We start from the raw sequence: 281,623 nt of genomic DNA, 5'->3' as shown, positions 1-281,623 counted from the left end.
AGTATCTTTCCATAAACTATTTAATAGTTACAAAGAAAGTGAAGGAACCTCATTAACACCACATTAGCCAAGTCATCAAACCTACATCACTGATATTGGAACAAATTGACTGCAGGTACCTCTTAATAAAAAGCACTGGGGACACAATATCACTTCAGTGGTAATCCTGACAAAATGCACAAACTGAATCTAATCGTGAGGAAATGTCAGACAAACCCAAATTGAGGGCCATTTTATAAAATAACTGGCCTGTACTCTTCAAAAATGTCAAGGTCAGGAAACAAAAAGAAAGGCTGAGGAACTGATCCAGATTAAAAGAGACAAAAGAGACATGACAAGTAAATGCAGTGTATGACCCTTAGGTTTAATCCCAAACCCAGAAAAACACATAGCTCTACATAGTGTTTTTAGGACAATTGACAAAATTGTCCATGGACTGTAAATTAGATAATAGTATTGTATCAGCATTAAATGTTCTCATTTTTATACACACACACTGGTTACATAAGAGAATGACTTTGTTCCTAATAAATAACACACTGATGTATTTAGGGGTAAAAGTGTGTATTTCTAAGTCTCAAATGGTTTAGGAAAAAATACATGTATTTATAAGTCTATATGTAAAGAGAGAATAATACAGTAAATGGAAAAAATAGAAATAATTTTAAAATTTAGATAAAGGACTTAAGGGAGTTCCTTCTACTATACTTGAAATTTTTCTGCAAGTTTGAAATTACGTTGCTTTATAACAATTGTCCCACCCTCACTTTGAAGAGGTGAAAACAGATTTTGGAAGGAGAAGACTGCTCAAGGTCACACAATAAGTTAGTGATAGAGTTAGGGCCAAAACTCAGATACCCAGATGTCAGTCCTCTTTTTACACCAACTGAATTGTTTGGTATTTGTGTTGGATGACAAAGGTTGAACCACCCCTTTTTTACTTCTCTTTTTAGTTTCTTGGTTCCTTAGAGCTAGTTCCTTCTACTAGAGAACCAAAGTAACATAACTAAATGCTTCTTTCAGTTCCTTCATGATTAGGCAAGGATCAATCTGAAGTTTCTGAGCTGGGTTATCTCTCCTCTTGTAGGTTTAATATCTTTCTTATTGCCAACGATTTTCTGTACATAGTAGGCTTCTTTTATGTGGTATTATTTGAATCCCCCTCCTCCACAGAGTGAGGATGTTTTATTGTTTAAACTTCTTTCCATAGGCCGCTCCATTTCAAGGTCTCTTTAATATTGATGGTGGTGATTTAGTTGCTAAGCTGTGTCCGACTCTTGCAACCCTGTAGACTGTAGTCCACCAGGTTTCTCTGTCCTTGGGCTTTTTCAGGCAAGAATACCAAAGTGGTTTGCCATTTCCTTCTCCAAGGGATCTTCCTGACTCAAGGAACCCAGGTCTCCTGCATTGCAGGTAGATTCTTTACCAACTGAGCCACCAGGGAAGCCCTCTTTAAATCTTGTGTTTTCATTTCTATTGTTCTAAGACTCAGTTTCCTTAATTGGTGGAGAATTAAGACAAAATATGCTGAAAAAAGGGGGAATATTGCATTCAGAATTATAAAATACAGAGATTAACCACAATTATAGATGGTGGGGGCCATTTACTAGTCTTACTAGTTATTGAGTAAATCAGCTTTATCAAAAAATTAAGAAACCAGATCTATCATTTTCCATGTGAATCAGTGTAAATCAGCTATTTGTCATCAGTTTGGGGATGCCTTGTCTCCAAGTGAGATAATGGAAAATATTAATTAACAATTAAATGTCAACAGTTTCATATGGCTCAACCTGATGGCAAGTGTATTATTAAGGGAGTGGTGTGTTTTCCCTTCTCTTAGGGAACTGGTAGGAAAATGGAGATAGTTCATGTGGTATCTGCTCTTGAATCTGTAACTTCTCACTCACTTTTCCTACCCTGGCTGTCCCTCTGTCCTGTCACTCTGTGAGATTCCCGCTAGTCTTCAGGTTCCCCCAGATTTCCATCTTGGCTTATATTAGCTTCTGCCACCTGGGGTCCATCCAGTAGTTCATAGAGTTGAAATATCAGAAGCAGTTGGTTCAGTCTCCTTATACTTGAGATGAGGAAACAGAGCTAATATCATAAAGCTGATATCTCAGAAGTATGGCATGAATGCAATATCCTGACTCCCAAGACAGTGGTCTTTCTATCTCAATATCCATGTTCTACGTTATATTTTCTACAGCCCAGTTTTTGGATGTAGGCCTGTCAATCTCTCCCTCAGTTTCTCCTCCCCTTATCTTTTTCTTAGCTCTCAATTCTTGTCAGTCACCTGGATCTTCTTTATTTCCTTGTTTTTGCCTTTTTATCATTCAAGAGAAACTTTAGCTTGTGCATTCTATCTTTCTCTTTCCATTTTTGCCATTGATGAATGGTGAAAAAATAATTGTATTTTCTTAATTTTTACTTCCTGGAGTGATACCATGGGGAGTAGCTGGGACAGTTTTAAGATAATGAAAGATATCCTTGAGTATTTGTGTGTCTAATGTGTATTATTTTATACTTATAAAATATTTTTAAAGTAATTTAAGAAAAACTGTGGTTGATAATACCCGTCTTTACAATAAAAATTACCGTAGCCCAATGAAACAATCAAAAGGACTTAGAATATAATTTTTTTTTAATGAATGTGTGATGTTTTGTTAAGTTTCACAGAGTAGAGTTTGAATTGCCTTTTGATTCTGCTGAAAATATGCCCTATCTTTTTTCCTAAAATTTTGAATTCTTTATTTGAAAAGACCTTTGGGAATCATGCTCAAGGAAACCGAATAAAATATCAAGAAAAAAATTATTTAGCATGAGGGAAGGTAGAAGACTTCAGGGTAAGAATAAAACTTCGGGTCCTAAGAACACTGTAGCAATTTTTAAAGAGCAGAGCAGATTCAGTTGCTTTCTTATAATTCATATATTTTTAAGACAGTTCCGCTAGAGACTCAGCCAATAAGTAGAAAAACTTGGGAGTGAATGTTTGGTATGTGAATCTGGTACATTAAGGAGTATCTCAGGTTTTCTCTACCTTTAAAGACTTAGTTGTGGGTAAGAAGTACGCTGTGAACACCTTAGCCAGCATCCGCATCTTACAGCCCAGAAATTTGGTTTTGTGTACTTTACCTACTTTGGGACAAATTGGCCTTCTATTGGTAGGTACGGGCTTCCCTTGTGGCTCAGCTGGTAAAGGATTCACCTGCAATGCAGGAGACCTGGATTCGATCCTTGGCTTGGGAAGATTCCCTGGAGAAGGGAATGGCTACCCATTTCAGTATTCTGGCCTGGAGAATTCCATGGACTATCCATGGGGTCACAAAGAGTCAGACACGACTGAGTGACTTTCACTTTCACTTTTCATTGATAGGTATGCCTTATGTGAGATACTGTTTCATCCTAGAGACTGGATAAGCACTGACTGATAGATGTAAGACATCAATGGAAGCTTTACTCTCTTTTTTAAAAAACATTTTTATTTATTTATTAGTTTTTGGCTGTGCTGAGTCTGTGTTGCTGTGAGGGCTTCTCATTGCAGTGGCCTCTCTTGTTGCGGAGCATGGGCTCTAGGGCGCATGGGCTTTAGGAGTTGCAGTACTGGGGTTCAGTAGTTGTGGCTCCTGGGCTCTAGAGAGTATAAGGTCAGTAGTTGTGGTGCGTGAGCTTAGTTGCTCCACAGCATGTGGGATCTTCCTGAACCAGGGATTGAACCAGAGTCTCCTGTGTTGGCAGGCAGATTCTTTATCACTGAGCCACGAGGGAAACCCTGCAAGCTTTACTCTTAAAGAGAGAGGTGGGTGTTTACATTTTATTCCTTCTGCCTTGTAGCTTTTCTAGAAGTGATCTTTGGGTTTCTTTTATTAGTTAATCTCCTACTCCCACCCCCAACCCATCTTTTTATGTGTAAACTAGAGTACATCATGAGAAACGCTGCGCTGGAAGAAGCACAAGCTGGAATCAAGATTGCTGGGAGAAATATCAATAACCTCAGATATGCAGATGACACCACCCTTATGGCAGAAAGTGAAGAGGAACTAAAGAGCCTCCTGATGAAAGTGAAAGAGGAGAGTGAAAAAGTTGACTTAAAGCTCAGTATTCAGAAAACTAGGATCATGGCATCTGGCCCCATCACTTCATGGGAAATAAATGGGGAAACAGTGAAAACAGTGTCAGACTATATTTTTGGGGGCTCCAAAATCATGGCAGATGGTGATTGCAGCCATGTTATGAAAAGATGCTTACTCCTTGAAAGAAAAGTTATGACCAACCTAGATAGCATATTCAAAAGCAGAGACATTACTTTGCCAACAAAGGTCCATTTAGTCAAGGCTATGGTTTTTCCAGTAGTCATGTATGGATGTGAGAGTTGGACTGTGAAGAAGGCTGAGCGCCGAAGAATTGATGCTTTTGAACTGTGGTGTTGGAGAAGACTCTTGAGAGTCCCTTAGACTGCAAGGAGATCCAACCAGTCCATTCTGAAGGAGATCAGTCCTGGGTGTTCATTGGAAGGAATAATGCTAAAGCTGAAGCTCCCAATACTTTGGTCACCTCATGCAGAGTTGACTCATTGGAAAAGACTGTGATGCTGGGAGAGGTTGGGGGCAGGAGGAGAAGGGGACGACAGAGGATGAGATGGCTGGATGGCATCACCGACTCGATGGACGTGAGTTTGAGTGAACTCTGGGAGTTGGTGATGGACAGGGAGGCCTGACATCCTGCAATTCATGGGGTCACAAAGAGTCGGACACAACTGAGCTACTGAACTGACTGACTGCCTGAAGTCTTTGTTGAAAGCAATTTATGTCAAAGTTGTACAGTTTTCTTTGGAAAATAACGATGGGTATGTATCAGTGGTCTCTTTTCCTTTCATCAGCCTGTTATTTATATATTTGGTAAAACATAGAAGAGAAAGACCTCTTAATCTGGAGCTAAGGGAGTTACGATCGATAACTGCGAGTGAGTTTTAGAGACTTAATGATTCTGTCTTAATAAAGTAACAACTCTAATTCCCTTATTTTATCCCTACGAACTTGAGGAGTTTTCTCCAACTATCAGCTGTTTGTATTGGATAGCCAGAACTGAAAAAATGAAGATTGATTCCAGGCTGTATTCACAATTATATAGTGAAGCTGAATGTGACGCACACATTACCAAGTTTCTTATCAAATATAAAAGTCACTTTATCAAATATAAATCACTGCATCGAATATATTTTCAAATATAAAAGAGTCATGCTTATTACTCATGCCTCTGTTCTGCAAGTCTTTCCTATAAATACAGTGGCCAATACATTAAAAAGATTTCTCACTTTGGCCTTTCTTTATTAATAATTATTTTTTTTAGAAAGGCTAAAGTGAGAAAAAAATTTTCTTTTATTTGTTGAATTTGCTCCAGGACTCCAGAAAAAAGAGTGTTACTGATAAACTTTAAAGTGACTCACCACTGACTACCCTTTCAGATTTCTTCTTGACTGAAGAGCTTAGTTGATGAGCTTGACTTAAAACCTACATCCATTCTACTTGGTCAGTACTTATCAGTCTCTTAAAATGTGTTTCAAATGCTCTTCTCTTCATAAAAATGTCCTAATAAGATGGCCAAGATGCTCTTGTTCTTCTCTTCTAGTCATCCATGAACACACAGAACATATCAGTGTTTCCCAAGCCAGCCAGTTGCTTGAGATATTAGTAGGTATTCTGGGTGAAATACATTTAATAAACACTGTATATTATATCCCTTACTTGGAGATGATTCGTGTTATGAATAATTATGAATGAATATAAAGTCTCTGAGAACATCTTCAGTAAAAGAAATCTGCTTAATTTTGTTTAGCCCATTGTACTCAGTAAATACTTTATGACTTGCAAGTTGTAATTCAAATGTTACTTTTCACAGGAAGGCTTTCATGACTCCCACAGGCAGCAGCCAGTGTATCTACCACTGAATTCACATAGCTTGAAGTTATACTATAAAAATGCTGTAAAAATTTTGTTTCTGTTAATACTATAGGCTTCCCTGGTGGCTCAGAGGTTAAAGCGTCTGCTTCCAATGCGAAAGACCTGGGTTCAATCCCTTGGTCGGGAAGACCCCCTGGAGAAGGAAAATGGCAACCCACTCCAGTATTCTTGCCTGGAGAATCCCATGGATGGAGGAGCCTGGTAGCCTACAGTCCACGGGGTCGCAAATGATGTAATCTTTGGATTGTTAGCTTAAAGCTCATTCAGACTTAATTAAGGGAATTTACTAGTTATCAACTAATAAACCAAAGTTTGGTCCTCAGTGTTGAGGCTCAGTGATGTTACTAAAGACCTAGTTTCTTTTCATTTCTTCTTCTAAAATATTTGATTTTCCAAAGTTTCCTCTTTCATAATCTCAGTATGGATGTAGCGGTTTCTCAGACGGCTACATGTGCTTCCTTCATCTCTAGTGGGACGAGGACATCTCTTACGTAAGCTCCTTCAGAATAACAAGGAAGCATCTTTCCCAGAAGCCCCAGCAAAGGTTTTTCATATCTCATCGGCCTGAATCGAGATCACTTGCCCATCACTGAACTGATCAATGTCCATGGAGATAGCATGTGCTATGCTTAAGCCAAATAGGGTCTATCCTGGTTTTGAGGGTGAAGCTTCCTTTAGTGATTATACGTAAGAGAATATGGGCACTCTTTCTAAGGGGAAGGAGGAGTAAGTGCTGGGCAGTCAAAGCCAGTAAAAATCCATTACATGATGCTTAACACATTCCATTACTTCTCTATTAAGTTATACCTAATTAGTATAATCATTCTGTATTAACTTTGTTCACACAAACACTTGTAAAGAAATGTTCATAGTATCAGTATTCATAATAACCAAAAATTAGAAAACACCCAAGTGTCTGTTAGCTAATGAATGGATCAACAAATGTGGTATATCCATACAGTGGGATGATATTCAGAAATAAAAAAGAATGAAGTACCAGTACTTGCTACAACATGGATAAAACTTGAAAACATTATGATAAATTTAAGAAGCCAATCACAAAAGGCAACATAATGTATGATTCCATTTATATGAAATGTCTAGAATAAGCAGAACCATAGGGACAGAAAGGAGATTAATGGTCACCAGAGACTAGAGGAAGGGGGAAAAGGGAAATGGTTGCTAATAGGTACAAGATTTCCTTTGGGGATGATGACAATGTTCTGGAATTAAATAGTGGTAATGCTTGCACAACTTTGTAAATATATTCAAAAGCACCAAATTACACAGTTTACATTTAAACTGTCAATTTTTATGGTATATGAATTATATAAATTAAAAATATGTTTTCATATATACCTTGAAGTTAGGAGCTCATTTTCCTATTTGTATTTTCAATGACCACCCACTGCCAACCCCAGTGTCTTACACATAGCAGATGCTCAAAAAATATTTGAATCGTCATTCAGTTGCTTAGTTGCTCTGACTCCTTGTGACCCCATAGACTGGGGCACATCAGACTTCCCTGTCCTTCACCATCTCCCGGAGCTTGTTCAAACTCGTGTCCATTGAATTGGTGATGTCATCCAACCATCTTATCCTCTGTCATCCCCTTCTCCTACCTTCAATCTTTCCCAGCATTAGGGTCTTTTGCAATGAGTTGGCTCTTTGAATCAGGTGACCACAGTACTGGAGTTTCAGCTTTAGCATCAGTCCTTCCAATGAATATTCAAGGTTGATTTCCTTTAGGGACTGGCTGGTTTGGTCTCTGGGGTCCAAGGGACTCTCAAGAGTCTTCTCCAACACCAGTTTGAAAGCATCAATTCTTCGGTGCTCAGCCTTCTTTATGGTCCAACTCTCACATCCATACATAACTACTAGAAAAACCATAGCTTTGACTATACAGACCTTTGTCAGCAAAGTGATGTCTCTGCTTTTTAATATGCTGTCTAGGTGTGTCATAGTTTTTCTTCCAAGGAGCAAGTGTCTTTTAATCACCATCCACAGTGATTTTGAAGCCCAAGAAAATAAAGTCGGTCACTGTTTCCATTGTTTCTCCATCTATATGCCATGAAGTGATGGGACTGGATGCCATGATCCTAGTTTTTAGAATGTTGAGTTTTAAGCCAGCTTTTTCACTCTCCTCTTTCACCTTCATCAAGATGCTCTTTAGCTCCTCTTCACTTTCTACCATAAGGGTGGTATTATTTGCATATCTGAGATTATTGCTATTTCTCCTGGCAATCTAGATTCTGGCTTGTGATTCATCCAGCCTGGCATTTCACATGATGTACTCTGCATGTAAGTTAAATAAGCAGGGTGACAATATACAGCCTTGATGTTCTCCTTTCCCAATTTGGAACCAGTCCGTTATTACATGTCCGGTTCTAACTGTTGCTTCTTGACCTCCATACAGGTTTCTCAGGAGGCAGGTTAGGTCATCTGGTATTCCCATCTCTCTAAGAATTTTCCAGTTTGTTGTGATCCACACAGTAAAAGGCTTTAGGGTAGTCAATGAGGCAGAAGTAGATGTTTTTGTGGAATTCTCTTGCTTTTCTATGATCCAATGGATGTTGGCAATTTGATCTCTGGTTCCTCTGCCTTTTCTAAATTCAGCTTGAACATCTGGAAGTTCTCGGTTCATGTACTGTTGAAGCCTAGCTTGGAGGATTTTGAGCTTTACCTTGCTAGCATGTGAAATGAGTGCAATTGTGCAGTAGTTTGAACGTTCTTTGGCATCTCCCTTCTTTGGGATTGGAATGAAAACTGACCGTGAATGAGTGGAAAACTAAATTGAAATAACTGACTATGTTTTTATCTTTAGGCTCCAGAAAGTTGCTTCGTTCTCTCCGTAAATAAGCAATGCAGCTAGCATGAGTGCAGATCAACATCCTCACAATGAACAGGTATATTGTGTTCAAAGATTTGTCTTCACTTTTGTTGCTTTATTTCGTGACTTGTCACCTTTAACAGAGACTTTTCGGTTAAATACCATTACAGAACTGAGCTGGTTAGTCCATGTTCTCTTCACTTCCACAGTGTTTGTTTTCCTGATTTACTTGTAAAAATTGCTTTCATTAACTTTCAGCTTTGAGAGCAAAGAGTTTAACTGGGTCACTGAATTTGTTTTGTCTGAATACGGCATATAATATTTATATTGTTTTTAAAAACTATTACCTTGAGTTTGTTTCCTCCTCAGAGGGCTTAAATCATATTAGCACCATTCAAGTTAATCGTCTTTGTACTTGACTCCATAAAGGTGGAATGTGGAGGAACCCATATGTACAGGTGGAATTATTTCTTCAGATCATGAATCTGAAGACAGGGAATATCACAAACAAATTTATTTCCAAGGTTCTTTCTGGCTTTACTTAAACTAGCTGCTCTACCTTTTCTGTCTCATCCCGGTTTATGTGATATATGGAGCCTGTTTATCTCTGCCATTTAGAAGCATTAATTTTCGTAGCCCTTTCGTCTTGAGGGTTTGGTGGAGGATATCAGCCAGCCGATTTTGCTGGTTTTGAAGATTTCCAAGAAGCGTTCTGAAATAACTGTCCTTCTACCTGTGAATATTGCTTTTAAAAACTGACAGCCCCATGGCCAGTAAATCTCTTTTTTTTTTTTTTCTTATTTAGCTAGAGAAGTACACTTTTATCATTTTCTCCAAATTTCTTTTATTTTTTTTTACAAATTTCAATTCTATATAAAAATGGAAAAAATAGTACAACATCCATGCCATCATTTAAATTTATGAATTGATAACATTAATATTTGTCTTATTTGCTAAGATGTGTATATATGCATATATCTTAAAAATATATACATCCATACCTTAAAAAATATGATTTTATGATCCTTTCAGAAGTAAGTTGCATATTGTAGACATCATGGCATTTTCTTAATTTTATTTCTTAAGTTTATTTATTTGGCTGTGTCACCTGCTAGCTGCGTCTCATAGCTCGCAGGCTCAGTAGCTGCGGCGCACAGGTTTAGTTGCCCCACAACATCTGGGATCTTAGTTTCTAGACTAAGGGGCACACCTGCAGTCCCTTGCATTGGAAGGCAGATTTTTAACCCCTGAACCACCAGGAAACTCGAGCGTTTTTCATTTCTTTAGTTCCCTTTATTCTAGAACAATTCCCCACCTTTTTTTTTCCTTTATGACATTGCCATTTTTGGAGAGGTAAGGTCTCAGTTTGGATTAATCAGATTATTTCTTTATGAGTGAAGTTAAACATTTTCGGCAAAAGTACTACATAAGTAGCCAGCGTTCTTTAAGAATCAGTGTGCACTTGCCCCATCCTGTTTTCCTTCCTAACTCTTCTTCTGTAGCCATTAGCTCATTCACAAGCATTTACTGAAACAGCCTGGTCTACTCCGTCTTGTCTTTAGTCCTTCCCCAACTTAATTTTTTTTCCTCCTGTATACAGAAATAAAATTATTGGAGTGGAAAGGTTAGATTCTTGAACATAATAGACTGAAAATTCCCATGCAGACCTTAGGAAATTATATTAAAGCCATCATTTCACTAATGATTCTGAGGCCTGGAAGCCGCAACTATTGAAATGAAGGCTTTCAAAAGATCAAAGCAGTGGCTCAAGTTATCAGTACCTATGGAATACCAGAAGTTTCAGACTGTTATTAAATAAGTATATTTTAGGAGGGAAAAAAAAAAACCTAGCTAATCTACTTGGTGATTCATTTTTGGGGTAAAATTTTATTATTTTTATTCTGTTTCTTCTTTGGTTTTGGGCTACAGATGCTTTTCTAAACACAGTAGATGTCTTCTCATTAGAGTTGAAGCAACTTTTAATGATATTTTTTTCTTTCCTCCTTCCTGCTTTGATAATTGGTCATACTTCAACCTTTCTTTTTATTCCTCCGCAAAGAGCTAGTATTAGTGGTCTGTCTGTTTCTTCCTACTCTCTTCTTTTTGGGGAATATGGTTGAGCGATGCTTTCTGGTTTCTTGATGAAGATGAAGGTGATTGGTGCTTGATAGCCTGTTTGGCCTCCCTGTCCTCCTTATCTTTCTTAAAAATATCTGCAAAAAATGGGTCCTTAGTTCTCAAAACATTTTGCCATTTCTCCCCTGGAGTGAAATTGGTTGCATTGGTTGATACGGGAATCCCTGAGGAATGCTCTGAATTTGTTAGTAATTGCTTTGATTCCTCATTCTCTAATTTTCATAGAAAACATAGAATCCAAAGACACATAGATGAAAAAATAATTCCTATCTTGAAGGACAGAATGATTGCTCTGAAAAGGTTTTGCACATTACAGAGAGCATACAGACGAAGGAATGTCTGTCTTTGCACTTTTGTTTATTTTTTTGTTTTCTTGTTTTTGAGATGAGGCAACAATTTGTTGTTCAGTCACTAAGACTCTACAATCCCATGAATTATAGCACACCAGGCTTCCTTGTCCTTCACTATCTCCCTCAGTTTTCTCAAACTCATGTCCTTTGAGTCCGTAATGCCATCCAACCATCTCATCCTCTGTTACCCCGTTCTCCTCCTGCCCTCAATCTTTCCCAGCATCAGGGTCTTTTCCAATGAGTCAGTTCTTCGCATCAGGTGGCCAAAGTATTGGCGCCTCAGTTTCAGCATATTCCAATGAATATTCAGGGTTGATTTCCTTTAGGATTGACTGGTTTGATCTCCTTGCTGTCCAAGCGACTGTCAAGATACTTGAAAAGAAATGGTAGTTTGTTCACTAGAATAGGAGGGGATGAAATCCTGACTAAGGGATAGCATATGAAAAGGCACAGGAATGTAACATAAGAGCATATATTTAGAGAACAGTAAATAATCCTCTTTGGAGGAAAATGTCATCATTGGCTTCAGGCTATTTATATACACTTTTTGTGGGGGGCTGCAGAGCATGGGGAGTCTTAATTCCCCTGTGCCGCACTGTGCTGTGCTTAGTTGCTCAGTCATGTCTGACTCTCTGTGATTCCCATAGACTGTACCTCACCGGGCTCTTCAGTCCATGGAGATTCTCCAGGCAAGAGTACTGGAATGGGTTGCCATGCCCTCCTCCAGGGGATCTTCTCAACCCCGGGATTGAACTCAGGTATCCCAAATTGCAGGTGGATTCTCTACCATCTGAGCTGCCAGGGAAGCCCCTTAATTCCCCTGAAGTGAAGTGAAAGTCACTTAGTCGTGTCTGACTCTTTGTGACCCTGTGGACTATACAGTCCATGGAATTCTCTAAGCCAGAATACTGGAGTGGGTTGCGATTTCCTTCTCCAGGGGATCTTCCCAACCGAGGGATCGAACCCAGGTCTCTCACATTGCAGGCAGATTCTTTACCAGCTGAGCCACAAGGGAAGCCCCTTAATTCCTCTACCAAGGATTAAGTCTGTGCCCCTGGCTCATGCCCCCTACAGTAGAAGCATGGCATAGAGTCCTAACCACTGAATCACTAGGGAATTCCCAATTTTTTTTTTTCCAAATACAGTGGCCAGCACAAAGATAACCAGGCACATGAGGAGAAAAGATACTATGAGGAAGGAGAGAAATAATAGATAATAGAAACAGATCCAAAGGAACTCTGATGTTACAATGAGTGGGCAGACAACTATAAAACAACTCTGTTTACTATGTTCCAGGAGATAAAAGTTATACTTGAACAATTTGGCAGAGAACTAGAAACTATAAAAAGTGACATTAGCAGATTTGTAAATGAACAAAGTAGAAACTCTAGACAGAGACATGGTGAGCACTTAAATTTGGAGGATCAGAGAGATTCAACTCTGGTGACCTTGTTGGTTCTGTAAGTCCAAGAAGACATACAGAGAGAAAGAGAGAAGAGAAAGCATGTGACTCCAGGGAAACAAAGATGCATGGACAGAAAGCTACCTATTTTCCAATTTGACCTCTTCCCACTACAACCGATGCCACAATAAGTATCTTTGTACACATACTTACTGGCATTTTTATGTACTGGCATTTTTATTTCCATAAAAAAGATCCCATATGCTGTGTTAAAAAGATATATTACATTTTAAAAGATACTGCCATATTAGTTTCCCAAATAGTCATAGTACTTGTTATTTCCCCCAGCAATGTATGAGAGTTGCCATCTCCCCATATTCTTTCCAGTACTGAATGATATCAGTGTTTTGATATATTACCAATCTGAGGAGTTAAAAATAGTATATTAAAAGTCTATTTTTTTTGTTGTTGTTTTTTTTTATTTTTGCTTCACCATGCAGCATGTGAGATCTTAGTTTTATGCACTTCCAGGGAAGTCCATAAAAGTCTATTTTCCATAAAGAAAAACATAATCAATGGAATAGAGTAGAATCCAGAAATAAATCTTTGCATAGATGTTCAAAAGGTTTTCAGTAAGGATGTCAAGATCTTTCAATGGAGAAAATGGTCTTTTCAACAAACAGTTTTAGGGAAACTGGATACCCTCGTGCAACACACTCTTACCTAATAACATATACAAAAATTAACTCAAAATGGATCAAAGACCTAAATGAAAGAACTAAAACTATAAAACTCTCAGGAGAAATAAGCAGAAGAAAAATTTCATGTCACTGGATTTGGTAACAATATCTTGGATATGATGAGAAAAGGGAACTCTATTATGCTGTTAATGGGAATGTAAATTGATACAGCCACTATGGAGAATGGTATGGAGATTTCTTTAAAAACTAAGAATAAAGCTGCTATATGACCCAGCAATCCCACTACTAGGCATGTACCCTGAGAAAACCACAATTCTGAAAGACACATGTACCCCAGTGTTCACTGCAGCACTATTTACAAGAGCCAGGACATGGAAGCAACCTAGATGTCCATAGACAGATGAATGGATAAAGAAGTTGTGGTACATATACACAATGGAATATTACTCAGTCATTAAAAGGAATGAATTCAAGTCAGTTCTAGCGAGGTGGATGAAACTAGACCCTGTTATACAGAGTGAGTTAAGTCAGAAAGAGAGAAACAAATATTGTATATTAATACACATATATATGGAATCTAGAAAGATGGTACTGATGAACCTATTTGTAGGGCAGCAGTAGAGACACTGGAGAAGGCAATGGCACCCCACTCCAGTACTCTTGCCTGGAGAATCCCATGGACAGAGGAGCCTGGTGGGCTGCAGTCCATGGGGTCTCAAAGAGTCGAACACGACTGAGCGACTTCCCTTTCACTTTTCACTTTCATGCATTGGAGAAGGAAATGGCAACCCACTCCAGTGTTCTTGCCTGGAGAATCCCAGGGACGGGGGAATCTGGTGGGCTTCCATCTATGGGGTCGCACAGAGTTGGACACGACTGAAGTGACTTAGCAGCAGCAGCAGCAGCAGCAGTAGAGACACAGATAAAACAGCCTTGACACAGCAGGGGAAGGAAAGTGAAAGCGAAGTCGCTCAGTCGTGTCCAACTCTTTGCCACCCCATAGACTGTAGCCTACCAGGCTCCTCTGTCCATGGGAGTTTCCAAGCAATAATACTGGAGTGGATTGCCATTTCCTTTTCCAGGGGATCTTCCAAACCTAGGGCTCGAACCCTGGTCTCCCGCAGGACAGGACAAATTGAGAAAGCACATGACCAAATATAAAATAGATAGCCAGTGGGAATTTGCTGTAAGACACTGGGAGCTGCTCAGTGTGGTCAAAATCATCATCATCATCATCATAATTTTTTAAAAATAAAATAAATCTATTTTGTTTTTCTCTGACTACGAGTAAAGTTGACCATCTTCTGTTTTTTGTTGTTGTTTTGTTTAACATTTCCATTTCATCTTTAATAAACCGCCTGTTCTTATTCTTTGCCCAGTTTTTTCCTGTTTATCATTTTGTTATTAATTCATAGGAGTTATTTTTAATTAATAGCATTAACCTTCTGTCCAGGAGGATTTTCCTTCCATTTTATTTAGTTTGTGGTGTCTTTGGTATCCAAAAATCTCACAAAATGGTACCATGGCCCCACTACCAATATAAGGTGAATGTAGTATGGTGGGGCTTCCCTCATAGCTCAGTTGGTAAAGAATCTGCCTGCAATCCAAGAGACCCAGGTTTGACTCCTAGGTTGGGAAGATCCCCTGGAGAAGGAAATGGCAACCCACTCCAGTATTCTTGCCTAGAGCATCCCCATGGACAGAGGAGCCTGGCAGGCTACAGTCCATGGGATTGCAAGAGTCAGACACGACTTAGCAACTAACCCACCACTACCACAGTGTGGTGGGAGGTGGGGAAAGCAGTTCACAGAAAACATGATGCTGGCTAGAAAACTTAACGGGTGTCTACTGTATGAAATGTTATAAAGATACGGCCTTTCTAGCAAACAACTCGGAGAAGGCAATGGCACCCCACTCCAGTACTCTTGCCTGGAAAATTCCATGGACGGAGGAGCCTGGTAGGCTGCAGTCCATGGGGTGGCACAGAGTCAGACACGACTGAGCAACTTCACTTTCACTTTTCGCTTTCATGCATTGGAGAAGGAAATGGCAGTGTTTTTGCCTGGAGAATCCCAGGGACAGGGGAATCTGGTGGGCTTCCATCTATGGGGTCGCACAGAGTCGGACACGACTGAAGCAACTTAGCAGCAGCAGCAGTAGTGGCAAACAACTGCAAGGAAATGACAGAAGGTACTGGATATGGGTGCTGTTATTTACCTTAGTCATGGTTTACTTGTTACCATTCTCCATAATTTCCTCTAATTGTTTATTTATTCAACAAATATTTATTAAGCAGCTATAATGTACCAAGCTCTGTATTATAACAGAATACAAAAAATAATTTAGATGTGGGTCCTGCTTTTGAGAGGCTCATGCTGTATTTGGGGAGGTGGAAATGTTAAATTACCAGTAGGTGCAAAAAAATGTTAAATTACCATGAGCATCACACTAGAAAGACAATGATGCCTCAGGCTAAGAAGCTGTAGACAGAAGAAATGAATGAGAGACTTCCCTGGTGGTCCAGTGGTTAAGAATCTGCCTTGCAATGCAGGCTCCGTGGGTTCAGTCCCTGGTCTGGGAAGATCCCACATGCTGTGGGGCAAAGCCTGTGCACCACAACTAGACAGTCCATGTGGCCAACAAAAGATCCCACATGACTCAAAGGAGATATCTTGTGCCAAAAAACAGTGAGTGGATCTGTGTTACATTTTAAAGGTAAAACTGAAAGAACTTACTGATCATTGGACATAGGTATCAGGAAAAGAGGGATCAAAGATGATCCTAGGTTTGGGGCCTGAATAATTGTGTATAATATCCAGAAGAGTCTTTATATGTATCAGTTCAGTTCAGTTCAGTCGCTCAGTTGTGTCCAACTCTTTGCGACCCAATGAATTGCAGGATGTCAGGCCTCCCTGTCCATCACCATCTCCCGGAGTTCACTCAAACTCATGTCCATCGAGTCAGTGATGCCATCCAGCCATTTCATCCTCTGTCGTCCCCTTCTCCTCCTGCCCCCAATCCCTCCCAGCATCACAGTCTTTTCCAATGAGTCAACTCTTCTCATGAGGTGACGGAAGTATTGGAGTTTCAGCTTCAGCATCAGTCCTTCCAATGAACACCCAGGGCTGATCTCCTTCAGAATGGACTGGTTGGATCTCCTTGCGTCTAAGGGACTCTCAAGAGTCTTCTCCAACACCACAGTTCAAAAGCATCAGTTCTTCGGCACTCAGCTTTCTTCACAGTCCAACTCTCACATCCATACATGACCACAGGAAAAACCATAGCCTTGACTAGATGGACCTTTGTTGGCAAAGTAATGTCTCTGTTTTTCAATATGCTACCTAGGTTGGTCATAACTTTTCTTCCAAGGAGTATGCATCTTTTCATAACATGGCTGCAATCACCATCTGCTGTGATTTTGGAGCCCCAAAAAATAAAGTCTGACATTGTTTCCACTGTTTCCCATCTATTTCCCATGAAGTGATGGGGCCAGATGCCATGATCTTAGTTTTCTGAATGTTGAGCTTTAAGCCAACTTCTTCACTCTCCTCTTTCACTTTCATCAGGAGGCTCTTTAGTTCCTCTTCACTTTCTGCCATAAGGGTGGTGTCATCTGCATATCTGAGGTTATTGATATTTCTCCCAGCAATCTTGATTCCAGCTTGTGCTTCTTCCAGCTCAGCGTTTCTCATGATGTACTCTGCGTATAAGTTCCAGTTCTAGCTGTTGCTTCCTGTCCTGCATACAGATTTCTCAAGAGGCAAGTAAGGTGGTCTCGTATTCCCATCTCTTGAAGAATTTCCCACAGTTTATTGTGATCCACACAGTCAAAGGCTTTGGCATAGTCAATAAAGCAAAAATAGATGTTTTTCTGGAACTCTCTTGCTTTTCCCATATTTATTTATTATGTTTGGCTATGCTGGGGCTTTTGTTGCTGTGTGCAGGCTTTCTCCAGTTGTTGAGAGTGGGGGCCACTCTCTAGCTGGGGTGCTTGGCCTTCTGTTGCAGTGGCTTCTTTTATTGCCAAGCACAGGATCTATGGCACACGGGCTTAGTTGCCCCACGGCATGTGGAAGCATCCTGGACCTGGGATTGAACCAGTGTCCCCTGCATTGCAAGGCAGATTCTTAACCACTGGACCACCAGGGAAGCTCCCAGAAGAGTCTTTTACTGAGTTGGAGGAGACTGAAGTAGATAGAGGTTTTAAGGAGAAGTGAAGAGTTCTTTTTTTTTGGCTGGCCCAGCAGTGAAAGCACCAACTCCTAACCACTGGACCAGCAGGGAAGTCCCAAGAGTTCTATTTTAGATATGTTAAATCTGAGCTGTCTGCTAGACATCCAGTGAATTTTCAAGTGTATATTTAATATATGAACTGGAAGGTCGGGGAGACAGGCAAGACTGGATTATAAATCAAGTGGTAAATGGCAGTATTTAAAGCTATCAGACTGATAGGGCAGAGTGTGGGTAGAGTAGAAAAGAGCCAAAGAGAGAACCAATCTTTAGAAGTTACATAGAGGAAGAGGAGGACCCAACCAAGATGACTGAGGGGTGGCCACGGGGGCAAGAGGAAAACGAGGAGAATGAAGTGTCCTAGAAGTCAACAAAAGAAATTACTTCAAGCAGGGAGTAATTAGCAGTGTCGAACAGTGTTGAGAGGATAAAATGAGGGTAGAGATGGAGGTTATAATGACCTGCTTTAGTAGAATTGTGGGGATAAAACCTAGGTTTGAATGAATTGGAAAGAAAATAAAGATGAGAAAGTAAAGATAGCAAATAGAGACAAACCCTTTGAGGGGTTCTGTAAAGAATTAGGATAGCTGGGAGGGGAGGTAGGTCAGGGAAAACTTTGGAAAAAACTTAAGAAAAAAAAGAATAGAAACAACTTTTGAATAGGTTGCATTAGGTACAAAATTATAAAGATACAAAAGGGTAAACAGTGAAAAGTCTCACTCCCATACCTTTTCCCCAGCTCAGTGTTTCCCCTCCTCATTCCAATGTTTCCATTCTTTTTGGAATCCTTCTGGAGATATTCTGTGTTTGTACAAGCAAATATACATATATTCTTCCACTTCCCCTCCAAACAAATTCACAAATGGTAGCTCATTCTACACACTGTTTCTGTCTCTTGCTGTTCTATTTCTCAGCATATCTTGAAGATTGTTCCATTTAGGTATACAAAAAGGCTTTCCACTTACTTTGCTTGTGGTTTCATTGTGTTGTTTTACCATAATTTATTCGTTCAACCCCCTAGTGATTCCTGTTGATGAATATTTAGATTGTTTTCAATCTTTTGCTATTACAAAACTGCAATGAATAATTTTATATATAAGTCTTTTCACATGTGTGGCAATATGTCTATAGGGCAAAATTATTTAGAGGAATTGTTGACTCAAAGGATAAGTACGTTTGTGAGTTTGATAGACTTTGATAGACCAAAAGAGTTCAATATAATTTGTACCAATATCTTTACCACCAGCAATGACAAGAGTATTTGTTTCCCTCTATCATGTTATTAATTTTTTTTATGTTTGCCAATCTAGTTAATGAAACATGGTTTCTTAGTGTATTTTAAATTTTCATTTATTTCTTTTAAGTGAGGTTGAATATAGTCTCAAAAATTTTAAAGCTATTTGTATTTCTTTTTCCTTGAATTGTCTCTTCTTATCCATTTTATCTTTTTTCATCTTTCTAAAGGATTATTGGTCTTATTAATTTGTCAGAGCTCTGAATATATTAGGCACATTAGCCTTCTCTTTGTGATATGAACTGCAAATATGTCTTTTCAATTTATGTTGATTTTTCTCTGAAGAAATTTTTTTTTACACAGTTGAATTTTTCTGAGTTTTGTGTCATACTTCGAAAACCATCCCCACCCCCAAAGTTTTTGTTTCTTTTGTTTTAATTTCCCAGGAGAGTTTTTCAAGTATGGGAAAGGAGATTCTGGAGCGTGTTCACATGATTTCAATAGAAAGGTAGAAATTGATAATGCAGGAGAGATTAAGGAAAATTTCAGGAGCAAAGTCTATAACTAGGCTAAAGGAAATGTGAAACAAAGCCTAAATGGGACGATTGGTCTTTAATAAGAACAGGACACCCCTGAGAATATGGGTGCTGATGCAGATATAGGTTGGTGGATTTGGTGGTGAGAGGATGAGAAGGTTCTTATCTGGTTGCCATATTTTCCCAGTGGCATAAAGGCAAATTTATTAGCTAGGTGCAGAGCAGAAAAAGATGTTAGGGCTTGAGGGCAGTTGAATATTTAGAAGACTCAGAGGCCTTACTGGATTAGATGTTTTAGTTCGTGTTCATTTTCCCCACCTTGGAACAAAAGATAATTTATTTAAAATTTTTGTTGGTATAATGATTCAATCTGATGGAATGACTTTGTTTCCCTTTGAAACCTTTATGTTTGGAGAATGCTTCATATAATTACATTAGTATAATTAACTTGGCACCAATGTGTTACGCGTGGGTTCCTAGCGGTGTGGGCTTGTCTTCAAGAGGTGTTTGGGCTCATTCTTTGGACAACTGGAAACTCTTCACAAATAATTCATTTTCTATACTTACCACACAGCTGCTAAAAGCTTAACAGCTAGGGCTTGAGTTATTTGCCTTGTTTTGTTCACTTGGCATATGTCCCTAAAGAGATAATTTGATTGGATTGATCTGCCATTACTCAGGACTGAGTTGTGCGTTCTTGTTTTTTGTTTTTAGTTCTACCTCTGTTTGTTGGAGAAGGAAATGGCAACACACTCCAGGATTCTTGCCTGGAGAATCCCAGGGATGGGGGAGCCTGGTGGGCTGCTGTTTATGGGGTCGCACAGAGTTGGACACAACTGAAGCGACTTAGCAGCAGCAGCAGCAGCAGCACCTCTGTTTATTGCTATCAACCCATCTCCCTCCACCAGCTCATGCTTGCATGCTCAGTCGTGTGACCCCATAAACTGCAGCCCACTAGGCTCTTCTGTCCATGGGATTTCTCTCCAGTGAATTCTGCTTTTGAACGCTAAATTACTGCTACTGCCTCAGTGGCAGTTGACTAGCCTCTATATAGCTGCCTTCGACTTGCGTCTTGGCCTCTGGTCAATCAGTTGTGATAGCAGAGTATATTTCATTCAAAACAGATTGTATGAGTCATATCACTTGAGCAGGAAAGGACAGTTTGGATCATTTTGCTTAGAAAGGGTCCAAGTACCTGGCAAGCCCAAATGGCTGCATGGACTCCTTCAGCCCTTCCAATAAATTGTTCAGATCCTTTGTTTCAGTAATTAATTCTCCAAGGAATCTAACTTGAGAAAGTAATCCTTAGCAGGTAGTATAGCAAAATGGTTAAGAGTAAGATAAACTTAGAATTGGATCGCAAACAGTGATGAATAAGTATTTCCTAGAGTTTTATTTCTGTGGCTCTCATCATCACTATGCAATTAAAAAACGAAAGAACCTGGGACTTCCCTGGTGGCCCAGGGAGTAAGAGTCTGCCTGCTAGTGCAGAGGACATGGGTTCAGTCCCTGGTCTGGGAAGATTCCACATCTCGCAGAAGGACTAAGCCCGTGTGCTACAACTATTGAACCCAAGCTCTAGAGTCAGCAAATCACAACCACTGAACGAATGCGCCACAGCTACTGAAGCCTACACACTCTAGGGCCTGTGCTCCACGCGGAGAGAAGCCACCACAATGAGAAGCCCGGGCACTGCAACAGAGTCGTCCCTGCCCTCTCCTGTGCGCAGCAAAGACCTAGCACATCAAAAATAAATAAATAAGTAATTTCAAACACAAACAGAAAACCCAAAAAACCCTACCACATCTCCATGGGGATGTAATTCACATACCATAAAATTCATTCATTTAAAGTGTAAAATTTAATGATTTTAACATATTCACAGACTTGTGCAACAAGAAGCACTTTTGAAATATTCTCATCTTCCACGAAAGAACCTCCAGTCCATTTATCACTCCCATTCAATAAAACCCTGCTGCTGCTGCTGCTGCTGCTAAGTCATTTCAGTCGTGTCCAACTCTGTGCCACCCCATAGACGGCAGCCCACCAGGCTCCCCCGTCCCTGGGATTCTCCAGGCAAGAACACTGGAGTGGGCTGCCATTTCCTTCTCCAATACATGAAAGTGAAAAGTGAAAGTGAAGTCGCTCAGTCGTGTCCAACTCTTCGCAACCCCATGGACTGCAGCCCACCAGGCTCCTTGTCCATGGGACTTTCCAGGCAAGAGTACTGGAGTGGGGTGCCATCGCCTTCTCCGAATAAAACCCTATACAATCACTAAATTTTTGTCTTTATGGACTTGTCTATTCTGGACTTTTCATATAGAGGAATTATGCTATGTGATCTTTTTTGACTGGATTCTCTCATTTAACACAATGTTTTGAAGTTCATCCAAGTTGTAGCATACACCAGTACTTGAGTCCTTTGAATTGCTCAATTATAATTCCATTGCTTGAATAAACCACTTTCACTGATCCACTTATCAATTGATGAACATTTGCATTGTTTCCACTTTTTGGCTATTACGGATAATCCTGCTGTGAACATCCATGTACATTTCTTTTCATATAAGTACTTGTGTTCAGTTCAGTTCAGTTCAGTCGCTCCGTCATGTCCAACTCTTTGCGACCCCATGAATCGCAGCACGCCAGGCCTCCCTGTCCATCACCATCTCCCGGAGTTCACTCAGACTCACGTCCATCAAGTCAGTGATGCCATCCAGCCATCTCATCCTCGGTCGTCCCCTTCTCCTCCTGCCCCCAATCCCTCCCAGCATCACAGTCTTTTCCAATGAGTCAACTCTTCGCATGAGGTGGCCAAAGTACTGGAGCTTCAGCTTTAGCATCATTCCTTCCAAAGAAATCCCAGGGTTAATCTCCTTCAGAATGGATTGGTTGGATCTCCTTGCAGTCCAAGGGACTCTCAAGAGTCTTCTCCAACACCACAGTTCAAAAGCATCAATTCTTTGGCGCTCAGCTTTCTTCACAGTCCAACTCTCACATCCATACATGACCACAGGAAAAACCATAGCCTTGACTAGACGGACCTTAGTCAGCAAAGTAATGTCTCTGCTTTTGAATATACTATCTAGGTTGGTCATAACTTTTCTTCCAAGGAGTAAGTGTCTTTTAATTTCATGGCTGCAATCACCATCTGCAGTGATTTTGGAGCCCCCCAAAAATAAAGTCTGACACTGTTTCCACTGTTTCCCCATCTATTTCCCATGAAGTGATAGGACTGGATGCCATGATCTTCGTTTTCTGAATGTTGAGCTTTAAGCCAACTTTTTCGCTCTCCTCTTTCACTTTCATCAGGAGGCTTTTAGCTCCTCTTCACTTTCTGCCATAAGGGTGGTGTCATCTGCATATCTGAGGTTATTGATATTTCTCCCAGCAATCTTGATTCCAGCTTGTGCTTCTTCCAGTCCAACGTTTCTCATGATGTACTCTGCATATAAGTTAAATAAGCAGGGTGACAATAGACAGCCTTGACATACTCCTTTTCCTATTTGGAACCAGTCTGTTGTTCCATGTCCAGTTCTAACTGTTGCTTCCTGACTTGCATACAGATTTCTCAAGAGGCAGGTTAGGTGGTCTGGTATTCCCATCTCTTTCAGAATTTTCCACAGTTTATTGTGATCCACACAGTCAAAGGCTTTGGCATAGTCAATAAAGCAGAAATAGATGTTTTTCTGGAACTCTCTTGCTTTTTCCATGATGATCCAGCGGATGTTGGCAATTTGATCTCTGGTTCCTCTGCCTTTTCGAAAACCAGCTTCAACATCAGGGAGTTCACGGTTCACGTATTGCTGAAGCCTGGCTTGGAGAATTTTGAGCATTACTTTACTAGCATGTGAGATGAGTGCAATTGTGTGGTAGTTTGAGCATTCTTTGGCATTGCCTTTCTTTGGGATTGGAATGAAAACTGACCTTTTCCAGTCCTGTGGCCACTGCTGAGTTTTCCAAATTTGCTGGCATATTGAGTGCAGCACTTTCACAGCATCATCTTTCAGGATTTGAAACAGCTCAACTGGAATTCCATCACCTCGACTAGCTTTGTTCGTAGTGATGCTTTCTAAGGCCCACTTGACTTCACATTCCACGATGTCTGGCTCTAGATTACACATGATCACATCATCATGATTATCTGGGTCAGATATATTTTTGTTTCTCTTGGATATATCTTTGGAAGTGAAATGGCTAAGCTGTAGGTTATTCCTATGCTTGGCTTTTTGAAGAATTGCCAAACTGTTTTCCAAATTCTGAACCATTTTGTATTCCCGCCTGCAACATATGAGGGTTCCAATTTCTTCAACCCTCACCAACACTTGTAAATATTTGTCTTTAGTATTATATGCATGTTAGCGGGTATGAAGTAGTTTCTCACTGTGGTGTTGATTTGCATTTCTCTAATGACTAATGATTCTTGAGTACCTTTCTATGTTTTTTTAAAGAAATTTTATTTATTTTAAAAAATTTATTTATTTTTTAATTGAAGGATAATTGCTTTACAGAATTTTTCTGTTTTCTGTCAAACCTCAACATGAATCAGCCATAGGTAATTTTATTTTGTTTTATTTTATAAATTTACTTATTTACTGGGTGCATGGCCCAGCATGTGGGATCCCCAACCAGGGATCAAACCAACATCCGCTGCATTGAAAGTGCAGAGCTTTAACCACTGAGCCATCAGGGAAGTCCCACCTTTTTACATTTTTACTGACCATTTACATATCTTCCTGGGAGAAATGACTATTCAAGTCCTTTGTCCATTTGGAAAACAATGAGCTTTTTTTTTTTTTTTCACCATGGAGTTATAAAGCTTTTAAAAATATATATTCTAGATACAAGTCTCTTATCAGATTTATAAAAATTTTTCTCCCATATGGTAGGTTGTCTTTTTGTTTTCTTGATGGTATCATTTGCAGCTAAATGTTTTTTATTGTGATACAGTCCAATTTCTCTGTTTTTTTTCTTTTGTTGTTTGTCTTCTCAATATTTTGAATCCTCTCCCCTCAGTCTCTCTTGACCCTAGTCCAAAACCAGGCTTTTGCCCCTACCACTCCACCAAAATTGCTCTTGGTCAGGCCACCTGTGACCTCCATGTTGTCAATCCAACAGTCAAGACTCAGCCTTCATTCTTTATGACAAAGCTCTTGCCTCCTCCTTCTTGAAATACCTGTTTTATCCACTAGACTTCCAGGTCACTACACTGTCTTGGTTTTCTCCTACCGCACTCACTGACTGCTCCTTTCAGTCTAGGATTCAGACCTTCCCTATTTTTACTCTATTGGTGATTTCATCCAGCCTGATGGCTTCAAATATCATCTATATGCTGACAGCTCCTTGACTGGTATCTTTGTCCCAAACTCTCTGCCTAAAACATTCTTCCCGCAGGGAGCTCAGTTCCGTGCTCTATGATGACCTAGAGGGGTCATCTGATGGGGGAGAAGGCGGGAGGGAGGCTCAAGAGGGAAGGGCTGCATGTACACACATAGATGATTCACTCTGGTGTACAGCAGAAATTAACACCGCATTGTGAAGCAGCTACGTGCTTGCTTCCGTCCGGCTCTTTGTGATCCTACAAACTGTAGCCCACCAGGCTCCTCTGTGCGTGGAACTCTCCAGGCGAGAATACTGGAGTAGGTTGCCATGCCTTCCTTCAGGAGATCTTCCCAACCCAGGGATCGAGCTCAGTCTCCCCCATTGCAGGCAGATTCTTTACTGTCTGAGCCACCAGGGAGGTCCAAGAATACTCAAGTGGGTAGCTACCCCCTCTCCAGGAGATCTTCCTGACCCAGGAATTGAACCTGCATTGCAGGCAGACTCTTTACCAGCTGAGCTACCAGGGAAGCCCAAAGCAATTATACTCCAATTTAAAAACAAAACATCCTTCCCCCAGATATACACATTACTGATAACCTGTGATGGACTGAATTGTGTTGTCCCCCCAAACCGTATTTATATGTTGAAGCCCCAACCCCCAGTATACTATTTGGAGATAGGGCGTTAATGAAGGTAATTAAGGTTGAATGAGGTCATAAAGGTGGACCCCGATGTAAAAAAGTTAATGTCCACATGAGAAGAGATACCTGAGCACCACCTCCCTCCCTCTCTCCTCCCCCCTCTGTCTCCTTGTGCACACAGAACAAGAAGGCTACATTCCACAGGCCAGGAAGAACTCTCCTCAGAACTGGACCATGCTTATTCCCTGATCTCTGATTTCCAGCCTCCAGAATTCGAAAAAAATGAATGTCTATTGTTTAAGCCACCCAACCTATGGTGTTTTGTTATGGCAGCCTGAATTGATTAACACACACCACTTTCTCCAGGTTTTTGCTCAGATGTTGCTTTCTCAGTGAGGCATTTCCTCACCACCCTGTTTAAAGTTACAATCCCATCTAACCCCAGCTATCTTTCCCTCTTTCCTGCTTTATTTTTCTCCAATGAATCATTTGGCATATTATAACTATACTTTAATTATTTTTTATTGTCTAGCTCCCATCACTAACATGTCAGTTTTTAACAGTAGAGACTTTTGTCCATTTTGTTCACCCCTGTTTCCTTAATACTAAAACTAGGGCCAGGCAAATCATAGGCTTTTAAAAAATAAATGAATGTTAAAAAAAGATACACGTCAAGACACTTAAAAAAATGAAATAAAATCTTTTCTATCACCAAAATAAATGTGTAGTAAAATAAATACCTGATGAATGATCAAGGTGGGGAAATATGGATGAATGATTGCCATCGTAGTTTGAGAATATATAATGAAATTCAGTATATTAAATAGGGATAACATCAAATTGGCTACTTCTGTGAAAATTAGCATTCAGGCCTTCACGGTTATGTCTTTGGAACTGTTAATTAACAGCTTCATCAGTTAACAAAATTCCTTCCCTCATGACCCTTGCAAGCCAGAGTTGGAGCTGAGATGGTCTTTACACCAATGCTGTATAAACATAGCCCTCTCCTAGAACATTGCACTTTTATGTTTCATTAAACACCAAGTGTACATTGGTGGCTTTGTTGGGAGATCCTCTTCAAAGCTGTGTGAGCCATTGCTGGCGTTCCTGTGCCCTCCTGTTTTTTACTGAATATCCAAATGAAAATGTTTGAATATGGGAGTACCAGCTTAAATGTTATCTTTGTTTTTTTTTTTTCTTTTAGTCAAGATATCTATGTTTCATGTTGGTCATTATACTTTGGCAATATAAGATAGATTTGTTTTTGCTATTGCTTTATGGCAGTTCTTTGTATATGGGATGAGAAGGTCATCAACAGTTAGAAAGACCACCAGTGAAAGACATGACCGCATTATTCTGATGATGGAACTCTGCATGGACGCAATAGTATAAAGAAGTTATACTAGTAGTCATGGCAGTAGGAACTGTAAGTAACAGAAGAAAAGTAACCGATTCAACTCTCAGTCATTCCTAAATCAATGGATACTCTGGCTAACTTTCATCAGAGTGTATACTTATTACAGAATTTGTATAAGCAGCGTTGGTTGCAGTCAGATAGATCATGCTTGATACCTTCTAGGATAACATGGTACTTTATTTATATTTTTAAATTAACTTTTATTGGATCATAGTTGTTTTACAATGTTGCATTAGTTTGTGTTGTACAGCAAAGTGAATCAGCAATAGGTATCTCCTCCTTTTGGATTATATAACATATATCTCCTCTTTTTTGGATTTCCTTCCCATTTAGGTCACTATACAGCATCAATTAGAGTTCCCTGTGCTATACAGCAAGTTCTCATTAGTTATCTATTTTGTACATAATAGCGTACATATGTAACCCCATTCTTCCAAATCATGGTAGCCCCTCCCCCGCTCTATATCTTTACATTCATTCTTTATATCTGTGTCTCTACTTCTACTTAGCAAAAAAGTTAATCTATATCATTTTTCTAGATTCCACATATAAGTGACATTATACAGTATTTAACATAATATTTTAGATGTACTGTTTTCACTGAGAATGACTTTAACAGTTCTGTTGCAAATTTCCACATAAGTCACTTCAGTCGTGCCCGCCTCTGTGCGACCCCATAGACGGCAGCCCACCAGGCTCCCCCGTCCCTGGGCTTCTCCAGGCAAGTACACTGGAGTGGGTTGTCATTTCCTTCTCCAGTGCATGAAAGTGAAAAGTCAAAGTGAAGTCGCTCAGTCGTGTCCGACTCCTAGCGACCCCATGGACGGGAGCCCACCAGGCTCCTCCGCCCATGGGATTTTCCAGGCAAGAGTACTGGAGTGAGGTGCCATTGCCTTCTCTGAAATTTCCACAGCAAGATAAAATAAAAAATTGTTTAAAAGAATCTGCTGACTTGTTGACATCATAATAATGGTATTTGTACCCATAGCCCTCTGAGTATTATATAAATACTATACAGTTCAGGTATTTTGCTCTGGGTTTTACTATTCTATGTATCATGTATCACCCAATTCCTCTGTTATCGCTTGGACTTTCTAATGTTTTGAATGACAATCTCTCTCAAGGGAGCCCTTAAGTATTTATTTATTTATTTGCGGCTGCACAGGGTCTTTGTTGCTGTGCATGGGTTTTCTCTAGTTGCAGTGAGTGAGGGCTACTCTTTGTTGCGGCGTGTGGGCCTGTCATTGCAGCGGCTTCTCCTGTTGCAGAGCACAAACTTCAGAGCTCCCAGGCTTTGGTAGTTGTGAATGGAGTCTTCCCGGACCAGGGACCGAACTGGTGTCCTCTGGTTTGGCAGGCGGATTCTGAACCACTGGACCACCAGGGAAGGTCCAAGGGAGCCCTTCTAATTATAGAATCTGTACCTAGCATTCTTGGGTTTGCTGGTTCAGTATGAACATGAAGTGACTAGTCTATGGATCTACCTGTCTCATGGAATGTATATTTCCTGTGTTCTCCATCTGCCAAATTGAAGCAGCATTTGGACCAGAAGATGCTACTATCCTTCCTCTTGTTTACTGTCTTTCTGAGTAGAACCTTTTGTTTAAATTTGGTTTGGTCAATGGGTATTATTAGCAGGGTTTTTTTTAGAAGGTTCTTTTTTTTTCTTTCTAATTCAGTATAACTGATGATTCCACAACAAAGAAAAGAATCCTCCGAACTGCAGAGAATGAGATGGCATACCTTCAAGTCTTGAATAGTAAGTGTCGTGAGAAGTCCATCTTTAGTCATTCCGCAGATCGATCACCTCTCTGAATTTGTCACTCACTAGCATTTACTGAACACCTTTGTGGTGGCTGCTTGCAAATGCTGGAAAGCCGAGTCAATAAGCTAAGATCCTTGCCCTCATGGAGCTCACAGAGTGCCAACTATTACTATGTGAGATAATGCTATAATAGAGGAACATATATGTTTTAACACTATGTGAAAAATGATTTAGGGAATGACATCACTATAATATTTTTAGAGATATAAAATGTTGGGAACAAATCATTCTTGGGTTTAGGATTCTTCATTTTGTTTGTTATTAGATATTTACTAAAACATATTTTAATGCCTCTTGAATGCTAGGAGTTGTCCTTGAAGAAAAATTAGATGTGGTCTCTGCCTCCATTGAAGGAGATAGACAGACATTAAACAAATAGAGAATTAGTTATTCTCAAAACTAAGAAGAGAAGTTCAAGGTGTCTTGCAAAACTATAGGGAATTTAGATAAAAGGAAAGCCACTAAGTCTATTGTATGTTATCTATTGCTATATAACAAATAATTTCCAAAATTAGAAACTTCAGACAAAAATTAACATTTATTATCCCACAGAATTTATATGGGTGAGGAGCTCAGGAGTGTCTGAGTAGTGTGGCTCTGAGACTGTCATGAGTTTATAGGCAACATGTCAGTCAGAACTTCAGTTATCTGAGACTTAACTGAGGCAAAAAGAGCCAATTCCAAGATGGCTCGTTCAGCTAGTTGTTGGCAGGAGGCCTCAGTTCTTCGCCTCATGGACTACTTTATAGAGTTGCTCGTCTCCAAGACATAGCCATTAGTTTTTTTCTGGGAAGAGTGATCCAAGAGAGAGTAACGCAGAAGCTACAAATCTCTTATGACTTGCCTCAGAAATCCTGTACCTTTATTTCCACACTATCCTACTGGTTCCAGAGGTCATCCCTGTCAGCGTGGGAGGGGGCATGACTACCAGGAGGTAAGACTATTGAAGATCATCATGGAGGCTGACTGCCACCTGTATGAATCTCCAAATGCAAGCTTGCTGAAATCAGACTTTCAGAAGAACCCAGTGTAACCATTTTATAAACAGCCTCTGTTTGTTTTACTCGAGTAAGGTCTTACAAAACTGCATGTCAGTAGAGGACTAGCATGCTCCTGCTCCCTACCTTCCCTGGTGGGTCATACAGTAAAGATTCTGCCTGCGATGCGGGAGACCCAGGTTCGATCCCTGAGTGGGGAAGATCCCCTGGAGAAGGAAATGGCAACCCACTCCAGTATTCTTGCCTAGGAAGTTCCATGGACAGAGGATCCTGGTGGGCTACAGTCCATGGGTTCGCAAAGAGTTGGACACACCTAAGCGACTAACACACACCTCTTCCTACCTTTCTGCCCCACTATCTTCCAGAAATGTTCATAGAGTACCTACCATCACTAGAAGCTCAGTTTTGCGCAGTTCAGAAAGATATAAAGACAGAATATTTACTCTCAAGATACTCATGTTCTAGTGGAAGGAAACTCACAGTACAAATGTGATAATGGAAGCATGAACAATTAGGTTGAAAAATAAATATCTGAGTCAGGACTTCCCTGGTGGTCCAGTGGTTAGGACACCATGCTCTCCCAGTGCAGGGGACCCAGGTTCAATCCCTGCTCAAGAAACTATATCCATCATGTCACAACTAAGACCGGATGCAGCCAAATAAAAAATAAATGTTAAAAGAATATGTATCTGAGTAGAATAGGGGTCAACAAACCATGCGCTTAATTTAGTCTATTGCCTTTTTTTGTAAGTAAAATTTTGTTGCAAGACAGCCCTTCCCATTTGTCTCTTGTTTATGGTTGCTTTTACACTGCAATAGTAGGGTTGTTTCTTTGGGACAGAGACTTTACATAGCACTCTCTTTGCCCTTGGCCTGTAAAACCTAAAATATTTACTATCTGATTCTTTATAGAAAATATTTGCCAACCCTAGGTTAGAGAAATTAGAGGCTGCTTCCTAAGGAGGTGATATTTGAGATGAGGCTTGGGGGAGCCACAGGAGTCCTTCCGCTGAAGGGAGCAGCATGAAATAAGTTATGAAGGGATGTTTCCTAATACATTGGAGAGGAGTCTTTATTAGAGCAAGACCACACTAGGTTAACCCCAGTCTCAGTCACTGCAGCTTCCGACTATAGGAACGGGAGGAACAAAACGCTGATGGGGAAACACAAGGCCCAACACTAAGGTGGCACTACAGCTCACAGCCTCACATGTCCCTCCTCCTCATGCACAAGCGTGAAGCAAAGCTTTTAACGGTGAATTGTAGGCCTCTCTTTACTTTCAGTTAAACTGAGTTTTAATCACACTGAGTTTGGGCCCCAACTTAGATGGAATAGAGGGGTCTGAAGAAAGGAGAACCCCTAGAATCCCAATCTTGTTGACCACAATGAAGATGAGATGTTTCACATCTCCTAGGGAGAAAGACAGGAGGTATGTAGAAGGCAAAGAAGTGAAGAAGTGAAGTCACTCAGTCGTGTCCAAATCTTTTCGACCCCATGGACTGTAGCCTACCGGGCTCCTCTGTCCATGGGGTTCTCCAGGCAAGAATACTGGAGTGGGTTGCCATTTCCTTCTCCAGAGGATCTTCCCGACCCAGGGATTGAACCGGATCTTCCACATTGTAGTCAGATGCTTTACCATCTGAGCCACAAAGGAAGCCCCTGTAGAAGGCAAAGTAACAGACAAAACTATACATCTGAAAATCTGAAGGCAAAAAAGAGTCATGGGGCTTCCCTGGTGGTCTAATAGTTAAGAATCCTCCTGACAATGAGGAAACATGAGTTTGATCTCTGGTCAGTTTGATCCCTAAGATCCCACATGCCACAGGACAACTAAGCCCATGAGCCACAACTTGGTCTGCATGCCCCAGAGTCTGTGCTCTGCCAAAGAGAGTCACCACCATGAGAAACCCTCACACCGCAACTAGAGAGTGGCCCTGATTGCCACAACTAGAGAGAATGTGACATAGATATAAATATATCTAGATATAAATACTGGAGAAGGCAATGGCACCCCACTCCAGTACTCTTGCCTGGAAAATCCCATGGACGGAGGAGCCTGGTAGGCTGCAGTCCATGGGGTCGCACAGAGTCGGACACGACTGAGCGACTTCACTTTCACTTTTCACTTTCACGCATTGGAGAAGGAAATGGCAGCCCACTCCAGGGTTCTTGCCTAGAGAATCCCAGGGAGTGGGCTCCTGTCTATTGGGTCGCACAGAGTCGGACACGACTGAAGCGACTTACCAGCAGCAGATACAAATATATAAACAACTAATTAAAGCAGAAACCAAGTGGAAGAAAGAGCAAGAATTAATTGAGAGACACTAGAATTGGTATTTATCACAATTAGAGGGGGAAGAGGGAAGAAAAGATAAAGAATTAAACACTTTAAAAGTTGCTGTAAATATTAAGCGAGAACTCAGAAAAGCACAGTTCTCACCATCATTCATTCATTAGGGGGCTATGCCACTGCCTGAACAAAGCTTGTAAGTGGCACCTATGATTCAAATCATCCCAGGCCATCACAGAAGACCTTGTCTCTTTTAAGGAAGGTTGACCCCTCTGTATATCTTTCAATAACAGGTGTTTTAGAAAGTTGCCTAAGATTTCCTCTTACTGAACTATGCCTGTGCGCATTCTCACCAAAGTCTCAATGCTATACTATCTTAATTCAACATTTGCCTTTGCACTCTGGATGGGGTGTTCATACCCCTTGTTGTTGTTCAGTTGCTCAGTCATGTCCGACTCCTTGAGACCCTACGGACTGCAGCACGCCAGGCTTCCCTGTCCTTCTCCATCTCCCAGAGTTTGCTCAAATTCATGTCCACTGAGTCAGGATATTCATATCCCTGATTGCCTGGTATTTGGCCATTTGGCTTTCATCAGATGGCTTTAGGTCTGCTCTTATGGAACCCAATCCTAGCTTTTAAGCCAGCTGGCCTTTGGCCCTGACCCCTCCCTCAGAAGGAGAGTCTAGCAACTGGGAAGAACCACTTCCACTTTATCTTGTAATGATAACTGCCAATTACAAACACAGCTGGTTTGTTACATTTATTACTAGTAGGTCCATGGGCAAGTTGGTCTCAATTATACTGCTGAAAACATGCTGAACATTCTTTTATTACCTCTCAGCAATAGTAGAAGGAAGACAACTTGACTTAATAGAAAGCATGCATGGGCGGGTGCCCAGGGCAGAACAGCCTCCAGGTGTGGCCCATGGGCCTCAGGCCGTGGTGACCGTGTCTGAGGGAGAAACTGCCCCCAACTTCGAAGGTGCACACTTTCCACAGAAGCAGAACTGACCTGCTCCACCGGGAGTTGGCCTGTAATGTCCCGAGGAATAAAGTGTCCCTCTGAAAAAAAAAAAAAAAAAAAAAAAGAAAGCATGCAGACTTTGAGAGTAGCTTTCTAGGTCTGGATACCAGAGAGAGGGAGATGGGTGGAGATGGGGAGATGGGCAACCCCCGTCCTTAAGACTCCTTACTTATCCAGGGGCACCCAGACTCCCTCACCCTCTTCTCCCTCAACATACAGGACTTGAAGGATCCCTTACCCACTCCAGTCTGACCTCCACCATTCCAGAGCAAGCTGGACCAATGTGCCTGTGAGTGAGTTCTGATCATGCAACGGAGGTGGTATCCTTAAGAGAGGGCAAGCAACAGTAGGAAAGGAACCCGTCTCTGTTCCTCTGGGACAGCAAAGCTGCCTGCTGTTCAGCATCTTCCAGATTGCTACTTGAGAAATAAACTTCTTTTTTCTGTTTTTGTTTTTGTTTTTGTTTTTTTTAAAGAGAAAAGAACATAGACTCTTGATTTAGGGTGGAATTTGAATATTAGCTCTTACATTTAATACTCCTGTGAACTGATTAAATCCCTTTAATGTCTATTAGCTTCATAAGTGTAAAGTAAGATTGTTATATACTTCACAGCACTGTTCTAAGTAAAGAAACTAGGTATACCTGGCATATAGTGGACAGTCAATTTTAAATAATAGCCGTTACGTTTCTAAAATTGAATACATTGGTTTTAAATTAAAATTACAACTTGGGCCTTTTTCCTGTCACACACACATGCGCACACACACACATACACACACAAATCCCAAACCAAAACTGTGTTTAGAGCATTCCCTGTGATCTGTAAGATCAGATTTCTAAGCTACTGAGGTTTTCTTTATGCCCATATTGGAGGAACTAACAGTTTGAAATCAGAAGAACTAAAAAGAAAAGAAATAAAGAACTTTTGATGGGAAAAAGCATATCTGGCTAAATTTCGTTAACAGAAAAGTACTAAGGTAATTCAGTTTTCAACGAAGATAATTTATCCAACAATTTAGGACATCTGTAGGGAAACTGAGGATACTGGAGCTAGTAAAAAGGAACATTGAACTGTCTTTAAAAAGCCAATACAACTCACTTCCAGGAAAAACTCTCAGATTAACCTATTTGCCCCTATTTTACACACAATGCTAATAAACATAGTTATCTGGTTTCCTAGGACACAGATTAGGAAAAGGACTGCCAAAGCCAGGCGCCTAGGAAGTAGCAAGAGGTACTATCTAACAGTTTAACAAAGGAAGGGGGAGAAGCCAGAAAGAAAATTATTAGAAGTACATCAAAGAACACAAAGACACACCAGCCTTGGGTCACTTGGGGTAGAGCAAAAGCCTGGCGTTTTTTAATATTTCCCAAGACGACTCAGTGGTAAAGAATCCACCTGCCAATACAGAAGAAGCAAGAGATGTGGGTTTGACCAGTGCAGGAGGAGGAAGTGGCAACACACTCCAGTATTCTTGCCTGGAGAATTCCACCCAGAAGAGCCTGGTGGGCTGCTGTCCATGGGGCTGCAAAGAGTCGGACCCGACTGAGCACAGTAGCACAAGATGCGTTACTGCAAACTCTGCTTCTTAATGCCAGTGGAGACCACGAGAAGAGCTTGGAGTGTATCTGCTGTGTGTTTCAGGAAGGCAAGCATCTATTTTATTTAAAATAATATTTTATTAAAGGCAGATTTTTTAACATCTTGTACTTAAAAGGATTCATTTAGTTAATTTATTTATTTAGAAAACAAATTCAGAATTTTCACATTCTCTAAAGGTGTTAGAGAAATGAAGCTTTTCTAAATTGTAACAGCAGGGCTTCCCTATTGGCTCAGTGGTAAAGAATCTGTCTGCCAGTGCAGGAGACACAGCTTTGATCCCTCATCTGGGAAGATTCCACATGCCTTGGAGCAACTAAGTCCATACACTGCAACTACTGAACCTGTTCTCTTTGGAGCCTGAGCGCCACAACTACTGAAGCCCACGCGCCCTAGAGCCACAGAAGCCACCACAGTGAGAAGCCCGCTCGCCACACTAGACAGTGGTGCCCACCACAGCTGGAGCAAAGCCTGCACGGCAGTGAAGACCCAGCACAGCCAAATATAAATAAATTAAAAAAATTTTTTTCACTGTTAAAAAAATACATTGTAATAGCAAAGTCAGAGTAAATACACATCTGTTTACATTGACAGGTCTTCTAAATGTGTCCTTAGATCTGGTTGGTTGCTTTGACCCTCCCCCTCCCCCCAAGCAAGAGAGAATAAATAATGCATTCCTCTAGAAGCTGACTAACAGTAAAAGTGTAACAAGTTCCCATTGGTGTGCCCAGCCCTGTAGAAGAGAAAAAGAGTAGAAAATAGGAAAGTTATGAGACACCAAGTTCTGAGTTCCCAAGGATTAAAGGATGATCATACAAACAAACCCACAATGTAAATTATTTGTACTGCTAAATAACATGAATGTATACAAATTAGCAAAGATTATATACAAGAACAATTTCTAAGCCTAATGTGGTTTAGTTGCTAGCTTGTGTCCGACTCTTGCGACCCCATGGACTGTAGCCCACCAGACTCCTTTGCTCATGGGATTTTCCGGACAAGAATACTGGCGTGGAATACTGGAATGGTTGCCATTTCCTTCTCCAGAGGATCTTCCCAATCCAGGGATCAAACCTGAGTCTCCTGCATTGCAGGCTATTTCTTTACCAACTGAGCCACCAGGGAAGCCCTCTAAACCTAATACATATAAGCTATTGCTTAAGAACCCAGTGACATTATGAAGTCCATCAATGCTCTTGTTCTCACCCTCTGAGATACCTCTGTGGCTTTTAGGGTTATTTGTTATTCAAGGCTCAAAGTAGGTTGAAAGCAGAAGGTTCTACAAGGCTACCAGGAACTCATGAGTATATCCGCTTTTCTTCCTTGCTGTCCAAGACCTCAGGGTCTTTCTTTCCTGCTTCACTCAGTAAGAGCAGAACTCTTCAAGACGCAGTGAAGGAATCACCCAAGAACATGGCAGGTCGGTCAGGGCTGCAGTCTGTTACCTGTCCTCCCTCCCATCTACTCCAGGGCAAACCCCCATGAGAGCTGGTACCTTGTGTGCCTTGCGTACAGCACTGGGCTGGCATGTAGTAATATCCAAGCATTTCTTGAACGAACTTGATAGAGTGGCAAAGAGAGCTTGAGGTACTTGAAGTCTTCTTTTGGAAAGCTTTTCCCAGGAATAAGGACATGACCTGGGGACGTATAGGCTAAGCAATGTACAACAATCTGTAATGGAACTATACGCCCCCAAATGAACTCAGACAAGTTTCCAAATCCAGGAAAAGGCATCTAGGGAAAATGCTTTTGTTATCATGCTAGTTTTTCTTTGGGACTGATCATTTACGTTTCATAACAAAAATTTGGCTTTGGGCAGCTTCATTCATTAAAGAAGAACATCTTGATTTTGGAGAACAGAAAACCGTTTCCTTGTTTTGCTGTTCAGTAGGGCAGAATGTTTAGACTGGCTGTCTTTTTTATAGAAGTAACTTAGCATACCCAAATGTCTATGTACACAACTGTTATGCTGCTGGAAGTGACAAGAGAAAACAATCCAGGTAGAAATGAACAGGAAAAGATGTTTAGGTTCCCTATTCTGTGAAGAGTAACGTAGGGAAATGAAAGTGGACTGAGGAGAGGAAGAGAAATGGGAGCTGAAGAAACAGCCAAGAATCAGGAAGAGAGATTGCAAAACAGGCCCCCTTTAGCCCGAAGTGCATCTGTATTTGCTTCTTTCTCTGGCTTTTGGCTGTTTGGAGGCACCAGGCATGCATGGCCACACAGCACACCCTCGACCTCTCCTGGTCACAGTCTGTCACGAGTCACACCCTGGAGTGCTGAGCAAAGAGCAAAGAGCTGGGCTCGGGGAGGAAGACAGTGCCTGACCCAGTGTCCACTACTTCAAGGAACGGGCATAAGGTGGCAGCACTGGTAGTGCCTGCAGGTGCTGTGGAGAGAAACTTGGCCTAGGGCCAGCCAGGCTTGAGCTGCTAAGTTCCAGGGAAAAGATGGAAAAGGGGAACTCTTTAAAAGGCCTCCGTAGCAGGGTAGTTAGCAATGGAAGCAAAAAGCCTTCTTCTAGGGGAGCAGTGGCACCCAGGAGCTCCCCGGGAAGAAATGGGGGAGGAGGTCACATTGCTTGACACCCACACATCTGTAAAAAGAACAACTGCCACTTGAGAGGAAGGAGCAAGACGGATCGATGAACAACATGGATGGACCTTGCAAACATGGGAAGAGAAACAAGCCAATCATGAAAGACCTACATTGTACAGTTTCACCTATATGAAATGTCCGACATAGACAAATCTACAGAGACAGAAGGCAGATTAGTGGTTACCTAGGAACTGAGGCTGGGGGCAAAGAAAATGGTGCTGGTGGTTTAGTCACTAAGTCGTGTCTGACTCTTGTGACCCCATGGACTGTAGCCCGCCAGGCTCCCCTGTCCATGGGATTTCCCAGGCAAGAATATTGGAGTAGATTGCCATTTCCTTCTCCAGGGGATCTTCCCAACCCAGGAGTCCATCCTGGGTCTCCTGCACTGCAGGTGGTCTCTGGTATTGCTGGCAGACAAAGAGGGGGTGACCTCTAAAGGGTATGGGATTTCTTCTTAGGGTGATGAAATGTTCTAAAATTGATTGTGGTGATGGTTGTGCAACTTTGAATAAGCTAAAAGCCATTGAATCGTGCACTTCAATGGATGAACTGTAATGAAACCTCAATAATGCTGTTACTAAAAAAAAAAAAAAAAAAGAAGAAGACGATTTAGTTAAAAACCAGAGAGGAAATCTGAGTGTATTCTTAACCATTCTCTCCCTCCCTGGTCTTTGAATATGGAAGACTTCAGTAGGGATGAGAGAAATTCCTTTACCTGGAATCCCCCATGTCTAAGTCAGTGCCTCTTAAACTTTAACTTGCATACAAATCACGTGGGGATCTTGTCAAAATGCAGATTCTGTTTCAGAAGGTCTGAAGTGGAGCCCAAGACTGTGTATTTCTAAGAAGCGCCTAGGTATCCAAAAGCTGCTGGCTTGGAATTACACTTTAAATCGTTGCTGTTGTTTAGTCACTAAGTCCTTCATAAGTCACCGTTTCCTTTTCCAGGGCATCTTCCCAACCCAGGGAAAAAAACCCCATCTCCTGCTGGCAAGCGGATTCTTTACCGCTGAGCCACCAGGGAAGCCCCACACTTCGAATAGAGAGACTCTAAGAGACTTCATGAAATTATATGTACTCTTGGATTGGGATCAGTGGTATGTCTGCTCTGTATGAAGTTAAAATGCCAGGTAAATTTTTTATTTTGGCCTCATTTTTACTTGTTAGAGGCAAAATATATATATGATGCTTCTAACAACAGTTAATACAGGTATGTTGAATAAAGTACGTTACTAACATTATAGGGTTTACTATCTTTTTCTTTATGGGCTTCCCTGGTGGCTCAGTGGTAAATAACCTGCTTGTCAATGCAGGAGACACAGGGGAGACATGGATTTGATCCCTGGGTCAGGAAGATCCCCTGGAGAAGGAAATGGCAACCCACTCCAATATTCTTGCCTGGGAAATCAAGCATGATCTGTTTTTCATTGATAAGTTCAGGATTTGGAATTTGTAAGAGGGCTGGGTTTGAATCCTGGCTCTATCATTTACCAATGTCATGGCCTTGAACTATCTGTGTTTCAGTTTATTTGTTTATAGAATGGAAATACTAATACCTATCTCATCGGATTTTTGTGAGTCACTCTTGAGATAACCACTATTATTGTCATCAAATCTGTGTGAGGTGAGAGAGCTACCCCACTTTCCTTTTCACATCTGCACACTCTGTATTTTCTTTTAAATCTCCTAAATCTTGAAATTTTAGTTGTGTGGGAGATGCTTCTCTAAGATTATTTTTCTTTATCTGCTTGAAGAAGGTGTTGTTTAGAACTCTAGTAAAATCCATATGGAAAATAATTTTTAATACATAGATGTGTGTTTTCTTTTTTGTATGGGGAGATTATTGGTTCTGATATTAAGAGACTCAAAGTAAAAGTTCAGGATATTTAATTTAATAAGGAATTTTGGTCTCCCCAATTCTCAAGTGCAAAGCTGAAATAATTCAACCACAATGGCTTTTGTTTTGGGGGAAAGGAATTTTCAAGCTGTTACTCAGTTTCACTTTAGGGCTTCTGTTGTTTTCCTTTTCCTTTACAGGTACAGCAAGCAAGTTCTTCTAATGCCTGGTCCTCAGGGAAGCCTACAGAGAGAGGCAATTCGGGAAATCCTGGTTTAGAGCAGAGCTGCTTCTTAGTAGCTCCCTATGGAAGAGGGATTCTTGCAAATGACATGACATCACAGGCGCACAACTTGGGCCAGAGTGAGGACTGCTGCTTCTCCCTCTTGTAGTACTCTGATCTGGGAGGTCCATGGACTACAGTATTAGGTGAGCACCCGGGTGCCTTGTTCTCCCATGTTATACTTGGGCTACTATCTGATTGTTAGTAGTAGGAGGCTCGGAGAAGGCAATGGCCACAGTACTCTTGCCTGGAAAATCCCTGCAGTCCATGGGGTCGCTAAGAGTCGGACACGACTGGGCGACTGAACAACAGCATAATCACACAGCACAACTGAGCAACTTCACTTTCACTCTTCACTTTCATGCATTGGAGAAGGAAATGGCAACCCACTTCAGTGTTCTTGCCTGGAGAATCCCAAGGATGGGGGGAGCCTGGTGGGCTGCCGTCTATGGGGTCACACAGAGTCGGACATGACTGAAGTGACTTAGCAGCAGCAGCAGGAGGAGGCTGCCCAGTGAATTTGCTTTCTTTTGTTTTTATATTCTTTTGACTTTTAGGCTGACTTTATCTCCTGGATTTTCCTGGTTTTTGGAAGAATATGTAGCAGATACTAATTGTCACTGGAAAGTTCCTGGTATGAAGCATTAGCGAAATTCATTTCTTAGTGATAAATAATTCTTCTTTTTTTTTTTTTTTTTGTAAATTTAGCCTCTTGCCAACACCTACTATCACTGTGTACTCAGCATTACCTATATGAAGACCTAAGCAGTATGTAGACTTAAAAATATGTTTCCTTCTCTGTTTTTTCAATTATAGAAGACTCTAATGGTGTCAGCTGGTAAATGTTTAGAGTTTAAGGTAAACAGCACTCTAATTTTTGTAAATGCTGTAATAGAAAACTGGTTTTGGAGATGTCAAAAACAAATTAAAATTTTTGTTTTATGGAGAATTATGTTGAAAACATAGTTTCAAATTTGGAGAAGGAAACAAGGGGTTCTGCCTCTTCAGTGCAGCTTTGAATATTTAGGATTTCTTCTGTTAACTGTTCTGCTTTGTGTCACTGTTGCATGAGGGGCTCAGAAAGGCTGAACTAGAAACACCAGCCCCCTGGAAGGGACAGTCACGTGTTCATGGAGTGAGGAAGTGCTAGCTGCTGGCTGGGGATTTCCCAGGTCACTAATTTTGAAAAACCCCCTAAACATTGATCTTAATGACCAAATTCTTCTCTTCAGTAGCAAGGATCAAAAGGTTGGAAGTCTGCATCCTGTTTCCTCATCTAGCACCAGGGTTCTGGTGAAGAGTTACCCTGGGGTGGACTCTAAGTCGACCTGTTCTTTCCTTTCTCCTCTGGCCAATTAAGGACATTATTTGGTTTGGTGCATCTTAGCCATTCATTTTGGTGGACAGTTGTTTCTCTTGTTAAAGGCCAAAGACCATTCTAAACCCAGAGTCAGCCAAATAGGTAAAACAAATATCTCATAATTCCACATACCTGCCTTAGGAGGACTGGACTCCAATCTATACAGGAATCACAGGCATAAGCACTGTGACGTACAGGAGCCTGAGCTCTGAGTGCAGCCAGTGTGGCATAGATTGCGCCTTGTGGACATTTTTGTGCCGTTTAGTCCAAGTACAATTGCCCATTGTGAGAGTCTATGTGACCCTGAAACAGAAAGACAGAAGCAGAGGAGGAGCAGGAGGAGAGGAATTATCTCCATTCTCTTCTCCTCTGGGGGAAAAATGACTAAAATATAACCTGAGTGTAAGAGCATTAGTAATATTAATATCTTTGATAATTAGGCCAGTGATCTCAAAGTACTTTTAAAATCCACTATTTTCTTTGTACTCACCAAAGTCTCTTTAAGGCCCCACAGAATGGGAATAACCATGTCTTAAGTTTTTCCCTGTTTCTCTTTATTCATCAACATTCTTGCAAAATGAGGGATTTTGCTCTGAGTGTTAGAAACTCATAAATTTTGAAGGAAAAAGGTATATACTGTTTTGGAGGTAGATAATATCTTTCCTGTTAGAGATCATCCTACACGGTGTTTACGGGATGAACAAAAGTAGTGTATATTACAGTGTTGTACATCACAGCAGGGTAACTGTCAGAGAACCTTCCACTTACTGTAAACTGAATGAGAGGATTGGCATCCAAAATAAAAAAAGTGGAAACTTCCAGACTGGTTTCAAAGCATCACAGTGAAAAGACAGTCATTTGACTCATGGAAAACCTGTGCCCTGATGCTTCAGAGTGTACATAGTCCACATGATTAGATTTTGTGAGTCTGAAATCTTGATCATTGCTGTCTATAAATGGATACAGCCTTTTGGAAATCTGACAGAATGAAAGTCTGGACCTTTAACTCCAATGACGAGATACTCTCAAACTGTAGGTAGGCTCTTTGCCTTGATTATTAGGTAGTTTGTTCTCCTTTAACTTTTTGTCTTCCCTTTCCACCCCCAATCACTCCTAAGAATTACACTTCTAAGAAAGTTTTTGTTGTCTTTGTAGTACCTCATTCCTGTAAATTCCTTCTTATCCATGTTTTTGTTCTGTTTCAAGTAGTTTGGGAAATGGCAGTGTAGAATGTATTTGATATAACCCTAGTCCTGATCAGGATTTGTGTATATATATGTTTATACAGGGAAAGACTAGGTTAGATAGTACAGTGTATACAGTGGTGAAGTATTTACTAAACTAATTCATATCCAATTAGCAGATCACTCACAGGCAGTTAAAAAGTGATGTCAGTGAACAGTTATGGCTCACCATGTTTGCTTGTTTGCTATTGCTTTAGTCCTAGCACCATTGCTACGGCAGGGCTCTCCTCTGAATTTTATTGTGGGACTTCAGAAATGTCTCCTGCCAACGATAGCATAAATAAGTATTCTAGGAGACAGTTAAAGCAAGGAACAAGTTACTTAGTGTGGTTTAAAATATGGTTTTATACTGACATTATTGGCAATAGTCATAATATTAATTTCTAGTTGAAAAAATAAAACACTTACAGGAATTTGGAGCCTAAATAGAAGACCCTTTTGGGTGGAAATTGGGTCAGAACAGCACATGCAACTCAAGGATTGCTGAAGAAGGGCAAGCACATAGAGTGAAGTTGCTTCATCATGAAAGGTGAATATTCATTGTATAGACTGTGTGTCCTTGGTGAAGTTTATGAAATGGTTTCTACCTAAACTCCCTGTAATAGTTACCACTTGTGCTCATAATGGATTACTAAAAATTTCAGTAGCCAATCAGGTTGTGACCTCCTTAGCTCTCTAAGCGTCTTCCTAGAAAATATCTTTCTTTAAAAAATAATTGTATGTATTTACTTATTTATTTTTGGTTGCGCTGGGTCTTCATTGCCGCACATGGACTTTCTCTAGTTGTGGCAAGCAGGGGTTACTCTTTGGTGCAGTGCATGGGCTTCTCATCTCGGTGGCTTTTCTTGTGGCTGAGCACAGGCTCCAGGCCCAGGGGCTTCAGCAGTTGCAGGACACGGGCTCAGTAATTGTGGGACATGGGCTTAGTTGCTCTGTGGCTTGTGGAATATCCATGGACTTGCACTGGCAGGTGGATTCTTATCCACTGCACCACTAGGGAAGTCCTAGAGAATATCTTAGGAAGGTTATGTAGTGTCTGAGTTCTCCTATGTTTTCATCTTGAAAACACAGCTGTAGTCATAAAAAACCAGAGTACGTGAGAGTCGACTAGAATCCTTCTTTTCTAGCTACGTTGGACTTCCAACTTTAGCTGGACTAAAGCAGAACAACATCAGTCATGAACTCCCAAGTTTTGTAGAGCAGACTGCCATATTTTTAGTTAACTGTCATTGCCTGGGGGAAAAAATACTTAAATGAGTTCTTGGACTTTGTTCTGAGGTCAAAAGTGACCTCACATTAAAAAATGGGTATTTTATATCATGATCTCGGTGTCTGGGGCAAAAATCATACCTAATGTTGTGTGATATAATGTATTCTTTTGCTTGAACAGAGTTTGTGGATGGATTCTATTAAACAAAATACATTGTGGTGGAGAGGAGCGTGCGTGCGTGAGTGTGTGTGTGTGTGTGTGTGTGTGTGTGTGTGATTATTTCAGTTTTTAAATGGCCTTTTGGGTAGGCTTGATGCAGTGTGTCAGGTTGTTTTACTTTTTGTCTCCTGTTCTCTCTACAGCAAGACTGGAAGAACAACAACACACTCATACCAGAGCCAATTGGAACCAACCTACTCGTTTCCACCCCCAGCCCCTCTGTAGCTTCATTTCAATGTTGTTAAATTTCAGGGCAGAAAGTGATAATTTGGAAAAGTGCCAAAACTGACTGTAATTTTTCCTGGCAGCTTTCCCTTGGTGTCACTGGTAAGTTCTGCATTTCACTGGAGTACCACACCACTGCTACTACAATACTCCACAGCAGACCTTCTCAATCGGTCCACTCTCATCTTTGGAAGAAGCCATTTTTCCGTAGGGATAGATGGATTTACACTCTCTTAAAGCTAGTTGGAATGCTTTCCCTTAAAGGCCATTCACTTCCTGCCTTCTGCCTTGTAAGTTCCTTTGGCTTTTCCCTGATGCTTACATAAAAAGCCTGGGATGATCATGCTCGAGTATTCTCTTGAGGTGGCTGAGTTGCACACTTGCTGCTTTAGCCCCCCTTCATGTTTCAAAGGACTGTATGCCCTGCCTCATTCCATTTTGTCCGTGCTCACTGGGTTTTTCCTTTACTTTCCACCTCTCTTCTACAGATTTGTGTTGGAGCAAAAGACTCCATTCCAGATCCATTCCAGAGTTGCTATGAGAAACTTCCCCACTCTCTGACTTTTTTTTCCTCCTATCTCAGTAAAATGGCAGTGTAAGAAAGCTCTGTGCAATCAGGGTTGAAATAAATACCCACCTAGAATATTTGATTTTCTTTCTGATATTCTTCTTCATTCTCAACTTTCAAAAATTTCCCTTACAATCATTTTACATGTGTGAACTGTTCTAGACTGGTTTTTAAAGAATAAAGCAGAACAAAAGCACCCTGTATTGGTTTAATATGGGAAGTCAAAGAAAACAGACTTTTCCTGTTCCTGAGCAATGCCTTCAGTATTAAAACTGGTGACCTTATCTTTCTTTGGTAGTGTTGTGAGTGTGTTGTTAGTTAGTGTGTTTTTAGTTCTCCAAATCTAAAAACAGCTTTGTGTAGTAAGTGCTAAATACAAAACTGTCCTGTGTCTTCTGATGGACTATAAAGTGGCTTTCAAACTTCTTTGTAAGTAGGTTTTTCGTATATGCACTGTTTCTGTGTCAACCTTCAAGGAGGCTCAGCAGAAATGCCCAAATTCCTGATATGCTTAGTAGTTTTATAAAACTCCAGTCTGCAATGGTTTGTCTTAAATTAGTATTAATACTTTTGCACTATCTTCTGCAAAAGAATCGTCAGCAAGCTCACCAATGAGACAGGTGGATAAGGAGAATGAATATATTAGTGTGAGAGAATTGGTGCCTTTCTCCTCATGTTAGATTGACTCTGAGTCCTTGCTTTGTTTGAAATCTACCACAATCCAGATCAGCCTGGACCTTTATTTTATTTTACATTTCAGTTTTGGGGTAGGTGATGGTGAGGCTAATTCTTTTTTATAGTGGTACAAAAAAAGCAAGTTGACTTATACTTAAGGTTTTTTGTTTTTTGTTTTCTTTGCAGGGCTCCTCTTCTGGTGAAAAAAAAAAGACTCATTCAGAAATTAACATTTCTCCAAATGTGTTCTTTCTTATTGTGAAAGATAAATTCCTTCAAGTTGTTTATTTTAAAGTTTAAAATGAATGGCAAAAGGATCGAGACAAGCAGTTGTTGAGCCACCACCATGCTTGATACCTCTGGACTTGCTCCTCTGGAATTCTAGGTGCTGGGCAAGGGCAATTTTACCAGGGTCTGTTGAGAGCGCCACTCGGACTCCGTTCCATTTTTCTCGGTGGCGATCCAGTTCGTATCTTACAGCTCCCGCCTGGAAGCCGGCAATATAATGAATTGCCTTGACTCTTGCTTCAATCCACTTTCCTCGCTTAATATGCAGCCCAAAGTTTTGCAGCTCGCTGTCAGATGGTAGTGCTAGACTTTCACACTGCTCCCAAAGCCTCCACTGGGGCTGTTTCGGAACACGGAGTTACAAACTTTAAGAAACAGACCGCTCCAGACGGAAATCCACGCCAGGCTTTGAGCTCTGCTTCTGGCTTCCGTCAACTGACATAGTTGCCCTTTTGCTCAAACTCGCAGCTCCAGTTCTCACTCGGGAGAGCTCTGCTGGGTGTCTGCTTGCTTCGCCGCGACGGAGACGCGTGCAGGGCCACCACCCGGCGCTCCATCCGATTTCCCCGGGTCTTAGTTCAGAACCTAGACAAACCCTCACTTGGGTCCCTGGACTTAAACGTTTTCCTTAAAAAAAAAAAAAATTGTAGAAAAGAAAGAGCCGGGCCCAATCTTTTGTTTATTGAATTTTGTATTTCGGACACTTAGGGGAAGCAAATAGCCAGAAAGGAAAGGCGGTCCACCTTGCAAACGCTACCATCTCTTAGCAAACCCTCCAGGCCTGGGTTCCACATTTTGCAGTTGACTGCGTGGATTTTAATAGGTTGCTCCCTTACTCTCAGGCCCAATCCATGCACACCGTGCAGCCAGATTAAATGAGAGCACATCCTCTGCCATTTTCAGTCGGTTTGTCCTGGCAGCCCTGCCCCCTTCCCTGGCTGCGGCAGCAGCGGGAGTTAATGCTGCGCGCAGAAAACTCCGCCTTATCCTCCGGGCCGGAGATCCAGTCCACGTTTGCCAAGTGCCGTGCGGTCGGGGACGGCGATAAGAACTCTCTCGTGAGGGAGCCAGCGAGACTTTAGTCCGGTTTCCATGTCAACGATTCAGTCCATATTTGCCATCAGGCTGTTGGTGGCACTGGAGCTTTCGTGCGGGTAGCGCTGTCCTAGTCCTAGTTCTCCAATCTGCGCCGGGATTCCTGAGCTGCCAGGGTGTGGGGTTAAAAGGCAGGGACCGTGGGGGAGAAAACTCCACCAACTGGAGGACCCACAGTCCCAAACCAGGGTCTTGGAGCTCGGGCCAGCCACGTGCCCAGCTCCTCCCCTCCCCCCCTTTCCCGCTGCCATTGCCCCTCGGGAAAGCTAATGGGCCAGTTTCTAAGAAAGTTCCCGTCCACTCGGCTGTCCCTGGGACAGTGATGTGGGCTCTAGAGGTAGCCGTGGAAGTGGATCCTAAAGGATTTGAAATTAAAAAAAAGAAAAAAAAAAAGGTGGGAAAGGGGAAATCCTAAATTACCTCCTTCAACCCAAGTAGATAGATTTTTGTGCACTTTATTGCTAGATAAAGATGGTGGCTGTTTTCAAAACAGCGTGCCCACGTGTCAGAAAGGGATTTTGGCATTTTCCAAATTTCACAGCCATTGAAGAAGGGAGATGAGGGCTTCCTCTGGAGGCAAATTCATTCTGGCTTCCAGATTTTCACTGGGCTCCAGGTTTCTCATTACACTCCAGCTCTGAGGAAATGGCAGGGTAATTGCATGTAAAAAATTCTTCATTTGTGTGCAGGACTCAGGACTGTTTGCCAGCTCAGAGGCAGTTGATTAAATAGCCAAGCTCCATTTCTGAGGCAGCCTATAATTTGGTTTCTAGGACCTGATGCACCAGGAGAGTTGTTGCCCCTGAGGACTATGAATGAAAGGAGGGCACTGGTCCATTCCAGTCAGTCAGTTTCTGGTAGGCTGGTTTGGTTCTTGGCTTGAGGCGAAGAAAACACCACTCTTAGAGTCTTAAGAAGTTTGTGCCTTTTTAGTTTAAGATGATATTAGGTTTTCTGGGGGTTAAGAATGAGTTCAGGTTTGGGGAATTATTCAGTGGCCAGTGAGTGGCACAGCCAAAAAACCTCCAGGGGCCTGCGGAATCTGGAAATTCTAAGGTAATGGTTCTGTGGCCATGAAGCATCTATTTACAATATTTAAGTGGGGATGAAACCCTGGTGTCTAATGACTAGCTGACCTAGCATCTCTCAAGGCAGCCCTGGGCTTCGTGAGAAGCCGGTATCCCTTCTGGCCTGTGTAGCCTGTCATGTCAGAGCATTCTAAGTCAGTCAGAGGACAAGGCTGCTGCTGAGATGTGGTGGAGCCTGTGAATCTAGAATTTTCTGTGTATACCTCCAGTTCACTCAGCATCTCCCATTCAGCATCTCTTAGAATGTAACAGTAAACTTTAATGATTCCTTACAATGAAGGATAGAAAAACAAATTTAGGCTGCATCTGTTTTCTGAGTGAGGTGTTAGACTGCACCTTTTCTCTCTTTTTAAGGAGAAAACGGTTCCCTCTACTTGGTCATCCCTCTTCGGCAGAGGTTCCTTTGAACACTCAGGTTCCACCAGTCCCTGGAGTCTCTTCTGTGGTCTGTTACAGTCTTACAGGTACTGTCTTTGGAGACGGGACCTTGGTCATTGTGGGCAAAGGTGGGGCTTGTGTCTTCCTCCAAGAAGGCGGTCATATGTCCCCAAAATATCTTCAGGGGTGACCATTTTATATCGGTTGAGATGACCAGCTTGAATCTCAAACCCATTCTGATGTTCTGATCCCACTGTTGTATATGGCACCACTTTTCTTTTTATTACTATTATTTCTAACGCTAAGTAGACAGGGGCAGCACTGGGGACTCTGCTACTTTTTAAAGTCACCCTCCACTGCCCTTGTCTTTGTAAGTGATAGACTAAGTGATAGGCCGGTCCCCTTCGCTATCTTATGAGTCTGTAAAATGGGGATCAGGAACTTCGTGCCCCCAGGGCCTGTGAGGACCGGCTAATGAGGGCAGAGAGTGGGAAAACGGAAAGTCTGAAACAATGATCTGTCATTCCATGCAGCTTGCAAAGAGGATACAACGTAAAGCTCAGCTGGGTCTTTGGAGCAGGTCTGCAAAAGGCTTTGAAGAAGGAAAAGTGCCGCGGAGATGCTAAGTAGCGGCCAAGAGACCAGGCCCGCTGCCAGGGGGGGTCAGGCCTGGGCCGAGGCGGCCGCGGTCTCGGGCTCAGGCCAATTTTGCAGCCGCGAGTAAAGTTCACGCTGCCCGCGGCGCGAAGGGGACCGACCTGGATAGGGAGGCCAGGAGGGAGGCGGCGCGCAGGCTCCGGAGAGGCGCGAGCTCCGGGCCGGGTTTTCCCCGAAGCCTTCGGCGGCGGCGCTGCCGAGCGAGAGCGGCAGAGCGCTTGCCGCCGCCGCCGCCGCCGCCGCGGCTGGTTCTCTCCCCTCCTCCTTTGTGAGGGGAAGGGAGCGAGTCCGTTCCACGGCCTGCGCCCCGCTCCGCGCTCCGTTCCGGGTTTGCCAGGCGGCCGCGACGGCGCTGGGTAAAATGGCAGTGCTGAGCCTCGTGTCGGAGTGAGGGGGACTCGGAGGAGAGTGGGGCGCTCTAGCCGCTCAGTCCGGCCGCCCGCCCGCTCGCCCGCTCGCCGCCGCGCAGCAGCCTCGGCCCGGCGCCGCGGCCGGGGAGGGGAGGCAGGGCGCCCGGCCCGGCCCACGCTCCGACTCTGCCTGCCGGCGCCCGGGCTGCTGCCGCGCGCCCTCCAGCCCGCCCGTCCCGGGTCCCCCTCCCCCCGCTCCCTCCCTCCCTCCCCGCCCCCTCCCCCTCGCCTCCCTCCCTCCCCTCCCTCCCTCCCTCCTTTCTCCGGCAGCAGAAAGCGGAGAGTCACAGCGGGGCCAGGCCCTGGGGAGCGGAGCCTCCACCGCCCCCCTCATTCCCAGGCAAGGGCTTGGGGGGGAATGAGCCGGGAGAGCCGGGTCCCGAGCTTACAGAGCCGGGAGCAGCTGAGCCGCCGGCGCCTCGGCCGCCGCCGCCGCCTCCTCCTCCTCCGCCGCCGCCGCCAGCCCGGAGCCTGAGCCGGCGGGGCGGGGGGGAGAGGAGCGAGCGAGCGAGCGAGCGAGCGAGCGCAGCGCAAAAGCCGCGGAGCCCCGCGAGGCCCGCCCGGGCGGGTGGGGAGGGAAGCCCGGGGGGACTCGGCCCCGGGGCGGGGTGGGGTGGGAGGGGGGTGAGAGAAGACGAAGACAGGGCCGGGTCTCTCCGCGGACGAGACAGCGGGGATCATGGCCGCGCAGGTCGCCCCCGCCGCCGCCAGCAGCCTGGGCAATCCGCCGCCGCCGCCCTCGGAGCTGAAGAAAGCGGAGCAGCAGCAGCAGCAGCAGCGGGAGGAGGCGGGGGGCGAGGCGGCGGCGGCGGTCGCGGCGGAGCGCGGGGAAATGAAGGCAGCCGCCGGGCAGGAAAGCGAGGGCCCCGCCGTGGGGCCGCCGCAGCCACTGGGAAAGGAGCTGCAGGACGGGGCCGAGAGCAATGGGGGTGGCGGCGGCGGCGGAGCCGGCGGGCCCGGCGCGGAGCCGGACCTGAAGAACTCGAACGGGAACGCGGGCCCTAGGCCCGCCCTGAACAATAACCTCACGGAGCCGCCCGGCGGCGGTGGCGGCGGCAGCAGCGACGGGGTGGGGGCGCCTCCTCACTCAGCCGCGGCCGCCTTGCCGCCCCCAGCCTACGGCTTCGGGCAACCCTACGGCCGGAGCCCGTCTGCCGTCGCCGCCGCCGCGGCCGCCGTCTTCCACCAACAACATGGCGGACAACAAAGCCCTGGCCTGGCAGCGCTGCAGAGCGGCGGCGGCGGCGGGGGCCTGGAGCCCTACGCGGGGCCCCAGCAGAACTCGCACGACCACGGCTTCCCCAACCACCAGTACAACTCCTACTACCCCAACCGCAGCGCCTACCCCCCGCCCCCCCAGGCCTACGCGCTGAGCTCCCCGAGAGGTGGCACTCCGGGCTCCGGCGCGGCGGCGGCGGCGGCCGCCGGCTCCAAGCCGCCTCCCTCCTCCAGCGCCTCCGCCTCCTCGTCGTCTTCGTCCTTCGCTCAGCAGCGCTTCGGGGCCATGGGGGGAGGCGGCCCCTCAGCGGCCGCAGGGGGAACCCCCCAGCCCACCGCCACCCCCACCCTCAACCAACTGCTCACGTCGCCCAGCTCGGCCCGGGGCTACCAGGGCTACCCCGGGGGCGACTACGGCGGCGGGCCCCAGGACGGGGGCGCCGGCAAGGGCCCGGCGGACATGGCCTCTCAGTGCTGGGGGGCTGCTGCTGCTGCGGCGGCGGCGGCCGCGGCCGCCTCGGGAGGGGCCCAACAAAGGAGCCACCACGCGCCCATGAGCCCTGGGAGCAGCGGCGGCGGGGGGCAGCCGCTCGCCCGGACCCCGCAGGTAACACGGCTGGTGGGGTAGGGGGGGCTGTGGCGAGTGGGGCGGGGGGGTCCTGGGAGTGGATGGCGGCGGCGGGGAGCGGGCCACGGCCGTGGGCTACCCCCAGTCTGGGGCCCCCACTGCTGGGGAGCTGCCATTGTCTCGCTCTTTCTCTCTTAAAATGGCTGCCCGTCTGCCTTCCTCTCTTTCCCTCCTTCAGCCTTTGTGTGGGGCTTTCCTTGAGGTGTCTGCTCCCCTCCTCCTCCTCCCCGGGTCCCTTCCAGCTCCGGGGGGTCTTCAGAGGGGTGCGGAGCCGGGTGTGCGGGAAAAGGGCCCGGCCCGGGGTGAGGGGGTGTTGGGGGCTCAGGTTAGGGGTGTAGGCAGCCCTCGGAGGTCGGGAGTTGAGTGAACAGTTCTTTGCTCACCTGCCGCTCCTCTCTGCCCTCCCTACCTTCCTCTAGGCCGGTCCCCATCTGTGCTTTCAAGGAGGGGGCCCCTCGGGCTCGGGGGGACCTCGAGGGAGGGCAGGGGCCTGCTTGGGAGCAGCTAGAGCCCGGCTTCGGTTCACCCTGGGCAGCCCAGGTCGTCTCCTGTCTTAGTCTCCGTCGGCCCAGTGGCCTGGGCTTCTCCCTGGAAGTGCTGGTAAACAGCTGAGTGATTGGAGTAGTAAGTGCAGATTGCTTTGGTTTGGGATTTGAATTATGGAGGTAAAATCCTTCTGTCAAAGCCAGGAGACAGTTGGTCTTAGGTTGACATCCTATCTGTGATCTGATTGGCTCCCCATCTCCTGCTCTTGGCCATTTATAATTGCCTCTGATGTAATGGTACAACAATCCTGATGAGCTCATAAACTTTTACACTCTGCTTTTCTGCCAGTGATAACCCAAACCATCGCTGCCACTATCTGCCTTTTATTCCAGAGCTGAAATTGGCTGTGACCTTGAGGAGGGAGATTTAAGCAGCAATACTGTATCAGCAGGAGCAGAGCCCCAGACAGGCTGCCCTTGTTACATTGTGCCCGGAACAAAAGAGGAGGCAGTGGGATTTTGCTTGTACCTTGGATTTATTTTGCTTGTTATGTTTTATGCAGCCTGAAATAGATTCTGTGTTGTCCGAACAGTAGCTGAGTTTTTCTCTACAATGGGTTTGCTGTTTGTTTTGGTTTTGTGACTTTCCTGATGGTATAAATGACTTCTTTGATGGCTCTGAAGATGCGTTTGTCTTGAGTAATTTTGACCCTGTTCGCTTTGCAGAATTGAAATTATTTTACTGAGCTTTTTATTGAGTGGCAAATGTGGGATCTTTATCAGAGGGGGTAAGAGAAAACTTTGAGAACTGGAGGCTTTCTGAGAGAGAATTTCACATTTAAGTGTTCTAAGGAAGGCTGGCGTCATTCTTTGTTTACATGTTAAATCTTGTTAACACTTTCTTTTGTTAATTAAACTTTGGGAGAGCAGCTCAATTTAAAGGGAAGGACATCTTTCATCTTTCCTGATCTTGAGAGGTACTGTTTCTTAAAGGCTTAGTTTGGTGAAATTTATCATATATTTCTGGAATATCAAAAAACCCAGTTTTCTGTTTTGTCATCATTTTACAGCTTGAAATACAGGTCAGTTTTTTTCTCTGCATTTTAAGTTCCATTTATTTCTGTCTTCCAAGATAATAAAAATATGACCTACAATGATACTTAAGATTTGCTTAGAAATTACAACTTTTAGGTATGTTTCTGTGCATTCTGCTTTATTTTGCTCTTCTTCCTTCTTCATCGTGTTCTGTCTTCAGTGCTTTGGTCAGGAATATTGGGTATTCTATGGAGTCATCTTATCTTTTCAAAGCAAGGGGAAAAGGCCTGATGCTTTTTCATGTCTGCCCCTCTCTCAGCAGTACCCAGTTGTACCTTTGTCCTGTGAGATTTTATTCACATTTTGTTCACTTAGGCAGCCTAATTATGTATATATATTCCCTCCCCATTCTAGAACTGCTTTTCCACTGTAACTTGGAGCTGGGATTTTTTAAAAGTGGTTGTATCAGATAGCAGGTTTAGAGGTCTGTGCCTTGACTCCATGTCTTCCATGATGTCCTATATCTCGGCAAGAAATAGGGGAATTTTAAATTGGATTCCTAGTGTCTGGAGGATAAATTTTGTTTGAGAACATCTTCTTGTCTCTGGGTCATTCTGTAGTTTGTATCTCTTTGCCCTCATTCCCCCTTTATTTGTGGAGGAGGGGGAAAGAGGGCTGAGAAATTTACCTTTCTTAAACCATTGGAGGAAGAATTTGGGGTAAGTCAAGGCTCATTTAAAGACAGAAATTAATTTGAATTCTTTCAGTTTGGGGATATTCAGGCTTTTTTTTTTTTAATTAACGTTTACCGTATAGCATTTTCTGCTTCTCAGTCATTAAATGTTTGAGCATTCTCTGTCTGTACTTGGTACTATGTTCTATGCTAAAAGGTGGGAAAGCAGATAGAGTCCCGTTTAGAAGCTTGTCTGTGCTGCTTTTGGGCAAATTTTCTGACTCCCTTTCAACATTACCAGGCTTAGCACCTCACACAACATAGATTGCTGTTGGATTTCAGTTCGTTTGCCTGTTCTCCTGAGACCCACAGCCATGGGCTGGAGAGCATTCACTCTTAGGAGAGACAGTGCAACTTCCAGTTTTGTAGGTTGCTTCAGATACGTCATCTAGATGAAGGTTGTAGGTGGATAGATTTCGTACTGAATTCCTTTTTGCTACTTAAGGATAAATTTCTTGTCAGACCATGATGGCCTATTCTTAATGTTCTTAAATAATAAGATATTGCTCTGTTCTTTTCTTTCCCTCAGTCTTGAATTAACAGTTTTTTGTAGATACTTGATTAACACATCTAAGATAGTGATGCTCTCCTTTGACTCTGCCTTTATGAAAGAAAGGTTAGATAAGTGTGGGTATTGTGGCTATGCCTTTTTCACAGGAGCTGGAAAGATCCCAGCAAACAGACTTTTCCTTTATGCCTTTCCATAAGTAAAATTGTATCTCAAAGAGTTGTATCCTGCTAGTAATGAAATACTTTTCAGTCACCTATGTGACTGACCCTCACTTAAAGCTTTTTACTTGGGATGCTTTTAGCTATAGTACCTTGAGAGTAGTACCAGCTCATCAAAGTAAAAAAAAATCCAATAGACTGTGTAGTCCAGGATCAAAGTGAATTTGATTGTAGAAGCTTGGCTGTTAGTTCCTGCTATGGAAATATCAAACGATACTTCCGAATCCTGGGAAACAAACACAGGAATCCTAGGCTTATTATGGGAATGCCTACTGGCAGAAATTCTGGGCTGGCTGAAACACAGGACTCTTGGAGTTCTCTCAAGTAGGAGGGATCAGGGTAACCACATGAGACAGCGCTTAGTTGTAAGGGCTTCGTGTGTCTCTGCTCTCTATGAGAGAACTGGGGGTAATGGAGTGGAGTTGATGGTGAGAGAAGAGAGAAAGCCTTCAGGACCAAGGCTGGCTTGTTTGTGTTGGGCCCTGTGGGGACTTTTTAAGGTTCCTTCCTTTGTGTGTAACACAGAGTTACCATGACAAGTGGCACCTGCTGTAACAAGATGTCCTGGATTGCATTAAACATTCATATGTTAGATTGACTCCTGGAGCGTGTGATGTCTCTAGCAGGCCTTTTACAAAGTTAGTGAACCTTTTTGAAACGTGGACATCAGCTAACAAAGTAATGGTTAGGGGCTTTTCCCATCCCCGTCCCTCAAAAGGTTGTACTGATTGGCTACAAATCCCCAAATTCTGGAAGGGTCTGAAGCATGCAAATATGGTATTCAGAATAAATTGGCACTGAACAGTTCTCTTCTGTCTTTGAGCTGGAGTGATACCTCAATCTCCGATATAGAGTCCTAAATTCCCTTTGCTTTTATCTCTTGAGTTTTTCCCTGGTTAGACTGGTCATTATCATTACTGTTGTACATCGAGTTGCGTGTGGCACGGTAGTGAGGGGTGACGAGCACAGGACTCGGGAAGAGGAGCTTTGGCTCCATATGTAGCCCTGGATTAAGCTGTGTGACTTTGGGCAGGGCATTTGCCTTCTCTGGTTCATTTTCTCTTCATCGGACTGCATGACCTCCTTCTCTGTTGCTACGTATCTGTCTGTGCTTCCATACCTGGCTTGTTAGGAGGGCAGCCTCTTCCTGTACCTTTTTTGAAAGGGATCCGGAGACCGTCTTTCTTCCCCTGGGCTCATGGAACTCGAGGCTGTTTTCTCTTGAGGATTTACAGGATCAGGCTCTACATAGTTGGGTACCACTGTGTCTGTGGCCCTTCGCAGAAAAGGCCCTACCAGACTCCTTTGCTTTGAGACTGTTAATCTGTTTGTCATTAGTCATTCCACCTGGCTTGTGGTGTTAAAACACTAAGTAGTAATTGAAAAAACTAGGCAGACTTCATTAAAGCAAGACTTGAAAAATAGTTCCTTCAAAATCTCCACAAGACGATTTTGGAGGTAGATTAGGAATGGAGTGAGGAGTGGCTGTTCATAAATTGAATGTTAACACCGTTTCTTTTCCAGAGCAGGATAGGAAGGTGGGGAGAGGCAGCATTAAGCTCTCCAGCTTCTTCTGGTGTTTGGGCAGGTCTAGGTCTGGTTTGGGCAGTTGGTTGTAATCTGAGTGCCTGAACTTGCCCTGTAAGTTTTGCTGAGAGAGGAGTAAAAGTTCCTGAGACTGGAACAGGAACAGGAAAAGCTTAGGTGTTTCAGGGTCAGCTTCGTGGGTGTACTGCTTTTTCTCATACATACCCCTGGTTTTGTTGTTGGTTTTAAACCAGGTGGTGTGGCTTGCAGTTGCTCCTGGAAACGCTGTTCTTTCAGGTGTCCTCCAGCGCCCCTGAATTTCCAGTCTTTCTCCTCTTGGTTTAGTAGTTAAAAAGTGTAATTTAGGCATCTTAGAGGGGTGCTAGAAGGAAGCTTCCCTTTATGAATGAGGGAAAGGTGTTTGATAATTCTCTGCTTGACACAGCAGCTTCTTCTCTCTGAAGGAACCAAATGTTTCAGAGCTTTGTGTAAATACTTGCTGAGCTGTCAATATGTACCCAGGAGGTTTCTGTAGTAAGATGTAAGCGGCTCTATAGAATGTTTGACAGGCAAATTAATAAACAGTTTTCAAGCAAAGATAATGCTAGTTTCTTTTCACGTGGTGGAATAAAATAACATTGAAGAAAAAGACCTGGGGATAGGGAAGAGAGAGGGGGTGAGGGTGAGGGCAGGGAGCATGGAGATAAGAGATGATCTAAAAGAATTTGAAGTGAAAAGATGATGCCGTGGAAGAGAAGCCTCCTGGCTCCGTGCTAAGTTCAGGACACGTGGAGCCCTGTTTAAAATCGATTGCAGTTCAGAGTGAAAATAAATAGAAGTTTGGAAGGAAGGACCTAAGTTTCAGTCAGTGAATTAAGTGTGCTTCTTAAGCTTTGTTTATGAGACTGTGAGTTTTAAATTTAAAGCCTTATTCTTTCAGAAAGGTTTTGTAGTTTGGTGAGATGTTTTTAGGGCTGGGGTTTGCGTTTTTAGAATACTATAAAGAGAAAAAAAGATACTACAACTTGAGTGTTGTTTGTCCCAAGCCTCTGTTGTGCTTTGGCTCTCAGGATTATAAGCCCACTCCAAGGGCTGGGTTTATTTATGTAGTTTTCACTGGACTCCTATGCACTGCTTATTTATATATGAAAATTAATGCCCAGGTTTCAGTACAGTGTTTGGGGGCTCAACAAATCCTGCCTGAAGGGTTAATGTGGGTAGATTCAATTTTTGTTTTTAAAATTTCCATTTTAGGATTAAACACGTTTCTGGGTTCTCTTAGTGAAACATCCTTTTTATGGAGGAGGAAGTGTTTTAGAATTGTTTGAACTGTCTTCTGATTGTAATCTCCCTTGGTGGTCTTGTGAGATGACTGGATTCACTTTCTCAAAGTCCCTTTTCAAACGTAATCCACTGGCTCTGACACCAGTTTTCTTCCCAAGAAGTGTTTTTTAGACCAGATTCCTGGAAGTGCCTTTTTGACCCAGCATAGTATCGATAGTAGGGAGTATGAATGTAATTATGGCTCTGACCATAATTTTTAGTTAGGTTCAGCTCACTTACCAAAGACTATCAGCTTGTTTTAAAACAAGATACAAAAACTTGGGTTGACACTGACAGTGGTTATCCAGGCCTTTCCCAGTATGGTGGTAGGGAGGGTCTTAGAACTTCAGGTTTCTTGCTAAGAGCCTGATTTCTAGCTCAGGGAGGTCTGGAGTTTCAGATGAGTGTGGGAAGGAGCTCTGTGTGAACGTATCTGCTAGATACTAGGGAGGGACTTGGAAGATAGAGGCAATATCTGCTTCGGAGGGATTGAGTTTTCCTGGGAAGCATGCTCATGTGCACACACTTGGAAAACTTGCAGAGCGAGGTTTTATAAATGGATGTAGACCAAACTAAGTGCATGGCCTGAAGGAATCTGGGAATGAGGAGCGATCAGATTTGGGCAGGGTAAACCTGGGACAACTTTTCAGAGGCAGTGATTTATGAAGTTAAACGTCCAGAAAGGGGAAAGTTAAATTACTAATTTGCTTTTTCATAGTGCTACTCTGAGCTTCACGGGCTTTACAGAATCCAAATTACACATCCATCCCCAGACCTGTAGTTGTCTCATTCTGGTGACTTTGGGGAAATTTGGACTGTAACCAGTTCCATGAAAGAGAGTGGTTTCAGGGTCTTAGTGGTTCCTGTGGTTATGTGGGGCCTTTAGTACAACCTGCCAAGTTCTTGGCCAGTTCAGGGCCTCTTTTGTAGTAATTTTGGGTTTGGAAGGTTGTGTCACCTTCAGAGTTGTGTGCCCTGGACGCTTCAGTGTCAGTGGTTCAACTCTGGTTAGAGAGCCTGAGTTTTTTCCTTTTTGGCAGAGTTAATTGACCTTTTTTAAAACAGGAGCCATGAAGTACGTGTCCAGATCTTAGACTCCTGCTGTTTTTGAAGATTTGGGAGCCATGCTCAAGCTGAGTTGCTTGGATCAGACCTTATATTGAGGGTTGTTGAACGGGTAAACCTGCGCATATGCAGTTTGCCCATCTGTTCACAGAAATGGCCTTCAGTATTGTTTTTGACTAGGTTGGCTGTGGCCAAGAAGCTCCTAAATGCTGCAAACACATGCTTACTCCTTATAGGAGCCTCTTTAATGTAGTAATTTTGGTTTCTCTTTACCTGCTGGTCCATGTGTGATTGGATCACAAGCAATTTTTGGCACTTCTCAAAGGGCTCTAAGTAGATGCTTAACAGCTAAAGATGCATGGAGGATCCAGTGCCAGGTTACTACAGGGCTTCCACCTGGAGGAGGAGGGTGGGTTATGCTGTTCCCATGTAAAGTTGTATGGAGTCTTGAATACAGATTCTAGTTTGGAAATATCTCTTTCACCACCTTTTCCTAGCCGTTCTGGCATTTTGCAAAAGTGAGTTTCCAGCAACTTGGAAATGGGCACGGTGGTTCAGCAGCAAGTTTGTAGGGGCTGAGATGAACTCCTCAGTCAATCTAGGTTTTAGAAGAATCCAAGTTAGGGTGAATATTGGCTTAACTGTCCTAAGTATTCTTCCCTGAACTCACTCTTCCCCCTGTTTAAATGGATGGCATTAGTTTTTTATTGAATTTGAATGGACATCTGAGTGAACTTTTGTTTATTTTTGTTAGTCATTTGTGCATACTAGAAGATGGTCTTGGGACAGGTTGAATCTTTATTTCCCAGTGGCGTCTGCATTTTCTAAGGGTGGACTGCAGTGGGAAGAAGTCTGATGCCAAGAATGCATTCCAGCATGCAGCCGAGTAGGAAATTTGATCCCTGAAATGTTGACTTAGTGTTGGTTATGGTACATATTAGAAATCACTCAGTAATCCAGGACAGATTTTTGTCGCCCTCCAGGAAGTTAATGTTGATATGAAATACTAAGGGGCTTTTGGGCACTGGGCTATGTGCTCTTCAGGCCCAGAGTTGCTGCTTGAATATGAAGAAGAAATGTGCCATGTGCTTTTTTTTTTTCTCCTCCTCTTTTGCATTTGGGCTTCCTCATGGCTTCATTGCTTCTGGGTTCCCTAGTCTGCAGTGTTAGATATTAGACTTCCTCTTCCCTTGGCACTGGCGCATTCATGATTTTTTTGTGGCTCTTCACCAGCAGCCAAGAATTTTGTATGCGTTTCCCTCTTAAACTTGTTAACTTTCAGCTTGCTTGTTTATAGACGCCTCTGTTAAAAGGAACTCCCCCTTCAAGATGTAGCAGCAGCATGACAGCAGCAGGGGAGATTAGGGACTGGTGTGATATCAGTCATTTGAAAACCCATTTGCTGCGTGGTTAGTGTTTTTTATTTTGCCTCCTGTTTTCCTTGAGGTCACAACTTGCATGAGTGCATCTGGATCCAGCTGTTTATTCTCAACTGACTGGTGCCTGGTGTACTTTGACTTTAAGAAGAGTGTGAGTTCAGCCACGTGGTAGAGGATTAAAGGCTACATCATGCTGGGTGCTTCCTTTTAGAGGAAACAGATATGTCTTTGGGCTCTTCTTGCCCAGTGATTTCCCCTCTTTCTTGGGTAGACCTTATTACTGCTTTCTGCTGTTCCTAAAGAAGTCACCTGAGCAGAAATGCTGGAAATAGGTTACTGTTTGTTACTGCACCTTCTCTGGTGAATACAGATGGCATTCTCTCTTGCATTTTGGACAAGATTCTGTTCTGGCCACAAAGTGATGGAGTTTCATGAGCATTAGCCTGTCTTTTGTTTCTAGACTTCTAACTTTTTTACTTGTTTAGGAATCTGGGCTGCCAAAGATATTATAAAAGATTTGGGGATCACTTCTATAGTTAATGTGTCCACAGTTTTGTCTTGGGCCAGGGATAGACCAGGGACCTCACTGAGTTCCCAGTTTGCAACCGATGGCATGTCGGAGGTGACTGTTAATGGCAATTACCATGTCTTTGAGTACTTACTATGTGCCAAGCGCTGTGCTTGTGTCTCTCCATGAATTTCTTCATTTAATCTTCAGAACCCTGAAAGGCGGGTTCTAGTGTTTCTCCTCCCACTTCACAGACGAGAAAGTCGAGTAAAAATGAGAAGTTTGCCCTAGGGCAAAAAAAACTAGTAAAAGGTAGAGTTCAGATTTGAATCTAGGTTTGTCTGATTCTCCAGAGCTATGTAACATTATAAAATACTAAGTTTGCTTATCCAAAATAAATTATTCAAACACAGGAGCTTGTTGGGACATTATTTTTGCAATAGTCTAAAACTCTTAAATGGGGTGAAAGACTGAAAAGCCTTTAGTTACAGTTGACATTATGCCAAGATTTCTGTCCCATCCATCTCTTCCATTTAGATTTTTGTTTAAGTTTCTGATGAATGGCTGTATGATACCAGTGGTAAGAATTGGCAGCATTTGGTCCTGAGGCCCTGTTCTCTTTGACAGTTGGGGGTGGAGGTAGGATTCAGACTCAAAGATAGAACCCTTCACTTTGATCTAAGTGAACATAACTTGCATTATGAAAATGTTTGCTGAGTGATTTTACTTTCTAGAACTTGGAGCACTCACTGGAGAGATGAGGATTTTTGTCTTAATTTTCTACTTCAAGAGAGTGAACACATAAAGGTTAAGTGCCTCACAGTTTCATGTTAGAGTCAGTTCTGAAATTGAGGTTTAAAGTTCCCCTAGGCTGTGTGACTTTATGCAGGTCACTTAACTTCCCTGAATCTGTATCCTCAACTGTGTAAGGAGGAAAACCAACTGCCTTGCAACTGTAGTCAATGTTAAATAACATATATGAAAGTATTATTTTTTATCAATTGAAATTCGAACACAACTCCTAGTTGATAGAGGCCTCTGCTTGAGAAGGGGATAGAATTGAGTGCTTAAACACAGCATTAGTCTTTGCTAAATTAAAAGCTGTCCTGTAGTATTTAGCTACATCTGAGTTGTATTAATGCTAAAACAACAAAACCGCAACAAATTTTGTTAAGCATCTGTTCTAGTTTGAGAGCTACATTAGTGCAGTGGTTCTCAGTGTCATCCCTACCCGTCCGCCATCACCCAGCACTGCCTGGGTCCTGTTTAGAAGTGCAGAGACTCATCCGGACCTGCCGAGTCTGCAGCTGTGGCAGTGTGCTTCAGTGAGGCCTCCAGGCCACTGTCCACTGAAGTGCATACTCAAGCTTGAGAACTGGATTTATGCTCATCTAGGCTACAGAGTGTATCTGAATTACCTGAGGGGCTTCTTCCAAATTGTACCAAAGGCGAAAATGTTTCAGATGTATCTGCCCCAGACATTGTGTTCAAAGTGTGTTGTTAGTTAGAGAAAAGTTTAAAAGTGCTTGGAGTTGGGGGAGAAGAAAGGAAATACTTTTTTTTTTTTTCCCCAAGAAAATACTTTTGATATACATAGTATATTTTCTACTATGCAATAATGACAAACTCTGTTTATAGGACCTGGGGACTCCCTGCCTTCCATTTCTTTCTCTTCTAGCTCTTTGGTGGCATAGCATGAGGATAATCTGAACCTGTGGTCTGGTCGGTTGATGAAGGTGGAAAAGCTCATTTTAGGATGGTGACCTATGGTGGTCTCCCAAGTATGACCAGTTAAGAAAACTGCCCAAAAACAGATGCTTGAAAATACTGCTCAGAGGCCAGTATGGGAGCCCTAATTTAACGCTATGATAACCTTTCAGCTTGTTGATGGCCGGCTGATCTGAGAATCTGGTAGTCCCTGAGCAGATCATTCTTAATAACTTCCCTCTGTCTCTCATCCCTGCCCCATTGTCCCGTGGCCATCTTGAGTTTTGTTGCTTTTCCTTTCCTTGTGTCACCTGTTGGCAAGTCCTAGTAAATAAACCCTCTAAGAAAACTCCTGACAAGTTACCCTGTCTCTGAAGTGGATGAGGTCTTTTTGAGTAATGGACATTTGAGCCAAGACCTGTCCCTCATTGTATGTTCTAAGAAGGATTGTGCTTGGCACAGAAATGGTCAGATGATAAACATTAATAATGGAAAGACCAAGAGGAGAACCAGTGTTCTAGTTCATGTGGGCTTTCTGAAAACCCTGTGTGGTTTCTGAATCCTTCCCATTAAAAATAAGTTTCCTGTACCAGACCACTTTTCCCTCCTGCCTGAGTAGGGAAACTGATTGCTGCGACCTGGCTGCGATGAAGGCAGAGGCTTCCAGGAGGCAGTATGTCGACAGTTTGGTCTGTGAGTTGATGTCTGTATGTGCAGGTGAATAGTCTGGCAGGGAGTCACTCACGTGCTGCGTGTGTGTTTCCGTGTTCTAGACTCACTGGATGATCCCTCTGCCGTTTAGCTTTATTTTCTCTCTGTTCTTGCTTGCTTGCTTTTTCATTCTCTCCTTTGGTGTCTAACTCTGTTAGTAGAATGCAGAGCACCTGGAGACATCAGTAACTTTAACACACCGGAGCTGGTAAAATGTCTTGAAAGAACTGGAGAGGCAATTTGTACCACTCTCAGGTCAGCATCGTTTCCGTGAAGATTCCTGATGTCTGCTCACCTCTGTTGGAATGGCCTGGCTAACTAGAGGCAGGACGTGCCTTTGTCTAATTAGCTAATAAACCAGAGTCCCCTAGGTGATTTCTGCCTCTTCTCCTTTCCCACTTTATTTCCTTTGGTCTGGGGATTGTTTCTCAGCCCTCCTTAGTCTGTTTTGGGGGTTCTGTTGGTCTAGGACAGATTTGTAACATTCTTGTTTTTCTTTCTAGTCTGTGATTTCAATCTTCTGCTTTCCCAGTGCAGCTTTGAATTGGCTTCTTTAAAACCCCTACATAAAACCTCAAGTGACCAATATGTGGTCTCATTATGGTATTTTGGGTTAAAATAAAATGAGATTGAGATAGCTGTGTTCACCCACCCAGACACATTTACCAAAGGGAAATTCTGTGTGCCTTGAATAAGACAGCCTCAAAAGAGTCTGTGAGCCAAAACAGACTTGGGGGTGGGGGTACGGATAAATATTAGCTAGATTTCCATAGCTTAGCATGCCAAGTATCCATCCCAATTTGATTATACTGGCCAGAGATAGCAAGAAAGACAGCTGATATCTTTGGTCTGTTCTCGTGTATTTCTGGTATAAATGATGAAGCTAGGCTCTTTACACATTTGTGTGGACAGTGGTGTAGAGGAGGTTGGTACCCAGGTGCTTTTGGAGCTCTGAAGAGAGAGAATTGGAGAATCTATAGGAAGGACTCTCTGGTTTTTCATTTGGGGAACTAATGACCTTAAAAAAAAGCCTGATTTGGAAGCATCTCAGAGAATGAGATGGCTGGATGGCATCACCGGTACAATGGACATGAACTTGGGCAAACTTCGGGAGATGGTGAGGGACAGGGAGGCCTGGCGTGCTGCAGTCCATGGGGTCGCAAAGAGTCAGACACGACTGGGCGACTGAACAACAGCATAATCTTAAGGCTGGCTGTTCCCTCAGCCATTCTCTGACTTATTTTATTGTACCTGTTATAGTCCCAGTGGACGTAGGGGGACCAAGGGAAAGGCTGGCATTTTTGGAGAGTGGTCTAAGGCAGCCCTAGGAATTAATGAATAGTGATATGGCTGCCTTTTGTCAGTATCTTCATCAAAAATATACTACTTGGTTGGATTGATGACAGTCAAAGCATGATGACAAACAGAATCCCCTACTGCATGTAAGTCACGTTCCTACAGCTAAGTGATGTATCACAGATATCTTTTTTAGTAAAGAAGGAAAAACTAGCAGAATGTAGAACTGTGCACTCAAGAGTTTAGGATCTTTTTATATAACCCATGCAAGATCAGTCCAACTTTGGAGATAAAAGGAATGGGGGATAGGAAAGGGGGAAGAGAGCTTTTTAAAAGACAGGGCAAGGAGACCTTAAAGTTTTTTGGTTAAGAACAGTTTTTACCTTTTTTCTTTGTTTCTGAGCAGTTACCCGCAGAGCAGTTTAATACATGGAAGAAAGAGTAGTATTTTAGAAACCAGGTCAAAAGAACTAGGTGTGATTTAGAAGTGTTGTCCTTACTGAAAAGTTGATAGGTACTCTCCTGGATAAAGCTCCGTGTGTAAGGTTATGTGACCCTTGTCTCTCCAGGTGTCCCTTAAGTGTACTGTATCAGTTCATGATGAATGACAGATAGGGAAGAAAATGTCTTAAAAAACTGCCCCTCTTGTTTGGGCTTGTGGTCCATCCACACTAAGGTCCTTTTCTGAGTAGAAGCACCAAAGGATGGCTTGCAGGAGGAAATAACATTTTTTCTGATGTCTACCCATAACAGTGTGGGTAGCAAGATCTGTACATTACGTTTTTAATTATTAAGCATGTATGGGGGATACAGTATACCAATCTGTCTTCCTTGTATATCATCAAGATTTCTTAGGCTTTGATCATGCTTCCATTTCTCAAGAATTTTCAGGATAAGAACTTTTTTTTTAGCTCATTTAATTGTCCAGTCCTGTTACTGAAATATTGTCTCATTTAAAGCATACAATAGTTGGGACTTGCCAGTGTAAGAAGTCTTGTGGCAAAACTTTTTTTGAAAAACCTGTATCTACCTGCCATTCAGCAGTTGCTTACAGTAATGCAGCAAATATTTAATGAGCTTCTACAGTGTGAGATAGCTGGATGGCATCACCGACTTGATGGACGTGAGTTTGAGTGAACTCCGGGAGTTGGTGATGGACAGGGAGGCCTGGCGTGCTGCAATTCATGGGGTCGCAAAGAGTCGGACCCGACTGAGTGACCGAACTGAACTGAACAGTGTATCAGGCACCAGGATTCTAATGCCATGGAGTACTATATAATTGTGATTTACACACTGGGAAAGTACTACCTTCAATAAATTATCTTCCAGCTATTTCATAAAGTAAACATTTAATTTATGATGATCTTGGCTAGTGAGTGACTTTGTACTTGGGATGGGTACCAGTCAGTTCTGATTCCCTTTCCCTCCACTGCTCCCGAGTCAAGTGTTGCAGGAAATTCTCCATCTCAGATTCGGCTTGTAATGGGCTAGAGTCCATTGTTTCTGAGAGGCTCTTCTTTGTGTGGCGATGCATTGCAGGACATCTGGCATCCTGCTCCCCAGGTAACAAGTGCCAGGAACTCTACAGAACCGCTGTGATAACCAGAAAGGCACTTTCATACATTTGTTTCCAAACATTTCTCAGGGGCTCATATTGTCCTGGTTGAAAACTGTTGGACTTCACTGTCAGGATTCTTGGAAGGAGCTATTGAGCAAATTCCTTTGGAAGAACACACTGAAAGTAGGTGGAGCTTGAGGATTGGACTGGTCAGCCCTTTTGGTGTCTGTGTGTGCTTTTGTTTTTTAAGTAGGTATTTTGAAACCACTTGCAGTTCCATTCTGCTTTTTCTCTTGTTGAGGGTGTAGAGAGGGAAGTAATTTGTTAACTTCTAGTTGACCACTTTGGGTTTCTGGTCTTGAGTGTGTGGGACTGGACCTTAACTATTCTGGTTTCTAAGCTTCATTGCTAGAAATTTGGGATTTGTGTAGATGATAATAGCTAACATTTTAAGTTCTGGAGGATACAGCAAGCATTTAAACACAGATACATGCTTTGTATTCTAGCCTTGTAGCTTATATATTCTAGTCTAGGGCATAGACATTAAACAAGATAAATAAGTAAACTTTAGCATATAGTATGCTTAGTGATACGTGCTCAGAAGCAAAGTTAATCAGGGGTCAGCTGTGAGAAGTGTGTTGGATTGAAATTGTGAATAGGTGCACCAGGGGAGGTCAGTTTGAAGTGATATTTTCCATGAGAGAGCTGTGCTAATACCTGGAAGGAGAAAGAATATTTCAAGTGGAGAGATCAGTGAGTACAAAGACTCTGAGGCTGGAGCATGTGCAGCTGGTTTAAAGGACAGTGTCTTGTGTTGTTTTGTTTTACTAACTTATTTCATTCAACCCTGAGGGTACTACTACTGTCACCTCTATTCAGTTGATGTAGAAGTTGGAGGCAGAGCTCTTAGGACTGACCATGTTTAGCCAGAGCATTTCCTCTCAACATGAATGCTGGTAGGAATTGCCAGGACCTACAGAATCCCACTTTTCTCTTTCACAGTCTCCTTTCTTTCCCTCTGAAAGTAGGTAAGTGTGTTTTACATACAGGTGTCTTATGTTCCTTCCCAGAGCTTATGTTCTACTCTAGGGTATAGACAGTGAACAAGATAAATATGTAAAGTTTATAGTAATGGTTAGTAATAGGTGCTTAGGTGGACAAGACAGTCAGGGATTGAGTATTAACAATTTGGGGAAATCTTAGCTTTGAGAGTGCTGCTTACTTGGGAATCTGAGTTCCATTCCTGGTTTTGCTCAATTGGCTGGGCACTGCCCTCTTCAAATCGTTGTTTGGCTAAGGAAAACTGAACGTGCATCTGAGTTCTCCAGTTGCTCTGTGCTGGAGATGGAGGAGATTTGGAGGGAGGCCATGGAGCCCAAATGCTTCCAGACTGGCCCTGAGACTCGCCTGAGGAGATTCCTGGCCCCCTCCCAGAGCTGCTGATTCAGAAGCTGGAGGGCAGCTGATGAGGTTAAGGTGCGACCTGGCTAGCACCTTCCCCTCTCGCCCCAGTTGGTCAGAGAGCTGGGATGGAAACCCAGTCGTTCTCTGTCTGGTGTACTCTTTTCGCCACGTTGTACTGCTCCCTCACTCTTCAGATTAAAAGATTGTAAAGAAGGGCATGTTTAATTTTATCAGATGGCATTTCATTCTTGTTTAGTTATTGTCTTGGGGCCTTGTGTGCCTACACGCTCAGTCGTGTCTGACTCTTTGTGACCCTATGGATTGTAGCCCACCAGGCTCTTCTCTCCGTGGGATTTTCCAGGCGAGGACACTGGAGTGGGTTGCTGTTTCCTCCTCCCGGGGATCTTCCCAACCCAACCCAGGGATCTAGACGCGTAACTCCTGTGTCTCTTGCATTGGAGGTGGATTCTTTACCACTGAGCCATCAGGGAAGTCTTATCTTGGGGCCTCACTGTTTTATGTGTTTTATTTGTATGTTTTAATAGTACCTTTCTCAAGAAGGTGTGTGTCTTTCTTAGAGGTTTTTGTAATTCACTGGAAATTGGGAGAATTTGGTTTGCTAAGTTTGGTCTTTCAAAAAAGTGATCATCATTTTTGGAAGACCACTTTCTCTGTGAAAGGTAGCTAATAAAAGTGCTCGGAATGAGAAGAACTTTATCATTTGTTGGGGAATTTATTACTTTGATGCTCTAGCTGCTTTATTTGAAGGCCCTTTCAGGAACCAGCGAAGAAATAAAGATATATCAGCCACCTGGTCGTGGTTTTTCTGTCATATGCCTGTTTTGGATGGACAGCTGTGAGGTGGTTATTACAGTTGGCTCTCATAATCTGAAGACTCAATGACTTTCCCCCTCTGGTCTCTGTTTTCTGCCTTTAGTGAGGGTGTTGCTTTTAACCCCCTGATCTTCTGGTTTGGAAGGATGGAGCACAGCAGCCTAAATACCTCTGAGCCTGGACAAGCGAAGCCTCCTGTCTTGTTCTCTGTCACTTTTGAGACAGTGTGGGTTGGAAGGTCCTGAGTCTGTTGTCTGGTTGCAGCCCCTCCTAGGGGTTCCTTGAGGTTGATGCTTCAGGCAATGTCTTTGAAATGAGCTCTTACTTAAGGCTGCAAAGAGTAATGTGCCCTGATCTTCAGGAATCACTTCAGTAAATAGAATGGGAGTAGGTAGAACTTTTCATTGACTTTGGATTTTTTATTTATATTCAGTGTGAACACGTACAGAACTTTGAAAGAATTTTTTTTTTTTGACTGTCTCTTTGGAGTAGTAGTTGTAAACTAGTGGTTGGTAATTCCTCTCACACCACAGGCGTTTGACCAGTTTGTTGAGAACCTGAATGAACTAGAACTAAACTGAAAGAATTTTCAGTCTCTTGTGAAGTAGAAAAATGGGGTGTGATTCTCAGGTTTTGAATGATAAGACATATAGGCTAAGTGGGTTGATTTCCTGGGTCAGGTATGGGTAGATTGGATGAGAGATTTTTATTATCAATTTAGATTCAGGAAATCATCAGTGAATGCCTCTGGTGAGACCAAATAGGAAGTAAAGAATCTCTTACTGCCCTGGGTCACATTATCGGTGGGGAAATGACTGCTTAACTGCAAGGCAAAACGAAAAGGAAGGAATCTCCTTATTGTTGGAGGCAGGATCTGGGCTAGAACTAAATAAGCAGGTTTCTGGGCAATTTCTCGGTGATTGGGGTTGGGCCCCTAGACCAGTCTTCAAAGCCTTGAAGCGTGCTGGAGGAGTGAGAGAAGACTGGATGAGGATACAGATGTCTGTGTGGCTGGGGAGGGGAGCACAAGGAGAATGATTTATGCTGGTCAGCACGTGTGTCTGGGGTGCAAAGGGTGGTTCTGTTTATGGAAGTCTACTCTGCCCTTCCTTAGATCTGAGTGGGGCCACGTGGAGCTTGAGGGGAAGCCGAGAGACCTTAACTTTTTCTACTTGTCCCTGCCTGGAATGCTGCTCAGTAGGGGAGGGTCCCACCCGGGAACTGGATCAACAGCTGCGGCCCTTCCCTATAATCACAGGAAGCTGAGGCCGGGTGCCTTTGTATGGGAGCTCCGCAGCCAGACAATAGTTTGTGCTGGCGGGGCCATGTGGCGCGTCACGTGACCTGGGGCTGTTTTCTGCCGGGGTCCTTACCCATCTGTTCTCTCGGCTCTTTCTGGGTTATCAGGCGCCAGTCCAAGTCCTCCCAGGCAGCCAGCTTCATGGCCAGAGATTACGAGCACTAACCTTCCTGGCAGGGGCGGTATGGCTTCGCGTTTATGCAGATTAGCCATGTGTTTCTCACTTCAAGGCGTTCCACAGGAAAAGCCTTTTCCTGTGTTTGGCTCTCAGTGGGCGGTTCCCAGCTTACTGTACTGGGACTCAGCAAGCAGCAGGCGTGCACGAGAGGGATCACAGTACACTGGCCCCCTCCCATTCCACCTCCAGTGCTACGTCACCACAACACAACCACTCGCGCTCTCTTACTGTTGGTGTCATTCATTCGGTGCCAAGATTGCTTTAAAAAATTCCCTTGGCCCCAGTTCAAACAGGAGTACAGCTGGGATGTGTTAGATTTTAGGCAGTCTGCCCTCAATTTGAGATGAGTTATAAATAGCAGTGCCGACTTCCTTAACTACCGCTCTCTGAGGTAAAATGCAGGTTAATTACTGTGGGAATCAATTAGGGGGTTCTTTCGGTTAAAGAGCCAGGGATGCTTTTTTTTATTGTTATTATTAAAAGTCATACAACAAATCTGGCCAGGAATAAATTTGAAAGCACAAGGAGTAAGAAATGATATTCTAGGTTTCTGCTGGCCCCAACTAGTTGGCATTTAGGGTGCCGGGTTGAGTGGCAGTCAAAAGACTTCTGCTTGCTGATGGGCGCATTTGTGGCAGCCCCCAGCCCATCCCTCTCTGATCACGTTGTTGCTGGTCCTTGGGTACTAAATCTAGCGCCTTTGGTTTTCTGCCTGGTCACTTCCTTTCTGCATCTTTGGACTGGGACTGAAACCTGGAGCTTTTCTCAGTGTAGCTTTTATTTCAAGAAAATTAAGAAGTTTCTCTTTGCTTTTGCCCCTGCCATGTGGTATGGTGTGTTTTGATGAGTTGTATATCGCTTGGTAGTTGGGTCCTTGGCCCTGCCCTCTCTACTCCCTTCTGAATCAGTCATGATCACAAGAGAATTTGGAAGTCAAGTGTGTTATATCTCAGCAACCCCTTAGGTTGTTAGGGCTTCCCTTGGTGCAATAAGAAGTTGTAAGGGATTCCGTTAGCCCTCTGATCTGGTGGGGCTTTTAATTCCATTTGCTTAGAGCAGGGGGACTCTATGCAAGTGGTGAGTCTGTAAGTTGTTTGTTCTGAATATATTCAAAGGGTCCAGCCTGCCAGGCATCCTTTTCCTTTTGATGCCCCTAAACAGCATCTTTTGATGCACTTCACTTGGCAGGCAGTTTGTAACACGTCCAGTGATCTGGAAAGAGATAAATGGTGAATGGAGATGGGGGTTTTCTTATGGCTCTTTTCCTCCGTTTTATTTTTATTTTTATGAATGCAGGAGAGTATATAGCAGGGGGGCCCGACTTCCCTGATCAAGGGGGCAGCATTTTCCTCTCAATTATGTGTCTTTGTGGCAGAGCCTTTGCTTTTGAAGTGTAATCACAGTAATCTACCCCCGTGGTTTCCCATTGAAAGGATTTCCTCTCCGTCTCTCCCAGAGTGGAACCTCTGGCTCTTTGGTATTTCCCATCCTCTGCCTCTTCCTGGGTGCCTGCAGACTGCTGATACTGGTTTTTCTGTCTTGCGTGTAGTAGGGATCTTTTTCTGGTCTGCAATTGCTACTTTCCAATAAAACTGATTAGTGAAAATTTAAGGCCCCCTTCTCTGTTAGGAAAGATTGGAAGATGACATTTCATCTATAACTGCAAGTCACAAATCTTTCACAATGGTTTTAAATGTCAGAAGTGTCAATTCAGTCCCTGCCCACCTCCCCTCCTAATATGAGCAGATGTTTAACTTTCACATGAGACCAGAGTAATCTGATTGAACTGAATACATTTTAGTTTGCTAAGCTGCATATTCTGTTGAAGGGAGGGGGTCAGAAATCTCATGTCCAGGAAAGGGAAATGTCTTCATTTCATTTTTTTTTTTAAGAGTAAGAATTTCTTTAACTTGCATTTATTTTTAGTCTGCAAGGAATTTCTTAATGAAAGAATCCTTGAACCCTTTATTAACTAGCCCCTACATTAGTAGCTGTCCTTAATTGGGAGTGCAGTCTCCCTGATGTGAGAGAGGAAAAGGTAAGTTGCCTTTAGCCTTTTTGTTTTTTAAGCGGCGTGTTTGTGGACGCCTGTGTAGTTTGATGGCCTCTCTGGTTATAGGGTGGCACCCACGATTCTCCTCAGAAATGTGCTCATTCTCTGACTGCTTGTTCTCCCCTCCCCTCTGCTTTTTCAGTGCCATCCCCATTTTCTGCCCTCAGAGTCGTAACCTGGTTTAGGGTTTAGCAGTGCCCCTGGTCCTTTGACTCGATGGTTTAATCTAGGCTTTCCACCCATGCTATCCTCTACCACTTCCTAAAGTAAGACAGCCTGGCACATTGAAGTTCCTGAACCCCTAGTTCTGCAGATGGGGTCTTGGGGGGGAACTTTGAAGATAAAATACCTGGTCTCTGACTTCCAAGAACTTAGCCTTGAGAGGTGCAGCCGGTGAACTGGACAGCTAAGTGCTGCAACCTGTGCTTCTGACTGATTTTACAGCAGAACCTTTAGAGATGTGAAAGAGCAGAGTATGCTAAAGAACTGGGAAGTGGCTTCATGTTGAACGGTTGAGTTTCTGCTGGTGGAAGCCATTGTGGGCAGGAGGGTGGGGCGGGGTACAGTTGCGTGGAGCTGAACAGTGGAAAGTTTGGCATGAGCCTGAAAAATGTGAAGAACCGGAGCACACTGTGGCGGACTTTAGAGCCAGGCAGAAGCACGATTTATCATTATTGATAATAGCTACTGTTCATTGGGCGTTTTAAGTACCAGGCACTGTGTGAAGTGTGTTATGTGCATTTTAGATAAAGAACTGATGTATTCAGGGTCAGACAGTGGTAGAGTTAGGATGTGAACTCGAGTCTGTCGATCTGCTGTGTTCTTTGCTCTTTCCATTTGATACTGTACATGACGTAGTCTGTAGGAAGACTGGAGCTGCTGTTGAGCAGGGAGAGGTGCAAATGGTTCGTGAGTGCTGTTCTAGAGCTGTGCAGTCCGATAGGATAGCCACCAGCTACATGTGGTTCTTTGAATTTAATTAAAAGTAAATACAAATAATTCAGTTCCTCAGTCACTCTAGGCATATTTGAAGGACTTAATAGTTATATAACACAGAAAATTTTATTGGGCATGTTTCTCTAAATCACTGATTCTCAGCTCGTAAGATACATTAGAACTGGCGGTCCAGTGATGAGGACTTGGTGCTTTCACTGATGTGGCCTGGGTCCAATCCCTGGTTAAGGAACTAAGACTAAAGTCACTCAAACTGTGCATCTCAGCGTGCATGTGCGGTCCAATGTGCACACACTGGAATCATCCAGGGACCTTAGGGGGCTTGAGAGGGAGGAAGGAGCCCAAGGCTTTCTGGACCCACTAAGTTGAAATCTCTAGGGAGAGGCCCAGGCATTTGTGAAGCTTCACAGAAAACTCCGATCTGTAGCCCTGGTTAATAGCTGCTGCTCTAGAAGCCCCATAGTAACCATGGTAGTGACTGCCCCTTGTGTGTTGAGGAGACCTAGACTGACAGAGATACCCAGAGTGGGCTGGTCTCTGTCAGCCAATGTAGTTTCTTCGCTTGGGGGCCACATGGAAAGCAGCTGCAGTCTAGGATAAATGAGAATCTCCTTGTCATCTGCAGCATGATGTGGCTATGTAAGCCCCAGAGCTCCTTGTAAGAGAGAACGGTGATATTTTGGCTCCATTGCCAGATGTATCTGGGGAAGTTCACATGATATTTATTACTCACTGGTGCAGTTGTTGAATTTGAACTTCCCAAAAGAATGCATGTAGCTCCAAAATTATGATCGAAAATGTTGTTGGAGCTTCTGATACCAAGGCTGGACTGGGCAAAATTGTTCAGTTATGGTTGTTGGAAAGAGCACTTTAATAATACTGATATGTAATAGTGATTTGGGACATGGTTTTACTATGATTCTCATAGTTTCTAAACTATGAGAAGGGTATTCTCATGATTCGTGTTACCTTTAAGGCTGAGATTTGAGAGAGCTTTGCTTCTGCTTTTTCTCTGTTGATATTTAGAGGAATAGTCTCTGTGGCTTTTTAATCTTAGCCATTTTCTTCAAGACAGCTCAACTTCCTCTAACATAAAACACTTAGATGTAGTATGCCACCAAAAAAAAAAAAGGGATATGTACAGAGAACCAATTACTTGAGTACCCCCCTCCCCTTATTTTGGAGGGCTTTTGTTTTTAAGGCTAAAGTAATATATTAATTAGAGAGTAATAGAACCAGAAGGGACCCTTGGTATAATCTCGGTCAGTGGTTCTCGGTCAGTGGTTCTTAAGTGTGGTAGTCCCTGGACCAGCAACATCAGCGTCACCTGAGCACTGTTATAAATGCATATCCTAGGCCCAGCCCTGAACCTCCAGAATCAGACTCAGGGAGTAGGTTCCAGCAGTGTGCATTTTCACCAGCCCTCCAGGTGATTCTGGAGTATTCTAAAGTTTGAGAGCCTCTGAATTCCTTAATTTGAAGTTACTGATATGCAGGTCCATGGCATTACTATCTGCTCCCCACCCCCAATTTAAGATTCAGCTTTCAAGTTTTATGTCAGGTCCAGGCCTGCCCTGCAGCCAGGGTGTACCTAGTTAAGTGCTTGGAGACACTCCCTCCTCACCTCACCTTCAGTAGATGTGGCTGGGTGTCTTGGGGAGGGGAAAATGTGCCAGGGCTCTGTTCTATGCAGCTCCAGTAAGATACAGTTAAGTCAGAAAATGAATGAGTTGATTGATCGTGTTGCACCGTAAAGAGCTGAAAGTTATGTTTGTAGCCAAATACCTATGAATTGAACTCTCATTATCGGTACCTCTGTATCTTGCTCTTTAAAGAGACATAAGTTCTACCCGCCTTGCCACTCTCAAGGAGGTGAACTTTTCAGTTGAGTTGTACAGGCTTTTAAGTAAACTCATGGTCACAATTCCTTCAACAACGGTAACTTAGCTATGTTACCCATTTGGAAGAAAGTATAAATTTAAGAGCTTGTGCCATAGTATAAATGGGCTACTGCTATGCAAGGAAATAAGATTTCACTATTTAAAGAATAAAAATACCTAGATGCTTATATATTTAAATTCCCAACCACAGTGTTGAAGCATCAGTTTTGGTATTACTGAACAGGATCATGGGAGAGTATAGCGACACCAAGCCCTCCCAACTAAAGGGCCTGTGGTCTTGCTTTCTGTATCACAGAGTCCATGTATTCATTGCTCCACACCTGATCTATTCCTTCGGTCTCAAGCAGTACCCGAGTTATAAAGTAGAATATAGTTTACAAGATGCTTTCATAAATGGGTGGTGTTTCTCTTTTACATATGACAGAATCCGGTTCTGAAGAAGGTTAAATGACTTGTCCAAGGGTTACTGGGTATATACCGTTACTTTTTCATAGTAACTGTTTTCCTCTATGGCACACAGACTTGTATGCCTAGGTTGTGTTCATATTGGCCAGAAGCCATCAAAGCTTCAGGTTAATGAAATACTCTTTATTTTGTAGCCATCCAGTCCAATGGATCAGATGGGCAAGATGAGACCTCAGCCATATGGCGGGACTAACCCATACTCGCAACAACAGGGACCTCCATCAGGACCGCAGCAAGGACATGGGTACCCAGGGCAGCCATATGGGTCCCAGACCCCACAGCGGTACCCGATGACCATGCAGGGCCGAGCGCAGAGTACCATGGGCGGCCTCTCTTATGCACAGCAGGTAGATGGTGACTCCAATGGCCTTAATCCTTGTTGCTGTCCAAGATCTGGTCTTGAGCTGTAGGATCAGAATGTGTCTTTGGCTTCTAAACCCCTTGAAAGGGACATAGGCCAGCTGACTCAATTTCAGTGTGCTACGTACAAGGCCGAGGTTGTGGCCATCATAGCGTGTATACTTGAAGGAAAACTACTCCCCGGCCACTGGCTATACATAGCTGTCTTCTTTGACCTGGCTGGCCTGCTTGTATCCACTGAGTGGTTATCTCTGAAGGAGGTAGAAAGAAAGAAAAAGGCAGTAGCTGAACACCAATCCACTGCTATCAAGAAAAACCACTCATACCATCTGTCCTGGGGAGAGAAGTGGAGTCGTGTCCAACTCTTTGCAACCCATGGACTGTAGCCCACCAGGCTCCTCTGTCCATGGAATTCTCCAGGCAAGAATACAGAGTGAGTTACCGTTTCCTCTCCAGGGGCTCTTCCTGACCCAGGGATCAAACCCAAGTCTCCTGCATTGCAGGCAGATTCTTTACCATCTGAGCCATCAGGGAAGCCCGAGGAGAGAAGAGGCCTTTTGTGTTTCTCAAGGCCTTCAACATATAGCTGTCTGGTTTACAGTAAATAGGTAAAAGGGACTGGGAGCAGCAGGAAAAGGGAAGATTGAACAGTAAAGGTGCTAACGGTGCTATTACAGACGTTAAGATTTTACTCATCTCCTTTTGTCTGACCATTTGCACCATCTTTTTATTGCCATTCATTTTTTGTTTGTTTTGATAGCATTTTCTATAATTTATATATGAGTGATACGCATATTGAAAATGGTGTGAGGAATAGAATATTAAACCTAACTTTACTTCTAAGACTGTGAAGCAAAGTATGCCCTTAAAGGTAATTGCCTTTCCCCTCCACCCCCACTGAGAAATGGAGGAGATTTGGGGTGAATTTTATTGGTCTTTTTTCTTTCCTCGTTGGCCAAATGTATCCCTTGTGCCTAGAATAGTGCCTGGTACAAGTAAGCAAGTAGGCTCTCAGATACTTTATGAATAAAGACAAAGTGAAAAAGAGAACCAGAGTAGTTTAGTCATTGGCATACCATCTAGACTACTAAACCCTAGGTTTTCAGTAGACTGAGCCAGTGACTTTTCACTGTGGCTAGGATACAGATTCCTAGCGCTTATAAAAACCGTCTAGGCCATGATAAAAAAGAGTAGTCTCATTGGTGAAGACAGCTGTTCTTGAACTCTTGTAAGTTGCCCAAATTTTTATTAAACAGTGTAAATTTTCCATGGATGAATGTCATCCATCTGTAAACAAACCAACCTAGTAACCCAGCTTGGCTGACCCTCCTGGCTCAGTTTAACAGGGTTGGTAGAAAAACCCTGGGCCTTCCAAGTGTGAGGCTTGGCTTGCCTGCTTTCAGTACCCATCTTCAGGGCATAGCTTCTGACAGAATACCTCACGTTTCTTCATTCAGAAGTGTCAGTGCTAAAAGTATCCTTTCCTTTTACAGATTCCTCCTTATGGACAGCAAGGCCCCAGCGGGTATGGTCAGCAGGGCCAGACTCCATATTACAACCAGCAAAGTCCTCACCCCCAGCAACAGCAGCCACCCTACTCCCAGCAGCCACCATCCCAGACCCCCCATGCCCAACCTTCGTATCAGCAGCAGCCTCAGTCTCAGCCACCGCAGCTCCAGTCCTCTCAGCCTCCGTACTCCCAGCAGCCGTCCCAGCCTCCCCATCAGCCGTCCCCGACTCCATACCCCTCCCAGCAGTCCAGCACCCAGCAGCACCCCCAGAGCCAGCCCCCCTACTCACAGCCGCAGGCACAGTCTCCTTACCAGCAGCAGCAACCTCAGCAGCCAGCATCCTCGACGCTTTCCCAGCAGGCTGCGTATCCTCAGCCCCAGTCTCAGCAGTCACAGCAAACTGCCTACTCCCAGCAGCGCTTCCCTCCACCGCAGGTAAGATGCGCCCTCCCTCCATGTGACCGCAGACTTTGGGGGTTGGTGTCACAAGAACTTTGCCACACGAATTGGTTCTCTAACTGAACTAGCTGCATAAAAACTTGTAGCTCCTTTTACTAATAGGGCAGTGGAAAGTTGCATAGACAGACAGGAAGAAAAGATAATGGACTAGTTTTTTTTTTTTTTTTAACTGAGCATTCAGAACTTGAGCATCCAAGTGAGTTTGGTCTTTTTTAAAACAGTCGCTTTGGGAGACTGTACTGTACTTCCATGCAATTGCCATTCTGTTCTGCTACTGCTCAAAATATTTTGGACCCCTTCATTTGAAATTGCTATCAGGGCTGATATAACATTCTTTAGAATATTCTTGGTGGTGAAAGTGAAAGTTGCTCAGTCGTGTCCAACTCTTTGCTGTCCCATGGACTGTAGCCTGCTAGGCTCCTCTGTCCATGGAATTCTCCAGGCAAGAAAACGGGAGTGGGTAGCCATTCCCTTCTCCAGGAGATCTTCCCAACCCAGGGATTGAACCTAGGTCTCCTGGCACATTGCAAGCAGATTCTTTACCAACTAAGCCACCAGGGAAGCCCGTTCTCAGTTGTAGCAAATACTTTTTTTTTTTTTTAGAATGGATTTTGGGAAATAGCTAAAATTCATTTGTAGCCACGTCTATGAACAAGTTAGGTGATAAAGCCTGAAAATAACAATTTGGGCTTTATTCTCTAAAGAATGAAAAGAGGAGAAATGACTGGATGATGACAAGTCCACTAGAGAGTGTGCGTTGGTGGCATTGTTGGAATCTCATCCCAGGCCAGTGCCTTTAAAGGAAGCAGTACTCACCTTAATGCAGAGGTTCTAGTATGAGTTTTTTGTTGGTGTTTTGAAATCAGTTGGTCTCTTTCCTTGATAGATACCATTTGTAGTTAGCTAGATTTGAGCCTTCGTTCCCAAAGAACAGTTTTCTGTTGGTGATGATAAATGGTCAGTAGTGCCATCAGAGAGTCTTATGTCCACTGTTGACATTCTTAAGAGCTGCAGTGTGTATTTTTCTGCCTTTGAATAGTATTGTGTGCGAGTGGTCAGTCTCTCAAACCCAGTTTCCCCCTGTGTGATAGAGTCCCATAGCCCTTTTCACCATGAAGCACGCTGGCCTGGTTTATCAATAACCAGGCTCTCACAGCTTTTGTTTCTCTTGTTTTAGGAGTTATCTCAAGATTCATTTGGGTCTCAGGCATCCTCAGCCCCCTCAATGACCTCCAGTAAGGGAGGGCAAGAAGATATGAACCTGAGTCTTCAGTCAAGACCTTCCAGCTTGCCTGTGAGTATTTCTGCCACTCTCTGAAAGCTGATGGGGGCAGAGAGAAAAGCAAAGGAAGACCAGTTTCTGATTGGATGTTTTGGTGGTATTGAGCTAAATGAATGATGAACTATTCCTTAAATTCAAGCTCAGAATTCTGAATAGGCATTTGTGGACCGACTTTATAGAATGTCTGTTTTGGTTGCCTGCCCAGGGAAGAATATATTTGTGATCTCTGTTCAGAGATCTAAACATTGTTTAAATGGGGTTTTTTTGTTGTTTGTTTTAGATCTTGGGCTCTTAGGCACAGATGCAGCTGAGGGACAGAGAAGATGGAAATGATAGAAGCACTGTCTGCTTTCCATCAAAGCTGAGAAAAAGCTCAGTGTTTTTTGCTTTTTTCTATATCTTACTTTTGAAAGCTAAATTTTTAGGTATTTGTCTTAACTTTTAGCTAGGAGGTAGAATCTGGAGTGTGTTCAGCACGGATTGTCACGTTTGAGCATGGAGGAGTAAAAGCAGGTTTTCTAGTTGTTTTATGTGAATAGGTGCTTTTGTCTAGTAGAGTTTTTGGTGCCAGATGCTTGATGCAGTGTTTATAGAGTGGATGGACAGTATCCTGAAAAAGACAGTATGGTCTGCTGATGAAGAGCTTGGGCTCTAGAGCCCTGGATCTGCATTTCGACTCTGCCACTAACTGTAGCCTTGAGCAAGTCACTTAGTCTGTCCATGCCTTAGCTTTTGCATCTGTAAAATGAAACTAAAAGTACCCGCTTCATAGAGAGGTTAATATTAAGTTAGTATAAAGAGAGTGTTGGTGCTTGTAGGCCCTCCGTAAACATCGGCTCTAATGACCATCATCTTCAAGGAACTATACTCGATACTCAAAGGCAGGTAACACCAACTATTTAATAGTAGGCTGGTCCTGGGAGCATTTACCCTTGGTCTTAGCTCTGTCACTACATGTCAGCAAGTCCCGCAGGCTGGGCACAGGAATAAAATGGACTGTCCTGAGAAGATTGTAGGGAGCAAACCTTTCCTTACAAATCTGGCTTCAGTTAGGAAATGGAAATTCAGGCGCAGGTAAGAATAAGATTCTTTTGAAATTTTTATTCTACTTGGATTTGAAGCTTGTCTCTTCCATTATTCTGACTTGTAAGAAAATGGTTTTCTGGATCTTTAAGGTAGGAGATGGGAACTCACTTTATCATCAAGGCCCTATGGCTTCCCCTGAAGATCTCTAAGACATAACCTTAGTAGGACAAGGTCTGTGGAGTCCCTCAGCACCTGTAATTCAGGCGTCCCAGGCCAGGATGAATCACCATTGTCAGCTAGGCCTTCTGAGACTGTTGACTATTTCAGCTGAGGGGTTGGGGGAGGAAATGTCTGAATAAGGCAATCACTCTTGTTCCCTTCTCATTAACGTCTGTTACAATCCTGTTCTGCATCCTGAGCTTCACTGGAATGTGCTTTTTAACCTGATTCAGTCAGAACTGTGCAACCACTCCCTCATCACCTATCATCTGTGGCTAAATCCGGGTGAGGTACTACTGTAGCAAGAACCCAAATCGGTAGATTTCTGCCCATGCTGTAAGCTGTGCCTCATCAGAAAGTTTCTGCTTGTTTCTGGTGACATTTTGGTTGAACTGCATTTGGTAGTTTTTAGTCCTGAGAAACCTAGCATACAAACACGTTGTCTGTTAAGGCTTGAGAGCCTTATGCAGTTGAATCCAAGAGCTTGATTTGACCTACTGAAGTGAAGACACCAGTAGCCTGTAGCCTCTTGGAGCAGGAGAGAGCTGTTCCTGGGTATCTCATCACAAAGAGCATTCCCAGGTTCAGGCTTCTGCCCTGGGTTCATCCAAACAGGTCATTTGTTCTGTAGTAGTAGAAGCTCCATGTGGGAGGCGAACTGGCCGGGTTATTGGCATCTTGTTTGTTGAATTGCTTTTTATCCCTCTGCTACTTAGACAAAGAAACAAAAGGTGGTTTATTCTTTGAAATTTATGCTGGTTTGATGCCAGATTTGCCTAGCCAGGCTGGGGAAATAGTCACATCTGAAGAAAGGAGAAGGCGGGATTCCCTGCAAGGAGCCCGCTCCTTTCTTAAGCAGCTATGTTAAGGGAGCCCTAGGTTCACCAGTGTATCCCTCCACTCAGCACGTGTTTGTGTTTGGCTCCAGAGCAGATGCTCTGCTGACTGGAGGGCAGCCCCTTCAGTTTTTCACATCCCACTTTCCACTCAGGCACCCTTCCAGCTTAGCCCTAAAGGCGTTATGATTGTGACCCTTGATTTAAAGACTCAGTATGGTTTCTGATCCTAATTATTACAAAAATTAGATTTTGAGGGAGTTTTGCTCAGCTATTAACGCCAAACCATTTAGTTATTGTTATCCTGATTATGTTATTTCTCTATTTAAAACCTCTCAATTATTTTTGATTAATTTAAGAATAAAATCCAAAATCCTTAATATTACCAAGGCTATCCCTGCCTCCTCACCTCTTTCTGATTTAGTAAGTCTGGAGTGAGACCTCAGAATTTGCATTTCCAGCACATTCTTGCTGCTGCTAGACCAAGAACATGGCACTCTGAGAACCTTTGTGTGTGTGCTTAGTCACTCGGTGGTGTCCGACTCTTTGTGACCCCCATGGACTGTAGCCCCTCAGGCTCCTCTGTCTGTGAGGATTCTCCAAACAAGAATACTGGAGTGGGTTTCCTTGCCCTCCTCCAAGGGATCTACCCAACCCAAGGATCGAACCCAGGTCTCCCGCATTACAGGTGGATTCTTTACTGTCTGAGCCACCAGGGAAGCCCCTGAGAACCTCTGCTTCATCCTTTTTTTTTTTTTGCTTTCTGCCTTCTCTCAGTTTCTGTAGGGCCCCATGCGTTTTCTGCTTCCAGCTCTTGCGCACAGTCTTCCCTTTGCCTAAGGTGCTTTTCCTTCTGACTTTCTCTGTTTATATTTCAGACTATATCTTCAGAATCATTTCTTCAGAAAACCCCTTAAGCTTCAAAATTCAGCTTAAATAATTTCTATGTTGCCTTCACTGACTAAAGGCAGTTTTTATTTTTACTTTTTTAAAAGCCTGCAATATTTAAGATATATGAAAAGGTATAAAGAATAATTAGGTGCCTGAGCGAAACCTTGCTGCCATAGGTAAAAGCACCTTATATAATCCATTGGGATCACTTCCCCATCCTTGTGCCCAGAAAGCATTATGCTGGATCTGAGGGGTTTTTGCTCCATGTTGCTAGAGCATTTTGCTAATACCTCTGGGTTGTTGGGTCTTTCCCATTAGATAGAAAGCTCCTGGAGGGCAGACATTGTCTTACTGACCTCTGTACCCCAAACCGTGTCCCATTATACCCAAGACCAATAGTTCTCTACCTTCCCTGCATGTTAGAATTACCTGGGGGAGCAAATGATTTTTAAAACCAATGGCCAAGGTTCACAGAATTCTGATTTGTTTGGTACGGGGTAAGGCTTGGGCTTTGGCATGCTAGAATCTATGTTGGGTGATTCTGGTTTACAGCCCTGGTAGAGATCCTCTCTAGTCCAAACTGTGTCAGGTTCCTTTACTACAATAGACCGTCTTAGCACCCATGCTTCTTGTCAGTGCTCATCTCAAGGATAATTTCTGTTACTTACTTCAAGCTCACTGAGGGTCAGACTTGCTCTGTCTTGCTCATTGCTATCATAGTGCTTGCCATATAATAGGTTCCAACTCATCGAACAGTAGGTACACCTGAGCAGATTCATTGCTCATCCAAAAGTGTATGACTGACAGGGAACAACTTGACCATATTACCAAATTGTTGTTTTCCCTACTAGTGCAAGACAGTTATTACAGACTGTTATGGGACCGCCCAAACTTCATTTTAGAGGATGAATTAATTTATTTTTATAAATTTATTTATATCCTGACAGTGGTCTAGGAAGAAGTGGAGTCAGGATTTGTCGTTATCTTGTAAAATAGTCTCACTTCACCTTACGTTGAGAAGGTTCTTGGGACCTCCCTGCTGTAGCCCAGGGGTCTAGAATCCACACTTCCATTGCAGGGGGCACAGGTTCAGTCGCTGGTCAGGGAAGCTAAGATCCCATATGCCACATAGTGCGGCTCCCCCACCCCTACCCCACCCCCAAAAAAAGTTCTTGTAAGGGGTAGGTGAGCAGATCTCATGGTGTTACATTAAGTCTTTAGTTTTCTTTATTTGGGGGTGAAATCTGTAAGGGACTTATCTGAAAATTGGTTTCTGACTTTTGATTATAGTCATTTCTGAGAATGACTTGGAATAGTTGCATCTTGAAAAGCTTCTATTTAAGTGACTCATTCAAGTGTATGTGGTTTCCTTAAGAGTAATGATGGCTTCCCGGGTTTTTCTTACTGAGGCACATTTGTAAATTTACATGTTAGTCTTGCAAGTGTACCTGGAATAGAGTTTCCATTCAGTGGTACAAAATGGATATAGGATTAAAAGCTTTGATCTGGGGACGTTAGCTATATCACTGCTTCTCAAACTTAAGCATGCATTAGGAATCATCTGGAGATTAATTAAAACACAGATTACTGACATCCACCCAGAGAGATTCTGATTCAGTAGTTGTGGGGTAGAACCCAAGAATTTGCATTTCTAGCAAGCTCTCGGGTGGTGCTGTAGTTCTTAAGACCATACTTGAATGAATAGCAGTGAGCTTTGGTAGTCCTTTGAAAAGGGAAGAAAAGACTACTGGACTGGGAAGCCACAATGGCAACTTGAGTAATAGTGGTGACTTACGCTGTAGTTTGACTCTTGATGATCTGGAGGGAAGACTGGGTTGAAAATGGGTGAAGGAAGAGAGATCTGGGAGAGACAAACCCAGTTTATTCCTGGGTTAAGGCACCTCTTGTGTTGCCAGCTCCACCCTGGGAACTCTTCGCTCTCTGGCACTCATCACTGGATCCCTTGTCCTTCCTTATTGCCTTTCTGTCAGGCTCCCATTATCTCTCACCCAGTGTTTGTTTGCTACAGAGTCCTGAGCTGTTTCTTTTCTTCCGAGTCCATCCTCAACATAATCACCAGGGTGATCATCTTTAAAAAAATCAAGCTTCACAAGTTACACTACCTCTGACTACTTGAATCCTATAGGTCTAAGCCCAAGCGTGACATACAGATTCCTTTGTGATCTGGAGGATTGAGGATATTTCAGAAAGAAAAGCAGGTAAACTCCCTGTCTCTGGAGTAAATTCTGGCACCCCATTTGCTCTGATTGTTGTATAGAAGGCCTAGACGCATCAGGGAAGGGTTGAACTCCGATGACTTCTGAGGTAACGTGAACTCTTAGGTGGGTGATTCTGACTATATGATGTTGTAACCCTCAGGGATCCTCCTCCATTTCATTGGTAAAATAGAAGAATGTGTGCCTGAATGTTACAGTGAGTGCTATCAGGGTTTGGGGAAGTCAGTGATCCTTTTATGTCTAAAGAGTAGAATGGGAGGGAGATTTAAGAGGGAGGGGACATATGTACACCTGTGGTTAATTCATGTTGATGTATGAAAGAAACCAATATTGCACAGTAATCATCAATCAATTTAAAATAAGCATAAAAAAAGTCGTAGAGGGGAGACATCATGCTGCTGCTGCTGCTGCTAAGTCGATTCAGTCGTGTCCGATTCTTTGTGACCCCATAGACGGCAGCCTACCAGGCTCCCCCTTCCCTGGGATTCTCCAGGGAAGGACACTGGAGTGGGTTGCCATTTCTTTCTCCAATGCATGAAAGTGAAAAGTGAAAGTGAAGTTGCTCAGTCGTGTCCGACTCTTCGAGACCCCATGGACTGCAGCCTACCAGGCTCCTCTATCCATGGGACTTTCCAGGCAAGAGTATTGGAGTAGGGTGCCATTGCCTTCTCCAGAGACATCATGGCAGAGGTTTAATTAGAATGAACTAGATACAGATGTCTTGGGTGGGGTGGAAAGGAAAAGTGCTGGACGGAGCCTCTGTGGGGGTGGGGTGCAGTGTGGATGACTTCTGGGGGGCTGGTCAGGATCAAGCTTCCTGAGGTGGGCAGGAACAGGAAGAAAAGCTAGATCACAGGGGCTGGAGCCCTGGTACGATAAGTAAGCCACTTGGATCTGATCTCATAGGCCTGCAGATACTTAATTAGGGCAATAACGTGATGAAGTTAATGTTTTAACAAAAATGATCCACTGGTGTGTAGTATGGTTTGGAAAGGGCGTAGTCTGCAAGCAAGGGGATGAGTTAAACTATTGAAATAATTCTAGCGTTCAGTGGAGTTCTACTCCTCAGGCTCATTTACATAGCTACCTAGTCTTAGTTGTGAGGTGCTCAGGAAAGAATCTATAGAACTAGGAATAAGTGGATTCTACTGGCTGGAAAATGTAACAATCTTGATATCCCAAGTTTGGGGAGGGTGGGGCTCTCATTGACAGAAATAGAAGGTTAATAGGGAAACTCACCTTTGAGGAGAAGTTAAGTTCCATACAGTGAGATGTCTAAAAACGCATGCTTCATTACTAGTTGGAATTTAGGAGGCTGAAACTTGGGTAAGAGCTGAGTCTGGATAGAGTTTGAGAGCTGTCTGCATAGTGGTTAATAGTTAAACCTCCCAGGTCATGCAGCAGGGAGTGAGGAGTCAGATGGCACGCTGGACTGTGCTTGGGGGTCACTGAGTAGAAGTGCCCAGCACATAACTGGAAAGGTTGGAGGGGGCCCAGGGTTGTGTCATATTTCTGGAAGCCAAGGAAAGGGACAAAGATGGTCTGCATCTAATGTATTTTCAAGGAATGTAAAGTTGAATTTGTCATGAAGCGGTTTATTGGGACCCTTCTAAAGGTAGGGAGAGGCCCTGATTTCTGAGGCTGGAGGGAAGGAAATGAGTAAGGGAAGGGTGTAAAGGGGAAGAGGACTCTTGAAAGGCGTGTTAGGAGGAGTCGGCTGAATTGGCTCGAATTCCTCAGCTTCATTTCAAGATCCTTATGTGTATAAAGCAGATAGGGTACAAAGTGAAGTTGCTGCCGGAGTGTGCAGTTCAGTCACTCAGTCATGACTGACTCTTTGAGATTCCATAGACTGTAGCACGCCAGGCTTCCCTGTCTATCACCAACTCCCGGAGCTTGCTCAAACTCATCTCCATTGGGTCAGTGATGCCATCCAACCGTCTCATCCTCTGTCATCCCCTTCTCCTCTTGCCTTCAGTATTTCCCAGTATCAGGGTCTTTTCCAGTGAGTCATTTCTTCGCATCAGGTGGCCAAAGGATTGGAGCTTTAGCTACAGCATCCGTCCTTCCAATGAATATTCAGGACTGATTTCCTTTAGGATGGACTGGTTTGATCTCCTCGCAGTCCAAGGGACTCTCACGAGTCTTCTCCAACACCACATCAAGAGCCTCCTGATGAAAGTGAAAGAGGAGAGTGAAATTGCTGGCTTAAAACTCAACATTCAGAAAACTAAGATCATGCCATCTGGTCGCATCACTTCATGGCAAATAGATGGTGAAACAATGGAAACAGTGAGAGACTTCATTTTCTTGGGCTCCAAAACCACTGCAGATGGTGACTGCAGCCATGAAATTAAAAGACACTTGCTCCTTGGAAGAAAAGCTATGACAAACTTAGCATAATAAAAAGCAGAGATATTACTTTACTGACAAAGGTCCATATAGTCAAAGCTATGGTTTTTCCAGTAGTCATGTATGGATGTGAGAGTTGGACCATAAAGAAAGCTGAGTGCTGAAGAATTGATCCTTTTGAGCTGTGGTGTTGGAGAAGATTCTTGAGAGTCCCTTGGACAGCCAGAGTGTTAGGAAGATATAAACAGGCACATCCTCCAGGAGTTAACAAGAGAAGGGAATCAAGGGCACTGGGTTAGCTTAAAAGGGACACTATATCCTTGACTGAAAAAGCCTTAGAGGCTGCTATTGAAGATCTAGACCATACTTGCTTGCTCTGGTTGGACAGGAGTGAAAGTTGTTGATGCCAGGAGTGAAGTAAATAGAAATAGGATTTTTAATATCTGTTAAATTATCGAAAGGTATTCTTTTATAGCTTGAGTTTCCAAGCCCTCCTTTACATTTCTACTTAACAACAGGGTACCTATTCACACTCAAGCTTTACTACTGTGATGTTCTCAAATCTTGAGAGCTTGGGTTATAGTGATCTGGAATGAGAAAACGGAAAGGAACTCTTACAGAATCTGAATCTGAAAGGGCAGGTGTGAGGCCAGGAAAAGATCTTCAGCCATAGTGAATCCTCCTGGAAGGGCAGGAATTGAAATGTACTAAGTTTAATAATCACTTCTATTTTACATAGGAAACTAAGGGTTGGAGTTAGAATTTTAATTCAGTTTTCTCTGATATTTCAGATGAAATATTTCCTTTAGCATCCCGCCCAGCAGAGGAAAGGCATGGACAGTCTGATTCTCTTTTAATATTTAGCCAAGTCTCAACCCTTTGTCATTTATCATTTGCTAGATTTGTCCTAAAAGGAGGAGTGCAAATGGACATCCATTTCCCTTTCTTCCCCCAGACATCCCTGTGATGGAAGCATAGATGAGTTGTGAACTGAAGGGGCAGGGAGGACGTGGAAGAGGGAAGGTGGTTAAATCTATAGGTCAGGCCTGCTGAAGGAGCTCACCAAGCAGGGCATCAGCTCCAACAATGAGAAGTTGACGAGAATGGTTCTTTGGTTCCCTTGTGTTGTATGGGAGCAAGCCCTGTTCTGTGCCTTTTTTCTTAAACAGAGTTCTGATTAATGGTGAAACTTGAATCAATCAGATCCTTGTCGCTGAGGAAATGCGGTCCATTATGAAGCAGCATGGACTTTACCTGGGGGCTTGTGAGAAATGCAGATTCTTGGGCCCTACACCAGCTTTATTGAATCCAACACTATTAACAAGGTCTTCAGGTGATTCATGTGTCTTATGGTTCTGGAGCAAGGAAGAGTTAGACCCTGAGAGCTGAGTAAAATTTGCAAGTGAAATATCTTGCCAGAAACCGTGTGTGTGTGTGTGTGTGCGTGTGCGTGTGCGTGTGCGTGTGTGTGTGTGTGTGTCTCTGCAGCCTCATCTCTGGCCACTCAGGGGTGCCTTTAAGCTCCTCGCAACTCCTGGTCCTCACAAAGCCATTGTCCTTTGGCTTAAGGTGTGTGTGTCATCTTTATTACTCCTCCCCTACCACCTTTTTTTTTTTTTTTAATGTCCAGCAAAGTTCTACTTTGGCTTCAAAACCTAGCTGTGAAATACCTTCTCTGGGACTTCTTCCCATTTTCTTCATGTTGCTGTAGCATTATGCTGGTACTTCTGCTTGAGCATTCAGACCTGTGTCTAATACCTGACTTAGGCAAATCTTAGTAAACCTTTGTTGACTAGCCTGTAGGTTCTTACTACCTGCCTGAGCTTGGGGACCTGCTTGTCTTTGTCTAGGTTTATTGGTGAGGGGTAGGAGAGGTAACAGAAATTCGCTAAAAGCTTAATAAACTGGAATGTTTGAAGGATTTAAGTTTTACACTATGTTCCCTTTTGTTACATTTTGTGGTAAAAGGCAGGACCAACAGTTTTTGCCTAGGTTTTTGATGATTTATTTTTTTAAGGGATAACAGAAATGTCACTAGCAATTTTGGTACCCAGAGAAGCTGAGCCATTCTGAGGTCGGTGACCTGTTTTCTTTATGTCTGACTGTGTATCTGTGCTCTGTCCCCTTGAATTGTAACCCAGGTGCTCTTACAAAGTCTCAAGGAAATCCGCACCCCCTCTGTCACATCTGCCCAGAGTGCTCAGAGCAGCACGCACCCTGTGCAGGTAGCCATCCTTTCTCTAAGCGCCTGTGCCCTGGCAGGACCAGCCAGTCTGCTTCTCCATCTTAGTCACGCTGCTTCGGCCCCGATGCTGCCTGGTGCCTGCTGGAGCCGGTGCTGCTTGCAGCAGATTACTGTATGCTTGTTCCTGGGCTCGTTTCCTGTTTCTATTCTAGTTGCTGGTGGCTCAGCTCTGCTTCCTGCCTGTGTGTCTCACACAGATTCCTCTTGCTGGAACCTTTTGTTTTCTTCAGAAAACTTCATTCTGACAACTAACCGAGCCTTACCTCTAGTGTGATGGCTCCTGGGCTTAGTTAGCATTACTGAGGACTCGTGGGAAATACCCCATTCCACCAAGCATGCCACTTGAATTTGACCTTGTTCTTTCCGTTTGTCCGCACTCCTGCTACAGGAAGCTGGTGGTTTGTTACTTCAACCAGAAATTGGTATAAGAAGATAAACTAGGATCTTGTATGGGCCAGTTGTGTCTTTGGTCATTAGCTGTGCAGGGCTGTGGCCTGGTTCTTTACCCCCTGGATTATGTAAACATATTTCCTGCTTCTGAGGAAGACAGTTGGTGCCCTCTCTAGCCAAGCCCAGAGAATACTTATTTGGGGTTGGGCAGGTAATGCTACCCTCAGCAGAGTAAAAGCTTGCAGAGAATATAGGGATGGAAAGGAGAGCATGTGCTGACTCAGCCTTCCATCGTCTGTGAGCCATTCAACTCCCCCCAGAGCTTAGAGTGGGAGGGAGAAAGTACAGGAAGATGGTAAAAAGGGAAGAAGTGAAGGAAGTTGTCCTGGACAAATGTATTTTAAAGTTATAGGCTTCCCCATCTTTCCCATTTTTCCTCAGAAGACTCTGACTTAGGGAATATGCTTTGTGAATAATCTCTTTTGTCTTCACAACTACTACTCTTGTCGTCTGACCAAATTATGTCAGAGTGGTTTCTACACTGAACCTAGGTCATACTAAACCCTAGGTAGTTTAATAGAGATGGATTTAATATAGTAAATAGGGCTTGAAGATTGGTCGAAGCATTGAGGGAGCATGCCTCTAGGCTTGTCCTCCAGGAATCGGGATCTAGACCTAGATTTGACCCACCAAGGGAACTTCCGCTTGTGAGCCTCTATCAGCTTGAGTGTTCTCAATCTGCTTTCCAGGGATCGGTAAGCTGGAATCAAGCAGCGGCGGCCGCAGCCACCAGAACTAGCACCAGTTAACTGGAAGACGAAACCAAATGCTCCTGTAGAAACAAGTGAAGGAGACAGTAGTGTGGTCGCTGACATACTTTGATCTAATCTTGAGTCTGATTCTAATTAGCAGAACCTGAATTATAGCCAAAAGCATCTGCAGGGGGATTCTGGGAAATGTAGTTTTTAGCTTTTTAACCTCTGCAATTGGGAATAGAGTAGGGTGGAGGCAGCATGAGCTACTCCACAGAATATTCACCACACTAACACAAACACCATCGTCCCCCTTCACCCCACACTTTACATATACGAGAACCTAAGGCCCAGAAAGGGTAAAGGACTTGCCCAAGGTCATTTAGTAACTGAGAACGTGGGGTTCCCTGACTTCTGGCCCATTGCTTATACTATTAGGACCAACTCCTGTAAAGGATCTGCAAAAAGCTCCTTTAAGAGAAGGAAGAATGCCATATTAAAAAGACAGACTTTGTCTTCCATATTTTCTTCTCTTTGGAGAAAGGGAAGGAGGTGGGATGGAGAGGTGTGAGATTGAGACTTCTAGGCAAAGGTAATGATAATATAGCTTCTGGGTTTGGGCCTGCTCCCCAGGAAGATGTAGGAAGCATTTATTCTGGAAGGAAGAAACCTCAAAAGCTCAAATTTCTTGAATTTCCCAAGTCAACATATGGATGAACTCAGTTGCCTTGGTGATAGTGGCTTTCCTCCATCTTTATCTCCTCTTCCTCTTCTCTCCTGTTGGTGCTTTTACAACCTTCTGCAAAGCTGTTTGGGAGATGACCTCAGTGAGGTACCTACCCTGGTTCTGCCATTGTCCTCCTTCAAGAAGACCAACCAAAATCCAAAAGCTAGCTCCTTGGTGTGGCACTGCCAAGCTGTGTCTTGTCTTTCTGGGGAAGAGGGTGAGAAGCAGTGGAGGGTGAGGGGGTATCTTGGGGTTTTTGAACAAAGTTCGCCTAGCAGTGCTATCTTTACAGAAACCAGTGGGTGCCCCTGCAGCAGAGTGAGAATCTGGGGCAAGAGGGGAGGGCCCATAGGTGTGGAGCTATGTTAACATACCTGATAAATCAAGCATAGAATCAGCTCTGTTGTCTTTTTCTCATATTTCTAAGATCCTTGGTGTTCTACCTGAAAGCTGTGATGAAACTTGTGTGATCCAGGGCTGTCCCTCTGGGGGCCACTGCTTGATCTCTTGTTCCGTCTACTTTGGTGGCCAGAACCTATTCCTCCTCCACACCTGCTGTCAGCATGGAATTGTCTGGTATTGTGACATAATCTCTGATTGCCCTGAGGCGGAGCTCACCTCCAAGCTGTTGGCTTGCTTCCCATTTGACTTTTCCCAAGGGAGCTAAGAAGCCTTGCCTTGTTGAAGGTGGGAACTGGGCATTGGAGGCTTAAGCTGACAGCGTATCTGTCCCTTCCTGAAGGCCAGCTTTGATGTGGGAAGAACCCTGAATGTTGTTTACTGAGATGTGAGCAGGTGATTTCCTGATGGTTGGGGGAAAGGTAGGAGAGAAGTTCGGATAGAGGCAGAGGATCTGTGCTCAGAGGCACTGTTATCACGAATGTGTGTCCTCCCCTCTTCCCCTCCTTCTGCCTTTAGGACGTGTCTTTCCCTGTGTATAGAGTTGGTGTTTTTGGTTTTAAAGGCCTTCAGGGTTGATGGCTGTCTTTTCTGGTTTAAGCTTCTATCCATTTCCCACTCAGATTTGTTTGTTCCACTCTTCCCTCTAGATCTTTGGATTTTATCTAGACCTGTAGGTCACGGTCGGGAACACCACTGGCAGATACACATTTAGAGCTTTAAATATCAAACCAAGGAGGCCCTCCAGCCCCCAGACCTTGGTCTGCACTGTGTTCAGCCCAGTGCCAACCTCACCTTCCTCTCTGGTGCACATCACATCCCCCTTGCTTTCTGGTTGCTGTATTTCCGAGGAGCAGCCAAAGGAGGTGGATGCTTAAGGTAGTACCCCTCCCCCTTAGACTTCTCAGACCCAGAATTCTACTGTGTTTTCTGTGTTATTTCCTGTCCCCCTTTTCCTAGTCTCCTTGCTCAAGTTCAAGGATCCAAGCTGATGACCGTGAAGGAACATGGTCTGTGTGGTTGGCCTTCCTGATGGAATGCAGGACTTGGAGAAAGTAGGGAGCTCTTCACTTCTTTGCCTTCTCTAGCTTTACAGTGCTCTTTTCCTGCTGGGATTAGAATAGCCCTTTTCCATAAATATGCACCGGTCTTGACTGCTTAACTCAGACCCAGCTCTGCCCTAGTTTCTTTGTTTTTTTTTTTTTTTTTTTTTTTAAATTTGAGTCTTAGCTAGTGACCCTTAGAACACGCTGTACATTTTTGGCCAAGAGGTGGTTTCTGACTAGAGAAGACGTTCTCTATTCTGGCCTAAGTGAGAAACCCTGGTAGAGGGAGGGCTGTGTGTCAGAAGACTGGTCAGGTAGTAACATGGGTATCATGCAGACCTGGTGGGGTCTGTGACAAACCAGACAGCAAGGTTTCAATCCATCAGCGCTCTCTGGGAGTTCTAGGATCTATTGTTTTCACAAGTTGGGAACCTGGATTTTTTTTATATAGAACGTCTACATCTTTAGAAAGATCTCTGTGGGGATGTTGGGCAGTGGATTAAAAGGCTCTCTGGGGTCTGTGGGTTGGCCCAGGCAGCGTCTTGTGGGTTGCCCATGTAGCTTTGGTTCCCTTGAACTAGTGTTTATAATTTTTCTGGGGGTGGGGTGTCTGTGGGGAGCACTATCTCTCTGTCTCCAACTCGCATTGTGTTTGGTGTTTGTTTTACTGGTTTGGGGAGGGGCCAGTGCAGGGAGATGTTGAGCAGAAGCACTCAATGTGGTTCAGCCTCCAGCTGAGCAGATCTGTGGGAGCAGAGTATCGACCCCTGGAAAATCAATGGCTGCTGCAGCTGCCGAGCTGCCGTTTGAAGGGGTGCCCACTGTAGGAATGCCGGCAGCCCGCCAGTCTTTCTTCTCCCCTCTTTTCACCTCAGCGGCGCCCTCAACCTTCACTCAAAGGGTCAGACCTACCTCAAGAGATTCTGCTGCGGTGGATTAGGACAGCAGGTTCTTGTATTTTTGTAGTTAGATGGAAGTTTCTCCAGTGACACAGAGACCCGCCTCCCAACAGCCTCCTCTCCAGTGCAGTTCTGTCAGGAGTTCTTACCAGGTGGCCGAGGTCCTTTCAGCGTTGCACTTCTCAGTTTTAGTCAGGAAAGTCAGTTCCCTTGATGACAACACCCGAGTCCCTCCTTCAGCTGTGGAGGTCTAGAGTGAAGGTGCAGTGTTGTGGTCAGGGGAGGACTGTTAAAGAAGAGAGAGAGGCTAATAGAGATTGGATCTAAAGAGGATGCTTTTGAGTAACACTTATCAAGCGTTCTGTCTGTGGGCCTGGCGCTAGTAGTAACATTGGAGGCTCTCGCCCCATGGGCTAGTGAGGATAGGGGCAGACTCAGCACAGTGCCACCAGTCCTGAACTTTGGGTCTGGGGGATCTTGAAGGGACTCTGGGCTTTGTCTGTGGAGGGAGGGGGATCAGGGAAGTTATACTGTGGTTGTGGAGGCTTTGCCTCCACGAAGCTGTTCTCATCTTTGAAGCTCCCAAGGCCGCAAACAGCTGTAGTCTGTAGTTGCTGCATGGATGGTGCAACTTCACACAACTGGTCTTCCCGCCCGCTTCTCTTTGCTGGCTGGGAAATGGGCCGCCTGGTACTGTCAAGGCGCATTCTGTCGCCCCATCGTTGGAGCATGGCTGTGGGCAGGGGGTTGGAGCTTGCTTGGCTCGTGCCCCTGGAAAGGAGCTTTCCCATGTTGTAGTTTGGGGCTGCTCAGCAAGACCCAGTTGTCCTGCAGTTTGGAAGGGTGGCTACAGGGCCGGGTGAGGAAGAAAGTGTGAGGGTTTGAGATTATCCGAGATGAGGCCACCTGGAGGCCAGAAATGTGTTGACTTCTCTCTCTGAGCCCCACCCTTGTGCCTGATAGTAGGATTAGGGCACAGAGCACAGGCAGAGATCACATACCTACTTTCATGGGACTTCTGCTTGTCTCCCCAGATTCCAAGTCATTCTCTTCCCCCCCTCCATCCATTAAGTACCCTTCTGAGGACCCAGAGGTGAGGAAAAGCACTATACCCTTTAGTTTAGAAAAAGTAGGCCTAAATTAAGAAAGTTAAAGGTGAAAGGGCTGACTTGAAATAACCATGAAAGAAAGTTTAGTAAGGAAGAGTGGCTAGGAAAGAGAGGGCCACACAGCATGGTAGACTGGGGGAGCTGAGTCATCTAGTTTTGCTCTTTCCTTCTGCACAGAACTAAGTGATGCCGAGTGAGGTTAGCCTCTTAAGAGTCATGTAGCTAAGCACCCAGCATGTCTGGGGACAGGCTGCTGCCTCATGTTGTGTGGAGCATGGAGCCCAGCCTTTGATGTTGGCAAGCTGCCACCTTATGGTGGGAAGAGCGCAGGCTTTGGAGTCAGAAATACGGGTTTAAACCCAGTTCTCCTGTTTAACAGTTTTCTGTCCTTGGGCAAGTCGTTTAACTTCTGAGCTTCTTGCTTCTTTGCTAAAATGGGCATGATCCCTACCTCAGAAAATGATGTGAGAATGAAGTGTGAGCCAGCCATGTACCCTTGGGGTGAACACCTGAGAGTCATGTATTCATGTCAGTTCTGAGTCCCTTCAAGAGGAAGATACGGAGGATCTTGCTTTACTCCTCTTTCTAACATTCTTTGACTTTGGAGATTTGGTCTCCCAGAGCTTTCTTTATGAAATTCAACATGTGCATGTATGGGATTTCCTCTTGGAGGTGGGTGGGCCCTGAAAAGCGTCCTGGAGACAAGAAGAGTCTGACCTTTTCTCTACCGTGCATTCCCCACCAGGCAGCCAGAAGGTACCGGGAAGAAATCATTCATTGTCCACAGAGTAATAACCTGTAGAAAAAGGGAAGAGGGAGTTTGGTGAGGGTTTTTTTGTTTTTTGGAAACTTGGGGTGGGGGGTAAGAAATAAGAGTTCTCTGAGCCTTTCCCAGAGTGGTTTCTGCTTTTCCACACAGTGAATATAGTCCAGGCAGGATGATGGTCCCAAACTGTAGGGTGGTGCCAGTCTCCTTGTCTTTTCTTCTTCCTTGAAGTGTGAAAGTCGCTCAGTCGTGTCCGACTCTTTGTGACCCCATGGGCTACACAGTCCATGGAATTCTCCAGGCCAGAATACTGGAGTGGGTAGCCCTTCCCTTCTCCAGGGGATCTTCCCAACCCGGGGATTGAACCCTGGTCTCCTGCATTGCAGGCAGATTCTTTACCAGTTGAGCCACAAGGGAAGCCCGTTTTCTTTCTTAGTGCCTGCTTAAACCCTGACTGGGGAGTAAGAGGCAGCCTCTTCTGTGTGTTGATTCGTTCCTGGCATTTCAGCCAGCAGTGCTCTCTAGGGAGGGTTGGCATTTAACCTCTTGGACAAAGACCCCTCATTGGAGCAACAGAGCAGCAGGCGTGTGACTGTGGAGCCCCTTCTAGTCTGGGTAGGTCAGATCACCCATCTTTCTGTTTAGCAAAGACTGAAGGAGAGAAAGAGAATTACTGTACTGAATATTTGGGGCGGGGGAGGTGTTTGATAGAGGTAGTCTCTTCTTCCCTTCATCCTTGACAAATAAATGTTGCTTTAAAGAAGGCTTTATGAAAAATCAGGCCTCCTCAAAACTTGTTTAAGTCATTCCTTAGTTTGTCAAAACTATTGCCTCCTTTCCTACCACCTGCCTTTCATCAAAGGTTAAGTTTCCCAGCCTCTTCCGTGCTCTTCAGGACTCCCTCCCATTCTCTAGCCTGGGGGCAGCCTCCTTCCGTGGCCGTGGGGCCGGTAGGCTAGGCTGGCAGAGTGCCAGTGCAGATTTGGTCTCTTCGGTCTGTGCATTTGGGCTTTTTTCATCCGGGACTTGTCATCTAAGTGAGCATGGCTGAGCTGTGAAGTTCCTACCACGTACACATGCACCCCATGCCCCCACACATGCACATTTACTACAAGTGTGTGTGTAGCATTTACCTGGGGTGGGTGGTTTCCCTGCCAGTAGTCAGCACAACTTGGCAAAAGCTCTTCACAAGTTAAAGAGTATGAGAACTCCATCTGGGGGGGTAACAACAGCTCCATTTCTCAAGGATTCAGCCAAATTTCTGAGAAAACCCTGAACTGAACATTGCCATGAAACTTCCTTATTGATGTTGTTTAATCTGCTCAGCAAAATGCACTGATGTCATCCTTGTGAGTCTCTGTGGGGAGATTGTTTAACCCCCTTCTGTAACCCTGATCTGGTATCTTTCTGCTTGAAAATGTACTCAATCAAGCAGCCAATTCATGTTAGAACTCGCAAGCTCTTCCTGCGAGAGCACTAGCAAACCCCCGCCCCACACCCCCGATGAGGTATGGACTGTGTGATTTTCGGGCATGGTTTTGTTGTGGTGTGAAGAGAAGGTGTTAGCTGCTGAGTTCTGTTTGTCAGCAGAGCCTGACAAACTCATGCTGGCACTCGCTGGGGCTGGGCAACCAATCACAGCTGGAACGCTTATCGTCATGGAATCCCTATGGGCTTCCTCTATCAGGTCATATCCCAAAATAACATTGGGCAGTATTTCAAGTGAAGAAACGAAGGCTTTCGGGGCTGTAGCCAGCCTGGAGTGTGAGATTCTGTGTGAAATAGTTGGACCTGCTCCAGCGCTTTTGATCTGCATGGTAGATGAGCAATAAAATGCATGGAACACGTTGGAAACACGTGAGGAAATTCTCCCTGGCCCTGCTGCTTCCTTGGAACTGGCAGGGCACTGAGTGGGTTGATCCTCACCTCCTGTCTCTCAGCAGGATTGTGCTTGGAGGAAAACAGAGCTGGGAAAAGAGATCGTTCCACTTACAGGGCATTGCTGTAGTTCTTTCAGCAGTCCTCCTAGAGGGCACCTGTTGGGTGGACTTGGGAGAACTGAGACCCAGGGTCCTGAAATGCTAAAAGGTGGCCCCAGCAGAAAGAGCGAACAGGGGCTTGGATTGTTTGGACTTTGTGTGCTAAGTGTTGTAGAAAGTCGAACTCGTTAGGCATATTGAAGTCTGACTCAACGACCAGACATCCGGCTTTTTGTGGAACAAAAGACCTGAAAAACTGGCTTTTTGTAGGGTAGAAAGCAGAGGTGTGTCCTGTGCAATAAAAGGACACAGAGTTTAGAGCAGTGTCCATGTAGATGGAGCGGGGAGCCCTTTTTTGGAGTCTTCCGCCTTTACCTCTCCCTCTCATTTCCCAATAAAAACTTCTCCTGTGATTAGCTGCTGGGACTGATGGGTGTGTCTTACATCTTATACTGCCGCGTGTTGTTGTGTTTCTTATTCCAGGGTACTGCTGCTGGTATTGCATTTTCCATATGGCCCTGACCATGTGGTGCCAGTAGAGTTTCTTGCAAATGCCCCAGGGGCATTACAGACTCAGATTTGTCCAGTCATCTTGTCGTTTTAAGTGACAGAACTGAAGCCTAGCTTGTTGCTAGCTTGACCAAGGTCACAGCTGATAGTACCAAGAGCTTTAGTCTCCTAACTCAAGGTTGTGATGCTTTTTCCTCAGTCTTTATGGCATCACAACGTAATGGAGAGAGAGAGAACACAGGCTTTGGGGTTCAGCAGATCTGGGTTCAAAGTCTTAATTTCTGTCACTTACTTGGTGGGTGGCTTGGGCATGTAACCTAGTCTCTCGGAGCATCAACTTACTCCTGTTTAACATATTAGTGGTACTAGAACCTACATCTGAGAATTGTGGAAAATTAAGGAACTCCATTGCGTGGCTCAGGTGGTAAAGAATCTGCCTGCAATGCAGGAGAGACCCGAGTTTGATCCCTGGATGGGGAAGATCCCCTGGAGGAGGGAATGGCCTCCCACTCCAGTATTCTTGGCTGGAGATTTCCATGGACAGAGGAGCCTGGTGGGCTACAGTCCATGGGGTCACAAAGAGTCAGAGTCAGACATGACTGAGTGACTAACACTTCCATTTCCATAAAATGTCCGAAGCATCATAGATGCTCAGTGTTAATATAAATGCTCAGTTCTTTCCTGTGCTGACATTCTAGTTTTTTGTTTGTTTGTTTGTTTGTTTCAGTTTATTTATTTTGGTTGCACTGGGTCTTTGTTACTATGCGTGGGCTGTCTCTAGTTGCGGTGTGCAGGCTTCTCATTACAGTGACTTCTCTTGCTGCAGAGCACGGGCTCTAGCGTGTGGGCTCAGTAGCTGTGGTGCTTGGGCTTAGTTGCTCTGCGGCATGTGGAATCTTCCTGGACCAGGGATCGAACCCATGTCCCCTGCATCGGCCGGCGGATTCTCATCCCTATGCCACCAGGGGAATCCAACATTCTGATTCTTAAAACATTTCTTTTTTTAATCAACCCCTCCTCCGACCAGTTGCCATCTGATGAAAAGGGTAGTTTTGAGGGACTGGCCTCATACCAATCAAATGAGAGAGATAAGAAGATTAATGCTGATTCTTTCCCTACTGTTATTCTCTGCCCAGGCATTCCAGTCCACGTGGGCTGCTGTTGACAAGTGGTTTATTTAGTACTTTTTCTCCAGAGGAGCCTCAGGGCACTTTACCAAAACTGACAGCTCTCCTCAGAGTGCCTCTGTGAAGGAAGCCGCCACATTGCCACCACAGGCCTTTAGGCCCCTGGGATCCCTCAGCTGGACTAGGACATTCGCCTGTGTGTCTCTGGAGAGCCTGATTTATACCACACTCTGTAACTGAAGGAGCATTTGCAGGCTTTACTCTGACCTTGTAGCAGTGGTCGGTGAGCTGGTAGGGTTTTTTCCTTTTATTTTTGTTTATTGAGATACAGTTGGCTTACAACATGATACTAGTTTCAGGTGCATAACACGATTCAGTATATGCGTATACTGCAGAACGAGTACTGCAGCGAGTCTAGTTAACATCATCTGTGAAGTTTACAGGGGCTTCCTGGTGGCCCAGACGGTAAAGAATCTGCCTGTAATGCCGGAGACCCAGGTTCGATCCATGGGTTGGGAAGATCCTCTGGAGAAGGGAATGGCTACTCATTCCAGTATTCCTGCCTGGAAAATGCCATGGACTGAAGAGCTGTAGTCTGTGGGATCGCAAAGAGTCGGACACCACTGGCTAACTAACCTATAGTTGCAGAATGTTTTTCCTTGTGATGAGAACTTTTGAAAGATGTCAGACATACAGTCTTATTACCTCTAGTCACCATGCTGTACATCACACCCCCTTGGCTTATTTATTTTATAACTGGAAGTTTGTACTGTTGACTCCCTTCTCATTTCTCCTTCCCCCTCTGGCAGCCAACCAATGTGAGCTGGCTTTGTTTTGTTTTAGATTCCACATGTAAGTAATATCATATGGTACTTATCTTTCTCTGACTTCTTTCACTTAGCATAATGCCCCCGAGGTCCATCCATGTGGTCACAGATGGCAAGACTTCATTCTTTTTTATGACTGAATATTCCTGTGTGTGTACACGCTACATTTTCTTTATTCATTCATCTGTCAATGGGGTTAGGTTGCTTTCCTGCTTTGGCTGTTGGAAATAATGTTGCAATGCACATGGTAGTATATGTATCTTTTCAGGTTATTGCTTTGGTTTACTTAGGATAAATATCCAGAAGTGAAATAGCTGGATCACTTGGTAGTTCTTTTTTTCTTTTTTTCATTTTTTTTAGGAACGTCCGTACTGTTTTCTGTAGTGGCTATACCAGCTTATATTCCCACCAACAGTGCCTAAGGGTTCCCTTTTTTCCACATCCTTGCCAAAATGGGTTTCTTTCTACTTTTTGTCAATAGCCATCCTAGTAGACGTGAGGCTCATTATGGTTTGGATTCCTTTTCCCTGACAATTAGTGATGTTGAACATCCTTTCTTTTTTTCCCCTCCTCAGTTCCTCAGGTCTCCAAGGATATACACCGAATGGAATAGGGGTGCCTCTATGGAAGGCAGCCAAAAGAGAGCAGAGGGGGACTTTGAGTTCACTTGTACTATCTGAGCTATTTTTACCATGAAAATGGTCATGTTTTACTTGTTTAATGAAAGACAGAAATGTTTAAAACAATTTTTCAAGGCCATTGGAAGAGTTCTTGTCTTATGGCTGGACCACTGATTCTTGTTCCGTTCCAAAATAGACTGATTTCTTTTTCCTCTAAGCAAGTAGCTCTTATTCCTAGAAGCTGGTGGTTTGGTAAGGAATGGAGACAGTAGGAAGGAATGCGAGGGAAGCTCGTGGCCCCTAAAACAGAGCACTGCACTGTGGTTTCTGTTAGAGACCAGGGCTTAACAAGTGGCTTTCGAGGCCTTTTCTGGCCGACACAGTTGGCTTCTCTTGTCATCTTGCTGCCACTTTGGGTTTACCCTTCTTGGTTCAGAAGCCAGGTGTCCTGGGACAGCCTAGCCCTCAACGTGGAAGGAATCCTCTGTTGGGATGAACCCAAGGCTCTTTAGAACTCCAGGTGCTTTAGTCCTTTGAAAAGAAAGAGGCCCTTTGGTGTTACCTAGAGGAGGGCTTCTTGAGTTCTCTTCCATGCTGGGACTAACTCTACTTGCATTTTTAAAGCATGCTATGGTGTACTGGGTCTGCTTCTTATAGAAAAGCTAGCATTTTCTGAAATCTCAGTTAACCCTGAGAGCCGAACACAGACACAAATGTACACCTACCTGCCTGCCTTGCTTTCAAGGCAAGCTTTGTTCCCACAAAACTCAGCAGAAATACTCCCAACCTAGTAAAGTAACCAACTGGTTTGCAAAAGATCCAAGCAACCTGGACACTTGGGGAGAGCTTAAGAGGTACTCTTTGATATCCAGTGTTAGTGTCTGACTCTAGGGGCAGAATCCCCTCGAACTCAACTTTCCAAGGTGAGCTTGTTGTGGGAATAGGAATAGGCTCAAATCAGGCCATGTTGGATTCTTTTCCTCTTCAGATGTGTCTCTTTAAGAGAACTCTTTTCTTAACCATTTGAGTCTTAGGGTTTTCTTAGACCTGAGCCTGTTCCCAAAGCTCTCATCCTTTTCTTCAAGGTATAGTTAGTTCCCGGCTTGAAGTTAATGTATGATGTTGAGCCTGTGGTGTTGCCAGAGAGTGAAATTGGGCTGGGGTGGGGATACATTTCCTGGGGTGAATATCTTCCTTTTTGTTTTTTGGCCGGGCCACATGGCATGCAGGATCTTGGTTCCCTGACCAAGGATCAAACCCATGCCCCCTTTTGTGGAAGTATGGAATCTTAACCACTGAACTGCTGGGGAAGTCCCTCTTTTATTTATTTATTTTTTTCTTTTTCCGAGTATTTTTTCATATTGAGGTCCTAATTGCTGACCTTGGGGTTTACTGACGTAGCATCAACTTTGTAAGAGTGAACTCTTTACAGTTTAATTCAAGACATAATCCCTAAGCACAACCCCCAAATAAACACCAAGTTCTCACTGAAACATAAAACTAAAAAAAAAAAAAAAACTTGGTTTGTTCAGTTGGCAAACATTTGTTCATCCCTGTTATTGGCCAGGTGTTAGGAATGTAGTCCCAGGCCTTCTTGGCAGTTAAGGAATTGTCTGTGTAATATATCCCTTTCTTACCTCCTACCCCTTATGTTTTAAAGTATGGCAACTTGGAGTGAGTTCTTGGTAAATGTAGGTTATAATAATCTGATGCAGAGGGGATCTGTGAATGTTGCCCAAACTTGTTAACATTTTCTTATAGCTCCTGGTGCCATGCTGGCAGTGTTGTAAGTTTCCCGGTTGGAAGAGAACTAAAGGCTCCCTGAAAGAGCTGCTCTCTTATGACTATAGAAGTTGGGGCTGGGAAAGAAGATGAAAGTACTCAATCTGCCTCTGGTGGATAGACCAGGGGTCAGCAAACAATAGCTTGTGGGCTGGCTACTTGTTTTTATAAATAATATTTTGCTAGGGCACAATCACATCCATTTGTTTACGAATTGTCTGTGACTACTTTTGTATGTACTCTGATGGCCTGAGTTGAACGGTTGTGACACAGACTGTATGGGCTGCAGAGTCTAAACTATTCTGTATCTAGCCCTTAATAGAGGGTTTGCTGTATGTAAGCTCTAGTATCATGAGTACATAAATGTGTGCCGTGTATTTACTTGGCTGTTTAAGGAAAATATTAATCATGTAATAGGATTGTTGAACAAAGAATCTTTCTGCCTCAAAATTGCTAATCCATATCCTTGTGTATATGTTCCAGGATCTGTCTGGTTCAATAGATGATCTCCCCATGGGGACAGAAGGAGCTCTGAGCCCTGGAGTGAGCACATCAGGGATTTCCAGCAGCCAAGGGGAGCAGAGTAACCCAGCTCAGTCTCCTTTCTCTCCCCACACCTCCCCTCACCTGCCTGGCATCCGAGGCCCCTCCCCGTCCCCAGTTGGCTCTCCTGCCAGTGTTGCCCAGTCTCGCTCAGGACCACTCTCGCCTGCTGCAGTGCCAGGTACCATCAAGTGCTGGCCTCTGGGGAAAGGGAAGGAGAACTGCCGTGACCCCCGCATGATATTAGGGAGTCCCAGCCTTCCACTGGCTGAGAGATTCCCTTCAGCGTTTGAAGAAAGGAGATGGGAGCCCCTTTGCTGGATCATCCAGTGTATGGGATCCTGGGAGGTTCTTGGCCTTCCCAGAGGCCATTTCTACTTCGAACTTAACCTGCTGACTAGGATTTCCAGGTGTAGCCGTGACTGGCTTATTTCTTTCTCTCTGGAGCAGGTAACCAGATGCCACCTCGGCCACCCAGTGGCCAGTCGGACAGCATCATGCATCCTTCTATGAACCAATCAAGCATTGCCCAAGATCGAGGTGAGAGCCTGGGCTTCAAGGGAGAGGGGTGGAGGGCAGAGGCAGACCTTCGGTTGATTGTCTCTGCAACAGCTTTTGGAGAACTATATGACCATGAGGCTTAGGACAATCTCAGCAGCAGGTTGTGAAGTTAGGATGGGCTTGGCCATCTTGGTGGCTCCAGAATTACATCTCCCCGCAGCCATTTTTGTTGGTCATGTGTTTTGATGGATTACCCCTCCATTGTGCCCTATTTGGTCAGCAGATACTAAATACTCAGCATCAGATCTTTACCCTGTAAATCCTACAGCATTTATCAGGGATTTGGGGCAGGGGTCATTGCCTTTTTTTTTTTTTCCCCCAAACCTCCATTTAGTAGAAACAGTTGGTATGCCCTGGGTTAATGACTGTGTCACTTTTGAGGGTGCCTAAAATAACACATAATTATACAACAAATAAGAGACTTCATGTAAGTATTTGCTAAAGAAAATGTAGATGGTGAAGTCCTAGGATAAGGGAAAGCATTCGTTCCCATGGTACTGAGATAATAACTATGTGGACACTATCCACAAATAGGTTACATGCAGAGGAACCCCCAGATGCCCCAGTACAGCTCCCCCCAGCCCGGGTCAGCCTTATCTCCACGTCAGCCTTCCGGAGGACAGATGCACACAGGCATGGGCTCCTACCAGCAGAACTCCATGGGGAGCTACGGTCCCCAGGGGAGTCAGTACGGCCCACAGGGTGAGTATACGGCCCGGGTAGGAGTACATGGGGTGAGACTAGAAAAGAGTTCCTTGGTTGATACGCTGCTATCTGGGTTATAAGAATAGAACTACGTTTGCCTTAAATCTACCCAGGCCAGGCCTTAAAGTAGAGCAGGGCTGCCATCATGGGAAAGTCCTTGAATCTCTCTGAGCCTCTGTTTCATCTATAAAGTGGGGATAAGGTAATTTAGCCCAAGACAGAGCACAGACACTTAGTAAGTGGTAATTACTGGTTATTAATTTTTATTTTTTAGTAAATTAGTCCCAATGGAATAGATCTTTGCTCAGAATCAGCCCTAGATGGATCTCAAGCTGAATTTCTTAGGCAGAGCATGGAAGATGAGTATGTAGAAAGGGAAGAATTCTGGGAGTTGAAGGACCTGGCTTAGCAGCCTAGCCAACCTTGCCTGCCAGCCAGCCTTGCCCTGTGCTGTGCTGTCTTTAAGATGAGGGGCAACTGAGGCCTGGCTTTATACACTCCTGCCACACCCTCCTTACTTTTTTTTTAATGGACTATGAGGTTTTGTTGTTCTTTTTTTAAAGAGACCATGAAATTGGTCTCTTTCCAGACCAAATATTGAATGATTCCCATTGTTTATGTCTTTAGAGTTTTAGAGTTGAGCATTATTAATGAGTTGCCAGTGAGTCACTAACCAAGTCTCTGCATCTTCTCTCCTTCCCCTCCCAGGAGGCTACCCCAGGCAGCCAAACTATAATGCCTTGCCCAATGCTAACTACCCCAGTGCAGGCATGGCTGGAAGCATGAACCCTATGGGTGCTGGAGGTCAGATGCATGGGCAGCCTGGCATCCCACCTTATGGCACACTCCCTCCCGGGAGGATGAGTCACGCCTCCATGGGCAACCGGCCTTACGGCCCTAACATGGCCAATATGCCACCTCAGGTTGGGTCAGGGATGTGTCCCCCTCCCGGGGGCATGAACCGGAAAACTCAAGAAACTGCTGTCGCCATGCATGTTGCTGCCAACTCTATCCAAAACAGGTAAGGCCTGGGAAGTGAAGGGGGACGGTAGTGCAAGGAGAGCGTTTCATGTAATTGGGAAGCAAGCATTTAATCTAACTGCAGAGTCATTTAGGTCGTGGAGATACTTCTGGACCTAAACCATGTTGTCTTGGTAAATAGGCATTTTATTGAGAGCTCTTTAGAAAACCAGGTTTCTTTACAGTGAAAAAGAGCAGAAGTGCTGACTTGTAAGCATCTCAGATTGGTATCGGACATCATATGTAAAGAAATGTATAAAGTATACGTTCCTTTGATTAGTAAAATAGGTCTTCAGAGTTTATTTCTTCTGCCAATCCAGCTCCTTGGTTTCCAAAAATGTTTTTAATGATGCACATGATTTGGGTCTGTGGCGTGGGAAATGGAGGATGGTGAGGTTGTGGTTTGCCATCTCTCTTACTCTTCTGTGTGGTCCTTTGTATTTGACTCTGGTGCAAAAGTGCAGAAGGCTCGTGTGATTTGGTTTGTGACTCCAACATTCATCTCTTCCTTGGCCACTGGCTTCAGTGACTGTGATTCTACTGTTTCTGAAGGCTCTGTCTGTGTACCCCATTGTTGATGCTGACAGTTCTTAAAGTGACTCTTAACTGGGATGTTGGTGAACAAAGGGAGACCAGGGTAACTGAATAAAGAGAGGTGGGTTTGGTAGTACTTTAGGATGATAGAAACACAAAGTTTGCAGTAGGCCCATCAAGGAAGAATACAAAGGGGTGTTCCCTGTTGGCCTAGTGGTTGGGATTCTGGCTCTCACTGCCATGGCTCAAGTTTAATACCTGGTCAGGGGACTGCGATCCCACAAGCTGTGCAGTGTGGCTAAAAAAATAAATAAAACTAAGGTTTGGGTTTTTTTTTGAGGCATAGTTAAAAATGCACAGCCCCTCCAGGTGCTATGTTGCGAGTTTGGTTGGGGTGACATGACAGAGTAATAAAACTGAGCATTTAGTCTAGGCCTTTTGCCATAGCGAGGGCCCCTAAATGGAAACACAGCTTGACTTTGGAGATGCCTTAAAGGGAAGTAGTATTTAAGAGACATAGTTAGACTCCATTCTTCAAGGAGTGCATCCTTTAAAATTGAGCGATGATTTCCTTTTGGGAGCTTAAACCCTCTTAGAACTTTCTGTGGGTGGTAGAAAATAAGAATATCTATGGCGTGGATATAGTTTGTGGGACCCATAAGACTTTCCCTTGTAAGCCTAACTAGGTGATCTTGGCTCACACAGCCCTGTTTATCTCAAGTCCTAATTTGAAAGCTTAGTGTCTCTAACTCTTGTCTCTCACACTCTGCATCTTCTTCCTTAGGCCACCCGGCTACCCCAATATGAATCAAGGGGGCATAATGGGAACTGGACCTCCCTATGGACAGGGGATTAATAGTATGGCTGGCATGATCAACCCTCAGGGACCCCCATATCCCATGGGTGGAACCATGGCCAACAATTCAGCAGGTAAGTCATAGGCATTGCTCACCCCAGGGATTTCTTCCAGAATGGTCTTTGTGTCACAAACCCATCGGACTTTTCTCTCCTTTTGTAGGAATGGCAGCCAGTCCAGAGATGATGGGTCTTGGGGATGTCAAGTTAACTCCAGCCTCCAAAATGAACAACAAGGCAGATGGGACACCCAAGACAGAATCTAAATCCAAGGTAATGGCTTATATCTTGACTCCTCAACTTTCTGTCCCATCCTTTCAGTGATAGGAAGGAAAAAGAAGAGAGGGTGATTAGACCTCCAGCCTTTTATATGACACCGACTAGATAATCTTGGCAAAGGCTGCTGTTACCTCTTCTTAACCATGAAGGGTCCCAGGATAATCGTTCATTGAATTAGGTTTGAGTTAGCCCAAGGGGTCCTAATGTAAATAACACAGTGTTTTCTCATGGCTCTCTGATACGGAGGAAATGCCAGACTGGCAGAGTAGAATTCTCTACGCTGTACTCTCTGAAACTGTGACCCCTGTCCTTATGCACTGATAGATGACGTATGTCATGGGTGACTGGTTGTTGTCTTCCTGGACCTTCCTGGACTCAGAACAGCAGGATTGGTTGGTGCCCTATGTTCCATAAAGGGGGAGAAGAGGCAGGTGGGCTTTGGGTCCTTGACCTCTCTCAGGTTGGTCCTGGGTGTGCTCTCTGTTGGGCTGTGTGGCATTCTGGGGATCTGCTCAGTATTTGAGTCATTTAAAATATTTCTGCCCTTTGTCATACCTCATTTTCCCTACCTTATAAAGTAGGGGAAATAACAATCATAACTGCCACCTCTTGTGGACGTTCACCTCTGGCTTCCAGACCCTTTTAGTCATCCTCATGTCTTGGATAGTCATCCAAAGCCATTCAAGCAGAACCCTTCCTTTCTTGAGAGGAGGAAAAGTTCCTTTTCATTTTAGTCTATTGTCTCAAGGTCATATTTTTGAGTTTCTTGAGTTCTCTGAAACGTCTGTTAAAGCGTGTCCAGGCTCCTGGGTAATGGTGTGGGTGTATCAGTGACACTGATGTCAGGTGGACAAGGGTTTGACTCTCAGTCCTGCTACTGAAACACTAGGAGATCTTAGGCGTGGCCTCCTTGGTGCCTGCTGCCTTAACCTTTTAAGAGAAGGATGATTTGTAATACCTAATGTGTAAAGGCCTCTGGCACAGCACTCAATACCTAATGTATAGGCAGGGTTAGCTTGCTTTCTTTACAGGAAGGTCTAGCTCCCTTTTGGTTTTTGTGAAGGCAGGGCAGATGTGAGTGACCACCCCAGAATGAGAAGCTTTACTACTGCCCTAATCAAGGGGCTTCTGAGACCCCTAGCATAGGCTTTGAATCTGACCAGTTCCTATGAATCTTGACCTGCCCCTTCCAGAAATCCAGTTCTTCTACTACAACCAATGAGAAGATCACCAAGTTGTATGAGCTGGGTGGTGAGCCTGAGAGGAAGATGTGGGTGGACCGTTATCTGGCCTTCACGGAGGAGAAGGCCATGGGCATGACAAATCTGCCTGCTGTGGGTAGGAAACCTCTGGACCTGTACCGCCTCTATGTGTCTGTGAAGGAAATTGGTGGATTGACTCAGGTGAGTGCCTGGCACTTGGCTCCCCCTGTGGTTTCAACAAGCCTTTCTGTAGGTACTCAGTGGCCTCACTGGTGCCATGCCTCCCACAGGCACATCACCCTCCCCTGCTCTCTGAGTCACATACTGACAGGCCAGGGAGCCCAGGCCTTCCAGAAGACAAGGCCGCAGGAGGAGGCTGAGGTCTCCATGGGTAGCGTGAAGTATTAGCATTATTTCACATGTTCCCAGAGTCCCCCTGAGTTGCAAATCGGGGCAAGTCTATGAGCATTCTGATTCCATGGCAGGCAGTTTGGAGTATGAGACAGACAAGGGCAAGATTCAGAGAGGGGTCTGGTTTTGAATTCTTTCTTAGCCACTTACAACCTGAGTGACCTTAATCAAGAAGTATAACCACTCTGAGCCTTCATTTTTCTTATTTGTAATGTAGGGACAGTGTGTATCCTGCTAGACTCTTGAAAGCTGGAGATAATAATCAAACGAAACTTGGAGCAAGATTTGTGCCACGTAAATTGGTCTGCAGGATGGTACAAGGGAAGCCAGAATAGAAAGCTTCCCAGTGGAGATGGGACTTCAAGAGCTATTAAGTAGAAATAGTTTATGAAGGAAGTAGTAGGTGGGAAATTGTGTTCAGTTACTCTGTATGGGAGACTTAAATGAATGGATTAATCTCCACTGGAAACCCGAACTGAATACCACCCTGAGCCTTGCGCCTGCCCTGATAGCTTAAATCTTTATTTTATACTCAGCCCGAGAGTCAAACAGGTGAGGCAGTCCTGGCAGACAGCCCATCGTGCCTTGCAAACTTTCTTCCTATGTATGTCCTGTAGTCATCATACCAGGAGCTTGCTATTGGATCTGAATGTGCAGCTGAGCTCAGGGGGATGCATAGTGGGAAGGGGTGGACTCCAAATCTTCTAAATCAGAAGAGGAAAACAGCTGTCACCAGCAGAAGAGAAAATGATTGGAATGAAGCCAACCAACAGTCAGTTATGAATTCCTTCTCCCTCAGGCTTTATTCCCCTCCCTCACGAAAGGAAAACAAAATAAAACAAGACACGTGCACACTGCCACATAACCAGCGTGGGAAGCAGAGCCCCAGCAGGCTTCTGAGGTGACCCTGGGTTCATTGCTGCCCTTCTCCCTGGTGTTGAGTTCTCATAGTCAGGGCACTCCTACGTGTAGAGAAAATGGGCATTGGGTTAGGTTTGGCATACTTTTTTATTGCATGGGCTTCTGGATTCACCGGACCTAAAATGAGGTATAGAGGGAGTCCCAAAGCCCAGGGGTCTGACTTCCAGTTTCCAAAAGGTTGCCAGCCTTTTAGATGCTGTGATGCGATTGAACTCTAAAGACAGTTCAGAGAAGACAGAGTGGTGTTATGAGTTAGTTTGTGAAGGCTCCAAGAAGGCAAAAGATGAGTCCTGAGCTCTTCTGAAGGATTAACAGGGTCTGGGTCAAGGGAGGAGCTGTTCCAGTTGACTAGCCCTGATGGCATGAAGATGGGAAAGGGTCTGGAATATACCCTACCAATGCCACCTCCAGCCTTCCAAGTCTCAGCTCAGACATTGCCTGCTATAGGAAGTGTTCCTGGTCATTTCCCCTCCATCTAAACTGTTCCTTCCTTTGCTTCCTTATCACTCTTGTCTCTGGTGTCATAGGTACCATATCAGCAGGTGTCAAAACATTTGAATTCCCTGTGGATTGGGACTGGAAAGTTGGTGTTTGTAGCCCTTGAGAGACAGGCTTATCACATGGTGGATGAATAAATATAAGAATACCTCAAGGGGAATTCCCTGGTGGTCCAGTGGTTAGATCCTGCCACTGCAAGGGACACAGGATCGTGCCCTGGTCGGGGAACTAAGATCCTGCATGTTGTGCAGCGCAGTCAAAAAACAAATACGTGAAGAAGGAATCCTGCCTGGCTAAAGCAGACAGACTGATTGTAGGGGTGGGAGACAGTGTGTTCTGAAGCTGAGGAAAGGAAGCAGAGCTCTAGACTGGTCCCTGGGAAGGTAAAAAAGAAGTCATGGGGCCTAAAGCATCTCCTGGACAGTCAGGACAGTGACTGCTGAGGGCAAGGGGCTTGCAGTCATACGTCACTGAGATGCGGGAGCAGGGACACAAGAATGTCAAATTTGCAAGAAGCCCCACACTGAGAGGAAAAAAAAAATCAGATATGAAAACCCCCAGTTTGACAAAGTAAGTCAGGCAGGGTGGTTGTTGATATTGCCACACATCTCCATTTTATAAAATGTTAGTTTTTATCAGTGCATGTAAAATATGATTTGGATCTGATGGTGCTTTGCACATCGTTTTTCAGCAGTACACTTGTGTAACGCAAAGCACATACCTTCTGAATTCTGATCTCTCTGACTAATAGTGATGTAGAGTTCGCCCTATTTTGAATAAGCGCTGTCTGACAGTTGCAGTGATCTGCTGAGGGTAGAGGGAAGCCATGGATTTCATGTTGGCTGTGTACTATCCACCAAGCAAGGGTAACTTCTGTGGTTAACTGAGAACTGTGCTTTTACAAGATGAATGCCTGGTCAGTCGCCTGATGGGGTTCGGGATATGTGGGCAGGAAGGCCAGATGGAAGATGCACCCCGACTCTTGTGGTTGGTTGTACAGGTCAACAAGAACAAGAAGTGGCGGGAACTTGCGACCAACCTCAATGTCGGCACCTCAAGCAGTGCTGCCAGCTCCTTGAAAAAACAGTACATCCAGTGTCTCTATGCCTTTGAGTGCAAGATCGAACGGGGAGAAGACCCTCCCCCAGACATCTTTGCAGCTGCTGATTCGAAGAAGTCCCAGCCCAAGATCCAGCCTCCCTCGCCTGGTAAGGATGGGGTGAGCAGCCTCACCAAGGCTCACCCTGCAGGGGTAGCATTCCAGGGCCTAGGCTCCTCATTCACCAGTAGCCGCCGCCAGGGATGTGTGCTCTGTCCTGTCCTGTGACTGAGCATAACAGGTTGGCAGGCTGAAGAGCGGGCAGTGGCACCTCCCTTGGGAGGTAGTTTGCAGCAACCCTTAAGTTTAAATTTTCATTGTGCACCTGGCGCCTTGCCAAATGTTTGTAAACTAGTGAGTGGGAGGGACACTGAACAAGTCGGGAAATCTGACAAATAGCAGTGAGGCAGGCCATCTGGGAGCCTTGGCCCACTGATGTCAGCGCCTTAGAATGCTGCTCAGACTAGAGCCCTGAATTCCCCAGGGAGTTGAGATGGCAGTGAATGGGAAGGAAATGGGAAGGAGGGCGTGGGGTGGGAATATGAATGGAGCACTCTGCCGGGAGCGCCTCTGCCCACCCTCCTTTCTGAGAGGAGGATGGGGTCTGGACAGGCATGGTGAGGGAGGAAGGCCAGGGCTCCTATAAGGTGAGTGTGAACACATGTGCCCTGGGGTTGACCTCCGAGGGTGTAAGCAGTGCCTGAGATGACTCATCAGCTGGGGAGGCCCAAGCCGCGGGGTATCTGCTGCTGAGAATGGTAACTAATGGAAGCGTTAATTACTGGTACTGTGCTCATCAGCTTTGGGGAACATTCGAACTGCTGGTGACATTGGGTTAGATGCTTGAGAATAGGAGTTCCTAGGTTCCTACAGTGCTCTGCAGGTTTGGAGTAAGAGGGAACCTCGCCAACCCAGCTTTCCAGGGCCTCTTAAGGCCCTGGCAGCTTGTGTACCAGCATTACAACGTATAATAGGTTAGACAGGGTCCTTGGGAAAGTAAAGAAAAGGAGTTGGGAATCTTGACAGAGACTCACGTCATCACCAGCATGCTAATTAATGGTCTCCAAACGTGAACAGCAGCGAGAAGAGATGGAGCCCTGAAATTCCCTTCTTTTTTACTGGCCTTGCAGATCTCCTGCTGAGAAGGGTGATTTAGGTTTTAAAGAACCCTAGTTCTAGCCTTTTTAGTGTTCCTCTTCAAAGAGATCCTAGGGCGTTTGTGTGTTTCTACGAGAGTTTTCCTGCTCATCCTGTATCATTGTCCACAGCGGGATCAGGGTCGATGCAGGGGCCACAGACACCTCAGTCAACCAGCAGCTCCATGGCAGAAGGAGGAGACCTGAAGCCACCAACTCCAGCATCCACACCGCACAGCCAGATCCCCCCCTTACCAGGCATGAGGTAAGGCCAGGAGCAGGGCCAGGCGGCCTGGGGGGCCTGGACAGGGTGCACGAGGTCCTGTGCAACCCAGGGTGTGACCCTGCTTCTCCAACCAGTGACTCCCATGTGACCTGCGTTATTGGAGGAATTGCTTTATTTAGGGTCTAATTGGCTCCCTTCACTCTTGAGTAGGAGCAATTCGGTCGGGATCCAGGATGCCTTTCCTGATGGAAGTGACCCCACATTCCAGAAGCGGAATTCCATGACTCCAAACCCTGGGTACCAGCCCAGTATGAATACCTCCGACATGATGGGGCGCATGTCCTATGAGCCAAATAAGGATCCTTACGGCAGCATGAGGAAAGGTGACCAACTGCTGTTGGCCTTCTGTCATTGAGGGCAGGGCCAGGGCATGGGAGCGTTGGAGTGGCTTAAGGTTCTTGTTGCTCGTCACGCCATCCCCTTCATCCTCCTTTCTTGTCCTCTTCTCCCTGGGCTCACGCATCATCCTTTACAAGTACATGTTCTTTGCTAGTTGGGGCCTTTCTAGATCTCTGTTTCAAACCGGTCAGGAAAACAGTTGGAACAAACCTGAACTCTGAAGAGGGTCTGGGTCTTTGGGGCAGGCGAGGCAGAGGTTGCTCGGCCCACTGACCCACCAGTTTACTTACTGCCTTCCCTTTCCCTCTCAGCTCCGGGGAACGATCCCTTCATGTCCTCAGGTCAGGGCCCCAATGGCGGGATGGGGGACCCCTACAGTCGAGCTGCCGGCCCTGGGCTGGGAAATGTGGCAATGGGACCGCGACAGCACTATCCCTATGGAGGTCCTTATGACAGAGTGAGGTAAGCATGTCCCCCTACCCCCACCCCGTCCCACCCCAACACCCCACAGCTATCATGGACTCAACCTGCTCTTCCGATTTTGTTTAGGACGGAGCCTGGCATAGGACCCGAGGGAAACATGGGCACTGGGGCCCCGCAGCCGAATCTCATGCCTTCCAACCCAGACTCGGGGATGTATTCTCCCAGCCGTTACCCGCCGCAGCAGCAGCAGCAGCAGCGGTGAGTAAAGCCTGGTCGCCATGCTGCTGTGATTCAGGCTTCCCCACTCCCACCCTGATCGTCCACTTCTCTCCTGCCCACAGACATGATTCCTATGGCAATCAGTTCTCCGCTCAAGGCACCCCTTCCGGCAGCCCCTTCCCCAGCCAGCAGACCACAGTGTATCAGCAGCAGCAGGTAAGGAGGGCAGTGGGTGGGCTGACCCACAGGTTCCCCCAGGAGCCTTGTCAGCAGGCCGAGTTGAGGAGTCCCTTTAGATTCCTTGGCGTTCTTCTCCCACCCCGACAGCCAGTTTTGTGTGAAGAGCCAAGCCTTCAGTCTCTTCTTCCCCTGTTTGGGGTCCAGGCCCATCTCCAGTGCTCCACGAGGGTTAGGGTATTTTGTATTTTGATTTTTGAACCTTTCTACATTTTTCTGCTTAGAGCAAGGGAGAGCCAGAGGGAATAGAGAATGATTCTTGCTTTCAGAAGGAGCTTCAAAAGATTAACTCGTAAAGGTGACTCCTTTGTTCCCGTGGAGTCTGTGTCCCCTCTCCTAGAGGGCCAGAAGTAAGCCCAGCACGTGTCTGGTGTCTCATCTTAGCAGCTGTGGTCTTGCGTCCCTGAATGCAGAGTGTTAACTTTCTCTCTGCTTCTGTCCCCGTCTTAGAATTACAAGCGGCCGATGGATGGCACCTACGGCCCTCCTGCCAAGCGGCACGAAGGGGAGATGTACAGCGTGCCGTACAGCGCAGGGCAGGGGCAGCCCCAGCAGCAGCAGCTGCCCCCCGCCCAGCCCCCGCCTGCCAACCAGCAGCAATCTGCTCAGCCTCCCCCTCAGCAGGACGTGTACAACCAGTACGGAAACGCCTATCCTGCCACTGCCGCCGCTGCTACTGAGCGCCGACCAGCAGGCGGCCCCCAGAACCAGTTTCCATTCCAGTTTGGCCGGGACCGTGTCTCAGCACCCCCTGGCTCCAATGCCCAGCAGAACATGCCACCGCAGATGATGGGCGGCCCCATACAGGCATCGGCTGAGGTTGCCCAGCAAGGCACCATGTGGCAGGGGCGCAATGACATGACCTACAACTACGCCAACAGGCAGAGCACAGGCTCGGCCCCGCAGGGCCCCGCCTATCATGGCGTGAACCGAACAGATGAAATGCTGCACACGGATCAGAGGGCCAACCATGAAGGCCCGTGGCCTTCCCATGGCACACGCCAGCCCCCCTATGGTCCTTCTGCCCCCGTGCCCCCCATGACAAGGCCCCCTCCAGCCAACTACCAGCCCCCACCAAGCATGCAGAATCACATTCCTCAGGTATCCAGCCCCGCTCCCCTGCCCCGGCCAATGGAGAACCGCACCTCTCCGAGCAAGTCTCCATTCCTGCACTCTGGGATGAAGATGCAGAAGGCAGGGCCCCCAGTACCCGCCTCGCACATAGCACCTGCTCCTGTGCAGCCCCCTATGATTCGGCGGGACATCACCTTCCCACCTGGCTCTGTTGAAGCCACACAGCCTGTGTTGAAGCAGAGGAGGCGGCTCACAATGAAAGACATTGGTAAGGAGACCTCCTTGATTGGGTTGCTTAATCTGCCTCTTTACATCTGGTTCAGTGTTCTCTCTCCATCCTGATGTTCTGGATGAGTTAAAATCTGGTCCAGTGTTGACTAAAATAGAGCCAAAGAACTTTGAGTAAGGAAGAAATCAGCCGATGTCAGGCTTTACTAAAGGAATTGCCACGCAGTGATGTCCTAAGCGAGCCTAGAAGCCACGAGGGGCAGATGGGAAGTGCCTCTCACCATGTGTTCTCTTCAGAGTAGCCTGACTAATGAGCCAGCTCTGGGGTGGGGGGCCTCCTGCCAACCTGGGCGTGGTGGATGGACGACGTGGAGGTTTATTTCAGGAACCCCGGAGGCATGGCGGGTAATGATGTCCCTCAAGTCTGGGCTGCTGGCAGAGAGCACGTGGGCATTAGACACCATTAACATCCTGCTGTACGATGACAACAGCATCATGACTTTCAGCCTCAGTCAGGTGAGTCTAGGTGCTGGAGGAACACCGGGAGGGCCTGGGATCTTCTTAAAGTAGATGGTGCTAAGTGACCAGGGAATTACACCCTCCCTGGCCAACATGGTTGCCTTTATTTCACTTGTTGTTTTGATACCTTCTATGCCAGTACTTTGCCACTGGCCATAGGCCTGATAATTTGTTAGTCGATCAGGACTGACTTCAAAGGGAATTTGGGAGAAACTTCTTGGTATTGGGAAGAAGGGCAGATTCTGCTGATGCCAATGAGGACAGCATATTTTCTAGACCAAAAAGAACCCGGGGTCTCTATCCATGAACCTGTGGTCTCTGTCCGTGAGCAGAGCAGTTTCTTTATTTTCCCTTTCTTTCTTCACCCATGCTGAATAGATGACGTCTTTATTGACAACCATTTTTCCTAAGATGTAGAATGGAAAGTGTGAAGAAATGTACATTGTGGGGCAGTGGGAGAGGTTAACACAGAGGTGGCTTTCCAAATTCCAAACCTTCTCTCCAGAGACATGTAGCTGGAGTTTTCTCAGCTAGGAAGAGGTTCTTCTGCACCATCCTACTCTGTCTTTTGATCATCCTCAGTACCTCCCAGCTCATCTGTCAAGGAATTGACCAGCGGGGCAATGTTATTAATAGTTCCGTTTACCGTGCCCTCACTTGGTGCTAGGTCTTTCGTGTTTTCTTTTGTGTCGTCTTCACTGTAGCCATCTGAGCAGATGTGGCCGCTTAGAGATGAGTAAATAGGCTCAGAGTCTTATTTTTGCCCAGGTTCACACAGCTGTAGGCAGTCTTTCTGAATCCAAAGCCTGGTTCCCATGAGAAAGAAAGGGACAAATATTGATCGAGCAATTTCCATAAGCCAGGCACTTGATATACTGCATTTAAACCTCAGAACGACGCTGTGAAATTTAGGAATTTGCATCATTTTCAGTGGGAAGAGAGGAAAGCTACAGCTCAGAATTTTAAATCATACAGATAGTTCCTGGAAAAGCCAGAATTCAAACCTGGACCCCTTTTTAAATCTAAAGCCCTATTTTTTTCCTTTCAGTTATACTCTTCAGCCAGAGATTAATCTGACTGGATTAATGTTTTCTGCTAGGGGTAGGAAATAGCCTGTACAGGATCTAAGCTGGAAAGTTGTACCAGCTTGGAGCAGTGTTTAGAGAGCATAAGCCTCATCCCATTTACTGTGTTACGTGATGCACAGAGGTCCAGCCTCCTGGAAAGTTGGGGAGCTTGGGGAAGAGTAGACACACATGTGTCCAGCCTACCTTGTCTTGGAAGGCATCATCCCAGCATGCCTAGCCTTGGGCTTCACTTGCACTGGAATGTAGAGTGGCCTCCTAGAGGAACAATGCCAGTGACCCAGTGGGTAGGGAACGGCCTGGTGAAGAAAAGCAGGAGTTGGTTGAGAAAGGCGAGGTGGGGAGGTGGGTGGCCCTGGTAGGTGAGGTACCGAGTTGCTGGTCAGCATGTCCATCTGCAGATGCAGGCTTCTGTGAAGATTGGGCTGAAGGAAGAACTTTGTGCTAGGCAGAGGAGAAATCAATGACTTGCTTTGTGAATGGCCTTTGGGAAAGAACCCTGACTCTCCCAGTGATAAAGATGTGTGATCTGGAAGGGAAGAGGGGAGGTTAGAGAGAAGACCTTGGCAGGCCTCTCAAGTTGAGGATTCTCTTCTTAGCCACTTTTCTCCCTTAATTTAGTTCCTGTTCTTTCTCTTTTAGCTCCCAGGGTTGCTCGAACTCCTTGTGGAATATTTCCGACGTTGCCTGATTGAGATCTTTGGCATTTTAAAGGAGTACGAGGTGGGTGACCCAGGACAGAGAACACTATTGGACCCTGGGAGATTCAGCAAAGCGTCTAGTCCAGCCCCTGTGGAGGGGGAGGAGGAGGAAGACCTGCTAGGTCCCAAACTAGAGGAGGAGGAAGAGGAGGAAGTAATTGAAAATGATGAGGAGATGGCCTTTTCGGGCAAGGACAAAGCAGCCTCAGAGAATAGTGAGGAGAAACTGATTAGTAAGTTTGACAAGCTTCCAGTAAAGATCGTGCAGAAGAATGACCCGTTTGTGGTGGACTGCTCAGATAAGCTTGGGCGCGTGCAGGAGTTTGACAGCGGCCTGCTGCACTGGCGGATTGGTGGGGGCGACACCACTGAGCATATCCAGACCCACTTTGAGAGCAAGACAGAGCTGCTGCCTTCCCGGCCTCACGTGCCCTGCCTACCAGTCCCTCGGAAGTATGTCACGGCAGTAGAGGGCACACCAGGGACAACAGAGCAGGAGGGCCCCCCGCCTGATGGCCCTCCAGAAAAACGGATCACGGCCACTATGGATGACATGTTGTCCACGAGGTCTAGCACACTGACCGAGGAGGGAGCTAAAAGTGTAGAGGCCACCAAGGAAAGCAGTAAGTTTCCATTCGGCATCAGCCCAGCGCAGAGCCATCGGAACATCAAGATCCTAGAGGATGAACCCCACAGTAAAGATGAGACCCCACTGTGTACCCTTCTGGACTGGCAGGATTCCCTTGCCAAACGCTGCATCTGTGTCTCCAACACCATCCGAAGCCTGTCATTTGTGCCAGGCAACGACTTTGAGATGTCCAAACACCCGGGGCTGCTGCTGATCCTGGGCAAGCTGATCCTTCTGCACCACAAGCACCCAGAACGGAAGCAGGCACCACTAACTTACGAGAAGGAGGAGGAGCAGGACCAAGGGGTGAGCTGCAACAAAGTGGAGTGGTGGTGGGACTGCTTGGAGATGCTTCGGGAAAACACCTTGGTCACGCTCGCCAACATCTCGGGGCAGTTGGACCTCTCCCCATACCCCGAGAGCATTTGCCTGCCTGTCCTGGACGGACTCCTACACTGGGCAGTCTGCCCTTCAGCTGAAGCCCAGGACCCCTTCTCCACCCTGGGCCCCAACGCCGTCCTTTCCCCCCAGAGACTGGTCTTGGAAACCCTCAGCAAACTCAGCATCCAGGACAACAATGTGGACCTGATCCTGGCCACGCCCCCCTTCAGCCGCCTGGAGAAGTTGTATAGCACCATGGTGCGCTTCCTCAGTGACCGAAAGAACCCAGTGTGCCGGGAGATGGCTGTAGTCCTGCTGGCCAACCTGGCACAGGGCGACAGCCTGGCAGCCCGTGCCATCGCAGTGCAGAAGGGCAGCATCGGCAACCTCCTGGGCTTCCTGGAGGACAGCCTTGCGGCCACACAGTTCCAGCAGAGCCAGGCCAGCCTGCTCCACATGCAGAACCCGCCCTTTGAGCCAACTAGTGTGGACATGATGCGACGGGCTGCCCGTGCGCTGCTGGCCCTGGCCAAGGTGGACGAGAACCACTCGGAGTTCACGCTGTATGAGTCACGGCTGTTGGACATCTCGGTGTCACCGTTGATGAACTCATTGGTTTCACAAGTCATTTGTGATGTACTGTTTTTGATTGGCCAGTCATGACAGCCGTGGGACACCTCCCTCCCTGTGTGTGTGTGCGTGTGTGGAGAACTTAGAAACTGACTGTTGCCCTTTATTTATGCAAAACCACCTCAGAATCCACTTTACCCTGTGCTGTCCAGCTTCTCCCTGGGAAAAGAAGTCTCTCCTATTTCCTCTTTCCTCCCCCTTCTCGTCCCTTCTTCACCCTCACCTTTCTATTCCCTGTCCTCACTTTACTCCCCTCAGGACCCTGCCCTATTTGAAAAGACAAAGCTCTGCCTACATAGAAGACTTTTTTTATTTTAACCAAAGTTACTGTTGTTTACAGTGAGTTTGGGGAAAAAAAATAAAATAAAAAATGGCTTTCCCGGTCCTTGCATCAAGGGGATGCCACATTTCATAACTGTTTTTAATGGTTAAAAAAAAAAAAAAGGAAAAAAAAAGTACAAAAAAAAACCCTGAAGGACAAAAAAGGTGACTGCTGAACTGTGTGTGGTTTATTGTTGTACATTCACCATCTTGCAGGAACCGAGAAGTTCGCAGTTGTGGACAGACCCTGTTCACTGGAGAGGCCTGTGCAGTAGAGTGTAGACCCTTTCATGTACTGTACTGTACACCTGATACTGTAAGCATACTGTAATAATAATGTCTCACATGGAAACAAGAGAAAACGCTGGGTCAGCAGCAAGCTGTAGTTTTTAAAAATGTTTTTAGTTAAACGTTGAGGAGAAAAAAAAAAAAGGCTTTTCCCCCAAAGTATCATGTGTGAACCTACAACACCCTGACCTCTTTCTCTCCTCCTTGATTGTATGAATAACCCTGAGATCACCTCTTAGAACTGGTTTTAACCTTTAGCTGCAGCGGCTGCGCTGCCACGTGTGTATATATATGACGTTGTACATTGCACATACCCTTGGATCCCCACAGTTTGGTCCCCCCCCCAGGTACCCCTTTATAGTATGACGAGTTAACAAGTTGGTGACCTGCACAAAGCGAGACACAGCTATTTAATCTCTTGCCAGACATCGCCCCTCTTGGTGCGATGCTGTACAGGTCTCTGTAAAAAGTCCTTGCTGTCTCAGCAGCCAATCAACTTATAGTTTATTTTTTTCTGGGTTTTTGTTTTTGTTTTTGTTTTCTTTCTAATCGAGGTGTGAAAAAGTTCTAGGTTCAGTTGAAGTTCCTGATGAAGAAACACAATTGAGATTTTTTCAGTGATAAAATCTGCATATTTGTATTTCAAACAATGTAGCTAAAACTTGATGTAAATTCCTCCTTTTTTCCTTTTTTGGCTTAATGAATATCATTTATTCAGTATGAAATCTTTATACTATATGTTCCACGTGTTAAGAATAAATGTACATTAAATCTTGGTAAGACGTTTGTGAGGCTTTTTATTTTCAAACTGTTTAAAATCTTGACCTTTGGGGGGCTTGGGGGAACCCATCTTGTTCTTGCAAATCTCCCTTGGTATGTATGCTCTCTCCCTAAATAGTGACATCCTGGCCCCTGTCATTTCTGTACCATATTCCACTTGACCTTCCACGGTTAAGTCTGAATTTAAGAAAGCTCTGTAGCCTACTAGGCTGCTCTGTTCACAGGATTTCCCAGGCAAGAATACTGGAGTGGGTTGCCATTTTCTTTTCCAGTGCATCTTCCTGACCTGGGGAATCAAACCTGCGTCTCCTGCATTGGCAGGCGGATTCTTTACCACTGAACCACCAGAGAAACTAAAAAATCTTTTTAGCCTTTTGAAATAAAGTGGGTTCAAGTAGCCAAAGAAAGTAATGATACTCCAGAAAAAGGAACCTTTTGGAAATAGTTGGCAAAGAGTATCGTAGTTTTGGGTTTTTTTTTAGAAATATTTCCCCAGACTAGCTCTCTTCCCTGATTCCAGATTAGAGCATTCAGCTGTCTTCTTGACATCTCTGCTTGGAAGTTCAATCTGAACATGCCTAAAAAGCCCTGTCTTCCCCGAGAAGCCTCAGGAAATGGCAACTCCATCGTTTGGCCAAAGACATCCTTGACTCCTTTCATCCGTTGGTATTCTTCAAAAAATAATACTCAGTCCAGCTACTATCTCTGTAGTTCAAGAATCCATCGTATCTTTCTTAAACTTTTAAAATATCCTCCAAACTGGCCTCCCTGCTTCTGCTTTGCCTGGTGTTTGAACCTATTCTCAACATAGCAACCAGAATGCTCCCATTAAAATCTAAGATCAAAATCTTTCAGTGCTTCAGCCTTAACTCTGAATAAAAGTCCAGATCCTTATTATGACCTACATGGCCCTCAGTTATCTAGCTTGCTGTTACTTTTTGGTTTCTCTTCTCTCTTCCCCATTGCACATTCCACTATATATAGAGCTGTTTCCACCTTGGGACCTTTGCACTTATTGTTCCCTCTGTCTAGAATACTGTTTTGCCAGATAACTGTATAGCTAAAGTCCTCATCTCTTTTGGGTCTTTGTTCAAATATTGTCTCAGTGAGTCTTCCCTGGCTACCTTATTTAAAATAGTAATTTGGGACATCCTTGGTGTTCCAGTGGTGAAAATTCTGCTTCCACTGCAAGGGGTATGGGTTTCCATCCCTGGTTGGGGAAGTTCCACATGCCATGTGATATGATCCCAAAAAGGGGGAAAAAGCAACCTGTTCCCCTGCCTCATTTCTCTTCTCTGCTGGATTTTTCTTTATGGCACTTGTTACCATCAGACTTGTTGTATATTGTACTTACCTACTGTCTTCCACTGTAATTAATGTAAGTTCTCTGAGGACAGGGAATTTATTTAGTTCATTTCTATATTCCTCTCCTACAGAACAGCCTGGCACATTGTAGCCACTTACTAAGTAGTCGTTCAATGAAATGGTAGATGTTGGCCAGACACAGTTACTTTTACAAGGTTAATGTTGCAATATATAGTTTTTCTCTTCATGACTTCCTTAGGGACACAATGGAGAAACCAAAAGCAGTAGCAGAAAATGCTATTATCATGGACATTTAAAGTGAAACTTGAAACAACAGCTTTCTATTGAGTATCTACTTGTGTACCAAACATAGTACTGCAAATAATTCCCCAACAGTTCTGTGCCTGTGAGGTAAGTATTCTGGCTCCCATTTTACAGTTGAGAAAAGGAGCTTCTTTGAGCTCATACACAAAGGACCATGACTCCAAGGCCCATGTTCTTAATACACACTCCACCTCCTTCCTGGGTTGGAGGACAACCAGGAGTAACTGGATCTAGTTGTGGAGCACAGCAGGCAAGATTTGGTTTTTGTTGTGTTTAACATGAGGTAAAATTGTTCCATTGATTTCAATCAAGTGTTTGTCAAACTAAGTGTGGTTGTTAATATTTGGGTCAGGGACAGGAATGAATAGTTTGTATATTTCTCCATTGAGAGAGGGGGAAATAGAGACAACTGGCTAATGTTTGTCAACTAAGCTGCCTTACTAGAACTCTTGGGGGAAAAAAACTAAATGGCAAACTTTTCATACCTATATTTTGGCAAGTAATACTGCTAATGGGTATTTTTGCTCTGGGCCTCTGAAACTCCAGTTTCTAGTCAAGAAAGTGCATTTCTGGGCTATGTGTGGAACATTACCTAGGAGTTTGGTTTCCTGGGTTCCTTTCATCTGCTCTCCTGCAATGCAGGAGGAGCCTAGCCTGGTCTCCAATTTCTGACTGTAGTTACCACATGCAGAAAGAACTGCTGGCCACTGAGCTGTGAGTAATTTGCTTTGGAGAAGTAAATAGAACCTAGCCAGTGGAGAACCCAGGGGTGTGGCCAGCAGTTCTTTTCCCAGGCTCCTCCCTCCCCACCCCCCAAATGACCTTAACCTTCTTTCATAACTGGAGAGCTGCCAAGTCCAGCCTAAACAATACTCTCAACCTCATTGGCTCTTTCGCCCTGCAGCCACTACCACCCCCAAGTGGCTAAGGACCTTCCCACTAGGCCTCTCTGTGGGGTCAAGGCTTTCTAACTACTGAAAGGCAAACACCAAAGGGTGGAAAATATCTAGTATCCACGGCCTTTAAAGGATCAGCATTTGACTGCTGAAACTGACAGGAGGGTGGGGTCTCTGTCGCAGGGTGGATGGGCATCCTCAAGTGATACATATGGCAAGGACAAAAAGGATGCTTCCGGTGGTGCCACCCCTAGTTTCAAGATGGATTTTAGCGTCATCCAGCATCCTTGAAAACTGCCAATGAATGCCCACAAAAAGAATCCACATGAAAAGAAGCAGCATAAAGTTCTGGTAAGGCACATCTGCCTGTCCTCACAGGCATTAGCACTGCCTGCTAACAGTTGGCAGATCAGAGGCCAGTGTGGTCACTTTTGTCCCATAATGGCATGCCCTCAAAACCAAGATCAGCATCAGCTACTCCATCCTTCCCGTAGGATTGTGTTCTCAGGTACTCTGTCTTGTCCGACTCTGAAGGAAGTTTAGTAGTTCTCGTAGAGCACACGCTTCCTTGGAGCAACCTGACAGCTTACTTCTCTAGCTACCTTGCTTTGCTCCGCCATCACATTTGGAGATGGCCTTGGCCGTCTCTCAGTAATTTTGTCTCTAGACACTCCATGGTCCTAATCCTATGGAAACTACCAAACTTCCTTCACATCGTCAATGGGAAAATCACTTGCTCCCTTTTTTGTTCAGGGAGTTTTAATAGCCCAACTTTATCAAGCAATTTGTGCCAAGCGCTATAAAATCCTTGTAACAAACAATACCATCATGGATTATGATGTCTAGCTTCTTTGTGAATTGTATCATTTATCATTAAAAATAAGTCACCTTTGTTTCATTTAAAGATTAATTTTAAAAGGATACCATCATCTCCAAGAGGACAAGGACTCTGTCTTGTTCAGTGTTATGTTCTCATCCTCATTACACAGTAGTCCTATTTTGTCGAGTAAATCAAAAGGTAAAATTGGAATTTAGTGAAGGAAATAGTAGGTAGGAGCTGTTAAGACTTGGTGTGCCCTATGTAGAATTTTCAATATAGCCCATAAAGACCCATAGTTAAGTGAAAAAAGGAAGAGAGGGAAAGAGGTAAACCTGAGAAAGATTGAAAATAGCGTGGGGTGGTTAAAAAAAAAAAGGGGGAGGTTTTTAATTCAAATCCCACCTCTGCCGCTAGCTGTGTAACTTCAGAACTGTTCACTTTCACCTGAGCCTCAGTTTCCTCATCCATAAAGTGCAGGTTAAACAAACAGATGTATTCACTAGATCCTTACTGAGAACACACAATATACAAGGTACTAAGTGCTGGAAACACCTTGGTGAACAAGGCCCCCTTCCCCCCTATAGCACTTACATTCCTAAGAGGAAAACAAGACAATGAAACAAATACTTAATTCATGGACAGGACAACCAGGTGATCATAAATGCCATAAAGAGAGCAGAATTAGGGTGGTGGGAAGTACAGGGTGGTGATTGTGGTGAGGTAGACAGAGAAAGCTTCTCCAAGGAGGTGGCTTTTCAGCTGAGCCCTGAAGTGGGTTGGCCAAAGGGCAGCCAGTCGGCAGTGAAGCATTTCAAGCAGAGGAAACAGCAAGAGCATAGCCAGGCAAGTTCAAGAAAGAGAAATGTTCTAACTTTCTTACATTCTAGGATTCTAGAAACAGTGGTGTGCTGCTTACATTGTTTTAGTCAGAGATCTGTATTATGAAACCGTTTCTTGGTGGTGTGGCATATTTACTTCTTTAGGGAAGTGGCTGAGTGGTGTAGAATCTTTTGGGAGCCCTGGGGTAAGGCTCTGTCTCCGGGGCTCTCCCACAGCGCTGGCCGCTCAGCTGGCTCCCTGTGTGGCTGCAGGCTCCATTTTAGCAGCAGACTAACAGCAGACTAGAGAGAGAGCTGCCTCCTCCACTACTTACTCACAGCCCTGGAGGCCCAGAACCCCTCCCATCCCACCTAAGGCTTCCTCCATTCTGACAAGCCAGAGCCTTGTGAGCACAAGATTCAGCCTCCTTGTTTTCCAGTCGGAGCAGGAGCCAGAAAATGAAACAGGAAACAGAGCGGAAGAGGAGGGGGGTGGGTAGTAGAGAAGGAAGGGAAGGAGAAATTGCAAGAAAGTAGAGCTGAGGAGCTGGACAAAGTTCTACCTCTGAAGGGTGACAGTTGAGCTTTAAAAACAACATTCTGAATTGTCACAATAGACGCCTCTCCTTTTCACAAGTAGATTTTTGAGAGAATTTGGTGTGTGAACAGAGGGAATCTTAAGAATGCATGTCTTTTTCTATTGTGAATTCGGAAAGGAAGGAGAGTTGATTTCTCAGTTTTGTCCTTGCAGACACAGTACTGCTTGGAGCCTCAAAGACTTCTAGAGATTCAAGCAACAACCTTAGGCCTCAGTCACGAGTGTAACCCACAGCTTTGCCGACTCACTCACATGCCTCTGGAGCCGAGAACAAGGGTGTGTCAATGAGAAACCTAGGGTTCTAAGCTCCATTTCCCCCCGTCTCCAGCACTCCACGACTACAAAGTGATGGATCCACCTTACACACAACAAATATCTGAGGGCAATTTAGGTCTCAGGGCCTGAAATGAGCTATAAAGAATCCAAAGATACAGTCGCTGGCCCCCACAGAAGTGCTGTGAGCTGCCTCTCTTTGCCTGGAGAGATAGCAACCACCTCTTTTGTTCCCACCCACAGGAGTAGCTGTGGCGGAAGATAAACCCCTCCCTCAGCCAGGGCTGTGGCCAGAGGCTAACCCAGACCCTAGCTTCGTTTGGAGGGCAGATAACTGAAACCACAAAGGGCTCTGGAATCCTGAGAAACGAGAAATCCACCAACGGAGAAGGATTTATTATCTATTTCCTCTAAGGAGGGTGCAAAGTTGTTCTAACAGTTTCCGTTACAGGGGTACCAACTGGCCGCTCCTCCCTAACAGACGGTTTTGTTGAGTTAGCTTCTTTTTTCTTCTTTTTTGGCCCCACTTCCTGCGAGAAAAACGGCTTCAGTGAAGGAGAAAGGAGTCGTGGGGGGCGTTCTCTTAAGCTTCCTTCACCACCCTCATTAGCCACCTGACTTGGGGCTGAGGATTGAGGCAGGACAGAAGGTCCCTAGTAGCCGGAGGAGGGGAAAGTCAGGGGGAACCCCCACTTTCTTCACACCCAAGACGCGGGGTGCCGCTGCTGGCCACAGAAACCCCAAGAAGGCTTTTCTTTCTACTCAAACTACAGCTATTGTGTGCCAGGCCCTGTGCTGAGCTGTTCTTGCCTGACAGCAGGGAAAATGCGGCCCTGGCTTCCGTGAAGGGGCCGCAGGGCAGCCCCCGACTCCGAGGGCCTCGGCCCTCAAGGGAACTTATGGATGTTTGAGGGGTGGTTCGAACTGGGCCAAGAGCACTGACGCTGAGACAGCAGCCCTGGAGGACTAACTGAAGGCGGGGGAAGGGGCTGGCGGAGCGGAGACTCCTCAGGTGTCACCAGGGATGGCAGAGGTCAAGGCAGAGGGGCGCTGAGTCGCGGGGCTATACGTCCCCGCCCCGCTCTCCCGGAGTCAACATGGCCGCTGCGGAGGGGGGCGGGGCAGCTCCGACTCCCGGCAGGAGCGGGGCGGGGCCGCCGTCCGCGGAGCAAGTGCGCAGGCGCGCCCGCTCGGAGCCCCGGATGGAGGAGCTAAGGTTCGGGCCCCTCCTGAGAGGTTGAGACCCGCCGGCGCTGGGGACCCGGCGCCAGCCTCGGAGCCTAGGAGTTTTGAGTTGGCGGGGGTGGGGGGAGGGAAATCGTCAAACGGAGGCCGAGGGAAATGAGGCGGAGGCCGCCGAGAAGCGAAGAGCCCCGCCCCTCCGCCATAGCGGCCTCCCAGTGCCGCCTCTTCCTTTACAGCCTCCCGCCCTCCCCTGCCTTCCGGTCGTAGGCCGGGCCGGGCGTCGCCGGCCCCCTCAGGAGTAACCCCTGAGCTGTGGCCCTTTGGGCAGAGGAGATGCCCAATCTCTGCTTGGGACTCTTGTCGAAAAGGAAACGGCTGGAACGGGCTTCGGACCCGGGTGGGAGAGCAGAAGGTGGCCCCTGAAGCCGGCGGCCAGCAAGGCCTCTGGTCCCGAGGACCCTGGGTCCGAACAACACCCCTTGCCCCCGAGGATGTTAGTCTTACCCAGGGCGTCCAGGGCTCCGATTCAGCAGGTTTTCCTGTCTGCTCAGATGGGACCCTCCCTGCCCTAAGCATACAACAGCATGCGCTGTCACCTGACAAGTACTGAGCTTGGAGTTGGGAAATCCTGGCTCTGAAAGAGCGCATCCGCTTTGGCAGGGGTGAGGGCTGGTGGAAAGACTGATGTTTCGGACAGAAAAAAAAAAAAAAAAAAGACATTCTCCTTAAATATATCCTTGGGTGTGCCTCTTGATACTAGTGAGCCTCAGTTTCCACATCTGTAAAATGGCGATGGTAATTACACAGGGTCTAATGAGCTCTCTGTGTAAAAACTCTGGAGAGTTTTTATTACTCACTTACCTGGGGCCTATTTATCTCAAGGGAAAAGAAAGTAAAACTAGTTGCTCTGTAAGTGTCCTGCCAGTTCAGAGTCTGCTTTCGCAAAGGGGTTGTTGGGAAGTGAGGGCCGCAATTAGCTGAGAGGGAGAGCTCACTGGCTTTATTCTTGTTTTCACTTGGTTTGCCTGCAAACTAAGTGTAGGCTACACGTCTTCTGTGGTCGCTGGGTCTAGAGCTTGAGTCTGGAGAGACGAAAGGAAGAATGGAAGCCTGGTGAAGAGGCAGAGGTGGGTTATGTGCTTTTCTGTTCCCGACTCTTCTGCATGTGGGTGGGAAGTGAAGGAAGGGAAAAAGTGAATTCATCCTAGGATAAAGAACCAGCGGCCGTGTAAGGTTGGCTGTTCTTGTTTCTACGATTCCTCTCGATTCAGCGAGTCAGATATTGGCAATGTTGGGTAGATTCACAAACTACCGCTGTTCTCTGGGGATTTCGAAAGCTTGCCTTTGAACTGAATTTTGATGAGCAAACCGGTGTGGCGTTGGTGGCCCCTCCCTTCCTCCAGGCCTCCTGGTGATGGAGTAATCAACAGGCGCCCCCTTGTGCTGAAGAAAGAGAACTGCTGCTTCTGGAGAAATTGTATTTTCCTGTGGCTTCTGTGACTTTGTTTTGCTCTCAACGTGAGATATGGTGGGAGGAGTACTTGGAGCAGAGATTTTGTATCCAGAGCCAGTGAACTGGTGAAGCCATATCCAGTTCCTGCCACTTCCACTAAATCAGAACACAGGTTTAATGCGAGGCCCTGGAAGGACAGTTGGGAACAAGATAGACAAAGCCCCTGCTCTCATAAACAAATAAACAATAACTGTAAAGACAAGGAAGAGGGTAATGAGAGCATATCACATAGTCTAGTGAGGGTCACCGAATTCCAGAAACAAGTGATACTTAAAGGTTTGATTGGTGTTAAGAAAGGAAAGTCTTCCAGCCCTCCCTCTTAATTTTTCTGTGTAAGTACAATATTTTTCCTTTAGGGTTAGTTCTTCACCCCAAGTTGGTGAGCTGCCTGTGATGCTCCTGCCCTCCCTTCTGATTTCTGACTGGTTCTGTAAGAGCCATTGCTACTTCTGTGAACCCAAGGAATTGTGTTTAAAAAAAAAAAAGAAAGAAAGCCGTTAAGTGCATTCCTTCCCTCAGAATGGCTTTGCAGTTGTTTATACATTGCTGCCATTCCAATGAAGAGATGGGAAATAACAGTTTCTCCATCTGTAGTAGTCGGCTTTGTCGTCCCTCTCAGTTTGTTTTAGCAATATGAGCTGGCTGAAGTCCTGCTGAGTGGTGGTTTTCTTTTCCTTCTCCACTTAATTTAGCAGACCAACTGAACACACATCAGAGAGCTTAACTAGAGTGTGTAGTCATTATGGTCTTCCAGTTCAGTTCTGTGCCCCACTTTTGGGACTCTGGTTTGGGACCTAGTTTATTATTCTGGGCAAGAGGGAAAGGGCACACACCAAATAATAGCAACCGCAGTGTAGATTTGGTAGTACTTTTTTCACACTTCAGTCCATTTCGCCATCATGACAATTTCATGAGACAGACAAAAAGAGTCCAATCTCACTTACACCTAGAAAACTGAGGCTGAGAAGAGCAAAATGAAAACTTATGAATGAGAAAGTCAGGACTTGAACCCAGGCCTTTAGTTCCCACACAGGGGCTCTCAACAGGCTTTTAAAGGTTTTCTGTGAGCTTAGCTTTCCAGCTTCCTGCCTAGAGGAAGTGTGGAACTTCCCTTATAAGAATACAGTGCTTCAGAGTGACGGGAGGCAGTCCCATCTGCCTTTAAGATGCTTTTTCTTCATCTAGGAGGTTAGGTGGTTAAGTTTGCCATAATAATGCTGAAGCAGGAGGGTGTTTCTATGAAGAATGCTTTCAAGAATTGATTTTCTGCCCGTGTGTAACATTTCCTCCTTGGATTTTGGTGTTTAGAAGCCTGAGGGAGCTCAGCCCTGGCAGCAGGCCCCCTGAGTTCCTGGTGGTGAGAGGATGTGGCCCCTGGACCCATCCCGGAAAGAGGTCCTGGGGTTTGCAGTCAGCTGCCGTGTCCTGACTCTGGCGCTGCAGGTCAGTCTCTGATCTTTTGTCCCGAACATGCCGTTGCCACATGACTGAGCTAGATGCTAAGAATAGGCCTCATCTTTCGGTTTCCCAGATGTGCCCCTCCACGTGGTAAGAACTCTAGAGACCCAGACCACACAGCTGAAAAGTGGACAGGACTCTTAGAAGTGATCTATTAATCTCTTATGTTACACACGAAATGGCTGAGGCCCAGAAAGGGTCAATGGCTTCCTTAAAGTCACAAGACAAGTTAGAAAAGGGCCAGAATCATACCCCAGGTTTCCTTACCCCTGGGCTAGTGATCTTTCCACCAGACCACATTCTGTAACCTTTTGCCTTTAGGGTATGACAGCTCAAAGCATTATCCTGGGTCCCCAACCAGGAGGCTGAGCGCAGTATCAGTCAGTTGAGTGAAAGAGAGGGGCACTGTCCTAAGACCATCTGTGTTTATCTGTTTAGTCATGTGTCATCTATTCTTTCCCTAGCTGTGTTCCCTTCCTGTCTCACCTACGCACAACCTCCAATGCATTTTGCAACTCCCTTTCCCTTCCACGACTGCCCTTGATAGATATTTTAATCCGATTTCAGGTATATATGAACTATATATGGTGCCTAGCACAGTACCCACTGCTTGTAGGTCCACAGTATCTATTATTGTTGAATGTACGTCAGCAGTCTAGGGATGTTCTGTCAACATATTCTGTGTGCCTGTCATCATAAGCACATTCTCTCTGAGGCTCATAGCTGGTTCCTTTGTGGAAAACTCCTTTCCGCTCTCCTCCCCAAGTATATGCGGCATAACAGGCTCTGCTAGGTCCCAGGTTTAGTTAAAAGGGTCTTCAGCTTGAAGCCTAGGACTGTTGCCTGTGACTGTCAGTCCTCTCCCACTTGTTTTCTGTGTTCAAAGTAGCCTAGTAAAGAAATTGACCAAAAAAGGAAAGAGCCTTAAAAATGAGGTTGTACTCCTGTGGCCAGGCTTTGGAAAACTGACTTGATGATGGCTTTGAACCAGCATCAGCTGAGTGATTGGCAAAACTAAGGAAGCAGTGCTGTGACTGGATGGCACCTGGGATAGAGTACCAGGAAGCAGGGGTTCTAATTCAGGTGGTGATTTGGAAATAAGCATGTTTCCTCTGTGCTGTTCACTCAGCCACCAAATTTTATTAAGTTCCTGCTCTGTTCAAAGAATTGCTAGGTGGGAGTATAAAAAGTCACGATCTCTTTTCCCTTAAGTAGCTGACAATCTAATGGGGAAAAACACATTTAATAATAATGCTATTTCATTGTCCTCCCCTCCCCCACTGGCAGCTTTAAAACTCCTGGCATCAGGTTATATCCCCAGTTAACCCTCATTGTTTCTGTCATCTCTGCTAGTGACAGCTCATTCTTCCTCATTCCTTGAAGGTTTTAGCTCCTGATTCACTCTTGCTCTTTCCAGCATTACTGTGTATTTCTTGGTGGTTTCAATATTAATAAAGCTGATACATCTAACCACTATCTCCTATCTTTGCAGTTTACTCCCTCAGGACTTAGCCATTGATTCTAGCTCTGTTTCCCTGTCCCTCGCTCACCTTATGGCTTCAGCTCTGCTTCTTACCCAGCTTAGAGTCCATGGTCCACCATGCATACATGTACAACTCACTTGCTCCCTTCTTCCTGTCTTAATCACAAGACAAAAGCCCAACCTTGATGAAATTCAATTCCATGTGTACTCTACGCCTGCATCTGCTCAGAGAAAAGCATACGACTCTATTAACTAGTCTCTTTTTATTCAATACCATTAACCGAAGTGAGTCCTTAGTGCTGCCTGGCAATCTTAGTGTATTTCCCTGGTCCAGTCCCTACGTATTCTCTAAATTTTTCTGCCTATCAGAATCAGCTGGGAGGGCTAAAAACAACCTAAATGCCCAGGCTGTCGGAGAAGGCAGTGGCACCCCACTCCAGTACTCTTGCCTGGAAAATTCCATGGACGGAGGAGCCTGGTGGGCTGCAGTCCATGGGGTCGCTAAGAGTCAGACACGACTGAGTGACTTCACTTTCACTTTTACTTTCCTGCATTGGAGAAGGAAATGGCCACCCACTCCAGTGTTCTTGCCTGGAGAATCCCAGGGACGGGAGAGCCTGGTGGGCTGCCGTCTGTGGGGTCGAACAGAATCGGACACAACTGAAGCGACTTAGCAGCAGCAGCACCAGCAGCAGCAGCCCAGGCTGTACCCCATACTGGTTAAATCATTAATGTTGTGGAGCAGAGGAGAAACCCAGGCATCTTGTATTTGAAAATCCAGTGCACAGGCTATTTTGAGAGCTAGGGTCAGAAATTACTTTACACATTTTTTTTACTTCCTCAGGTCTCTAGCACCTTTTCTCTAGCTTGTTTTCCTGAATGAGAATTCAGGAAAATAGAAGCAATGAGAAGCAACCTTCTGAATTCTTCCTCCACAGCCATCCACAAACCTACATCGGCACCTCTGCACCTTCACTGCTGAAGGCGGCGTGAGCTGTCTCTCCTCTCTAAACTAAGGTCAGCTCCTCCACTTCCGTAGCAGATTCCATCCTCTTTTGCTTGCTCCATCAACCCTTCCCTTTCTCACTCGTGTACACAGTGGTTTCCGTTCTGCTGGATTATTCCTGTTGGCAAACAAATACCTCCCACTTAAAAAAAAAAAGATTTCTCTTGACCCCACAATGTCGTTCACCTACTACCCCATCTCTGCTCCCCTTTACAGCAAAAATCCTCCAAATAGTTGTCTGTATCTACTGTTTCCCTTCTCCCTTTCTCTGTTGAACCCAGTCTAGGCAGTCTTCTCTCTCCACTTCAGTGAAATAGCTCTCGTCATAGTCACTGGTGACCTTCATGGGATTGCTAAATCCAGTGGTCAGTTTCAGTTCCCATCTTACTTGGCCTGTCAACCACATTTAACAAAGCCAGTCACTCCTTTGCTTCGCTTGGTTCTGTGACGCTGTGCTCTCCTGTTTCTTCCCTACCTCACTGACCCTTCCTCCTTTACCATTATTGCTGGATCCTCACTCTCTTTGGGCCTCTAAATGTTGGCATGTCCAGGACCCAGTCCTCAGAGCTCTTCTTTTCTCTGTCTGCACTTCTTCCCTGGGTGATCTCTTTCAGTCTCATACCTTTTAGTACTATCCATCCACTTATGACTTCCAAATTTATATCTCCACCCCTGATGGTTCTCCTCACCCTCAAGATTCATATGTCTCACTGCCTCATTGACCTCTGCGCTGGAACATCTACTTCACACTGAACTCATGATTCTTCCCCAATGTGTCTTTTCTTCCTCATTTTATTAAATGGTAGTTCTTCCGCTTGCTCAACCAAAGTACTAGTTCTTCTTCATCCCACAGGCTCTCTTCAACGCCATCATCCCAGACCATCGTGCAGAAGCCTTCTCTCCTCCTCGCCTCGCCCCCTCTGGCTCTGCAGACCAACTCGTGGAAGGTCTTCTGGGTGGCCTGTCTCACTGGGACGCTGAACACTTCCTGTTCATTGCCGAGCACGGCTACCTGTATGAGCACAACTTTGCCTTCTTCCCTGGTTTCCCGCTGGTCCTGTTGCTGGGGGCTGAATTGCTGAGACCGCTGTGGGGGTTGCTGAACCTGCGGAGTTGCTTGCTCATCTCAGTAGCTCTGCTCAATTCCTTGTTTTCTGCGCTGGCTGCACTTGTACTTCATGACCTGGGCTGTTTGGTTTTGCACTGTCCCCGCCAGGCCTTTTATGGAGCGCTGCTCTTCTGCCTCAGCCCCGCCAATGTCTTCCTGACTGCTGGCTACTCAGAAGCTCTATTTGCTCTCCTGACATTCAGCGCCATGGGGCAGCTGGAAAGGGGCCGAAGCTGGACTAGTGGACTCTTTTTCGCCCTTGCCACTGGTGTACGCTCCAATGGGCTAGTCAACATTGGCTTCCTCATACATTCTCAGTGCCAAGGCTTTTTCTCATCTCTCACGGTGCAGAATGCTCTGAGACAGCTCTTGAAGCTGATGGGCTCTGTGTTCCTATCAGTGTTTACACTCGGCCTTCCCTTTGCCCTCTTTCAGTATTACGCCTATACCCAGTTCTGTCTGCCAGGCTCAGCCCACCCCATTCCTCAGCCCTTGCTGCAACTAGCTGTAGACCAGGGCTACCGAACTGCAGAGGGAAACAAGCCACCTTGGTGCTCCTGGGAACTTCCCCTAATATACAGCTACATCCAGGATGTCTATTGGAATGTTGGCTTTTTGAGATACTATGAACTCAAGCAGGTGCCCAATTTTCTACTGGCTGCACCGATGGCTGTATTGGTTGCCTGGGCAACTTGGACATATGTGACCACCCACCCTTGGCTCTTCCTTACACTTGGGATGCAAAGGAGCAAGAACAAAAGGACCCTAGAGAAGCCTGAACCTGGATTCCTCAGTCCTCGGGTGTTTGTGTACCTGGTCCACGCTGCAGCGCTGCTGCTGTTTGGCAGTCTATGCATGCATGTTCAGGTGAGGTGGACTCCTGGCTGGGAAAAGGTGTGAACACAGGCCAAACCCGCTGGTCAGGAACAGGCAAGACAGCTAACTTCTTCCATTTGAGTGACCTGTACCTAGTTTATTCATTCAGCTACTATTTGGGGGTGTTTTTATTGTGAGTCCCTGGGTCAGACCACTGAGAATAGAACATGAATAAGATAAGATTGCTGCCCTAGTGGGTCTTGCGGTCAAAATAGAGAGGCAAGACATTTAGCAAGTAAAAGGTAAAACGACAGTATAGTGGAATGGAAGAGGAGATCCTTTTGAGATAAAGTATTGTGGAAGCACGGAGGAGACAGTAGTCAACTGTCAAGGAGGCGAGGAGGGCATCGTATGTCGGCTGGGTCCTGAAGAGTAAGAAGGAATCCTGTTTAAGAAGCAGAGGATGAGCACTCTGGAAGATGGAAGGGCATGGGTGAAGACATGAGAGTCCTGAAAGGACCTGATCTGACTGAGTTACAGGGATGAGCACAGAGGATGTCTCTGGGACCTTCCCCTAACATAACCACTGTACCTGGAATGTCTCCTTGAATGCCAGCTTTCTGGGGTACTCTGAGCTCTGGCAGGGGCTCTGTTTTCAGAGGGGCCGTCTTGTGCGGTATTCGGTCAGTGGTGAGGATGGAGGGAGGTGGGAAGGGTTTGGTTGTATATCCAATTGGTTTGGTTCCTGGTTGTGGCCTCAGGTCAGCATGACCGCGGGGAAGTCTCCATACTGGTCATTCCTCAGCAGTTTCTGCCTCTTGGAGTTGCACATTGGCTGTCTCTAAAGTTCTCCGAGCTATATGAATAAGAGGCTCGGGGAAATAGAAAGTAGCATTCTGTGTTTGCAGCCAGATTAGCTACTGGAGTGAATGCCAGCAAAGCTTAGAGTTTCCAGAGATGAGGGAGACCATTTGGAGACCTGGCTTTGGACTCCCCCAGAGGGGCCGTGTTGAACCACAGGATACCCTGCCCCTTTGCTCCTGCTTTACCATCCCCAGGGCATGAAAGAACCGCTTCAGGTTCCCAGAGCCCCAGGGGCAGCCTAGAGCTTAATATTTATTTATTTATTTGGCTGCATCAGGTGTGAGTTGCAGTACTTGGGATCTTTAGTTGTGGCGTGTGGGATCTAGTTCCCCAACTAGGGACCGAACCCAGGCGCCCTGCATTTGAAGCACTGAGTCTTAACCACTGGACCACCAGGGAGGTCCCCAGCCTAGAGTTTAGAGTCCTGGTCCTGGGCTAAAAATGGACCCCATGGAGTTTTGAGTATTGATTGGCCCATTATTGTGGTAATTAGTCTGTAGCTGTGTTTACTTATAACATTGCAGTCACCTGGCTGGTGTTATACACAGCTTTATAAGGCAGATCCTAAGCTCTGCTGAATGAATATCTTTTCCAGCATAATGCATTCCTAGTCTGGGAGCTATAGTTTACCCAGAAGCAGGGAAGTCCCAGGCTCATCCCATCTGAGGCAGTGACATTCCAATAAATGTGTGGATTTCTCCCTCTTATGATTTCAGGTTCTCACCAGGTTTTTATGCTCCTCCACTCCTATTGTGTACTGGTTTTCAGCTCACTTGCTTCTGGATCAAGAACCGCTGCTGAGATCCCTAGAGGCTATGCCTGGGAAGCCTCCTGCAGGGCATCCCCCACCGGGACAAAAGGTCCCCAGAAACTCTATGATGGGACTCTTGTACAACTGGAAAACTTGTTCTCTGGTCACACGATGCATCCTAGGCTACTTCGTGACTTACTGGCTCTTGGGACTACTCCTCCATTGCAACTGGCTGCCTTGGACATAACCTGGAGACCTAGGGGACAGGCCTGAAGCAGATGTAACCAGGGTCTGAAAGTACAAATACATTCTGGGGCTGCCTGTGCTCCCTGGAATCCTTACTCTGTGCATTAGAACCTCTCTCTCTAGCTGAACATTGGTTAGGAATGGAAGAAGTGAAAGCCTCTAGAGAGCCCTTTCTGGTCCTTGTTGTGGTAAATTTTAAAGTAGTAACTGGTTTCTCTATAAAGGAAGAAATCTTATTCCAGATCTGTGTTGTCAGTCAACCTTAGCAGAGATAGTCTTAAGCTTACCACCTACCCACATGTAAATTTAAATATAAATTTCATCAAAGGCTCTAGCTGACAGGCTGGTCATAGTCCACACAGTGATGATGATGGAGGCCTGGACAGTGTGGCAGCAATAGTAAGTAACATGGGACCATCTTTTCTAAATGGGATGTTGTTTCTGATGAGTTTTTTCATGATTTGTTCACTTATTTATATGAAAAGTCTTACAAAGATATGCAAATTAAACAACTTTTGTTTATATCTGTAATGAATTACCTTTTTATTTTTATTGCTGTACTGGCTTGCAGGACCTTAGTTCCCCAAGCAGGGATTAAACCCGGGCTCCTGCAGTGAGAGCACTAAACTGGACTACCGGAGAAATCCCATAAATTATCTTTCAAAAAAAATAATACAGGACTTCCCCGGTGGTGCAATGATAAGAATTCGCCTGCCAATGTAGGGGGACACAGGTTTGATCCCTGGCCGGGGAAGATTCCCACATGCCATGGGTCAGCTGAGCCCGTGAACCACAACTGCTAAGCCCACATGTAGCAACTACTGAAGGCCTGTGCAACCTGAGCAGCCACCACAGTGAGAAGCTGTGCACCGCCATGAAGAGTAGCCCCTGCTCACTGCAACTAGAGCAAGCCCACAGATAGCCCACCGAAGACCCAGTGCAGCCAAAAATAATTTAAAAAATAAAGATTTACAAAATAATACAAATTAAGGGCTGAGACCCTGCCACATGCTCTGCATCAAGTTATTTGCGGGGGAAAGTCATGGTAAGAACACTGCATGAGGAGGCAGAAGGCCTAGATTCTGGTCCCCCAGGAAACCCCACTTAGCAGCTGTGCCCTAGGAAGAGCTTCCCGAGCCTCAGTTACCTCTCTGAAACTAAGGGGAAACTGTATTAGCCTACTGGAGAAAAATGCCCAGTTCTCCTGCTTTCAGCACTTAGAAGAAACTCTCCCTCTTCTCAGGTGCAACTCAGGAGTAACTTCAGTGACCTTTCCTTTGAATGAGGAAAAGCACTGACATTGGCAACTAAGGCTTCTGTTGTGTGTTAGTAAACCTGCCCAAGGCAACTAGATGTTCAGCTTGGTGAGCGGTGACTGGTTTTCCTTCCCTTCCAGAGTGCCTGTGCTTGCTTTATTAGTAGACAAGGATCAGAGGAACCGTCACCGCAGCAGGCGTTGATAAATTGTAGGTAAGTCCATGGTTGAATGAAATGGTATCTTCTGGCCCACGTTTGGTTATGGGCCTGTCTGTATAGTTGTAGTAAAAACCTTGATCCCTGCTGAGCTACTTTTTCTCAATTCTTTGAGCCAGGTAAGAGGTTCTGCATCATCACAACTCGTTCCCCATTTGAACCAAAAATTCCAGCAAGCAGAAACTTCAAAATAGATGGATAAGCAGCTTCTGGAGAGCCCTGTGAGAATTAGAATTACGACACACTCCCTCTGACCATGGCTGAAAGCTCAACTTGCCAGCTGAAGGGACGCTCCTGGCTGAGCCCCAGCACCCTCTGTTGGAGCTCCTAGTCAGCCTGGCCAATAAGCATTTCCCATCCATCGGCCCAGCTTTAGCACAGCTGAGAGAATTTGGTCCAAAGTCAAGTGCTTCTGAAAATGTACACACAGATCGGGACAGCCCTCTGCCTTCTGCCAAGACACCCGAGTGCCCTTGGCAAAAGATGATCACCCCTGCCCTAGTGTCCCTCCAGTTGGCAGAAACTGCTCCCTCCCTCCTCAGCAACAGCTGCAAGTCTGGGGCCTTCCACCCTGTGTGCAGGAAGAGTTGAGGTACTGAGTCAGCTCTTCACTGCAGAGGGAGGGGCGCTAGGCGGATTGCCCTCATGGATGCACCTCATTGCCGCTTTTGGCGGGTAATCAGGACCGATTATTCCCCTACTGGAAGAGGTGACTCAGACTCCATAGTTTAGGGGGTGATTTCACTGCTTTGGCAGCCTCAGCTTAACCTTCACACTGGATCTCATCACCCCGGAAACAAATGATTTCAAGGACCAGAAACCCTTATAAATTGGAACCTCTCCTTCTCAACTAATGTCAAGGAATTAAATCACTCTGGTATTTTGCAAAGACCAATCTAGTTACAGTTGATCGTAGAGGAGATAACTGAGAACCCCAGCTAGGTGGACACACCTGGTGTGACCTGGGACAGACACCGTTTTCCCTCTGACCTTGGAGGGATATAGTTGCTGTTCTCTAAGGAACTAAGGAATGGGCTGATTTTATGGCCAGCAGCTGTCTTTTTACTATCCTATTAACAGTCTTTAATAGTCTGGGAGAGGGACATGAAGGGCCCAAGTCAGGAAGCTTCCTGTTTACCCTGAGGTCTAACAATGCTGCAGCTGGGTTGGGCTTCTACAATTTCAGAGAAAAGTCATTTCCTTCTGAGACCCAGCTAAAACAGAAACCAGACCCTTCATGTACCTAGAAGTAGATGCTTTTTTGTTCTTTAATGAAGGTGGGAGGAGAAGGGAGTGTTTGACATGTCTTTACCAGCCTCCCTGGAAAAAAAAAATCACTTTTCTTGACCCAGCCCTCTCACCTTCATCTAAAACATGTAGTGTGTGCAGGCTTAGGGGATTTGAAACTGATTCTTTGAGCAATTGTTTAGTAATGCCTATTTTGGGGGAATAAGACTGGCGTGCCTCTTGTCCTCAAATAGCTGTTTGATAGAGTTTCTAGCAGAAACACAGGACCATTAATCAAGGGAAAAACTGATAAATTCTGGGGAATGAAGAGACACTTAAAAACTTCTTGCTCTGTATTTCTCTACTTGAACTTATCTGTGATGAGGATGAATTTTACTTAGGAAAGAGTAAGTGTGATATAAGAATTGGTGGTGTTTTAATCACTCAGTCGTGTCTGACTGTTGCGACCCCATGGACTGTAGCCCGCCAGGCTCCTCTGTCCATGGGATTCTCCAAGCAAGAGTACTGGAGTGGGTAGCCATTCCCTTCTCCAGGGGATCTTCCTGACCCAGGGATCGAACCCACATCTCCTGCATTGCAGGCAGATTCTTTACTGCTGAGCCACCAGGGAAGACCCCACATTACAGAGTTAGTACACTGTAAATTCACACAAGATGGAAGTCCCTCCCAGCTTGAAATACTTGAAAAGACTTCACAAGGGATAGACTTTGAAAGTTAAGGCCAGAGAATGAGTATAAGAAACAGGAAACAGAACAGAATAAGGAGGGCTCAGTTTGAGTGGAACTTGAGGTGTGTCTTTGAGATCTAAGCCTTGAAAGCCACAAGCTCAGCTCCACTGCGTACTAGCTGTGTAAAGGTGAGCAAGGCACTGAATCTCTAGGCCTCTGTTTGCTCATCTGTAAAACGTGGATAACACGATCTACCTCATAGATATGAATAATGACATTGTTTGTCTCATAGGGTTGTTGTGCAAATGAAAAGGACTAACCAAGGAATAGCTGCATTTCGGACATGTTGAGTGTACAGTGCCATCAGCACATTCATATGCCAGGAAAGGTGGAACTGGAGACAAAGAGGGGGGCCAGGGAGCTATCCACACTGACAGGATAATTACAGCAGCCACGATATTGGATGGGATGTCTCTAAAATGGGGGTGATATCACTTACTGTACAGAGTAGTTATGAAGATTCAATGAGAAGCCTGATAAAGCACTAGCATAGCACCTAGGGCATAGGCGAACTTCATGAACGGTAGCTATTTTTATTGTCATTATCATCATCATCATCGTCATTGTTACTGAAAGACCAGGAACAAATAGTATCAGGTGGAAAAGAGAGTTTCAAGAAGAAAGAAATGGGGATTTCCCTGGAGGTCCAATTAAGACTTGTTTGATCACTGGTCAAGGAACTAAGATCCCACATGCGGTGCTGCATGGCCAGAAAAAGAAGAAAGAAATGGTTACCAGGCTCATACGCTGTTAGGGAAAGGATGAGAAAAGCTATTGAGTTTAGGTATTGGGATATTAATCAGGGTAGGCTAACTGCGGTAACAACTCCCCAAACTCAGTGGTTTAATAATAAAAGACTTTTCTTGCTCACATCATAGTCTAGTAGAGATTTGGGGAGGGATGCCTGCTCCACCAGGTCATTTGGGACCCAGGCTGCTTCCATTTCCTGACCCTGCCGTCCTTCAGATAGATGCTCAGAGTCCTCTGCTTGCAGAGAAGTTTTCAGGGTCCAGAGCTGGGAGAGCTGTACGTCACTTTCACTGTCATCCCATTGACTGGAACTCAGCCATATGGCCACATCTAACTCCCAAGGGAGGCTGGGAAGTAGAGCTGCCAGATAAAATATAGGATGCTCAGTTAAATTTCAGGTAAATGACATATATTTTTTCAGTATAATTATGTTCCAAATATTGTAGGAGACATGTAAGAAGTTCTTCATTGTTTATCTGAAATTCAAATTTAATTGGGTATACTGTATTTTTATTTGCTAAATTGGCAACCCTAGTGGGAAGTGAAGTCTGGCTATGAGTTTAGGACAAAGAGAACACAGATATTTGTGTGTCACAGTATGCCTCAGTCTGTGTTTCTGAACCAAATGCCTGTTTCTGCCCTTCCCATAGAAAGAACAGTTACCCTTCCCAAGGGAGATTCTCCCACATCCCATCTAGTTACCCTATTCAGCTCCAGATCGCTCAGCCATCTTCTAATATGGTTCCTTACGGTGATTATGAACTAAAAAACCAAGTTATCCCTGGGTAAAGATTCTTAAAAAGAGTGGATATATGTATATATATAACTGATTCAGTTTGCTGTACACCTGAAATTAATACTGTACTGTAAATCAACTATGTTGTTGTTATTTAGCCACTAAGTTTGGTTCAACTCTTTGCGAGCCCATGGACTACAGCCCACCAGGCTCCTCTGTCCATGGGATTTCTCAGACAAGAATACTACAGTTGGTTGCCAATTCCTTCTCCAAGGGATCTGCCCCAACCCAGGGATCAAACCCGCATCTGCTTGGCAGGCAGATTCTTTACCACTAAACTATCTGGGAAGCCCCAAATCAGCTATACTCCAAAAAAAAAAACACACCCATAAGAAAAAGTTTGGTGGCATTTTCTTGTGAATCCATGTGCTCCTTTGTTGGGAGTTTTTATCCATACCCTACAAGAAAATATGCAATGATAGAGCAAGAATAGGGTAACCTCAGTGTAAGCTCCTATTCAGAAAAGGAGAGAATGGAAGATGTAAAACTGTCACTTCCAAAGCAGTTCTGAATCTCTAATGGTCAGACTTGTCAAAGCTCTCTTCCCTGGGCCTGGGGAGAGTTCCTTGGTTAACCCTGACTTGCTCTCGGAAAGACTCTTTTGTCTGTTGTTCTCCACTGTTCTCACAGCTCCTGGCTTTTTTATCCTTCATGACCACACAGGAAATGGGCTTTGGGAAGTATGACCTCCTTGGTGAACGTTCAGCCACTTCTTGCTGGTACAAGCAATGGAGAGTCTAAAAGTTACTTTAAATCTTGGCTAGCCAAAAGCCTATGTATGTGTGTGGGGAGGAGGTAAGATATGCATAACATAAAGTTCATCGTTTTAACCATTTTTAAGTATAAAGTTCAGTGGCATTAACCATCACCACTTCAAGGTTCATCCATATTACAGAAGGTGTGAAAATTTCCTTTTTTATATAGAATGGATAAACAAGTTCCTACTGTATAGCACAGGGAACTATATTCATATCCTAGGATAAACCATAATGGAAATGAATATAAAAAAGAACATATAGGGAGTTCCCTGGTGGTCTAGTGGTTAGGATTCCAGGCTTTCATTGCCATGATCCAGGTTCAGTCGTTAGTCTGGGAACTGAGATCCTACAAGCTCTGCAGTGCTGCCGAAAAGAAAAAAAAATGTAAAGAATGTATGTATGTGTATAACTGAGTCACTTTGCTGTGCAGCAGAAATTAACTTTGAAAATCAATTATGCTTCAATAAAAAATAGATTTAAAAATACTTCCATTCTTTTTAAGGCTAAATGACATTCCATTGTAGGTATGTTATTATTGTTCAGTTGTTCAGTCATGTCTGACTCTTTGCAACCCCATGGACTACAGCACGCCAGGCTTCCCTGTCCTTTACCAACTCCCAGATTTCTCTCAAACTCATGTCCATTGAGTCAGTGATGCCATCTCACCATCTCATCCTCTGTCGTCCCCTTTTCCCCTGCCTTCAATCTTTCCTAGCATCAGGGTCTTTTCCAGTGAGTCAGTTCTTCGCATCAGGTGGCCAAAGTATTGAAGTTTCAGCTTCAGCATCAGTCGTTCCAATGAATATTGAGGACTGATTTCCTTTAGGATGGACTGGTTGGATCTCCTTGCAGTCCAAGGGACTCTCAAGAGTCTTCCCCAACACAGTTCAAAAGTGTCAGTTCTTCGGTGCTCAGTTTTCTTTATGGTCCAAATCTCACATCCATACATGACTACTGGAAAAACCATAGCTTTGACTAGATGGACCTTTGTTGGCAAAGTAATGTCTCTGCTTTTTAATATGTTCTCTAGGTTGGTCATAGCTTTTCTTCCAAGGAGCAAGCATCTTAATTTCATGGCTGCAGTCACCATCTGCAGTGATTTTGGAGCCCAAGAAAATAAAGTCTGTCACTGCTTCCATTGTTTCCCCCTCTATTTGCCGTGAAGTGATGGAAATGGATGCCATGATTTTAGTTTTTTGAATGTTGAGTTTTAAGCCAACTTTTTCACTCTCCTTTTTCACTTTCATCAAGAGTCTCTTTAGTTCCTCTTTACTTTCTGCCATAAGGGTGATGTCATTTGCATATCTGAGGTTATTGGTATTTCTCCCAGCAATCTTGACTCCAGCTTGTGCTTTATCCAGCCTGGCATTTCACATGATGTACTCTTCATGTAAGTTAAGCAAGCAGGGTGACAATATACAGCCTTGATGTACTCCTTTCCCAATTTGGAACCATGTCTGGTTCTAACTTGCTTCTTGACCTGCATACAGATTTCTCAGGAGGCAGGTCAGGTGGTCTGGTATTCCCATCTCTTGAAGAATTTTCCACAGTTTGTTGTGATCCACACAGTCAAAGGGTTTGGTGTAGTCAAGTAAGCAGAGGTAGATGTTTTTCTGGAACTCTCTTTTCTTTTTTGATGATCCAGTGGATGTTGGCAATTTGATCTCTGGTTCTTCTGACTTTTCTAAATCCAGCTTGAACATCTGGAATTTCACGGTTCAAGTACTGTTGAAGGCTGGCTTGCAGAATTTGAGCTAGCAGTGAGATGAGCTCCTGTCTAGTCAAAGCTATGGTTTTTCCAGTAGTCATGTATGGATGTGAGAGTCGCACTATAAAGAAAGCTGAGCGCCAAAGAATTGATGTTTTTGAACTGTGGTGTTGGAGAAGACTCTTGAGAGTCCCTTGGACAGCAAGGCGATCAAACCATTCAATCCTAAAGGAAATCAGTCCTCAATATTCTTGGAAGGACTGATGCTGAAGCTGAAACTCCAATACTTTGGCCACCTAATGCGAAGAACTGACTCACTGGAAAAGCCCCTGATGCTGGGCAAGATTGAAGGCAGTAGGAGAAGGGGACAACAGAGGATGAGATGGTTGGATGGCATCACCGACTCAGTGGACATGAGTTTGAGCAAGCTTCAGGAGTTGGTGAAGGAAAGGGAATCCTGGCATGCTGCAGTCCATGGGGTTGCAAAGAGTCGGACACACCTGAACTGAACTGAGATGAGTGCAATTGTGCAGTAGTTTGAACATTCTTTGGCATTGCCTTCTTTGGGATTGGAATGAAAACTGACCTTTTCTAGTCCCGTGGCCTCTGCTGAGTTTTCCAAATTTGCTGACATACTGAGTGCAGCACTTTCACAGCATCATCTTTTAGGATTTGAAAGAGCTCAATTGGAATTCCATCACCTCCACTAGCTTTGTTCATAGTGATGCTTCCTAAGGCCCACTTGACCTAGAGCCAGGATGTCTGGCTCTAGGTGAATGATCACACCATCGTGGTTATCTGGGTCATGTTCCCTTGGTATCTCTAATTTTCTTGAAGAGATCTCTAGTTTTTCCCATTCTATTGTTTTCCTCTATTTCTTTGCATTGTTCACTTAGGAAGGCTTTCTTACCTCTTTTTGCTATTCTTTGGAACTGTGCATTCATATGGGTGTATGTTTCCTTCTCAGAGTGCTGCTGCTGCTGCTAAGTCATGTCATTCGTGTCCGACTCTGTGCAGCCCCATAGACAGCAGCCCACTAGGCTCCCCCGTCCCTGGGATTCTCCAGGCAAGAACACTGGAGTGGGTTGCCATTTCCTTCTCCAATGCATGAAAGTGAAAAGTGAAACTGAAGTTGCTCAGTTGTGTCCGACTCTTAGCGGCCTCATGGGCTATAGCCTACCAGGCTCCTCCGTCCATGGTATTCTCCAGGCAAAAGTACTGGTGAAAGGGCAAAAAGATATAACAATGAAATGTTATTGTATTTATTCCATGTATTGTCTTCTATGTATTGTGTCTATTTGTGTGTTGATGGATATACTTGGATAGCGCCACCTTTTGGCTATTTCAAATAATGCTGCTAGTGAACATTGAAAAGTGGTTTAAGAATTTGTCACTCAGTCTTGCCCGACTCTTTGCGACCCCATGGACTGCAGCCCACCAGGCTCCACTGTCCATGAGATTTTCCAGGCAAGGATACTGGAGTGGGTTGACGTTTCCTTCTCCAGGGGATCTTTCCAACCCAGGGTTCAAACCGGGGTCTGCTACACTGCAGGCAGATTCTTTTCTGACTGAACTACAGGGGAAGCCAATTGAAAAGTAAAAGTGAAAGTCGCTCAGTCCTGTTCAGTTCTTTGCAACCCCATGGACTATACAGTCCATGGAATTCTCCAGGCCAGAATATTGGAGTTTGGAGCTTTCCCTTCTCTAGGGGATCATCCCAGTCCAGGGATCCATCCCAAGTCTCCCACATTGCAAGTGGATTCTGTACCAGCTGAGCCACCAGGGAAGCCCAGGAGTACTGGAGTGGGTAGCCTACTGCTTCTCCAGTGGATCTTCCTGACTCAGGAATTGATCCAGGATCTCCTGCATTGCAGGCAAATTCTTCACCAGCTGAACAATCAGGGAAGGCATATGAACATTACAGTTGCCTGTTTCCAATTCTTTGCGGTGTATACTGAGAAGTATATAGTACTGGATCATATGTTCATCCTTTGCTGCTGTTGTTGTTGTTTTAGGAACTGCTAGGCTGTTTCTCGGAGAAGGCAATGGCACCCCACTCCAGTACTCTTGCCTGGAAAATCCCATGGACGGAGGAGCCTGGTAGGCTTCAGTCCATGGAGTCGCTAAGAGTCAGACACGACTGAGCGACTTCACTTTTACTTTTCACTTTCATGCGTTGGAGAAGGAAATGGCAACCCACGCCAGTGTTCTTGCCTGGAGAATCCCAGGGACAGCAGAGCCTGGTGGGCTGCTGTCTACGGGGTCGCACAGAGTCGGACACGACTGAAGCAACTTAGCAGCAGCAGCAGCAGCAGCAGCATGCTGTTTTTCACAGCAGTTGCACCATTTTGTATTCCCAGTAGCAATGCACAAGGATCCAGATTTCTCCACATCCTCACCAACACTTATTTTCCTTTTTCGTCCCTTCTTCTATTTTTTTTTTTAAATACTAGCCATCCTAGTGGGTATGAAGTGGTATCTCACTGTGGTTTTGATTTGCATTTCCCTCATAACTAGTGATGTTGAGCATCTTTTATGTGCTTATTGACCATCTGTATACTTTTGGGAAAGTGTCTGTTCAGACCCTTTGCCCGTTTTTTATAATTTCAGTTATTTACTTTTGGCAGTCCTAGGTCTTCGTTGCTCTGCAGGCTGCTCTCGAGTTGCGGTGAGCAGGGCTGCTCTCTGGCCGCAGCCTGCAGGCTTCTCACTGCGGTGGCTGCTCTTGCTGCTGAGCACAGCCTCTAGTGCACGGGCATCTGTAGCTATGGCTCCTGGGCTGTAGAGCCCAGGCTCAGTGTGGGTGGTACACAGCCTTAGCTGCTCCATGGCGCATGGGATCTTCCTGGATCAGGGATCGAACCCATGTCTCCTGCGTTGGCATGCGGATTCCTTACCGCTGAGTCGCCAAGGAAGCCCTGCTCATTTTTAAATTGGGTTGTTTCTTTGTTGTTGAATTGTTGAAGTTCTTTATATATTTCGGATGTTAATCAGATATGTGGTTAACAGATATTTTTTCCCATTTCATGTGTTGCCTTTTCACTCTATTGATAGTGCCCTTCAGTGCACAAACTTTTTAGTTTTGCTGAAGTCCAATGCATCTGTTTTTCTCTTATTGCCTATGCTTTTGTTATCATATGCAGAAAAGTCATCACCAAATCCAGTATCATGAAGATTTTGCCTTATGTTTTCTTCTAAGAGTTTTATAGTTTTAGCTTTTATGTTTAGGTCTTTTATCCATTTGGGGTCCAATTTTGTATGTGGAATAAGGCAAAGTTCTTACTTTCTTATACATGTGAATATCCAGTTTTCCCAGCACTATTTATTGAAAAGACTGTGCTTTCCCCATTGAAAGGTCTTGGAATCCTTATTAAAATCATTTGACTATATATGCAAGGGTTCCTAAGCTGTCTATTCTACTCCGTTCTTCTATATGCCTCTCTTTATGCTGGTACCACACTGTTTTGATTACTGTAGCTTTGTAGTAAGTTTTGAAATCAGGAAGTGTGAGACCTCCAACTTTACTCTTCTTGTTCAAAATTGTTTTGGCTATTCAGGGTCCTTTGAGATCTCCTGTTATATTTATGTTGTCAAAGTTTTTTTGTTGTTATTTTTCAATTTAGGCTCATGGTTTCTTTGACAATACCATTACCTCAAAATATTTTTGGTGTGTAAGTCAGAATTCTCCAGAGGAAACATAACCAATAGGATTGTGTGTATATGTGTGTATCTATACCTATCTATCTATCCATCTGTCTATAGAGAGATTTTAATGAATTGGCTCATATGATTGTGGAAGCTGGCAAGTCCACAGTCTGCTGGGTAGGCCAGCAGCTGGAGACCCAGTAGAACAATTGACGTAATTCAAGTCTGAAGGCACTCTACTGGCAGAATTCCTTCTTTCTCAGAGAAAGTCAGTCTTTTTTCTGTGAAGGCCTTCAGCTGATTAGATGAGACCCAGTTAATTTATGGAGGATAATCTGCTTTACTCAAGTCTTCTGACTTAAATGTTACTCTCACCTGAAAAGTACCTTCACAGAAATGTCCAGTATATTTGACCAAATATATGTATACTGTGGCCTAGCCAAGTTGACACAAAATTAGCACAATAGATTTCTGCTCTATTTGCTTCTAGTCAGATCCATGTGACACAACCACTCTCCTTTTCTAGATAGAATTTTCAAGCTGACATATTTATCTCCTCCATAGCCCCTTGCCTCACTTCCAATGTAATGATGGCTACATTGAGGTCATCTGAAATAATAAGTGGGAAGGCCACAGTCTTCATCTGATATTTGCCTTAGAGATGACCACATCTTTCAACTCATGTTGTCTGAGAACTTTTTCAATCTTATACAATTTCTAGTCCAGAAACAGTCACTTTTAGTGACCCTGAGAGGCCCATCGTTTTTGGACTTCCTCTGCTTGAAAAATCAGCTAATCCTCACTTAAATTCACCTCTTTCTTCCAATACTTTATGAAGGTACCTGTGCTAGTTATTAAGTTATTGTTTTAGCTCCAAATCCACCCTTCTACTTTCTGCTATGAGATACTGGAGCTGGGACTTTGCAAATCACATTGCTATTGTCAGCGGGCTCTATGTTTGACTCTGCCAATAAAGGCCACTAGAGGGAGATAGTGAGGTCAGAGGAGGAGGAAAAGACTGCTGTCTTCAGTTTGCTTCCTGTTCCTGTGAGATCATCCTAACTGTGCTCCTTCACCCCAGCAGCAGCAGTGTCGTCCTTTAGCAGCAGCTGAATCCACTTGCAGTTTTTTCCAAAAATTGCAGACCCCGCTTCATGGCGTACCAATCAGAGACACCAGCACCATCTGTGTAGCACCTCTTTCTCAGAAGTGTTGGTCTCTCCTCTACCAACACTAGACTTAGAGGTCTGAGTTTCAACTCTGAAGGACCCCTCTTCTAAGTTTCCAAGTTTTAGTAATTCCAAACTCTTCCTTCTGTTCTCCTAGTCCTAGCAGTTTAGATGCCTCTTACTGTTGCTGCCTCCATAGAATCTGTTTTCTTTTCACCGTTTCAGATAACTAATAACAATGTTATACCTAGAATGGCTAACCATTCTGTTTATTACATTTTCTCCAGTGACTTGTGTGGTTTCTTTCTCATTGGGAGGACCCTGAGGGGTACAGAAATTGGCGCTAGGAGGGGTCCCAGGGAATCGACTCAAAAGATGGGATTAGGGAACTGTTTTGGTTGTGTCTTTGGGTTTGAATGTGTTGAGCTTCTTGCCAGTGAGAAATGTGATGCTGCTAATTCATGGCATGCTGTGGCAACATGACTAATCAAATTATCCCCTGTGGTGATTTGTGATGAGTGCTGACCAAAGCTAGTGCCTTGGGGCCCAAGTGGTTGTTGCACTTGACTTATGGCAGTGAGGATGGCTACAGGGACTGTAGTGGTGATGGCCACAGAAGGAATTCTGAGAGCATCAGAGTCCTTGCGGAAAGAAAGTGACAAGCTGGGGCCTTTAAACTCTCAGCTCAAATCATGGTCAGAGAGTCACAGAGCTTCCATGATAGCCCATGAAAGATCTCTTATTTCTTATAGTCACCAGACTTATTTGCTACAAGTAGAACGAAAATATAGTGCATGTTGTTGAATGTGATCAGTTGAATTCAGTCTTACTAAGCCTTTCCTGTGACTGAGAAGGAATGGGACCTTGAAACTTGGAATGGACACATCTGGCTTGATATTCTCCTAGGTTCTCAGAGTCTCCTTCATTCCACAAGCAGATGGGACGAAGAGCAGCGATCAGCACTTGCGAGTTTTATGAGACAGCCTATCACTTCTGGCTTTCCTGGTGATTCAGTGGTAAAGAATCTGCCTGTCAATGCAGGAGACACAGGTTCGATCCCTGGGTTGGGAAGGTCTGCTAGAGAAGGAAATGGCAACCCACTCCAGTGTTCTCATCTGGGAAATCCCATGGACAGAGGAGCCTGGTGAGTTACAATCCAGTGATCGCAAAAGAGTCAGACACGACTGAGCGACTAAACAACAAATGCCACTTCCGCTCACATCCCACTAGCCAGGAGCCAGGGTCTCTCTGTAGCAGAGGCTGGGAGCTGTGGGCCTTGATGAGAATGGGCAGTTTATACCACACTAAATGGGCCACTGGGATCCACTGGAGACAGAATTCTTGGGGGAGTGACGTAGAAGCCAAGCTGCAAAAAGCTAAGAAATGATTAAGTGACAAGGAAGTAGTAGCTATTCTTACTAAAGAAGTAATAGCTACTCTTATTTAATAAGAGTAACTAATGCTCAAAATTCTCCAAGCCAGGGTTCAGCAATACGTGAACCGTGAACTTCCAGATGTTCAAGCTGGTTTTAGAAAAGGCAGAGGAACCAGAGATCAAATTGCCAACATCTGCTGGATCATGGGAAAAGGAAGAGAGTTCCAGAAAAACATCTATTTCTGCTTTATTGACTATGCCAAAGCCTTTGACTGTGTGGATCACAATAAGCTGTGGAAAAGTCTGAAAGAGATGCGAATACCAGACCACCTGACCTGCCTCTTGAGAAACCTGTATGCAGGCCAGGAAGCAACAGTTAGAACTGGACATGGAACAACAGACTGGTTCCAAATAGGAAAAAGAGTACATCAAGGCTGTATATTGTCACCCTGCTTATTTAAGTTATATGCAGAGTACATCATGAGAAACGCTGGGCTCGAAGAAGCACGAGCTGGAATCAAGATTGCCAGGAGAAATATCAATAACCTCAGATACGCAGGTGACACCACTCTTTTGGCAGAAAGTGAAGAGGAACTAAAAGCCTCTTGATGAAAGTGAAAGAGGAGAGTGAAAAACTTAGCTTAAAGCTCAAATTCAGAAAACTAAGATCATGGCATCTGGTCTCATCACTTCATGGGAAATAGATGGGGAAACAGTGAAAACAGTGTCAGACTTTATTTTGGGGGGCTCCAAAATCACTGCAGATGGTGACTGCAGCCATGAAATTAAAAGATGCTTACTCCTTGAAAGGAAAGTTATGACCAACCTAGACAGCATATTCAAAAGCAGAGACATTGCTTTGCCAACAAAGGTCCGTCTAGTCAAGGCTATGGTTTTTCCAGTGGTCATGTATGGATGTGAGAGTTGGACTGTGAAGAAGGCTGAGCACCGAAGAATTGATGCTTTTGAACTGTGGTGTTGGAGAAGACTCTTGAGAGTCCCTTGGACTGCAAGGAGATCCAACCAGTCCATTCTGAAGGAGATCAGCCCTGGGTGTTCATTGGAAGGACTGATGCTAAAGCTGAAACTCCAATACTTTGGCCACCTCATGCAAAGAGTTGGCTCATTGGAAAAGACTCTGATTCTGGGAGGGATTGTGGGCAGGAGGAGAAGGGGACAACAGAGGATGAGATGGCTGGATGGCATCACCGACTCGATGCACATGAGTTTAAGTGAACTCCGGGAGTTGGTGATGGACAGGGAGGCCTGGCGTGCTATGATTCATGGGGTCACAAAGAGTTGGACACGACTGAGCGACTGAACTGAACTGAACTGAGTGAGAGACAAGAATGGCAGAAAGCAAAGAGGAACTGAAGAGCCTCTTGATGAGGGTGAAAGAGGAGAGTCAAAATGCTGGCTTAAAACTCAACATTCAAAAGACTAAGATCATGGTGTCTGGTCCCATCACTTCATAGCAAATTTTATTTTCTCGGGCTCCACAATCACTGGGGACAGTGACTGCAGCCATGAAATTAAAAGAAGAAAGCTATGACAAACTTGCTCCCTGGAAGAAAAACTATGACAAACCTAGATATAATGTTAAAAAGCAGAAACATCACCTTGCTGACAAAGGTCCATATAGTCAAAGCTACAGTTTTTCCACTAGTCATGTACGGATGTGAGAGCTGGATCATAAAGAAAGCTGAGCACCAAAGAATTGATGCTTTGGAACTGTGGTGCTGGAGAAGACTCTTGAGAGTCCCTTGGAGTGCAAGATCAAACCAGTCAATCCTAAATGAAATCAATCTTCAATTCATTGGAAAGACTGATGCTGAAGTGGACGCTCCAATACTTTGGCCACCTGATATGAAGAGCCAACTCATTGAGAAGACCCTGATGTTGGGAAAGACTGAGGGCAAGAGGGAAAGGGGGCTACTGAGGATGAGCTGGTTGGATGGCATCACCAACTCAGAGGTCACGGGTTTGAGAAAACTGGCAGATAGTGAAGGACAGGGAAGCCTGGCATGCTGTAGTCCATGGAGTAGCAAAGATTCGGACATGATTGAACTACTGAAAAACAACAAATGAGAGGGAAAAAGATAAATCTGAAGCTATTAAGGAGGTAGCCAAACATAGAAAGTTGTTTCTGTGGTTGGTTTTTTAGTTTAGTTTTGCTTTTTAATTGATTGAGGAGAACTGAGCATGAGTTGTAGTCTCAATGAACAGGAAGAGAGATAGGACATCCATGGAGGGTTGGCCATGGACAGAATGAGGCCTGCATCTTTAAGATGAGAGAAAAGGATAGAAACAAGCAGAGAAATGTGAAGTAGACAGGAGGGGAGCTGACAATCAAACAGGATTGTTTTGGTTTCTATAAAGTGACAAAGAGCCAGAATTAGGGTTGCAAGAAGATCCAGTTGAGGTGGGACAGGAATCTGTCCTTGAACCTGTGAGTCGAGCTTTGTAACTTTGTTCCACAGCCAAGGAGCAAGAGGGGAGGCTCATCAAATCCAGAATCTGTGGCACCAAGGACATGGTTCAGTGGCTTTTGGCATGTGTAACAATTAAGGGTCCTTAAGGTCACAGTTGCTGTATTTACCCCTGTGCATCCTGGATTCTGACTTCCTTTCTCTTATCCTAGTCTCCAGTTGTCTCTTTTTCCTATACTTTTCCTTAAGCTTTCCAGTAATCCCAGTGTGGTGGACAGACCCTAAGGTGAGCCTCAGTGATTGCCCCCTGGTATTCACACTTTTGTGTAATTCTCTCAACTTTAAGTGGGACCTGTGACTTGCTTCTCACCTATAGAACATGGTGAAGGTGTCAGGCTGTCACTTCGGTTACATATATAAGCTATGTTATATAAAACTCTGAGTTAGCAGCCTGGAGCTAGAGACTCTCCTTGTGAGCCTGGGGAAGTAAGCAGCTGTGTTGGAGAGGTCCACGAGGCAAGGAACTGGGATGACCTCAAGCCACTGACTGCAGATGGCCTCCGGAACCCCAGAGAGGCCTCCAGGTGGCAGCCAGACCCTCAGTCAGACAATCATAAGAAATAAGTTCTGCCCACAAAGTCTGAGTGGGTTTGCAGGTGTTTTCTTCCCCAGTTGAGTTTCCAGACGAGCATGCAGCCTTGCTGACACCTTGTCTGCAGTCTTCTGAGATTAAGCAAGAGACTCAGCTAAGCTGTCCTGGGCCGCTGACCTGGAACTTGTGAGATAAAAGATGTGTTGTTTTAAGCCACTACATGTGTGGTAATTTGTTACACAGCAATAGAAAAGGAATACACCCTGAACTCTTGAAAAACACTGGGGCCCTGTGGCATCCATCCCCCATTAGGAGATAGGAAATCTGGGTCTGGGTCCAGATTGCAGAGCTGGGTGAAGCGGGCAGAGAAGATGTGCCGCACAGACTCCTTGGGCACTTTGAAGTTCACGACAGTAATTAACAGGTCGCTGGCCTTCCAAGCAGATTATGTCCCAAGCCCATCCCTGCCGGCCCCGGAGATGCCTGTCCAGTAAGTCTTCAGAGATGGGTGGTGAAGCCTGGCCCTGGAAATCCAGATTGCCAGAAGTAGATCACCTCTCAAATCTCGGGGCTTGGCACGGTGCCCGGCACCCAGGGGACGCCCGGCACCCAGGGGACGCCCAACAAATGGTCTGACTGCAAAAGAGCAGAAAGCGTCCTGGAGCGTGCCTCCGCGGCCGCGTGCTCGTGAGGCAGCGATCGGGGCGGCGGGGGATGGGGTCGGGGCCCCGAGGCGGGTCAGGACCGGGCCGCCGCGCGGCCGCAGCGCCATCCCGGGCCCGGGCGGAGGGGGCGCTGCGGCGGGAGGCCGCGCGGGGCGGGGCGGGGCGGGCCGGCCGTGAGGCCGCCCCCTGCGAGCGAGCGCCGCGCGCGCCGCCGCCGCCGCTGCCGCCGCCAGCGCTACCACCTCCTCCGCTCGGCCCCGGTCCCCGTGCGGCCCGGCCGGCCCGCGGGGCGCGGAGCCGAGGTCCGCGGCCGGCCGCATGAAGGACTGCGAGTACCAGCAGATCAGCCCCGGGGCCGCCCCGCCGCCCGCCTCCCCCGGGGCGCGCCGCCCCGGCCCCGCCGCGCCCCCCGGCCCGGGCCCCGGGCCCCCGCCGCCCGCCGCCGCGCCGCGCTGGAGCAGCAGCGGCAGCGGCAGCGGGAGCCTCGGCCGCCGCCCGCGGCGCAAGTGGGAGGTGTTCCCGGGCCGCAACCGCTTCTACTGCGGCGGCCGCCTCATGCTGGCCGGCCACGGCGGCGTCTTCGCACTCACGCTGCTGCTCATCCTCACCACCACCGTCCTCTTCTTCGTCTTCGAGTGAGTTCCGCGGCGCCCCCCGACCCTCCCTGTCCCCGCCCCGCTAGGCGCCCCGTCCCCTCCGGTCCCGGTTGCACTCCGCCGCTCACCTTTCCTTCCCCAGGTCTTGATGGACACTCCAGCTCCTCTGGTCGCCTGCCGGGCACCCCGTCTCCTCTTCCACCTCCCCGACTCTCCACCCTCTGCAGCACCTGCCAGGCACCCTCCTTTCCCAGCCCCTCCTTGGCCGGCATCTTCCCTGTGCCTCTCAGAGTCTGCCCTCAGGCCTCTCCGGTCTCCTTGCTTATCCCCCATCTGTCCTTCCTGGTCCCCCCCAACCCTCCCAGACTCGGCATCTCCCCCTTGCCCATGTGGATCATCACCTAAGCTGGTCCCCTCCGTCCCTGCTAGCCGCCTCATCCCTGCCCCTCCCTTAGTACCCCCTCCTTCCCTGGCACTCTGCCTTTGCCAGCTTCTGGCCAGGAACACCGCCCTCCCCGTGTCTCCCCAGGACGCCCATCCTTTCTGCCTTCTCATAAGCTGCCCCAGGCCTCTGCAGCTCCTATCCTAGCCTCTGGACTGTCTCTTGGCACCAGCTTCTTTCCGACCCCTCCAGGCATCTTATCTCTGTATCCATTCCAGACGACTTCTGAATGTCTTCCTTGGCCTCTGGCTATATACTCTCACATCCAGCTTCCCCAGCCGTCTTCCCTATTCCCTCCAGGGTCCCCTGATCATCTCTCTACTCTCAGACCCGATCCCCTCACTTTCCCCTCAGTGGTTCTCACCCTAGACCCTCACCTTTGGGCCTCTCAGACTGCCCCTTTCCCCTTCAGCACCTTCCTCATTTTCTCCAAAGCTTTCTGCTCTTCCCTCTCCTCCTGTGGTCCCTCCCCCCAGACATCTCCCAGGCCCCTGCCCCCACCTCCTGACTTCCTGGCTTTCTTTCTCTTCCTAACACTCCAGAGCACCTTCTGGCTGGTTCCATGGCAGGAACAGCTGTAGCGCCTTGTTATTTTTCACAAGTCCGAAGTATTTCTGTGTGACAGGTCATATTTGTCTCCGTGGCCGTTTGACCTCTTCATGTCCCCAGTGACCCAGGACTGGCCCACACAGATTCTCCGTTTTAGGGATGGAGGAAGGGACGCGTGTCCCTTTACCAGGTCACATCTTTGTATCAGAAGCTTTCCACTGCACCCTTGATCTCCAGCTCGAGCCACCTGCTCCCTGATTTCCTTGCATGCGCACACGCTCGCGCTGCCTGAGTCCCGCCTCTCCGTCTTCTGCTGCCCATCCTTCTTTGTGGTCTTCCTCAGTTACCCAGGTGGTCGGGAACACCATCTCTGCAGCCCGCAGAGCGGGTTCAGATCTCAGCTCTACCAGGCATTAAGTGAGTGACTTCAGGGCGTCACTTTGCTTCTCAGACCCCAGTTTCCGTATCTATAAATCGGGATTTATGACATTATCCACCCCCTCAGGGTGTCATGAGATGACATGAATCTAGGCCTGTAAGCTTTTAGCTGGTAATAGGCGTTTAGAGCTGGCTGCTGCTATTACTTGTCATCACCAGAAAACCCTTCCCAAGGGCCAAGGTCAGGCTGCCACAAAGACAGGGGCCCCCAGGTACCCTTTCCAGATCCCAGGTCCTGTTTCTGCAACCTTGGGCTTCCCCTTGAAGCAAGGTGAGGACTTTCTACAAATTAGCTTCTCCCTTTCAGCTTGCCTTTCTGACTCAGGGTGGATTAAAAAGTTCTGGAATAATGAGCAAGCAGAAGCTCTGGGGAAGCTCCCCCAGTCCCCAGCACGGCCCCTGGGCTGAGTTTCAGATCCACCTCCTTGGGCCGGCCCATGTGGGTCTTTTGAAAGTGCCTTTTCCAGCCTCCCTCGGGCTCTACCAGGCCCTCCCAGCCAGGGCCCTAGCTGAGGCAGGAGGAAGTGGTGCTTGCTCAGGCTGGGCCCTGTGACCCTGTAGTGTGGGATCTGGTCCGTTCAGAAGCAGGACTTCCTCTGGGCTGAGGGAATATCTTCATGGATGCCAGGCTTGTCCCCAGAGAGGGAGGGGCAGCGAGGACTTCTGGGTTCCAGGAGGGCTGGTAGAGCATCTCCTCTTTGTCTCTGCTCCTCCTCACCTGGGCTGGTGGCGTTGGCAAGAAGGTTTGGGTTCGGGCCCGGAGCTCACTGGGCTTGGACTGGGGTAGATCTGAATATCCTGTGGCTCTCTAGATAAGAGCTGGAGCCCTGGTGATGGCTTCCTCCCTGTCTCTGTCTCCTCCCACTGTCCCCTGTGCCCTCCCTCCCAGGCACGGTGCTGTCCCCTGTGCCCTCCCTCCCAGGCACGGTGGCCTCCGTGTATGCTTCGACCTCAGGGCCTTTGCGTGGTTTGGGATATTCTTCCTTTAGAGAGCCACCTGGCTCCCTCCCACACTTTCTCCTGTCCTTCCCTGACCATCCCTATAATAGAGGCAGCTGCACCCCAGCCTCCTGTCACCTCTGCCCTGACTTATTCTCCAAAAACTTACCTCCATATGACATACGGTACTTATGCTTTTTGTTAGCTTCTTGCCTCTATGAGAATAGGAATTTATTCTCACTGTTGTACCCACAGTGCCAAGAACAGGGCTTGGTATGTAGTAGGCACTCAATACAGTAACTGTTTTACAGTACAATAGAAAATGCATGTATTTGTGTTTTTTTTTAAATTATTATTTTTACTTTATTTACATGTATTTGTTGAATGAAGTGGACAGAGCGTTTGCTGGGAGCCTGGCCGGGTGACTTGGGATCTGCCCATGGGCTTTGGGGTCCTCCCTCAGTAAAACCAGGCGGCCAGGACTTGCTGTCTCTAAGGGCTCTTCGAGTCTCAGACTTCAGGTCTTCTCCGTCTCCCAAGAAGTCTAGTTGTACATGAACTTTTTTGAGTTGTCACGTGGGTGACACGGAGGGCCCAGCTCTGTTTGAGGCTCAGGCCCGGGGACCACTGATGTGTTAGAGCAGCACGTGGCCCCCTGGGAGCCCTTGGTTTTGGCAGTCTCTGCTCCTCAAGGGAAGGGCCTCTCTGGAGGCCAGATCCTCCAACAGCAGAGGCTCCAGAAACAGTGTGCAGATAACCCACAGGTTTGTTCCTGCTGCTTCGCCGGCTCCTGGAACCTGGGCTGACTCAGGACTCCCAGCGGCCAGTCATCCCCAGATAGTAGTTTCCCACCCCACCAGGGGCCACTCTGGCTCTGGGAGGGAAGGCCACACAGGACGGTGGTTGATATTATGGGTGGGCCTTAGCATTAGACCCGTGCGCGGGCTGCTGGGTCACTGGGGCCAGGGGGCCTGATGGAACCGAGCAGGGATGCCAGTCTCTGGGTGACAGTGGCAGTGGCCGGACCAGGCTCTTCTCTCAGCCCCCCTCTACCTGGCGGGCCCGACTCATTCAGGTTCTGGCTCAGGCTGTCTCCTCCAGCCAGTCTTTCCTAACTGTCCCGCTGCTTCTCTCTTCCCCATTATACAAGCAACGCCCTGTGTGGCAATTCTTTGTTTACGTATCTGTTTTCCCCACTAGACTAAGCCTCATTGAAGGAGCAGGGGGACTCTTGTCTTCCTCACAAGCAGCCCTTCTCCCTGCTGCTTGTTAAAGTATTGCCTTTAAGACTGGAATTGTTGTGTTAGTCACTCAGCTGTGTCTAACTCTTTGCGACCCCGTGGACTGTAGCCCACCAGGCTTCTCAGTCCATGGGATTTCCCAGGCAAGAACACTGGAGTGGGTTGCCATTTCCTTCTCCAGGGGGTCTTCCCGACCCAGGAATTGAACTCCCGTCTCCTGCATTGAAGGTGGATTCTTTACCGCCTGAGCCTCAGTAAACACATGTGGAGTGACCGAATAAATGAGTGAACATCCGTAATGGATGAGTCATCCCAAGTGACAGTCCAGTTTATTGGTGGCGGCTGCCTGAGCTCTGTGTGTAGAAGGATTCGGAGGTTGCAGCCAAGTGCAGGGGTTGAGTGCCAGGACCTATTGGTCACGTCTGCCAGGTGCTCAGGGAGAAAGTGCGAGGACCAATTAGTGATGTCTGCTCTAGGCACGGAATGGCAGGGCAGCAGGACGTGAAGGCGTGTGGCCGCACTCACCCAGGGGCTGCACCTCTGCATCCGTCCAGGACTATGGTGGTGTTTGCTGGGATGACAGCGCCTGCCTGGAGCTGCAACCTGTGCCCCAGGCAGCCCCCGGGTTATCTGCTCACATCTCTCTCCCTCTCTTTTTCCAGCTGTCCCTTTTTGGCCCGCCACCTGACCCTCGCCATCCCCATCATTGCTGCCATCCTGTTTTTCTTCGTCATGAGCTGCCTGCTGCAGACAAGTTTCACCGACCCCGGAATCCTGCCCCGGGCCACGGTCTGTGAGGCAGCTGCCCTGGAGAAACAGATCGGTGAGGCTCCTGCTCCAGCTGTGGCTGTGTCTGCAAACTGCGCCTTCCTTGATTTGAGAGGAGGCCTGATTTTCTCTTCCCACAGTGTGCTAGGCACTGGGGGTCCGGGGGCAAGCAGGGCCAGCTGGAGCTGATGCTAGAGTGCAAGCCGCAGAGGATAAGCAAGTGAGCGGATAACCAAGAAATAGTTGCATGGGAGGGCGGGTGTTGACAGCCGGACAGTCCTGACTACTTACAGGAGGCCGGGCTCTGTGTTCACCTCTTTATATGCATGATCTTATTTAATCCCACAGTAATCCCGTGAGACAGGTACTGTTGTTATTCTCCTTTTACTGATTGATTACCTTGGGTCTTTTGGAAGTTAAGTAAATGGTCACAAGTCACACAGTAAGTGGAAGAGCCCGAATAGGACCCTAGGCACTCTAACCAGAACCCCTGCTCTTAAAAATTCATACACACTTATTCATTCAGTCATCAAACATTTACTGAGCCCCTACTACGTGCCAGGCACCTTTTCTAGATACAGTAGCAAACAAATCCAATGATAATCCCTGTCTTCTTGGAGCTGACATTCCAGTGGGAGGAGAAAGACAGTTAACAAATATCTAGGCTGCGACGCAGAGAAGGAAGCTTGGGGAGGCAGGGTGAGAGCTGGGGGAGGGTGTACAATTATAAACAGGGGGGCGGAAGGCCTTGTGAAGGAGCTGATACCCGAGCAAAGACACAAGCACCCGCAGAGATGAGGGGTTGAGCCGCCGCCGCTGTCTGGGGAGAGCTCGCTGGGGTGGGGAGTGGGCTGGTCTAGATGAGATGGTCAGCGCGGCCCTCAGGAGGAGGTGGCACTTGAGATGAGCAGTCACGTGTGGCCTGGACACAGTAAAAGCAAAAGCTGGGAGCGGTGAGCAGACTGGTATGTTTGAGGGATGGCAGGAAGGCCAGCATGGCCACAGAGGACCTGTGCCAGCAGCACCCAGGTGGCCCTTGGCCTCCCGGAGCTGCTGCACAGGTTGCCCCCCAGGTGGCCGGGCACCGCTGCAGCCAGGGCCTTAATCTCAGCCTGCTCCACCCTGGCTGCTTCCTGCCGAGCAGTGATGTGGATGGTTGCACACCTCGGGGGTTTCCGGTCCGTGGCTGGCTCCTTCCGCTAACAGGGTGACTCTCAGACAGACTTTGAATAAACGCCCAGCGGCCCCTGGAGAGCTCTGGCAACCCCGAGAGGGGCAGAGCCCTGCGGCATCTGTCCTGGAAGCCGGTCCACTGAAGCTCTGGAGCGGCTCAGGGGGCATGCTCGCCCACGCCTATCTGTTCTTTGTCCCCTTCCACTGCCCTGGCCTGTCCTCAGCCACACCCTCGGTTGCCTTTTTCCTTGGCCTGCATCCAGCTTCCTTCCTTCCTTCTTGCACCTCTGGGCCGCTTACCACTCAGCCTCCTGGTGTCCGCCGTTCCATTGTCCCAGGTCTGACCCGGCAGCTGGTCGCGGGCAGCCCTGTTTCTCCTCCCTCCAGGTTGGGGCTAATGAGGCCGGATTAATGTCTCACTCAGCCTGGGCCACAGAGGCCTGGCTGCCTGGCACCCTCCGGCCTCCCTGTGAGCTGTTTGGGTCGTACTGACCCGAATAATCCCCAGGTTCGGGGAGAGCCTGACTGTGCTGAGCGAGTCCCATCCTTTATTCCTGTAGATCCTCACAGCTACGAGGCTGGCTGTGCTGCTGTGGAAACTAAGGCAGGGGGTCCCACGGCCCCCGAGCCTTGGCTCCCAAACCCTGTGTTTTTTCTCCTCTGGGATCGCGGCCGGGACACGTCCTGGCCTTCCACGGCCACATGCTGTGTCTTCTTAGGGCTCAGTTCAAGTGTCTGGGAACCCTGTGTGACCCCGTGGGGCCGTACCTTTGTAGTAGCTTCCCAGAGCGCCTCGTCCTTCCGGCTTGGCCCTGGGTCGTTACAGAATCGTCAGGCAAGCCCAGCAGTCTTTCCTGGGTGGTGAGTGTGTTGTCCACTTTGTCTGCACGTGGGGGCTGAGTGCACCAGCCTCTGTGAGGCCCTCCTTGCTTCCTTCAGTGACCGGTGGAAAGACGGTTGGAATGTCTCCCAATAGATGTCATCGGTTTGGCCATTCATGTGTCAGTTCTGTATGCTGACTCCTGACTGCCGGGAGAGGAGGCACGGAGGTGGGGGTGGGGAGTGAGGGTGTGAATCTGATGTGAATCCTCCCTCTGGGGGTCTCCAGGCTCGCTCAGTCCCCGGGGGAAGCCCCATCTGGCCGCCACAGGTGAGATCGGGCTTTGGAAGAGGATAGAAGGAACCAGGGGTGTCTTCTGCTGAGAGGTTTCAGGGAGGCTTCCTGGAGAGGTGCCCTGAGCCAAACCCTGCAGTGTGAGTGGGCTTCAAGAACAGGAAGGTGTGTGAGGGGAGCCCCCTGTGTCAGTGGGGCCCGAGGAGAGGACAGTGGGACAAAGGGGCCAGTGTGGATGCTGAGCAGGCAGTGTTAGCTGGACATGAGTGCTTCGGATAATTTGGAGCAGGGGTGGAGACAGTCTTGTGGACCCCTGAGTGTCTGGGTTGGAAACATCCCTTTGAGAACAGTTACCTAGCCTGGAAGGTAGCATCTTTGGGGCCTTTGAATTCTGAACTTGAGCTGGAGGCTTCTCCTCAAGGTGAAACATATTTTCTTATAAAGGACTAACGTCACTGAGCCTTTTTACAAAATGTTTATTTACTTTTTGTCGATTGAGGATTGCCTTGCAACATGGGTTTGATTTCTGTCATACATCAACATGCATTAACCACCGGTGAACCTGTGTCCCCTCCCTCTGGAGTCTCCCTCCCTCCTCTCTAGGTTATTACAGAGCCCAGTTTGAGCTCCCTGAGTCATACAGCAAATTCCCACTAGCTGTCTCTATAGCGGTGGTCATGGAGAAGGTGGTGGCCACAGCAGCACCCAGAGCTGTGGAGAGACCAGCAGGTCATGGCCCACGCTGTCCCTGAGCTTTTTGAGAAGGTTGGGGGCTGACTCTGAGGCAGGTGATGTTGTTTATATAAACATGAGCTGGTCACTGGGGGCCTGCACCCATGCAGACAGTGTGACCCTCTCGCTTTGGCCCCATAGACAGCAATTCCAGCCCCACAGGATCTGGTTCGAGGGCTCCCACCCCCTAAGAACCGTCTGGGGTGGGGTGGCCAGCACCTCACAGTTTGCCCAGGGCGGTCCCTGTTTTAGCGGTAGACGTCTGGGGAAACCCCAGAGGCTCAGGCCGACGGGGCTGATGGGCCACCCTGGTCTGAGCCCCTGAGTTGACAGCTGGTGAGACCAGCATCTGGACCACCTGCAGGCTCTGGGCACCTGGAGAAGGTGTAGGAGGCGGCAGCATTGCCCCTGAAAGCCCCTGGTGTGATGGGAGGTCATGGAAACACCCGAATCTGGGTGGCAGACACTCCCCTAGTCACGGTTACAGCTCACACGACAGAAACAAGCCATCTCTCTCTCCGCTGCCACACGGCAGGTCACAAACCACATCCTGTCTGTCTCCAGGATGTCTCCCATGGGGGTCCTTCTGAAGCCCGCTGCCCCGGGGAAGACAGCTCATTGTCTACCCGGCTGGTCAGTGCTCCACCGGCCGCTCTTCCTTTGGTCATAGTCTTCTCTCCAAGACCCACGTTAGACCCGGCCCCCCGCCCCCAGCTCAGAACGTGGGCGCCCCCAGTGCTCTCAGCCCCATTTCCTGAAGACCGGCCATTGACGTACAACCTGAGTGGTTTTTGTCCTTTCAGCATCTCACCTTGGTACCTTCCTTTCTTTAGAGTTTTCCTGTAAATAGCTTGTTTTAAATGTATTTTCCCATGGGAAAATGTGTATCACCCCTGTTAGCAGAAGCCACTTGCTCCAAGTAGAAGATTATCATAAGGACAAAAGTGTAACAGTGTTTCAGAATCCTTGGTGGTTACAGTTGCCTGTGGAAAGCAGTTACTTTGAGGCCTGTGAGCTGAGAGGCTGTGAGCTTGCCCTGGTGGAGTCAAGGCGTGAAAGAGAATTGAAACTGGGAGTGCCTTTTCTCATCATGCGATTCAGTGCGGCTTACTGTCATGACCGGGAGACACCCGTCTCCCACCTTCCTGAAAGCTCACCCCCTGAGGCACACTGGCCTTCAGAATCAAGGTGGGCTCGGGGCCACCCTTCCCTCCTCACCTCCTTCCACTCCCCGCTCCCCAGCCACACTGCACTCTCCTGCCTTGGCTCTCGGGGTCCCCTCTGCTGCCGTGTTCTGCCCCCAACTGCATGAGCCTGAGGTCTCACTCTTTCCCAGTTTCCCATCCAGTGCAGCTTCCTCATCCCTTCTTGCTCTCTTTTCTTTTCAGTATTTATTTTTAAATTTATTTGTGGATTTGCGCCAGGTCTAGGTTGCGGCACGCAGAATCTCTGTTGCCCCTATTGGGATCTTTTCACTGAGGCTTACGAGCTCATAGTTGCAACATGGGGGATCTTAGTTCCCCACCCAGGGATTGAACCTACATCCCCTGCATTGCCTGGTGGATTTTCAGCCACTGGACCACCAAGGAAGTCCCTCTCATTGCTTTCTTGAATGCTGCCTCTTGCCCCCAGCCCCATGTATTCCAGTCCGTCTTCTCCTGGTGTTGAGTGCAGACACTGGTAACAGCGTTGATTGGCCATCCCTGGGTCTCATCTTTCCATCTCTCATTGGCATCATCATGTGACAGGGTCAATACTGCCATCACCCAGCGAGGAGGCTGAGGCTCAGGGAGGTTGAGCAACTTCTTCCAAATCATAGGCTAACGAGGGGCCAGGCCAGGTTTCACAATAAGGTCACACTGGTCCCAGAGTCACTGTACTTGACTCAGTGCCTCCTGCGCTGACTCTGTAATTATCCACAACTGCTGCTCACTCTGCCCCACAGGCCAAGCTCTTCCTTTATCCCCAGGCCTGCCAGGAAGCCTGCCTGTGGCAGGAGCTCCATAAACCTCTAGCAGGAACAGAGATGTTCAGGCGGAGATTGCAACAACCTCGGTGCCCACAGCCTGGCCGCCCTGGCTAACAACAAGCCTGGGAGCTGGGCACCCACAGCTGTTTCCACCGCAGCTGGGGCAATGGGAAGGCAGCATCGGGGCCCAGCAGGGCGAGTAGAGGTGCTAGGTCTCCCCTCCTAACACCTCCTCAGTAGCTCATGGCCAGCCCCAGGAGCCTCCCTGCCAGCCACGGGGTTTTGGTTCAGCCCCAGCCATTCAGGCTCACTCTACAGAGCTGGGGCTGCGTGTCTGTGGGGCTGAGGTTGGGGTGAAGAGACCTAGAGCAGGCCCCCTGGTCAAGAGAAAGGTATAGAAGATCCATTTCCTTCTCCCAGTCATTTAGCGAGAAGGAGCCTCCCACTCATTACCACGTTCCGGGGAGGGGCTTTAGTTTCCCACCCGGGGGTGCCTTTTTTCTTCTTGGGGCAGAGCCTGCACCAGACAGAGCCCTGGAGGAGATCTTAGATTCCCGCAGGGCAGAGACAGCCTCCCTCATTACTGCTTCTTCATTCATTTCTGTAACGACTGTTTTCTGCACTGAGTAACAAAGCAACCACATTTGACTCACCTCTGTGTACTTAGCCTTATTTCCTTAGCCTTGTACAGTAACTTGACATCACAGATGCTTGTGTCTGGAAGAAGGAACAAATGAATGCCCTGGGGGACAAGGGTTCTAATTTCAGCCCCACCTTGTACTGTTGGAATAAAGTGGATAAAACTCAGGCACACGTCCCAGCCCAGGGTGTTTGGGTACAAGTGAAACAGGGAATGTCCACTCGCTTTGAAAGTAGTTTTCCTCTGCTGAAAGTGAAGAGGCTTGAGCCTCGTGGTTGGCATGGTTAGAGGCCTTGGCTCGGAGCACTGACAAGTTACCACTGGTGATGGGTGGCAGGAGGAATGGGGTTGAGGAAGATCCTGAGGCCAGCTCCGGGGCAGTTATTGGTCAGCACTGTCTGGCCTGAGAAAAAGCAAACAGTTGCTCGTCTTCCCCTACCCCACATGGGACTCAGCTGTGTAGCAGCATGCCCACAAGGCCTCCTTTGCCCCGTCTAGAACCCTGCAGTTGGTGACCTTACTCAGCATCTGGGTGGCACCCTTGTACCAGTGTGGCCCTTTTTCCTCTTCTCCACCTTCAGCTCCCAGCAGCCTGAAGACACTGGGTACACAGAGCCTTACTTCCTCTTTCTCAGAGTTCTAGGGAGGAGGAGGCCTGGCTGCTGGAGGCCAGAGCATACAGGCAGGAGTTCTCTTCCTGCCCTGGGGAGAGGTGTGGGCACCCATCTGCCCTGGGAGGGCCTCTGGGAATCCAGTGAGGGGTCCAGTAACTTTTTTCTTGGTCCCTGAAGAGGATCTGTGGCTGTTCTTCACTCACAGCTGGGTTGTGTTGTCAAGTGTCTTCATAAATCAGTTGTTTGGAATATACTGTTCCATAGAAACAACACCAGTAATAGTAATGGCTAGTATTTATTAGGCTCTTGCCAGCTGCTTGACACTTTGCTAAACCCACTTGATGAATTCTTGCCTGATCTCCTTAACAGCGCTAGGAGGTGGATTCGATTATGGCCCATTTTCTTTTGCAGCAGATGAGGGCACAGAGAGGTTAAGCGACTTGACACATATCACACAGCTAGTAAGCGTCTGGGCCAAGATTCGTATCCACACGCCTGTCTGGCTCCAAAGCCAGTATCCAAGTCTGGGAGACACCAGTGGGGAGGGGCAGGTACTGGGACCTAGGGCCTGAGGAACAGGATTATGGTTGAGTTTGCAGCAGCACCAACGGCTTTGGGAGGAGCTGGGGAGTTCTGTACCCTACGAGTCACAGCCTGAGCTGTTTGTCAGGGCTGAGGCTCCTGTGAACCCAGTGCTGTGCTCAGGGCTGCCCTCCCAGCCTCTCACTCAGCCCTCACCGTGGCTCTGTGAGAGTGAGACAGTCTTGTCTCCATTTTATGGATGAGGAAACTGAGGCTCAGAGAGGTGAAGGCACTTCCTAAAGTAGCAAGTGACTAGCAAAACCAAGGTTCAAACCCAACATTTCAGACTCCAGGTCCTATGCCTTGCTTGTTATTATTGTTCAGTTGCTCAGTCGTGTCTGACTCTTTGTGATCCCATGGACTGCAGCACACCAGGCTTCCCTGTCCTTCATCATCTCCCGGAGTTTGTTCAAACTCATGTCCATTGAGTCAGTGATGCCATCCAACCATCTCATCCTCTGCCTGCCCTCTTCTTCTTTTGCCTTCAGTCTTTCCCAGCATCAGGGTCTTTTCCAAATAAGTCAGCTCTTCGCATCAGGTGGCCAAAGTTTTGGAGCTTCAGCTTCAGCATCAGTCCTTCCAGTATTCAAGAGTTGATTTCCTTTAGGATTGACTGGTTGGATCTCCTTGCAGTCCACGGACTCTCAGGAGTCTTCTCCAACACCACAGTTTAAAAGCATCAGTTCTTCGGCACTCAGCTTTCCTTATGGTCCAGCTCTCACATCCATAGATGACCACTGGAAAAACCATAGCTTTGGCTGACTGTATGGACCTTTGTTGGCAAAGTAATATCTCTGCTTTTTAATACACTGTCTAGGTTTGTCATAGCTTTTCTTCTAAGGACCAAGTGTCTTTTAATTTCGTGGCCACAGTCACTGTCCGCAGTGATTTTGGAGCCCAAGAAAATAGTCTGTCACTGTTTCCATTGTTTCCCCATCTATTTGCCATGAAGTGATGGGACCGAATGCCATGATCTTCGTTTTTTGAATGTTGAGTTTTAAACCAGCTTTTTCATTCTCCTCTTTCACTTTCATCAAGAGGCTCTTCAGTTCCTCCTTGCTTTCTGCCATGAGGGTAGTGTCATCTGCATATATGAGATAATTGATATTTCTACTGGCAATCTTGATTCCAGCTTGTGCTTCATCCAACCCAGCATTTCACATGATGTACTCTGCATATAGGTTAAATAAACAGGGTGATAATATACAGCCTTGACGCAATCCATTCCCAATTTTGAACCAGTCTGTTGTTCCATGTCTGACTGTTACTTCTCGACCTGCACACAGATTTCTCAGGAGGTAGGTAAGGTGGTCTGGTATTCCCATCTCTTTAAGAATTTTCCAGTTTGTTTGACTGTCATCCACACAGTCAAAAGCTTTAGTGTAGTCAATGAAGCAGAAGTAGGTATTTTTCTGAAATTCTCTTGCTTCTTCTGTGATCCAACGGATGTTGGCAATTTGATCTCTGGTTCCTCTGCCTTTTCTAAATCTGGCTTGTACATCTGGAAGTTCTCAGTTCACATACTGTTGAAGCCTAGCTTGGAGGATTTTGTTCATGACCTTGCTAGCATGTGAAATGAGTGCAGTTGTGTGGTAGGTGGAACGTTCTTGCTGCCCGTCATGGTAACAGCTAGTTGTAAGTACTCACCAGGGCTTCCCAGGTGGTGCAGTGGTAAAGAATCTGCCTGCTAATGCAGCAGACGCAGGTTCGATCCCTGGGTCAGGAAGATCCCCTGGAGTAGGAAATGGCAACCCACTCCAATATTCTTGCCTGGGAAATCCCATGGACAGAGGAGCCTGGGGGGCTGCAGTCCATGGAGTCGCAGAGGTCTGAGCTCACACATACGGACTCACTGAGCGCCAGTTCCTTGACCTGTACTCTTTCTGATCCTTTCCGCTCTTCAAGGTGGTTGTCGTCATTTGTCTGCTTTGACAGGTGCAGGTTCACAGAGATTAAGCAGCTTCCCAGAGGGTACCAGCTCCTACGTGGGAGGGTCAGGGTGTAAGCTCCAGGCCCGCCTGTGTCTCTCCGCCTTGCCTGCTGCCTCACAGGTCCTAGGCTCCAGGTGCCTGTTGGTCCCACTGTCTCTGCTCTCAAGCGACGTGGTGTCCAGCTGGGGAGACAGCGTACACACACAGCAGTCCTGTCACAACTCAGCATGGAGTCAAGAGCATGTTCTGTGCTATGTGTGAGGCTCTTGTGGTCAGAGAGGCTGCTGCTGAGGCCCGGTGAGTCCTGGCGAGCAGAGAGAAGGGCTGCCCAGCTGGGGCATGGAGGGCAGGAAGCCAGGGCAGAGTGGCGGGAGCAAAGCTAGAATCGGAGATTGCACCCAACTGTGGAGGGCCCTGATATCAGGATGAGAAGTTTACCTTTATCCTGTTTTTTTTAGGGGAAGCCAGTGAACGGTTTCTGAGCTGGGACGTGACTTGAAAGGGGTTATTTAGGGGAATGTGATGATGTGTGCAGGGCAGGTTAAAAGGCAACGGGATTGGAAGCAGGAGCTTTTCCTGGGTGCTGCTTGGTAATACGGGCCTGGGCTGGGATGGGGGGTGGGAGTGGAGAGGGATGGGTGATGAAGAAAGAACTTGACCAGACCTAGTGACTGGCCAGGCCCGGATGAAGGAGAAGGAAGGGTCTGCCCGGGGAACTCCAGACTGGGTTCCCCTGGCTCAGTCACTCACTGGCTGTGGGACCTCCGACGAATCCCGTAACCTCTCTGGGCCTCTTTTCTCATCTGTAAGCTGAAGGAGTGGGAGCAGCAGCGGCGGGTGTCTGCTGGGGGCCACGTTACATGCTCTTCAAGGTGCCTTTCGGCCCTTGGATTGTGCCATCAGGAGACAGAAGGAACCGGGCAGGGAAGAATAACACTCATTGTGGCAATTGCAAATTTACAAAAAGACCTCAAGCCCAAGCTTCGGGAACTTGGATTCACATCGTGATTCTGTCACAGTGTGGCCTTAGGCAATTCGCTAGCCTCACCAGGGAAAGGCTTCTAAATGGCAGCCTGGAGATTAAGATGATAACTTCCCCTCCTGAGAGGCTGAAGAGGAGAATCTATGCAAAGCGCTTAGCACACAATAGCACTCAGTGACCTGTTCTCATTCCCTTCTTTCTCTCCGTAGTTCTATGAGCTGATAATAACAGTGCACACATTTTTTTTTTAATTCATTTTTATTTGGCTGGATGGGGTCTTAGTTGCAGTATGTGGGACCTTTGTTCTATCATGTGAGATCTTTCACTGTGGTGCACGGACTCTCTAGTCGGTGGCGTGCAGGCTCAGCAGTTGTGGCGCGCAGGCTCCGTTGCTCTGCGGCGTTTGGGATCTAGTTCCCCGACCAGGGATGCACCTGTGTCCCTTGCATTGCAGGGTGGATTCCTAACCACTGGACCACCAAGGATGTCCCCCAGTGTACACTTCTTAAGCATTTGCTTTGTGCTTTTCACGTGCATTAACTCATTTAATCCTCACAATAGCCCTATGGGGTAAGTACCCTTACTCCCTTTCAGTGAGCAAGGAAACAGAGGCAGAGAGGTTAAATGATCCGCCTTGTCACACATCTCGCAAATGGCATCATCAGAAGAAACCCAGCTAGTAAGAGGTGCAGCTAGAATTCACGTCTCATCCTCCCTGTTATTCCCATTTTACAGATGAGAAAACTGAGAAAAATTCATTTGACTGCAGCCTCACACACAGCCTGTGGCAAAACTGAGTTTCAGAGTATGTCTGTTTGCCTCAAACCCCCTGCCTTGGCCATACTGCCATTACTAAGGAAGAGATGCTTAGTTCCACTTTAAACACACCACAGTTGAGATGGTGGAGAGACAGCCTAGCAAAAGTCTCTTTGGTAGCTAAGAATGTGAGACACGAATCTGGTTCATTGATACATGCCAAGCGCCTAGAATAGTGCCTGGCACATGGTAGGCACTCAGTAAGTAGTCACTGGGAGCAAGTGGCCAAAGTAGAGATATTATCAGGGAGTCAATCCCGTGGAAGTGATGGCTGGAAGCATAGCCAAGGGCTGGGTTCCCAGGCGCCCCTGGGACGCAGAATTCCAGCTGGGGAGGAGCCGCTGCTCTGGGGAACACTGGTCCTCCTGGCCTGGGGCACCAGGAGGCTCCCTGGGTAGCTCTGTGGGTTTTGATCTAGGTTCAGCACCCTGTTCTGCCAGCAGACCCACCATGTGACTTTGGACAAGTTACTTTCTGTTTTCTTTTTCCTTTTTCTTAGGCTTTTACTGAAGTATAACGGGCTTTCCAAAAGTGTACAACTCATATGTGTTCTGTTTGTTGAGGGTTCACAATTGGAACACACACATGTAATTAGGACCCCCAGACCAAGAAACAGTGGTGGAGCCCCCCCTTGTTCCCCTTTCCAATCTCTGTCACCCTTCCCCCCGCCATGATCCTGGCTTTTAACACCATAGATTACTTTTACCTGTTTGTGAACATTTTGTGCACACGCATTTGTGAGATTCATTCATATTGTTGTGTATAATTAAGGATCATGCATTCTCACTGCTGTATAGAATGCCGTTGTATGAATATACTACAGTTTTTTTCTCTATTCCACTATTGATGGGTCGTTCCAGATTTTGGCTATTTTGAGAATTGTTGCTAAGAACAGTCTTGCACTTGGCTTTGGTGCACATCAACTCATGTGCATTTCTGCTGGGAAAACACCTCTGAGTGGGACTGCTGGGCTGCACATGCTGAGCTTTAGTCGTTAGTGCAGAACTGTTGTCTAAAGTGGTCAGATGAGATTTTGAGTTGCTGTATGTTTTTGCCAACACTTGAGATATTTTTTTTTTTCATGTTCGCCATTCTGGTGCATATGTACTGGTAGTATATTGTGGTTTTAATTTGCATTTCTCTGATGACTAATGAGTATGAGCACTTTTTCATGTGTCTATTAGCCATTTGAACAGCTTCTTTTATGAAATGCCTGTTTGAATCTTCCGTACGCGTTCAGATTCAGCTGTCTGATTTTTTTCTTACTGACTCATAGGGCTTCTTTATAGACTCTGGATACACATCCTTTGTCCTTTGTCAGATAAACATACTGCACATATCTTCTACTACTCTGAAGGTCACATTTTCATTCTCAATAATTTCTTTAGATGGACAGAAGTTCTTAATTGTGGTGAAATGCTGTTTATTGAATTGTTCTTTTATGATCAGTTCCTTTATGTCTTATTTAAGAAGTCTTTGTCTACTCCAGAGTCATGAAGCTGTTCTGTTTTTCTTTTTCTTTTTTTTAATCCAAAATGTTTTGTATTGAGCACCGTAGTCCATCTGGAATTGAGTTTGTATTAAGTGGGAGGCAGGGTTACAGTAATGTGCGTGCTCAGTCATGTCCAGCTCTTTGTGACCCCGTGGACTTGTAGCCTGTTAGGCTCCTCTGCCTGCAGAATCTTCCAGGCAAGAATACCGGAGTGGGTAGCCATTCCCTTCTTCAGGAGATCTTCCTGATCCAGGGATCCAACCTGCGTCTCCCACATTGCAGGCAGATTCTTTACTACTACACCTCCTGGGAAGCCCTTCTAACAGTCACATTTTCCCCCCATTTGTGTATCCAGTGGATCCAGCATGGTTTCATCAGGAAGAGACCATCTTCCTCTTTGGCCCTGTGATGTTGCCTTTGTCCTGAATCACATGATCATATACATGTTAGGCCTGTTTCTGCAGTCTGTTCTGTTTCACTGGTCAGCCTTTCTACCCTTTTACCCAAACCCAGCTGTCTTAAGTACTAAAGCTTTATCATAAGTGTTAATGTCTTGCTGTATAAGACCTGGCTTTGTTCTTCAAGAGTGCCTTGGCTATTCCTGGCCCTTTGATTTCTATATGAATTTTAGAATGAGTTTGTTGATTTCCACACATACACACAAAAACCCCAACTGGGATTATGTTGAATCTAAAAATTAATTTGGAGAGAATAAATTGTTTTCTAATACTGAATCTGCCAGTCCATGAATATCATGTATCTCCACATTTCTTTTTCTCTTAAAATTTTTATTATGAAAAATTTCAAACTTTCCGAAAAGTGGGAAGAATTAGTATAACAAATTTGTATAAATTCAGCATCTAGATTAAATACTAGTGTGTCATATGTGTCACACAAACATATATGTCATGTTAAACCGTTTCACGGTTAATTATACACATAGTGAAATATACACTTACCCCATAAATGCTTCAACATGTATCTCCAATGTTTAAGGATACCCTAGTCCATAATGACAATTCCATTATCCCATCTAGGAAAACTAACGGTTCCCAGATTTTCAATCTATAGGCATTTGTTCCCCCTTGCCCCCCACATGCCTTTCGTTGCTGTGCGGGCTTGTTTTCGATACTTTCATGGATGTATTTTTTGGCTGCGCTGGGTCTGCATCACTGCGCAGGCTTTTCTCGAGCCTCAGGGAGCAGGGGCTACCCTGGCTGGGCTGCGTCTCATTGCCGCGGCTCCTCCTGCTGCTGAGCACAGGCTCTCGGGCCCACGGGCTTCAGTGGTGTGGCTCCCAGGCTCTACAGCACAGGCTCAGTAGTCGTGGCTCACGGGCTTTGTTGCTGCGAGGCGTGTGGGATCTCCCGGGGTCGGGGCTTGTGTCTCCTGCACTGGCAGGCGGATTCTTTACCGCTGAGCACCGAGGGATGCCCCTGTTTTGTTTTGTTTTTGAAAACAGGCTCCATTCTAGGATCAAGCATTGCACTGGTTTCTACCTCTTAAACCTTTTTAAATTTAGAAGCATCTCCCTTCTCCTTTTGTAAGCGACACTGACTGTGAAGCAGAGTTGAAACACAGTGTGGCACTGACGTTCGCGCCACAGGGCAGTGGCTTGCAGACGCCACACATTCTGCATCTGATTGCTTCCTCAGCGCTGCTCTCACTGTGTCCTCTGTCCCTCCTGGAAACCAGAACTTAGATCTGGGCTTGTGTGAAAGAAAGTGAAAGTGTTAGCTGCTCAGTCGTGTCCGACTCTTTGCGACCCCATGGACTGTAGCCTGCCAGGCTCCTCTGTCCGTGGGATTCTCCAGGCAAGAATACTGGAGCGGGTTGCCATTCCCTTCTCCAGGGCATCTTCCTGACCCAGGGATCGAACCCGGTCTCCTGCATTGCAGGTGGAGTCTTTACAGTCCCTGGTGGGTCAGACTATAAGGATGCAAATAAAGCTCACTAAGATGTTTAGATGCAGATAAAGCTCACTAAGCCTTCCCAGGTCTCCCTCCCTGAAAACCCTTCCTGAAGTGGCCTGTGAAGCTTCTCCACAGTGCTTGACAGCAAGTCTCGCTGGGTGGTCACAGCTTTCGATGCCCTCGGCAGCCATCTTGCCCTAATGTTTGTCCCCCCAAAGCAGCGTCCCTGAAGCTTCTCTCGTCCTGGCCGGGCGGCACTGGCTCCCCCCTCCCCCAGTCAGGGCTTGGCCATGCCCCATCTGGCTCTCCTCCCTTCTCAGACAACACAGGCAGTTCCACGTACCGGCCGCCCCCTCGGACGCGGGAGGTGACGATCAACGGGCAGGTGGTGAAGCTGAAGTACTGCTTCACCTGTAAGATGTTCCGGCCGCCCCGGACCTCGCACTGCAGTGTCTGCGACAACTGTGTGGGTAAGTGGGCGGCAGCAGAGGGGGCCGAGGGCAGTCCTGAGAGGGATGGAGCCCTGGAGACCAGGAGTCGCTTGTGGGGGGCGGGGGCGTCTGGGCAGGAAGTCTGGTTCCCTCAGATTTGCTCTGACTGAGGAGGGGCTGCAGGGAGGGGCCCTGAATGTGACCAGTGGTATCACGGCTTCGGCCCGGGATGGGTGGATTCCTCCCCCAGCTCTAAAGTGGACATAGAGACGCCCTGACCCTCCTCCCAGCCCTTGGTTTGGTCCTCAGCAGGTCCAGGGTCCAGAGTCTGGAGCATGACATTCTAGACATGTGGCCCAGGGCCAGCTCTGCTGAAGGTCCTGGGGTTTGGACTGACCAGAATCTGGGAACCAAGGAGTTCATGCCAGTGAGGTGGAGAGGGCAGAGCTGGGATTGGAAGCTAAGCTCCTGACCCACGACTGCCGTGGTTGTTGGGAAGCCAGAGACTGTCTCCTCCCCTCTCACTGCTCTCTGGAGGCCCAGCAGCTCAGACAGGGACCCAGGGTGCGCCGCCTCTGGGAGGGTGTTGTAAGGGAGCGGCTCTGCGAGAGGACCCAGGTGAGCTGAGCCTTGGTGACTATACACGGTCCCCAGGGCGGTGAGCTCATGACGCTAGCTCAGCACTCCCTGAGCTGGGGAGCGGGGGGAGCACCCGGATGGCAGGCTTCGAAGTGGGTGACTCAGTGGGTGTCGTTCCTCCCTGAGAATCCGCCCCACCCACCCTCTGTGAAGGGCGCTGGCCCGGTGTAGGCCTGCATCAGGCTTGTGACCCACATTCCCACAGGGGACTTTCTTCACCTGCCTGGGCATGACCCCACCCCTGGGACACAGTGCTGGTGTGAGCTCAGCCTCTGACTAGGCCTCCAGTGCCGCTTCTCCACAAGTTACCTAGCGGGCCCGCCCCTCTCCGGTCCTCTATTCTAGAGCTAGGGAGCAGGGCTCATTGGTTGTTGCCAAGGGGCCAGGATCGTAGGCAGCAAGTCCTTTCTGTGGGTCTTCTTCATAGCAGACTCTGCCAGGCCCTGGGGTTCAGCCCAGGCCCTCATCGCGCTTACAGTGGAGCAGGGGTTACAGTTTGCATTTATCATATTCAGTTGCATCCGACTCCTTGCAACCCCACACACTGTAGCCCGCCAGGCTCCTCTGTCCATGGAATTTTCCAGGCAAGAATACTGTTGGTTGCCAGTTCCTACTCCAGGGGATCTTCGACCCAGAGATCGAACCCACATCTCTTGCATTGGCAGGCAATTCTTTACCACTACGCCACTTGGGAAGGGGTTACAAACCAACCTGCTCATTGTAAATAAACATATAAGCCCATGTAGGCAAAGTGCTGCAAAGGACAAGTTTCCAGGGCAGTGGGGCAAATAACAGGGGCCTCACTCTCCTCTGAGGTTGAAGGAGAACTTTCTCAAGGATGTCGCCTCGCAGCCAAGACACAGAGGAACTGGCGGGTGAAGGACCAGAGGCCAGGAGTGTCGAGGAACTGAGAGTCGCATGTGAACAGAGCCGGGGGGTGGGGTCACCCCGCTGTGGCGGGAGGCCGCTAAAGCCCCAGCGCTGACCTGCCTCCCTGGCCCTTGCAGAGCGGTTCGACCATCACTGCCCCTGGGTGGGCAACTGCGTGGGGAAACGGAACTACCGCTTCTTCTACGCGTTCATCCTCTCCCTCTCCTTCCTGACGGCCTTCATCTTCGCCTGCGTGGTCACCCACCTGACGCTGCGTGAGTTGGGGGTGATGGTGCGGGTGGGCCGGGGCTGAGCGGGGGGCCCGGGGGCAAGCGCAGCCAGCTCAAGGCGCCCTGGCCACCATCCCTGAGCCGCGCCCTCTCCTGTCTCTTCCTCCCCAGGCTCTCAGGGAAGCAACTTCCTCTCCACTCTGAAGGAGACACCAGCGAGATATCCTTTGTCAGCAAGGGGGAGCCCTGGTGGGACTCGAGGCCCCTTCCCTGAGGCAGGCCCCCACACCACATCCTGTAAACAGGGCAGTGGGATAGAGCTGCTGTTTGTCCTCTGGAATCCAGCGTGCCAGCTGCTCCTGTTCACCCCCAGGCTAGAGCCCATTCTGAATGGGCTGTTGTGGGGCCGGAATTGCCAAGAACTCCCAGGAGCCCCCTTAGACACCCAGCTGTCTGGACTGTGCCCTGTCCGTAGCTCTGGTGTTTGAAACCCTCAGTTCCCTCTTCTGTCCATGACCCTGGGCTTGTCCTGTCCTCTGGGTGCTCCTGAACCCTCTTTGTGGCCCAGGAGGGGATCTGCTGAGATTATAGATGGTTACAAACTTACCTCCCTTCTGGGGGAGTAGCTGCACAGAGGAATGGGTGAGAAAGGCTAGTGAGGGAGGCTCCCAGCCCTGGTCCCCGTGTGGGTCCTTGACTGCGCTGCTCACCGTGCTGGAGTTGGTGATCTGCTTCTTCTCCATCTGGTCCATCCTGGGCCTCTCAGGGTTTCACACTTACCTCGTCGCCTCCAACCTGACAACTAATGAAGATGTGAGTAAAGGCTGGAGCAGCAGCTTACCCCTGGGCCAGATCCTGGGATCGGGGCAGGGCTGAAGGAGCTTGGGCAGCCACAGTGCAGCCCTGACCCCCAAACTTCTGGGCAGATGCGGGCAGACAGACAAGGTAGCCCAGGATCTCCTTCCAGGGCTCAGGGCTGGGCTCTGGGAGACCCTGGGCAGGTCCCCAAGTTTGCTTTCTCCCTAACCCCACCAGACCAGCACTGACCCCATTGCTATCCTCATATTTGGCCGGCTCATTACCATTTCCAGAGTTCTTGCAGTTTCCATCATCTCTTTGGGTCCTTTCGCCTCTGAGGCAGAGGAACAGAGATGCTTTTTCTTCATTTGATGGCTGAGTGACTTGCCCCAGGTCACCAGCTGTAAAGGGACAGAGCCAGGGTTGCACTCGGAAGCTCAGGCCCACCACGCTGTCCTTGGAGACATCAGCAATTCCACTGTTCTCAGGGAGTCCTGGGGCTCTCTGAGGCATCCTTAGTGAGGGGGGCGGTCAAGAGAGAAGCCTGAAGCTCCATCAGCCTCCCCACTCCACCTGCTGCCTTGTAGATCTCTACCAACAAACCTTGTCTGTTGGAGCGCCCACTATGTGCTGATCCCTGGGCCAGATCTGACCCCTCCCCTCCCATCCTTCCAAACAACAAAAAAGCAAATGAGAGCATCTGTCCCAGGGCCAGCATCTAATATTGCTCAGAGGCCCATGAACCAACAGAAAATACGTTCCTTGACCTCAGCCTGTCATTTGGAGAAAGGAACTTAACAGGCATGACAGGGTATCACATGCCAGGTGATTGGTACAGAGCAGAGATGACGTCAGCCAGCCTCCCCTGAGGTGATTTCCTGGGGGCTGTTTCTGTAGGATATCACTAGGGGTTAAGCCAAAAAGGGCGTCATGGCCAGATACATTTGGAAGACTCCACGGTGCAGTCAAGCCGGTCTCCTTCACTGCTGGTCTCCGTGGAGCTAGAGAGGGGCAGGGTTTCATCTCATGCTCCGCCAGCGTTGCTAGAGTTCCCTGGTTTTCAAATGAGAACTGAGACTCAGAAACGGTGCTCTGTCCGGGGTCACGAGCAAGTCTGGGAGAACCAGAGTTCACAGCCAGGTCAGCCTGAGCCCTGGGTGCTTGCACTAGCCTCCTTCCTGCGTGGCTGGTAAGAGAAGGAAGGATGCACCGCGAAAGCTTCCTCTGGAGGCGTCTCTCTGGCTCTGCTCTGACTTCTGCCTCCTCTTCTGGGTGCCTCCCCAACACCCAGCGGTCCTCCACATTCTCACAGAACGACTAAAGGGTAAAGGCACATTCCCTGCAATAGGCTAGAATTGGTTTCAGAATTTGCTGGTCTTTTCCAGCCTCTAGAACCGGGGAAATGAAGGGAGGTACCTGACTCAGAGCTCCTTCCTGCTTGCAGATCAAAGGCTCGTGGTCCAACAAGAGGGGTGGCGAGGCCTCTGTCAACCCCTACAGCCATAAAAGTGTCATCACCAACTGCTGTGCTGTGCTGTGTGGCCCCCTACCTCCCAGGTAAGCCGGGGAGCGGGCGGGGGGTGGGGGTGGGGTGCGGTGTGTGTGTGTGGAGTGGGGTGGGGTGGCTCTGTGAGTCTACTCCTCTCAAAGAGGTTCTGGAATCACTGATCTCTCCACACCAAAGATGCCCTCTGTCCATCATCCCCTGCTGTGTGCTTTCAGGGCACTTGTCATAGAAAGGAACTCAGTAGAGTTGTAATTTGTAATCCTGTGTGCTCATTGTAGAAAAAAATTAAGTACAAAATATCAGAAAGAGTAGTAGATATCACATGTAATCTTACTCCCCAGGGATAACCACAATGAATGTTGTGTCTACCTTGAGGGACTGCTGTCCGGTGCTGATGGCTGGACTGGGTGGAGCCTCCTCTCCCTCCTGGTGGCTCAGCTCTGCGGGGAAACGCCCCATCTGTCCGGACACTAGGGGGCGCCAGATGTCCAGCTCGGGAGTTCAATTGGAAGCCCTGGGGGCGGGTTGGGGGTGGGGTAAGATTTCCTCACATCTTCCCCACCTCCTCCCGCCCAGTATCCCGTCTGCCTGTCACCCATCCCGCCCCTGGGGAAAGGACAGTAGGAACTGCAGGATCTCCCAATGCCCTTTCGTCCTTGCTCTTCTCACCTGCAGCTTGGGAGCCCGACAGAAAGCCAGGCAGTTTGAATTAACAGTGGATAAATTCTGTGGCCCAAAGCCAGGTGTCCAGAGTACAGAGAAGGCCCTTCCAGAAAGGAAGGGTCTTGAGCCACCAACTGGAGCAGCCTTTCTAGGGCCGGGTCTTGCCTCGTCTGGGAGATGGACCCAGCTGTCCAGGCCCCGGCCTGGAGCTGTGGTGTCAGGCAGGGCCCTCATGTGTCCCCCCACCTTGTCTTTTGGAAGCCTGATTGACCGGAGGGGATTTGTGCAGTCTGACACCGTGTTGCCCTCGCCCGTCAGAAGCGACGAGCCAGCCTGCGGAGCCAAGCCTGATGCCAGCATGGTAGGAAGCCACCCATGAACCGGGCTCAGTACTTGCCACCTGCTGGCCTGTCTGCCCCTCCGCACTCACCTGCCACCCTTCACACCTGCCAGGACCTCCTCCCCATTCCACCCGAAGGGAAGCAGAGCCGCCCAAGACTGCTTGAGTCTTTTCGTATTTATTTCCCACCCTGCGTGGCTTTCCCCGCACTGTGCCATGGCTGTGCCCTCTGCTCCCCAGACCAGGCTCACACGGCCGGGGGCCCCAAGTTCCCCCAGCTGGTCAGTGGCAGGATTAACAGGAGAGAGAGGCCAGGGCCCCTGAGGCCCAGCGGACCACGCCAAGCCTCTGCCCAGCCGTGCCCTGTGTGAGTGAGGCTGTGGACTGAGTGTGACGCCTCCCAGGTCGGGGAGCTGCTGGGCCCTGCTAAGCCGGGGTCCGAGGTGGGTGAAGCCGGACTGAGGAGAAGTCGGCTCCAGACAGCAGGCTGTCGGAGAGGATGCCTCTGGGGGCTGCTTGGGCGTCTGGGCCCCTTCCTTCCTTCTGGGAGAGCTGTTGTTCTTTCTTCCGTTTTTGTTTTTGTATGGAGTCAGCCAGTAGACTAGAGCTGGGGCTCCAGGTAGAGAGGGCAGAGTTGGGGGTGGGTGGGGGGGAGCAGCCTGCATCAGAGGAAGCCAAATCAGCCAGCCAGACACCCGAGACCTCAGCTCCTGCATGATTCCTGGGCAGCACACTAGGAAGGGGGAGCCTCGCCCCCCTCTGCCCATGGAGGGTTCTCCAAGGGCGCAACCTGCCCCCACCACCACCTCCCTCCCAGGTCAGGTCTGGGGATGGGCAGGTTTTACTCATGCTGGCAATACTTGAAACGGGTTTATTAATGCTGGGTATTTTGCACAATTTTATAGACCTCTTTTCTACATAGCATTTTTTTTAATGGAAGACAAAAAGAAAAAGTCAGCCACATTGCTATCTTTGTAGTGCCAGGTGAAGGATTATCTGAAGGCACCCTAGTTTTAATAAGTTTATTACAAGAGACCTTCTGGCTGTGAGTGAGCGAGTGTGTGTGTGCGCGCGTGTGTGTGCTCTTGTACGAATGTGGCTGGCTCCCACACCCCCTGGGTTGCTCACTCTCTGCCATCGCCCTTGGGTGCCAGCCAGTGGTGGCAGCAGCAGGAGCGGCCTGAGCCGTGGGGACGGGGACTGTGAGCATTGGTCACAGGAGACACCTGGGCTCCTGCTGCAGTCCGGCCCATCCTCCTTGCCCCCCTCCAAGGACCTCAAACAGTGGCTGGGACTTGGCCACCCAGCCCCCAGGTCAGGCTTCCAGCTGGGCCTGCCCAGACAGGCTGGGGCCTGGTCAGCTGGATGGGCTCATGGCTGTGGGAGTGGCTGCCTCACCACACCCCCTCCTCCAGAATCTGAGTATGGGACCCAGCGCCAGGGGCTAGAGCATGGCCAACTGAGGGCCTCCCTCCAGGAAGGACCAGGGTGGGCTGAAACGAGTGAAGGTTGGCCTAAATCTGGGCCAGAAACTTAGAGGATGGCCCTTCTCTCCTGGGAGCGACAGTTTCTTGTCAAAATAGATAGGAAATTGTCTCTCCATCCCCCTCCTTGGCCCTCTAAGAGGGCCAAAGCCCTTGGAAAAGGACATAGGAAGTCCCCGCACCTTGTCCTTCCTTGCTCCAGAGCCTGGTGGGTCACAGGCAGCTGAGAAGTCACAGCCACCAAGAGTCCTCTCTGGGAGAAACCACTTTGCCCCAGCCTCAGGGCCCTGGGCTCTGCTGCAGTGGGAGTGAGGGGTGGGGAGGAAGCTGGCTAGAGGAGGGGACTCCGACCTGCCTTTTATTTAAGCCAGTATTCTTTGTTCCTGCTTGTAATAAAATTTTTGTTTTTAAGAATTGATTTGCTTTGGTTTGGTTTTTGTTTGCTCTTTCTTTGCTGAGACCCCCAACTGGCAGCTCTCTGTTCTTTTAGCCAAACTTGGTCTTTCCTCTTCAGTTCAATTCAGTCACTCAATCGTGTCTGACTCTTTGCGACCCCAGGGACTGCAGCATGCCAGGCTTCCCTGTCCATCACCAACTCCCAGAGCCTGCTCAAACTCATGCCCATCGAGTTGGTGATGCCTGGGTAGACAGAAAGAGGGCAGGCAGCCCAGTGCTCCAGCTGAAGCTCTCTCCTGGCTGGAGTCTGTTTGCTGGAGGCTGAGCACAGAGGGCTGTAGCTAGGCCCCCGCAGGCAGGGCAGAAAAGGCCATCCTGTCCTCTCTCCATGCCCTCTACTTTCTCCAGCCCTGGGGGCTTGCGACCCCTAAGTTCTTCTTTCTTTTCTGTCTTTCCACTCTGACCTCCAGTGGCTGCTTAGCTAAGAAAATGTTTGTAAAGAAGTAGATTCCAGTTTGAGAGCCAGAGCCTCCCTGGCCCCCACCCCCGCCTGGGCAGCAGGGCCCCACCAGACAGCTCGTAACCCTGGCCCACCTCTCTGGTATCTCCCCCAGGAGGACACCTGTCAGGATTTTGCCATCTCCTGCACAGCCTGAGGGGAGCTAACAGGCCTCTTTGCAGAGGGTTAGCTGGTAAGACTGTATCTCCCCTGTCGGCCAGCAGCACTGCCCGCTCCCCTCACACACCATACCATCCTCATCGCATGCCTCGCAGCCCCCACGGGGCCCATTCATCTGTCTGGTGTGTGGTGCAGTGTGTGTGCTGGCGGTGGTAGGGCCCTCAGGACTACCCCCCATCAGCGGAAGGGCCGGGGTGTGGGCGCAGGGCTAGGAGCCGCCCCACCCTGCACGGAGGAAGTGGCTTCACGCAGAGCAGCTCTCCAGCTGGAGCAGGAGGTGAAGGGCGAGGTCGGGAGAGGATGGCGTACCTGCCCTGAGGCGCTGGGGCCTGCTCTCACGGGTCCTGGTGCGCGAGGGGGCCCTCGGTCACTAACTTGTGTCCTGGCTTTCTGTCCTGCTGAGCTTTTTCTCTCACCTGCCCGTTTTCTCTCTGCCTGGTTGCCTGCTGCCCGAGCCTCAGCCCTTCTGTGGGGAAGACGCAGGTGCTGTGGCCACCCCCTGCTCCCCGCCAGCCTCCTCTCTCCTCCCCATCGCGCTAACCCTCTCTCTTCTCCTCCTTTGCTGTCCTGCCCGGGATCTCCAGTGTGTGCGGGGGCTTAAGGACCTCCTGAGGACTGCTGCTCTCTGCCTCTCCAGGAGCGGCCTGGGGGGCACCAGGCCCCCCGCACCTCCACCTGCCTAACCCGTGGCCCGTCTGCCACCGTCTGTGCCTACAGGGTCTGCCCCCAAGCCTGCCCCACACGTATTCTCTCTAGAGCACCCCCCAGAGGAGACAGGAGTTGGCCTCTCTGCCCCCGCTCTCACTCCGCGTACACGGCCAGAGTGTAGAAGGCCAGAAAGCAGCTGTCAGCACAATGATGTCAGACTCTGCTGAAACTCGCCCTCCCCTCCTCCACCTTCCTTCCCCTTCCCCAGATCTGTCAGGAGTCAAGACTCTAGGAATCTTGCCTTACAGCCTGCCCACCCCAGGATCAGGCAGAGCTCTAGTCTAGCCGAGCAGGTTTCTTCAGGAGCCTTCTGGAGTGTTGATGACGCTGCTGAACAAGTTTGGTGACTGTTCTGAGCACAGCTGGTTTGACACTGTTCCCACGCCCCCCCCCCGCCCCCCACCCAGCGGGTAGGACGCAAGGAGGACGCTGTCCCCCTTTGCTTCAGGCACCGAGGGGCCGGGCTAGCGCTGACAGTCCTGAGCTCTTCAGAGGAACTGAAGGCAACCAGGCGGGCCTAGGGAATCTGCTGAGCCCATGGCGGGGTGGGGGTGGGGGGCTGCTTGTCTATTGTCCTGTACCTTTTTTAAACCAAAATAAAGATCTCCATCTTCTTGCCATACCTTTGAGTGTCTGGTACCACCTTTATTTGGGGTCCAGGGCTGGGGCCTATGATGAATCTGCAGGAGATCATCTGGCTTATCCTCAATGCCAGCCTAGTCAACTGGTCAGAGCCGTTCTAGAGATTTTTAAAAAGAGGCACAATGAAACCAGAGGGGACACAGGCAGAGCGGCTAGGGTTGTCTTCACTCTGCCCCTCCAGAACTCCTGGTCTCAGTTCCAGAGACCTTCAAGTCTTAGCTGACCTCTGAACTTGGAGAGGTCCCAGTCCAGGCTGGGGCAGCGGGTTTAACTCCAGTCTGGGACTGTCCCACCCTGAACTGAGTCCAGCCCAGGGTGATAATGGAATCTTGCCTTTCCCCAGCTGACACCCCACATCAGAATACACGCCGAGGCCCATTCTCTCGCCTAAACCTATGAAGAAGGTGATGACAGCCTTTTAAGGAATTGCCCAGTGTCTCGCAGCTGATAAATCCAAGATCTGCACCTGCCTCATGTCTCTCCCAATCTCTGACTTTTCTGCACCACCCAAGGAATGAAGATGGCTGTGGTGGAAGGAGGGGATCTCAGAAGAGAAACCTTAATATCAAAGAATGTCATTCAGAGCTAGCAGGGGCTGAGTGATGATCTGTGTTGGCCTCCTTGAACTGATGGGGAAACTGAGGCCAAAAGACAGGAATGGACCTGCTCAAGGCCTTATAATGGAGCTGGGATGCAGTTCCACACCCAGACCTCATTCCATTCTCTTTCCAGTAATTCCACACTGTGTCCTAGAATGGCCAAGCAGACGTAGGGTACTCTAAACAGCAGTGCCTTGAGGAAACAAGACTCAGATAGCTGAGTCATTTAAAAGTGATCTAATATCTCTCCCAAAGACAGCCAACTAGTGGAGTGAGCTCTTAGCTGAATAACTGAACTCTTGTTCACAACTAACCATGGGAGAAGGTACCATAGTTTCCCCTCTCTCTTTCAAGTCACTAAGTTATGTCCGACTTGAGACCCAATGTACTGTAGCCTGTCAGGCTACTCTGTCCATGGGATTCTCCAGGCAAGAATACTGGAGTGGGGTGCCATTTTCTTCTCCAGGGGATCTTCCCGACCCAGGGATTGAGGAAGCCCTTAGTTTCTTCTAAAGCGTCTGCCTACAATGCAGGAGACCCAGGTTCAATCCCTGGGTCGGGAAGATCCCCTGGAGAAGAAAATGGCACCCCACTCCAGTATTCTTGCCTGGCAAATCCCATGGACGGAGGAGCCTGGTAGGCTGCAGTCCATGGGGTCTCAAAGAGTCACACACGACTGAGCAACTGCACTTTCACTTTCTTTCACTTTAGTTTCCTCTAGTTACCTGATTGATCATTCCAAAACTGAAAAAAATTTCCGAGGAAGTTCACTCTGAAGTCTAACCAGCGTCCCTCCTGCTGCAATCAGAGCCCTGTCCTTGTTCTCAATGGAGGTAGATAGCAACTGGTTGGTGCCTTCTCTATGCCACAACCCTTCAAAGCCTGTTATTACCAGTTAGGAAGGAGTGGTTGTCTGTGGGACAAGAGGCTTTGATCCTGCGGGTAGGAAGGATGCTCTATGGGAGAGTGGGGAGGTAGCAGGCAGGATGAGGAAAGCCCCTTTGCGCTGCAGACCCCACTCCTGCCCTGCTGACTCAGGCGGCTGACAGTAGAACCCCATGCCCTGTCAGGGCCTGCTGCCTCCTGCCTGCCTGGGCTCCTGGACTTGGGAAAGGGAGGCCTGGAGGCAAAGGGAGGTGCCTGAGACAGGAACTGAGTCAGGACTGACAGGCCAGAGCGGGCAGGAGGTGTTAGGTAGCCTGGCTCCCAAATTCACCCCTGAGCTTCAGCAGGGGAGGGGAAGGAGGGACAAGGCTCCCTTTCCCATGCCCAGTGCTGTGCTGAGGACCTGGAGCTTGTGGTGTAAGCCGCCACCAGGTCTCTGGTGAGAGTGGTAGGAAGAGAAGTAAGTCTTCCTGCCTTGAGACAGAAACAGCTGCAAAATCCCTGGGTCTACCAGGCCCTGCCCTCCAGGTTTCTAATGTTTTGGAATCTCCAGCTTTCCCCCAGGACCTGGGAAAGCCCAGGCTGGATGACTAGTACCAAGGAAGGTCCTCGAGGGCCCAAGGCCTGTGGAGGCCAGAGGAATGTGTGAGCTGGAGAGGGCGGAGGTAGTGCTGAGTGAGTGCCTCTGACCATTCATCCATCGTCTCTCTGGTTGGGCAGGGTCTAGCCTTTGGTTGAGACTTGGTTTGGGGCCGGCCCTTCCTTATCTCATAGAAATCAGCTCCATATTAGTGCTTCAAGTGTGTATATTTATTATAATAAGGCTCGGTTTTCTTTTCACATGATGTTAATAGTTACCATCCATTCTGCTAAGTGCTTTCCATCAACTCATTTAATTCTCACAACAAGCCCCATTTTTATTCAGGAAAACTGAGGCTCATAGAGGCCAAGTCACTTACCCAAAGCCACAGTAGCTTGTAAGAACTGAAACCAGGCAGTCTGATTCCAAGACTGTAGGCTGTTCTGTCATAGAAAAATAATACACATTCACCACTGATAACCTGAAGATACTAGGAAAGTCAAAGGAAAACAAAAAACCCACTTAGAATCCTACTACCTAAACATACACTGTAAATTGGTATTCCAGTATGTTTCTTTTTCATTGTTTTCTGTCAGTGATGTGATTTAGGCAGAGCCTTCAGGATGGCAAGCCTAAAATCCCTTCTGCTTGCTTCCTTGGGAAACATGGCATCAGCTCAGACATGTCCCTACTTTCCCTTCAAAGAGGCAGATCTCATCTCTGGGCCTCAGAGTTCTGGCCTAAGCCTCCCTCCAGGAGGAGAGGGTGGGTGTTCAGACACCAAGAGGAACTGAGGAGGGACAGGCTTGTGAAATAGTTCTGGTTCAAGCATTAAACTGGCTGGATCCCAGAGAGAGGAGCCCCACCCCGAGCCCCATCTGAGCTTTGGCTAGAGGTAGAGTAGACAAGCAGGAACCCACCCTCCTAGGTGCAATGCCAACACCTTTGGGTGAAAATTTCAACTGACATAGAGACAGGGTCTCAGTGAACAGGGACAAAAGATTGGCAACAGAGAAGTCTCCATCTCTGAAGCTTCTGCCAGGAATCAGAAGTGGGGCCGTGGTCAGAGGGAAGGGCAGGGAAACTTCTGAGAGGCAGGCTCATTCAGCTGGGGGGAAGAGGAAGGCAGCGCTCAGCTGGGACTGCTGCCCCATAAAACGAAACGACATGCATCACAGCCGCCTCCATCGCCTTGGTCCTGTCTTTTCTCCCCAGTTGCTAGCGTTTCCCCCCCTCCTGGTACCCAGCTGGGCAGGGTACCCAGGTGGCGGGCATCCCTGCCTCTGACAGAGGGCGGGGCTGAGTTAGGCAGGAAAGTGGAACAGCCAGTGAGCTGGGTCCCCACCCTCTGTGCGCCCCACTGACACATGATGGCAGACAGGGGGGGCAGGTGACCTGGTGTGGACAGCCAGAGGGCAAGTCCTCAGACAAGTGGCAACAGGCCACCAACTTGAAAGGGAAAATTGTGCTGTGATGGGGAAGGTATCCAAAAAACCTACTGGGTGACTAATTACAAAGGCTAGGCCAGAGCGTCAGAGGCCGCTCGTTAAACACCTCATTAAGTGGCACTCTGAAAGCTGCCACTTTTGCATTCTGGGAGCTCAGAGGGGACAGGATCCTGAGGAGGAGTGAGGGGTGGTGGGTAGAACCATTTCAGGTAGACTCTGGAAGAAGCCTGCATGTCACTTTTAAATAGTCTGGAGCTCACAAGTCAAAAGACTTGATGGGAGCAAAGCCAAATTTAGTAGCTGTGTGACTGTGAGCAACTCTCATCTTTCTCTGAGCCTTAAAGCGGTCCCGCCTCTACAGTGGGAGTAGTGTCACAGACTTGCCCATTTCACACAGACAGAGCAGGTTAGATTAAGTTAGATCATGGGTATGAAGGCGCTTGGGAAGCTAGCTACCGCCCTACCTAAACAAAGAGTTATCCCTCCTGAACCAATATGGGAAACACACCTGGCAGGACTGGGAACCGCATCCTCCTGCACCTGGCTTTATGGGCTCTGCCTAGGCCCATAGCGGCCAGGTAGCTGAAGCCATCCTCAACCCGTGTAAGAACACGGTGAAGGAGGATCTGATTTCAGCAACTGGGACAGCTACCTACGGTAGGCATGTAATAGAAGCCCTGAACCAGAGCGGGCAGCCTGGGGCCTGGAAAGGTGTCGGTGCAGGTGAGGCCAACGCCCAAATCTCTCCCGCTGACAGTCCGGATGACTCACCCCCGGCCCCCGCCTCCCTACCCGCCATCCAAGCCCTTTTACCTTTAAGGAAGAGCGGAAAGGGTGTGGGGGCGAAGAGGAGAGGGAGGCAGGTCCGGGGCCCTAGCCCCGCCCTCTGCCCCTCCCACCCTTCTCTGGGCCTGGCCTTCCAGCCAAAAGGCGGGCAGAGAGCAGGAGAGGCACAGAACCCGGCCTTGGTTCCGAGGCAGCCAGTTAGCCCGCCGCCCGCCTGTCTGCCTGTCCCCAGAGCCATGGAGAGAGCCAGTCTGATCCAGAAGGCCAAGTTAGCCGAGCAGGCCGAACGCTATGAAGACATGGCAGCTTTCATGAAGAGCGCTGTGGAAAAGGGCGAGGAGCTATCCTGCGAAGAGCGCAACCTGCTTTCAGTGGCCTACAAGAACGTGGTGGGTGGCCAGCGGGCGGCGTGGAGGGTCCTGTCCAGTATCGAGCAAAAGAGCAATGAAGAAAGCTCGGAAGAGAAGGGCCCGGAGGTGCAAGAGTACCGAGAGAAGGTGGAGACGGAGCTCCGGGGCGTGTGCGACACAGTGCTGGGCTTGCTGGACACCCACCTCATCAAGGAGGCCGGTGACGCCGAAAGTCGGGTCTTCTACCTGAAAATGAAGGGCGACTACTACCGCTACCTGGCCGAAGTGGCCACTGGCGACGACAAGAAGCGCATCATCGACTCAGCCCGGTCGGCCTACCAGGAGGCCATGGACATCAGCAAGAAGGAGATGCCGCCCACCAACCCCATCCGCCTGGGCCTGGCCCTGAACTTTTCCGTCTTCCACTATGAGATCGCCAACAGCCCCGAGGAGGCCATCTCTCTGGCCAAGACCACCTTCGACGAGGCCATGGCCGACCTGCACACCCTCAGCGAGGACTCCTACAAAGACAGCACCCTCATCATGCAGCTGTTGCGAGACAACCTGACGCTGTGGACGGCCGACAACGCTGGGGAAGAAGGGGGCGAGGCTCCCGAGGAGCCCCAGAGCTGAGCCGCACCCGCTGCACGCCCTGCCCTACCCTGCCCGCTCCAGTCCCCCACTCCCGGCAGAGAGGACTTGTATGGGGTGGGAGGTCCGACCCTTCTCCCCAAACGCTCTGGCCCAGCTCAGAAAGGCTCCATAGAGAGGAACAAGCAGAGCCGAGTCCCCCTGGAGCCAGAGGATTCCATACTTCCTGCAGCTGTCAGGGGCTCCTGGCCACTGGTCATCATCCAGCCCTGCTCTGTCTCCACCCCCGCCCCCCGTCCCAGACACCCCCCCCCCCACCCTGACCACTTCCTCCCCACTCCAACCCCCTCCCGCCCCTGCTACCTATGGATCTTAGGAATTGAGGAGTGTCCCATCCTTAGAGCTGAAAACCGAACTGTGTGGCAGAGGTTGGTGATGAAGGTGTGTGTGTGCGCCTGTGTGTGTGTGTGTGTGTTGTGCAGCAACCAGGACCCAGGATGAGAGGGAGAGCATGTCTGCTGGGTGTGACCATGTTTCCTCTCAATAAAGTTGCCCTGTGACACTCCGCCTGTCTTTTTCAGTTATTGCGGAAGGGCGGGACAGGGATTGGTGTGTGAGTTACAGAGACCCTGACCTCCTTGGGGCTGGCTCAGTGACTCGCAGGCAAGACTCTGGAGCCAGGAGAGAGGCTGGGGATCCAGCCCTCTCCATCAGGGTCTGGTCTAGTCCCCTCAAACTGGTCCTATCCCGGGAGGGTCGGGTGAGCAGCGCCAAGGCGGCTTGGAGACTCCTCTGCCAGGAACGTGGGGTGGGAGGCTGAAGCGCTCAGGTGTGAGGGGACAGTCTCCGGGGTGAGGTCGGAGGGGTACGCCGCAGTGAGCGGCACTGAGCACCTCAGACCTGAAAGCGGGGAACAGTCCCATCAGATCTGAGCGGAGGGAAGTATCACCAGGGGGCGGGTATGACGCCGCCATTAAAAGCTCAGGTCTGAGGAGAAGACCGCCTTCCAATGTTCGGAGATGGGGACAAAATAAAACAGGCCGTTGACGAAGAAGTGCAACTTGAGTGCGAAGAGCCGCCAAGAGCGGGTTCGGCCGCGGCGGGCCAAACCCACCGCCCCCGCATCTCTGCTCCCAGCAGCGACGCTCCTCCGCCTTCGGCCGCCTAGTGAAGCCCTACCTTCACAGCCTGAGGCCAGAGGCGGGCCCGAGGCTGATATCATCCAATCACGGGAAGGAGCTGCTCATGGTACCGCCCCCGGGGCCAGACTGACCAATAGGAGAAGGAGCGGCGGACCGAGCTGGGAGCGTCTCCCCATCGCCCGCCGGGCCCTGCAGGCGCCGGGACACGCAGCCGGGAGAAGAGGCCCCCGCCACCCGCCGAGTGCCAGGGGCGGAGCTTTCCTGGTTTCACTCGGACGAGTTGCCACCCGCCAGACCCGAGAGCTCTACATCCTGAGAGCAGCGGGACGGGGCGGGGTAGTGCGGTAAAAGCAGTCCCCGCCCTCTGAGTCATCCGCTCTACCGGCGGTGCCTGGGCCTGGCCTGGCTGGCAGTATGGGCAGGGAAAAGGCCACCAAGGTGTCTCCATCGCACTCTAGAGCCCAAGCAGCCCTGACCTGGTGGCCAGGAGGCTTGGATGTGACCCTCACTGGCTTTGCAACCCTGTGCTATGTGCTTAGTCGCTCAGTGGTGCCCGACTTTTTGCGACCCCATGGACTGCAGCCTGCCAGGCTCCTCTCTGGCCATGCCCTCCTCCAGAGGATTTTCCCAAACCCGGGAGGTAACCCAGGTCTCCCGCATTTGCAAGCGGATTCTTTACCGACTGAGCCACCAACTTTGGAAAAGTCATTAACCCCCACCCTGGGCCTCAGTTTCTACCTTCTGTATCATAGGGGGCTTGAACTAACGGCTTTTTAGTTTGACTCCAAGCCTGCTTTGTCCAGGGTTCTTAACCATGCTTACCTTTTGTCCTTATTTGTGAAGTGAGGATTAAAAAATAGTACCTTCCTCTTAAAAGTTGCTGTGAAGTTTGAGAAAAATAAATGTATGTAAAGTAGCCCATAATACATATTTATACATGTTACCTATTATTAATCCTTCCAGCATCGGTAGTCCAGGATTTATCTAGCATTTCTGTGCCAAAAGCAGAATAATCAGGCCCAGTCCTGAGGAACAGCTTTACTGCCAAATCCAACCCTCTTGATCACTGGGTCACCCGAGAATACTGGCCTGACACAAGTGGGCAGTCCTTCACCTGATAATACTGGGGGAACTGCATCTAGCCTCATCAGGTGGAGTCCAAGTTTGGTCACACTCATGGACTAAAAGGCTCTTATCAGAATTTCTAATTCTTCACGGGACGCTGGCAGGACCACTCAGATGCTCTCTGGGTCCCTTGTCTTCTCTTTTCAGAAGGGTATTAGGTGTTAAGGTTTCAAACCGGTCAAAGACTCTGGGAAAGAGCAGGTGACTTCCCCTCAGCTTTGGAAGTGACCTGGTTTCTCTTACCAGACAGGTCTGGTGACTTTCTCTTAATGAGGTAGGTCCTGGGAAAGCAAATTCTTCTCTTTTCTCTCTGCATTTGACTTTTGCCTACTCCCTTTATGCCACCCATGGTTGGCCTCTATGGGGAAAGAAACGAGCTACTCTAAGGTAGCCTGTTGGTGTTGACAGATTTTAAAAGCAGATGCTATGGTTTGGAATATCACCAGACAGGCTAGCTGTGAGCTGCCTTAGGCACCAGCTTCTGAATTGGGTCCCAGACCTTTCTATCTAAAGCTTTCTTAAGGTTACCCAGGGTGGGGCCTCAGTGGGCATTCTGATCCTCTTTTCCTGGCCTAAATTTGACATTAAAATTTTTTCAGTTCTATATAACCCAACACTGTATATCAACTGTACTCCAATAAAATTTTTTTAAAATTTATTTTTTTCAGTCCTGCTGCTCTTGGGTATGAAATTTCTCTTAGGGTGATAAAATCTTCTTGGATTTAAATAGTGGTGATGGAGTAGGAAATGGCAACACATTCCACTGTTCTTGCCTGGGAAATTCTATGGACAGAGGAGTCTGGCTGGCTGCAGTCCATGGGGTAGCAAGGAGTCAGAAAAGACTGAGCGACTGAGCATGCAGCATGATGGTCACACAATTTTGTGAATATATGGGGAAAAAAAACCACTGAACTGTGAACTTTATAGTGAATTTTATGATCTGTGAATTATGCTCAATTAAAAAAAAATCAGCCCCAGAGGGCAAAGTCGGTAAGAATGCAAAGTTCCGATGGAAATTTCATGGTGGCCACTCTTCTTTTCTCATCGTCCTCTCCACTTGATCACTTTCTTCTAAACTTTTCCAAATTTCAAAGCCATCTTCAGGTCAAAAAAAGACTAGCCACCACGCCTTTCCCTTTAACACATACCGAGCTTTGGATATGCTACCTAGCCTATCAACTCTTTTCACTTCTTAGGTATATTTATTCAGCGATGGTTTCATATCTATTTGGTTCTACCTCTAGCTTTGCAATTATGTCCTGGGTTTATTTTTTTTAACTCCCCAGAGAGCTCCCTTAAAATGGTAACGTTGTCCCATTACTCCTTCCCACAGAGTCTCCAGCAAGGTTTCGTGTACCGGAAGGAGCTCAAAACTTAGTTTTAAAATCATCCTTCCAAATGCCTGGAAATTAACATAGGTTAGTACCAGGTCCTCTACTGTGGAAATGGAAATACAACTAGTTCGGGGATAAAGCAAGGCTGGAGACAGAGATTGGGCTCACCAAGAGTTAAGTAAACAGAGTCCTATCCTTTCTGTATTGCTGGATAATCCCCCAGGAAACAGAGACCCAGGGCTTACAAAGATCTTCCTCTGCCAAGAATTTGCCTTGTATGGGGAAAATTTGCAACCTAAGATTTCTCGAGAAGGTATCTACTCTTCTCTCTCTTACATGTAGTTACTTCAGAGAGCAAAGTTCAAACTGGCTCTGTCAATCCACAGGGGTAGGTGATGGGAAGCAAGGTGTAGGGGTTAAGGTACTTTATCAGGACTAAATAGGTACCTAGGAAGGCCAAGGCATTGGGGTCAGGCAGGCTACTGTGGCTCCTTCCAAAAAGGCAGAAAGGCAAGAGACTCACACACAAACTTACATACTGCCCAAGTGTCCAGTGCCTTTTTGGAAGAACTTAATTTCAGATGCTAGCACCAAGATTGCTCTTCTGACCAAAAGTCCCTATTCTTGCTTCTTCCTAGAGAACAGAAAACAGTTGTTAAGAGCACACAGTGTGACTGCTATATGCCAGGTGGTTTCATACCTTAATCCTTACATATTATCTCCTCGGTTTTGCTTATGAAGAGACTGAAGCTCAGAGCAGCTAAATAACCTAATAATCCAGGTTACACATGACTTACGTGCTCGGGGAGTAGAACAGGTCCAGCTCCAAGGCTCATGGTTTTTAAACCACAATGGCTATTTTCAAACTTTGCTCAGAGGTTTCCCTAGCAGCTGCCACAGGGCACGGGCTCAGTGGTCAGGGGTTTCCCAGTTTCCCCACACTTTGGCTAAAATAGCCACACATATGCCTTTTTTGTATATTGGGAGTTTCATGAGTTAAAAATAAATTTGAAAAGAAACACCTTATGCTATGCTGTCCTGCTCCTATCTTGGACTTTCTAAGAATCAAGAGAGGCTTCTTTCTCTACTTAATCTAAAGCCACCCCAGGGCCCAGCAAAAGGAGATGTTTTAAATGAGAAAAAAATGTGTAGTGGACGAATTCTCTGGTTACATCTTCTGTTCCTTTTCAATTCTTCACCCTGTTCTTAGGGTCTTCACCCCCAGCCCTGCTGTGTGTAGGAGGAGAGGGGTTGAGGAAGGCAGGATTCTGCAGGGGTAAGTGCCCTTCCTCTCACAAACCCCCTAGCCCCACCTACCCACTGAGTCAGGAGCCAGGAATGTCTCTGGGGGCAGCAGACAGGTATATCGCCCTGGGGTTGTCAGAGGGCTGATTCATCTCTCATCTCCACCCAATCTTCCCCTTACTGCTCTCTGAAAAATTTTAACTCCTTTTTTTGGCCACAGCTTGCAAGATCTTAGTTTTCTTCTGCTGGGGATTGAACCTGGGTCTGCTGGCAGTGAAAGCTCTGAGTCTAACCACTGGACTGCCCAGGAATTCCCAAGAAATATAGAGATTTTGTCTAGGGATAAAAGAAGAAACCCCAGACTCTGAAAACACAGAGTCTTCAATATGTGGCTAGGTACAGTGTTTAAAAATACATCAGATTATGGTATTCAATAAATATTTGCTAAAAGAGAAGGCAAGAGGAAGATACATTTCCCCCTTTTCTTCCTCCAGAATAAAGTTAACCTGAAATTTCCTTGTCTGACTGTAAAGGGGACTGGTTTTTAGCTCAGAATCGATGATGTGACCACTGGTGTGACTTATGAGTTGTCCCAGTACATCTCCTTTGCTGTTTCTGTGACCCCACAGAGCAACGTGGAGGCTCCAGGATTAATGTACGGGCAGAGGTGACAATCCAGAGTAAAGGGAGCGCTAGGGAACGTTTCTTGAAGCCGTATTTGGACAGTGAGCACACCACTTTAGATTTGCTTATTTGGGATGACTCTGAAGGGCCCTCTCACCTCCCTCCTCTGTAACTGCTTCAGGGTTTGTGATGGGGAGAAAAAAAATTCAACTTTGCTGTGTTCTAGTCCAGAGCATTTTACCAGTACTCGTATTTTGCACCTCAATTGGGCTCCAAACCTCCAACCTATCCCTTCACAGTCCCTCAGTCTTAGGTCACTTGGAACTCGGGCTTCTGGGACTGTGTGCAGCTGGCCGGACGTGAAGGACACAGTGGGTTGGAAGTGAAGTACTTGGCTCTCTCCTACCCTCATCAAGCCTGATGCCACTGACGTCTCTGTCATCTGGGACTCAAATGGGACTGGAAGAAGAGGTGAGCAGCCCAGACCTGGCTGAGTAAAAGGTTCAACAACCAGGGGCAAGAGAAGAAAAGGAGAGCTACTCAGCTTGATAGGGAATTTCCCGCCAGGATTCTGAGCTGGGTAGGCCTCCCCGCTTCTTCAAAAACAGGGTGGGCCTGAGTGGTGCTGGGAAGTCACTCCCATCTCTGTCAGAAGCCTTGAGAATCTCTCAGACCCTGATGGGAGCCTCATCTTCCCACAGACCCTAATGGGGTTAGGCTTCCTATTCTCAGCCACTTGTGGATGAGCGTTTTGCTACTTCAGCCACAGCAGAGGGCAGACTGGCTGTGCTTCAGCTCTGTGGGCTTCAGGGTGTCATCCTCACTCCTCAGCCTCTTTGTCCGGGCTGGAAGGCTTTCCAGTGAGCTGTGGTCTGATAGGTTCCAAATGCTATCTTCCGATTGTTGGAGGTTCCCAGTTCAGAGCCAGGAAATGCACAGCTTAGCCATAATGTCAGTGGTTAGCAGAGATGACCAAGAAGGTCCCTTGGAAGACATTCAGGGATGGTTTCCTCCCTTCAGAAGTCATGATTGCCAGGTGAGGTTGGGACTGAGAAGAGCACTTCCAGACAGGGCCTGTGAGATGTAAGGTGGCACTTTTCTGGGAGGCATTTTGGGAATATGAACCCAGAACCTAGAAAATGTTGGTAATTTTATTTCTAGGACTTATGTATCGTAATTTAAAAGTCAGAGACTCAGACAAAGATGTTAATCCCAACATTATTTATAATAGCGAAAAACTGGCAACAACTTAAAGGCTAACCATGGGAGTCTGGATAAGCAATGTTTTAACCATACTATAGAATATTATCACGACCTTAAAAAGAGTTTTTCTAGTTTTCAACAAGGACCTTCTGTACACACAGGGAGCTCTGCTCAGTATCATGTGGCAGGCCTGGATAGGAGGGGAATTTGGGGGGAAATGGATACATGTATGTGTATGGCTGAATCCCTCTGCTGTCCACCTAAAACTATCACAACATTGTTAATCAGTCATATTCGAATATAAAAGTTAAAAAAGATTTTAAGATTTTTCTAGTTCTAATTACACGAAAAAATATTAACTGAAAAAAGGTTATAAAGCAATACAATATATCCCACATATATAAATGCTATAGCTATCCCTCTGAATGTATAGAAAAATAGACCGAAAGAAAAAACACAAAATATATTTATACATTTGAATAGAAAATTTATTACTTTCATTTCCCAAGTATTTTCTTTTTCTATTAGGGGAAAAAAAAAATCTTAAGGACAGTTGTCACTTGCTGCCAAACTGAGGGTATTCTTTCTCTGGTGGTTTAGTCTCTTAAGTTGCACCTGACTTTTGTAACCCCATGGACTGTAGCCTGCCAGGCTCCTCTGTCCATGGGATTCTCCAGGCAAGAATACTGGAGCAGGTTGCCATTTCCTTCTCCAGGGAATATCTTCCCAACCCAGGAATCGAACCCAGGTCTCCTGTATTACAGGCAGATTCTTTACCAACTGAGCTACAAGAGAAGCCCTAAAGAAAGTCACTCAGCTGTGTCCGACTCTTTGCGACCCCATGGACTATACAGTCCATGAATTCTCTAGGCCAGAATACTGGAGTGGGTAGCCTCTCTCTTCTCCAGGGGAATCTTCCCAACCCAGGGATCGAACCCAGGTCTCCTGCGTTGCAGGAGGATTTACCACAGGAAAGCCCAGTCTTTCTCTGACCCTGCCTCTATCACGCTAAGCAGACCTCCCCTGGAACTCAGATGCCTCTGCTTTTCTGCACTGTGCTGTCTACCTCGTCCTAACAGGGGAAGAGAAAATCATGTTGTTATCAGTGGGAAGTAGTCAGAGCTCCATCCACTGGAGGAGACACACCCTTGTTGTCACACCAAGGCCTGAAAATAAAGCTTGGAGTGTTTCCATCCTTTCCCACTCGCTGATGCTGAGGGTGCTTGCATATGAGGCCATAAAGTTCTACATGACGCCTTTCTTCCATCTGGTGTGCTTTGGTGGTGTCTGGGGCCTCTAGTTCGGGGTAAGCATCAAAACCCCTGACCACAACTATTGGTACCAGCTTCAAACACACAGCACCCACCCTCACGCCTTAACTGATGAGGGATTTGTCCAAGAGCCTGGGCGTCATGATTCCCAGGCTCCAAGCCTCATAGGTGACTCACAGACAGCCCCAGGTAGTGCCTCCTGGCCTCAGTTTCCCTGGCTTGCCCTGTTGATACTCCCCACCTACTGTGTACAGTGTTAATAGGGGTGAGGTGCTTTGAACTCCTCAGATGAAAGAGGCGGGGGAAGTAGTACCCACTTATTATCCTGTATCCTGCCAGGCGTGGGAGTCGAGGTCGACTGCTTTCATACTGTTCCAGTCTGAAAAGCCTCCTATGGCCCCTTCCCCTCTGCCTTCTGCTCTGATGGCAAAACTAAGAAAGCAAAGCTCAGTCACTGCCATCTCAAGGCCACTTCAGAACAGTTCCCCCTGATTTACGACTCAGGGATACTCTACAGGTGTCTAAATTCTTTCTCCTGATTGGCTACAAATCCTGTGGGAGAAGGGGCCGTGACTTTTCACCACTAAGGATTCACCATTTAAGAAGTCAGCAGAGTGAGTGTGAGAGAGCCAGGCTGACCGAGGTTCAAACTCCTCTGTTTTCTGTTTCCTCATGTAAAGTGGGGCTTAGCACTATTCCCCATCTCATCTGTATCCCTAGGCGTTCCTGTGAGAGTCATATGAGGACTGTCTGTGTGGAAGCTCTTTGTGAAATGCGAAGCCCATCCCATGTGTTAACAGGCCTGAGTGTCTGCAAATAAGACTACTGGCACAACTGCCATCTGTCCCCTTCTGCCTCCAGGCTACAACTGAAAGAAAATTAAAATTAAAAAAGAAAGAAAAGAAAGCCTGGAGCGCCATCTATGGTTGAAAATAGGAATTGAACCCAACTAGCTGCAACACCCAACCAGAAGCAAGTACCAATATTTCTAACCTGAGTCATCGTAATTTTTGTCACAGCCTTCATGATACCATATTATATACTAATATTTTTCTTTCAACAACTCATTTTGTATAAATAACTCCATTCAACTTTAATCATTACTATAAATGGAAAACTAACACTTGCCCCTCAAAAGAATAAAACTGAAATAAACAATAAAATAAAACAATGCAAGCTCTGCTAGGAAGTGGTGCTTGTGAAAGCTCAGGCTTGAGTTCACTGTTAGCGCTGAAGATGAACAAAGGAGCCCAACTGGAGGCTGAGTCATCCCTCCAGCTTGGGGGCGACCCTGTTCTGGAGTTCCTCTTCTGAGGAAAGGCAGCCTTCCCACGTTCCCACCTCCCTTGGCCAGGGTGGCGGAAGGCAAGTTTGGAAGCCACAGGAAGTAGAAAATAAGCTCTTGTACTGCAGCACATTCCATCACAGCCCGAGTGCATCAGTGCTGAATGCCCGGTGGCAGCACCCAGAGCTCACAAGGGTGTGACTGGTGCTCTGCTTGGCGGCACGTCTGGCTTCAGGGCAGAAGTCCTCCGCAGGCCTGAGTATCCCCGCGCCTGTCTTCCAGCTCTGGCCTGGAGGGCTGCTCTTGGATCTGCAGCTGCTGAGCCATCCAGCTGGTCACTGGGAGCCGCCACTCCCCCCAGCGCTGGGTCGTGTGTCTCATCCTCTGGAGCCCAGCTCGCTGCTACAGCTGCATGGCCTCCTGCTCCACTGACTGCTCTGAGGGCACCAGGTACTTCTCCTGGAGGCCCAGGGTGCTGATGGGGGGGCTTGTCAAGGCTGACAGCACAGGCAAGGATGGGGAACTGGTCTGGGCAGGATCTGATCTCTGTGATGCCTGCCTCCCAACTCTGTCTAGCAGGTTTCTCCCATCCTGTTCCCTTCCTCATAATTATAGCTTCAGGCCAAGGGGACCAACTGGTCTGAGAAGTCCCCTGAAGCATCTAGACCCACATGCTCCTCTTTGTGCCTTTTCCCCACACTGCTGAGCAGCAGAGAACTGGAGCGTGCCAACCTTCCGGCTCTGTGTTGTGGCACATGCTCTGGAGCCATGCCCCTCAAACATGGCACAGCCCTCAGCTCCCATCCCTGCTACCCACCTGAAAAACCTGCCCGCTCCTCTTCCTTTTCTTGCCCCAGTGAACACAACCACCCCTGAAAAGTCGAAGTGTTAATCGCTTATCGTGTCTGACTGTGACCCCATGGACCACAGACCATCAGGCTTCTGTGTCCAGGGAATTCTCCAGGCAAGGATACTGGAGTGGGTAGCCATGCCCCTCCAGGAGTGGGAGGTTTTCCCCATCCAGGGATCAAACCTGCACTGCAGGCACATCCTTTGCCATGCAAGCCACCAGGGAAGCCCTACAACCACCCCTACAGCTGGGAGCCTAACTTCTGCTCCACCTCCTTCCATCCTAGAGCCACCTGGTCACCAGCTCTGGTTGTCTGGCGCCTTCGTATTTTTCCCAGGCCACACCCTTTTCTCTATTCTCACTACTACTCTCTACTCCGTTTTCTACTCACTACTTTTCTACTCTCACTCCGTTCTCACCTGGAGACTAAAAACGCTCCTGCTCCCAATCACATTCCTTAAATGCACTTTCTGTACTTAGAAAGTGAAGTTGCTCAGTCGTGTCCAACTCCTTGCGACCCCATGGACTGTAGCCTACCAGGCTCCTCTGTCCATGGGATTTTCCAGGCAAGAATACTGGAGTGGGTTGCCATTTCCTTCTCCAGGGGATCTTCCCAAACCAGGGATTGAACCCAGGCCTCCCTCATTGCAGGCAGATGCTTTAACCTCTGAGCCATCAGTGCTTTTCAAAAATGGACATCTGATCACATCACACTCAGCTCATTGGTAGGATGCTGGTTCCCACTGGCCACCCACAGACTGAAGTCCACACTCCTCCACTTCCCACCTCCCTTGACCACTGCATCTTCCCCTTCTCCTTCACATTCAAGACACCAGGCAAACTGAAGCCCTTGTGTCTCTCCCACGTGACCAGTGCCTTTCATGGCTGGGCCTCTGTATTTGTTGCTCCTTCTGATCAGTGTCCTACTTTATCCTCAGGTACAAACAACCCTGAAGCCTTCCAAGGGACCAGCCACCAGGGAGCCCCCTGGTCAAAAGGAATCCAGTCATCTGTAAGGGCAGACGTGGCCACTCCTCAGCCCCGGCCTCCTGCTCTTGGCCATGGTGGACGCTAGTGAGGAAGGATACGAGGAGAAGTGGAAGTCAGCTCCCATGGCGGCAGACATCATGGCCTCCAGGCTCCGCTGCTCCTGGACCCCAAAGCAGTAGCCGTTGGCTTTATCCACAGCCTGCAGCACCCGCTGGATACTCTCCTTGTCCTGAGCAAGGAGGAGAGAAACAGAGGTATGTGGAACTGAGGTTGTACCAAACCAACTGCATTCTCCAAATATGCTCCCTCCATCTTGCCTCGTGAAGCCTCTAGTCCATGCAGCTTCCTTGGCCTGGAATATATCTACAGTGTCGCCAGAGGCCCGACTACACCCCTTCTTTCCTGACTATCAACTCACCCAAATTAGAACAGATAAGCTCCTCCATGCACACTCACCATCCCCTGGGTTATCCCCACTGTAGCTATGAGCCTACCATCTTACTATTAACAAGTTAGTAACTCCCCCATTGGACTGTGCACCCCTTGAGGTCAGGAAGTTGTTTGCCCAGGTATCCCCAATGCCTGGCATAGCACTTAGCTCACAGCAGGCACCCAGTAAGTATGCATGTAACTTATTTGTTCCTCCATACAAAAATGGTAAGGATGGTCCCTACATCACATGATGGGAAAGAGATCAAAACACAGTCCTCGGCACACACACACACACACAATGTCTAACACAGAAAGCCTTCAACAAGTTGTAAATTGTACGATTAATATTATAGGGTTCACCTCCTCATTGTAGAGGAGAAAAGTGTGGCATTGAACAGAAAAGACAAGTTCTTTTAAGTCCACCCACAGAAGAAAGGAATCTAACACGCACCTTTTCCTCCCAGGTTCCCTTTGCAGGGTACAAGGTGAGAGGCACAAGGGTTGGGAACTATTTTGCAAAGTCAACAGACAGTTGCCCATCTGGAAAAAGCCTGAAAGACTTGTCTCAGGCCTTGGTCAAGCCCCTTGCTTGGGACTTTCTGAACTTATCCATTTTCACACAGAGGAGGTAACATAAGTGGAGAGAACCCAGCAAAACAGAACAGATAGGGCCAAAGTCTGGTCCACCCTCTTGACTGGAATCCTGCCTCCCACTGGTCTCAAAACCAATGAGACTGAATGATAGCTGAACCCAGGACAAAGACGACTGTTTGAGGCCTCAAAGCTTCCTATAGCCTTGGTCTGGAAGTGCAGCCCCAGGCACTTCAGACCAATAGCCAAGGGAGGAGTCGTTCTAGTGCCTAGTACAAGCACACCTCGGAGATACTCTGGGTTGGGTTCTAGAGTATTCCAATAAAGCAAATCCCACGATCAAGTGAGTCACATGAATATTTCGGTTTCCCAGTGCATATAAAAGTCGTGTTTATGCTATACTGTAGTCTACTAAGTGTACAGTTATGTCTAAAAAAAAATACCTTAATCAAAAAGTGCCTTATTGCTAAAAAATGCTAACCATTTGAGCCTTCAGTGAGTCATAATCTTTTTGCCAGTTGAGGGTCTTGCCTCCATGTTGAAGGCTGCTGACTGATCAGGGTGGTGGTGGCTGAAGGCTGAGATGGTTGTGGCAGTTTCTTAAAATAAGACAACAGTGAAGTGTGCAGCATCAATGGACTCTTCTTTTTATGAACCATTTCCCTGGAGCATGCAGTGCTGTTTGACAGCGTTTAATAGCATGACAGGAGAACTTCTTTCAAACTTGGAGGCAGTCCTCTGAAACACTGCTGCTACTGTATCAACTGAGTTCATGTGATATTCTAAACCCTTTGTTGCCATTTCATCCTTCACAGTATCTTCACCAGTAGTTTCCATCTCGAGAAACCACGTGCTTTGCTCATCTCTGAGAAGGAGCTCATCCATTCGAGTTTTTTCATGAGATTGCAGCAATTCAGTCACAGCTTCAGGCTCTTCGAATTCTAGTTCTCTTGCCATTTCTACCAATCTGCAATTACTTCGTCCACAGAAGTTTTGAACTCCTCAGAGTCACCCACAAGGGCTGGAATCAACGTCTTCCAAACTCCTGTTAATGTTGATATTTTGACCTGTTCCCATGAATCACAGATGTTCTTAATGACATCTAGAATGGGGATCCTTTCCAGAAGATTTTCAATTTACTTTGCCCAGAACCATGAGCGTAATCACCATCTATGGCAGCTATACCCTTCAGAAATGTATTTCTTAAGTACTAAGACTTGAAAGTCAAAGTGACTCCTTGATCCACAGGCTGCAGAATGGATACTGTGTTGGCAGGCATGAAAACTTCTCCATCACAGCCCCTGGGTGAATAGGTGTCTTGTCAATGAGCAGCAATATGAAAAGTATCTTTTTTTCTGAGTAGTAGGTCTCAATAGCAGGCTTAAAATATTTAGTAAAACATATATACAGATGTGCTGTGTATCCAGGCTTTGTTGTTCCATTTATAAAGCATAGACAAAGTAGATTTAACAGAATTCTTAAGGGCCCTAGGATTTTCAGAATGGTAAATGAGCTCTGGCTTCAACTTAAAGTCATGAGATGCATTAGTCCCTAACAAGAGTGAGCCTGTCCCTTGAAGCCAGGCACTGACTCCTCTCTAGCTACAAAATCCTAGATAACATCTTCCAGTATAAGGCTGTTTTGTCTACACTGAGAATCTGTTGAGTGACGTCACCTTCATTAATTATCTCAGCGAGATCGTCTGGATAATTTGCTGCAGCTTCTCCTTAGCACTTGCTGCTTTACTTACACTTTCATGTTACTGGGATGGCTTCCTTCCTTAAACCTCAGGAACCAACCTCTGCAAGTTTCAAACTTTTCTTCTGTAGCTTCCTCACCTCTCAGCCTTCAAAGAACTGGAAGGAGTTAGGTAGGGCCTTGCTCTGGATTGGGCTTTGGCTTAAGGAAATGCTAAGGCTGGTTTGATCTATTCAGACCTCTAAAACTTTCTCCATATCAGCTTTCTGATATGCTGAAAGATTTCCGTTGTGCTTTCTTACCACTCCTGTGCTCACTGAAGCAGCACTTCTGATTTCCTTCATGAATTTTTCCTTTGCATTTACAACATAGCAAACCATTTGGCACCAGAGGCCTAGCTTTCGGCCTTTCTTAGCTTTTCGACATGGTTTCCTCACTGATTTTAAGTATTTCTAGCTTTTAAAGTGAGAGACGTGAAGCTCTTCCTTTCACTTGAACACAGAAGCCAGTGTAGGATTATTAACTGGCCTAATTTCCACATTGCTGTGTTTTAGGGAATAAGGTGGCCCAAGGAGAGGGAGCGAGATGAGTGAACAGCCAGTCAGCGAAGCTGTCAAAATACGTGTCAAAATCCACACACCATCTGTGGATTAAGTTCACTGTCTTATATGGGTGTAGTTGATGGTGCCCCAAAGGACTGTAGAGAGTAACATTAAAGATCACTGATCACAGATCATCATAACAAATATAATAATAATAATGAAAAAGCTTAAAATATTGTGAGAATCATCAAAGTGTGACATAGAGACATAAAGTGAGCAAATGCTGTTGGAACATACACTTGTTGAATGCAGGGTTGCCACCTGCAATTTGAATGCAAGGTTGCCACCTGCAATTTGTTAAAAAAAAGAAAAAAGCAGTAGCTGTGAAGTACAGTAAAGCGAAGTGCAAAAAAACTGAGACGTCCTTAGGGACTTCTCTGTCTGTCCAGCAGTTAGCACTCTGAGCTTTCACTGTCCAAGGCCCAGGTTCAGTCCCTGGTTGGGGATTCCACAAGCTGCGCAGCATGTCCAAAAAAAAAGAGAGAGAGAAAGAAGAAAAAAGAAAAAAGTATGCTTGTACCTGGATATTGAGAGGGATGAAGGAGACTAGGCTGTAGTCTTCAATGAGCTGCACCAGTTTCTCGTTGAGCTGCCGGTAGTGGCGAAAGAAAGGATCCGAAGCAAGATGGTCCAGCAGGTAGGAGAGGTCCAGGACCTCTGTGTAGTAGTCCAGGTTGAAGGCTAAGAAGAGAAATTGGTTAGCACAGGAAACCCTATTCAATATCCTGTGTTAAAGATAAACCACAATGGAAAAGAATACAAAAAAGAATATATATATATATGTATGACTGAATCACTTTGTTAACAAAACATTGTAAGTCCATCATATTTCAATTAAAAAAGAAGAAAGAGAAGAGAAACTGGTATTAGGAGCAGCTGGCATCAGGCGAAAGACCTGAGAACAGGGAATGTATTTTTTTCTTTCTTCCTTTACCTTCATTCACTCACTCGTTCATTCATTCATTCAACAAATATTTGTTGAGGCAGTGAAATGAACTTACTAAGAAGAAAACAACTGATTTCACTTGTTGGCACTGCCATTTACTAGCTCCGTGGGCAGTTACCCACCTCATGAGGCTACTGTGAGGATTAACTGCCATAAACCTCAGTGCCTGGTTCAGAGAAGTGCCTGATCAACGGTAATAAGACTGAACATGTACCAATAACACTGCCTGGTCCCTGCCTCACAAGGCTCACAGCCAGGCAGTGCCCCCAGGACCAGGCACACACACTCTAAGTCATCTATCTAGCAAGCTGGCCTCTTGGGAAAATGATTTTCCCTTTCTGGGCCACTTCCTTCTTAGCATAAAATGAGAAGATCAGAATAGATGACTCAGAGGTCCCTGAACTCAGTTCTATGAATACAAACTTCCTCTTAAGAGAAGGAAAGTGGGCCTTCCCGTATTATCCATTTCTGCCTGGAAGACTCAGGCAGCTAGGAACTCAGCAGATCTGTCCTAAAGTCAGTTGAGGGAATCTGGCTGTCGGGACCAACTGACTCACACCCTGAGCTCTGCTTTCTGTATTCTTACCAGCCCTGATTAGAAACTGACACCCCTGTGCCTGCAAGGAAGAACATGTGGGCATTCCAACAAACTTCTTGGATTGCCTGACAGGTATGTTTCTCACCGAGAATGGAGAAACTGCAGCCAGGTACACTGGCACTTAGGTTTCCTCTCAGCTAACATGCTAGCTGAGTGACTGACCTTGGGCTATTCATGTAACTTCTCTGGGTCTCTACTGCCTGATCTGGTGTGTACCTCAATCTCTCGTGAGGATGACTGGCAAGACTCAAAGCTAGAAATGCAAAGGACAAACATGTGGCCTTCTGGAATGAAGGCTGTGAAGTGGGGAGAGAGGCTTGGAAGGACATAAATCTGTACACAGATAAAATGGGGTGTCTGGGCTTGCCAAGAGATGGACCAAGACTCTGGGCTGAGGTGGCCCCTCCAAGGTGCTGACATCCTTCCGTGTCCCAACTGGCAGCCAGTCATCCTCCCTGGACAAGGCCCCAAAACTTCACTCTCCCCACAGCCTCCTTTCAGCTGTTCTTATCTCCGTTCCTTTGTGGCTGAAGATGGTATTTAGAGACTGATGCTGCAGTCAGCAGAGCACTAATTTTGCAGGAGAAAAACGCTGGCTGTTAGAACCGTAGGCAACACCCCTGCCTCGTGCCAGCCTGCTTCTCCTTTTGTTGTTCCCACCTTTATCCATCCACTGGTTCAGTCAGAAATGTGAGAGCCATTCTTAATTCTTCTGTGTCCAATCCACCAGCAAATCCTATTTCCTGAGTTAAGTTTTGTATCTATCTCCTTCTCTTCATTCCCACTAACCACTGCCTGGGTTGCTGCAAAAACCTCCTATAGGATCTGTTTTCATTCTTGCCTCTTTCAATTCACAAAGCAGCCAAAAGGGCCTTTTCAGTTCATGGTTTCTCCTGCTTCATATTCATCAATGGCTTTCCTTTTTAGCCCCTGGCCACCCCTCTGACCTTGCTTCGTCCTATCACTCTCTGAGCTACAACTGGGCTCCCCCACTCCCCACCCCTTTTCCCTTGAACACAAAAAGCTCTTTCCCTAAGGGCCTTTACCGTTACTGGATCCCCTGTTTAGGACACTTCTGCCTTGACTGGCTTTTTTTTTTTTACTACTCAGCTCAAATGGCAGTTTACACCCTCCTTCTCATTCACTCATTATCCATCATTTTCTTCTAATTCCTTCATAATATATATCACCATCTGTAGCTCTCTTGTCCCCAAAACCCAGAATAGTATCTGGCACGGAGGGGCACAAAATAAATGGGCAGGGGTCAGATCTGCCTGTGGCTACTATCACCAGGCCATACAGGGTCCCTGGAAGCGGCTTCCTTCAGCAGAGATCTCTGCATCACTCCAGCCTAGCTGTTGCCCTGGGCTGCCAGAAAGGGATCTCTTACCCAGCTTCCCATAGTGTTCGATGAGGTCCATCTTGGAGAGGAGGTTGACGTGGGGCAGCTCCACATGCAGCATGGTGGCCAGGGAAGTACACAGTACCGAAATGAACTTGGCAGGGTCTGTGCAATAGTGAGAATCCACCAGGTGAACAGCAGTCAGCTGGGAAGGGAGGAAGGGAAAGGCATGAGAGTGGCCTGGGGAGGCAGGGAACATTTGGGCCTCTGTCCCTCCCATCAGATTGGGGACTTCTGAGGGCAAAGGGCAACTCTTCCCATTAGTCTCTTTCTCCTTCTGTTTCATTCTAACAGCCACTGCTAACCCTTATTCCAGGAGAGGTGAAACACTTTTTCCTACAAGATGCCTTGCACTGAGCCTCCCAGTGGGCACTGCATCTGACTCCACTGTTTCACTTTCTTTTGCCTACCAAGTCACAACAATCATCACGCCACTTTTCACTTAACCCCTTCAAATTCCCAATAATCCCAAATTGGGTAGTGACACATCCATTTTACAGATGAGAAAACAGGTTCAGAAAGATTAAACTGACTTGCCCAGGACCACATTGTGGTCCAGTGGCAAAGTGGAGTCAGTGGCAAAGCCAGAATTCGAACTCACACCTGTTTTACTTCAAAGCGTCTGGGCCCCCTACCTCACTGAGGGACGTGGAGGCGTGGCATCTGTCCTCCTCCCTGTCTCAGTTTTTCCATCTGCAAAATAGGCCCGCCAGACCCCAGACGCACCCTAAGGTCCCACTGCGTCATCTGGGAGAAGATGCTGCGCAAGGCTCCGTGGTGCGTGCAGAGTTCCACTTGGCCAGGGCAGTCGAAAAGGAAGTAGTGGCCACGCAGGGGGTCGAGCTTGGCACGCAGCCAGTCCAGGTTGGCCTCCAGGTACTCCATGCAGTAGAGCAGGCCGCCGTTGGGGCCCAGCTGCAGCGCGTCCATCACGTCGCCCAGCCCCACCAGCTCCCCCACGTCCACGGCGCACTCGTACGGCAGCCCCTCGTTGGCTGGGTCCAGGTTCACCACCGCCACGCGCCGGCCCAGCGCACGCAGGAACTCGCTCATGCCCAGGCAGTATGTGGTCTTCCCCGAGCCCGGCGGGCCGATCACTGCCTGCCCAAACGCTGTGGTCGGAGCGGCTCCCGCCATGGGCGGCCGGCACACGGCTCCGTGCGGAGCAGCTGAGCGCAGCAGGGGAGGGAGGCGGGAGCCACACTGGAGACGAGCTCTGAGGGCAACGACGGGATCCCTCAACGTGCGCTTCGCCCCGGGCTGGCCGCGATGCCCGGGGCTCGCCTGAGGAAGAGGACGGAACCCGCGCGCTGTGAGGGGATCAGAAGGCCAGGTACCGACGGGACCTGCATCTGACTTCCGGATGGCGTCGGGAAAACCCGGCCCGGAGAGGAAGTCCCGCCCTCACGATGACGACACAGCTTGGCGCCGGAGCTGTGGCGCCCCAAGTGGTGACGCCAGGGCATGGGGCCGACTTGGGGGCACTGCAGGGACCTTTCCGGGGGTTTCCCCACCTTACTCCTGGCCCAAATCCGAAGAGAAAGAGAAATTCGGTAGTTAACTTTTTAATTCTCCCGTTAGGTCACAGACCCGGCACATCTGCGGCAGGTTGTCCGCTGCCCGGTCCCAGCCAGTGAAGGGTAGACACTGGAGCCCGCCCCAAGACTGTCTCTTAGGAGCACGAGCCCTCTCCTCTTCCGTGTCCTTAACTCACCTCTTTCTGGGCTTCATGGTAACCTCCTCCCAGGAAGGTTTTGCTGATAACCTCAGTCAGTCCAGCTTTTCAAGGGGCTGGGGGAGGCAACAGAAGCAAGCCCAAAAAATAGGGACTAGAGTTAGAAGACCAAGGAGGAGGAGTCATTAATTCCTTTCATTAAAGGGAAGTATATAACGGGGGCTTTTTGTAAAAATGTCCCTGAGGTAGACAACCAGAAGGCAAGTTCTGAACAAAGCATTCTGAACAACCGTGCAGACTGCTGCTCCCAGAGTTCTCTCTGCCTTCAGTGGAAGATAAGGCTGGGCACAGGCTGCCACTGTGCAGTTATGAGTGATCCTGATTAAGGGGGAGTCCTTGAACCTGCCACTCAGGCTCTGAGAGGCTGTTCAAGGCACAGCTGGAACTCCTCACAAAAGCCATGTCAGTGCGAAACTTCATGCTGGTGGGTGGCTGGCGGCGGAGCAGCGACTCTCCTTGGTCCTGGGGTAGGGGCTCATCATAGATGGTGGAGATGAGCCCCAAGCCAGTTCCACGGGGCCTCTTCGGTTGCCCAAATGGCTGGAGCTTCTCTCCATGGTACCTGAAACAAAAAAAAGGGCTTTCAGTGAGAGGGCTGCTCTCTTACCCCAGTAAAGGGGCTGGGAAAGAACAGGGTAATAGCTACTATGTATTTTCAGCTCAGTTGCTCAGTTGTGTCCTACTCTGTGCCCCATGGACTGCAGCATGCCAGGCTTCGCTGTCCATCACCAAAAATATCTGGTTTGTCCCAAAGACAGAGCATTGAAATCTCCTGCCCCCTCATCTTATCTGTTGATGGTGCCAGCAACCAGGGGCCTTACATACTGCTTTCATTTTAAATAGTACACAAAATTCAGAACAACTGTTACCACTTTGTGACTTACAGTCACTCCCTAAGAGTAATCATCAAGTGCAAATTCCTCAGACTTGAGGGAATGACTCCCTCAGGAGATTAATCATCCTTAATCAAGCTTGAGGACCCAGTCTTGAAAAGACTAGTGCCAGATCTACTTTTTCCTTCTAATTCTGCTTTAAAGTTCAATCCCTCGGGGGTCTCTAGCACTCAACCCAGAACCAGAGGGAAGGGGGAACCAGGGTACAGCTGAAAGGCTCACTTAGCCTCCCAGGGAAGTCCCCCAGCCATGCTCACCCCAGTCCACGCTTGCATCTGGGGTGCTGGCCATCATTATCCAGGGCATCAGGAACACCTGAGCACTGGCTGCCCAGGCCCTGGCCCTCAGCCCAGCCCTGCCGTTCCAGCACCTTCCGCCCAATGCCCTGCAGAGGAAAGAGAGAAGACTCAAGACTTGGGGCTCCTGTCGGGGCAGGGGAGGGAATGGGGGTAAAGAAAGGAAAGAAAGGGGTCAATGGGCTGGGCACAATGCTCACCTTGGTATGGCGCTCGAAGGTGCCCACCTGGTGTCTGATCACAGAGCCGGCCTCCTGGCCATCACGGAGCCTCCGTTCCAGACGCATTTGGACAGAGTCTTGGGCGTCTTTGTCTCCACTATCTGAGGAAGCAGAGTCCAGTTTGTGGAAGGGTCTCTCTCAGCAGAAGTAGGGAAAATCAGGTTTCTAGGCCCTCCTCACAAGATTTACATATTCATCTTTATAGCGTGTCATCACTGTATTTCTCTCATTAGACTGGGAGCTCACCAAGAGTAAGAACCATGGCTGTGCCATTTTACAGATGAGGAAAAACTGTGGTACATAAAAGTCACAGAGCCAAAAAATGAGAGATGGAATTAGGACCCAGGTCTTCACCTCCCACTCTGTAAATCACTCTAGGTCTTTTTTTGTTTGTTTGTTTTTGGCCACATCGCACAGCATGTGGGATCTTAGTTCTTCAACCAGGTATGGAACCCAAGCCCTCTGCACTGGAAACTTGGGAGTTTTAACCACTTGACACCTGGGAGGTCTCAACCCTAGGTGGTTCTTGACTCCAGAATCTAACTTCTTAACCAGAGCCTGACCTCCTGATCCTCCCACTCTACTCAGGCCTGCCCATCAGAATCAGACCTCCCTGAGGGCTATGCCCACATGTCCTTCCTCCACACAGAAAGGAAAAAGACACTGCCCACAACCAGCACTTAATGCACTCAACTAATGATCTTTTTAAGAGACTCGTGCCCTGTCTCAGACTCTGCTAAGCAGGTCTGGTAAAGTGTCACTGCATGGCCAGGGCACCATTCCATTTCCGAGTACTGCAAGCCCAGGCCCAGTACCTGCGTCGTAGTACACGCTCATGTCCACATCCCAGTCATCAGCTGTCTGTTCATCAAAGTCTGCAGAGAGAAAAACATCAAGCAGAGTGAACCAAGGACTCTCAGTTCTATCAAGAGTTAAATCTAGACTCAGACATACATTCTAGAATTTGGAGTGTATATTCAAATCTCTCCTCTGGGAGGGTCACTCCCAGAGGGAGAATTGGGAACAAGGCATTTTCTCTCCACTCCCCTGACCCACCACCCCTAGAAAGGATGGCTGGTCTCTCAAATACAACAATGTAAGCCTCTTTCCTAGCCCACTAGTCGGGCTCACCGCCAGGGAACCCACCGCGTGGAGCAGAGCGCCCTGAGCGAATGCAGCAGGGACCACCCCTGCCCTTGCCTGGTGCTAGCATTACCTCCTTCCTCCTCCTGCCAGAACTGGGCGTCGGTATAAAACACCAGGCCGGAGCCGCCCTTCTCCCACTTGAGCTCGATCTCCTCCTCAAAGAGCCGCTCAGAGGTCCGCTCCTGCCCCGTCACATCCTCATGTAGTGCCTCGTGCCGCTCCCACTCCTCACCCCGGTCATCATCCTGGGAGAAGGTGGAGAGAGGAGACCTGCCTGTCCAGCTTCCTGACCTGAGGCCCACAAGTAGGCAGCTCGCTGCACAGGAGGTCCTAGAGATGGGACCTCAGCTCTATTCCTCCCAATTTCTCAGAGAAGCAGCAGGTTTTTGGCCCCTGAGGCCCGACCTGACATCTCTCCACGCCCTGAGTGTTTCTCAACATACTTGGCCACTTCCCCTACTAGTCTTTTTTTTTCTTTTAAAGTTGCACCACACAGCAGGTGGGGATCTTAGTTCCCTGACCAGGGACTGAACCTGTGTCCCCTGCATTGGAAGCACTTCCCAGGCGTCCAATCGTAACCATTGGACCTCCAGGAAGTCCCAAGCCTGACTCACTCTTATCGTTGCACTTTTGGTCACGTCGTTCTCCCGGCCTCTCTGCCCTGCTCTCCCACCACCACCTCTTCTACACTTGGTTAAATCCTCCTCATTCCTCAAGTGCTAGAGCTCACATGAAGTCCCCCACACTGAGGCCCACAGCACTCTCACTGGTCTGTGAACTTCTCAGTGTTACTCAATATACACTGTTTATGCCTTTATACCTACTGTCTACTGTGTCAGGCCCTTCACATACCTTAGCTCCTTTAATCACTCCAACAACTCTGAATAAGTACCATTATTCCCATTCTACAGATAAGGAAACTTCAATTTAGTGAAGCAAAGTAATTTGCCCAAGATGATACACCAAGAGAGGGGCAGCACCAGCCTGCAAACCCATTCTATACCATGTACCCTTTGCAGATACTTGTTCTTCCTCTTCAGGGAGACTGAAGGCTCTTTGAGGGAAGGAAATGAGCCTTAGAGGGTCTCTAGAATCCTGTGCTAGCCCGTGTTTACAGCTGCTTGACTGGACTTGTGGAATGATAGAATGACTCCTGGCTTAAAATCCTGGGGGCCTCCTGCCCCACTTAAATTCCAGGAGGTCTCAGGAATCACTGCTGCAGAGAAGGTGCTGGAGAAAAGGCATAACAGTATCACACTAAGGATGTGGTCCAGATGTGTTAGTAACTCCCAGTGGGGAGCTTTGAAGACATAGATCAATTGCTTTTTACACAAGGTACGCATTAAAAAACAAGTTTCCCAATAAATGGCAACCCACTCCAGTATTCTTGCCTGGAGAATCCCATGGACGGAGGAGCCTGGTGGGCTACAGTCCACGGGGTTGCAAAGAGTGGGACACGACTGAGTGACTTCACTTCACTAAATAACAAAATCTCCTGATTCAATGGGTGAACAACGAAGTTTGGAGAAAGAGGTAGAAGAAATATCTCTTTCACTGATGAGGTTAGATTGGAGGCTAGCGTTCAATCCAGATTCAAGGTCAGAAAACAGAGGTGACCTCTCAACAACGTGATGAAAGCACACAGAGGTTAGCCAAGGAGTGAAGGGGACTGGGTTCACATCTGAGCTCTGCCTCTACTTCCCTAGATGATCGTATCTCTTAGTAGATTTCATCAATGAAAGAGACCCTCCTCACATTTCTTCTGAAGCAATGAAAAGACGCCTTTGAGAATCTTTGGATAAAAGCTCTGGTCCCTTTTCCCAAAGCAACATATACCTGCACAAGCAAATGCAGTTTTATATTCAATGTCAGGGAGTTCAAAGTCTTTAGAAGCCTCCTGAGGACCCAGGTTTAGAACTCTCGGAATACACAACTGAAGATTGGCACTAGCCACGCGTTTGCCTCACTAAGCTGCCAGCAAGGACAAGATGGCTCTCCGTACTCACGTCATCTGAGTGTGTCTCTTCTTCCTCTTCCTCTTCTTCCTCTGGCTCTTCACGGGAGTTGGATGGTATGTCTGCCAAGCAGCTTCCCTGGGGTATTTCCTCACCCTCGGCTGTGTACACAAACTCTTCTTGCTCCACAGTCTCTGAGTTCTCATAAGTGAAGGGCACATTACCATAGCGCCGAGAGGAACCTGTCTTGGGGAACTGGAGCTGAAGCTGGGTGATGATCCGAGGGGGTAGGCGGCAGGCCCGGATTAATTCTAAAAAGACCCGCAGGGGAGTGCCAACATTCCCATTGGGCATCAGCACCGGTGGATTCAGCTCTGGCAGCTGCCTCAGGTCAGCCAGTGTGAAGGCTTCACTCTTAGCTTTGTGACTCTGCAGTTCCTTCCGGGTCTTGAAGGGAAAGGAGCCCAAACCTTGGAAAGCAGGGAGAAGAATGGCACTTGAAACCTGAAAGTCTCCAGCCACACGTGAGCCAGAAATTGGACAAGGTTTAAATCCTTTCGCTAATACTGTTTCTCCCTTTCAAACTTTTCCAGAGTCCCTTCCTCTGTTTCCTGACCAGAACCACCTAGTAATTTTACGCCATTTTTCATGACCTCGGTAAGCTCACAGGTTTCTTTCAGATCTGGTTCCTGATGACCTTTTGATTCTCAACTGCCACTAACCCTCACCCCATGCACACCCTCATATCATGTGTTTCAATCACATCAAACAATTTAACATGCCCTGAAAGTTTTTGGACTTTCACATCTCTGTATCTTTGTAAATACCATTTACTTTGACTATCATTCTTTCCCACAGACTCCTGTTTATATTTCAAGATCCAGAAGAAAAGCCACATTTCCTAATCCTTCTAGGAAATCGGTTTCTCCTCTGTCATCTCACAGCAGAGGGAGATAAAAAGCATAGGCTCTGGAGCAAAATGTCTGATTAATATTGTGACTGTCATCTTGTAACATAACTTTTGCATCCTTCAGTTTCCTCACTTACAAAACAGGTGACAACAGCTCCTGCCTTATAGGATAGTTGTCAGGCGTCAATAAGAAAATGAAAGGCTTAGAACAGTGCCTAATAAGGAAGCGATCAGTAAATGTTAACAATTAGAATGGCATCTCTGTACAATTATCTTTTTATAAATCTGTGTTCCTTTTTGAATTCGAAGCACAAACTGTGTCCGACTGTTTCCTACATACCAGCTAGAGTCACACTCAGTCTATCAATACAGGCTAGATTTGTTGAATGAATACATTTGAGGGCCCTGCACTGTGGTTCCTGTTTCCATATCAAAGTGATTTCCCAAGAAAATGGGAACAGTCCAAATAAAAAAACTTGTCTCTTCATTTGCATCTTGCCAGAAGAGCCTGGCATGCTGCAATCCATCGGACTGCAAAGAGTTGGAGACTGAGCAACAACTACGTCTTGCCAAGAGAGGACTGGGCCGGGGACAACAGAGAAGGGGCAAGAAAAACAATACTTGACTTCCTTTTCACCCCTCTATGTCAGTGCAAAATCGAAAGGATCTAGGAATAGACTTAACAAATTGGAAAGATCATCTGAATATGCCTCTGTTTCCCCCCTCTCCCCAAGTTTTTCTACCGTGCAAACTAAGCCTGAAACTTTGTCCACAAATTATCTAAACTCTTGAAGAGCCCTAAGGAGGGACCTAACTTATCCTCATCACTCCTCAGGAAAGGTGCCTCTGTTCCAGTGCCTGTAGGCCAAGTCTAGTCTCTTTCCCACGGGTACCTGATGCCTCAGTAGGTAACCGAAGTCTGCGGATGAAACAACGACCAGGTAACCAAGTCCCCTGAGAATCCAGCCACCGGCGGCCCGAGTACATGCGGAGAAACCTCTGGGCTTGAGCGGCCCCCCGTACAGAGACAACACAGCAGCAGGTGCGGGTCCGGGTGGGGTTAGAGTCCTGAGTTGAGAGAGCACCGGCATCGTTGAGTGAAGTCTGGGCAAGACCCTGGCGGATAGGAGTTGGGGTAGAGTCGGGAGCAGCCTGGGGAGGGGCCCGCTCAGGCCGATGCCGGTAATGGAAACAGAGGAAGCCACAGTCGCGCTGTTCCCGGAACTGGCTAAAGTAGCTCCGAAGCTGGGCTGACCGCAACTCCGAGGGTATACCGCTCACGACTAAATAAACTACCGCCTCCTCTTCTGCCTCGCTGGACACCGCCATCTTGGCTGTCACATGATCGGCTGGAACCAACTCTCGCGAGAACGTCGTGAGCTGGCGCTGAGACGTAGCAATATTCGGCGATGAGTCAGCCGGGATTGTGGCTATGGAACCAAGAGCTAGGAACGTTCGAACGAAGTCGTTCCGTCCTTTTCCCACAGACAGGCAAGTGGTGATAAAAAAAAGTCTTCCGAGAAGTTCCTTTACAAGAACGCTGCCGCTGCTAAGGCGCTTCAGTCGTGTCCGACTCTCTGCGACCCCATAGGTGGCAGCCCACCAGGCTCCCCCGTCCCTGGGATTCTCCAGGCAAGAACACTGGAGTGGGCTGCCATTTCCTTCTCAGTGCATGTCAGTCAGTTCAGTTCAGTCGCTCAGTCGTGTCCGACTCTTTGCGACCCCATGAATCGCAGCACGCCAGGCCTCTGTGTCCATCACCAACTCCCGGAGTTCACTCAGATTCACGCCCCCAATCCCTCCCAGCATCAAAGTCTTTTCCAATGAGTCAACTCTTCGCATGAGGTGGCCAAAGTACTGGAGTTTGAGCTTTAGCATCATTCCTTCCAAAGAAATCCCAGGGCTGATCTCCTTCAGAATGGACTGGTTGGATCTCCTTGCAGTCCAAGGGATTCTCAAGAGTCTTCTCCAACACCACAGTTCAAAAGCATCAATTCTTCGGCGCTCAGCCTTCTTCACAGTCCAACTCTCACATCCATACATGACCACTGGAAAAACCATAGCCTTGACTAGACGGACCTTTGTTGGCAAAGTAATGTCTCTGTTTTTGAATATGCTATCTAGGTTCGTCATAACTTTCCTTCCAAGGAGTAAGCGTCTTTTAATTTCATGGCTGCAGTCACCATCTGCAGTGATTTTGGAGCCCAAAAAAAATAAAGTCTGACACTGTTTCCAGTGTTTCCCATCTATTTCCCCTGAAGTGATGGGACCAGATGCCATGATCTTCGTTTTCTGAATGTTGAGCTTTAAGCCAACTTTTTCACTCTCCTCTTTCACCTTCATCAAGAGGCTTTTTAGTTCCTCTTCACTTTCTGCCATAAGGGTGGTGTCATCTGCATATCTGAGGTTATTGCTATTTCTCCCGGCAATCTTGATTCCAGCTTGTGTTTCTTCCAGTCCAGCGTTTCTCATGATGTACTCTGCATATAAGTTAAATAAGCAGGGTGACAATATACAGCCTTGACACACTCCTTTCCCAATTTGGAACCAGTCTGTTGTTCCATGTCCAGTTCTAACTGATGCTTCCTGACCTGCATACAGATTTCTCAAGAGGCAGGTCAGGTGGTCTGTATTCCCATCTCTTTCAGAATTTTCCACAGTTTATTGTGATCCACACAGTCAAAGGCTTTGGCATAGTCAATAAAGCAGAAATAGATGTTTTTCTGGAACTCTCTTGCTTTTTTGATGATCCAGCAGATGTTGGCAATTTGATCTCTGGTTCCTCTGCCTTTCTAAAACCAGCTTGAACATCAGGAAGTTCACGGTTCATGTATTAGTGAGGATCAAATCGGAAGTCTGAGGGAGGGACAGTGTTTAAGATTTCCCAAACCTAATTGTAATTATCAGTTTAGAGTGTTTTCCGTTGTTAATCCATTCATTCTTCCAAAACATATGGTGAACTCCCACATTTAGAAAATGATTTGGAAAAAGCATTTAGAAAAACAGAACCCGGGGCTTCCCTGGTGGCTCAGTTCCCTGTTATTTTCATGATAATGGGGAGCTGCGAATATGAGAGGGCTTTCTGTTCTTATTTTCATTATTCATCTTTGTACATCTTTCACATAGTAGATGCTTAGGGAAAGCTGGTTGATTGTTGGAGGCCTTGCTGCTATTGGAAAGGATCAAGAAATAATTCTTCCCAGGGAGACCTGGGTTTGATCCCTGGGTTGAGAAGATCCCTGGGAGAAGGGAATGGCTACCCACTCCAGTATTGGGCTCCCCTGGTGATTCAGATGGTAAAGAATCTGCCTGCAATGCAGGAGACCTAGGTTCTATCCCTGGGTCAGGAAGATCACCTGGAGGAGGTCATGGCAACCCACTCCAGTACTCTTGCCTGGAGAATCCATCCCATTGCCAGAGAAGCCTGGTGGGCTGCAGTCCATAGGGTCGCACAGAGTCAGACACGACTGAAGCAACTAAAGGCAATCCAATTGAAAAGTGGGCGGGAGACATTTCACAGAAGAGAAACATCTAATTAATAATGAAAGATACTCAATTTCATTTCATCAAGGAAAGGTAATGAGACCCACTTCATAGCCAGCAGATTGGCAAACATTTTAAAATCTTCAAATCCTCTCTTAAATCCTGAAGATGTAGAGCAACTGGAGCTTCCTTACGCTGTTAGAAGTGTAAACTGGTACCACTGCTTTGGAAAACAGTTTGGCATTACTCTGTAAAAGCGGAACTCCGCATATCTTTTGACTCAGAAATTCCACTTCTAGTTATATGTTTTGTTTTTTAAAAATTATTCATTCATTTGGTTGCCCTGGGTCATAACTGCCATGTGCAGTCTTTCTCTGGTTGTGGTGTGTGGGCTTCTCATCACAGTGGCTTTGCTTGTGGAGCACAGGCTCTAGGTGTGTGGGCTTCAGTAGTTGAGTTGCCTGGGCCCAGCTGCTCTGAAGCATGTGGAATCTTCCCAGGCCAGGAATTAAACCTCTGTCCCCTGCTTTGGCAGGCAGATTCATATGCCCTGTACCACCAGGGAAGTCCTCTAGTTATACATTTTAAAGAAATTCTTGCGTGTGTTTATCAGGAGATGTAGTGACAATGTTGAACCTTGCTCAAGCCCTGTGATCCTGGAAAACAGTGAAAGTTAAGAAACCCCCTCCACCCTTTTGTGTCCTGGAACCAACTTACTGCAAAGAGACAACCTTCCTTTTATGACTTAGATAAGACTCATGAGTGCCTTCTTGTTTACCTATGGCAAGGCTGGATACAGACTACAAATTTCAATTCTTTGCCTCATAAATGCTTAGATGAACTGCTTTTCCCACAGATCAATAAAAACAAAATTCTTGTTAACTAAAGTTTAGCTTAGCTTCTCTCCTTCCTCCAGGTCCATGAACTTCGCACTGTGTTGCTCTCCCCCAGCTTGAGCTGCGTGCAATTCCTCCTTAACAGCCCCCTTGCCCCCAAAGAATAGTCTGGGTTCAGAGCAAAGCATTTTCTGACCTACTGTCCCATATGTCATTCCCAGTCATCCCGCTTCGTCACACTAAGTTCTTTCTAGCCTTATTTACTCCTCCCTTGAGAGAGATGAGAATACCAGACCACCTGACCTGCCTCTTGAGAAATCTGTATGCAGGTCAGGAAGCAACAGTTAGAACTGGACATGGAACAACAGACTGGTTCCAAACTGGGAAAGGAGTGTGTCAAGGCTGTATATTGTCACCCTGCTTATTTAACTTATATGTAGAGTACATCATGAGAAATGCTGGGCTGGAAAAAACACAAGCTAGAATCAAGATTGCCGGGAGAAATATCAATAACCCCAGGAAATGGCAACAACCCACTCCAGTGTTCTTGCCTGGAGAATCCCAGGGATGGGGGAGCCTGGTGGGCTTCCATCTATGGGGTCGCACAGAGTCAGACACGACTGAAGCGACTTAGCAGAAGCAGCAGCAGCATATATGCAGATGACACCACCCTTATGACAGAAAGTGAAGAGGAACTAAAAAGCCTATTGATGAAAGTGAGAGGAGAGTGAAAAAGTTGGCTTAAAGCTCAGCATTCAGAAAACGAAGATCATGGCATCCAGTCCCATCACTTCATGGGAAATAGATGGGAAACACTGGTAACAGTGTCAGACTTTATTTTTTTGGGCTCCAAAATCACTGCAGATGGTGACTGCAGCCATGAAATTAAAAGACGTTTACTCCTTGGAAGGAAAGTTATGACGAACCTAGATAGCATATTGAAAAGCAAAGACATTACTTTGCCAACAAAGGTCCGTCTAGTCAAGGCTATGGTTTTTCCAGTGGTCAGGTATGGATGTGGGAGTTGGACTGTGAAGAAGGCTGAGCACCGAAGAATTGATGCTTTTGAACTTTGGTGTTGGAGAAGACTCTTGCGAGTCTCTTGGACTGCAAGGAGATCCAACCAGTCCATTCTGAAGGAGATCAGCCCTGGGATTTCTTTGGAAGGAATGATGCTAAAGCTGAAACTCCAGTACTTTGGCCACCTCATGCGAAGAGTTGACTCATTGGAAAAGACTTTGATGCTGGGAGGGATTGGGGGCAGGAGGAGAAGGGGACGACAGAGGATGAGATGGCTGGATGGCATCACTGACTCGATGGACGTGAATCTGAGTGAACTCCAGGAGTTGGTGATGGACAGGGAGGCCTGGCGTGCTGCGATTCACGGGGTCGCAAAGGGTTGGACATGACTGAGCGACTGAACTGAACTGATGAAAGACAAACTCTTTGCCTGACCCTTGAGGCACGTGTGGATCTTATGGTTAGAGCTTCTCTTTGCAATAGCGTCCCTGTGTCTATTACAGTAGTTCTTTTCCTTCCTTGCAATAACTGTTACAAATAAAATCTCTCCTTCCTTAGTCCAGGTTTCTTTTTATTTGACAGTATATATGAATTCATAGCTGCAGTGTTCATAAGAACAAAAACTGGCATTTAGTGCTAATAATTTCAGGTGTATGATATTGAATGAAAATAAGCAAGTCAGAAAGCACAGAATATTCCACTTATATAAAGTTCAAAAAGTACAAATCAAAAACATTTTTTAAGGATACACATGTAAGTATGCTTTAAGATCATGAAGAAAAGAAAGTTTCCTGGTGGCCTGGTAGGTTAGGATTCTGGGCTTTCACTGCCAGGGCCTGAGTTCCATCTGAGATGCTGCAAGCCACATGGTATGGCAAAAAATTCAATCCTTAGCTAGCCATGTGGCTTTGGGCAAGTTACTTAACTTCTCTGAACCTAAATTTCCTCATCTCCTGGATAGGAAAATTACTACCTCCCCTTGGAGGATTGTGGTGAGAATGTAATGTCATCATGCAAGCCTAGCATAAATGCCTAGCATACAGTGGTGGTGGTGGTTAGTTGCTAAATCGTGTCCTACTCTGGCAACAGCATGGACTGTAGCCCACCAGGCTCCTCTATCCATGGGAGTTCCCAGACAAGAATATCGGATACATTTAGCCCTCCTTAAAAGTTACCTGTTATTTTCATGATAATGGGGAGCTGCAGATATGAGAGGGCTTTCTGTTCTTATTTTCAGTATTCATCTTTGTACGCCTTTCACATAGTAGATGCTTAGGGAAAGCTGGTTGGTTGTTGGAGGACTTGCTGCCTTTGGAAGGGATCAAGAAATGATCCCTCCCAGGGATCCTGCAATGTGGGAGACCTGGGTTTGATCCTTGGGTTGGGAAGATCCCCTGAAGGAGGGTATGGCAACCCACTCCAGTATTGTTGGGATTCCCTGGCAGCTCAGCTGGTAAAGAATCTGCCTGGAATGCGGGAGACTTGTGTTCGATCCCTGAGTTGGAAAGATCCCCTGGAGGAGGGAATGGGCTACCCACTCCAGTATTCTGACCTGGAGAATTCCTTGGACTGTATAGTCCATGGGGTTGCAAAGAGTCAGACATGACTGAACAACTTTCACTTTCTTAGAAAACTAGCATGATCTACTCAAGTTGAGCACTCATTTTGTGACTCCATAATTCCGATTCCTATTATATAGCACCAGTGCTGCAAACATCTGTGTATCAAAACATGTGTGCAGGAATAATGCTAGCAGTATTATTTGATGGACCAAATGTTCTTCAGTAGTATAATGGATAAATAAATTGTAGTGTAATGGAATACTTTACAACAATGAAAATGAATAGGTTACTGCTACATAGAGCATAGAATGGCTCTCAGATACAATATCAAGTAAAAGAAGACAAACACAAAAGGGTACATGCTGTACAATTCCATTTATATAAAATTTGGGTTTCCCTGGTGGCCCAATGGTTAGGAATCCACCTTGCAGTGCAGGGAACACCAGTTTGATCCCTGGTCCAGGAAGATCCCACGTGCCTTGGGGCCACTAAGCCCATGTACGACAACCACTGAGCCTGAGTGCCACAACTACTGAAGCCTGCACGCCCTAGAGGCTGTGCTCTGCAACAAGAGAAGCCACTGCAATAAGAAGCCTGGGCACCGCAGCTAGAGAGCAGCCCCCACTTGCCTCAACTAGAGAAAGCCTGTGCATAGCAACGAAGACCCAGTGCAGCCACAAATAGAAATAAGTAAATTGAAAAAAAAGTTTTTAAAGTTTAAGGTGAGCAATCTTATCATGTTGGAAATCAGGGGTTAGTGACACCCTTTGGGCAGGAGGGAGAGATAGTGATGGGAAGGGTTTCTGGGGCATTGCCAGTGTTTTATTTCCTGCTGTGGGTGGTGATTACAAAGTTGTATTCATTTCATGATAATTCACCAAGTTATACAGGTCTGATTTGCATACTTTATATTACACAGAAAATGTTTAGTTAAAACTATCTTTTTTAAATATCCAAAAATTGAAAAGTAAGTGTTATACAGTAAACAGTGTGTGCCAAAATAAAGATGGTATGCTCTGGAAAAGTTGTTAGATGACCCAAGAAGTTATGCACTTATGATTACACACAATTGTTATTTGTGGGATGAAATTCCCAAGACCTTGAATGGTGCTCAATATGTAGTAGATTCTCAGTAAATCATCATTGATGGAATGAATATTCCTGGCACTAACATGGGGATGTGCTGTTGAGTGTGGCTGAGGACTCTTTCCAGGAGAAATTGGCCACTTCCCTGGGGGAACAAGCAGGCCAGATTTCTCATCAAAAGCTTAAACCCAAAAGTAACCAAGACAGTACTTTCACTCTCATCCTGCCTTACAGTGCAGTGAGGAGAGGAAAGAGTCTAGGTGCCATTATTTATTCTCCACTTGATCATCTCCGACTTTTAAAGACTCATGATAGCATAGTGTTTAAGGGCACAGGACCTGTGGATTTCCCTGGTGGTGTAGTGGATAAGAAGCCTCATGCCAATGCAGGGAACATGGGTTTGATCCCTGGTCCAGGAAGATCCCTCATGCCTCAGAGCAGCTAAGCCCGTGCATCACAACTACTGAAGTGTGCACGCTGTAGGGCCCACGAGCCACAACTAATGGGCCCCTGTGCTGCAGCCACTGAAGCCCAAGCACCTACAGCCCAGGCTCCACAAGAGAAGCCACTGCAATGGGAAGCCTAGGCATCGCAGCTAGAGGGTAGCCCCCACTCTCCACAACTCGAGAAAGCCCACGCACAGCAACGAAGACCCAGCGCAGCCAAAAATAATTAATCAATTTAAAAAAATGAGCACAGCACTTAAATCATAACCATCTGAGTTCAAATCCTGACCCTACTACTATTAACTCTGTAACCTTGAGTAAGTTATCTAACTTCTCAGTGCTTCGATTTCTCCATCTGTGTAATGGAGATAATGATAGTACTTCCAGCATTGAGTTGTAAGAATTAAATAACATAATCGATGTAACATGTGTAGAGCATCGCTCTCCATAACTGTTTAATAGCTCCTCAGAATGACTTGCCAGAAGTGAGGGGTTCCCTTTGTTAACTCTGATTCCCTGACACCTTAACCTTGTTGCCTCCACCGGTTTCACTGGATGGCTTTTCTCTGCTGCCTTGTTCTGTGACATGCTTGCTTTTCACCTCTCCAGGATCCTCTGGTGCTCTTGGGTCTCCTGGGAGCCAGTTGCCCCAGACCACTGGCAGTGAGTGGAACACTCTTGGGCTCTGACCCCTCTGTGCCTTTGCACCTGTTGTCCCATCTGTCTAGAATGCCCACCCCCTTGGCTTGCCTGGCAATGCCCTATTCAATCTCTTTAGGTCATAGTGGTCACCACCTGGCTGAAGAATTTTTCCCAAATCCATACGGATTGGCGCAGTGAATCCACCTTCCAGAGCAGAAGATGCAAGAGACTCGGGTTCGATCCTTGGGTCAGGAAGATCCCCTGGAGTAGGAAATGACAACCTGATCCAGTGTTCTTGCCCGGAATGTTCCATGGACAGAGAATCCTGGAGGTCCATGGAGTCGTAAAGGGTTGGACATGACTGAGTGAGCACTGACGCGCACATTTCTAAGCCCCTGCTGCCTGTTGGATGTCCCTCTATCACAGTTCAGATCACTCTGTGCTGCAAGTACTCGTGTGTCTTTCTCTGCGGTAAATAGGATATTCAGTGAAGGCAGGGACTGTATCGTATTTATTCTGTGCTCCTCAGCATCTAGCACTGGGTCTGGTACAAGTGGACATAGAGAAAGATGTTGAAAATGGCAGGAATGGATGGATGGATAGTGGGCACTGGCTTTTGCTGGCATCATAGGTTCTAGGCTATGTGACTGTTTCAAGGCCAGGGAGTGTCGACACAGGGCACAGGACATGTCAGCAACCTGACAGCTTAATAAGCAATAATGATTTGGCTAATGACGGTAGAAATAATGATGATAATCAAATCACCTGAGGCCGACCCAGAGCCATACCCATTCTCCTGCTTCCTAGTGAGTCATCCCTGGCTGGGCCTGAGGATAGGAATCAGACTGAGAGACGGTAAACAGTGGCTGAGCTGGCTCTAGACAGTCTGATCTTGGCCATGACTCACTCCAGCCTGTGCTGGTGGCCGGAGCCTGGCCTCCACAGTCACACAGTTCAAATCCCAGCACAGAGGGTGATCACTGCAGACCCTGAGTAAGTTGTAGACCCTGTCTAAGCCTGTTTCTTCCTCTACTCTCTCTGAGTGATGCGACATTATTCCTGCTCTTAAGAAATTGATAGTGAAGGCACAGTGCCCCACCTTCGGAAACCCTGCAGTCTCATGGAGAGAGAATTACTGCCTTTATCAAACTGTATCATAATTTACTTCTTTAGTTTTTCTCTCTCTTTATGTTCATCTAGAAGGCTTGGTTAAGGTACAGGGAGTGTGACTCAAGAGACACAGACAAAAAATAGAAGTGTGGCTCCCCAATCATGTGGAGGGGTAGGAAAGAAATTTGCAAAGGAACAAGGTAGGCTAGTAAGGAAAGCTATTTGGATGATGGAAACATTAGGTAAGTTGAGGGGAATGGCTGGGGTGGATAGCAGAGAAGAGCACTGTCTAATGGCTGCTCAGCATTGGAGTTGGGGGGGCGCGGTGGTGGGTGAGAGGCAGGAAGAACTCAGCCTGAGAGTTCAGAGAGGTGCCACAGTAATCTACTGGGGATGCTTAGTGAAGGGACATAAGAGACAGAATGGCCCCAGACCCCTGAACCTGCTGGAACTGGCTCCCATGGGGAGACGAGCCTCTCCTCTCTCTTCATTGGCTGTGGCGTGCAGGAGCCTTAGCTGGGGCACGTGAACTCTTGGTTCCCCAGCCTGGGAGCGAATCCATGCCCCCTGCAGTGAAGCACAGAATCTTAACCACTGGGAAACCAGGGAAGTTCCCAAGGTGTATGCTCTTGAAAGGGTTGCCTCATCCATCTTCCAGGTGAGATGAGCCCAAGGGGTGGGAGGGGGGCAGAGCTGGGAGGGGTGCCTGGGGCTGAGGTCTGCCTGGGGCTGAGGTCTGGGTCTGGGGTTCTGGTGGAGGGGAGGAGGGTGGAGCGATGTAGGGCTTGCTCCTGGTCTCTAGAGGATGTCTCTATTTAAGGATTATGATTAGTCCTGGCTGGGGGTGGTTGTTGAGCAGGACATGGCCTTTCTGACAGTGGATGTTGGGGTCACCATGGGAAAAGGGAGTGACTGAGGCCCTAATGCTGTTCAGAGCAGTTTGACCTGGACTTGTAGCTTCTGGGTAGACCTTGGAGGTGAGCGGTCTCCCTGTGCTGGGGGCCGCTGATCTTTTTACCGTGACACAGAAGATGGTGAGCATGCCCTGGTGTGTCCCGTTCGTTTGCAGAATTGGCGTAGGTGTGAACATCTGGCTTGGGCACGTCTCTCCTTTCCCTGAACGTGTTTGCCGTGTGTCACTGGGTGAGTGTATCTGGGCCGTGCATTTCTGTGATGTGTGTGCGCTGATGGAAGGTCTGTTTTGTGGGTCAATGTAGGCAACGTCTGAGTTGTTCAACTTGGTGTGCGTGTAGGCCTGAGTTTCGCATGTGTCTTCACTGGGGGGGTCTGAGCCGTGAGTTTCGGCCTCATTCCGGTGTCTTGAGTGGTGAATGGGTGATTGGGTAAGGGACGGGGCACCCTTGCTGCTAGCACGGGGTGCCCATAATGGGTCCATGGCCCGTTCGGTTGTGGTCTCTTTCCCTGGGGCCTTAGGGAGAGGTCTGAGTGATGACTCCTAGACTGTTGTCCCTGAGTGAATGACCTTTTGTGGAGTAATCATTAACTTGGCCCCCCGTGAGAAGAATCCAGACTGTGGTGGTGAGGGGGTGGGGACTGGTCAGGTCAGGCCTCATTGCTGGAGAAAGAGGGAGGCCAGAAAGGGGGGTCCTATAGGCGTGTGTTTTGCTATCACCCCCTCCTGCCCATCCTGCAGGTCATTGACCCTGACCTGGGTGATGTTCAAAATATTTAATGAACAGTGAGGCACAGACATTGACCAATCAGAATAGACACAAGCCATGCTCTGAGTGGAGCGGCCCTGGAAGCCATAGCTGTGCCAAGTGTTGCCTCTCTAGGTGCTGGACAGGAGGATGGGTACCAGGAGAAGGGCGAGCACTGAGGAGCAGTGGGAGGGAATGCAGGCGGCCTCCAGGCAGTGGCTGTGAGCCAGCTGCCTTGAAGTGCGTTTCAGACTTTAATAGCTGGTGCGGCAGCTAAACCTCGGTCTGCCTTGGCTTCTAAGCAGCCACCAGGTCAGCCCTAACTGCCCTTGCCCTCTCCCATTAGGAGAACAGGGGACTACTCCCCTCTGTCTGCTGAAAGAATAGGGAAAGTTCAGTTCAATTCAGTCGCTCAGTCGTGTCCGACTCTTTGTAACCCCATGGCCTGCAGCACGCCAGGTCTCCTGTCCATCACCAACTCCTGGAGTTTATTCAAACTCATGTCCATTGGGTCGGTGATGCCACAGGGGAAGTGAATGATCCCACACGACAGAGATTCCCGGAAACTTTCAATTTGGAAATGGGCTGCTTCATTTTCCTTATTGGTGACTCTCAGTGAGGTGAGAGGGAGGCTGGGGCAGAAGCAGAGGGAGGGATCAGCAGGGGATTTGAGGAACAGGGAGGGATACTCCTACCCCTTGATATAAGGGCAAGGATGTGTGGGGTCCTGAACTGATACTAACTCCTGGATCAGATCCATGTAAAATAAATCTCACTGCCAGAAATGAAATCAGCATCCCACCCTGAAAAATCAAAACTCCAGTTTCCTGAGTTCTGGCTTGTGTGTCACTTGTAGCTCCTTCCTCTTGGGCTCCTCTGGCGGGCCGGGGGACTCTGGAGATGAACCAGTCCCTTCCACGTGTACAAACTACACTGTCAGGTTCCAAGGGTGTCACACCTTTTATTACAAAAGCCAATAACTTAAGTCAGTTCCGTACAAAGTCAGTAGAACTCCTGGCCCAACAGCGGACACTTCTACCCTGCCCCAGGAGGGGAGAGGAGTCTTGGCCCAGAGGCTCTGGAACCACCAAGGGCTGGCCAGACAGCTGGAGCACTGTGTCCAAACTGAGGAGGGTCAAGGTGGGATGTGGCTGAGTGAGGGCCCACCTGATTGGGCTGGAGCCAGCTGCTCTGGGGAAGCCTCTGGGAGCACTGGGTCACCCAGGGGACAGCCCGGCCAAATCAGCGCTGCCAGCCTCCACCCAGGCCCTGCTTGGGCTGGAGCAGGTCAGCTCAGCAGAAGCATGTCTTCAAGGAGGTCCGCGATGTCAACGTCTCCAATGACGGGGCGAAGGAAGAGATCTCCAAGCAGGCTGGGTGGAATGGACTTGAGGGTGGAGGCCATGAGGAGGACACGCGCCAGGCGGCTTTGGCCTGCTGGGCACCAGGGCTCCAGGACCTCCCACAGTGCCTGGTGCGCCTCCTGCTGCAGGTGCCCGATGTGGGAGGAGGCGTAGAGACCTGGCACTTCTGCGGACAGAGAAGGCAAAGATGGCTGCTGAGTGGCCTACTCCAATACCACAGGGCAAGACTGGCCCAAGACCCAAGGCCACCAGCTTGGCGCCTTTGAGTCCCCATCACTACCTCCTTCATTTATTTATTTTTCACTTCATTTATCCATCCTTCATGGAGACGCAGGATAGAGCCATGGGTAAGACCCTGGGGGGCCTGGCTTTTAATCCCACACTGTCACTTATTAGCTGTGTGCCCTTGGGGAAATTTACTCAATCTCTGTGCCTTGGGTTCCTCGTTGATAAAACTGGGACAAATAATAGTACCCATCTCCTAGGCTTGTTATGAGGTTTAAATGAGCTAGTGTATATAAAACCTTTAGAACTCGACCTAACATACAGTAAATGTAATGCGAGTGTTTGCTATTACTATAATGAATTACTCTGATCATGCATTCCTTGGGGGCATTTTGATGATTTCTCATCTAAGCGCCTTTCAGATCACAAAGAAGTCTTCCTCTATTTGTTGTCCTGGCTGAAATTTACGAAGACTCCTCCCTCTTCCCCCTCCCCACCCCCATTTTCATTTCTCTTCTCTACGTGGTCTTTCTGAAACCGCAGTTTCATCTTCAGAACTTCTCCATGCAGTCTGCTCATGAAGGCGTGACCGAGGCATAGTCTGCCCACCCTCCCCTCCCCTTCTGCCCTAAGGGTCAGGGAAATTTCTTAGCAGAGCAGTAAGGACTAGATTTTGACATCAGTAGACCTGAGTCCCCATTCTTTCTCTTCCCCCACCTGGCTATGTGACTTTTCGCAAGTCGCTTTGCCTCTCTGAGCTTGTTTTGCAAGATGGCTATTTGGAGATAATCAGGACCCAGAGGGATTTCAGTTGTTAAGTCCTTAGAATGCGTCTTTCCCTGGCTGAGCCCTGCCCCCCTCCAGCCTTGGCCCTCATCCAGGAGTGTCTGGGATCTCACCAGGGTTGAAGAGGACAGTCCCTTTCAGGTAGGCATACTCCTTGGGGCCCAGCTCCAGACTCCAGAAGGACTCCAGGCAGCACTGTAGCCACTGCACCTCAGCTAGCGAGGGCTGGGGCCGATCGGGCCGCTGGCTGCTGCCTGCCCCGCTGCTGGGCTTCTCCAGCAGGATCTTCTTGAGTATGCTAGGCATCGGGACCTCGGCCACCTGGAAGGTCACAGTGTCTTGGGCCAACCCCAGCAGGAAGAGGGGCCCCCAGCAGCCCCGCAGCAGCTGCCGCCGATCCTGGGAGGGCAGCTGGCAGAAAGACGGCAGGTTCCTGAGGAAGGCCAGCGTCTTGGCCAGAACATCCAAGGCCTCCTGGCAGGTGCGATGGGGCGTACACAGCTGAACAGGCCGGTGCTGCCTGCACAGGCAGCGGCCGCGGGCTGGGGCCACGGAGGGCCAGTCCCTGACGCTGGGGCTCAGAAGTGTATACAGAATGGTCGGGCGGCCTGCAGCACCCTGGCACGGGCAGGACCCTGGCTGGCTGGAGCTCATGGTCGAGGATCTGCTTTGCCTTCCTGCTGGCTCTCCCACCCTCGGCTTGGTGCTGTGGGTGCTATTTATATCCCCAAATGGGGGAGGGAGGGGGGAACCGCCCAACAACCTTGACTCCAAAAGTCATGTTCATTGAAAAAAAAAAAAAGAAACTCACACTGACCCTGGCAGGACCCAGGGGGAAGTGGTGGGGGAGGGAGACTTGGGAGCTCCACGTGGCCCCGATATCACTTCAGTCAATGAAGCAGCGGGTGCAGGGCACAGGGCCGCCTGCCCGCTGGCCCCGCTGCCCTTTATCAGATGATTCAAGTGGATAAACAGGGTCATTAACCCAGGCTGTACCAGGGCACCAAGGCCTCAGGTGCACAATCAGCAGGTGGCCGTGGCAGGTGTCCCCATTGGTGCCTGCAGGACTCGCGCTCAGCAGGGGAGCCAGCCCCAGAGCCGACGAGCCTTGAACGCAGGGCCCAACCTGGAAGCGCCTTATCACTTGCTTGTTTGCCTAACCTTGAGGCCCTGCTCCTGTTGTTAGTAAGGAACAGGCTGCAGGGAAGGGAGCCAGGATCCTGGGGGTGCTGGGAGGACTTTGCCTGGCTGTGCAGTCTGGAGGAAGGCCCCCTTCCTCTAACCCCAAGTTCTGGGTGGCGGAGAGGCCTGCAAAAATAAGGTCCTTAAGAACTCTCTCTCCCCAGCCTGGACCTCTTGAAGGGCCCTTGTCTGCTGAGAAGCCCTGGCAGAATGATGATGAAATACTACTGTTTATTGAGCACCTACTATGCGCCAGGCACTTTCCACTCTAATATTCAGAGCTTCCTTCTGAGGCAAAATGCTTGCTTTTTGAGACTCAAAGAAGTCAAGTGACTTGTCCAAGTTCACATCACTAAAAAGAGACAGAGCCTAGATCAGTCTGACTCCAAAATCCTTGCTTGTACCCCTGGACCCACTGGCCCAGTTGTGCAGCCAGAGCTGGTGACGACCTGGGCCCCCACCTCACTGTTGTAGACGTTGCCCACTTACGATCTGGACAGAAACGTTGCTCGGCCGCCAGCTGCATGGCTCCTCTGTCCCCAGGCAGCTGTCTCGGATGCTGGGGCCTGGGCAGTGAATGCTGGTGGCAAGGTCCTTGGCTATGTCAGGTTTGTGGACCTTGGCAAGGCCAGCTTGGCAAGCCTTCTGCTGACACACTGTTGGGCAACTGTCGCCACCCCTGACATCCTCTCCTGGCTCTCTGTCTTCCTAGTTGTGTGACTGTGGGCTGAACCCCAAATCTCTGCGGGCCTCAGAGCTTCACTCAGAATAGTGCCTGCCTGCAGGGCTATGCTGTGAGGACAAAGTGGTGTCAAATTCCAAGCAGTTTCTGGCATACTGGAGGAGGACTTTGCTCCCCCCTTCCCCTGACTAAGGAACAAAGGCAAATAGGCCCACAGACAGGCACGCATCTTTCATGCAATTAAAATCGCATAATAATCTTTTTTTAAAAAGCACAAGTAGATTTTGATAAATTATAATTAGGTTGATCACCTAGGTTTGATGTGAAACTAAGGACATCAATTTTATGGCCACACATACATATTTAAAAAGCCACTCTAAGATGCTGGGCGAAGCCCTAGCAATGTGCTCACATGGTCATACAATTGTATAAAATTTGTGAAAGTGGACCTTTTCGGAAATCCCATAGTAATCTTAATTCTTGCGCTCATAAAGTTCATTTAATGCCCTTATATATTCCTATGTCTTCACAGCATCCCCTGGAAGGAGAGTCTAGAGTTAGACGGGCTAGGTCTAAACCCTGCTTCAGCACTTGGCTGAGCGACCTGGGCACGTCACTTCGTGCTTCTGTGCCTCGGCTTCCTTACCTTTAAAAGGGCAGTAAGAAAAGCCACTCGTGAATATTGGTTTTATGGGGACTGAAACTCGTATGATTTTGTAGGGCCTTCTTTAAGAGTAGAAAAATCAGTTGTGAAAGTGAACATTTAATAAATGAAAAAACAAGTTAGTACAATTTATAAACTAAAATAAGCTGACCAAAAATACAGACATCACAAACCCAGAAGAACACCAAAGTACTTTTACTGATGAAGTGCCTGGCAATAATTGCCAACATATTTTTCGTGCACTCTTTACTCATCTCTTCACATGTTAGTGATATTTATTTTGAAGCCAATGCTAACACAGAAAAGTTGTTGGGACTTCCCTGGTGGTCCAGTGGTTAAGACTCTGCTTCCGCTGTAGGGGGCGTGAGTTCGATCCCTGCCAAGGAACTAAGATCCTGCCTGACACAGAAAGGTTGCAAGTATAGTACAGGGAACTTTTCTTACCTTGAATAATTTGAAAGTAAGTTGCCAACCTGAGCCCCAGCACCCCCAAATACTTTAGTGTGCAATTCCTACAAACAAGAACATTAAAAAAAAAAAAAGAATGTTTTCATATACTAGGTAACAATCAACATAAGGAAACAGACATTGAATAAAGCCAGGAAATTAACATCTAATTTCACTGAATAACATCAGGAAATTAATACCTAATCTCTAGTTTTTACCTTTTAATAAGTTTCATCAAATGCTCCAGGGAAATCACTGTAGTGAAAGGACTCAGTCCAGAATCACACGCTGCGATTCTTCACCATGAGACTTCAGCCTCTTGTTTAGCTGCTTAGTCGTGTCTGATTCTTTGCAACTCCATGGACTGCAGCCCGCCAGGCTCCTCCGCCCATTAGATCTCCAGGCAAGAACACTGGAGTGGGTTGCCGTGCCCTTCTCCAGGGGATCTTCCCGACCCAGGGATCGAACCTGCATCTCCTGCATTGCAGGTGGATTCTTTACCGCTGAGCCACCGAGGAAGCCCCACTTCAGCCTCTGTTGGTCAGGAAAACTTATCCTCAGTCTGTCCTCCCCTTTCACAATCTTGACACTTTTGAAGAGTTGTTATTTTGTAGCATGGTTTTCTATTGGGTTTTGTCCGTGGCTTTTTTGTGATTAGACTCAGGTTAGTATCCTACTAGGACTGTCCCTGGAAGTGATGCTGTGTTCTTGATACACCCTGATATATCAGGGAGGACCCATTTCCATTTGTCCCAGGGTTCACTTTGATTACTTGATTAAGGGGATTTCTGCTAGACTTTGTCATGTACCAGTTACTCTTTTCCTCTTTGTAATGAATCAGTATTTGTTGGGGAAGTACTTTGAAACTAGATTGGTCATAACTTTCCTTCCAAGGAGTGTCTTTTAATTTCATGGCTGCAATCACCATGTGCAGTGATTTTGGAGCCCAGAAAAGTGAAGTCAGCCACTGTTTCCACTGTTTCCCATCTATTTCTCATGAAGTGATGGGACTGGATGCCATGATCTTTGTTTTCTGAATGTTGAGCTTTAAGTCAACTTTTTCACTCTCCTCTTTCACTTTCATCAAGAGGCTCTTTAGTTCTTCACTTTCTGCCATAAGGGTGGTGTCATCTGCATATCTGAGGTTATTGATATTTCTCCTGGCAATCTAGATTCCAGCTTGTGCTTCTTCCAGCCCAGCGTTTCTCATGATGTACTCTGCATATAACTTAAATAAGCAGGGTGACAATATGCAGCCTTGACAGACTCCTTTTCCTATTTGGAACCAGTCTGTTGTTCCCTGTCCAGTTCTAACTGTTGCTTCCCGACCTGCATACAGATTTCTCAAGAGGCAGGTTAGGTGGTCTGGTATTCCCATCTCTTTGAGAATTTTCCACAGTTTATTGTGATCCACACAGTCAAAGGCTTTGGCATAGTCAATAAAGCAGAAATAGATGTTTTCTGGAACTCTCTTGCTTTTTCGATGATCCAGCGGATGTTGGCAATTTGATCTATGGTTCCTCTGCCTTTTCGAAAACCAGCTTGAACATCTGGAAGTTCACGGTTCAAGTATTGCTGAAGCCTGGCTTGAAGAATTTTGAGCATTACTTTACTAGCGTGTGAGATGAGTGCAATTGTGCAGGATCAAACCCAGGCCCCCTACAGTGGAGGCATGGAGTCTTAACCACTGGACCACCAGGGAGGTCCCAGGACCTCCTATGATGAGGAGAGAGAGACAGCCCCACTCCCAGTAGCTCCAAGAGGGGAGCCAGGATGCCTGCATAGGTGGCGGGGGGCGGGTGGGAGCGCTACCTTGAGCAGTGGAGCTGAAGAGCTTGAATCTGAAAGGCTTTTGGGAGGAAAAGTTCATGACAGCACTCTCCCATCTGTGCAGTACTGTCTGGTTTGCAGGGTGCCTTCACAGCAGTTACCTCAGTTAATCCTCATGTGACAACGGGACGAAGCTGTTACTATCCAAGCAGGGACAACGATCATCATCACGGTTACCAGGGACACTGAGCGCCCACTGCCCAGGTCAGGCACTGGGCTGGGCACCGTTCGGAAATTAAGGCATACGCTGTGAGACCACATACTCTGCAGTCCTATGACCAGGGTGCACATGTTTGCTCTCGTTCTGTACAGAGGACTCAGACTACTTGACGGTACAGCTGGGAGACCCGGGGCAGCAGAGGGCCGGGTTAAGGGCTGGAACTGCGAAGTAGAGAGTGAGGACTAGGTGTCTTTGCATGCTCTGAATGCGTCCTGCAACTCTGTGCCTCCAAGCTGTTCCCCGTGCCTGGGCTGTGTTTCCATTACCCTGTCTCCTTGGTAAGCTCCTGGGTCACTCTTTATGGTCTAGCTCAGGCTTCACGGGTTTTCCCTCTCTGCCTCTTTGGAAGAATAAATTGTTTCCTCCCTTAGATCCCCGCGGCCGTCTAGTCATAATGGAGCACTTAGTGGGTGATGTAATCACCCATTTACCTGCTGCTGGTGGTGTTCAAATGTAGATGGGGTCAGAGACGAATAGGGGAGGTTGACTTATCACCAAGAGTCTTTCCTGGGCAATGTTTATTATTTCAGTGAATTAGCAGGATCCAAGATCAGGCCTTGGTCTCCCAGGACGTAGTTACATCAAATAAGAACCTGGGTCTGAATTCTAAAATCAGAATGCCAATTCAGGGAGGTAGAACTCTAAGACCTCTGGAGTCAGGCTGCATGGGGTTGAATCTTGGCTCTTCCCTTTCAGCTGTGTGGCCCTGGGCACATGACTTCACTTCTCTGTCCCTGTTTTCTCTCCACTAAATGGAGCACTGAAGTGAAGTGAAGTGAAGTGAAAGTCGCTCGGTCCTGTCCAACTCTTTGCGACCCCATGGACTATACAGTTCATAGAATTCTCCAGGCCAGAATACTGGAGTGGGTAGCTTTTCTCTTCTCCAGGGGATCTTCCCAATCCAGGGATTGAACCCAGGTCTCCTGCATTGTAGGTGGATTCTTTACCAACTGAGCTATCAGGGAAGCCTTAAAGAGAACATTATGTTAGATCAAATAATGTTGATAAAGCATTTGGCACAGTCCTGGGTGCTCAATAAATTTTAACAATCAATTTTAAAATTTGTAAAATAAACTTTACCAATATTTATTGATAAGTTTTATAATGAAAATCAATAGTATCAGGCAAAGACCATTTATTCATTCCTCAAATATTTATTGAGGTTCTACCATGTCTGAGGCTCTGTGCTGAACGCTCGGATAAATCAGACAGGTTCTGTCTTTCATGAAGTTTATATTCCAGGGAGAGGGAATGGATGTAGAACCAACGTTTCTTAATTGTGTATTTCAACTGTGGCAAGTAATTACAGAGGATCAGTGAAAATCATGGAGATAGAGACAATCTGTCTATTAGGGTCACTTTCCTGGTAGCTCAGATGGTAAAGAATCTGCCTGCAATGCGGGAGACCTGGGTTCGATCCCTGGGTTGGGAAGATCCCCTGGAGAAGGACATGGCAACCCACTCCAGTGTTCTTGCCTGGAGTATCCCCAGTGGACAGAGGAGCCTGGCAGACTACAGTCCATGGGGTCTCAAAGAGTCAGACACGATTGAGCAACTAAGCACAAAATTTCACAGACGGAGTGGCATTTGGGTTGAGACCTGATAGGTAAAAAGGAGTTGCTGGCAAAGGCCTTGGAATTAGCACAGGGCATCTGAGGAAGTGAAAGCAGCCAGTGACGAGAGATTCTGGTGTGTGAAGGAGCGTGTGAGACAAGATGAGGCTGGCCAGGTAGGCAGGGCCCTGATGTTGCTGCTTCTCAAAGGCCGTGGTTGGGAGCTTGGAATTTATCCTGAATACAGTGGTGATCCATGAAGGGCTACTTTCAGGCAAGGGAGTAACAAGACCTGGCTTATCCTTAAGAGTAATTGCTCTGGCTTCTCAACTCAATTCAGTTGCTCAGTCGTGTCAAACTCTTTGCAACTCCATAGACTGCAGCACGCCAGGCTTCCCTGTCTATCACCAACTCCCGGAGTTCACCCAAACTCATGTTCATCAGGTCGGTGATGCCATCCAACCATCTTATCCTCTGTCATCCCCTTCTCCTCCTGTCTTCAATCTTTCCCAGCATCCGGGTCTTTTCAAATAAGTCAGTTATTCACATCAGGTGGCCAAAGTATTGGAGTTTCAGGTTCAGCATCAGTCCTTCCAATGAATATTCAGGACTGATTTCCTTTAGGATTGACTGGTTTGATCTCCTTGCAGTCCAAGGGACTCTCAAGAGCCTCCAACACCACAGTTCAAAAGCATCAATTCTTCAGGACTCAGTTTTCTCAGCTTTCTTATGGTCCAACTCTCACATCCATACATGACCACTGGAAAACCCATAGCTTTGACTAGATGGACCTTTGTTGGCAAAGTAATGTCTCTGCTTCTTAATATGCTATCTAGGTTGGTCATAGCTTTCCTTCCAAGGAGCAAGCGTCTTTTAATTTCATGGCTGCAGTCACCATCGGCAGTGATTTTGGAGCCCCCCCAAATGAAGTCTCTCACTGTTTCCATCGTTTCCCCATCTATTTGCCATGAATTGATGGGACCTCATGCCATGATCTTAGTTTTCTGAATGTTGAATTTTAAGCCAACTCTTTCACTCTCCTTTTTCACTTTCATCAAGAGGCTCTTTAGTTCTTCTTTGCTTTCTGCCATAAGGGTGCTGTCATCTGTGTATCAGGTTATTCACATTTCTCATGCAATCTTGATTCCAGCTTGGGCTTCATCCAGCCAGGCATTTCGCATGATGTACTCTGCATATGTTAAATAAGCAGGTGGCAATATATAGCCTTGATGTACTCCTTTCCTGAGTTAGAACCAGTCTGTTGTTCCATGTCTGGTTCTAACTGTTGCTTCTTGACCTGTATACAGATTTCTCAGGAGACAGGTAAAGTGAAGTGAAGTGAAGTCGCTCAGTCGTGTCCGACTCTTTGCGACCCCATGGACTGTAGTCTACCAGGCTCCTCTTGTCCATGGGATTTTCCAGGCAATAGTCCTGGAGTGGATTGCCATTTCCTTCTCCAGGGGATCTTCCCAACCCAGGGATCGAACCTGGGTCTCCCGCATTGTAAACAGACGCTGGCTGGATGAACCACTGCTGAGTTTTCTAAATTTGTTGGCATATTAAGTGCAGCACTTTAACAGCATCATCCTTTAGGATTTGAAATAGTTCCAAACTGGTTCCAAACTGGGATTGACTACAAAGTGACAAAAAAGGAAGTAAGGAGACCAGCGAGGAAGTTGGATATAGTAGATGTCAAGCAAGAGACGATGCTGGTTTAGACTAGTAATAGCATCTTGCTTCACACAGCAAGGTGAGAAAGAGAATCAGGATGTATTTTGGAGGGAGAGCTAACAGGACTTACTAATGGATCAGACTCAGACACGACTGAGCGATTGAACTGAACTGAACTGAATGGACTAGATGAGGTCAGATTTTGACTGGTCAAAATTGGTGGATGAGTAAGTTTGGGTTTTTGCAAATCGGTGCTTGAAGGGGCCATTTAGTTTAATGGGGAAGATGTTGGGAAGAATTAATTTGTGTGTTTGGGAGCATCAGTATTGGCCATGTTGGTTTTTAAAAATAATAATTCTTGAAAATAATAATAAAGAGTTCAGATTTCAAATTGTCTCATAAAGTTATAAAACTTCTTACTGTGGTAAAATACACCTAAGATTGCATTTGCCATTTTAGCCATTTTTAAGTGTACAGTTCACTGGCATTAAGCACACTTACGTTGTTATGCAACCATCCCCAGCACCCATCACCAGCCACGTGAGTTTTGCGATATTAGCTAGTCAACCCAAGTGCAATGCAGGAGACTCGGGTTCAGTCCCTGGGTCAGGAAGATCCCCTGAAGAAGGAAATGGCAACCCACTCCAGTATTCTTGCCTGGGAAATCCCATGAAGGGAGGAGCCTGGCGGGCTACAGCCCATGGGGTTGCAAGAGTCAGACCCGATTTAGCAACTGAACAACAACAATAAGGGAAAAAAAACTGTAAAACCCAAGTGGGGTTGTCCAGGAGCTCAGGATTGATATGGGCCAGAGGCATCATGAGATCACCTATAATCATGAGATCATCTGCTATAATAAGCTATTACAGACTGCGTGGCTTAAACAACAGAAATTTATTTTCTTATAATTCTGAAGGGTAGAAGTCCAAGATCAAGGTGTTGGCAGGTTTGTTTTCTCCAGAAGCTTCTCTCTTTGGCTTGCTGATGGCTGCCTCATACAGCCTTTCCTCAGCTTGCTTAGGAGTCTCTGTGGTGTCTTCCTCTTCCAGTAAGGACACTAGTCATATTGGATTAGGGCCCCGTCCTTATGAATTCTCTTAACCTTAATTACCTCTTTAAATAGCCCTATCACTAAAAATAGTCACATTGGGAGTTAGAGTGTCAACATAAAAATTTGGGGAGGGGGATGAAATTCCATCCATAAGAGAAGCCTATGGGAAAAAATTGCTTCCAGAAAGTGGAAGGGGTCAACTGTGTCAAATGCAGCTGAGAAGGTGAGTAAGATAATAGTGGTCTACTGGCTTTGGCAATAAATAGGTCATTGTAACCTTGGTCAGAGTATTAAGAAAAGACTAATTAGGGCTTCCCTGGTGGCTCAGTGGTAAAGAATCCTCTTGCCAATGCAGAAGACATGGGTTCTATCCTTGGTCCCAGAGGATCCCACATGCCATGGAGCAACTAAGTCTGGGTACCGTGAATACTGAGCCTGGGTGCGAGAACCTGGCATCTGCAACTCGAGAGTGGGGAAACGAAACTACTGAGCCACAGGCTACAACTACTGAGCCCACACGCCCTACAGTCCGTGTTCTGCAAGGAGAAGCTCATGCACCGCCACTAGAGAGTAGCCCCTGCTCTCCACAACTAGAGAAAAGCCCACTCAGCAAAGCAGATCTGGTCCAGCCAAAATTAAATAAAATACCATATAGAAAAGAAATCATCATTCATTCAGTCGCTCAGTCGTGTCCGATGGTTGGCAACGCCATGAATCGCAGCACGCCAGGCCTCCCTGTCCACCACCAACTCCCGGAGTTCACTCAGACTCACGTCCATCAAGTCAGTGATGCCATCCAGCCATCTCATCCTCTGTTGTCCCCTTCTTCTCCTGCCCCAATCCCTCCCAGCATCAGAGTCTTTTCCAATGAGTCAACATCTCACATGATGTGGCCAAATTACTAGAGTTTCAGCTTTAGCATCATTCATTCCAAAGAAATCCCAGGGTTGATCTCCTTCAGAGTGGACTGGTTGGATCTCCTTGCAGTCCAAGGGACTCTCAAGAGTCTTCTCCAACACCACAGTTCAAAAGCATCAATTCTTCGGCACTCAGCTTTCTTCACAATCCAATTCTTATATCCATACATTACAACTGGAAAAACCATAGCCTTGACTAGACGGCCCTTTGTTATCAAAGTAATGTCTCTGCTTTTTAACATGCTATCTAGGTTGGTCATAACTTTTCTTCCAAGGAGTAAGCATCTTTTAATTTCATGGCTGCAGTCACCATCTGCAGTGATTCTGGAGCCCCCCAAAATAAAGTCTGACACTGTTTCCACTGTTTCCCATCTATTTCCCATGAAGGAATGGGACCGGATGCCATGATCTTCGTTTTCTGAATGTTGAGCTTTAAGCCAACTTTTTCACTCTCGACTTTCACCTTCATCAAGAGGCTTTTTAGTTCCTTTTCACTTTCTGCCATAAGGGTGGTGTCATCTGCATATCTGAGGTTATTGATATTTCTCCTGGCAATCCTGATTCCAGCTTGTGCTTCTTCCAGCCCAGCGTTTCTCATGATGTACTCTGCATATAACTTAAATAAGCAGGGTGACAATATACAGCCTTGACAGACTCCTCTTCCTATTTGGAACCAGTCTGTTGTTCCATGTCCAGTTCTAACTGTTGCCCCCTGACCTGCATACAGGTTTCTCAAGAGGCAGGTTAGGTGGTCTGGTATTCCCATTTCTTGAAGAATTTTCCACAGTTTATTGTGATCCACACAGTCAAAGGCTTTGGCATAGTCAATAAAGCAGAAATAGATGTTTTTCTGGAACTCTCTTGCTTTTTCCATGATCCAGTGGATACTGGCAATTTGATCTCTGGTTCCTCTGCCTTTTTGAAAACCAGCTTGAACATCTGGAAGTTCACGGTTCAAGTATTGCTGAAGCCTGGCTTGGAGAATTTTGAGCATTACTTTACTAGCGTGTGAGATGAGTGCAACTGTGCGGTAGTTTGAGCATTCTTTGGCATTGCCTTTCTTTGGGATTGGAATGAAAACTGACCTTTTCCAGTCCTGTGGCCACTGCTGAGTTTTCCAAATTTGCTGGCATATTGAGTGCAGCACTTTCACAGCATCATCTTTCAGGATTTGAAATCGCTCAACTGGAATTCCATCACCTCCACTAGCTTTGTTCGTAGTGATGCTTTCTAAGGCCCACTTGACTTCACATTCCAGGATGTCTGGCTCGAGGTGAGTGATCACACCATCATGATTATCTTGGTCGTGAAGATCTTTTTTGTACAGTTCTTCTGTGTATTCTTGCCACCTCTTCTTAATATCTTCTGCTTCTGTTAGGCCCATATCACTTCTGTTCTTTATCGAGCCCATCTTTGCATGAAATGTTCCCTTGGTATCTCTAATTTTCTTGAAGAGCTCTCTAGTCTTTCCCATTCTGTTGTTTGCCTCTATTTCTTTGCATTTATTGCTGAGGAAGGCTTTCTTCTCTCTTCTTGCTATTCTTTGGAACTCTGCATTCAGATGCTTATATCTTTCCTTTTCTCCTTTGCTTTTCGCTTCGCTTCTTTTCACAGCTATTTGTAAGGCCTCCTCAGACAGCCATTTTGCTTTTTTGCATTTCTTTTCTATGGGGATGATCTTGATCCCTGTCTCCTGTACAATGTCATAAACCTCCGTGCATAATTCATCAGGCACTCAATCTATCAGATCTAGGCCCTTAAATCTATTTCTCACTTCCACTGTATAATCATAAGGGATTGGATTTAGGTCATACCTGAATGGTCTAGTGGTTTTCCCTACTTTCTTCAATTTAAGTCTGAATTTGGCAATAAGGAGTTCATGATCTGAGCCACAGTCAGCTCCTGGTCTTGTTTTTGTTGACTGTATAGAGCTTCTCCATCTTTGGCTGCAAAGAATATAATCATTTGATTTTGGTGTTGACCATCTGGTGATGTCCATGTGTAGAGTCTTCTCTTGTGTTGTTGGAAGAGGGTGTTTGCTACGACCAGTGCATTTTCTTGGCAAAACTCTATTAGTCTTTGCCCTACTTCATTCCGTATTCCAAGGCCAAATTTGCCTGTTACTCCAGGTGTTTCTTGACTTCCTACTTTTGCATTCCAGTCCCCTATAATGAAAAGGACATCTTTTTTGGGTGTTAGTTCTAAAAGGTCCTGTAAGTCTTCATAGAACCATTCAACTTCAGCTTCTTCAGCGTTACTGGTTGGGGCATAGACTTGGATTACCGTGATATTGAATGGTTTGCCTTGGAAACGAACAGAGATCATTCTGTCGTTTTTGAGATTGCATCCAAGTACTGCATTTTGGACTCTTTTGTTGACCATGATGGCTACTCCATTTCTTCTGAGGGATTCTTGCCCACAGTAGTAGAGATAATGGTCATCTGAGTTAAATTCAGCCCTTCCAGTCCATTTTAGTTCGCTGATTTCTAGAATGTCGATGTTCACTCTTGCCATCTCCTGTTTGACCACTTCCAATTTGCCTTGATTCATGGATGTGACATTCCAGGTTCCTATGCAATATTGCTCTTTACAGCATCAGACCTTTCTTCTATCACCAGTCACATCCACAGCTGGGTATTGTTTTTGCTTTGGCTCCATCCCTTCATTCTTTCTGGAGTTATTTCTCCACTGATCTCCAGTAGCATATTGGGCACCTACTGACCTGGGGAGTACCTCTTTCAGTATCCTATCATTTTGCCTTTGGGGTTCTCAAGGCAAGAATACTGAAGTGGTTTGCCATTCCCTTCTCCAGCGGACCACATTCTGTCAGACCTCTCCACCATGACCTGCCTGTCTTGGGTGGCCCCATGGGCATGGCTTAGTTTCATTGAGTTAGACAAGGCTGTAGTCCTAGTGTGATTAGATTGACTAGTTTTCTGTGATTATCGTTTCAGTGTGTTTGCCCTCTGATGCCCTCTTGCAACACCTACCATCTTACTTGGGTTTCTCTTACCTTGGACGTGGGGTATCTCTTCATGGCTGCTCCAGCAAAGCGCAGCCGCTGCTGTTTACCTTGGACAAGGGGTATCTCCTCACCGCTGCCCCTCCTGACCTTGAAGGTGGAATAGCTCCTCTAGGCCCTCCTGTGCCAGGGCAGCCACCGCTCCTTGGACGTGGGGTTGCTCCTCCAGGCCACCGCCCCTGGCAAGTCATGGAAAGCGATCAAGTGGAGAAACACGTATACCAATCTTTTCAAGTTTTGGTGTGAAAGAGAATTGAAAATTGGGGTAGTAGGAAGAGAAAGTGGGAGCATACAATAGAAGTGGAGTTAAATGTGAGTTGAAGGGGATAATCCAGAAGAAAGAAAATTGTGATTCAGGAGATTTAGAAAAGAATAATAACAAGAGTAGAATCCCTGAAGAGACTAAGAAGATGAAATTCAATGAAAAAGTAAAGTGGTTGGCCTTCGATGACTGGCACCTGTCCCACACATTAACAGAAGTGAGGTTGAACACATCATTCATTACATAATTTGCCGGGACCAGTGCAAAATGACAATGTGGGCTCTCTTGTTCAAAAATTTCAGATTGCAGCAGAAGAGGATTAATCCAATCACAGAGTCCTTCTAAGTCCGGGGCCCCTGCGACTGCACAATTTATATAGAGCATGTGATGATGACGGAGGTAGACCGCTCTCTGCGCGAGTCCATTCTCCTTTTTTGGGGTCTCGATTGACTCATGGGAGCGTTAGAGTAGATAACTAAGAACATTTCCCACTTCACCCTTCTACAAGCTGGGAAGTCACGGCCAAGGCGTAAGAACAAAGTCTGTGCCTTTTTTTCAGTTCCAACCTAGCCGGATTTGTGCCCAGACCTTTCTGGAAGGCTCCAAAAAGCGTCTGGTGACCATAGCAACTCACACCAAACTCTGGGACCTTCCGTTCCGCCCACCGCTTCAGGAACGCGCTCTTTGATTGGCTCAGCAGGTCGACCAATGGCCGACAAAGCGGGCTATCTGCCCCGTGGTCAATGGCCGCAGGCTCGAAGCGGGGCGGGACGTGAGAGTGAGCGGGTGGGCCTGGGCGGCGCGGCGCCTGCGTGTTTCCGGCTCCGCTGCGGAAGGCGGAGGACTGGAGCCGTTGGACCGGACGCGATCCGAAGGGTCGGGGAGCGCGGGACGCCAGTGCGGAGCTCGGGTTTCGGAGCGTGGTTAGCAGCTGGCACGATGGGCGGGGAGCAGGAGGAAGATCGGTTCGACGGCATGTTGCTGGCCATGGCGCAGCAGCACGAGGGCGGCGTGCAGGAGGTAACGGCCCGCGCGGACTTGGCTGGGCCCGGCCTATCCGGGGGAAGGCCCCAGCCACGCTCTCTCCGTCCTTCTCTGCCTTCGAGAAGCCGAGATACACCCCTGGGCCTCGCGGGCTCTGGGATTCCCCTCCACATTCTTACTGCACTCGAGCTTCCGGTCTGGCCTAGTCGTACCAGGGCTTTCACTCGTACCAGGCCTGGTCCCCCCTGAGACCTCTCAGTAGTTTCTGCCTTTGCAGCTCCGGCGTCGCTGCACCCGCCTCCGGAAAAGCCCCAGAGTTTGGGGATTTACCCCCCTATCCACCACCCCCCTCGCCCCCGCCACATGCTTTCGGCTCCGTTTCTTCGTTGGTGGCCGCCCCCAAAGAGCATCCCTTGGGATGAATCTTTCTAAACATTACGACTTGCCTGTACGGAGACTTGCAGCTAGCGGAAGAATGTGAGAGTGGGAGGCGATATTAACACGTGGTCTTTGAATGGGGGAACAGGAGGCCTATGTTCACGATTGTTCTACAGCGCACCTACCAACTTGGGACCCTTCGACGTCTCCCAGCCTCAGTTTCTTTGTTTGAGACACAGCTAGGAATCCTTATATTTCCTGAATTTGTAGGAGAGTAGTGTCTTGAAGGGAGGGACAGCGAGGAATTCTCAGTAACCAGGCTTGGGCAGTCAACAGGTATTTGTTCGAATGATTGATGTGTGCAGGAACATAATTTCCTGCATAGTGACCAGACCCAGTAACAGAGTGGGTGAAGGATAAGGACCAACTTAGAAGAGGTCCTGGAATTGTTTTGAGCCATGGAAAAGTTCAAAAGGTAGAAAAGCCTGTCAAGATCTGTCTTCTTATTAAAGACACTGAAGGAACTTGCCCAAGATCATCCAACAGGCTCCTGACCTGGAGGGGACCAGCATCCTTAGGCCAGTGTGTGCTTTCCACAGACCATTTCAGGTTCTGTGTCTCTCTGGGATAAAAGTTTGGAGCTTTCCATTCTGGTTCTCATTCAGGTGGGTACCCGTGGTGACCAAGGACTCCTAAGCCCTTTGAGGTCGGAAGAGTACTATTTGAGGATGTGAAAGGCTCCCTCTCCCCGCCCTTCCCCAAATTGTTGACACAACTGGATTTGGAGGGTATTCATTTTTGAGCAAACTGAAAAAATTGTGTAGAAGCAGGAATTGAAGCCATTGAGATAAAATCTAGCATCGGATTTAGAACCACTCTCTTGGGCAAATAAAAGGGCTTAGTTGTAGATGCTAACCTTAGGTCACCACTAGATCGTTTCGTTCATCAGAATGTTTATTGAGCATGTACTCGGAGTCAGGTCTGGTGCTGGGCGCTGAGGATGTTCATGGTGCATGCAATATGTACTTCAGTCTCCCACAGAGTGTCTGTTGCTCTGGACCAGACACTGCTAGGGACCTCACCCCCTTTACTTCCTTTGGTTCTCACAAAGGATCCTCACGTATATCCCTGGAAATAGGTCCTGCTGCTGTTTCTCCTTTGTGGAGTTAAGAAACTTTCCTAAGGTCACAGAGCTCATGTCTGTCAGTCTTGATACCCAGACTGATGTTCTTAAACCACTTGGCTACCCAGCCATAATTAGTTGGTCTGAACTTTCTTTCAAATGGCTTCATTTGTTCCCTTTCTTCTAGCTCTGCCCTAGTAACTCAGCCAGTGCCACTCTGGATGGGTTTTTTACCATGTGAAGAGGAAGGGTGGGCCCCAAGTGTTTCAAACCCTAGATGCCCATATCCTCAGGCTGCCTGCAGCACCACAAAAAAATGTGAAGTATATATACACGTGCACACGAGACAGTGAGAAATCTGGGACTTCCTGGTGGTCCAGTGGTTAAGAATCGGCCTGCCAGTGCAGAGGACATGGGTTCGATCCCTTGTCTGGGAAGGCCCCACGTGTCATGGAGTGCCTAAGGTTAAGCCTGTGTGCCGCAGCTACTGAGTCCATGCCTGAGAGTCTGTGCTCCCCAAGAGAAGCTGCTGCAGTGAGAAGCCTGTGCACCACAATGAAGAGCAGCCCTTGCTCACCACAGCTTGGAGAAAGCCTGTGTGTCACAATGAAGACCCTGTGCAGCCAAAAATAAAAAGAAATGAGAAATCTGCCTTTCAGGTGATCTGGGTAAAGTTAGTTTAGGCTTCCTGGCAGGAGTGACAAAGCCTGGGCCTGTAGGGGGATGTGTCCTCAGTTGAGAGGCCAGGGGTGAAACAGTCTAGTCCCAGGTTCCCTCCTAGCCTAAGAGAGTTCGCTTCTGTGCAGTTGAAGGGCCCCCAATATGGCATCTCTCCAGCCTCTGTCTTTGTCTCCTTTCAGCTGGTGAACACTTTCTTCAGCTTCCTTCGACGCAAAACAGACTTCTTTGTTGGAGGAGAAGAAGGCATGGCAGAAAAGGTGAGTGATGGGGGCCAGTGTCCTTTGGGCAGCTCTGTTTCTCCAGAAGAGCTGACCTGGCCTTCTTTGGCATACTAATAACTGTTAGCAGAAGTAAAATGCCAGGGGCAAAAAGTCGGGGAAGGGAAGCAAGCCATCCTTTATTAAAGCCCCTCACCTCGCCAACTGCATTACCTACTCTATTCCACATGGTCCTTGAACTGTTTGAGGGGCAGGTGTTACTGTCCCCATTTACAAATGAGGAAATCGGTGTGAGTTATAGGAAAGCCAGGGTTGTCCAGATTCTTGAGCTGAGTTATGGGAGAGCCAGGGTTGGAACCAGAGTCTCTTGTAAAACTGCTTTCTGCCCCTTACACAACGCTTCTTGGTTCCTTTTCTCCATTGAGGAAAGTGAAAGCGTTAGTCTCTCAGTTGTGTCCAACTCTTTGTGACCCCATGGACTGTAGCCCTCGGGCTCTTCTGTAAATTCTCCAGGCGAGCATACAGAGTGGGTAGCCATTCCCTTCTCCAGGGGATCTTCCCAACCCAGGGATCGAAGCCCGGTCTCCTGCATTGCAGGCAGATTCTTTACTGTGTGAGCCACCAGGGAAGCCCAGGTTTTATCTAATTACCTCACTGAGAGATGAGAGTAGGCAAATGTTAGAAATTGAGCTTAAAAGACAGAGGTATAGGAAAACTCAAAGCCAGCCAATCCTAGTCTTCTTGGATTCTGTGACCCAAAGTTCAGGGTCATATTTGAGAATAGTGGTGGTGGTTTTTTTTTTAATTGTCTATCATATATATATATGTATGTATGTATGTATCTTTTCTAGGTTCTTTTCCATTATAGGTTATTATAAGAAATTGAATATAGTCCCCTGTACTATACAGTAGGTCCTTGTTTTTTTGTTTTTTTTGTATTTTGTATATAGTAGTGTGTATCTGTTAATCCCGAATTCCCAATTTACCCCCCCCCCCCCTTGGTAACCATAAGTTTATTTTCTATGTTTGTGAATCTAGTTCTGTTTTGTAAATAAATTCACTTGTATCATTTTTTTTTTTTTAGATTCCACATATAAGTGATATCATACAATATTTGTCTTTCTCTGACTTACTTTACTTAGTATGATAATCTCCAGGTCCATCCATGTTGTTGCAAATGGTATTATTTCATTTTTTTGAATAGCTGAGTGATATTCCTCTGTGTGTGTGTGTGTGTACACCACATCTTTGTGCATTCATCTGTCATTGGACATTTAGATTGCTTTCATGTCTTAGCTATTGTAAGTAGTGCTATTGTGAACATTGGAGTGCACATGTTTTTTCAAATTAGAATTTTTGTCTTTTCTGGATACATGCCTAGGAGTGGGATGGCTGGATCATATGGTAGCTCTACTTTTAGTTTTCTAAGGAACCCCCATACTGTTCTTCACGGTGGCTGCGCCAATTTACGTTTGCATCAACAGTGTTGGAGGGTTCCCTTTTCTCCACATCCTCTCCAGCATTTATTACTTGTAGACTTTTTGATGGTAGCCATTCTGACTGCTGTTAGGTGATCCCTGAGGATTGTGCTTTATGGTACAGGTTCCGAGAGTCTGAATGTCTTCTGATTCCCTAGGTTGTAATTATATTTTTGAAGATTCATAAATAATGAAGAAGATGTCATTTCACTGAACTGTGAAAACTGACAGTTGTTTTCAGTTAAACAGGAGACATAATAACCAAAAGGAGACATTTTACAAACTGCTTTCTATGGCCTCAGAGTTCTAACCAGCTGAAATGCTTGATAATGTGCCTCATCTGAGGCTACTCTGTAGTAAGGACATGGTCCTGGAGTAGGAGTCCTGGGTTCTTGGTCTAGTTGTGGGATCTGGCTGATTTCCCACCAATTCTCTGGTCCTTTTCATCTTCACACCCGTCAAGCAGAAGCAGGTGGACTCACTGACCTTTAGGACCCTTTCTGGCTCAAATATGCTTTCTGTATTAGTGCTAGCACCTCCTGTTTTTCTGTGGGCCAGACTTCACCATAAAATATCAGCATTCATTCATTTAATTAATATGTATAAGACTGTGAGGAAGTGGTGGGTGTTTGGGCAGAAGTCCTAGGAGCGTAAAATGGTGACTAACCTAGGTTGAGCACTCAGGGAGGACGCTGCGGAAGAGCTGCCTGCGGTATGCGGGTTGAGTGAGGTAGCAGGCAGAAGGGAGAGAGGTGAACAGCATTGAGCAGTGCTGTCTCGGGCGTATCACAAGGATGATGGTAGCTGTTCTGTGCTGGACGTCTGCTGGTTCCTCTGTTATGCTCCTTGCCTCTTTGTTCCCTTAGTCAGCTCTTTGCCAAGAGGTTGGTTGGAACTCTCAGGCAGGCAGAAATCTATCCAGCCCTCCCAACTGGTCTCCAGTTGTAACACCAGTAACTCCTTTGTGTTGACCTGCTGTGCACCGGGCTACCAGATGAATCCTTTCCAAGTGTGTTGGTTGAGAGCATGTTCTCTGGAGCTAGGCAGATGTGGCTGAATCCTAGTGTGCCCCTCTCCCTGCTTGACAGCTGCTTTGGATGAATCACATTCTGAGCCTCATTCCCCTCTGCCGCCCCCGGAAGAGGGGATAATCTTTCTCTCACAAGGCTGTTGTGAGGATAAAAAGAGTTAGGGTTAAATATGCACTGTATTGCCTCCTAAAATCCAAAAGAATTCTAATCCCAAAACACATCTGGCCCCAACAGGTTCAAAAAAGGGACTGTGAACTTGAATTCTTGGGCTTCTCTGGTGGCTCAGACGATAAATAATCTGCCTGCAATGCAGGACACCCTGGGTTGGATCCCTGGTCTGGAAGATCCCTCAGAAAAGGGAATCACTACCCACTACCTCCAGTATTCTCGCCTGCAGAATTCCATGGACAGAGGAACCTGGCGGGTTACAGTCCATGGGATTGCAAAAAGTCAGACACCACTGAGTGACTAACACTTTCACAGTGCATATACTGTATATAATATACTCTACTCCAGTCCAGGGGTCAGGAGCAGCATAATGTAATGAAACATTGATATTTCTGCAGAGAAGTGTATATCCATGTTTATGCCAAGATAGGAAGACTGTAAATACCTTCATGCTTCAAACTTAGAGAAACACAAAAACACTAGTTTTTATAGCTTTTGAAGCTAGGCATTGTGGATTTGCATAAAGGCCATAATGATCAAATCAGTATGTTATTGACATAGGAAGAGACAAACAGACTAGTGAAACAGGGAACCCAGAAAAAGTCTAACTTTAAGATGTGTCCAGTATGGTAATTCAGTTCATAGGCAAAAGATGACTTAATAAGTTGTGCTATTACAACTGTCTCTTTGTAAAGCACCAAAAGTGTAAAACCATCTGTTTCTTTCATATGTGCATGCTTGCTAAGTCACTTCAGTTGTGTCCGACTCTTTGCGACCCTATGGACTGTAGTCTGCTAGGCTCCTCTGTCCATGGGATTCTCCAGGCACCAATCCTGGAGTGGGTTGCCATGCCCTCCTCCAAGGGATCTTCCTGGCTCAGAGATAGAACCTGTGTGTCTTACGTCTCGTGTATTGCCAACTAGTGCCACCTGGGAAGCCTGTTGTACTCATATCTAAAAATAAATTGGCAGATCAAGAAGAGCTTAGTAAGGAAAGCTAGGAAACTGTATAACCTTGTGTGGAAGAGACCTAGCAAGGATAGAAACCTGGAAGCTATAGAATAAAAGATAGCTGTCTGTCTCTTCAGATATAGAAAATGTGGCAGAAGAGACGCAGTGACATAGAGTCATTTGAAAAACAATAGATCTGGGGAAAATGCAATGCAGAGGACAGATAAAATTTAGGAGTCAGTTTAATATGCAGGAACTCTTGTAAGTTGACAAAAAAAGGATAAATGGAAAAATGGGCCATTCCACGAGGAGCATATGAAAAGATGCTTACATTCAGTAGTAATCGAGGAAATGTAGATGAGCTAAACAGTAAGATGCCCTTTTTTTCTGGTCAAACTGACAAAAATATATATTTTTAATTGCTTACAGGGATGTGGGAAAAAAAAGGGTGCTCTTCAGACATTGCTGGTAAAAGTGAATTATAGTTCTTTTTTGTTGTAAAAGACGCTCAATATCACTTGTCATTAGAGAAAGGCAAAAAAAAACCACAGTGAAATGTTGTCACCTCACACTCGCTAGGATGGATTCTGTTGGAAACCCCCAGAAACACCAAGTGTTGGATAAGGTTGTAGAGAAACTGGGACTTGTGTGCACTACCAGTGGGAATTTAAAATAGTGCAGCTGCTGTGGAAACGGTATGGCAGTGCCTCAGAAAATTGAAAAACAGAGCTACCATGTGATCTAGCAATCCCATTACCCCCTGAAATCGGAGGCAAGATCTCTTTTTTTTTTTTAATTTTTGGCTGTGCTGGGTCTTAATTACTGTGTGGACTTTCCTCTCGTTCGGCGAGTGGGGGCTACTCTCTAGTTGTGGAGCATGGGCTTCTCGTGGTGGGGGCTTTTCTTTCTGCGGAGCGTGGTCTCTAGGACAAGTGGGCTTCAATAGTTGCAGCACGTGGGCTCAGTAATTGCAGTGCCTAGGCTCTGGCGCCCAGGCTCAGTGGTTGTGGTGCATGGCCTGAGTTGCTACGCAGCATGTGGGATCTTCTTGGATCAGGGGTCAAACCTGTGTCTCCTGCCTTGGCAGGTGGGTTCTTTACCACTGAGCCAGCAGGGAAGCCCTGGAAGCAGGATCTTGAAGAGAGATTTGCACACCCATAGCAGCACTGTTCAAAAGAGCCGAAAACTGGGAGCAGTCCAAGCATTCATTGATAGATGAATCAACAAAATGTCATATATCCATGTAGTATAATATTTGGGCTTCCCCGATGGCTCAGCAGGTAAAGAATCTGCAGGAGACACAGGAGATGCAGGTTCAATCCCTGGGTCAGGAAGATCCCCTGGAGGAGGAAGTGGCAACCCACTCCAGTGTTCCTGCCTGGAAAATTCCAAGGACAGAGGAGTCTGGCAGGCTACAGTCCATGGAGTTGCAGAGTCGGGCATGACTGAGCACACACATACATACATATTATTCAGCCTGCTAAAGGAAGACAGACAAGAGCACACACTGAGTTAGTCCATTTATATGAAGTTCTAGAACAGGAATGGGTCTTCTCCCTCAGACGTGTTCCCCCCACTCCATGGTCAGGTCCAGGACCTCGTGCCTTTGGGTTTAGCTTAAATATCTCAAGAGTCTTCCTTGGCCAGTCTGGTGGCACCCACTCTTTACTCTCCTGTCACCCACGCTAGGTCAGGGAAAGCTGTGTTCAGGTATGCCCACCGAACACTCTGGGGGCCTCCCAGCCCTCCTCACCCATTCCTCACTCTGCTGGGCTCTGGTTCCCAAAGACATGTCCAGTGACAGAAGCTTGACTCTGACAGCCTGCCAGTTGGCACCCTGAGTAATCTCGTGGGGGTCTCTGCCTGGGCCTGGGCCCGGGTAAAGCCGGTGGGAGGAGACTGGGAGGAGGGGTCAGAGGCTGCTGTGACTGGCCTTGACTCTGCCTGGTGGTTCAGCTCTGCCCTCATCTGCCCTCCAGGAGCTGGGAAGGAACAGGACGAATGGGACGTGGTTCACTGGAGCTGGGAGAGGGGGCGGCCCGCTGCTGCCTCCCTTGGCCACTGGTTAGCAGATGGCCTGAGTTCAAGGTCTCCCTGATTAGAGTGGAACAGCCTCTGCTGGCGCAATTGGGCCATGACCAACCCCTTCTGTTGACAGCACAGTGGCCTTCAGGTGGCTCATTTCTTTCCTAGACACACCTCATTTTGTTAACCCATTTGGTTTCGGGGTGCCTTTGGTGCCCTTTAGCCTCGAAGAGTGTGGAGCTACTGTAATGTGGCATGAAGTTGGAGGTTTGAGGGTAACAGGAAGCATTGGCACCCAGTGAATGAAAGGCCGCAGGGCATTTGGCAGAACCCTAGGCCTAGGAGCCCATGGCTGACTTCGGTGACTCTGGCCCCACGTGGTTCCCCTCAACTCTTGCAGATCCATTTCCCTCTAGCTCTGGCTCAGAGATTCTTGAAAGATGGTTTGTTGACCACTGATCATGTGGCGCGTGTCCTGTGAGGGCTCCTCCAGGTGTGTGGGTTGACACAGAGTTGGGTTTCTTAAGTTGGGTAAATTCCTGAGTCTGGCAAAGGAGAAGAGGTGAAATTGAACAGACACTTGAGCTGGTCCTGGAGGATAAGAAGCTGTTTGTGAGGTGATCTGAGAGTAGAGGCAAGGATATTCTAGGCAAAGAACAGCTATGTAAGACTGCTTTTAGAAATAATACGATAGAAGCACAGAGAGATGACCTCAGGGTCGCGCAGGCAGAAGGAGTAGGCCAGGATCTCAGATGTAGGTGTGACTCAAGTATGCATGAGAATTGGCCAGGAGGGCCTGTCAAAAGTGCAAATTGCTGGGCCACACCCCTGGGATTTCTGATTCAGTAGGCCTGGAGTAGAGCCTGAGAGTCAGCATTTCTAACAAATTCTGGGTGATGCCAACATATTCTAGGGATCAGGGAACCACACTTCAGGAGTTTCTGATGTAAAACATGAGGTGTAAGCATTCTTCCGGTCATTATCTTCATAGCAGAGAAGGTGCTTCCCCACCAGTTGACCCTGGGTTAGCCTCCACCAGGCAGGGGGTGTTGGGCAGCCAGCAGTTTATGTGCAGTTGGTTTGTGGCTAGGACTGTGCCAATCTCTTGACAAGTGTCATGTGCAGTCTTCGTGACAGCCGATGAAACTGAGGCTTAGAAAGGTCAAAGTTGTTTCCTTGTCCAAGGCCACAGAGCCAGACCCTGTGGTAACAGTATTGGGGTCGCTTTTGGGCCACAGAGGCAGGCAGCTAGCACAAAGCAGGTTAGAAGCATCCTAGGAAGGCGTCGTGGGAGAGGATGGATTTGAAATTGATAGCTTACAGGCCGAGGGGAGGAAGACGCTGACCTTTTCCCTCCAGAACGCTCTTTCTGGCCTGAGAGCTGAGGAAAAGCTTCTCAGAGGGGCTGAGGCTGGAGTTCTCCTGACAGCTTCACTCTGCTATGAGGGACTTTCAAAGCACTTATCATTTGGTCTGCCCGACATTCCTGCGAGGTAGGGACTTACCCTCGCTGATAAGGGCTCTGAAGCTTCCCGGGGATCTTCCCATCCCAGGGATCAAACCTGCATCCCTTACAGTGGCAGGTGGATTGTTTAACCACTGAGCCACCAGGGAAGCCCATTAACACCATTAATAGGTTAAGGAATTTGCCAAAAATAAAATAGCTAGTGTGTGACAAAGCTGGATTAGAATGCAGGTTGTCTAACTTCAGTGTTGGCTCTTATTCCCTGGACTGCCTTTTTTTTTTTAAGTGATTGCTATTTATTGAAGCAGATACTTTGCAGGTATTCTCATTACAACTCAATGAGATAGATGTGTATTAAATCCCATTTTAAAGATGTGGAAACTGAGGTTCTAAGTGCAGTGCCTTGCCCAGGCACTCAGAGATGGGTCTGGCTTCATGTCTTGGAACGTGTCTTCTCCCTCGATGCCTCTTAGTCTTCTCTTCCTTCCTCAGCTTATCACACAGACCTTCAACCACCACAACCAGCTGGCACAGAAGGCCCGGCGGGAGAAGCGAGCTCGGCAGGAGACTGAGCGGCGGGAGAAGGCGGAGCGGGCAGCCAGGTTGGCCAAGGAGGCCAAGTCAGAGACCTCCGGGCCCCAGATCAAGGAACTGACTGATGAGGAGGCTGAGAGGCTACAGCTGGAAATTGACCAGGTAGGAATGGGCTTCCCTCCCCTGCCCCATGACCCCCATGGACACTAGAAGTGGGGCCCCTCTTGCCAGCTGTTTTCCCGTTTGCCACAGAAAAAGGATGCCGAGAATCAGGAGGCCCAGCTCAAGAATGGCAGTCTTGGCTCACCAGGGAAGCAGGTGAGATGGACTGGAGGGGTTTGGGAACTTCTGGAGCTCTTGACCCACTCCCTTTCTCTGGAAAGCCCACCCCACCGTTCCCTTAGCTTTGGGAATCCTCCTCATACTCCAGGATCCCACATTGGACCAAAGGGGGTTAAAAAAAAGACTCCAAAGCTCACTGGCTTAATTTAAGCCTTGGCAGGAAAGCCAGAGAGACAGAGATGGGCAGTGCTGCACGGACACCATGAGGGTGGGCTCGGGTCTGTGGTGGGTTTCTCTGACACGCCCAGGGCATGTTCTCCTCAGGGCTCCCCCTGCTCCCACGGAATCCTTGGGGACATTCCTTTAGCTCTTCAGAAGTTCTAGTCTGAGGCTGGGTCCCCACCTTCCGAACGAAGCTGACCATTTGGCAGGCTGGTTTTCCTTTAGAGCAGCTCTGCTGGCGGCCGCCTGCTGACCTGCTCTGGGCTGGGCTTCCTTCCAGGTCCCTTGGCTGGGTCCCCGGGGTCTGTCTCTGACTGCCGCCTCCCCTCAGCTGCCCCACACTCTCCCCATCTGAGCCCCTCTCAGCAGAGCCGGCAGAGAGCCAGACAGGTTTTACCTCTGCCTCGCAGTGGGCCGTGGGCTGTGCAGGGACCTGGTCTGCTGTGTTGTCTGTGGCTGTATGTGCCGTGCCAGCCAGTGGGGTTCAGTCTGGGTCTGTCAGGGAAGTAGCTGAGCTCCCCAATTGTGAGCAGGAGGCCGAGGAGGACGAGGAGGAGGAGGATGAGAAGGACAAAGGGAAACTGAAGCCCAACCTCGGCAATGGGGCGGACCTGCCCAGTTACCGCTGGACCCAGACCCTGTCGGAGCTGGATGTGAGTGTGGGGGCTGGGGCGGCAGGGAGGGCGCTGGCCTGGGGCGCCCCCTGACTGCTCCTGCCCTGTGCAGCTGGCCGTGCCCTTCCGCGTGAACTTCCGGCTGAAGGGGAAGGACGTGGTGGTGGACATCCAGCGGCGGCATCTCCGGGTGGGGCTCAAGGGACAGCCAGCGATCGTGGACGGGGAGCTCTACAACGAGGTGAAGGTGGAGGAGAGCTCGTGGCTCATCGAGGACGGCAAGGTGGTGACGGTGCATCTGGAGAAGGTGCGAAAGGCCCCGCCCTCTGTCCTGATTGGCTGTTTCTGAACTTGGGGGCCCTGCTGGGGGCCTGATGGGCATATCTTATTTCATCCCCACAATAAGACTTTGATAGTAGGTCTGCCACATTTTAGAATCAGAAAAAGGGCAGCCCAAGAGATCTGCCCAACTTCTGCCTCTAGAAGAGGGTGGAGTTAAAGATCCGGGTTGTCTTTAGTACCAAAGCCTTTTCCTTTCCCTTAGGTTTTTGTTGTTGTTCTACCAGCTTATTCGTACCAGCCCATCTCCCTCCACCCTCATGCATGCATGCTCAGTCATGTAACCCCATGGACTGCAGCCCGCCAGGTTCCTCTGTCCATGGACTTTTCCAGGCAAGAATACGGGGGTGGGTTGCCATTTCCTTCTCCAGGTCCATTAGGTTTTTTTCTGGTTTTTATTTTGGGTCTGAATTTTTATTATGGGTCTTAGTTGCCATGTGCGGGATCTTCCTTGTGGCATGTGGGATCTTTAGTTGCAGCACATTGGACCTAGTTCCCTGACTAGGGATCGAACCTGGGCCCCCTGCCTTGGGAGTTCAGAGTCTTAACCACTGGACCCACCAGGGAAGTCCCTCCATTAGGTTTGTATCAATACAAGCATTCAGTTCAGCAAATACTTGAACACCTACTCATGCCAGAGACTGTTCTAAGTGCTGGAGGGAAAACAGTGAACCAGACGTAGAAAGCTATGCCCCTCTGGAAGCCCGCGTTCTCCCCTCTCAGAGAACTGGGATGCAGACCCCAGTAAGTGAACATGGGCTCTGTGAAGCGCCAGGGTCCAAGGAAAGAGTCCCATGGCATGTACTGCCTGGCCCAGCCTACCTGACCCCCTTGGCTGCCTCTCACTCACCCCTCTGTGCCCTTGCCCTTGCATTTCCTCCCACCTGGAATGTCCTTCCCTGCTTTTTAACGTGGTTCACGCGTGTCGTTTAAGGCCCAGCCCTGTGTGTCATCCGAACCTCTCCCTCCACCTGATGAGTATCTCCCTCTGTACTTTATTCTTTCCGTTATCATGCTGACTGTCTCCGTGTCTGTCTCCCCCAGCCACCGGGGAGGGCAGAGGTCTTGCCTCTCTGCCCCTAGGTCCCAGTTCAGGCCTTGTAAGTCCCTGATGCAGGATGTGGCTGGGAGAGAGTTTGGTTCTGGAAGAGCTGGGGGGTGGTCACCAGGGTCCAGAGTGAGCCACCACCCGTCCCCGGGTGGCCCTCCTCTTCCTCTCAGATTAACAAGATGGAGTGGTGGAGCCGCTTGGTATCCAGTGACCCCGAGATCAATACTAAGAAGATAAACCCCGAGAACTCCAAGGTGAGCCCAGGCTGCTTGGAGGAGCTGCGGTCGGGAGGTTTGGGGCCTGGGTGGCCCCAGGCCTTCACCCACCCTGTCACTGTCTGCCCCCAGCTGTCAGACCTGGACAGTGAGACCCGTAGCATGGTGGAGAAGATGATGTACGACCAGAGACAGAAGTCTATGGGGCTGCCTACCTCCGATGAGCAGAAGAAACAGGAGATTCTGAAGAAGTGAGCGATGCAGAGATGGGGGTTTGGGGGAGGTGTCTACGGCTGGGACCTGGGTGACAGTGGCAAGTGTTTACTGAGCAGAACACAGGAGCTGCCCCGCCCCTTCCAGGATGAGCCAGCCAAGTTTATGGCTTTATAGCCTTGGCTTGCCTCCCCTAATCACTTACTGAGGTCATCTTGAGGGCAAGGCCACCACAGGATAGGAAAGGGTAACAGGCGGTCACAGTTTCCAACAGAAAAAGCAGTGCCGGTGTTGGCACCTCAGCATCCAGCCTTGGGGAGACCTTGGGGGCCCCACTCCTGTCTGGCATGGCTCCGGGTTGCTGAGAGCTGTAAACAGATGAGACCTCATGTTGGAGGCTGAGAGAAAGGGACAAATTTAGGGAGACGGATGGCCTGTCTCACCTTCCTGCTTTGTCTCTGCAGGTTCATGGATCAGCATCCAGAGATGGACTTTTCCAAGGCCAGATTCAACTAGCCCCTGTGTTTGCTCCCCTGAACTCTCTAGGCTGAGCTCCCGGCTCCCCACTTTCCTCTCCCACCCTCCCTGGGACTGGTGGGCCACAGGGCCAGGGCAGGCACGGGGCTGGCTGGCACACACAGGTCCCAGGCCATCATGGGAGAAGGGCTGGGGCCTTGGGGGGGGGTCTTGTCCTCCTCAGCTGGCCTGCTGTTACACATTAAAACCATTTACCCAATTCCACTCACGTCTTCTCTTCCCTCTGGCCTTTCTCTGGGGTTCAGGCCTCTTAGGACTGCTGCTGTGACCTGGGGGCTTGACTGCTCACCCAGGCTCTGCTGTGTGATCTAGGGCAAGTCTTTGCCTCTCCCTGGGCTCAGTTTCTCATTACTTAAATAGAGGATCCCGACAAGGCTTTTAGTCTGTGTATGATTTTGAACAAAAGGGGTTGGTTATAGGCACCAAACAATGTCAGATTCTCCAAGGGGCCCATGACTCAGCAGCACTTAAGACCAGCCTGACTTGATTTCCATTTTCATCTCTGAGACAATTTCCCACTGCACTGGGTCTGTCCTTTAGTCCTGGAGCAAGTGTTTCTAAAACTATACACTACTTCCCAGAGGCAGAGAGCAAGCAGCAAAGCCTAGGGGCACCGCCTAGGCCTCAGATGGGCTTTGTGTGTGGTGGGGATCTGGCTGGGAAGGCAGGGGGAAGCCCAAAGGAGCCTGTTGTGTGTCTTTGACCTGGACCCTTGCAGATTTTAGGGCTTCTCAGGAGTGAGCCACTGAGGCTGGAGAGGTGTTCTCTTTTGCCCCAGTCCAGCCACCAGAGCTGACCCTTGCCCCGCTTTGGCAGGAAGTACAGGTCACAGTGCAGAGTGCCATAGAGGTTATGGTAACAAGACGAATGGGTTCACTTGCCCAGGGTGCTATGCCCTATGAGCCACGGGTGACTCCTGAATTTCTGGGACACAGCGTATGTGTCCTTTTGGCATCTCAGAATAGCTTGTTAAAGACTTCAGCTATGCAGTATTTGGCTTTGTCTGTTTATCAAACTTACCCCTTTTTCTGGGAATGCCAGTAGTGGTTCCCAAGGCTGAGCTTAGATAATGGGGCTCAAAAAAACTTTGGCCCCAGAGGCCCATTTTCTAAGCTCTCAGATTGCTTCTTGGCAGGAAAGCTGTGACAAACCTAGACAGTGTATTAAGGAGCAGAGGCATCGCTTTGCTGACAAAGGTCTGTATACTCAAGGCCACGTTCTTTCCAGTAGTCATGTATGGATGTGAGAGGGGCACCATAACAAAGGCAGAGAACCAAACTTAGGTGCTGGAAACAACCCTTGAGAGGTCCCTTGGAAAGCAAGGAGATCAAAACAGTCAATCTTAAGGGAAATCAACCCTGAATATTCTCTGGAAGGACTGATGCTGAAGCTGCAATACGATGGCCAGCTGATGTAAACAGCTGACTCACTGGAAAAGACCCTGATGCTGGGAAAGATTGAGGGCAGGAGGAGAAGGGGACAACATGGATGGTGTCACCGATGCAATGGACATGAACTTGGGCAAACTGGGAGATGGTGAGGGACAGTGAGGCCTGTCGTGCTGCAGTCCGGGGAGGCAAACAGTCGGACACACTGAACAACAATAAGGGCCAAGGCTAAGGTGGAGGGGCTGTAGCATGACTCTGCTCTGTCCAGTGATATCCCTGGGCTCCAGTGCCCCACAGTCATTTTCCTCACCATTAAAAAAATTTTTTTTGGTGGCCACACTATGCAGCATGGCATGTGGAATCTTAGCTCCCTGATAGGAATTAACCCGTGCCCCTTGTAGTGAAAGTTGCTCTGTCATGTCTGACTCTGTGACCCCATGGACTGTAGCCCGTCAGGCTACTCTGTCCATGGAATTCTCCAGGCAAGAATACTGGAGTGGGTTGCCTTTCCCTTCTCCAGGGGATCTTCCTGACTCAGGGATTGAACCCTGGTCTTCCGCTTTGCAGATAGGTTCAGCCACCAGGGAAGCAGTGGAAGTGCAGAGTTCTAACTACTGGGCTGCCAGGGGATTCCTGGGCTGTGGTTATTTTCAATCACAGAGGGCCATGACCTGGATGGAACAGCAGAGCCTAAGGAGGGGGCAGCTGTGTCACCGGTACTGAGCCTGCGGTCATGGCCACAGGGACCATCCAGTGTGTCCAGTAGGAAACTGAACAGACACACAGTTTGTCTAGTCAGCTTCCAAGGGTGTCCCTGAGGATAGGAGAAAGGGTGGTGGGGGCGGCTGCAGGTGAAGTGGGGCAGAGAGGGGCCCCGGACACCTAGCTTTATCAGTGGGACTTGGCCATCGGGCCTGCTCTGGTCTCACTGAGGACAGACACACCCCTGTGTGTGAGGAGTGGCAGGAGCCTAAAGAATCCGCCTGCAATGCAGGAGACCCTGGTTTGATCCCTGGGCTGGGAAGATTCCCCTGGAGAAGGGATAGGCTACCCACTCCAGTATTCTTGGGTTTCCCTTGTGGCTCAGCTGGTAAAGAATTCGCCTGCAGTGTGGGAGACCTGGGTTCGATCCCTGGGTTGGGAAGATCTGAAGAAGGGAAAGGCTACCCACTCCAGTATTCTGGCCTGCCGAGGTCCCAAAGAGTCGGACACGACTGAGTGACTTTCACTTTTCTGAACCCAGCTGAGCACTGATGTCCATACAGGGGATCTGGCTTCTACCCCACGTGGGTCAGTTTGCCAGCTTGGGGGCAAAAGTGCCAAGAGGCCAGCTTCTGGGTACAGAGCCACAGTTACTAGTATGTGACCCTCTTAACTCCTTAATGCACCTGAGCCTCAGCTCCTGTGAAATAATGACCCCACCCTAAGAAGACACCAGGGATGCTCGGTGCTGTTGGCTCCAGGGAGAGACGGAGGGAGCCGCAGGCCTGAGGCGGGGTGGGTGGGGGCCGGGTTTGAGGAAGCTGCAAGGATGGCCAGAAGCGGCCACATGTGGGCAGTATATTGGGGCAAAAGGCTTGCCTAGACGGACCTCTCAACCATGACAGAAGCCACTTGATAAATCCTTCTAAGGTACAGACCCTGCACTTGTCTCGATCTGGAACTCAAGGTGAGGAGTCTGAGAGACGGGCCTTACCGCTCTCAGTTTAGCCTTCTGACCTCAACCCCACGATACTAAGCCAGGCTGGATGCTCTGCATGGTCTGCTCCAGACAGCAGTCAGGCAAATGCGACAGAAAGGACAGCATGACGGCCAAGATGAGCAGACATATCTATTAAGTTTGTACTATGGTCACGTTAGTATGTAGAACAACCAGCCAAGAACCTAACTGCTCAACAGAACATAACGTGGAGTGGGCACTGCCCACAGAGTTCCAGACAGAGGCCCTGCCTGCCCTCAAACCCAATACATGTAAGACAAGCTTCTTTGAGCTGTTACCCCCTCTGTCCTGGGGACGGGGAGGACTGCATGATAGATTATGGGTTGTATGTTACAGGGGAAGCATGCTATGGGGGTGGAGTCGGGATTCAATCCCAGAAGTCCCCTCCTCAGCTTTTGCCTTCCATGACCCAGGCCTCCTGAAGACTGGGCAGGAAGGAACAGGCCCAGGCAGGGGCCAGGCCAGCGGGGGACCCCGGGGGAACGTGGACACCTCAGCCCAGTGAAATGCATGTGGCTCGGGAACCATTCAGCCAAGGCGGGAGGAGCCAGAGTGGGCACTGCTCCTGGGCTCACGGCCTTGCCTCCCACAAAGCGGGGCTCTGGTCCCTCTCTTCATGCTGTAGACTATACTTCTCTTGGATGGGGTGGCAGCACTGGGCCTGGCGAGGGTTAGCAGTACACCTGGAGCAGGGGTGCCCCTGAAGAGTCTGTGTCGGTGCCCTGGAAGGATGAGTCGTGGCTGGCAGGGTATCCTAGGGGGGGAGGAAGGAGGAAACAGGGGCTCAGAGATGGGGAGGAGCTCATGCAAAGCACTCGGGCAGGGAACACCTGCTGAAAAGAAACAGAGGGGGACTTGAGCCTGGGTCAGGCTCATCCTGGCTGGGTGAGCCACTCAGCTTCTTCACCTCTCTCAACCCGTCTTGCTCCCTGTAAAGGGGAATGACCCTGTTTCCAGGGGCTTGTGAAAGCCAAGAAGATAGCAGTAGGGACCACACAGGGTGCCTTTTCAGCATCGGTGGGTGCCCGCCTCCCCTGCCCTCCACTTTCCTCTCCAGCGACTGGGGTTTCAATTCAGGCTCTGGGCACCTGCCCGCCTCCTGGCTCAGGGGCATCCCCCTGAATCTCTCCCAGCGGAATCTTTGAGCCAGCCTGCAGGATGGGGATAGGGTAAGAGGCTGCTCGGGCCTCTCCTCCCTTTCTGATCCCATCCTCACCCACCCCAGGAGGAAGCTGGGAGAGGGGCAGGTTGGGGGCCGCGAGGGCTGTCCCCTCTCCTCTCTGCACTCCTCATCACGTCAGGACCAAACCTGGGGCTCCATAGGGTCTCAGCTTCCTGGCAATGGCATCTGCGGTCGTCTCCTGGGAGATCTGCACCGTGAGTTCTAGGGAGGGAACACGAGGGGCAGTGGTCATTATCACGTCCTTTCAATCTCACTCCCCACACTTCTTGCCCTGGACTGGGCTAGAGAAACATCGTGTGTGTGTGTGTGTGTGTGTGTGTGTGTGTGTGTAGAGAAATGAAGTTTACAAAACAACACGGAGTGTGTGTGTGTGTGTACATGCACTGGATCAGAGAAACATCGTGTGTGTGTGTGTGTGTGTGTGTGTGCTGGGTTAGAGAAACATCATATGTGTGTGTGTAGAGAAATGATCTTTAAAAAGCAACATGGAGTGTGTGTGTGTGTGCACACATGCTGGGTTAGAGAAACATTTTGTGTGCGTGTGTGTGTGCGCACACACGTGTTGGGTTAGGGAAACGTGTGTGTGTGTGAGTGTGTAGAAAAACGTTTAAAAAAACGACACGGAGTATGTGTTTGTGTGTGCATGTGCTCTGGGTTAGAGAAACATCGTGTGTGTGTGTGTGTGTGTGTGTGTGTGTGTGTGTGTATAGAGAAATGATGTTTAAAAAGTGACACAGAGGGTATGTGTGTCTGTCTGTCTGTACAATGGTGGATGGGGGGTTTGGTTAGGCCAGCACAGGTCAGAGGTCCAAATTCATATGGGAACCTGGGTCCTGTTAATCAGACTAGCTGGCTAGGCCTGGAAGCCCCTCTGGCAGGTAGCAGCGGGGGACAGAAGGAGCCTGTGAGGGAATGTAGAGAGCTGGAGAACCAGGTGGAGAAAGAGCTGGGACCAGCTGAGGGGTGGATCCACAGTGGCCAAAGAGCCCAGTGTAACCCTCCCTGGCGAAAGCCTCTTCCACTCCGCCCCTCGGGCCGTGCACCCCACCTACCATCCTGGCTGAGCCCTGAGGCCACCATGGTCTCGTGGCCGCTGTCTGGGGGAGCCGCAGCTGGGGCGGCCGCCCGGCTTGAGCGCCCCTCTGCCGTCTGCGGTCGGGCGCGGCTCTTGCGGGTACTGATGCGAATGATGCCGCGCACCAGGCGGCCCTCAGCGTCCTGCTCATCCAGGTGGTAGTCCTGGGTGATGCTGCTGATAAGGTCCGAGATCTTACTGGTCTTCTCCAGGAACACAGTGTCTGAGGTGCACTTGGCCAGCTCGTCGATCTGGTGTACGCTGAACAGCTCTGTCAGCTTCTTGAAGATGAGCACGTCGATCTCTCGGCTGGACATGGAGCCACTGCCTATCTCAGGCAGGTCCAGGTCCGACTCGTGGAAGGAGTAGTACTCCTCAGAGCCCCGGGGACTGCTGGCGAGGGTGCTGGGCAGGCTGTGCCGCATGGGCGGGGGGTCAGCCAGTGGCTCCTTGCAGCAGGAGTCCGCATCGGGGGCGGGGGAGGTGGTGCTGCGGTAGGGGTACACCGGGATGCCTTTGAGCTTGACGTCGGGGTAGCTGAAGCTGCTCCCCATGGCCGACTTGAGCCGCTGGCCATCCCGCCGGCTGGGAGGTGCACGGTCAGGGCTGGGGGGCACGCCGTTGTGCTCCTTGACCCAGTTGGCTTCGGCAGCCCCTTCAGGGGAGTCCCCCGAGGACAAGCAGGGGCTGCAGCCGCGTGCACAGGCCCCGCAGCGCTGGAGGCAGTCCCGGCAGCGGCGGAAGCAGAAGGCCGCCCGGCACCAGTCCCATACCCACGGTCGCCAGAGCAGGCAGCAGGCAGGGGGCTCGGGAGCCTGCTCGGCAGAACCAGAGATAAACGTAAGGCTCTCGGGCCCGTGGTGCCCGGGGTCCTTGGGGTCTGGTCTGCGGGTGCGGCGGCTCGGTGGGGCCCGGGGTGGCTCATCGTAGGTCTCCAGGCATAGTTCTGTGGGCCGCTCCCAAGGTCCCAAGCGTGGGGGCCCGGATGATGGGCGGGGGTGTCCGGGGCGGGGCATGGCTCACTGCATGGTCTGCTGAAGCCAGACGCCTGTGAGGGAGAGGCCAGGAGGGAGACAGGGTCAGAGGCTGTGACACGTGCCTGCGCTGAGACCTGAGGAGCTTCCCACTTCTGGCTTCTGAGGTCTGTGATGTGGATGGGCCCAAGTATGGTCACGAATCCTGTCCCCTTGCTTCCCCAAACAGGAAATTCTCTCTGGGCTCTAACCTATATATCAAAATCTCCTGGGATTTCACACGCATTGGGATGGCTACTATTAAAAACAGAAAATGACAAGCCCTGGAGAAGATATGGAGAGGGTGGAACCTTTGTGCATTGCTGGTGGGAATGCAGAGTGGCACAGCTGCTCTGAAAAACAGCATGGTACTTCCTTGGAAAGTTAAATATAAAATTATCATATAATCCAGCTGGGTTACACCCAAAAGGATGGAAAAACAGGCACTCAAGCAGATATTTGTATACCAGTGTTCTAGCAGCATTACTCACAATAGGCAGAGATGGAAACAACCCAGTGCCGATTGATGGATGAATGAATAAAAAAAAAAGAAGAAGAAGCTGTATACACACAATGGAATATTATTCAGCCCTGAAAAGGAATGAAATTCTGATACATGCTATAACAAGGAACAACTGCTTCAAAATTGAGAAAAGAGTAAAACAAGACTGTATATTGTCACCCTGCTTATTTAACTTATATGCAGAATGTGTGTGCTCAATCACTCAGTTGTGTCTGACTCTTTACCACCCCTGTAGCCTGCCAGGCTCCTCTGTCCATAGAATTTTTCCAGCAAGAGTACTGGAGTGGGTTGCCATTGCCTCCTCCAGGGGATATTCTCGACCCAGGGATTGAATTGTCTCCTGCATCTCCTGCATTAGCAGGTGGATTCTTTACCATTGCACCAGTAGAGTACATCATGCAAATGCTGGGCTGGATGAATAACAAGCTGAAATCAAGACTGCTGGGAGAAATATCAACAAGCTCAGATATGCAGATGATACCATTCTAATGGCAGAAAGTGAAAAAGGACCGAAGAGCCTCTTGATGAAGGTGAAAGAGGAGAATGAAAAAGCTGGCTTAAAACTCAACACTCAAAACACTAAGATCATAGCATCCAGTCCCATCACTTCATGGCAAATAGAAGGGGAAAAAGTGGAAGCAGTGACAGATTACAGAGAAGGCAATGGCACCCCACTCCAGTACTCTTGCCTGGAAAATCCCATGGACGGAGGAGCCTGGTGGACTACAGACCATGGGTTCCGAAGAGTTGGACACGACTGAGCGACTTCACTTTCACTTTTCACTTTCCTGCACTGGAGAAGGAAATGGCAACCCACTCCAGTGTTCTTGCCTGGAGAATCCCAGGGGCGGGGGAGCCTGGTGGGCTGCCGTCTATGGGATCGCAGAGTCGGACACGACTGAAGCGACCTAGCAGCAGCAGCAGCAGTAGCAGTGACAGATTTCATTTTCTTGAACTCCAAAAGCACTGTGGACAGTGACTGCAGCCATGAAATTAAAAGTTCCTTGCTCCTTGGAAGGAAAGCTATGACAAACCTAGACAGCATATTATAAAGCAGAGACATCACTTTGCAGACAAAGGTCTGTACAGTCAAAGTTATGGTCTTTGCAGTAGTCATGTATGGATGTGAGAGTTGGACCATAAAGAAAGCTGAGGGCCAAAGAACTGATGCGTTCGAATTGTGGTGCTGGAGAAGACTCTTGAGAGTCCCTTGGACGGCAAGGAGATCAAACCAGTCAATGCTAAAGGATATCAGTCCTGAATATTCATTGGAAGGACTGATGCTGAAGCTCCAATATTTTGGCCACCTGATGTGAAGAACCAACTCATTGGAAAAGACCCTAATGCTGAGAAAGACTGAAGGCAAAAGGAGAAAGGGGCTGCAGAAAGTTAGATGGTTAGATAGCATCACCAACTCAGTGGACATGAATCTGAGCAAACTGGGAGATAGTGAAGGACAGGGGAGCCTGGAATACTGTAGTCCATAGGGTCACAAAGAGTCAGACATGACTTAGCAACTAAACAGCAAATAACGTAGATGAGCCTTGAGACATTATGCTAGGTGAAATCAGCATGACACAAAAGGACAAACATTTTATGGTGCCACTTATAGGAAATATCCAGAATAGTAAAAACGTACACTGGTGGTGGCTGGAGGCAGGGGGAGAGTGGGAAGTTAGTATATAATGGGCAGTTTCAGTTTGGGAAAATGAAAACGTTCTGGAGATGGACGGTGGTGATGATTACACAACAATGTAAATGTATTTAATGTCACATACAGGCCTGTAACATCAAAACCACTTAAAAATTAAAATGGCATATTTTATCTTAGATATATTTTACAAAGAAAAAGTTCCTGGGATCTCACTTTTGGGGTAACGGTCTCCCTGAGTTTCTTCCTACTGTTGGTAAGCCCACCAGCACAGAGCCTGAGGCTGCTCAACAAATGCCTTTCCATCTGACTTGCTACAGAACCTGATCCTCACCACTTTCCCTTTCTTCCCCTCCTCCTTCAGATCAGACTTGGGAATCAACAGGTCCCCTGTCCATGTTTCAGTATGACTCAGACTGGCTCTCCTATCAACATTTAACATCAAGCACTGTTTTGCTGCCTTTGATTAGACAAGAAAGCAAGCCTCAAAATGCATCTTCTTTCCCGTTTTGACTTGGTTGCTAGCAAGCTCAGATTTCACTGAAACTGGCCCTGTGTTAGGCACAATAGAACCAAAAATGAGTGAACTATAGATGATATTCCTGTAATTCACACATGTTTTGTAGGGAAAACAGATGCTTAAAAGCTAGAACACACAGGATATACGCAGTATTATGGGAGAAAATAACTCTGTCTGTGGGAACATTATGTCATGATGTATTTGGGAAGGTCCCTGATCACATTTCTGGCTCTAGGTGAGTGATCACACCAAGATTATCACGACCAAGATAATCACAACGGTGTGATCACTCACCTAGAGCCAGACATCCTGGAATGTGAAGCCAAGTGGGCCTTAGAAAGCATCACTTCGAACAAAGCTAGTGGAGGTGATGGAATTCCAGTTGAGCTATTTCAAACCCTGGAAGATGATGCTGTGAAACTGCTGCACTCAATATGCCAGCAAATTTGGAAAACTCAGCAGTGGCCACAGGACTGGAAAAGGTCAGTTTTCATTCCAATCCCAAAGAAAGGCAATGCCAAAGAATGCTCAAACTACCGCACAATTGCACTCATCTCACATGCTAGTAAAGTAATGCTCAAAATTCTCCCAGCCAGGCTTCAGCAGTACATGAACCATGAACTTCCTGATGTTGAAGCTGGTTTTCGAAAAGGCAGAGGAACCAGAGATCAAATTGCCAACATCTGCTGGATCATGGAAAAAGCAAGAGAGTTCCAGAAAAACATCTATTTTTGCTTTATTGACTATGCCAAAGCCTTTGACTGTGTGGATCACAATAAACTGTGGAAAATTCTGAGAGAGGTGGGAATACCAGACCACCTGACCTGCCTCGAGAAACCTATATGCAGGTCAGGAAGCAACAGTTAGAACTGGACATGGAACAACAGACTGGTTCCAAATAGGAAAAGGAATCTGTCAAGGCTGTATATTGTCACCCTGTTTATTTAACTTCTATGCAGAGTACATCATGAGAAATGCTGGGCTGGAATCAAGATTGCCGGGAGAAATATCAATAACCTCAGATATGCAGATGACACCACCCTTATGGCAGAAAGTGAAGAGGAACTAAAAAGCCTCTTGAAAGTGAGAATGGAGAGTGAAAAAGTTGGCTTAAAGCTCAACATTCAGAAAACAAAGATCGTGGCATCTGATCCCATCACTTCATGGGAATTAGATGGAGTAACAGTGGAAACAGGGTCAAGACTTTATTTTCTTGGGCTCCAAAATCACTGCAGATGGTGACTGCAGCCATGAAATTAAAAGATGTTTACTCCTTGGAAGGAAAGTTATGACCAACCTAGACAGCATATTCAAAAGCAGAGACATTACTTTGCTGACTAAGGTCCGTCTAGTCAAGGCTATGGTTTTTCCAGTAGTCACATATGGATGTGAGAGTTGGACTGTGAAGAAAGCTGAGGGCCGAAGAATTGATGCTTTTGAACTGTGGTGTTGGAGAAGACTCTTGAGAGTCTCTTGAACTGCAAGGAGATCCAACCAGTCCATCCTAAAGGAGGTCAGTCCTGGGTGCTCTTTGGAAGGATTGATGCTAAAGCTGAAACTCCCAATATTTTGGCCACCTCACACGAACAGCTGACCCATTGCAAAAGACTCTGATGCTGGGAGAGATTGGGGGCAGGAGGAGAAGGGGATGACAGAGGATGAGATGGTTGGATGGCATCACTGACTCGATGGACATGAGTCTGAGTGAACTCCTGGAGTTGGTGATGGACAGGGAGGCCTGGCGTGCTGCAATTCATGGGGTCACAAAGAGTCGGACACGACTGAGTGACTGAACTGAACTGAACTGATCACATGGAGGACTTCCCTGGTGGCTTAGACAGTAAAGCGTCCACCTACAATGTGGGAGACCCAGGTTCAATCCCTGGATCAGGAAGATCTGGAGAAAGAAATGGCAACCTACTCCAGTACTCTTGCCTGGAAAATCCCATGGATGGAGGAGCCTGGTAGGCTACAGTCCACGGGATCGCAAAGAGTTGGACATGACTGAGTGACTTCACGTTCTTTCTTTCTCTCTGATCACATGGAAGGGTTTGCTGGGCAGTAACTATCCTTGGCCTAGATTTTCTGAGACATTAATCTTTTACTAATGTCCTAGAACTGGTGATGTGAAGGGAACCTGGGACTGAATCTCAGGCTATCTGTATTCAAGTCCCAATTCTGGCTTTAACAGGTGATGTTTTTTGGTCAGATCAATGCTACCTCCCTACAAACAGCTGCTATTATCTCTCACCCAGATACTATCAAGGCCCCCATTCTGGCCACCTCTATTCTCTTCTACTCACTGCAGCCAGTGACAATTTAAAAAGCAGCAACAATGACAAACAATCATGAATCTGGAGGAACTAAGCAGACACCACTTTAATCAAGTGATCAAAGTTAACATTATTAATAATGGGACAAACCGACAGGATGTGTCTCCTGTCGGTTAAAGGATACAGCATCGCTTATGGAGTATTCCTGCCAAAAATGTATAACCTGAGTCTAGTCATGAAAAGACATCAGACAAGCCCAAATTAAGAGACATGATAAGTATATGGACTGTGCAGTCCTGGATTGAATCTTGGATTCAATCTAGATAATCGGTAAAATTTAAAACTAGACTGCATATTATTTAATACCATTATGTCAATGTTAAATCACCAATGTTAAATTCACTGTGAAATAAGACAGTGTTCTGATTCTTAGGCAGTGTACACTGAAGCATTTAGGGGTAAAGACGCATGGTGTCTGCAACCTAATCTCAAAGGGTTCCTCCCCAAAGGAAAGGTATGCGTAGACAGAGAAAGGGAGGGAATGTTAGGTGTGATGAATGCGGATGAGCAGGATACAGGAGCTCTTTATTCCTGCAACTCTTCAACCCATTCCCCCAGCTCCACTCAGCGCTCCTTCTCCAAGGACTCTCCAGAACCTCAAGTCAGATGGGAGCCCCTCCCCCCACAGCATTCTGCTTGGCTCTGAGTCAGCTGAGTTGGCCTTGAACCCATTGTTTGAAGATAAGCCTATATGACCCAAGGGGACAGGGACTGTGTCTGACTCCTTTCCGCATCAGTGTCCAGAACAGGGTTGGCACAGTAAGTACTTCAGGAGACTGATACATTCTGCATGACCTCTGGGTAGAACCAAGTCCATTAGGTAGAAAGAGAAAGGGCTTGGGCTCCAGGCTGACCGGAGTGGGGGAAACAGCAGTCTGGTCACAGTAAGGTGAAGTCCCCCTCCAAAGGTTCCCAAACTGAAACTGTAATAGGTGGCTTGAAAGTCCCTCACAGTCCAGAGAGGCAAGTGGTTAAAAACCCTCTGCCTTGGTTTGAGCAATGCTGGGGTGGGTATGGATTTATTCATTCACTCAATTAATGAATATTTACTGAGAGCCTACTGTATGGCAGACACTTCTAAATTCTGTGGATGAAGTGGTAAAACAGATAAAATTTCCAAACCTCAGGAGTTTGATTCTAGTGAAAGAGTTAATTATTGTAGCTTACCTTGTTTTCAATGCTTAAATGTACTCAACCAATTAATTCTCAGAACCCTATTTGTAGGTATTATTGTTGTCATTATACTGAGGCTAAAGAGAGGTTAAATAAATTGTCAAAGCCACACATCTGTTTGAATGCAAGTGGCCCACTTCAATTCATATGCAACCCCATCTATTATTTGAGAGGAAAGGGGCAGTTAGAGTGGTCAGCTGCCAATTCCATGGATGAACCTGTGCCCAAGGAGTGCTTGCATGGGGAGAGCCTTGAGTCTTGGGCTTAGCCCTTGGATCAAGAGGGTAGGCATATCTACCCTGTTTGAACTACACTGAGCTCTGGGGTACCCAGGATTTGTAAGAACAAGAGGTTTCTATTCATGGTTTCGGTTACTGTCTTTTTCTCTACCTCCAAGGTTTTTTGAGTTGTCAGAGCTAGTGGAAGTGATGGAATTCCAGCTGAGCTATTTCAAATCCTAAAAGATGCTGCTGTGAAAGTGCTGCACTTGGTATGGCAACAAATTTGGAAAACTCAGCAGTGGCCCTGGGACTGGAAAAGGTCAGTTTTCATTTGAATCCCAAAGAAGGACAATGCCAAAGAATGTTCAAACTACCGCACAATTGCACTCATTTCACATGCTAGCAAGGTAAAGCTCAAAATCCTTAGGTTAGGCTTCAACAATATATGAACTGAGAACTTCCAGATGTATAAGCTGGGCTTGGAAAAGGCAGAGGAACAAGAGATCAAATTGCCAACATCCACTGGATCATAAAAAAAGCAAGGGAATTCCAGAAAAGCATCTAATTATCCTTCATTGACTATGCTAAAACCTTTGACTGTGTAGATCACAACAAACTGTGGAAAATTCTTAAAGAGATGGGGATACCAGACCATTTTACCTGCCTCCTGAGAAATCTGTATGCAGGTCAAGAAACAACAGTTAGAACTGGACATGGGGGAAAAAAAAAAAAAAAAGAACTGGACATGGAACAACAAACTGGTTCCAAATTGGGAAAGGAGATTGTCAAGGATGTATATTGTCACCCTGCTTATTTAACTTAGATGCAGAGTACATCATGTGAAATACCAGGCTCGATAAAGTTCAAGCTGGAATCAAGACTGCAGAGAGAAATGTCAATAATCTCAGATATGTAGATGACACCACTGGTATGGAAGAAAGCAGAGGAACAAAAGAGCCTCTTGATGAAGGTGAAAGAGGAGAGTAAAAAATTTGGCTTAAAAGTCAACATTCTCCAGACCCATGAATTCCTTGGCAGTCTAGTAGTTAAGACTTCACTTTCCAGTACAGGGGGTGTGGGTCACATCCCTGGTCAGGGAGCTAAGATCCCTCATGCCTCAAAAAACCAAACCATAAAACATAAACAATATTGTAACAAATTCAATAAAGACCAAAAAAAACACACAAAAAACCACTCAACATTCACGAAACTAAGATCATGGCATTTGGTCCTATCACTTCATAGCAAATAGATGGGGGGAAAAATGGAAACAGTGACAGACTCTATTTTCCTGGTCTCCAAAATCACTGTGGACAGTGACCGCAGCCATGAAATTAAAAGACGCTTGCTTCTTGGAAGGAAAGCTACGACAAACCTAGACTGCATATTAAAAAGCAGAGACATCACTTTGCCAACAAAGATCCGTATAGTCAACACTATGGTTTCTCCACTAGTCATGTATGGATGTGAGAGTTGGACCATAAAGAAGGATGATCGCTGAACAATCGATGCTTTTGAGTTATGGTGTTGGAGAAGACTCTTGAGAATCCCTTGGACAGCAAGATCAAACCAATCAATCCTATGGGAAATCAACCTTGAATATTCACTGGAAGGACTGATGGTGAAACTGAAGCTCCAATACTTTGGCCATCTGATTCGAAGAGCCAACTCAGTGGAAAACACTCTGATGCTGGGAAAGATTGAGGGGAGGAGAAGGGGACGACAGAGGGTGAGATGGTTGGATGGCATCGCCGACTCAATGGACATGGGTTTGAGCAAGCTCCAGGAGATCATGAAGGACAGGGGAGCCTGGCGTGATGCAGTTCATGGGGTTGCAAAGAGCTGGCCATGACTGAGCGACTGAACAGCACCACCACCATTCATCAAATTCATCCAACAAATATTTACTGAGCACCTACCATGTGCCCAAGGCTGGGCTAAATGGGCCAGAAATAGGCTCTAGCTCAAGAAGATTTCTGCTTTCTTTAAGTGCTCATAATTGCCCTGTAAGTATTATATCTCCACTTTATAGATCAGGACTCTGAAGCTCAGAGAGGTGAAGTGAGTTTCCCAGAGACCAGGGAGGGGATGGAGCTGGATTTGTACTGTGGTCTCTCAGACTCTGGAGCCCCTGTAGTTTGTTCCACACCACACATCTAGAAGGGAGAGTGGGATGGAGGAAAGGGGACAAGACCTGGGGTAAGGACAGTGCCTGGCTTCAGTTTCCCACTTCTTTCTAGACCCTGAACCCTCCTGAAGTCAATCTCAGGCCGTTTCGTCCTGGCTCTATTTCCCCCTTGCTGCTTTCGCCCCCACCTCCAAAATCCTAGGAACATCAGTCTCTTGCTTCAGTAGGAGTTCCTGCTGTGCCTGGGGTAAGGCTTCTGGCCTCAGTTTTCTCATCTTTACCAAGGGGAGAGAAGAATACCTTCAGGGGCCACCTTCAGATTTAAATGAGATATTGCGTTCAGGGGCCTTAGAGTTTGTGCCTGGCACCTGGGAGGGGCTGGGTCTCTGGGCACCTCCAGGCACTGCAGGGATGGTCCTCAGGGTCAGAAGCCCCCAGACCCTGGCACGCCCTCCCCAAACTTCTAACTGGGGCTCTCCCACTCCCCCTTAATCCTTGAGAACACACACATCGGAGGTCTCTCTCTGTTCCATCCCCTTCCTCCGAAGGTGACCAGGAGAGGCCCGGCCGCACCAGCCCAGCTTCGTCTGGCACACCCAACCGGCCGAGAGGGTCTCCCCAACCCTGCTCACCAAAACAGCCGTCGACTCGCGTGCCCGGGCATCCGTGCACCCTTGATCTCCGGCCCCAAAGTCTCAGCCCCTGACTCCCGCCCCCTCGGGCACCTAGTCCTGGGGGCAAGGGAGAACCAGATCCCGGCTCTGCCGCTCGGGCTAGCACAGCCCCTACACCAGCGGTGCCCTCGGGGCAAGCACCACACTCTCCGGCTGCAGGGGCCCTCCGCCCGCGGGAGGATCCAGCCTATAGACAGGGCCCCTCGGGGTGTGCATGGCCCCCGCTCCCCGCCCGCCCCCGCCTCCCCAGCAAGCACGGCTCCCACCTCAAGCCAGAGCCACCCTAAGGGCGAACCCGGCCCCCTCACCCCCCAGTCTGCCCGCCCAGCCTAGGCGCCCGCTCAGGCCGCTCCCTGGCCGGGCCCGGCCCGCGCACCCCGGAAGTGGGAGGGTGGCCCCGGAGGAACCGGCCCCGGGACCCTCGCCCGCCCGGCCGTAGCCTCGGGAGGGGGTCTTCCCACACTGGGGCCGCCCTGATTCGCGCCCCCTCGGGCCCGCGCGGGGCTTACCTGTCCCGCCAGGTGAGCCGCCTCCAGCTCAGCCCCTCCCCCCGCCCCCCCTCGCTGCTCACCTGGGGCGCAGGTGAGCGTCTCGCGGGAGCGCTGCACGGGCCGCCGCTGGGGACACACTTCCTGCCTCCGCGAAGCGTCTCCGCCGCGCACCTGGGCCGAGGCCCCGCCCTGGGAGCTGGGCGGGCAAGTTGGCCGGGCTCTGGCGCTCGACCTGCGGTCTCGGAGAGCAGCGCTCGGCCTACTCCGGTTAAATGAGGCCTGGAGGGCACCGTGGACAGACACTGGGCTCAGTCTTCTTTTCTGTTAAATGGGCAGATGGGCCTAGCAGTCTCTAGCGCCTGCCAGGCCTTAAAGGCTCAGCCCAAAGGGCATGTCTCCAAAGACGCCTTCCTTTTGGCCTGCGTGCTAACTCGCTTCAGTGTCCAACTCTGCAACCCAGTGTACTGTAGCCCCGCCAGGCTCATCTGAAAATGGGATTCTCCAGGCAAGAATACTGGAGTGGGTTGCCATGCCCTTTTTCAGGGGATCTTCCCAACCCAGGAATCGAACCCACGTCTTTTATGTCTCCTGCATTGGCATGCGTGTTCTTTACCACTCTGGCCACCTGGGAAGCCTCCTCTTTTACAACTGTGCCCGTCTGGTTTTCTGTTATATAGAGCAGTTCTCTGCAGTCCTTATCAAAATATTCAGCACACTATTCTCTTCTGTCTCCTCCTTTAGCCTCTGACTGGGGTATAGTCCTGTTCCCCAATGTTCTGGGTGTCCAGAGCAGGACCGGATACATAGTAGATGCTGAGCAGATATTAGGGGCTTCCCTTGTGGCTCAACTGGTAAAGAATCTGCCCTCAGTGCTGGAGACCTGTGCTCAATCCCTGGGTTGAGAAGATCCCCTGGAGAAGGGAAAGGATACCTACTCCAGTATTCTGGCCTGGAGAATTCCACGGACAGTCCATGGAGTTGCAAAGAGTTGGACATGACTGAGTGACTTACACTTTCAGCAGATATTCTCTGCTGAGTGAACCGCTGGGCTCTGATGTCTCCCTTTGTCCTGAGGGGGCCTGGTTCGCCTGTTCTGATCAGTTCACTTTCTCTGTTCCAGGAAATCTGCAGAGGAAGACAAGGGCCTCTGCTCTGGGGCCTAGGAGCAGGATGGAAGAGCAGGCTGGGGTGTGCAGTCATGAAATACATCCCAGATAAGCAGAAGTGGCCGAAATGGGCCATGATCACTGCATCCCACGGGGTCTCTGTAAGAGGCAATGTCATTGGGCAGCAGATGTCAGGGGTCGGATTATTCTAGGTTCCTACTCCTCTTAATACCAACTTCATAGCAACAATAGCAGCAGTGAACAAGTGACTTTTAGGGAGCATCTCCAGGATCCATGCTTAACCCTTTACTTGCATAGTATTATTTAATCCTTCCACCTGAGAATAACACCTCAGGTGTTGTCATTTTCATTTTACAAGTGAGGAAACTGAGGCTTAGGAGGGGGAAATTATTTGCTCAGGCATTTGACCCAAATGGTGTAACTTTGGGCAAGACTTCCTTCTCCAAACCTCATCTGTGGAAATAATAGTAGCTCTCTCCAACTGGGAGAATTTCAAAAGGGTACAGATGCAAAGTGAGATAAAGGCTACGGGAAGAGACCACTGAGGTAGGATGAGTAAGTGGAATTCAGTACCACTGAGCCCCTTCCTCTCCAGATACACCAAAGATACACAACCTCCTAATCCCAGATGGAGATACTGCCAATTAGGAGAGAACCCTTTGTCTGCCCGCTTTGGTTTGCCAAGTCCTCCTCTTCCCCAGCCAGGGGGGACACTCCTTGGAAGCATGGTGACTGGGGGTGGTTTCCTTCCCTGTCTCACCTCTCAGGGCACCGTGGTCTATTCTGTAGGTGCCCTGCCATGTGCAGAGAGTAGTTGCTCAATTTCCACCACAGACCCTCCATGAGAGTCCTTCTCAGTACATCTTGTCCACATTCTCAGCTGGGGTAAGTGGCCACTGTAACTTCATTTGGGCCTCAGCAAGTGAGTCATATCGTGTACAGTTGAACATCTGTGTACCGTAAGACCCAATAAGTGTATTTCTGGGATACAGCCACGAGAATTTCACATATATACCAAGAGACATGTACAAGAACGGTGGCAGAAACATTGTTCACAGCTACCTCAAACCAAAAACATCCAAATGCTGTTGATAGGAGATAAAGAAATGTGAAATAATTATATAGCAGTAGAAAATGAATGGAAGATAGCAGTATGGCTAGATCACAGTGATATAATACTGAGTGAAAAAACTGCAAGTCAGAGAAGAGTGCGTGTGGAATGGTATCCTTTTCATAAAGTTCATAAAGTTCAAATACAACTGCAAGTACTATATTTAGGCATAATATTGAGTTGAACCATGTTGCATAGCTATTTTTTGACCAGTTTTTAAAAATTAGTTGATTGATTAATTTTTGGCTCTGCTGGAGCTTTATTGCTGCCCGGGCTTTCTCTAGCTGCAGAGAGCAGGGGCTATTCTCTAGCTGTGGTGTTCAGCCTTCTCCTTGTGGTGGCTTCTACTGTTGCAGAACACAGGCTCCAGAACCCTGTTGTGGTGCATGGGCTTAGCTGCCCCCTGGCATATGGGATCTTCCTGGATCGAGGACTGAACTCATGTCCCCTGCATTGTAAGGCGAATTCTTAACCACTGGACGGCCGGGGAAGCCCCTTTTGATCTAAAATATATATATATGTATACACGCATACATATATATATATATATATAATTCATAAGGTTAAGCCCATGGACAGAGGAACCTGATAGGCTACAGTCCTTGGGGTGACAAAGAGTTGAACACAACTGAGTAACTTTCACTTTCAGCCTAATTTATGTGTGGAAAAAAAATTTTTTTTTTTTAAAAAGCAAGATAATGAGGAACACAAAATTCAGAATAATGATTATCTGGGGGTGGGGTAGTTGAGGGATCAGAAATGACAGGGACCCTGGAGAAGGAAATGGCAATCCCCTCTTGTGTTCTTGCCTGGGAAATCCCATGGACAGAGAAGCCTGGCGGGCCACAATCCATGGGGTCGCAAAACAGTTGGACGCCATCTAGCAACTAAACAATACTGCATGTTGCTCTTATTTCTATGCATGATGAAATAAATATTTACTTGACTAAATAAAGTCTTGGGGAAAAAAAAAGAAATGATAGGGAAATCCGTAAGCAGACTTCACTTTTAGTGGTATTCTGATTCTTGGATTGGACTCTAGGGCTTTCATTTTTATCATAAATGAATGCATACATGAAAAAATAGCAATTTATGCTGTAACTAAATGATTAAGGACATTGTTACTTGTCAAGATTTCTTTCTTTTTTAAAAAACAATTTTTAGCCACACCCCAGGTAGCACATGGGACCTTACTTCCTCAATCAGGGATCAAACCCATGCCTCCTGAATTGGAAGGCAGTCTTAACCAGGGAAGTCCCTTGCCAAGATTTCAAGGTACCAAAAAATCTAAGCGTCTAGAATCTTATTCAGTTTTCCCCCATTCGTTTATTCATTCAAAGATTAAGGTATAATTTACATACAGTGAAATTTATCCATTTTAGTGTACAGCTCTGTGAATTTTGAAAAATACATACATCGGCATAACCACCGCCACAATCAAAATTTAGATCAGTTTCATCACCACCACCCCCCGCAAATTTCCCTAAACTTTTCTGCAAGCTGTTCCTCCCCCCATCTCAGCCCCTGGCAACCACTGATCTTTTTTCTGTCTCCATAGTTTTGCTTTTTCCAGAACATGTTTAGTAAATGTGCACTACAAAATTCTGATTCTGTCCTACCTAAAACACGGCAGATTAATAAGTAGCAACATGAAGATTGAAGCAGCTCAGAACTACCTTCTCTGCCTAGAAAGGGAAAAAGCAAGGAGGGAAGGACGGGAAATATAATCTCTGAACCTCTGGCCGCATTCTCTGATGTGTGAGGGGATCCTTTCTCTGGAGGTCCTGCCTTTCACCAGCTGTGTGGCCCTGGAGAAGCCACTTCCCTTCTCCTCATCTGTAAAATGGAGATGATAACATTTCTTCCTCTAGTGTGTTTTGTGGAGTACTTTGCAAAAAGCGCAAGTTAGCTGGCATTCTAATCATGTGTGTGTATGTGTTCAGTTGTGTCCAATTCTTTGCAACCCCGTGGACTAAAGCCTGCCAGGCCCCTCTGTCCATGGAATTTTCCATTCCAGGAAAATTCTTACCTGGGATTTTCCAGGCAAGCAAGAATACTAGAGTGGGTTGCCATTTCCTCTTCCAGGGAATCTTCCTGACCCAGGGATCAAACCCGTGTCTCTTGCATCTCTGCACTGGCAGGCAGATTCTTTACTACTACGCCACCTGGGAAGCATGGCCACACTGAAACCTCTCTCGTCCTCTGCCCTTCTACCTCCCACACTCAAACGCACAGGGCCCTGTTCCCAAGGGCCCATTCCCCTGCCGCAGTGCATAATGAAAAACTTTGTCAAAAACTGATGACATTATAGATATTAATATATACCCCCCAAATTGAAACCAGGGACTCAAATAGGTACTTATACACCAGTATTCATTGCAGCGCTATTCACAAGAGCAGAAACGTGGAAAACTCAAGTGTCTATCAACAGATGAATGGATAAACAAAATATGGTATATATGCACAATGGAGTGTTATTTAGCCATGAAAAGAATGAAATTTTTGTGATACATGCTACAACATAGATGAACCTTGAAGACATCATGCTAAGTAAAACAAGCCAGACACAGAAGAACAAATATTGTGATTCCACTTATATTCAGAACAAACAAATTCACAGAGACAGGGATTAGAGGTTTCCAGGGGCTGGAGAGAGGGAGGAGTTGGGAGTTACTGCTTAGTGGGTACAGAGTTTCTATTTGGAATGATGAAAAATTTTGGAACTAGATAATGGTGATGGTTGCACAATAGTGTGAATGTAAATAATGGTGCTGAACTGTAACTTACAAATAGATAAAATGGCAAATTTTCTGTGTGTGTGTGTATATATATATACCACAATTTAAAAATCATATATATTATATATATATATATATATATATATAAACCACAATTTAAAAACCCTCAAGCTGATGACATTCTTTGAGAACAAAACAAGTCACCGTACAGGTCCAGCATTCAACATAACAAAGGAGAGAGAAGTCTATTGGAATGAAATTTCCAGATAATAACCCACTTCTGCTGTGCAGTTTACAAAGCAAACACTTAAATTTGATCCTTACAGAAGTACTAGACATAACTGTGGTCATATTCATTTTGCAGATGGGGGAACCGAGGCACATCAAGGACCCAAGGCCATATTGTCACTAAATAGTGGAGCTAGGTAGGAATCCAGTCCTTTTGGCTCAAATGGCAACCCACTCCAGTACTCTTGCCTGAAAAATTCCACGGACAGAGGAGCCTGGTGGGCTAGAGTCCATGGACTCGCCAAGTCAGACACGACTGAGCGACTTCACTTTCTCTTCTTTTCTTGCACAGTTTCTTACTGAGCCATTCTTCTGGCCCTTAAAGCTGTGTTCGGGCTTCTTTCTGTGCCTTTCTAACCACCTGCTGCTGCTGCTGCTGCTGCTGCTGCTGCTGCTGCAAGTCGTGTCAGTCGTGTCCGACCCTGTGCGACCCCATAGACCGCAGCCCACCAGGCTCCGCCGTCCCTGGGATTCTCCAGGCAAGAGTACTGGAGTGGGTTGCCATTTCCTTCTCCAATGCATGAAAGTGAAAAGTGAAAGTGAAGTCGCTCAGTCGTGTCCGACTCTTCGCGACCGCATGGACTGCAGCCCACCAGGCTCCTCCATCCATGAGATTTTCCAGGCAACAGGACTGGAGTGGGTTGCCATTGCTTTCTCTCTAACCACCTAAGCTCAGTTTTTCCTCTTGGCCACAATAGGAGACCGTTGTTCTGATTCCGCTTCCACATTTTTGTTCTGTTCTGATTGATGTTTATTTTTCGGGTCTGCTTCCTCGGCCGCCATTTTGTCCCTGGGATGGAGACAGAATGAGGAGGAGAGGGAGGTGTTGAGGACGGCTGGGGTTCTGGCTTGTGCTGCTGGGATGGATGGAGATGACTGGGCAGGGCAGGTTTGGGGTATGAAAGTGTAAACTTGGTATTGTCTCTCTCCTTAGTCGCTAAGTCATGTCCGACTCTTGCGATCCCTTGGACAGTAGCCTGCCAGGCTCCTCTGTCCACGGGATTCTCCAGGCAAGAATACTGGATCAGTTGAATTTAAGGATTTGTGAGGCAACCAAGAAATGTCACGATTGTATATATGGATGACGTTCAGAATGATATTTAGAAGCTCTAAGACCTGCAGCTCTGGGGATGGGGAGAAGCAGTGGTTCAGAGGAGTGTGGGCAATGGACTGTGGGTCCGTGGTATCTGCGGCTTGCCTCTGGTGTGCTTCTCCCATGGAGGGCACTAGAGGGCAGCACTCAACAGCAGAAATTGCCAGAACTTGAGTCACTGCTGCTGCTGCTGCTGCTGTTAAGTCGCTTCAGTCGTGTCCCACTCTGTGCGACCCCATAGAGGGCAGCCCACCAGGCTCCCCCGTCCCTGGGATTCTCCAGGCAAGAACACTGGAATAGGTTGCCATTTCCTTCTCCAAGGCATCAAAGTGAAAAGTGAAAGTGAAGTCGCTCCGTCGTGTCCGATTCTTCGCGACCCCATGGAATGCAGCCTACCAGGCTCCTCTGCCCATGGGATTTTCCAGGCAAGAGTACTGGAGTGGGTTGCCATTGCCTTCTCCGAGTCACAGGATCCATCTATTAATCAAATGAAGTCCCAAATGCACCCCTGTTGAGCAGCATTAAGAACTTATTTCTCTGAACCTCAGCCTTTCTCATCCTAAAATGGGATTAACATGATGTAGGATAGAGCAGTGGTTCAGAGTTTGAACTCTGGAGCGAGAGCCTGAATTTATGCCCCAACTCTGCCACTTACTAGCTGTGTGACTTTGGCCAAGTTATAGAACTTCTTTGTGCTTCGGACGCGCCTTGTTCATAAAGTTAAATTAGTAATAGTTTCATACGGTGATCACTACAGGGGCTGGCAAGTGGTAGTTAGATGGTGGCTATTTTATTTTAACCTCTTCTTCTTGCCCCTTCTCTACCTCCCCTGCCATTATGAGGCCAGGACTCTTAGAGGCCAGATCACTGCCTCTGAGAATAAGCAGAACAAATTGCTATGACTACTATGATCGCCTACTATGTCTTAGATATATTATGAGCCTTATTCCCATATAATCCTCACAGTAACTCAGTGAATAGATCCCAAATCCTTATTTTGTAGCTAAGAAAACAGAGGTTCAGAGATTTAAGACTCTTGCCCAAAGTCACGCAACTAGTAAGGGGCGAAGCCCGGAACTGAGCCCAAGTTCTTCCTGTTCAGAGCCTGAGCTCTTTGCAGTGGCTCCTCTGGGTACCACTGAAACCCGGCCCCAGAGGATGCCCCAGGCTGCAGCAGAATGGGGGAATCCTCCTGCTGTAATCAGCTCTAATCCTACTCACCATACTTCTCTTTCCCAGATATAATTTCCTGGAATTCTGAATGTAGTAAATGGGATGGAACCACCTGAAAGGGAACCCTGTGGGCACAGAATGGTGGAGGATGAGCAGAACTGGAACATGGAAGTTGAGGCTATCTTGGATCCAACCAGTCCATCCTAAAGGAAATCAGTCCTGAATATTCTTTGGAAGGACTGATGCTGAAGATGAAACTCCAATACTTTGGCCACATGATGCGAAGAACTGACTCATTTGAAAAGACCTTTATGCTGGGAAAGATGGAAGGCAGGAGGAGAAGGGGACGACAGAAGATGAGAGGGTTGGATGGCATCACTGACACAATGGATATGAGTTTGAGTAAACTCGGGGTGTCGGCGATGGACAGGGGAGCCTGGCATGCTGCAGTCCATGGGGTCCTAAACAGTCGGACACGACTGAGCGACTGAACTGAACTGGTTCTTCTGATTGGTCAGGTCTATCTGTATTGGTCAGACAATGGGCCAATGATCATTCAGAGCTGCCTATCCCCTTTCCTTCATTGGCTAAAGGATGGTGTTTCCTGGAGGCTGGAGAGAACAAGGGGAGTCCCAGAGTTACCCTGGAGAATGGTGGACAGATAAGCTGGGATCCAGGCTGGGCTAATAATGAAGTCGAGGTGTACTAGGAGCTTCGGAATTCTAAGGAGCTGCGCCGTATGGATTCTGGAACTGTAGACTGGGCTATTGAAAGAGAGACCCCAGGGGGTCTGACACAGGGGCAATTACTGGGGCTCCCTGACTTTAGCTTGTATGACGCCCAGTTTAGGCCTGGAGGGAGCTGCAGGCTGAGAAACCATCCTGTACTGGTTGAGGCAGGTTCTGAATTTGGTTCCAAGTTCTAGTAGTGATATTTTCTGCAGAATCTTCATGCTGAAGGAAACTTGATCCAACTCCTTCAGTTTACTGATGAGGAAATAAGGCCCCTGAGGAGAATGGCTTTAGCTGAGGTCACATAGTGAAGAAGCAGTGGGCCCTGGAGGAGGTGGTGTCAGGATAGGCTTGGTTCAAATTCTGCCTTTATGGTGAACTGGGCAAGTGACTCAGCCTTTCTGGGCTTTAGATTCCACATCAGTAAATTCTATTCACTCAGCTTTCTCCTGCCTAAAGTCCACCTTACCCCTCGTACTCTCCCTTACTCTCTTATACACACACACACACACTCACAGCAGCTTGGACACACATGTCTGATGCTAAGTCTCCTGGTCACTTGCAGGGGACAATAGGCAGCTCTGACCCCTGAACAAACACCCCCACTTTCTGCCCCCCATGCTCCTCCCCTCCATGCTCCTCCCCCCAGCCAGCCTCATACTCCATGGGATGCCTTCCCAAAAGGCTGTCTGAGCCCCTCTGATGGCCTTGACCTCCTCTGCTTCTTTCCCTGTCCCTAGACTGGAGCTCACAGAGAGAAAAATCTAGTCCAGTTCATCTCTCTGAGTCCCCAGCACGCAGCCCAGGGCAGGGTCCAAAGGCTACCGCTGGGAGTGTTTGTGGAAGGAGTCAGTGAAAGAAGCCCCTCCAACCCCTCTCCTTTTTAGAAGCCCATGTCCTTCACCTTCCCAAACCACTGATGTGGCAGAAAGAGCCCTGGAGGGGAGACTCACACAAACCTAGGGTGAAAACTCAGCCCAGACTCTCCCTAATTGTGTGTACTTGGGAAATGACCTCACTTCTCCAAGCCTCAGTCCTCTCTTCTGTAAATAGCCTTTTAGGGGAGGGGACATGTAAGCTAAGAACTGGAAGACTTAGATGGAAAGACCTAGAGGAAGAGTCTTCTGGGCAGAGTAAAGAACTGATGCGAAGGCCCCAAGATGGAGATAAAGCCTGGCGTGTTCAAGAAACAGAAAGGAAACCAGCGTGGCTGGAGCACACTGAGCAAGGGGTGACTGGAGGTGGGGGTGGAGATGTGCAGGCCCTGGGCTGCACAGGGCCTCAAGGAGTCTGGAGTTTATTTTATTAATTATGTATGGCTACGCCGGCTCTTGGTTGCTGTGTGTGGGCTTTCTCTGGTTGCGGCAGGTGGGGGCTACTCTTCAGCAGTGGTGCATGGGCTTCTCCTTGTGGTGGCTTCTCTTGTTGGAGAGCGTGGGCTTTAGGGTGCGTGAACTCAGAAGTTGTGGCACATGGGCTTAGTCACCCCCCTGCCCTGCATGTGGAATCTTCCCGGACCAAGAATAGAACCCGGGTCCCCTGCAAGTGGACTTCTAACCACTAGACCACCAGAGAATTCCTGGGTCTTTCTTTTAATCTAAGTGATGTAGGAGGTCCCTGGAAGGTCTTAAGCAGGTGGGTGACTTGATCTGACTAATACCCTCGAAGTTTCATTCTGGCCACTGTGTGATGAGTGCAGGAGAGTAAGAGTGAAGGCAGGGAGTCCAGTGAGGAGGCTTTGGGAATAATCCAGGGGGGATGGACTAGAGTGGTGCCTGGGAATGAGAGGAGAAGTGCTCAGATACATGATGTATTCTGGAAGTGGACCCCACAAGACTGGATATGCAAGACGTGGGCAGAGAGGACTCGGGGTTGGCCCATGATTTCAGTTATCGTTTGCTGAGAAATGATCATTGTTTAGTTGCTAAGTCGTGTCTGACTCTTGCAACCCCATGGACTGTAGCCTACCAGGCTCCTCTGTCCGTGGGATTTCCCAGACAAGAATACTGGAGTGAGTTGCCATTTCCTTCTCTAGGGGATCTTCTTGACCCAGGGATCGAACCTGAGTCTCCTGCATTGGCAGATTCTTTACCTCTGAGCCACCTAGGAAGCCCTTGCTGAGAAACAAACCACCCCAAAACTTAGTGGCTTAAAATGATATATTATTTCTAGAAATTCTGTGGTTCAGCTGGCGTTGGTTGGCCAGTTCTGCTGGTTTTGCCTGGTGTCTCTCGTGGGGCTGCATTCACCTGGGAGCAGTGGGGCCTGGATTATCTCGATGGTGTCCCTTCTCTCTGGGCCCCTCTCCACCTGGCCTCTCATCTCGTTCAGAAGTCTCGATGCAGAGCCTCGTGAGTACACGCCTCAGGATGGCCCATAGCATGGATCCACTGGCAAAGAACATGTTTAAAGAAGTTTTAGTAGGTGAACACGTGGCCATTTTCTGGAGCATATTTTTTGTTTAAAAAGATGAACACAAGATTTCAAGCAAAAAATGAGCAAGAAATTCCCCTTCATCTTGGAAGTTTATTACAAATCCATTGAACACTGTGGAATATAATCAGAAAGCAAGATCAAAAAAGTGGCTAAACGGAGAAAGTTAGGAATTTGACTATCGGTCAAGGTTTGCTCTATTTCATAGTATTAGGTGAGATCAAAATTCCAGAATTGACATGGATGAATTTTAGAATATTTAAGGTTAAATGTAAATTCTGATTAAGCCAGAGGTTTTGTTCTTTGGACTTAACTGAAGAAGTTGATGGAAATTTTGTTTACTATGTCATAAATAGAGTTTTGTTTACTATTCAATATAAAGTGGTTCTCCTTAAGGAAAAAAAAATCTCCCCTATAATTCTGAATATATAAACCTTTCAAAATACATAAAATAGTAAAACATCTATTCTTAATATTCTTTGCATTTTTTCTTTTCCATTATAATTTACTTCAAAATATTGAATATAGTACCCTGTGCTAAATATATGGTAGGACCTTGTTTATCTGATTTTTTCCCCCTTTGGTAATCATGGGTTTGCTTTTTATGTCCATGAGTCTGTTTCTGTTTCATAAATAAGTTCATTAATGTTTATTATAACTGACACATTGAAAATCCTATCACCTAAAAATATATTAACTAGAAATATTACTTTTACCCATTTTCACTTTACCTGAAACAATATTCAAACTCTACATCAATGTCTCCAGTACTACTAGAGCCACTTTGGAATAAAATTCTTTCATAAAATTAGAGGAAAAAAAAAAGACTAAAAAAAAGAAGTCTAGCTGACCTTCACAGCGAAGCAGCGGACTTCCAAGAGGACAGGGCCCACTGCGCAAGTGCTTATTGAACCTTTGCTTGCTTCACACTTCTTGACATCCCACTGGAGAGAGCAAGTCATATAGCCAAGGCCAGAGTCAGCACAGAGGAGATGCATGGGGCATGGATGTCTGGAGGCCTGCTTCGTTGGAGGCTGCCAGCATAACAGTTCAGCACAAACCCCTGGGTCTGTGGTCTGAGGATATGGGTGAAATTCAAGGGTAGAAGGCAGAGAGCAGGGTTTGCTGGAAGTGGTGGGGTGGTGGTACAGTGTCCTGCTCCTGGATTTTCCAAGTGAGCCCCTGAGGAGGCTCGGGAGAACCGGCAGCAGTGAACACTCAAAGTCCCTGGCAAGTATGGTGAGGGCGGGTAGGAGGCAGTAATCAAGGCAGAGGTCCTGGGAAGTCTCCAGGCCATCCCCTCATTTGGCAGCCTCACTGAGCCCCTCTGTGCCTGGTCCTGGTCTGACTGCTGCAGAACACAGAGAGGAAGAAGACTCGGTGTGTGACCTTGGGGGACCCAAAGGGTTTGAGGAAGACAGACCATACCCACAGGTTCCAACCCAGTGTGCGAGATGGCAGCTTAGTGCTGCAGTGGAAAGTTGTCCAGGGCCTTCGGGGGGCCCCAGGGGAGGAGTACTTGGGAGTAAATAGACAAGAGGGTGGAGCTGGAGCAGGTAGAGGTCAGCCAGGGCCCCAGCCCAGGCCTTGTAGCTGCCTTCCAGCCCTGACAGTGCAGAGATGAAAGCAGCTCCACCAGCAGGTGCTGGGAAGACCAGCTGCAGACATTATTCTTCCCATTGTATGGATGAGCAAACTGAAAGTCAGGTGGGTAGGCTGTTCAAGCCAGATCTGGGCTTCTTTCCACCCTCTTCAGTTCTTGCTGAAATCTTAAGGACGGTGGAGGAGGGGAGGGCTCTCTCTCTCCCTTGCAGGGATGTGCCTTGTGGCTGGCCTGAGAGCTGCTGTGGATGGAACGCCCCTCCCTGGATCCTGGGTCTGTATCGCCTCCCCTAAGGAAGGCAGAGCCCTGTGAGGAGACATTAAGGGGAGTGGTGACACGGATGGGGGTTGGCCAGATCCAGACTTGAAGCCCCCAGTCTGAGCCATCTGGCCCTCAGGCCCTTCCTGTGGAGTCCCACTCTCAGGGGCCCCTGTCTAAGGGATGAAAGATGGAGGGTAATTGTGGGGACAACAGAGGATGAGATGGTTGGATGGCATCACCGACTCAATGGACATGAGTTTGAGCAAGCTCCGGGAGTTGGTGATGGACAGGGAAGCCTGGAGTGCTGTAGTCTGTGGGAAAGCCCGGAGTGCTGTAGTCCATGGGGTCGCAAAGAGTCGAACACAACTGAGCTGAACTGACTGAATTGTGTGGACGTCAGAGGTCAGGGCCAGGGGAGAGAGCTTGGGGTACTTCTGACTAGGGCTGGGCTGTTGTTGTTTAATCGCTAAGTCATGTCTGACTCTTGGCGAGCCCATGGACTTGTAGCCCAACCAGGCTCCATGATCCATGGGAGATCCATGATTTCCCGGGCAAGAATACTGGAGTGGGTTTCTATTTCCTTCTCTAGGGCGTCTTCCCGACCCAGGGATCGAACTCAGGTCTGCTGCATTGCAGGCAGACTCTTTGTGGTCTGAGCCACCAGGGCAATCCTAGGGCTGGGCTGGGTTCCCTATAAAGTGAGTAAGGGTGGAGTTGCCAGGTTTAGCCCTGGGGGCTCAGGTGAGGGGATAGGAAGGAGGCTGGGAGCTTAGGGCTTCGCCTAGCTCAGCCTGAATGACCTTGAGTTTGTCCTACTCTTCTAGACTGGTGGCGAGTGTCCCAGCACTCTGCCAAGTGGAGCCGCCAGCACAGGAGCTCAATAATTCATGAGCCATCTGAGCTCTGGCCTCCCCTCCAAAAGGAAAGGCAGCCCCACATCCAAGCTGATCCAGTCCAGCCGGAGTTCTATTCTTCCTCCCGTCTGGCTTGTCTGGGGGTGGCGGTGGGGGTGAGGGTGGCTGCTGAGTTCAGGTCTCAGATACAGCAGGAAGGGGGCATGGAAATGATGGAGGGAGTGGCAAGGGGAGGTCCTGGCATCTGATGCACTCACAGCAAAAGCTTCTTTTCTTGGAACCAGAGCTCTCTGTAGTAGGTGGGAGGCTGGGGAAGGGGAAGGCAGAATCAGAGAAAGACCTGGAAATGGAGATAGAGACAGACCCAGGGAAAGTCAGAAAGAGACAGAAGTGAGAAAAAAAGGCAGAAGCAGGTGTGGGTATGAATATGGGCGCACACAGACAGGTAGGGAAGATACAGGCTGCTTTTTAAAAACCCACTCAGAGCTCTCCTGCCATCTAGCTGGTGGGAAATCCAGTTTCCATTATTGCTGGACTCTCAACACAGAACAGCACTTAGGGTTGGGCCAAGGCCCAGGAGTATTACAGAATCAGACGTGAACAAGGTCCTTCAGTCTGGTCACCAGGCCTCCCTGGTCACCTGACCAGCATGACCCTTTCAGGTCAGGGACTGTGCCATGCAGTGCCAGCCATGCTGGGCACGCAGAATCTTTGGTCCTCTAGGGCACATTCAGTGTGGGGTCCAGTCTTCTGAATGCCACTTGTCCCCTTGAACCCAGGGCCTAGATCTATCCTTTTCCTGGGTTCAGGAAGCCTGAACTGACACCCTCACCCCTTATCTAAGAGGTTGGGAAAGAGCCTCTGACTGTGGTCCCTAGAAGATCTGGCTGGTTTTTTGTCCCAGAGCCAGACCCTTGTATCCCTCTGGATCTGGGAATCCATCCCTTAGCAGAGTCCTTGTTCCTTAGCATCCTACAGCTGAGCAGCTGGGGCCAACCCTGCATCTTTCTGGAGCCTGGAGGAGGATCCCCAGAACCTCCACCAGCCATGCCTGTGATGGTGGGGGGCGGTGGCAGACAGGCAGGCAGAGCTGGAGCTTCAGTGTGAGCACGAGGGTCTTGATCCAGAACCAGATGGTCGTTAAATGATTCAGAGCGAATTT

General features: G+C 47.5%; 9 protein-coding genes and 2 long non-coding RNA genes across 41 annotated transcripts; 6 read left to right on the top strand and 5 right to left on the bottom strand.

Annotated features, from left to right (window-relative positions):
- The first annotated feature begins 42,227 nt into the window (after positions 1–42,227).
- Positions 42,228–45,660, top strand: LOC132659242 (uncharacterized). Its single transcript, XR_009599450.1, has 3 exons — positions 42,228–42,346; positions 43,390–43,573; positions 44,901–45,660. It is a non-coding gene; the product is annotated as an uncharacterized LOC132659242 (long non-coding RNA).
- Positions 45,661–48,546: 2,886 nt separating this feature from the next.
- ARID1A (AT-rich interaction domain 1A) lies at positions 48,547–133,870 on the top strand. 6 transcript variants are annotated; one of them, XM_027965463.3, is made up of 22 exons: positions 48,547–50,455; positions 73,756–73,968; positions 75,475–75,927; positions 77,129–77,245; positions 100,456–100,696; positions 100,966–101,055; positions 101,611–101,778; positions 102,490–102,802; positions 104,120–104,265; positions 104,354–104,463; positions 105,663–105,872; positions 108,502–108,709; positions 109,869–110,001; positions 110,173–110,345; positions 110,673–110,823; positions 110,911–111,042; positions 111,126–111,219; positions 111,691–112,582; positions 112,928–113,058; positions 114,789–124,125; positions 125,137–125,221; positions 126,916–133,870. In XM_027965463.3, exons 1-20 carry the CDS (start codon positions 49,310–49,312, stop codon positions 116,517–116,519), a joined length of 6,852 nt encoding a protein of 2,283 aa, XP_027821264.2. In that variant the 5' UTR covers positions 48,547–49,309; the 3' UTR covers positions 116,520–124,125; positions 125,137–125,221; positions 126,916–133,870. The 6 variants fall into 6 exon arrangements, with proteins under 6 accessions (XP_027821264.2, XP_027821261.1, XP_027821263.2 ...); XM_027965460.3 differs by having other exon boundaries at positions 110,170–110,345; XM_027965462.3 differs by having other exon boundaries at positions 100,963–101,055.
- LOC105611280 (uncharacterized) lies at positions 112,718–124,702 on the bottom strand. The gene is made up of 3 exons (XR_003588294.2): positions 124,599–124,702; positions 114,333–114,445; positions 112,718–113,867 (listed from the first exon to the last, which is right to left on the bottom strand). It is a non-coding gene; the product is annotated as an uncharacterized LOC105611280 (long non-coding RNA).
- PIGV (phosphatidylinositol glycan anchor biosynthesis class V) lies at positions 124,077–133,870 on the top strand. Of its 17 annotated transcripts, none has more exons than XM_012151380.5 (5): positions 124,077–124,125; positions 125,137–125,221; positions 126,916–127,050; positions 130,408–131,529; positions 133,059–133,870. In XM_012151380.5, the coding sequence occupies exons 3-5, from the start codon at positions 126,973–126,975 to the stop codon at positions 133,338–133,340; spliced, it is 1,482 nt and encodes a 493-aa protein (XP_012006770.3). In that variant the 5' UTR covers positions 124,077–124,125; positions 125,137–125,221; positions 126,916–126,972; the 3' UTR covers positions 133,341–133,870. The 17 variants fall into 17 exon arrangements, with proteins under 17 accessions (XP_012006770.3, XP_060266624.1, XP_042100415.1 ...); XM_060410641.1 differs by having other exon boundaries at positions 125,498–127,050; XM_042244481.2 differs by having other exon boundaries at positions 125,132–125,221.
- Positions 133,871–150,900: 17,030 nt separating this feature from the next.
- ZDHHC18 (zinc finger DHHC-type palmitoyltransferase 18) lies at positions 150,901–179,399 on the top strand. 7 transcript variants are annotated; one of them, XM_042244498.2, is made up of 10 exons: positions 150,901–151,310; positions 155,543–155,703; positions 169,927–170,076; positions 171,684–171,821; positions 171,948–171,996; positions 172,487–172,589; positions 174,019–174,131; positions 175,006–175,105; positions 177,579–177,656; positions 178,228–178,312. In XM_042244498.2, the coding sequence occupies exons 1-9, from the start codon at positions 150,994–150,996 to the stop codon at positions 177,618–177,620; spliced, it is 1,173 nt and encodes a 390-aa protein (XP_042100432.1). In that variant the 5' UTR covers positions 150,901–150,993; the 3' UTR covers positions 177,621–177,656; positions 178,228–178,312. The 7 variants fall into 7 exon arrangements, with proteins under 7 accessions (XP_042100432.1, XP_042100430.1, XP_042100429.1 ...); XM_042244496.1 differs by lacking the exons at positions 177,579–177,656; positions 178,228–178,312 and adding an exon at positions 179,337–179,399; XM_042244495.1 differs by lacking the exons at positions 177,579–177,656; positions 178,228–178,312 and adding an exon at positions 178,600–178,973.
- A 4,070-nt stretch (positions 179,400–183,469) lies between these two features.
- SFN (stratifin) lies at positions 183,470–184,794 on the top strand. The gene is given in 1 exon segment (NM_001009208.1): positions 183,470–184,794. A coding segment is annotated over 1 exon segment (747 nt). The 5' UTR covers positions 183,470–183,527; the 3' UTR covers positions 184,275–184,794.
- A 6,577-nt stretch (positions 184,795–191,371) lies between these two features.
- On the bottom strand, positions 191,372–202,935 carry GPN2 (GPN-loop GTPase 2). 2 transcript variants are annotated; one of them, XM_004005497.6, is made up of 5 exons: positions 202,297–202,935; positions 201,559–201,715; positions 199,145–199,305; positions 195,400–195,530; positions 191,372–193,936 (listed from the first exon to the last, which is right to left on the bottom strand). In XM_004005497.6, the coding sequence occupies exons 1-5, from the start codon at positions 202,705–202,707 to the stop codon at positions 193,864–193,866; spliced, it is 933 nt and encodes a 310-aa protein (XP_004005546.4). In that variant the 5' UTR covers positions 202,708–202,935; the 3' UTR covers positions 191,372–193,863. The 2 variants fall into 2 exon arrangements, with proteins under 2 accessions (XP_004005546.4, XP_060267411.1); XM_060411428.1 differs by having other exon boundaries at positions 191,372–195,530.
- Positions 202,936–203,119: 184 nt separating this feature from the next.
- Positions 203,120–210,073, bottom strand: GPATCH3 (G-patch domain containing 3). Its single transcript, XM_004005088.5, has 7 exons — positions 209,620–210,073; positions 207,868–208,286; positions 205,932–206,106; positions 205,531–205,590; positions 204,695–204,816; positions 204,456–204,583; positions 203,120–203,867 (listed from the first exon to the last, which is right to left on the bottom strand). Exons 1-7 carry the CDS (start codon positions 210,053–210,055, stop codon positions 203,612–203,614), a joined length of 1,596 nt encoding a protein of 531 aa, XP_004005137.3. The 5' UTR covers positions 210,056–210,073; the 3' UTR covers positions 203,120–203,611.
- Positions 210,074–221,513: 11,440 nt separating this feature from the next.
- Positions 221,514–223,638, bottom strand: NR0B2 (nuclear receptor subfamily 0 group B member 2). The gene is made up of 2 exons (XM_004005496.4): positions 223,061–223,638; positions 221,514–222,102 (listed from the first exon to the last, which is right to left on the bottom strand). The coding sequence occupies exons 1-2, from the start codon at positions 223,599–223,601 to the stop codon at positions 221,861–221,863; spliced, it is 783 nt and encodes a 260-aa protein (XP_004005545.2). The 5' UTR covers positions 223,602–223,638; the 3' UTR covers positions 221,514–221,860.
- A 13,622-nt stretch (positions 223,639–237,260) lies between these two features.
- NUDC (nuclear distribution C, dynein complex regulator) lies at positions 237,261–251,160 on the top strand. The gene is made up of 9 exons (XM_027965459.2): positions 237,261–237,468; positions 239,794–239,871; positions 247,442–247,645; positions 247,736–247,801; positions 248,521–248,640; positions 248,714–248,908; positions 250,162–250,245; positions 250,339–250,457; positions 250,884–251,160. The coding sequence occupies exons 1-9, from the start codon at positions 237,388–237,390 to the stop codon at positions 250,933–250,935; spliced, it is 999 nt and encodes a 332-aa protein (XP_027821260.1). The 5' UTR covers positions 237,261–237,387; the 3' UTR covers positions 250,936–251,160.
- A 3,002-nt stretch (positions 251,161–254,162) lies between these two features.
- KDF1 (keratinocyte differentiation factor 1) lies at positions 254,163–267,192 on the bottom strand. Of its 3 annotated transcripts, none has more exons than XR_006058882.1 (4): positions 267,068–267,097; positions 256,300–257,370; positions 255,285–255,448; positions 254,163–254,818 (listed from the first exon to the last, which is right to left on the bottom strand). XR_006058882.1 is itself a non-coding variant. In XM_042244476.2 (4 exons), the coding sequence occupies exons 2-4, from the start codon at positions 257,336–257,338 to the stop codon at positions 254,736–254,738; spliced, it is 1,197 nt and encodes a 398-aa protein (XP_042100410.1). In that variant the 5' UTR covers positions 257,339–257,370; positions 267,130–267,192; the 3' UTR covers positions 254,163–254,735. The 3 variants fall into 3 exon arrangements, 2 of the variants coding, with proteins under 2 accessions (XP_042100410.1, XP_027819794.1); XM_042244476.2 differs by lacking the exon at positions 267,068–267,097 and adding an exon at positions 267,130–267,192 and having other exon boundaries at positions 255,374–255,448; XM_027963993.2 differs by having other exon boundaries at positions 255,374–255,448.
- Positions 267,193–281,623: the final 14,431 nt, after the last annotated feature.

This window comes from Ovis aries, chromosome 2 (genome assembly GCF_016772045.2).
Source record: "Ovis aries strain OAR_USU_Benz2616 breed Rambouillet chromosome 2, ARS-UI_Ramb_v3.0, whole genome shotgun sequence".
NCBI classification, from domain to species: domain Eukaryota; kingdom Metazoa; phylum Chordata; class Mammalia; order Artiodactyla; family Bovidae; genus Ovis; species Ovis aries.
This window is presented reverse-complemented; position numbering and strand designations above follow the sequence as displayed.

Bases quoted from the DNA above. Each gene is read 5' to 3' on its own strand.
- NUDC (XM_027965459.2), top strand. From the start codon at position 237,388: ATGGGCGGGGAGCAGGAGGAAGATCGGTTCGACGGCATGTTGCTGGCC. The intron at 237,469-239,793 runs GTAACGGCCCGC...GTCTCCTTTCAG, and splicing joins ACGAGGGCGGCGTGCAGGAG to CTGGTGAACACTTTCTTCAG. The intron at 250,246-250,338 runs GTGAGCCCAGGC...GTCTGCCCCCAG, and splicing joins TAAACCCCGAGAACTCCAAG to CTGTCAGACCTGGACAGTGA.
- GPN2 (XM_060411428.1), bottom strand. From the start codon at position 202,707: ATGGCGGGAGCCGCTCCGACCACAGCGTTTGGGCAGGCAGTGATCGGC. The intron at 201,716-202,296 runs GTGCGTCTGGGG...CTCCCTTCCCAG, and splicing joins TGACGCAGTGGGACCTTAGG to CTGACTGCTGTTCACCTGGT. The intron at 199,306-201,558 runs GTAAGAGATCCC...TTCTCTTCTTAG, and splicing joins CGAACACTATGGGAAGCTGG to CCTTCAACCTGGACTACTAC.
- ZDHHC18 (XM_042244495.1), top strand. From the start codon at position 150,994: ATGAAGGACTGCGAGTACCAGCAGATCAGCCCCGGGGCCGCCCCGCCG. The intron at 172,590-174,018 runs GTGAGTAAAGGC...TCCTGCTTGCAG, and splicing joins ACCTGACAACTAATGAAGAT to ATCAAAGGCTCGTGGTCCAA. The intron at 174,132-175,005 runs GTAAGCCGGGGA...GTCTTTTGGAAG, and splicing joins TGTGGCCCCCTACCTCCCAG to CCTGATTGACCGGAGGGGAT.
- KDF1 (XM_042244476.2), bottom strand. From the start codon at position 257,338: ATGCCCCGCCCCGGACACCCCCGCCCATCATCCGGGCCCCCACGCTTG. The intron at 255,449-256,299 runs GTAGGTGGGGTG...TTCCCTCCCTAG, and splicing joins CTCAGGGCTCAGCCAGGATG to AACTCACGGTGCAGATCTCC. The intron at 254,819-255,373 runs GTTTGGTCCTGA...CTCCCCCCCTAG, and splicing joins GAGACCCTATGGAGCCCCAG to GATACCCTGCCAGCCACGAC.
- PIGV (XM_012151380.5), top strand. From the start codon at position 126,973: ATGTGGCCCCTGGACCCATCCCGGAAAGAGGTCCTGGGGTTTGCAGTC. The intron at 127,051-130,407 runs GTCAGTCTCTGA...TTCATCCCACAG, and splicing joins TCCTGACTCTGGCGCTGCAG to GCTCTCTTCAACGCCATCAT. The intron at 131,530-133,058 runs GTGAGGTGGACT...TTATGATTTCAG, and splicing joins GTCTATGCATGCATGTTCAG to GTTCTCACCAGGTTTTTATG.
- GPATCH3 (XM_004005088.5), bottom strand. From the start codon at position 210,055: ATGGCGGTGTCCAGCGAGGCAGAAGAGGAGGCGGTAGTTTATTTAGTC. The intron at 205,591-205,931 runs GTAATGCTAGCA...TTCTCTCTGCAG, and splicing joins CTGGCAGGAGGAGGAAGGAG to ACTTTGATGAACAGACAGCT. The intron at 204,584-204,694 runs GTGAGCATTGTG...TTTCCTCTGCAG, and splicing joins CCTTCGAGCGCCATACCAAG to GGCATTGGGCGGAAGGTGCT.
- ARID1A (XM_027965461.3), top strand. From the start codon at position 49,310: ATGGCCGCGCAGGTCGCCCCCGCCGCCGCCAGCAGCCTGGGCAATCCG. The intron at 102,803-104,119 runs GTAAGGCCTGGG...CTTCTTCCTTAG, and splicing joins GCCAACTCTATCCAAAACAG to GCCACCCGGCTACCCCAATA. The intron at 110,346-110,672 runs GTGACCAACTGC...TTTCCCTCTCAG, and splicing joins TTACGGCAGCATGAGGAAAG to CTCCGGGGAACGATCCCTTC.
- NR0B2 (XM_004005496.4), bottom strand. From the start codon at position 223,601: ATGAGCTCCAGCCAGCCAGGGTCCTGCCCGTGCCAGGGTGCTGCAGGC. The intron at 222,103-223,060 runs GTGAGATCCCAG...CTCTGTCCGCAG, and splicing joins GACTGTCCTCTTCAACCCTG to AAGTGCCAGGTCTCTACGCC.